Source organism: Mauremys reevesii, linkage group 9 (assembly GCF_016161935.1).
Source record: "Mauremys reevesii isolate NIE-2019 linkage group 9, ASM1616193v1, whole genome shotgun sequence".
NCBI lineage: Eukaryota > Metazoa > Chordata > Testudines > Geoemydidae > Mauremys > Mauremys reevesii.
This window is the reverse complement of record NC_052631.1, coordinates 29117011-29405368: the sequence shown is the minus strand read 5'-3', so window position 1 is coordinate 29405368 and position 288358 is coordinate 29117011. Positions and strand designations below refer to the sequence as shown.

Sequence of the window (288358 nt, the reverse complement as noted above, 5' to 3'; positions counted from 1 at the left end):
GGCCACATGGGCAGAGGGGGAGGGAGGTGCAGAGCTACAGGGGGAAGGGGATGGTTGAGTGGGGGCACAGAGACACATGGGGTCGGGGGGAGGAGGTGCAAGGCCACATGGGGATGGGGGGAGTGGGTGTCTGAGTGGGGGTGGAGGGACACATGGACAGGGATGCAAGGACACATGGGCGTGCACGAACATGAGGGTGCAGGTGCAGATGTACCTGACTCAATGGGAGAGGCTAGAGGTCAGCCAGGGTCTGCATGGGGGAAGCTCCCTAACAGTCCCTCCCTGCCCCGCAGAAATACCTGTTGCATACTTTTCCCACTCATACCCAACAACCCTCCAAGTTCACAGCCAGGCTTCTTCCCAGAAATTACTTCCCTCTCCCTCAGCTCCCCTGTTATCCCTGACTCCCCAAAGCCTTTGCATGGCTTCTAAGCAGTGCAGGAAATACAGTTCTGTATTGTAGTTTAAATGAATTATTACTCAGAGTTCTTTATCAATATGTCTAGTAAGGAATCTATTAGTCAACAAATATTTTCTGAATCTTTTTTGTTGTCTGTATTGTTACAAACATACTTGCTGGCAAGTATTTTGAAATAAAAGACCCAAAATAATTGAAACTGTTGTGATTATATTGTGTTATTTTGACAAATAAATTATGCAGAATTTTGCAGAATCTGAAAATATTGTGTGCAGAATTTTTATTTTTTGGTGCAGAATTTTTCCAGGAGTATAACTGGCTTCAGCATGTATGTGTGCATGCGCTTCCCGCTCCAAATATAGTAGTCAAACTATGTCTATAAGCATAATCCAAAAATCCATGCCTGTCTCCTCAGAAGCAACATTGCACTTGAATCTGTAAGACACCTGGGTGCTGTACACAAAATAGGTCAAACCTAAAAACCAGGTCTGTTATCCTAATTACAACTCCCTACAGCCCAGTATTAAATACATCTCCCCATACACTCCACACAGAAAAGTAACTGGAAATATATATGCAAACAGGGAAAGTTAAATTGGTTAAGAAGTGAGAGAGAAAGACTCAGATGGAAGTCCACAGGCAAAGACTAAAGTTTTCTTTTAGCCCAGTCTCCATTGCCAGTCTGTTTTAGCACCCAAGCCCCATCCACTAGGTATTTAGAGCCTAATTCAACTCCCAAGTCAATGGAAATTGGATTGGGCCTATATACAACATATATTTTTGGGGGACAGGGACAGAGAAATAGGGCACAAAGAAATCATGAACATCCCATTACTAAAGATTAAAACCTGCTCTAAGTGTGGTCTAACCAGAGCTTTACATAGCAATATAGCATTATACATCTATAGCTAGCTCTAAGTATAGGTAGATGTGCAATGTCAGCTGCTCTGCTTGCATTATGGGTGGTCCCCACAACACACAGCTTCCAATTAATTAAATGACAGGCCCTTAGGCAAACTGCCACCACTACTGCAGTATAATTTCCTGTGGTTGGTATTGTACAAATAATATAGAAGGAGCATTTATGTGTAGGTAACAGAGATTATCAAATATATTTTTCCAAATTAAAATGATTTTTTTTCTCTAATGAGGATCAAATAAAGGTAACATTTTCTGTTCCCCTATGTACTCTTCTATGTATATAGAAATTAACGTGATAAAGTTAGTACCAGGAAGCTATCTGGGACTTATCCACCCAAGACATTCATATCCAGAATGTTACTGTGAGGCTTTGCTTTTACTCTGAATATTACCTTTCATGACAGCATTCCCACTTGCCCTCACACTTTGGGTAGTTTGCCGTTCTTGCTGCCTCAGAGGGGCACAATATTGACTTTTATTATGCTAGTTCTATCTTCAATGACTCCTTTATTTAAGCATTTATGCTCGCACCTGAAGACTGGGCATACTGACAGAATGTGGGTGAGCCTTCAAGCTTTGATGGGGCGGGGTGGCTTGTTTGACTGAGTTCACAGCTTTCTGCTGCAGCTCCAATTTATCATACACCGAGCTGTCCAAGTCAGTGGGCATAGTGTTATTCCTCCAGTAGCAGTGCTCCTGCATTATTTCTTCATGGAAAGCTCTAGGCATAACTTTTTCCAATATTTGCTGAAAAATCTTTTCTTGTCTTTATGGTGCAGTAGATTTCAGTTTAGCAGATACAGTAGTTCCTCCTTCACTGCTTGTGTCACGACTTACTGTTTGAGACCTCAACCCTTTCTCGGAGACACCCCACTTTAGATAAAGAATGCCCTAGTCCCTTGCTAAATACAGCCAGCTCCTGACCCACCTGTGCAGGGAGCACAGAGCTCTACAGATCCACGTGTTACTGCAATACAGAGGAGGGATTCCAACATCCTTAGGGCTGCTCTAACTTACATAGGAGGTGGGCAGGTCATTGCACAGCACAAGAAACCAGAGAGCACAAAGATGGCTTAAGATCCCAGGCTACTATAATTTATTCTCTGCTTTTTCTAGCCCCCATAAACTCTGAGAAGCAGAAACTAGTCATAGTGAAGTGCATGCTAATTACACCTCTGATCCACCTCTTTTAACACGAGCTGGGAGCAGGCCTATGAAAGAACTCTAACACTGGCCAGGAAGGCCGTCAGTGCAAAGGGTTTTCTCAGGGCCTGTCTCCATCCACTTTAAGGACCAATTTCACTATGAAAGCAGCACAAAGAGGCCATGTTGTACCTGAAACTCAGGCCCTTGTGCAGTAGGTAGTGTCCCCCTGACAGCCAGGGAACTCAGCTGGAAGACAGCAAGAGAACCAAGCAGCTTTCCTCTCTCTAAAGGCACAGGAACGAGCTGTCGGCTTTGAACCAGCCAGCTGCCGGACAGGAGCACAGAGCTCTCAGCCTGAATCACAGAGTAAACAGGCAAAAGTAACACCCAAGTTCTCCCGGACACCACCTGATAACTATCCTTTTTGGAGCATCACAGTGAGCCACCACACCTCTCTGTCATCCCCTGCAGCTCCAATGGAGGGCAAGTGGAGGAGATGTGAGGCTCATAAACCTTGACCATTCAGCAGCTGAATACTATGAACAATTCTTGTTCTATAGCTTGTTCACAAATAATGTTTTTTTCAGGTGCTCAATGTCTGAGCTGTATTGCGTCGTGATCTAAGTAATGCAGCACAGCCATGCAGAGCTCATTGGAGGACTGGGAGCTTGGTTAGTTCCTGTTAGATACATAGGTCATATGGTATGTTCCCTTTCCCTGAATGACTTTTATGAACTCTTAGAATGTTTGTGAATGCTACAAATACAAACTTCTCTTTCCATGAAGGTTCCCCAACACTCACTTAAAATTCACCTATCAGAGGGGTAGCCGTGTTAGTCTGGATCTGGAAAAGCAGCAAAGAGTCCTGTGGCACCTTATAGACTAACAGACGTTTTGGAGCATGAGCTTTTGTGGGTGAATACCCGGCATGCATCCGACGAAGTGGGTATTCACCCACAAAAGCTCATTCCTCAAAACGTCTGTTAGAATCATAGAATCATAGAATTCAAGATCAGAAGGGACCATTATGATCATCTAGTCTGACCTCCTGCAAGATGCAGGCCACATTTCTGCCACTCCTTACCAAGCTAGAATAGTCCATGCTTCGGGAAGGCGAAAAACCTCCAGGGCCATTGCCAATCTTCCTGGAGGAAAATTCCTTCCGACCCCAAATCTGGCGGTCAGCTGAACCCCGAGCATGCGGGCAAGACTCTCCAGCCAAACCCTCTGGAAAAGGTTATATCATACCATTGACCCATTGTACTATATACCAGTGTGGCACTTAATTGACCTATTGACTAAGCCCGTTATCCTATCATACCATCCCCTCCATAAACTTATCTAGCTTAATCTTAAAGTCATGGTAGTCCTTCGCCCACTGTTTCCCTCGGTAGGCTGTTCCAGTATTGCACTCCCTGATGGTTAGAAAGGAGCTAATTTCAAGCCTGAATTTCCTGACTGACAGTTTATATCCGATAGTCTCGTGTCCACATTAGCACTGAGCTGAAATAATTCTTCTCCTTCCTTGGTATTTATCCTCTGATATATTTAAAGAGTGTAATCATATCTCCTCTTAGTCTCTTTAAGTTAAACAAGCAAGTCTCCTTTCTTTCGAAGGCCTCCAATCTCCTCGGATCATTCTAGTGGCCCTTCTTTGTACCTGTTATTTTGAATTCATCCTTCTTAAACATGAGAGACCAAAACTTGAACTACCATACTCCCATCCTTGTGGATTCGAATAAACTGGAACTTGCATGTAAACTGCCTAATGCAACCCAAGACCGCATTAGCTTTTCAAAGCCATCACCATTGCCTACTCATAGTCATCCTAGGAAATTAACTCGGTTGTGTGTCACAGGACTATTCTGCTCTTTGCTTAACCAAGCTAGAATAGTCCTTGAAGGCTAACACAAAATGCATGTGGACCATCGACAAAACCAATTAGTTTTTACGAAAGTCTGTGTTAATGGAAATGGTTTTGATCATATTCTCTCAGCTCTAAGTATAGTATCCAAATAAGTTGTATGTTTAGTAATGGTTAAATCTTTACTACATTTTGTGGTGGTAGTTGTGAATGCTTAGGGCCACTGTTCATAATGGTCACTATGGGGCATAGAGGAAGGAGATAAGAATCAATGTAAACAGGAAATAAGATAGTCTTCCATTCACCTCAGCCATGGTGTCCTGGGTCTCTGTACTCTACTTATTTAATGTATATGCATTCAGCTCCATAGTCTCATTATGTTCCCTCCTTTCTTTCCTCCAATCTCTTCTGTTTTTTTCATGGTTTCACTATGTAAACCTGTTATTCTTGTCCTATTCATCCTTAAGTGCAGAGCTAAAGAGTTAAAAAGAGAGATGGCCAAAAATTGAACTATTTGCCCATACTCCCATCCTTGTGGATTCGAATAAACTGGAACTTGCATGTAAACTGCCTCCACCGAAGAGGAGTTTTCAAAGCCATCACCATTTTTGGAGCTTGTTAGTTGCTAGGAAATTAACTCGGTTGTGTGTCAACTATTCTGCTCTTTGCTTAACTGCTGTACTTTGATCAGTGCTCACATGGTTCATTAGTGGATAGACGGTGAGTCTGACTTGCTGTCACAGTTTTTGAACTATACCATAATAAGAGATTATTCTCCCAACAAAACGGCATTGAAGTATAAGAAACACATCAGCTTAGCCTTAGAAAATTGCTTATTAGCTTTCTCTAATTGGAATAACTCACTGCCTGGAAAGATTTCTCTTAGTGACCTACATTTCATCTCTGGTGTCTGTATCTCAGTATTTGATCAATCCTCATAAATTTATAATAACAGGACAGAACGTTCCCTAAACTGAGTTCATTTCACAGATACTTCCCTCCCAAAGAACTTTTCTGGGTGCCACAATTTGCTGACTGTCCCTAAAAACTACTTTTTAAAAGTGTAAAATGTCATGCAAATTAAGCTCTTATTTTTAATGACTTGTGCCTATTCACTGATGTCTTCACAGGAAAAAAAACCTCATGAATAATCTTAATGAAATAAGTAGCAAGGACTGCTGCTAAAATGAGCCCCTGAAACAAGTTTGTGATGCTGTTTGGATCAGCAAGCACAATCCACAAGATAAACTTTCCACTATAAATGTATTTGCTATATTTATAAATAGTGAAAGGCAATTCCTTCTAGGAGAGGAGACCATAATGTGTGTGTCTTATAAAGGCTTTGTGATTTTTTACCTTCAGAAAATGTAATTCCTCAGAGCCAATACATTTTAAATCCACACAGTGCAGTAATTTGTACGTACAGCAAAGTTCAGTTATTTTTCTGAAGTCCTTTCAGTTTTTGTTGATTATCTACTGCACATCCGTGTTGCCAGTTTCTGCTGCTCATCTATGAAAGTTGCATTGGGCTTTGATCTGCCTTAGGTTTAGGCTAGAATTTGGGATCGAGATAGAGTTTGGATTTTATCTTCCCCCTTCTTGAATGGTATGTATGCATATTGAGAACAGACACATTATGAAGGCTTTAGATGCTATGTAAGGTGGGGGCAGAGAGGAATTTACCCATTCAGGAAAGTTGAGGGATTGGAGCTTAAGATAGCACACAAGCGCTTTTAAGAAGAATACAGGACATTTTAATTTTCTGGAAATAATGCGATTTCTCAGTCTGTGGGTATAAGCATGTAGGATCAAAGCCATAGATCGCACCAAAAGCCTTCACAGTGTATCTGATGTTGCAAGATGTAAACTCTCAAGATGGGGAGAATCTTGCAAGATTTCTAAAATTTTTACTTCATTGGGGATCCGAAAGATAAGGATATGTGACAATTACAATCATTGCTTTAAAATAATGTGCATAACAAAGATAGCCCTTTAAATGATTTATCAAAACATGATACAGACATCAAAAATATATTATTAAACATTTCTGTTCTAGCCTCTGACTTAGATCTCATACTTCAAACTGTTTATGCTTCAGTTGCCCTCATTACCTCCCCAGAGAAAAGTCTGCCAAAAATTACATCCCTCTACTAGTGAGGAATTTTTCAGTGCTCGCTGGTTCAATCTTCCACTTCCCAATTTCACCATGAATTAAACTTCAGTTGTTCTCTGGTCACAGGAACTGAATAATCATTAATCCATTTCAGATAACGAACAATACTGAAAAAATGTAGAGTGCCAATGAAAGAGTGCCATCTGCCACTAATACTTTCACTTCCATTTGTGGCTTATGTAGATTATATATTGTAAAGTTTGAGCAAACCCATCCATATGATTTCATCAAAGAGCTGTGTTTGTGGTGTTGGGTACCACTTGATGATCTGTCCTTATAAATGGAAATTTTTCTGCGTCTTGGAAACTAAATGAGCTGACATTTCTGCAGAAAGAGTTGCTACATGTACATTTATGATTCAGAAATTGGCAAAGGGTTATAGTTGCCAAATTCAGCCTTTTGGCTCAGATATTGACCTCAGGCTTGTTTCCTGTCAGGGTGAGTCATAAGAGGTTCTTGCAAAAGACATTTGCCTACCCACAACTAATACATTCTGGAATTCCTCATGGACTATGTGCATTTTGCTTCTAAACTGCTATGGAGGAGACGGCCTTGAAAATCACCATTCTCTCCACCCAGCAAGCTTGCTTCCAAAGGAAAGGTCAGACTTTACCCCCCGGTCTAAATATACAATAATTTGAAACTCCTCTAATTTTAGGATTAAGGGTCGATACTCAGCCCAAGTAACCTGCATAGGACCTGGCTTGATGTTCTGGGGACACGGAGAGAGAACAGAAATTGTACTCAGGGTCCTGCCACCCCATGCATCCTCCACAAGGCGAAGGGGAAAGAAGAGGAAGGATCTTTTCACTGGCAGATTCTCTGTCTCCGTCTATCCACTCCTGGCGCTTGTATAATGTCACATAGATTTTATACGCTGTAGTTCCCCTGCAACCAGATAGCAGAAGCCATCTTTGTGTGGCAGAACAATTTTAGCTATGCTGCCAAAAGTCCCGCTGCTTCCACAGTGACAAGATTTCTCCTCTGTATGTGTGTTACTTGCCTAACCTCAACCATTTAAGATTCAGGCTTTGGCCAATGTGCACAAGCCCTCACATCTGTCTCCCCAGAGTCCCAGAACTTTAGTGGAGCTGGACCTGCAAGTGATGGCATGTCCACAGGTGGTGTAGATGTAAGTGACATTAGAATAGACTGGAGGTTGCTATAGAAACTTGATTCCCTCTAGACAAGCTCAGAGGATATAGCTATAACCCTAAGTACCTCTGTATTCTCACCCCACACACTACTGTAATAATCTCTGTGCAAAATTGCCTTCTGCAGTATCATTTAAAAAAGAATACACTGATCATTAATATTCTTGTGTAATGTATGTACAAAATGTGTATTGAGAGTTATGAACATAAACTGAAATTACGACTTAAATGTGTTTAACCAGACAAGTCTGGGGAGGGGGAAAATCTATTTTACAAAGACAAAGGCCCCGTTAACCAAATGTCATCATAGTTGATTGACACATCCTGTCAAGTGGCCACTCTTTGGCAACAAAGCAGGGCAGGAACAGCTCATGCTGCAGTTTAGCAAACACCATTAAACTTCTTTCACCATGAGACTCCATCGCTCCTTCCGCATAATTGGAATGAATTTTATCTAAGGGTAACCCTCAGGAAAATGCATTCCAGAGGTTGACTGGACTATAAAAGTGAGGGGCAAAAACAACCCTGGTTATCTTTCTCTCTCTCTCACACCTAAGAAGAAAAAGGAACCAGCCCTTTAATATTAGGGGGAGACTCTGATCTGAGAATTTGGTCGGCCATGTTGCTGGGAAGATGGGGTAAGGATTTTACCTTGAACCAAGTCTAGCTTGTTAAGTTTTAGCTACTAAAAAGCATTTTAATTTTATTGCGTTTGTAACCATTTCTGAATATAATGCCGTATACTTGTACTCACTTAAAATCTTTGTCTTTATAGTTAAATAAGCTTGCTTTATTTTTAATCTAAACAAATCCAGTGTTGTGTTTAACTGGAGTTACCAAACAATTCAGTTTAAAGTAGCAAACTATTGAATATTGACCCTCTACAGAAGCAACGGACCTTTAATATCTGAACTTTACAGGAGAGGGCTGGACAGTGCAGAACACATGTTTTGGGGGGAAATTGGGACTGCGAGTATGTTGAGGCTGGGGGAAGCCAAAGTCTGATGAGTGTTGCTAACAGGCAGCTGGGGTCAGAGCTACCAGATCAGGGCTACAGCTATACACAGGCACTCAGGGTGTGGCCTGTTTACTGGCAGTCTGCTTGTGAGCAGCCCAGGTTGGGAGCTACAACAGCAAAGCATTGTGAGGCACCCAAGATTGCAGGGCAGGTGGTGACAACTCACTAGTTTGGATTGCACCTCAGCATGTGACAATGACTTCCACTGTAATCCAGCATCCCTGGATGGTTTGGACACAAGCATGGGGGTTGAGAGATCAGTGTAATTCCATTGACTTCAGTGGGGGTTACAGCAGGATCAGAAGAGACTCATGTCTCATCTCAAGTAATATTAACTAACTCCTCTTAGTGAATGTTCCATTTATTTTTTGAACAATTGGTCAAATACTCTTCTATCAGTGTAGTGAAAATAATTACAAAATTACAAAACCCTCTGACTTTCTGAATTGGAGATTGGGGTAAAGGCCACACAATATGTTGCCCCTTTTGTTGTGACTTTCCCAGCAACACTCTAAATTGATATCATCTGAGTAGCACTACTAATTTTGAGTAGCCCCAATCAGAACAGAGTTGGTCAAAGTCTAGAAGCTGCTTTCCTACACAGTATGCTCATCTCTAAACCTTCACAATTCTAAGCAAAAATCTGTCCTGTTGGTAATCATACTCCAGGGAGCTTCCATGTTACCTTGTATGGCATCTATCCTTTGAAAAAGTATATTGCATAGCTGGGGAGCCCAGCATAAGACAGCTCCTGAGGGGGAAAGTCAGCCCCCATATCAACGCAGAACAGAAAGTCCTCCCTGACCTAGGTTCCTTGGATCTTTGGGCTCCATCAGGCCAGCCATTGAAGGTCATGCTACCTTCATGATTCTGCAAACTCCATCCTCATAGGAAGAGCACGTAGGCAGTGACTCTATGACTTGTATTTTCTTTTTAGTAATTTCCTTTCTATTGTATTTTTCCACAGGAAGAGATAACATAGCCCTCTATCACATCCCTTTTCTACTGTACTACCACCCTAAAGACTTTTCCAAAACAATTAGTAACTCCTGCTCCTGTTAATTAATTCCAGATTCAGGTGCTGGAACAGAGGATATGTATGGTCTATGAGAAAATATGTTCAGTAATCAGCAGTGTGGAAAGATAACTTCTCTTGTAAGAATAGCAGTTAGCATGAGGCAAGAGACATTCAGGTTCATTTGTACATACAGTAGCTTTCACTGTGTTCTTCCAACTGTTCTATTAATTTAGATGGAATATATGGGCCAAAGATGTTAACCATAACCCAATAATTGTCCAACATTAAACTGTGTTAAACAAGGTTCAGGTTTGGATATCCAGAGACCGCAGGCTGCTTAGCACCATGGCAAAAAAAAAAAACAATTAAAAATCCTTTTAATCTTTTATTAAAGATACAGAAAAGAAAGAAAACAGTTAAAGCATTTGAGATGATAAAGTAAAGCTTTCATCGTAACAACATTTCTTGGTCCCTTTTCCTTTAGCTGGAGACAGTTTTAGAAGGACCCCCCCACCGACACCCTTTGGCTGGCAGTCTATTAGGAGTATCAAAGATAGTAATAACTGTCCTTCTAGAGAAAAGAAAAGAAGTTAGTTGAGATGGGCTGGAGTGGCTGTTGTTTTTGCTGCTGTCATGAAAGTCCAGCTCCATTGGACCACCATCCCAGGTGGTGTTTGGGATTCAGCCAGAGCTATAGAGGTGTCAATGTTGTATGTTTCCCTCTATCTGGTCCGGTCTGGCCATCTCTCATGATTAGGATCACGAAAGTGGGGGCTTCCAAGAGATAGTGGCAGCCATGATTGTGAAGCTCGTTTAAGTAGCCGATGTCTGGGTTTTTTTCTTTTTCTTTTTTCCCCCTCACAAAGTCTCGTTCTTTAAGGACCCAAAAAGGGCACAATGGGTGGAATAGTCCAGCGTATCCTTATTTTGTTCATCAATTAAGACTGATAGTCAACACACCAATTTTGGTTCATTAATTTCTGGTTCTACATTTTCTGTTTTTACCAAGCATAATATTACTGCAGTCCTTGAGATATAGCAGTAGGCCTCTTTGTTTAGACTAATTCAGTCTGTCTTCATACCTTTTCCCATCAACTTTTGTTGTTATAGGTTATTGTGACATCGTATAAACTTTCACATGTTTTTTACAGTTGAACTCACAATTTGTGTAAATTTGTAGGCCCAATTATCACCATACAACTCACCCTTTCATTCTCCTTTTCTCCACAAAGAAGGGTCTTCTCTGGTAGGGAGAGGCTCAGAGCCTAATATTTTTATATTATTAAATACTCCTAGACAGGACTATGTATTGAGCTATCAGGCATACGTATAGTCAGTAATCAGACACAGCATCTGGGGGACACAGCCCAACAGGTTACAGAAACCCCAGTCCAAATATCTGTGGCACCTGACAGGTATTGCCAAGATTAGGGTCACCAGATGTCTTGATTTAATAGGAACAGTCCCAATATTTGGGGCTTTTTCTTATATAGGCTCCGATTACGCCCCACCCCCATCCCGATTTTTCACACTTGCTATGTGGTCACCCTAGCCAAGATAAATCTAACCATAGACTTCCCTTGATTGCCCACTTCTAAGATCTGCTAGAGAACAAAAGTAGTATATAGCCCAAGTCTATGTGGTCTATTGGTGAGAGGCTAACAGCTCTGCTATTTGTCAGTCCTTCCAGTCTGAGTATCTAACTCATTGTTACTTTGTAAGGTGTTATGGGATTCCTCAAACTCAAAAGGCACTATACAGTAGCAAAACAAATTTATGCTTCATAAGAATCTCCTGGCATGCCTTTATATGAGGAATTTGAGGCCTCTTGGTTGCCAAGATCCAGAAGGATTTATTTTGTTTGAATATTTTGTTCACTATGTTGAGCTACATGCTTTTTTCTCTCAATTGGTTTGATAACATTAGTAAAAGGTAGGAACTCCTAACACTGCTTTGCAATATTTCTTGGGTTTAGTTGCTGCTCCTGCACTTAAATCAGACCCTGGAGAGACCAGCTAGCTCAGAAATCATTGTAAGAATAAAGCAAGAACACGTCTGCATATGTTTCAATACACCTATATCTTGTATCTTCAGTTTGATCACATTCTGTAGATTTACAACTACTACTGTGCCAAACCAGCACTTTCAAAATTCTCTAGAGAAGCCCCAGGCATCTGACTGCTGCAGCATTGATCAAATTAGCCTCCTGATAAATAGTAGAGGGATATTCTGTCAATAGTCCAAATTATTATTCAGCATGCAGTATAAGCTACCTCCAGGAAAACCTTTATCTATTCTCTCGTTAAAATGATTGCAAGTCAAATTAGATAACCTCTTCTGTTGAATATTAATATTCATGGGCATAAGTTCTAGTCTTGCATCCATATATATATATGAGAAGATGAAAATGTCTCTTGTATATAAATTACATTATAAAAACAAGAGAAAAAAACCAATGGTTGGAATACTTCCTTTTTAAAATCTAGTTCATTTCTAGGAAAACGAGAATTTACATTAGTTGTTTGGCTAAGATTTTTGGCACATATGAATGGGCATACTGGGTCTAACCAATGTCCCACTCAGCCACTCTCTTGTCAGTCTCAGATGTGCAAGAAACTCCATAACAGATCCTTATGGCTAATGGACAGTTTCACAGGTGGGTAAGAGTGAACTAGAGGGACAGCCTTTCACAACTGGAATCATGGTTTGAGTGCTGGATTTTGTCAGAAGTGTAAACAAGTATGCAAGACTTGGCTTAAACTGAAGGCCAGATTCAATAAATCATTGGTGGGAGGTGTTGTTTACTTTACTGTGTCAGCCAGGCTCCCTGCACTCAGGGAGGTGAGTCCTGTAGTACTACCACTGCAGCATCCCACAGGGTAAGGGAGCAGCTTTAATTTGTGTGGATCATCAGTGTAGCCCCAACTGTGGAAGCTGCTTGAGGAATGTGTGTGGCAGTGAATCCCATCGTTGCCCTTGTCACCCCTTCCTAGCCATAGACTCGCATTTTTTAGGTTGTGTTTGCTCTTTCAGAACAAATAATGTTGCAGCAACTTTGTACCAGTGCAGTGTGTTCCACTATTAAACTCTGCCTCTTCTAGAATCATAGACCTTAAGGTCAGAAGGGACCATTATGATCATCTAGTCTGACCTCCTGCACAATTCAGGCCACAGAATCTCACCCACCCACTCCTGTATCAAACCTGTGTCTGAGCCATTGAAGTTCTCTAATCATCTGGCTGCATTGCTTTAGACCCTTGCCTTGAATTTAGCCCCAAAGCTATTAGACTTTCACCAGTACTAAATGCTCCTAACATAATTTTTAGAAAAATAAAATAAGACAGTAAACGTTGATTTGGAACTAACTTGATATGTTGTCAGCTCCAGGCTGTTCTAACAAAACATGGCAGAAAAACAAAACAAAGCTAAATAGCAACATAAATTCTCACTTTATAAAATGTTTAGTCACATCCAACAGGATGAGGCTGAACTTGCAGCAATGATGACAGTTCCAGCATTGTCTTGTACTAAAAGGAAAAAATTAGCAGTCTTTAATACTGTGTTTATTTTTATACCTAAGGAAGGCTTGTATCTGCTCCTAGTTTGCGCTCTCTCTCTCTCTCCCTCAACCAAAAATGTTAGCTGCATACAGTACAGTGAAACGGGGCTATATAATGAATGTTCATGTGCTGTCTAACATTACAGCATTTGACCACTGGATTATCCCACATCAACAATGCTCAAACTCATTAAAAATGTGGATGCCACTTCCCACAATTAACTCATATTTAGGGGAAAATATATCCGAACCAGCTCTGTGTAGTCATTGGAAGAATAAAACTTTTGATACCCATGGAAACATAAGCAGATTGAAAATATCAGAGGTGTTCCACTGACACACTGTCCTAACAAAAGAAGCTTGCCTAAGATTGTCTTGGAAAACACAAATGAAGACAAGTGGCATATGAGTCTCAGTGGGCAGGGAATAAAACACAGCAGCCATTGTTGGCAGGCAGACTAACCTAATAAAGTAGAAGCTAGAGTTGAAGACTGGGACTTACTCCAGAAAGCAAGGGAAAGTTGTAAGGCATGAGGCTGTGGGACAAATATGTGTTTTTTCATAAGTAGCCAACCTAACCTGCCAGCATTATTATTATTATTATTATTATTATTTTATTTTGAAAGATCTCAGAAGTAAATACCTCTGCCGTGCAGCAACTCTGGGAGTTCATAAAAGAACTGTAGACCATCTGGTCAAGACAGTAGCACAAACTGTTTGGCTAATCAGCACAACGGGGAGGAAATGATTTCATAGTGGCCACTCACATCTGTTTTTTAAATGAGCCATCCTTTAGTTCTTTAAAGAAATTCCCTGGCTCCATCAGAAACCTCTGCTGTGGTAGGTCTGCTGAATCAGGAGGCAACTTTTAAATTCAGTCTCTAGTGCCCTCTAAGTCCTGAAATGTGATACAGTATGGTACAGGGGTGTTCCTTTAGACAGTTACTAATGAAGGCTCGGGAATCTTAATGATGAAAAAAATGACTGGCATCATAAGAGACTCATATAATACTTTGTTATATGGCCTTCCTTGATTAATTATGGTGAAAAGAGTTCAGCAGTCCATAAATTGAACTCTCTAGCTAATTTTCATTCGTATTAGCATATGTAATTAATATCTGAGTATACTCTTGCCTGTTATAAAATGTTTTGCTACATTCTGTACTTTGACTCTGTAGATAGTTTACCAAGTCTACATTTGATCAATTTATTTTTATCAAGGAATGTAAAATAATTGGAAAATGTAAGTTCTTCGTGGCTAATAAAATGAACTATTTTCCCAAGGGTAAATAATACTTAGCTGAAGCGTGCTCAGTCAGGGCTAACAGATCTTAAAGTATTGTTCCAAGCAGAGTAAAATATCACACTTTTGAGTGGGGGGAGGCAAGAGCATGTAGCTCTGCATTGCTTTGTTAGCACAAAATTGCTATAACACCAACTTAGTCAGCCTCTAGAGGATCACACACCAGTGTAGGTGGATTCTAAACAGTGTGTGAGTATCTGTGGTGTCTGTACAGTATCACCCCTCCCTGGAGTCAGTGCGCAGAGTTTGGCCAGACCAAAGGAGACATGACCAGGGCCTCTCTGCCCAAGAGTGATCTGTAGCTGGCAACAAGTAGTCTTCAGTGTGCTTTAACCAGGGCTGAGAGATCAGACTAGTGTATAATGGCTACAGTTTTGTTGGCGTGATGAGGTGGCTTAAAGCCAACTTTGCACCAAATTCTCTCAAGAGTCGTGCTGAGGGGCCTTGGCTGGGGGAATGTTTAAGGCCCAAAAGTTTAAGGCCAGAATTTTCTAATGTGAGTGTCTGACCAGGTGACCTGACTTTCATAGGTGCTCAGCACCCAGAGCATCCTTTGAATCCTGCAGACTAGTATACTTTATCATGCTTCTCATCAGGGTTAGTGCTTTTCCGCTCTGCCAAACTCCAGTAAAAACCTGATCCAGTGGATATTCCACTACAGCCATGACACTGACACTTAATGCATTTTGATTACTACATTCCACATAAACCATGTTATAAATAGAGCAAAGACAGATCATACAATGTGCTAAAGTTGATTTTATTTTTATGCATTAGTGAATTATGAATATACTCAGAGGTATATTATGCACAGATTATTTTATCTGAAAGATTCAGAGATATAACCATTCTGTAAAATTCAGATCCCATGATGAATGATCAGGAAGTATTAGGAGCTGTCAAAAAAACTCTGCACAAGTTGAGAAATGTACATTGCATAAACTATTAAAGCATTGTCCCAAAATATTGTAATTCTTGTTGCACTTTTTTAATTGACGTGGATGAGAGCTTTAGGTGTTCAGCAAAGTCAAGCCACATATTTAGGTGACTAAATACGGGTTTAGGTGTCTCACTTTAAGCACCACGCCTGTAAATTTTGGCCTAAGGGATTTGCTCGTCATATACATTAATTAAGGAAGAGTGCCTGTAATGAAATCCTGATCTCCTCACTCCCAGTGCTGTGCCTTATCTACTATCCCAAGATGAAGTTATATTTGCAGGGGTTTTCTGAATGTTAATTTTTTTTTTTTTTTTGTGAATGACCAAACAAACAAGCCAACCACAAGTTGCAGATCACTGTAGGAAGAAAGACAGTATTACTAAAGGAAATAAGGATTAGGCTCCCTGAGTTTAACTTGCAGTTCAAACATGAAATGAAATCAAATCCATACTGAGGAAGCACTGAAACATTTTCCACTGACTAAAACCAACAACCCAATGAACAGAACTCAAATGTGGCCACAGGAAAGAAACCAGGAAGAGAACCTGCAAGACTGGAAATAGTTAAACCTTGGAGCAGATAGGCACAAGTGGAATAAGGACTTGGAAGTCTTAAGTTCTGTCCCTGACTCACTCTGTGGCACTGAACAAGTCATTTAACCGCTCTGTATGGCTGGGATAATAAGTAGAGCTGGTTGAAAAGGGTGGAAATTATGATTTTTCTTTCTCCATCTCTTAAATTTTTCCAATTTTGAAATTTAACATTAAAACCAGCTCTATGGTGGGTTGAAAAATAAGGAAAATCACATTTTCCCCAATTTATTTTCAAATTTTACATTTCAAAATTGGAAAAAATTATTATTCCTGACCTTTCTAAAGTGCTTTGAAGTCTATGGATCATAAGTGCAAAGGAGGTCAAGAGTTCCCAACAGAAAGCAGTAGTTAGTGACACGTCCAATTCAAATAATTCAAATCCTGATCTGGATCTAGATTCTAAATATGCCTTTTTTTAGAGATTTGTGGATTTCTAGGGCCAATGCACTTAACTCTTGTGCTTTATACATGTAGTTTAATTCTTGACAACACAGTATCAAAGGCAGTTTTGGAATACAGTGATTTGATTTCAGTGTCAGACTTATTTCTAGAACACATTGATTTAAGAAGTTTTCATCATAGCATATCTAGAAATAAATTAGAAAAAACACAGGCTTACCGATATAACAGAAAAAATAGTAGTTGTTCATTATACAACAACTATACAATGTCACTAGTTCAGTTCTACTGGCTCTAAATAGAGCAATGTGCCCAGAATTTTTACTTCATCAAGCATATTGGATCTGAAAACCGTATGCCAGTAGACTTGGACCACTGCTATTTTCTAGGATTTTCAACAATGAATAAGAGGCTCAGTGTCTCCAAATGATTAATTCAAAAGAGAAACTGAAAGATGACAAGCAACCAACAACTAAGTTTCTATTTACAGTAATAATAGCAGAACAATAACAACCACCACCACCCTCGAATCACTTCATTGTTAAAAAAAAAATTACTTGTCACAGTGCATTCAGGAAAGTTGTATTCAGGGCCAGCTCCAGGCACCAGCGAAGGAAGCAGGTGCTTGGGGCAGCCAATGGAAAAGGGAGGCACATCCGGGTCTTCAGTAGCAATTCGGCGGCAGGTCCCTCCATCCCTCTCTTCCTCTTTGAGCTGGCAGCAAAGTGCCACCAAAGAGGAAGAAAGGGAGCGAAGGACCCGTCGCCGAATTGCCGCCGAAGAATGGAGCAGCATGATTGAGCTGCTGCCGAAGTGTTGCCGATCAGTTTTATCTTTTTATTTATTTATTTTTTGCTTCGCCACTTGAGGCAGCAAAAAGCTGGAGCCAGCCCTGGTTGTACTTCCAAGATTGCTGAATGTGCCTACTACATCTTGGTACTCCATTTATTTGAGGGTTGTTAGGTTGTTGTTTTTTTTCCCCAGACACTGCTGATGAAATACTTCTTGTATGTTTTCTGGCAGTTTGGGAAGGAGTTAACACTAATAAAGACCCCTTACGGCCATATCGTTCTCCATACGAAAATATGCAAGAGCAAAGAAACTCCATAAGTTTTACTGCCATATCTCCACAGATCATTCTGGATTTTTCTCTCCATGGAGCAGGCAGGATAGCTGATCCCCCTCACCTACTGATATCCCTAAGGAAATTGCATGGATCTCAGGGTATCAGCAGAGGATGGACATTTGCACAAAAACCCAGTGTTTCAATGCTAATCCTCAGAAACCCTGCTTCTGCTATGGTAGCCTCTTGAGCGTTCTCCCTCTGCATTAATAAACACCAAACCTCCTCTCCAACAGATACTAAAAATTTTGGTGATTGTCCATGCCATAGAAAAATAAGCTCAACACTATTTTATGCCATTATTATATATTGTAAGTATCTCCTTAGGTTTGATGTTGCAAGGTGAAACCCTATTCTGTCTTAGCCTAGTCACATAAGCCTCTAGGCCCTAATAATATAGTGATTTGAGAGAGGGAATTCAGTGGTCTTAAAGACTTGGGCCACATCAAACTGCGTAGGCAAGGATCACTACTGAAAAAGTAATCAATGTTGGTTGTGGCAGTAATGGCTCATGCTACATCTATCTACCATCCACCTTTAGGCTAGGTCTACACTGGCGGGGGAGTCGACTTAAGATACGCAACTTCAGCTACGCGAATAACATAGCTGAAGTTGGCGTATCTTAGCTCGATTTACCTGGCCATGAGGATGGCGGCGAGTCGACCGCTGCCGCTCCCTCATCGACTCCGCTTCCACCTCTCGCGTGTGGTGGAGCTCCGGAGTCGACAGCAGAGCAATTGAGGATCGATTTTATCGCGTCTACACTAGACACGATAAATCAATCCCCAATAGATCGATCACTACCTGCCGATGCGGCGGGTAGTGTAGACATACCCTCAGTCTCTTCAGATTATGATTCTTTGGTGAATGCAGCAGCCCCATATGCAGGACCCAGAGTAGACTTTAGCCCGCTACCATACTATACATAGAGTATAGACATGCAATGTCTTAGATTATACCTATTCATAGCCATATAGTGCAAAAAATTCAACCATTAGAGTCAAGAGGCCAACCAAAAACAGCCCCAAGTCTTACCTGGTTCCCAACTTCCTACCTCCACTCTTCTCCAGCAGTGCTTCCCTCCCCAGACTGATCCGTGAATCGAAGTTCTATTGGGCCCTGGATCCTTTCCAGCCACGACTTAGATCCATAGATCAATAGGATCCGTACTTAATTTGCAACTGCTTGGAAGGTCTTGGCGCCTTCAAGCCCTAGGACCTCTCAGAAACTCTCTCTGTAGTCTAAGTCTGGAGACTTTGAAATTTGTTTGCCTGTTTTATGCTCCTGTGCATTCAGCTTTATTATTACAGAGAATTTGACATTATATCGTGCCTCTGGAAGTCTGAAAATGCCATAGAACATCCCATGCATTAAGTCTCAAACACATTTATAAAAATCACTATTAGTGTGGGTTGATTTAAATCAACGCAACTTTAAGCATGATTTGACTCAGCAAGCAGGAAACCTTGATTTAAATAATCGATTTTAATCATGTTTTTCACTTGTACTTTTTAGTTATTTTCCTAAAGAAAGGTTGATTCTCTTTGTTGGTAACCATTAGAACATGTTGATTTGCAGGGGGTGTGTGTGTTGTGTGCAGTGATCATCCCAGAGAACCTGCAGGCCCTCCTTTTATATGGCAAACCGACCAGGTATTGCTTGGTATGGGAAAGGGGGCCCAGTAGTTTGAAAGCATTGAAATTAATGTAGAAGAAGCAGAACCCTGTGTGCCCCTAGGCTGCCTGCTAGCTGAATTCTGTTGCCCGGCTGTATGTGATGGCTTACTCACACCAAAGTGGCAGGCACTTCAGTATAAGAGGCAAAATGCTAACTTGTACCGAAAGAACATGTGCTGTGTACTATTAATTGCCTGTTTCACTGAGGAGTATCACCTTTGTACTCTGAAATGTATTTTTTAAAATATTACCCTCCCTTTTTCTCCTCCCACAGGTGCAAATGTTTCAACGTGGCTCCTATCTACTCCGTCCCAGAGGCTGATCCAGATTAGAAGGTGGAAAAAACGAACTCGGGACGACATATTCGTCAAGCTCGCAATGATAGGGCCCAGCTGAATGCATGGAGGCAAACAATTACGGAGTCTTGTAAAGCATTACAGGAACATGAAGAGAGGAGGATCGCACATGATGAGAGCAGGCAGGACGCTATGGTCAAGCTCATGGGGGAGCAAACTGACATGCTCCGCTGTATGGTGGAGCTAATGCGGGAAAGGCAGCAAGACCACAGACTGCCGCTGCAGCCCCTGTATAACTGCCCTCCCTCCTCCCCAAATTCCACAGCCCCCTCACCCAGATGTGGGAGGGAGGCTACGGGGACCCACACACTCAATCCCAGACAGGGCCGGCTCTAGGTTTTTTGTTGCCCCAAGCAAAAAAAAAATTTGGCTCCCCCCCCCCATCCCAGCCCTGGACTCCCGCTTGCCCCCTCCTGCTGCCCCAGCCCTGGGCGCTCCCCCCACCCACCCACCCCCACACACACACCCCATGCCGCCCCAGTGCTGGGTTTCCCCCTTTCTCCCCACCAGTGCCCCACACAAACACCTCCTGCCGCCCCAGCCCTGGGCTCTCCCCCCGCCCCCACCTGCACCCTTCTTCCGCCGCAGCCCTGGGTCACTGGTAACTCGCTCCCACGGCGGGTCATTCAGCAGGAATTTTGGATGTGCACAGAACACAGACAGGATTGGTTCCCATATGGTTACAGAATTGCAGTAAAGTGGAACAATTTTCAGCTTGTGTGATTGGAGGATATCTGGATGCATATTATAAGACTGTCCTCCATAAATGAGGAAAAGTTGAGGTGCCTTTATTATTCTTTTGTTCTACTCTTTCTTTCTATGGAGAATTTGCCAGTGCAATATCACTGTCTTCCTTTTAAACAAACAAACAAAAAAAAGGCACTGGATATTGAAAATAGCAATTCCAGTCCTAATAACCACTGGGAAGCATTTCTTGCTCAATTTTATCCTACTTTTTTACAACAAGTTACAGTGGATCAGTATATTTTATTTGGGAGAAATGAAGTAACAGCTGCCCAAACTGAGCTTGAGCACTCCTGAATTTTGAGGTGTTCAAATCTGGAAGGCAGGTGCTGGGTGTGTGGGGGGGACGACTGTGGGCTCTGCGGGGAAACATGGCAGCATGTATGCAGCAGCGTGTCTGGAGCTGCGCGGAGCCAGACACGCTGGTCTGTGGGGCACGGTAAGGGGACTGGAGGGTTGGAGAAGGAGTAGAGGGTTCTGGGGGCAGTCAAGGGACAGGGAGCAGGAGAGGTTGGATGGGGTGGCGGTTCGGGGAGCAGTCGGGCAGGGAGAAGGGGGGGTTAGATGGGTCAGGGGCTCAGGGGGGCAGTCAGGGGACAGGCAGCGGTTGGATAGGCATGGGAGTCCCAGGGGTTTGTCAGGAGACAAGTAGGGGGTAGAGTCCTAAGGGGGAAGTTGGGTGGGCTCAGGAGGGGGCAGTTGGGGACAAGGAGAAGGGAGGCTTAGGTAGGGGGTGGAATCCTGGGGGGCAGTTAGGGGCAGGGGTCCCAGGAAGGGGTGATCAGGGGACAAGGAACAGGGAGGGTTGGTTGGATGGGTTGGGGTTTCTGTGTGGGGCAGTTGGAGGGAGTGGATGGTGGCAGGGTGGGGCTTCCCTCCCTGTAGAGTGTCCTGGTTTTTTAATGTTAAAATATGGTATTCCTACCCTCCACAGTGCAACTCTCCACTCACAGCACGCTGCCGCATGAGGTCCCCCTCCTTCCTTTCCAGTTGGTAGTGGCCAAGGGCATGCTGGGAAATGTAGTTCTTTCCCTGCTCCAGGGCTGGCTCTATAGGCAGGGAGCTAACCAAGGAACTACAGGTCCCAGAGCCCCCTGGGTCCCTGCCGCCCCTGCAAATGGGCTGCCCCAAGCAGGTGCTTGCTTTGCTGGTGCCTAGAGCCATCCCGACCCCAGAGAATCGCCCAAGCAGCAGAAAGCTGGCATATGCAAACTTTTGATTTGGTTTCTGGACTTCTCCTTCCCTCCTCCTCCACCCCTCCCGACCCTGGTCTACCTTCTGATTCTCTCAATGTGTTGTGCAACAAATAACAAATAATAAAGAACAGCTTTTAAACAATTTTGACTTTATTTCCTTTCACATATATATATATATAGGGGGCGGGTAACTTCAATAGAAACAAGCACAATTGTCACACCGTACCCTGGCCAGTCATGAAACTGGCTTTCAAAGCTTCTCTGATGCACAGCACGCCCTGCTGCACTCTTCTAATCATCATGTTGCCTGGCTATGTGAAACTGGCCACCAGACAAGTTGCCTCAACCTCCCACCCTGCCATAAACATCTCCCCTTTACTCTCATAGACATTGTGGAGCACACAACAAGCAGCAATTACAATTGGAATATTGGTTGTGCTGAGATCTAACCGAGTCAGTAAACTGTGCCAGTGCACTTTCAGATGTCCAAAAGCACATTCTACCACCATTCTGCACTTTCTCAGCCTATAGTTGAACTGCTCCTTACTACTGTCCAGGGTGCCTGTGTTCGGCTTCATGATCCATGGTATTAAGGTGTTGGCTGGGTCCCCAAGGATAACTATAGGCATTTCAACATCCCCAACAGTAATTTTCTGGTCTGGGAAGTAAGTCTCTTCCTGCCGCTGTTCAAACAGACCAGAGTTCCTGAAGATGCGAGCATCATGCACCTTTCCCGGCCATCCCACATTGATGTCAGTGAAACGTCCCTTGTGATCCACCAGTGCTTGCAGCACCATGGAAAAGTACCCCTTGCGGTTTATGTACTGGCCGTCCCGGTGTGCCGGGACCAAGATAGGGAAATGCATTCTGTCTATTGCCCTGCCGCAGTTAGGGAACCCCAGCGCATTAAAGCCACCCACAATGGTCTGCTCATTTCCCAAAGTCACTACCTTTGATAGCAGCTGGTCAATGATTGTGCTGGCTACTTGCAGCACAGCAGCACCTACAGTAGATTTGTCCACTCCAAACTGATTCCCAACTGACCGGTAGCTGTAAGGCATTGCAAGCTTCCACAGTGCAAGTCACAAAGTTCCATGAAAGTGGCCCCACGCATATGAAAGTTTCGCAGCCACTGGGAATCATCCCAGACCTGCAACACTATGTGGTCCCACCAGTCTGTGCTTGTTTCCTGGGCCCAGAATTGGCATTCCATGGCATGAACCTGGCCCAATGCTGCCATGATCTCCCAATCGCCACATGCCGTGCTTCTAGGAACGTCTGTGTCCATGTCCTCATCAGTATAGAACTCACACTGTCATTGCTTCCTTGCCCAGTTTTGCAGTTTTGCAGGTACTGCACATACTTCTGGTCAAAACAGCATACAGTGGTCAAAACTGCAGCGGAGATCTGAGCAGGCTCTATGCTTGCCGCGCTATGGCGCCTGCACGGGTAATCCTGGAAAAAGGGCGTGAAATGTGGGAGAGCTGTTTCGGTTCAAGATGGCTGATAAAAAGCGGCAAATGGTTGTCTTCTGTAGCTTTCACAGAGTCGGGAAGCTTGCTAGAGCTGCAGGAGCGGGAGAGCAGAGTTTGCTGCGGAAGTGTGAGCAGAGTTTGTGATGGAAGCTGTGCAGCTCAGTTCACAATGGCCGAACAATGGTTGGGAATTGTTGCCTTCTGTAGCTTCCATGAGTTTGCGGCAGAAGCTGTGCTGCTCGGTTCACGGTAGCCGAAAAAAGGCGGGAAATGGTTAAATAAAAGAGTAGATAGAAAGAAGAGAGGACATGCGAGGTGGATTCATAGTAGCAGGAGACAGGTGGTGCTCCGTAATGCACCATCTGCTGGCAGTATGGCATCTGCCGTAGCTTTCACAGAGGGAGGAGTGAGTGATGGCACACACGCAGAAACACCCACGAGAATGTTTTTGCCCCATCATGCACTGGGAGCTTAACCCACAATTCCAATGGGCTGCAGGGTCTGTGGGATAGCTTCCCACAGTGCACCACTCCAACATTTGATGCTAGTCTTGGTACTGTGGACGCCCTCCGCCGAATTCATGTGCTTTAGTGGCAGGGGCGGCTCTAGACATTTTGCTGCCCCAAGCACGGAGGGTCCGCTGGTCCCGCGGGAGGTCCACCGAAGCCCCGGGACCAGTGGACCCTCCGCAGGCAAGCCGCCGAAGGCAACCTGCCTGCCACCCTCGCGGCGACCGGCAGAGCACCCCCCCGCAGCTTGCCGCCCCAAGCACACGCTTGGAGCACTGGTGCCTGGAGCCGCCCCCGTTTAGTGGGGACATACAACACCGAATGTATAAAATCGCTTCCGAAAATTCAAATAGAATAAGTTCGAATTAATTTCGTACTGTAGATGTACTCTTTGTATAATTGTAGTATGCAAATCTTAACTCACCATTAACAGAGAATATCAATTGCCTAACAGCATACTGCCAGGGATTATGGACCAGTTGGGCTTGTAATAAACCTGAGGCAAATTTGCCAACCAGGTCCTTAATCCTTGACAGTGCACTCCAGAGAAGGATTTCCTGCTTGATTTTTTGATTAGTAACCTGATTCCAGTATTATTTATGAAGTGTGTGCAACATTCCCTTGTGTCTACAATAGCCCAACAATGAAAAACACACTTCAAACTGCAAATTATTATTTACTTTGCATTCCCTCAAATGTAAGACCTGTATTGTAAGGCTTTCTAAAGAGGTTTCTGTGTGGACTCTAAATTAAATACTGAAATACACAGGGAAAAAGCGTGACTGGGATATGGAGACACTGTTGACTGAATTATTAGAAGCCTTCCCGATGTTTTTCATCCATCCCTATGCAAGTAGAAGGATAGGCTGCCTCCACAAACCATAGTAGAGTGCTAGACAAGGGGCAGACTGGTTTAATCTCCTGTAGACACCCACACAGTGACACTCCCCAGGGGTACTGGGTTGTGAGGCACCTCACCACAACCAGGCTTATTTGTGCCAGCTGTGCATCAGCTCCCTGAAACCAACAGCCTCTAGCAGCACAAACACTAGCTTCCTGGTCCACACAGGCCTTGCTCTCTCTAAACAAATAGCAATAGGCACACAACAAGTCCCAAATACTTGGAGTGGTTCCTGAAGCATCCAGCCCCCTTATCTACTGAACAGTCACAGAATTACCAGCCTGATATGCCCAAGAAAATAGTACACACCAGCTTGTAAGATTCAACTCAGGACCATCACTGTTCTGAACTCCACAGCACATATGTATGTATATATATATATACATACACACACTCATTACTGAAAACAATAATAAGATTATTTCAGAGAATAAAGATTTAAATACAAGTGAGCAAGAATATTGGAAATAAATGGTTACATATAAAATAAAATCATAACACAATTTCTAGAGGCTAAACTTTAACTAACAAGTTATTGTGTTATCTAAAGAAGCTTATCTCACCTAAAGTTACCGTCAGCATTTTCAGCCCAGCCTTGGTAAGAGTCCTTTTTCATGAAGCAAAATTTCTGTCTTTTTAGTTCCTCAGTGAAGGCTGCCCTCTCTGCCCCTCAAATACAGTAAAGCAAACCTTTGATTTAACCTCAAAATAAGATTCTTCTCTCTCCCTGCTGTGCTGCTCTTCCTCCATCTTTCAATCCTTCATTTGGAGTCAATTCAGACTGGTGAGAGGAGACCTACTGTGAATGAGACACTATTCAATTTGCATGTAAACAGACAGATGGCTAAACATATCTTGTCTGTCAGAATATGTTTTTCACCTTTTCTCCTGACCATCTCTCCCCCTCCTCCCCCCGCCACCCCTGCTAACTAAAAGAGCATATTTTCAGTACACACACACACACACACACACAGTTTTACATAGTATCTGCAGGTACATTTCATAATGATATTGATGACCAGTGTGACAGTGGATTTCCTTTGGGACCTCACATGACATTCCCTGGTGGACCAGAATGTATAACCAGAATCGGGCAGTTCCATGGATGGTGGGTATAATAGGCCAGGGAAGGCTAAGCTACCGACCCACTGCCGGACACCTGGGCCGCGGCAGCCCTGCCCCTACCCTAAGGCCCCCACTGTCTGCTGCTGCCTGCCTGCTTGCCACTGCTCGCTGTGTCCCTCCTCCTTGGGGGCGGAGGAGCAAGCAGTGAGCGGGAGTGTCTAGCAAAGGAGTAAAGCAGCTCCATGCTCTGGGGCTGGCCGGGGGGTGGCCTGGCATGGCTGGGCCTGGCCCATCGCTCGGGGTGGCCGTGGCCTTGGCCTGGCACTTGGCGGGGTTGGGGGCTGGTGGCGTGGCCCGGCATAGCCAGGGCTGACCCAGCAGCTCAGCCCAGCATGCCCAGGGTAGGGGCGGTGGCTCGGCCCGGTGTTTGGTGGCTCAGGGGCCCGGTGTGGCTGGGACCAGACTGGCACTCGGGGGAGGGGGCGCAGCCCAGTGTGGCTGGGGTGGGCAGGCCTGGGCTCCTCCAGTCATGGGGGAGCCTTCAGGGCTCCCCCTGTTACAGAGTGGTTCGGTACTCCAGCATGCAGGGGGGCAGGGTCTCAGGAGGAAGGGGTGTGGCCAGTGGGTTAGCCTCTCTAAAGTGGGGATTCACCCACTGCCCATGGGCGGTTCCTCCCCACCCCTTTGCCTGTTGCCATTAATTGGTTCTTGGGTCACACATATCTGAAGGGACACACTCTATCGTTTTAAAGGTTTGTAAACCACCCAAACAGCCATCAGGAACAGACCTGGCCAACACGTGATGTGTGTGCACATTTCTCCCATTGGGGAAGGCATTAAAATACTCCACACTCTTCAGTACTTGCAGACAGAAGAGAATGCCAGTAAATATCTGCTCCCCTATGCTGGACCAGCCAGGAGAAGTGTTTTCTCTAGTGTATTGATGGTTCTGGTAAAGGATGACGACAAAAGGAGGAATCCATGTTTTCACATATTTAGCCTTTATTGGATAATATCCTTTTTGTGCATCAGAGGCACAGCAATAATCAATGACAGAGTAAACTGAGATGAGAGGTACAGTTCCTCTGCCATTTGATCTACAGAACTAGGTACATGTCAGCCCTATAACTCACATGTCAGCCCTATAACTGGTGGCCACTGCTCATCCCTTGAGGGTTTCTCTGCTGCATGGGTGCATGTGAAGATGGCACCTGAGAAATTGAGGGTAACCGCTGTGTAAGCTGCTACCAGAACAGCTAACCTGGGGAGAGGAAGAGGTCTTGGAGGAAGACTTCTTACTCCCAGTAGAAAGCAAAATATTTTGCCACTCATTTTCATCTTTTCCCCTCTGCTTTGCACTATGAAGGACGACTCTTGCTGGTGAAGCACATAGCACCATTTGAAGATACAAATGGCTCCTGTCTTCACACACTTTATCTACAATTTGACAATACTGTTATTTCAGTCTTCAATTTGAATGTTATTTATTTATGTATTTATTTTGACATTTGTAATGTTAATTTTAAATAGTATGTCTTGTAGGACTGGCATTGGGAGAGATGCTATTTCACTACTATGGGAGAGGTGCTTCACATATACATAGTGAGTACTATTGCATCTTTTATTATCACACCACTGAAAGTCACTCTTCAGTTCCGACTTACAGCAAGCAGGTTTTAACCGTGGTGTCTGAAATGGCTTGAGCTCGACTATGGCTAAACTGCATTCAGGCTCTCTTCAGCTGCACCTCCATCATTTTTTCATGGAGCGAAGGCCCTGCATTAGACGTTTTGAGGCTATGGTGCCACAGCTGCATCTTGCCAATTCTGGAATTCCAGCACAGCCTGGCAAACATTGGAAATAAACAGTTATGCAAGTGTAACATGCACCCTATTACCTCTCCAGGTCTGCATGGCCATAGAGAAAAGCAGCGTATAATGTTAGTAGATTTGCTGTGCTTCTGTGCATACTGAACGTACAGCCAAATGCAGAAAGCAAATACAGAACACAATCTCCATTACAGTCAAAAATATACATGTTTAATGCCTGTAGACTTCCATTTCAGTCATGTGAGGCAGTCAGCAAGATGTGGTACCAGCTGAAGGAAGGGATATGTTTCCTTCTTTAATTGCATCATTAGAAACCACTTCCTGAACTCTGAAAGAGGAATGTTATTATTTTGCTGAGGACATGAGTGTTTCACAGACTTTCCTTTCCACATTTTGGCCGATTTTAGCATCTGGTCTGAGAGTACTTGAATGTTCTATAGCAGTGTCCAAGGTGGGTTCTTTGCACACAGAGTGCAAGACCTCTGGGACACCAGTGTTGGTCAGCACAATGTTGCATCATCTGTCCATATTGCTCCATTTGTCTTTGTGTAATTGTCATGAAATCACCTCCCAAACAGTGATCCTAACTTGAGAGAGGTCTTGCATAACTGCATAAGATGTGAAAAGTTTCAAAAAAATCAATCCCCAATGTTATTTTTATATGATGTAATATAGTAAATAGCCAGTAAACTAATTTATTTGGTGGAAATATTAGTTATTTTCTCAAGATTTGTTTTGCCGATTAGAATTATCCTTAGGTTTTCAATCTGGAAATACAAAGTTCAGACTTTGTGAGGTGCTGTACATCTACAACTTGAAACACGTGAGAGTTGAATGTGCTCGGCAGCTTGTAGGCTCACTCCAAAGGCATTGATATTTGGGCTCATACATGTTGAGTTTTCTGCTGTGCAAATTCCAGGTGCTCTGTAGATCGGGACTGATTCCCAGCAGCGTATTGGACAAGAGTCTGTACATTCCCAGGGTTGTTGAACATCTCTGTCTGCCGAGAAACTGTTTCTCTCTCTCTCTCTCTCTCTCTCTCTCTCTCACACACACACACACACACACACACACACACACACACACAGCAGTGCTCTCTAATTTGGTTTCATTCAGACACTGTCTGATATGCAGCTTAGAATTTCCTTCCACATATATTTTCAAATTCATCCAATTGCATCCTCTTCATTTGGTCTCTTTCCATCATCAATCTGTCTTTCACCAGACAAGAGGATCACAATCGACATTAACACTTTGACATTAGCACTGCTCTCTTACAGCTGTTAAATAAAATGTACACACCATACAGCATTCTATGCATTTGCATTGAATATCAGACATGTTTCTGTTACACAAGCTTTAGTGCATTCAGTCTGAGATGCACCTGGCTTCCTAGTGCTTGCATCAAGCCTTTTGGGAACTTGAGACCAGATGGAGACTGCCATTGCACTATAAAAGATTCCTTTCTTTCAGTTACAATTACTCAGACCCTGTCGATTACACAGGCAGAATGATCCTGCATCTGCACAGCTCGCTCCAGGGAAACATCATTATTTCCATTATTGCAAAAAGGATTAGTAGATTGTTTGCAGTTGTCTGCTGGCACTAATTCAGCTGCATGTGCAGTCATATTCTCCATACTGTGTAGGTAACTTGTGCTGCTGAATGGAACAACTAATCATGGAGGATGAAATTAATATATCTATTTAGAGCTAGATACGTTTGTTTCACTTTCACTGAAGTAAATGTATGGGACACATCTCAGAATCAAGCTCTAAATGGGTAATATGCATTACATGCATAAAAAGAGTTAATATTTAGAAGGTTTAAAAATAAGCTATATTATCTTCATTGCAGATTCAATCTTTTAAATCAACTGTCCTAAAACAAACTGGTTTTGTTTTAGTAACAGTAAATTAAAAGCATCAAACCAGAAGGGGACAGACTTTCTTATATCATGCACCTTAGAATGATGCTGGCAGTATCAGTTTTTTCCATAATCAAGGTAAACGTCTGTAATTTTATCTAACATTCACATAGCAGAGTTAAAAGTCTGTGCAATAAGTCACACTTTCTTTCTTATCTTCCCACTGGAGCATTGTAAAACTTTCGAAATGGTAAGAAAAATCCCACAGCTTACTTTTTAAATTCCCAGCTAGCCACGTAATTCTCCAAAGCACTTTCTTTCCTAAACAGAAATACCACTCCTTTCTTCCTAAGAAACCACATGGTTTTTCAGGGTGGAAAAATACAGATTGAAAGGGAGACTGTCAAGATTTTTTTTAAAGCAGTTTTAAATTAACTCCTTATCTGTGTCATTTAAGCTTACAAAAATAATTTTAAACATCTGATCTAAGGCTCAACATTTGTGCTCTTTCTAAACAGAATGGTCATGTCTTAAAATCAGCTGAGCAGCCTTTATGTGCCTTAGAGATTTTGTTTTGAGTTTGAAATGCAAGGTTGCCACAAAAGAAAAGAGGTTTACTTATATTAGAGGTAGGTATCATAGCAAGGTAGGGTGGGAAGGGACCTGGAGAGATAATCTAGTCCAGCCCCTCATGCTAAGGCAGGACCAAGTCTACCTAAACCATCCTTGACAGGTGCTTGTGTAATGCCGACAGACCCCAGTCGTCGGCTAGTGGGATCAAACTGGGGATCTCTGGAACTTAGTGCATGAGCCTTTACAGCATGAGCTAAAAGTAGGCTGACCAGAGGGCAAGTGTGAAAACTTAGGAAGGGGGTGGGGGGGTAATAGGTGCCTATATAAGAAAAATCCCCCAAAATCGGGACTGTCCCTATAAAGTTGGGACATCTGGTCACCCTAGCTAAAAGCCAACTGGTTCTTAGCTAAGGCTGTAGAGTAGACTCATTAATTGGTCTCGGTGCCACTAGATGGGACAGAACACCACACCCAGGAGGTGTGTGAGTTACATACTTCCCCTAGCTGAGAAAGTGCGTCCCAAGCTTCAGAGTCTTCCCAGTTGAAATCCCGGATGAACCCCTACTTGTAACACTGACAGACCCCAGTTGTCAACCAGCAGGATTGAACTGGGGACCTCTGGAGCTTAAAAGTTAAAAGCCAACTGCTTCTTAACTAAGGCTGTAGAGCAGACTCATCAATTGCTCTTAGTGGTCTCGGTACCACTAGATGGGACAGAACACCACACCCAGGAGGTGTGTGGGTTACACTTATCTAATCTTTTCTTTAACATCTTCAATTATGGGGCTTCCACAACCTCCCTTGGTAACTTATTTCAATACTTCATGATCGTTCAAGTTCGTTTTTCCTAATATCTAATTTAAATTGATTACTGTCCTCTTTATAACAGCCCTTAACATATTTGAAGACATAAGTTCCCCCACCCCCTGCTCCTTAGTTTTCTTTTCTCAGGACCAAGGGCTTGTCTAACTTGAACTGCAGTTCAAACTTTGGAGGTGTGAATAGCAGTGCACACCAAAGTGCTGCACAGTAACTCCCCCATTTGGACACCACAAATTAAAAGGGTCCTAGTTCACATTTAACATAGTCTTCTTCAAACAGGATTATATTGAACTAGGAACCCTTTTAGTTCACATGCATGGTATCCATGCAGGGGATGCACTTTGGTGTGCACTACTATTCATGCCACCATAATCCAAACAGCAGGACAGTATAGACATAGCCTAAACATGCCCAGTTTTTTTTAACCTTCCCTCAGGTCAGTTTTTCTGAACCTTTTCTCAGTTTTATTGCATTATTATTGCTGGAACTCCTGCTAATGTAGCTGAATTCACTCTCATAGGATAAACTCCTTTGGGGGGTTGGTTTCAGTCTACGTTCATTGTCCCATGGGCATGTTGACCTCATGTCCGCAACGCAGAACGTACAAAGCTTCTTTTAACTCCTCTGCCTGTGACTGGGGCCTGAGTAGAAGTCTTTGTATGCTTCTTTTATAGTGTATATTTTTCTCTACCCTGCCCACCCACTTTTTAGCTCATAGGTGTGCTATTGTTATTCAGCATTTTGTAGTGCCTAGTTTAGTGTTTCCCAAGCCACCATCTGTCAGCCATCAGTGATCTGCAGAGCACTTCTTGGTGTTTAGGAATTAAACAATTTGAGAACTAAGAGTGCTGAACGAAGAGATGTGTTTTCTTTTGCTCGGGATGAAAGCAGTACAGAACCATTATTTGCAATTTATTGTAAAAGCAGATAGTTTATCTTCTCCTTGCTCTCGTCCCATCCCCTCCTCCCAAAACAAATACTGCTTAAAAAATTTTCAAAGTGGGAAGTGGAAACCATTTGGGGACTGATCTGCAAAATTCTGATCTAGGACCAAATTAATATTTTCCTCCTTTTATCTTCCTGTGCTCCACCTCAGACGTTTGCTTTCATTTTCATTCAGTTGCCCCTTGTGTCTCATTGCAAGTTTAAAAAACTTCAATGTCATGTGACATGCTGATCAGCATCTGACACCAACTTTAGACAATCTTTCCTCTTTGCTACCACAGCTTTCTTTTTTCTTTCAAATAGTACAATACCTGCTGCCATTCTCAGCATCTCTTAGTTTAACTTGGCTGAAACTGGCTACTAATGTTTAAACGCTAGTGGTGGGGGCTCAACATTTGACTTATTTGGTCTAATCCTAATAGAATAGCTTAAAATGTTCTTGTACATTAGAAAGGCTCTGTCTAAATTAAGATGATTGGAAACTATACCCATGAATTGCAAATGCACTTATTGATGCTCCATCTTATCATCATTCACTCCAAAAGCCAGATGGAATTCATATTTGGAGAAAGTTCTCCCGGTGAAAGCCAATGAAAAGCAGAATCAGAAGGCAGTAGTTCCAACCAGTGCATTGATATGGCCCATTTGCAAGAATCTTCTTGAAAATAGACCAGAATATGAAAAACAATTCAGAGGGTTTGCAAGTGGAAAAATGCATATTATATTGGTTATAATGGCTGCTTCCCACTACCATCATGAGTGTGATTTTTTAGCCCCAATTCAGCAGTTCCAGGAGTTGGTGCATCCTGACAGCAGGCTTAGAACACAGCAATGCTGATCCATCATACAACAGCACCAGGAGAGTAGATAGACAAGTGGCATTGGGGTAAGCAGAAAAGTACCAATCCTCCTTCCAATTAATTCAGTGGCAAAATTCCTATTGCCTTCATTGAGAGGAGCATCAAGTCCTAGGAAATTTTCAGTGCAGAAAGTTAAAATATATTCTTTAGGGAAGTACCCTGAACCAACACAAATATTTGATGGAATATTCCCCTTAACCCTCTCAGTAAAGCCGACCACTTGTTGTAGCTCATCTCAAACTGTAATTGGTTAGGGAGAATTTATTTTTCATCTGATACGTCTCTATCACATTTTGGTTGTTGGCATGTACTGTAAGAGTATAAATGTTATAATTTTTCTGTCATCGCTAAGACTGTTCAGTATAATGTGGTAATAAAACACACTGGTGCAGTAACTACAGTAAAGGCTGAGGCTGCAGTTTTGTTTAGTGAAATAACTCACTGCAGTATTACTTTGCAGGGGTGGTATGTGTTCCTAGAAATATAAAGGCCCACATACAGATTGTACTGTGGACGCCAAGACAGAGCCCCAACAGCTACAAGTATCAGAGGGGTAGCCATGTTACTCTGGATCTGTAAAAGCATCAAAGAGTCCTGTGGCACCTTATAGACTAACAGACGTTTTGGAGCATGAGCTTTCGTGGGTGAATACCCACTTCGTCAGATGCATGTAGTGGAAATTTCCAGGGGCAGGTATATATATGCAAGCAAGAAGCAGGCTAGAGATAACGAGGTTAGTTCAATCAGGGAGGATGAGGCCCTCTTCTAGCAGTTGAGGTGTGAAAACTAAGGGAGGAGAAACTGGTTTTGTAGTTGGCAAGCCATTCACAGTCTTTGTTTAATCCTGAGCTGATGGTGTCAGATGAACTGAAGCTCAGCAGTTTCTCTTTGAAGTCTGGTCCTGAAGTTTTTTTGTTGCAGGATGACCACCTTAAGATCTGCTATTGTGTGGCCCTGGAGGTTGAAGTGTTCTCCTACAGGTTTTTGTATATTGCCATTCCTAATATCTGATTTGTGTCCATTTATCCTTTTCCGTAGAGACTGTCCAGTTTGGCCGATGTACATAGCAGAGGGGCATTGCTGGCATATGATGGCATATATTACATTGGTGGACGTGCAGGTGAATGAACCGGTGATGGTGTGGCTGATCTGGTTAGATCCTGTGATGCTGTTGCTGGTGTAGATATGTGGGCAGAGTTGGCATTGAGGTTTGTTGCATGGATTGGTTCCTGAGTTAGAGTTACTATGGTGCAGTATGCAGTTACCGGTGAGGATATGCTTCAGGTTGGCAGGTTGTCTGTGGGCGAGGACTGGCCTGCCACTCAAGGCCTGTGGAAGTGTGGGATCATTGTCCAGGATGGGTTGTAGATCCCTGATGATGAGTTGGAGGGGTTTTAGCTGGGGACTGTATGTGATGGCCAGTAGAGTCCTGTTGGTTTCTTTCTTGGGTTTGTCTTGCAGTAGGAGGCTTCTGGGTACACATCTGGCTCTGTTGATCTGTTTCCTTATTTCCTCGTGCGGGTACTGTAGTCAAGAGAATACTTGGTGGAGATTTTGTAGGTGTTGGTCTCTGTCTGAGGGGTTAGAGCAGATGCGGTTGTACCTCAGTGCTTGGCTGTAGACAATGGATTGTGTGGTGTGCCCGGGATGGAAGCTGGAGGCATGAAGGTAGGCATAGCAGTCAGTAGGTTTTTGGTATAGGTTGGTGTTAATGTGACCATCACTTATTTGCACCGTGGTGTCTAGGAAGTGGACCTCCCGTGTAGATTGGTCCAGGCTGAGGTTGATGGAGGGGTGGAAGCTATTGAAATCATGGTGGAATTTTTTCAGTCTCCTCCCATGGGTCCAGATGATGAAGATGTCATCAACGTAGCGTAAGCAGAGAAGGGGCATGAGTGGATGAGAGCTGAGGAAGCATTGTTCCAGGTCAGCCATAAAAATGTTGGCATACTGTGGGACCATGCAAGTGCCCATAGCGGTGCCACTGATCTGGAGATATATATTGTCATCAAATTTGAAATAGTTGTGTGTGAGGATAAAGGCACAGAGCTCAGCAATCAGTTGTGCTGTGGCATCATCAGGGATACTGTTCCTGACAGCTTGTATTCCATCTGTGTGTGGGATGTTTGTGTAGAGAGCCTCTACATCCATGGTGGCTAGGATGGTGTTTTCTGGAAGGTCACCAATGCATTGTAGTTTCCTCAGGAAATCTGTGGTGTCATGGAGATAGCTGGGAATGCTGATGGCATTCCCTGAGTAGAGAGGCAATGCTGATGGCAATGCTGAGTAGAGAGTCCACATATCCAGATAGTCCTTCAGTGAGAGTGCCAATGCCCGAGATGATGGGGCGTCCAGGATTTCCGTGTTTGTGGATCTTGGGTAGTAGAAAGAATAACCCTGGTCGAGGCTCTAAGGTGATGTTGATTTGTTCCGGTGTTAGTGTAGGGAGTAGATGTTGCAGTTTCTTAGTGTATTCCTCAGTGGGATCTGAGGGAAGTGGCCTGTAGAATTTGGTATTGGAGAGTTGTCTGGTGGCCTCCTTTTGGTAGTCAGACCTGTTCATGATGACAACAGCACCTCCTTTATCAGCCTCCTTGATTATATGTCAGGGTGGTTTTTGAGGCTGTGGATGGCATTGCGTTCTGCACGACTTAGACTATGAGGCAAGCAATGTTGTTTTTCCACAATTTCTGCCTGTGCACGTCAGTGGAGGCATTCTATGTATAGGTCCAGACTGTCATTTCAACCCTCAGGAGGAGTCCATGTGGAGTTCTTCTTCTTGTGCTGTTGGTGGGAGGGTAACTGTGTATCAGTGGGCTGTTCAGTGTTATCCTGAAACTTTTGAGTTGGAGACGGCAAAAGTAGGCTTCCAGATTGCCGCAGAACTGTAAGAACATAAGAACATAAGAACGGCCATACCGGGTCAGACCAAAGGTCCATCTAGCCCAGTATCTGTCTACCGACAGTGGCCAATGCCAGGTGCCCCAAAGGGAGTGAACCTAACAGGCAATGATCAAGTGATCTCTCTCCTGCCATCCAGCTCCATCCTCTGACGAACAGAGTCTAGGGACACCATTCTTACCCATCCTAGCTAATAGCCATTTATGGATTTAGCCACCATGAATTTATCCAGTTCCCTTTTAAACATTGTTATAGTCCTAGCCTTCACACAACCTCCTCAGGTAAGGAGTTCCACAAGTTGACTGTGCGCTGCGTGAAGAACTTCCTTTTATTTGTTTTAAACCTGCTGCCTATTAATTTCAGTTGGTGACCCCTAGTTCTTGTATTATGGGAATAAGTAAATAACTTTTCCTTATCCACTTTCTCAACATCACTCATGATTTTATATACCGCTATCATATCCCCCCTTAGTCGTCTCTTTTCCAAGCTGAAGAGTCCTAGCCTCTTTAATCTTTCCTCGTATGGGACCCTCTCCAAACCCCTAATCATTTTAGTTGCCCTTTTCTGAACCTTTTCTAGTGCTAGAATATCTTTTTTGAGGTGAGGAGACCACATCTGTACACAGTATTGGAGATGTGGGCGTACCATGTATTTATATAAGGGCAATAATATATTCTTATGTAACTGTATCATGTTAGTTGGGGTGGCAGGGCAGAAAGAGAGTCCCCGAGATAGGAAAGACTTTTCTTCTGGGCTGAGTGTGTGGTTGGATAGATTGACGATATTGCTGGGTGGGTTAGGGGTACCACAGTTGTGGCCCCATGTGGCAGGTAGGAGTTTAGACAGCTTACAGTCCTTTTTCCTTTGTAGAGAGGTGAAGTTAGTAATGTAGATCTCCTGTCTTATTTTAGTGAAGTCCGTTTGTATGGAAGTTTGGTTATTTATGAGAGTTTCCAGGTTGGAGAGCTCTTTTTTGATGTTTTCCTGTTTGCTGTATAGGATGCTGATCAGGTGGTTCCTCAGTTCCTTTGATAGAGTATGGCATAATCTCTCACTGTGGTCTGTGTAGTAAGTAGATAGCAGTGGATTTTTAACCTTTAGTCCATTTGGTATGATGTCCATTCGTTTGCATTTGGAAAGGAAGATGATATCTGTCTGTATTTGTGCAAGTTTCTTCATGAGGTTGATGGATTTCCACTCCATACGGCTAAATGCAGTGCCTTGCATAGTGTCAAGTATCAGAGGGGTAGCCGTGTTAGTCTGGATCTGTAAAAGCAGCAAAGAGTCCTGTGGCACCTTATAGACTAACAGACGTTTTGGAGCATGAGCTTTCATGGGTGAATACCCACTTCGTCGGAACAAGTTTCCAAGCTATGCAAATGTTAGAGAGGGGCAGATTTATTCATGGGTGGGTGAGGGAGGAAGGCTATACTATACATGATAGGAGTGCTTCTCACACCTTCACAGTTCTCCCCACCCACATTCTCAAACCCATGTCCAGGTTTCTGGGAAAGGAAGCCACAATCACCGAGGTTACCACAAGGGGCTCCAGTCTAACAAATCATGGTACATTAATTATTAATGAGGTAAATATATTAGGCTTTGCATATCATGCATCTGATGAAGTGGGTTATAGCCCACAAAAGTTTATGCCCAAATAAATTTGTTAGTCTCTAAGGTGTCATAAGGACTCCTCATTTTTGATGATACAGCCTAACACAGCCACCCCTCTGAAACATATTAGGCTTTCTATCCCACTGTACACCATGAAAATGAACTCATTTCAAACAGGGCAGATCATTCTAACCTGGGCTCCCATCAGCCCATCTGCCCAACATGCCACCTTCAGACACCTAAACTTCAATTATGTGTCCTCATCTGATAATCCCAGAAACAAACCAAAAAAAGCAATAAAATATACCACATGGAAAAAAAATCCCTCCCTGATCCTAAATGCAAAAAAGAATCAGTACTAAAGAGTACTAGGTTATGAATGCTTTAATCACACAAAATATAGCGCACAGTGTTGATTCTGCTAACACAGGGAAGATTCCCCTCAGCCAACACCAGAAGACAGGATGGGGAAACAAGAATAGCTCCTTCTCTCACTGGCAATGCTTCCTAACTACCTACCAGTTAGCAACGAGTCAACGTTTTCATGGATCTGCCGCATTTGAGTGCGGATGTACACTATTCACCATCACCATGTTCTCTGGAAGCCAATATAGTCACCAAAAGACCAGTCCTCCTATTTGCAAAGAAAAACAAAGAGTCTGGTCATGTGCTAGCAGCATCTGCAGACATCCTGATGTTATCCAGCAGCTCACAGTGTGTTTGATTCCGGAGGAGGCTTCTCCATCATGGTTTTGAAGATGAAAAATAACCTGAAGTTTAGAGCAGCCAACTTTAATTTTGCATTAATTTCTTGGGAGGAGGCAGACTCTCCATTTTTTTTTAACTTCAAAACTTCACTGGTACATTTCATCCTAGTTGTCTGAGAAACCCTTTGGGGACATTTTTAATCGTTGAAAGCAGTCTGGTATCACCATTAAGTTCTGTTTTGTTTACCAAAGTTTGGAAGAATTGTTGGCAACTCATCTTCTGCACTGTGTGTCCTCCATAAGATTTTTGGACAATTTTTATTGATGTTGATTGACCAATGGCACTGACTGTTCCTTGTAAAATTTCAGCTTGAGCTCTTTCATGTCCTTAATTCAAGTTATTGTGTTGCACCTCTTCCTGAGACATTAAGAATCATACTTAAAGCACACATGTACTACAAGTGTAGGACCTGATTCTAACTTGCACCATTTCACACCAGCTGACTTACTCCTGCTTTACACCAGCATAAGCAAATTCAGTCAAGCCCTTAATGCTGACTTTGCTTATTTGTATGATAAATCAAAGGAATTATAATAAAACTACTAAAGAAAAATCACCAGCATACAGATAACAGCCTTGGTTCACTATTCTGTTCTTTCTATAGAAGTTCTTATGCCGTGATTTTCACCATACTATGAGTGCCTTTTTAGTAGTGTATTAAGCACTGTGACTATACATCTGTCCCATATTGTTTGTGGGTTCCCAGTTGCAGAAATGCCATCTGCAGGGGAGTAACAGTGCGTGGTGCAGTGTGGCACAAACCCTCTCTGACAGGTGACCCACTGCTGACTAGTGCAGTCCCAAAGAGGGGTAGAAGTAGCTACAAAAGGGTGTAACCTAGAGATGTGCTGATTTAGTGCGTCCCTTGGGACACTTCAAAACCCTAACCACAAATTAAAGCTGCCCTCCTCCAATATTGCTCCTATATAAGGAAATCAAACCCAATAATTTCCAATCAATTTATATTTTGAACCTTCCTCCTCATATTTCTTGTTTATAGATAATACGCTCAAATCCTCTGTAGTGTCATCATGGTGGTCTGTGCTGTTACAGTAGTGTCCTGGGAGTGAGGAGTCCAAGGGTGTCTTGCCCATTCTGCTAATGAACTTGCTGTGAGACCTTGGGCACGTCACCTAATCCTTCCATGTCTTGCTTTATTTGTAAAATGAGAGTAAGTCCAGCCTAGCAATGTAAAGCACACTGAGCTCCTCAAAGAACCATTGCTCTGCAAAGGGAAAGTACTAGCAAAATAAGCAGCAGTACAGAATCAGAACCACTGTGTCAGAGAAGTCATCTAATTGTATGTACAAACTGAAGCCAGGGATGAGTTATACTAGAGAATTTTATTGTTTGTGTAGAAACTTCCTGGTAACAAACTGGAATGAAGACATAAAAGAAAGAGTTGAAATGTCAGCAGGCTTTTTGTTTAATTTTAAAATATATTTTTCTGCATTCTACAGCACAGACATTTCTTTTAAAGTAAACATGCTGGTGTTCTGGCAGACAACACTGAAGCTATACATGACAGTGCTGGAGAACCTTGTGGTTCAAATGAGGAAAGTCTGGAAAAAGTGGCAGTGTAGCTAACAAGTTTAATTTATCTGCTGTAGTAGAAACTTGGAACGTCTGCTCAAGTTTTTCTGTGCCCAGTGCCAAAGTTCGCTTGACTCTTCTGTTTTTCTTGCATTTGTCCTTCAATAACCTAGAAGTTACTGAAGGGAATCCTAAGCCCATAGACCATTTCAGACTATAATTTTCATATGAAAGATGATGGTAACATTTTTAGAGCTACATGGAGTCTAGGCTAAGTGCAGAGGCAGACTGTGATAGGAATTCAGTTCCTTCCTGCTCAAGTGTATATTACAAGTCAAATATTTACATGCTATGCAGTTATTTTGGGAAACTACAAGAAGGGTTTGTGTACTGAGAACAAATATTTTCCAGAAGACAGCTTAGTTCAAGTTTGTCAAACTGTGCATTATTCGTGAAATACCAGCAAATGAATCTGCATTAGCAACACAACACTGTTTCCCAAAGCTGCATGAAGAAAATCCTGAAATAATCTTAAAACAAACAATGATTCAGTGTTGGAGCATGTATTTCACTTTGCATTTCGGAGGCACAGATGAAGATATTGTTACACAATCCAACTCATTCTAGATTTTTAGCCAATGTCAGCAACATAATCAGTGGCTGAACATTCTCTTACTGATGGGAACTGTCTGCTTGTCCTGAATGTGTATGGATGCAGTGTAGTTGTTGCCATGTCAGTCTCAGGGTATTAAAGACAAGGTGGGTGAGGTAATATCTTTTATTGGACCAACTTCCACTGGTAAGAGAGACAAGCTTTCGAACCACACAAAGCTCTTCTTCAGGTCTGGGAAAGGTACGCTGGGCATCAGAGCTAATAAAAGATGGAACAGATTGTTTAGCATAAGTAGTAAACAATCTGTTCCATCTTTCATTTAGCTGTGATGCCCAGCATACCTTTCCCAGACCTGAAGAAGAGCTCTGTGTGGTTCGAAAGCTTGTCTCTCTTACCAGTGGAAGTCGGTCCAATAAAAAATATTAGCTCACTTACCTTGTCTTTCTGAATGTATATGGGCTATTTTATAATGATGTAGAAAGAAGCCCTGAGAAGTTTTGACGGTTTGTTTGTTTGTTTCTCAAGGGTTATAAAGAGAAATTTCAAGAATGCCAAGCTTGGCCTTCCCTGGAAGATATCTAGGAGGTCTCAGGGATGTGTATTGCAAGCAATAAATCATAATTAAAGATCTGAGAGTACAGATTAATGAATATTACTGTATATAAAATATTAGTCACTGAATTTAAATATAAATTGAAAAAGGAGCAAAACTCAAAATGGTTTGACAATCTAGTCTAGTCTCAGTTGCTCACCTTTTACTTCTTGTGGTGCTATTTTTTCACTCATTGTCCACTCAGCCTACGCAAGACCTAATACACCAGACCAAGCCAAAAAAAGAAAAAGCCATCATAAAGAAAAAAGAGCTCAAACCCAATTTTTGTTCTTGCTTTGCATGAAGTTTGTTTAAACATTATATGCTGAGTGTTAGTAGAACACATGCACATTCCTTCTGGAGCTTTAGAACTGACAGTCCCTTCCCTCACCTCCCCTTAGTTCACTGTAAATGTAATATACATAGGAACACCAACACACTGTACTGAACAGTGTTCTACATACTTTACATTCTACTTCGGGAATATGTGCATAGAAGGGTTTTGTTTAAGACTGTTGGACTAATGTATGAGCCCACTAAAGTAACAGGGGATTTGCCATTGACTTAAATTGGAACAGGAAAAATCCTTAATATTTTAAATAAAGATTTTCTTTTAAAAAAAAGAGACTGGCCCATAAATTATAGTGTTTATATTTAAGAGTAATGCTCACATTTGGAATAGACTATGGGAAAAGGCTAGTATTACTTAGCAAAGCATTCTCAATAATATTTTAGCTTTTAGATAGCTGCAGACATTGAAGATAATAGTTTACATCTGTTTCTTTTGGTCTCTGCCTCTTACTTCTCCAGGTTGGAGTTAGAATACAAGAGCATAAAATATAGGAACAGGAAAAAGCCATCTGGCCTATTGTGCCCACCCACTGAGTTGCTTAGGTTCCAGGACTGCCAGCGTGATATTGCTTGATATGCAATATTCCCAGAAATAACACAGGAGCACAGCATGAGATAATTCCAAGCCTTTGGTGTATCTTACAGGTGTACTAACAAAATCCCCAGCAGGCTACAACCACTAACATAATATACCTTGCTAAATAGTTTAGGGCCTGGTTATCTGAGAGCTCACCTTTCTCTATGCCATACACCTGAGGTGTTTGAGCAGGAACTCCCTTACTACAAGTAAGATTAGATTTGGTCTATGAGGCCACAATTTAACTATAACTTAAAACAAACATGGTAACTGTCCTGGCGAGAGTGAAAGGTGAAGGGGAGGCAACCATCACCCTGAGCTGTCACCAGCCTCTCCTCCTTTAGTTGTTCAAATTCAGAGCAACCTAATTGTCCAAATCCTAAACAGCCTGACTGTCAGGGTGGTTAAGCACTGGAATAAATTGCCTAAGGAGGCTGTGGAATCTCCATCATTGGAGATTTTTAAGAGCAGATTACTGTCAGGGATGGTCTAGATAATACTTAGTCCTGCCATGAGTGCAGGGGTCTGGAGTAGATAATCTCTCAAGGTCCCTTCCAATCCTATGATTCTAGACTCAAAGCCCTGACAGGGCCATACACTTCCAAGGCTTAGGCAAGACCTGCATCCTCCACACAGGTTATTGCATGAGGAAACTTCTAGCTTTGCCACATCCTTGCTGATCCAACCTCCAATGACAAAGCAGCAAATGTCAGCAAGTGAGAGGTTGTTGCCACACCCCATGATCTCCCTCCCGGCCCACACTGCTTCGCTTGCAGCTGCAGCGTAAGCTATCCACATGGCTCTCTGTTGGCTGTCAGCTCCAGGAGCTCACATGAGTCTTCCAAAGAGAACCTCTGCAGGAGAGTCCAAAAGAGCTGACTTCACAGAGAGTCCAGCTGATCAGCCCTTTTAATCACAAGTTATTTCCTTTCAATCTGTGATTCATGGAATGATGATTTGTCATTTGGAGTGATCACCTCTCAAGTGCAGGGAAATATTGTGTGAGCCCAAGTAATGTTGGGTGGTAATTGATAGTGAGTGATCACTGTAAAAACTATACAGTCAATGAATTGCAATGCTACAATTTTTAGAGAAATATCAGTATTTTGATATCTATTCAAACATTTTCCAGTGTGATACTTGTTGTTTTGAGTGTTATTCTGTGAGAGGATAAAATAGGAGATTCTGGGATTGAGATCACTACTTTTCCCCATCCTTTAGGTGGTGGTTACTGGCAATGATGATGTCTGGGGGAAAAAGAACCCAGCCTGACTTTCAGATTCCTGGGAGAGCTTATGAGTCTGATCCTTAAAAAACAAGATACTCCAGGTTTGGAAAATAGGCACATTTTATAAGGAAATCACTGATAGACAAACACAGACTCCCCACAATGCCATTTTACATGGTCACTTTCCAAAGTATAGACACATTTTAATTAAGTATCCATCTTTTCCTAACCTCAAAGGAATTTCAGCCTGTCGAGGTCTTATAGCAAAATCATGTATGTATATACAAAAATAAAGAAAAGAATCAAGACATGACTTTGGCACAACTTTTTTTTTTAAATGTCATTTGTTTCAGATAGTTCTATATAAGCATTTACAGAGTGCTTTAACATTACATTTTCCTACCTGATGTAAGCATATGAGAGAGTGTGAAGAGGATCAAGAGTTCAGTAAGATAATTGCATAAATTGTGTCAGTACATACTTGAGGAGGAGAAAAGGCAATGGGCACTTATGAATGTTTAATGATTTTACTCCAGGAGCTGCAAAGTCTTAATCAAAGTGCAATGCATACTTAGCGTGCTCAAATAATGCATGAAGATGCAAATATTCTTTCTGAATACTAATTTGGTGTTATGTCTGGACTTTATAAGCAATCAAAAGTTTAAACGTGTCAGAAGACAAGAGCATATAAAAGATATGATTCAGTTAAACATTTTAGATTTCAATTTTCAAACATGGATGTTATCCTAAATCCTGATATTAAAGTGTCTACATACATTCACCAAATATCCTGAGTCTGCCTGAAGAATCTCATTTGGGAAGTGTACTTTCAGAATGGTTATATAAATACATTCTACACACAATCTAAAGCAAAGCATTTTCACTACTGCATAAACATAGCCTGCTAGTAGGCACAAAAAATATGTTTAGGTTTGAGGGAGTCAGAATCTTGAACCCTAATTGTCGGTCCTTTATGTCAATGACAAAAGCTGCCATGTTTATCCCACATGAGAACAATGCCAATCCTGAAGATACATACATAGTGAAAGGCTTTTATTTTATTTATATAGATACATCCACACATGCATATACATCCATAAATATATATGTATGGACACAAATAATATAAACATAGATAGTATACATATACACACAAACACATGTAAGCTCATCTATACTGATCACAGTTCAAAAGTTAATTTGTGACAGCACATCTAGAGTTGGAATTTCTATGTCAAGCTTCGTAATTCGATGTTCAGCAATTTCTGTATGGCAGTTATTAAAAAAAAACCATACAGCTAATCCAGTTGGTTGCAATTTGCATAAGCCTTGCTTTGTTTATATAGAATATAGCATTTAATGTAGCTAGGGGGACCCAATGTATGGTACAGTAGCCTGTATTGGACCATTGAAGGTGCTTAATGCTTTATTATTGAAGGTGCTTTATGAATTAGCCTCGTTTGCATATCCATAGGAGGAAGATCAGGAAGTGAGAAATCTGCTATATCCCTAAATGAGTCTTAGAACTCGCCCCTGTTTTAATGAGATACATATATAACAGGGTAGCAGTTTAAGGGCCCATCTTCGAAATGTGAGGCTCCTCTTTGAGTCATTCCAATCTTAGGTGCTAGAAGCGTGCATGAAGATGCAGATTAGTTACCGCTGATTTATACTGGCAAGTGGATCTTCTTAGCTCCAGCTAGGATATAAGAGAGCTTAGAGCATTTCTCTGGGACGTAAGGGGGAAGAAATATACTGCTGTGTTTTTATGACATTCCAGGGTGCAGACTTATGAGGGGCTGCGTCAGTCCTTCCCTGTGACCTTGGGTGCTTTACGGTGCTTTGCTGTTGTAGCGTCCAACTTGTGTCGATCACAAACAGACTGCCAACATACAGGTCACACACTGACTGTCTGCGTATAGCTACACCACTGGTCAAGCAGCTCTAACCTCAGAACACCATTAACACTCTGGCTTCCACCAGCCTTGATTAGCACATGCAGGGTGACCCCAACATACTCCCAGTCCCAGATTGTCACCCAAAAACATGCGTTCTTCACTGTCCAGCCCTCTCCTGGACAGTGCAGATATATTGGGTCTGTTGCTCCTCTAAGGGGTCAATATATAAGAAGATTATTTACCTACAAAGAGATAGATTTTAAATGTTTACAAGAAATGAGGCATTAAAGTCAGAAATGGTTACAAGAGAAATAAAGATAAAACACTTTCTAAACTTACCAAACCAGACTTGGTTCAAAGTGAAGTCCCATCCCACACGTTTCCAGTAACATTGCTCACCAAAGTCTCAGGCCAGGATCTGTTCCCACAGTCTAATGGTTGTTTCTCTTGTCGTCTTAGGTGAAATGAGAGGTGGGTAGGGAGACAGAACTTGGAGTGGTTTTGGCCCTTGTTTTTATAGTTCAGTCACTCTTTGAAAAGCATTTTCCTGAGCCTGACCCCTAGCGAAAGTTCTTTGCAGCTGCCAGCAAGGAAACATGAACACTGCTGGCAGAAGGAGGCTTCATGTTGTTTCTTTTCACTGGTGTATGCTGAAATGCAGATTTTCTTTGTCTTCTTTCTTCCACCTCTTCCTGTCTGAGGCTTCTGTTTACAGACTATATGCAAATTGAGGTAAACATACATCTCATTGTTTAAGACTGGGCTGCTTGACCAGTTCTAATCAGGATGGTGAATTTGAACATGCGTTAGCATCATCATCATACAGGAGGTAATTTCATAACTTTACACATAATCTTGCTCCACACATTTCAGCATGATATTATTGGCCAGTGAGTTATTAGTCTTCAAATGATACCTCACATGATATATGTTGTACAAAAATTACAACAGTGAGTAGGGTGTGAATACAGGGGTGCATTCAGTCACTAGTGATTCTTATATTGTAACTTTTAACCAATGGCAAGTACACCTCTGGCCCAGAATAGGGCTTTTTATATTATTGTGTTTAAATCCAAATAAAAAATAAAATGATTTTATTTTTTGATATGTGAGGTTACAGGATCAAGATTTTAACTCACTCCCAGATACACTAGTCAAGCTCCAGTAACATCCTGGTGTGATTGGTACAGTTTTGTACTTTTTTTTTTAATTGTAACTACATAAACAGATATTTTATACACATAAAATGGCTAGAACCAGAAACATGGATCATTATGAAATCTCAGCTAATGAGGACATCACAGCCCCATGAAGAGGTAGACACTCGGGGGTAAATGGTCACTACAATTCAATGCCTGCTCATGAAAAATCCAGCGAGGTAACTAATTCCAAACTGAACAGCTCATCGTGTCAAAAGAGGACTTTTAAATACAAGGTGGTCCTTTGATGGTTGAAGAGCACACTCAAATGCTCTTCCCAAAACACAAATTCTTAACGAACCCGCACCAGAATCATTCTAAGGGAGCACAGTAGGGAGAGGCCAAAATACATATTTTTAAGAAATAATTGTGGGGGGATGCACCTAATTAAGTTGCCTGATTAAAAAATACCTCTGAATGATGTACATCCTCCATAAAAGCTCATTCCATATCTCAATCATTATGTAAAAGACAGATGGGAGGGGAAACTCATTATTTCTCCATGGTAAAATAAATAATGAAGTGAGATCATCTATGCAATTATTTTTAATAGAGCAGGATTATGCTGTTCATTTTTAGTTGTTGATGAGGGTTGGGGAGGAAGCAAGATAAATCACTTAAAATAAAAACCCCACTATAATGCTCTCTGCTCCCAAGGTTTTATTATGGTGAACCTATCCAAAGCCTATTCCCTGCTAATGACATACTGTATAAATCTATAGGGGACATGGGGGAGGAGGAGGAGGAAACCCACCACTGTCATCATTTAATATACCCAAGACCAACAAAACACAAGGCCAGAGAATTATTAGTTCATAAACTTCAGGAAATTAATGTTCCTTCTTTTTTTTTTTTTTACTTTACTGCAATATTATGTGTTTACTATTAAAAATAATTTGCCCTTTACTCCAAGTAAGGGAATTATTGCCAGTTTCCTGGCACAATTACTGCAATTAATGTGCAATAGTTTTTACTGTCTGGTTCTATTGAAAATGATCCTGTCCTACATTATTAGGCACTACAGGAATTTATTTTTTAAAAAAGCTTTGTGTGTAGAACTGGTAGTAATTGAACCAGAAAGATTGCCACTTATTACCCATTTTCTAAGGCCCTTTAAAGAGGTCTCTGAAGGCATTTCATTGTTACAACTGTAAGACTACAGTATTATTATAACTGTCAAAACCTTATGCTTTGAGCATTCTTAAAAAAATTAACTAAAAATATTTTTTTAAATTCTTCCTCCAATCCAGGGCTGGCTTTGAGCCAAAAGTGGTGAAATGGAATTGGTGAACATAGGTTCCCAAATGTTTCAGTAAAGCTCATACATTAATAGAGAGGAAAGTAAGTCATACAAACTATCAAATAACATCCCTGAAGCAGCTACAGCAAACACTGACATGGAAAAGTAATAATGGGAAAGAATTTAACAAATCTTTAGCTCAGTTTTAATGCAGTTTAGCAGCTGGAAACAAAGAGCCAGCAGCATGGTCTCCATAGGCCATCAGTATTTGAACCTCTGCCTCAGAAACATTTGCTAGGTGGGAAATGGCTGTTCTTTGTGTGGAATAACCAGATTCACATGCAAACATGGATTTTTATTCATGTGAGTTTGTGCCATTTGATATCTGTTACTTTCCAGTTTTAAAAGTTTCAACCATCTGTTCAGAAGCAAGAATGATACCATGTAACCAGTCACTCTCTCTAAATAGTCTAACAGTCAGCCCTGGGCTGAAAGTTATCCATCCAAATTATTCAGCATATACTTACAAATACCGATCACATTAGCAGAAATCAAGACTGATTTACAAATAGAAAGGGGAGAGGTAAAGAAAGGGCTAAATTCAGGGAGAAAAAATACTCCTCGTGAAAAATTTGACCTACTCTAAACTCTACAGACCTGACCGGGGTTAGAACCAGCAAACTAGAAACAAAAACTTCTGTATAGTATAACATTACAAAGCCCCTGAAGCATCCACTCCTCAGGAACACTAGCTAAGAGTTAGCAGTGATTTGGGTTTTGTGTATGTGATGTTTACTGATACAGTTTCATCAAAAATTCATTAAACTATGACAATTATCAAAATTGACAGCAAATTCTGAAAAAAAAATCACATAAAGCTGGTTACTGAACTACCCTCTTTCTCCTGGACGTCACCATGCCCAAACTAGGTTAAGCGTCATTTCCAATGCATTGTGCCAAAGCTGGTATTGCTGCTGCCTGTATTCGTTTCCACTGCTGCAGAAATCAGGCACGTTATAATTTGCATCTATCAGTTTATGCAATAGCCTTTTAAATAGCAAAAATCTTGCACAACTTTCCTCTACCATCAGACGTTTTACCATTTAAAGAGTTCTTAAGAATAAAGGGTCCAATCTAACTCAAAATCACAGAAATTCTTCTATTGACTTCAGTAGGTACAGGATCATGTTTAAAGTAAGAGCGACTAGCTCTTACCTAGCACTTTTCTTCAGTAGATTTAAAACTGCTTTACGTAGGAGGTCAATTACTATCCTTATCTTCATTTTACAAATGGGGAAACTGAAGCACAGAATGGTGAAGTGACTTGCCTAAGGTCACCCAGCAGGCCAGTGGAAGTCCTAGTCCAGTTCTCTGTCCACACCATCTGTCTCCGTAGCATTATCAGATAGTGGTAGGGCTGTGCTCAGTTATGTAGGATAGATAACCAGCATCTATCCCATGCTCCTTAGGCCAGTGGAAGGTGGGAGTTGTCTACCCCGCAGAATATAACAGAAGTGGCTCAAATGGATATGTAGAGACCCCTTAGAGACAACTTTAGAGGTCTACTGGGTTCCAACATCAGCTCCCAATGTCCTGACTCAGAGGTTGGCAGCTGAGAAGGTAGATGCTGAGCAGAGAACAATTTTGGGGATTAGTCTTTAAAAAATCTGGAGAGACTGGGATAACCCTCAGAATATTAGCAAATTAACCCACTTACTTTTTCCTCTGCAGAAGATTGAAAACCAGTTAATATGATGTGGATGTCTCCAACCAACCAGGTAAGACATATTGCTATTCATACTGCTGCTTCCCTATTAGGAGACACCACCTTGTCCTTGCAATCACTGTTTCTTGATGTATTGGCTCCTTGACCCTGATACTCTCAGAAATGATGGAATCTGTTAGTGCTGAAATGGTGTCAGAAGTGATTCCTCTAGCAATGAAGAAATATATTTCTGCTCAATAAATAAGTGGAGAGTAGTCATGAGGAGCTTTTATTATCTGTTCATCTCTACTGAAGCTTTTACACAAATGTTCAATTGTTTATATCTTGAAAGGGGAAGCAATTATTAACAGATCTAGTTGAGAATGAAAAGAGCTTTTTTCATGACAAATTGCCCCATAAGTTGTGTCCCATAGTCCACTGTGCTGCTACTTTGTACTTCAGAGGACAAGGAGAAGGACAGATAATACATCAATTTCAGTGCAATTTTGTTGCCTGTTTATGGAAAACTGTATTTATTCTCTGGAACCAAACTTACTTTACCATCTTTTTAAGACAGAGAACATAATGAAAACATCTGTCTTTGGTCTCTGCTAAGCCTGTGATATTGAATATCAGCAGGATCATTATTCTTCACCCATTCATCAATCATATGGCTGTTCCCCGCATACGCATCTGCTCCTCAAACAACCTATTTATGCCACCTACAATGGACAGTACTACTTTTAATCAAAAAATAGGTCTCATTCTACAGTGGGTTTATTTACACAATTTCCATATCCCTCCATTAAGTACTTTTAAGGTATGCCGTGATCCCTCTTTATAATGCTCTTCATCGGGATGCTTTTAGTTTTTGGTTCCTCAGCTCCATTAAAACCCGGAAAACATTTTTTCTCTTTCCAACATGACATCTCAAATGTTTGACTCCCTAGAAAAATGGGACACACATTGGGTTATAGCCTAAGTGATTTCAATGCTTAATTGCAATAACTGGGGCTCTGGCCATTATCTTCTAAGTGATATTATAAAGAGCCGACTATTGGAACTGTGTCCTATGCTGTGCCATGAATAAATTTAGAACTACTCAGCTGAATATCAGATTCATTAACCATATGCGGCCAAAAACTAATGGAGATCGCCTTTTAGCTTAAGTGCTAGGGGCTTGTTGTTTTTCAAGTCAATGGATCACAATTTTAACCTCACAGCCACCATGGAGTTTTGAGTGTTCAGCCTAGTGGTAAGTCAAGTGTGAAGGGCCTTCTCAAAAATTGCAGTTTCACAAAATGCTGATTCATGTAGAGTTAATGTTACAAGACACATGGTGCTGCACCCTTGCCTGTATCACAGCTGGAACTGGTATTGCTTCCTAGTAGAATGTGAGAAAATATCCTTAACATGATGATCTATCATGTAGTGATGTCCAAACTGAGCTTTTCAACTTTTTATACCAACTTCCCCTTATTAGAAAAGCTTTATTAAAATAATAACATAAAATGCTTCTCTCCCCCGCCCCCCAGACCATCCTTTCTGCTTTGAACATTAGACATAGCCCCCTTGTAATTCTCCAATTCTGGAACCATGGAACTTGGCATAGAATGCACTCCTTGCCCCAGAAATGCAATCCAAAATCTAAGCTTCCATAAATACACACATACATAAAATAAAAATAATTTTAAAAAGAAGCTGTTCTAGCCTTTATGGTTGTGGAGAAAAGCTAACACGAACCAGGTGTAAGCTAAGGAAGTGTTAACTACAGGAGTCTGCGGAGAACCCGGAGAAAATAGCTCTGAGCGGGCATAAAGTGTCCTGTTAATCTCCATTGGGTACAAATACTTAAACATAATGTTAACAATGTAGGGACTTTGAGGCCTATGTAACTGGCTACCTGGGAATTCCCCTGGCATAGATTCCCTGGCTTAGGGGACATGTCAAAGGTGAAGCTTAAAGAAAGAGGGCATGCTGGAATGCTGCTGTACTCTTGCAGACCTTGGGTGCATGCATGGATTCTTTCTCTCAGTATGTGATGAGACTTGGTTATAAGTTTTATTTAAACTTTCCATATTCTTGAATATATCCTAACAGGATCTCCAAGTACAAGTGTCATTCAAGTCTGAAATCAGCTTATTTATTCATCCCCTTACACATGTTCTTTAATTAACCACTATTGAGCTTTGATGCCTCCTAACATTTAGGTTATTTATGTATATGAATTTACATAGAATAGTTTGTATTTCTCTTTCCAAAGAGAAAAACAGGATTACTTCCTGACATTTAACTTTGACTCATTCTTCACAACACACATTTCTCATTGGTTACAGATGACAAAGGCAATTTAGAACAATTTACAGATTAACCACAAACACAACCAAACATGAAGTCAGTCTGGATGCAGACCGACACACTATTATAGACTACAGATATTTAATATGTTTAAATTAGATAACTTATTTCAATTCATTAATTTTTCAATTAATAAATTGTACACTTACTTTAGCAAAGCCTGTTAGCCTGTTATCTTTTAACTGTAGCTCAATGTTGCCCTCCTGTGGGCCGAAAAATGGCAAGGCTGTTGTGTTTATTTAAGGCATTCTAAATAGTACATTCGAACCTCAGATTTACACCTCAGGAATGGAGGTTGTTCATAGCTTTGAAATGTTTGTAACTCTGAACAAATATTATGGTTTTTCTTTCAAAAGTTTACAACTGAACACTGATTTAATACAGATTTGAAACTTTACTACGCAGAATTAAAATGCTGCTTTTAACCATCTTAATTTAAATGAAACAAGCACAGAAAGTTTCCTTACTAATTTTCCTTGTCAATTTTTTTTTTAATTTTTTCGCTTTTTTTGGTTTTAGTAGCTTACGTTTAGCACAGTAAGTACTGTATTTGGGTTTTTTTTTCTTTCCTCTCTACTGCTGCCTGATAGCGTACTTCTGGTTCCAAATGAGGTGTGCGGTTGACCAGTCAGTTTGTAACTCTGAGGTTCTACTGTAATGTAAACCAGAGAGGTAAACTATCCCTTTCTGTGTAATGGTCACTGTCGATGGTTTCAGTCACTGTAATTCTAATCTTTACCTCATGTTAGTTCTTAGTGATTCGATGCATTTTCACTTTTAATTTGATGAAGTCCTTCTGAATATGTTGGAATGGGATTGTTTGGGAAAGGCTCTTTGTTATGTTTATTTATAATTCATAACAGTTCCTGTAGCACATTAACAAGTTAAATTAATGAGCTGGGTTGGGTGAATTTGGGGGCAATTTTAATTGTGAACCCTGGAGAGAGCCAAATACAGTGATATTTAGTAAAACTTGTAAGCATGTGTGACAGGCCCAGTCTAGTCACTGGCATGCCAGGGATTAATTCCAATCATGCTTCCTTGTTCCTCTCGCCCGCTCCCCCTGGTACTTGTGCCCGGTAGTAGGTAAAGAGGCAGGACTTGAGAATACAAGTCAACCAGCTTTCCTAGCAGAATGGCTGCTTTGGAATTACAAAGACTCCACAGCCAATCTCTACACAGCTGAGGCAATAGTCAGAAAACAAGAAGAGGGCATCCAGTCTGGGCGAAATAGGAGAACTTTGTACTTCTTTGTTGTATATATTGCATGCTGATGAGCAGGAGGCATGATAGCTGTGAGGAGGAGGAGGAGGATGAGGATACCAAAAGACTTTTCTCTTGCTATTCAAGATGCTTAATCCCTCTGTAATTGCTAGAGAGGCAGCGCTAGGCCTGGCCTTGTTTTGCAGTAGCAGAGATCAGGAGCTGGAGGAACTGACTCACACTAGATGCAGCCAAGACCCACAGTATGTTAGTGAAAGAAGGAAATGCAGGGGGAGTAAGGGGGGGGGGAGCCAGGGCACTAAACTACCCTCCTATTTGTCAAAGTGGAACAAAGGGTTAGGGTTCTACTGGGCTCATCGGTACCCGGAATGTCCATGTAGACTGCTGCCTCCTTCCACTTGCAATTTACATCCTGTCCTCTCACACGTGGATCTGGCCACAATGAGCCACATACTTGTCATTGTCAGACTTGATTGCTGTGACTCACTGTATCTGCAGATGAAGGTGGAGGTGACAGAGGCTCCTGCATGTATAGAACATGGCAGTCCATCTCTCCAGTGGAACTGAGCATGAGTACATCTTTCTAGTGCACAGTGCTCCCTGTCTGCAGTTCAAACAGTTTTTTTGAATATGGAAAAGGTAAAACATAGAATACGCTGTGAAGCTCAATCTGCAAATGTAAGTCACCTATGCAATGATTGCTCACCATAATGATGAAAAATGCATAGGTAGATAGGGAGAGAATGGAAGCTCATCTTTTGTCTTTCTGACAGTAGAAGTGCCCAAATAAATCACTTATAAAATAGTTTAGATAGAAAGAATACAGTGAGCACAGGGTCAAGAGGAAACTGCATGCCAGCAGATGCAGCTAGCTGGGGTCACAGAGTCAGTACGGTTGGTACGGGAAGGTATTGGGTCAGAAAAAAATCACTTAGTTTTCTTGAGTGCTGGTGGAGGATGCAACCTAGTAGCCTCTCCAGATGGATTGGGTGAGTAAGTCAGTAAGAAAACAGGTTTCTACTCTAATTATATTTCACTGCAAATAAGATTCAGAAAACTGCAAGCACCGAGCTCTGAATATGAATATTCATGACATTCTGTGGAAGTCTAACACACATATATAACAACGAACCCAGACACCTGTTATAAACCACTACAGTTATATGTTTTGGCCTGGTGTGTAGCCCAAGCTATAGATTATGTATTAATCATGTAGGTATTTAGGAATTTTCAGTTATCACTCTGAGGTCTGACAGGTTCTTGTCCCAAGATCAGGTCCAGTATTATTAAAATGACCGTTTAGTTGGGAATCCTGCTGCATACAGCTGCAACACTCATACTTTAGGAACCCTTCTGTATTAACAATAATTTACCTTGATATAATGCTGTCCTCGGGAGACAAAAAATCTTACCGCATTATAGGTGAAACCTCATTATATTGAACTTGATTTGATCTGCCGGAGTGCTCAGCCCCGCCCCACTGGAGTGCTGCTTTACCGTGTTATATCAAATTTGTGCTATATCAGGCGGCATTATGTCGGGGTAGAGGTGTATTTAGCAAAGTCACAAACACTCTAGTTTAACACAAAGTAGATAAGGTAATACAGACCGTACATCTGAACATCCATATACTCACACCACCCATTGCAAAACAACCTGAAATGTTAGCCATTATCTTCCTCGTCACCATCACCTTCCGCATCACCACTGGCCATCATTCTGGTATCTCCTAAGGGCTACATCTCTCTGTCTCTTCCCTCCTACACACAGGCTGGGATACTACTTTTATAATATGTTACGCTGACGCCACTATGTCTAATGGTTTCTCCCCTCTTCCTTATTTGTTTTTCCTCACCCTACTAATGTTGGGTTACCCTTCTCCTATAGGTTAGTATATTAATTATCTCAATTTATCATATATGTCAGTTCATTGCCATGGCACTCTTGTGGTCAGACATCTTCAAGATGTTCTATCCTAAAATGTCCAAAAGCTGGTGTTAGCTCATGTTCCTGTGGTTGGCTAGTGTCATTATGGACAAACTTTCCCCCTTAAACACTTTATTCACAGTTCCCCAAAACTTAAGGATGAACATTAGACTATCTGTGCCAAAGATTGGCTTCAGCAGTTAGCATAAGGCTATGTCTTACAGTATACTACTGCTGAATAAAATAAATGCTAAAGCTAGCTCCATGGGATACAGGTGGTGTGGTCTGTATGTAGAAACACCAAGAAGAACATGAGTTACATTTTTAGGCACTGATGACAGATGGGACTAAAGCAAAACAACAGATCTGAAGAGCCCTGAACTTTAGGGAAGTTCATATCTGAATCTAGAAATGAACTTTGGGCCTGACCAGTGATGAGCCAAAAAAAAAAAAAAAAACTCCACGTCCAAACCACCTCAAATTTGGGGAGGCTGAGATATGACATTTGTGGCTTCGGCCCATGTCTAGTTACTATAGAGTCAAAGGCTTTTCTCTGAGGAAAATGGAGTGCTAATAACCAAGGGAAGATCCAAGTACAAACAAGGACTTATGGAGAGAGGTCCAGAAAAAACATCTGGAAGCAGTAGTGAGATGTGGTCAGAAGTTTTAGTGCCAAAGAGGAAACAATAGTAATGGCAAGGGAGTTCCCCCCACCGCACCTCTAAATGCAAAGAACATCAGCAGAGGAACTGTGTAGAATGAAAGGTTAGTAACGGAAAGAAAGTGCATGCATGGATAGGGAACATCTGCTTTAAGAAGCCATTTGAAAAGCAATTATGCAATAGCAAGGGAAAAGACAGCAGTTTAGTTTGGAGTAGGTCACGGTCAGGCTGCCCATTAAATGGTAATCATCATATGTATACAGCTGCCTAACTATCCCATAAGAGGAATCTTCATTTCTTAGCAAGTAGCAACTAAATTTTATAAGCCACCCGCTAGTCTTAATTGGTAAATAGTATTTCACTTGTGGAGCGCTGAAAACTTGAGCATCACAATGAATATGTTAATGAAGCTTCAGGATAATGTAAGAATTTCAAAATTACGAAAGCCATTTGAAGTCAACAGAGATCCATGTTTTACACTAATAGGAAGAATGACACAATTATATTTAAATGAGTTCCAGAGACACCTAAGTTGATTTCTAAAGACAGGAGCTGAAAGGTTTGAGGGAAACAGTGACGCTAAGGCACTAGATAGCTGTACTAGATAGCCCTTGACAGTTCCTAAAAATACAAGTGTTGTTTCACTGTATGACATGATCACTAACCAGTCCTTAGTGCAGAGAGCTAAATTCCAATCTTGTGCAATTTCCTTAATTTCAGCTGAATTGGAGCTGTTTACATCAGCTCTGAATTTAGCTATGAGTCTCCTTCTTGATATGGAATCCAAAATGCTACCAAAATAGGGAGTAAAGAGGTCTGTTGATTCTGCACAGTATACTTTTTAACCTTAGGATTTATCTGAATTTGCTGTACATTTAAATGCAGGTACAGCATTTACAGAGGATAGAAAGTACATTTCCCAATCCTGAGAAATAAGGACAGACGTGTAGTGGAGATGCTCCATCTGTTCCAAGATCTAGGGGGAGAAGATTGAGAGGAAAAGGGAGACTCACAGGATTCTCCTCCTCTTAGCTTTTTGCTTCCCTGTTTGTGCAGCACAAACCGATGAAGAAAGCCTGATGGCTCAGTGTTTCTCCTCTAGATTTAACATTCTAGGCCAGTATCACGTGTTCTATGTCAACAGGGATAATGTTCTTGTCACATTCTGGAGTGCAGCCTAGACCACTGAAGGGTCGTGTTACCACCTGTCCTATAACCCTAGGTGCCTCACACTGCTTTGCTGCTGTAGCAGCCTGGGCCACTCACAACTAGCCTAAATCTGTGTCTGTAGCTGCAGCCCTGACCCCAGCACTTGCCAGAGATATACCAATCACACTCAGGCTTCTACCAGCCTTGGTCACTACACATACTCAACACACACACTGTCCTGGATTTCCCCAAAAACCTGTGTTCTCCAATGTCCAGCCCTCTCCTGGACAGTTCAGATCAATATTTGACAGCTTAGTTACCAAACATTTCAGTTTAAACACAACATTGGATTAAAAAATAAAACAAGTTTATTAACAAAACAAGATAGTGTTTTAAGTAAATTCAAGTATAAGAGATAAAGTTAGAAATGATTGTAAGAAAATAAAAGTGAAAACATCTAGAAATCTAAAACTTAATCTAGTAAGTTTTGGTTCAAGGCTTTTTTTCAGATGGCCTCTCTCACCCCCGTCTTCCAGCAAAATAGTGACTGACCCTTTTCTTGGTCAGGATCTCGCCCGGAAGCCCAAAGGTTCTGGTGCCATTTTCTTTTTAGGTGAAAGAAAGAATTTGGCATCCTCTGCCCCTTTCTTTTATAGCCAGTGAACCTTTGTAGTGAAGTCTTCTGAAGTTACCCTTCAAAGTAAAGTTTAGTCAAGCAGTAAGGAAGGCATCATAGAGTCCAGAGGTGAAGGCAGTTCCATGCTTTTTCTTCCCCCACTGGTGGTTGTTAAAATGCAAATCATTCTGTTTCCTGCTATCTACTCCCCTTGCTGTTTGGAGGCTCTGTTTATTACTTGTGTGTTTACCTCAATATACATATATTTCTTTGTTTAGGATAGGCCTGTTTAGCAACTTTTGCCTAGGCAGGGCTGTGTGGTTTTGAACAGGTCCTATCATCATCATATAGGGGGAATTCATAATTGTACATATAATGTTGCTACATGCTATAATGTTGCTACATTTCACCAAGATATTATTGACCAGCAAGTTATTAGTTTTCAGATGATACTTCACAATGCATATTTTGTATGAACATTAGTGCAGTAGTGTGTAGGGTGTGAATACAAGGGTACTTTCAGTACTAGTTCTGTACATGTCTTTAATCTGAGGTTCCTTTACAAGGGCTACAAATATGGAAGACAGGAGCCAAGTCCACTCAGTCCCCTCGCACAGACGTTAAAGACTCAGTAGAAACCCATTGTACACACACACACACACACACACACACACACACACACAGTAGCTCATACTGCCACTGAAAGTGCTTTTCACTGTCTGTCAAGATGCTTAATGGCACAGAGCACATTTTCTGCCCTTTTGTGACCCCGCTGGAAGTCAATTTGCTAGTTCTGAAACTTTGCAGCATCAGCTCAGCTCCTCAGTTAAAAAGCCATATCTGAAGTGCCTATATCCAAATTACAATTAAAAGAGCATTTAAAATGTGTACATTGATTTATATTTAAGAGCATCCTTTCTTGGTTGATAGATATTTTGCATATGTGCATGCACTGGAATTCTGAGCAAAGATGTACTGCAGGGACTTAACTACAAGGCTGGAACTGATGAGTAAGCAGCTGTTTCATTAGCGGATGTACAACTCTTGATTTAGAGGTTTCATTCACTTGGAGCCGAGGAACATCTATTGTGCCTGACGCTATAAATGTGGGCAATTACTAAAAACTGAAACATGACATTTTCATTGTTGCCTTCTAATCTTGTCATTTGGGACCAATGGAGTTGAAAGAATGATACGAGACACTGATTCTCTAACAGTGGTGCAGTAGACATTCCCATTCCCTTTCTTTCCTCTTCAGTGAAATAACTAGGTGGTGTCAGGGGTTAGCAGAACATGAAAACAAAATGGGTCACATCTTATTTTGGCTCTACAAGCTCTCTTCCTTCCCCCCCTTGATGAAATCCTGACCAATGCAAAACTGGATTATACCCTCTGTGACGGAATCAGACCAGAAGGATATAAGAGAGTGGTCATATTGGGTACTGGGAAGTGGGTGGACGGAAGCCTGTCCACAACTAAAGGCTCCTCCCCCAGCCTGGGGAGGAGCTACTGAGCCCAGACCTCAACTAAAGTTGTGGAACAACGAAGGAAAAAAACGGTACAGGTGTGGGGGGGTCAAAGGGCCATAAATAGGGAACTGGAAAGGGACACCGAGCAGAGAACCCCGGACAGTGCCCACTGCTCCTCAAAAAGCATCCAAGGAGCCAGTGGATGCCGCCCAAAGGAACTCTCCCCGGATGCATGAACAGATGAAGGAACGAAAACAGGCCCCACAGTTGCAGCCCGCCCCCCTCAGCCAACCTCTTCTCCCTGGTGTTATAAATGGCCACTGGCCATGGCTAGGAGGAGATTGATGAGGTGGTCCCGCGACTTCATGGGGCCACGGATGGGGTGAGCATATAGGTGCAGGGAAAAGTGCAGCCATAACCTCAACAAGAGGTTCTGGAGGAGCCGGAAGAGGGGCCGCAACCTGGTGCACTGCAGAGAGACCTGGGCCAGGGTCAAACTCACACTGCAAAAAGGACAAGCATTGGGAAGAGGGGTGAACTGTGCCAGGTATACGCCCATGCTCATGGCTCCATGAAGGAGCCACCAACTAATGTGCCTGGCGGGCCGTGGAACCAGGATGGAATATAGGCTGGCCCACCGGGGTCTTCCACCCTCTGCAGCTGGTAAAAGGTCCTGCCACTTAATATCGGGGCAGGACGTGAGGGTGGGGAAATGAAGAATGTGGAGCATGAGCATGTAGAGATGGTCCCATGGCACAGTTCGGAAGTGAACCGGCTGCAAATTGTGCAGCCAGCTCAGGGTACAAAGGGGTGGGGGTCTTGAAGACTCACGAGGCAGGGGCCAAATGAAGAGATCCAGGCATCTACTGAGCTCCCTCCCCCCCACCCCGGTTATAGTCCAGGTGGTCTCCAAACCTGGTCGCTTCTGCCAGGACCAACCTCTGGTGCACTGAGGGTGGACTCCGCCACCTGCACACAAAGATCATAGAATATCAGGATTGGAAAGGACCTCAGGAGGTCATCTAATCCAAACCCCTGCTCAAAGCAGGACCAATTCCCAACTAAATCATCCCAGCCAGGGCTTTGTAAAGCCTGACCTTAAAAACTTCTAAGGAAGGAGATTCCACCACCTCCCTAGGTAACCCATTCCAGTGCTTCAGCACCCTCCTAGTGAAAAAGTTTTTCCTAATATCCAACCTAAACCTCCCCCACTGCAACTTGAGACCATTACTCCTTGTTCTGTCAGATGGGGATTGTGTAGCAAGGACTCCGTGAGATCTGCTCCCCCAGTGGCCGCCACAGACCTGGTTGCCAAAACCAGCTTCCATAGGAAGAAGCACTGGAGCAGTCCTGCCCATCTCCGCAGCTGCTCAACCACCCTGCCCTCCAAATCATGCCAGTTCTCCGGTGGAGAAGGATGCGTGGCAGAAAGATAAACACCAAGATAGAGCAGTGGACTCACACCCCACCCAATAGCCTGAAGTATGGGTGGGAGGGAGCTCGCCTGCCACCCGGCCCCAACCATCAGGCCAGAGCTCTTGATCCAGTTGACCCGGGCAGAGGAAGCTGCCTAGTACACAGCTTGGCAGGCCTCCACCCGCACCAGGTTGCCCAGGTCCTGGACCACGAAGAGTACATCATTGGCATACACCAACAGGACCAACCGCAGCTCCAGCTCCCAGAGCACCAACCCCATCAACCTCCAGCAGAGGAGACAGAGGAAGGGCTTGATCACCAGAGCTTACAGCTGGCCTGACAGTGGACATTCTTGACACACCCCGTGCCCGAAGCTGACCGGTAGGGTCAGGGTCCAGTTGAGCATGACCAGACATGCCGTGGAGGCGAACAGCACCTGGAAAAAACCCACGAACTGGGGCCTGAAGCCGAACACAAGCAGAGTGCCCAGAAAGGGGCTCCACCCTGTCAAACGCATTCTCCTGATCCAGGGACAGAAGGGCAAAAGACAGACCATCCCTACACCCGAGCTCCATGAGATCCTGGACCGAGTACAGATTATCAAAGATAGTCCAGGTCTGGTTGGGGTGGACCACATCTGCCAGCACGGACCCCAGCCACAGCAAAATGTCCTTCGCTATGACCTTATAGTCCGTGCTGAGGAGTGAGATGGGATGCCAATTCCGAATGTCGCAGGGATCCCCCTTTTTTGGAAGCAAGGCAAGCATAGCTTGCCTGCACGACAGGGGGAGGACCCCGCTCTCCAAGGACTCGGCCCAGACGGTGACAAGGTCCAGGTCGAGGACGTCCCAGAACGCATGGTAGAACTTGACAGTCAGCTCATCCATGGCCAGGGATTTGTGTGTGGGCATGCGGCAGAGGGCTTCCGAGAGCTTAGCCAGAGTGAGAGGCAGCTCTAGCTGGTCCTGGTCACCCACGCTGACCATTGGGAGTCCATCCCAGTGCACTCTACAAGCATCAGAATCGGTCGGATCTAGGAAGAAAAGGCTCACGTAGAAGGCCCTGGCCCTCCCACACATCTCCTCCAGATCAATGAGGGGGCTGCTGTCCTCTGCCAGAAGGGATGGATCCTCGGGTCTGGTTGGTTGCAGACATCCAGCTCACCTATCTTCCTTTCCAACCTTCAACTGCTTTATAGCTCCACTTCCACCAGCTGCTGGCGCGGATCTAGTCAGCGACAGAAGACGACACACGCACCACCCCCACCCCCACCACACCCCACCACAGGGAAAAGGAAAGCTGCGCCACAGCCCAGCCAGGAGGCCAGAACCACCACCAACACCACCAATCCCACATCAAGCTGTTATTAAAATTCCAACCGCCAGGCCCTCTCGCTCTCTGCACTGGTCCTGGTCATGGTCGGTCATGAGAAGAGAATCAGAGGGGGGGCCAGACACTGGAGGAGAGGACCGGTGAAGGTGTGACCGTGACAAGTAAATGCAGTCCAAACAGTAGTGGTGTGACCAGTGGGCCTCCACCGAGACAAAGGAAGGGGAGAAGAAGACGTCGTGGTGGTGGTGGGCCAGATCTCCACCAGGGAATGATGGTTGACAACAATCTGAGGATGGATGACTGCAGCAGACACTGCTTGGTCTCTTGTGGTCAAAGTGGTCCTGAGGTTGGTGGGTGGTGTTATCAGACCACAGGACTCCTCTCCTCAGGGTCATGGGGGAGAGCATCAGCATTTTATGTTTTTAATAATGCGGTGCAGCATTTGCAAGGCATTTTGGGGGGGAGGATCAAGGTTTAAGTGTGAAATGGGAGATTCCTTTGCATGGTGCAAGAGATCAAAAGGAGGAGGAAAGAAGAGCAGAGAATGGGTTAACACCACCTCAGATAGCTCCATCTGAAGGTAAAATGCTGGCCCTGGTCCAAGGTCAAGAAAAAGTCTGCAGCTGCCCAGCCGTAAAAAAAGAACTAAGTGGAGCAGGGCTGCAAAAATAGCAGTAAAAACAGTAAAAGCGAATGAAACGGTGAAGGCCAACATGGGGGAAAACAAAGTCTCTGGAGCCACTGTGTTTTGGGAAGCCAAGGAGGCCACAGCGAGCCAGTTTGGACTGGTACAAAGAGCACCAGGAACAGAGGGCCCTGAATGAAACCACCCCCAAAGGAACCCAGGACTTAAAACCCTCCCAAAAGCCAAAGCAAGCCAGAGATCACAGCAGACCCTGAACGACCCATGCATGGGACAAGAACTCCCATCCACCCCTCCCCCTCTTCTTCTTACATTACACCCAGGCTTGGCCAGCCTCATGTCATGAGTGTGCGAGTATGAAAGTGGGTTAGGGCTGGGATACTAACGCTTTCTTGCTTCCTTTGAGTGACACGGAAGCAGTCCCAACACTTGGTGTGCTCCTCCATCTCCTCCCGTAAAGATCCTGCGGCCTCAGCCTGATCACCTGATGCCCTGGGCAGATTGGTAAAATAAATCTGTCACAAAAGTCCCTGCCCAGGACCAAGCACTCACGAGGATCCAAGGAGCCGAGGAAGGCGGACGCTTGCTGAAAAAAATCGCAGCTGCTCCGGGACCGATGTTGGGGCCTAGACGTTGATGAGGTTGACCACCAGCCCCTCCATGTGGACCCAGAGGTGCAGCGGATGGCCCGGCACAGCCTCAGCAACCCCCAGCACCTCAGGCCATAGATCGGAGGAGAACAGGTGGCTGAAATAAATCCTGTCTCCCCACTCCAGCCACCAACTGGCTTCAGTGGCTGGATCCATAGGGTCTCCTGCAGGAAGACCATGGGGTACCCCCCATCCTGAAGGTAGCAGAGCACCTGGCATCTGTGGAGACCCACCCTACAGCACTGGGTGTTCAGTGCGGTGAAGGTGGTGGGTGCCAAATGGAGGGCTGGGGGGGGACTCTCGCCACCAGGGATGCTTGCATCCACCGTTGGGTCCCGCAGCAATCTGTGATCAACCCCGTAAGTAATAGGAAGTCACGGAAGCAGTGGGTCTGCTGGTAGGCTAAAGTGCCTAGCCTCCCAGTCCCGCTACCCTCCCGCAAAATGGCCCTCATGATTTCATGAAAGTCCCCCCAGAGCTGGAGAGCAAGCTGCACCTTGTTCCGGGACCCTCAGGCATCCTGGAGAAACTCTCACAGCTCGTCTCGCAGCCTATTGGGGGGGTGGGGTCGCTGGCCCCTGGTCTTCCTCTGCTGGGGCCCCTGTCAAAGCCCCGTGGCCTACCACAACAGGCAGGCAGGGGGCGGACCCCTGGCATGGTGCCCAATGTGCCGGCGCCACACAGCCCGCCTCAGACCCCGGCTCAGTGGGGGGCAGCAGAAGGAAAATAGCAGCGCCTAGGGGTTTGGGACAGGGGAACACAAAGGCTGCTCTCTGGGGGTCATTCCCTGGAAGGGGAAGGAGATGACCCCAGGGCTGGTAATAGCAGCACAGGAGGCGGAGGGAAGGGGAGTGGGGTCGGCGGCAGGGCAGGGGTCCGGACAGGGTTGGGGAGAGGCGCAGAAGTGGAATAATGGGCCCCGGCAGCCGAGCTATTGCAGGGTGGCACCTCTCAGCTGGGCTCAGGGGTCTGTGGAGTGGGAAAGGAGCCCTTGGAGATTCCAGGCTTGGTGGGTGTTTCAACCACAGAATCTTCAGATGGACAGGAAGCAGTGGGGCCCCCACCCGAGAAGGAGGTCGGCCACTCCACATCAGTGAAGGATACCCCTGGTAACTCTCGGCCCGGCCGCGTGGCACTGGCCGTCGCCTCAATTGGCTCAGCGGTAGCGGGGTGCCATCCACAGCCGGGTTGGTGGAAGAGTCCTGGGGGTCCTCGGAGGTGGGAGTGGAAGCAGCGGGTAGGGGAAGGGAGTATAAGGAAAGGGGGGCCGGGATGAGGTCACCCAGATCGAGGTCCACCGGCAGAGGGTCATCCTCCCCCTGGGTTACTGGGGTCAGACCCAGGCCCTCAATCTCCTCGAAAATGGAGGGAAGATCACCACCCACCACCCCGGGGACCTCTTCACTGGTGCCCAAAGTGATACTCGCCTCGGGGCTCACAGAGGCCTCAGGTGGCAAGGGGGCAGGAAAGGCTCTATCGGAGGCCCCCTTGAGGACGGACTCTGGAGGAGGGGCAGTGCTACCCTCCATTGCTGCCACGTCATCCCCAGCTGGCTTCAGCGGATGGAATTCCCCTGAGGGCAAGGCAAAAGGCTCCGTGTCAGTGGCCCCCTTCCTGGTCTTTCAAGGGGCCTCCACATCAGGGTGGATAGAAGGGGGTGGGCAGGGCAGGCAGCAAAGGGAAAGGGAGCAAACAGCTGCAAGGACAGGGCAGAGGGTGAAGCCTGAGAAAGGGAGTCCACCAGCCAAATGCAGCAGGGGAGGGAGGGCAAATCCAAGGGAGGCTACCCCACCAAGTGGAGGCCACCACTATGACCAGGGGCCCCATCACCCTGGCCAACGCTCACATGAAGGTCTCCACATGGGGTGAGGTGGGCACCAGAAGGCAACGGCCGCCGTGCTTCCTGGTCAAGGTGGGGAAGGGACCCCTAGCCGCCAGAGACGGTAGCAGAGGCGGTGGCCGGGAGAGATGACATAGCAGCAGGTGGGGGAGCTGCCACCACCTGGGTGTATGCCCTTGGGGGCGGGAAAGGGACACTCACAGAGCTGGGGGAGAGAGCAGCGGGGCAGGATGCCGCAGCCGGTGGCATGGATGCGGCAGAGGGGGCAGCCCCTACCATGGACGGCTTCACCGTTTTATGGGGGTTCAGTCACCAACACAAGATGGAATTCCGGCTCCCCTAGCTGCACTAGGGGAGGGTGTCTAGAATTACATGGGGGGTGGAATGAGACAGGGGTCAACTAAAACAGGAGGGGCACAAGTGCATGGGTGCAAGGGGCTAATCAGGGCAGGGGGACCTCGGTGGGGGGGGGGCTGGAGCTAGGACAGGGAAACCAAGGGGCTAACTGCGGGGGTTGGGGCAAACAAACAAGCAAGCAAAACTGCAGAGGGAAAAGGGAGGGGCGAGCAACCAAACTAAAGCCTGAAGCTGCTGAGGGGCTGGGGCAGAAGGGGGGAGCAAAGGGCTGGAAGGGGCAGGTAGTAAGGGGGAAAGCTGGGGGACTGCTGCAGGGAAGGAGGGGTGTCAGTCCAAGGCAGGGGCACACATGTATATGTGCCCATGTGCACTTGCAGAGAGGCTTTGTTTGGGCCGGCTGCTGCCCCAGGCCCAAATGGTGGCAAAAGGGCATCGCAAGTGAGGCAAGCAGCTGCGTCCCAGAGGCAGGAGCTGAGGCAGATGGTGAGTGGCTGGTGGTGGGAGGGGGAGCACACAGATGGACCAGGAAGAAGGCTCCATGCCACACCCACAGTGTCCCCACAAACACAGTCAAGACCCCCACCACAAGAGCACAGTTGGAAAGTTACTCAGTCTAAGAGGCCCCCTCCATGGTGGTCTGCAGAGGCTCTGCGCACACTCTCAGCAGCAAACACTCTTCTCCAACTCCAGGCTCCAGCAGCTCCCAGGCAGCAAGCACAGCAGCAGTGGCTCCAGCAGGCAGTCCAGTGGCCAGGCAGGAAGGACGGGTGGTGCAGCTGTAGTGCTACCAGCCACCAGTGCTCCAGGCAGCGCAGTAAGGGGGCCGGAGCAGGGAGGGTTGGATAAAGGGCAGGGGAGTTTGGGGTGATGGTGGTGGGCAGGGGATGGGGGTGTGGGGTCCTTCGTGCCTGGACCACTATGCAGCACAGAGTCAGGCCAGGCTCTGCAGCTGTGCTGCCCCAGGAGCTCACAGCCCCACCACCCAAACCTGAGGCTGCGGTGTAGGGGGGAACAGCAGGGGAGGAGCCAGAGCAAAGCCTCCCAGGACAGGAGCTCAGGGGCCAAGCAGGACAGTCCTGCAGGCTGTATGTGGCCCACGGGCTGTAGTTTTCCCACCCCTGCTTTAGAAGCAACAGAAACTTAGCTAGCAAGCAAACAATAGAAGTTAGACTTATCCTATGTACATTTTTTTCAGGCTACATTAGGAATTTCTTTGTATTCCAGTTGGTAATAGGAAGAATGCCACTCAAAAAACACAGCAGCTCATCTATGCTGTAGCACAGCTCACCGTGATCAAATTATCCCATTGCTCTATTCTCTGAACCGGCTCAGCATCAACCTCAAAATCCAAAGGACAGGGAATGGCCCATTCTAACTGCGACAGTGCCTCTCTTCCCTGATAAAGACCTTCCTCAACAACAACGTTCCACTGGAACAACTGAAAAAGGATTGTTGAGCTCCAGCAACAGAGGGTGAAATCCTGGCCCATTACAGTCAATGGCGCAACTCTTATTAACCCTCATGACTTGTTTTTTCCTGTGTGCTTAATTTACATTTGACAGAGAGATACACAACTCACCTCCTGGCTGGAAGAAATTTGTCTCTTTGGTTGGTGACAGACTGTAAAAATATTATCAATATATACACACACAACTCCTTAATCATTGTCCATTTGACAACAGTATTCATAACCAGTGTGACACTGGCTTTCATTTAAGACTTCACATGATATCCTTTATGGAGAAGTACCATGAAAGCAGTATGCTAGGTCTGTTAGGAGTTGCTGTTACACAACTGTGAACCCTTTCCCAGTTGACATTGAGGAGCTGTTAGGGTCACAAGAGAGCAAAGAGGAAATGGGAGCAGCTGGCTGGGCACATGGGGAAGCACTGAAATCCATCGTACCTACCAGAGAAGACGACACCAGTGTGAATCTTTGCTTAGAAAAATTGCTGCCTGTTTTTCTGCACCAACCCCTGACTTGTGTGCTCACTGGTATTTTCTGCTTCCATGTCATTGAACCCTGCTCTGAGTGGGAATTTTCTCCCACTTTACAGCTGCTATGCACTGCCTGAGTGGCGTGAAGGGGTCTTAGGGCACAGGAGAATCAGGACGTGTTAGATAATTACTAGAATAGAGAAACACACGAATTCATATTCAGTATGTGGATCTAGTTTGCTGCAGAACCGGGGATGTAGCATACTGAGGGAGAGGCTGGATAATACACATCCATCCTTTCCCCAGAATCTGATCCTGATCCTCTGACCTCTCGAGTGAGTCCCCAACCACCAAGCAAGAGTCATTCCCTCCACCCATACATGCACACACCATTTCATCCAATGGTTAGTCAAGTATTTTATACAAAAATGAAACCCAATAGCCTGGTGGTTAAGCCACTCAGCAAGGAGGTGGAGACCTAAATTCAAGTCCCTGCTGCCATGACTTTTCAAGTATTTTATATAAAGTGATTCAAGAGATGGGAAATGAAGTACTTCAGGGTTCACAGGGCAGGACAATGAGTGAATTATGGTTTTGAATAACTACAGCTGTGGCCTAATGTCTTAAATCCAAAGTCAGCCAAATCCAATACTTATATATTTTACAACCAACCAGAATCATCAGGAAAATACTAGCATCATTTTCTGTAATATTTACCACTATAGAGCCTTCTATGAACTGGGATAATACAATTAAAACTAGTGAACCTGTAAATCCAGTACTTTCAGTGACCTTCATATTAGAAATGGAAACATTGTGAAAGATCGTAGGGGAAAAGAGGTAAACTGTGGATAAATTACTTAGTTATTATGAGATCTTTAGTGGAAGCCTGCCAGGAACAGAAGATTCTAACAAATATTGTTCCAAGGTTTCTTAGAAATGTTTACATAGATGTCAAAAAATTATCTTTCGAACAGAAATATTCATAGTAAAGTTTACATATATTGTCAGGAAGAATCTGTCACTAAGCAAAAATTAGGAGCATAACTTCACTAAAGGAAGATGCCTACATTCCTTAACAAATACTAAATTTAGAAATTGTAAAGTACTTATAAGTTGAGACCATTTTCTTCTGTAAGAAGTTCTTGAATGAAAGATTTCCCCCATGGAGACCATATTACTATTGTTGTCCTTCACCTCCTATCCTAAACTGCTGCTGGAACCATTGTGTGTTCTAGTTGTGATGTCTGCATTTGTAGGGGTGGATCTTACACACCAGAATAATTTTACTCATGTGAAGAGTCCCATCAAACTGACCTTCAAGACTATAAGCTCTTAGAGGGAAGCACCAAGTTATCCTTGGTCTAAGTACTGTCCTGGAGTACTGTATAATTATAGTGTATGTGTTGACGAAGTACCGAGATCCAGCCCACCTGTCAGAGCAGGAGACACCAATGGTGCATCTCCTCTTAGAAAAACTGCCACCTGTTGTGTGCTCTTGGGTGTTTTTTATACCCCTCCACCTCAATCAACACTGCCAATAACTGGCTAGTGCCTCCATGTCATTTAACCCCACTTTGCGTGGGAATTTACTCTCTCTTTGCAGCCCCTTTGCACTGTCAGAGTGGTGTAAAGGAGCCTTAGACCACCTGAGAATCAGGACATGTTAAACAATTACTGAAAAACCAATAAATCTTACACATGAGTTCACAGGCAGCATGTGGATATGGGCGGTGGTGGTGACCAAGCATGTTGATGGAGGGATAGAAGGGCTGGGTAAAGCACATCATCCACTTTGCCACACAGTGGAGATTCAGTAGCACTGTGCAACAGTAACTTTTCAGTAGTATCCCCCTCTGTGGTTGAATCCCCCTTTAAGGCTAGTCCCCAGGGTGCAGAACCCACCAGTAGGTTCCCTAGTAGCAAGGCTCTATAGCCATGAGATCAGGAATGCAAGAGTAGGGGAGCAGATCGTGCCAAACATTATTGCAGTGGAGGCATGGAAAGGCTCCAGGGCCTGTGCCACACACCAGCAGAAGTGCTGATCATCTGCTTGAAGGAGCACTTAGTTGAGCGGCTGATTTGATCACCTGGACAAGACCCAGAGTGGGTTTTTCCCCAAAATCCATAGGCTAGAATGTAATTTTGTGTGTTTTTCAATTAGTCCAAGATACAGTGGGTGGAATTCATAGCCTATGTAATTTACAGGAAAACCTTTTTTTGTTTTGATTATAAGCAAAAAACATTAGGATTCTACATATTGACAGTCTTGTCACAATGTGAAGTAAAAATCGAGGACCGATAGGCCCCCACCTACCCCAAGAGAAGTCACAGCAAAAACAAGGGGCTTGCTTATACTACCACTTCAGTCAATGCAACTTGCGTCACTCAGGGATATGAAAAAGCCACGCCCTTGAGCAACATAAGTTGCATTGATTTAAAGCGCTGTCAACACTACACTATGTTGGCCTCTTGTTGAGGTGGAGTAATTATGTTGTGTGTCTTCATCAGATGCTCTGCATGAGCGTAGCCGAAGCTGCACCAATGTAGCACAGTAGTGAAAACAAGCCCAGACTAACTTCTCGCACACTAAGGACTTCACAACACTGTAATAAAGTCTGACAATTAGTGGAAAAATAAAAAAATAAATAAATAAGGAGGAGAACCTAGCAAAAGATATAGCAAAATATGAGAAAGTCACAAGGAATACCTGCCTAACAACAATCACAATATGAAATAGTAGAGACTCCATCGCATACATTCCTTAGCTCTACAGATCTTTGCTCGCTGTGCAGAAATGGAAAGCAGGCTACAGACATGTTTGGGGACTGCCCAGATGTAACAAGATACTGGCAAGAGAAGCGTTAGGGGGGAAAAAAGGCTTCCTAAGAAGCTAGATAACCAGCTACTCTTTCACAGTGGACACCCAGAGAATCCCCAAATTTCTCACTGAGTAGGAGGACGAGAGGTGATAATGCTTCTAGTCATACATGTACAGTAACACTCAGCCTCTGGAAAGAAAAGAATTCACTTAGCTACCCAGAACAGCTAAAATCAAACAAGATCAACATACAACTCTCCCTGAAGGACAAAAAAGGGCAAATGTAGGAAAATGTGGGTGCCCTTTGAAGACTATATATCCTTTTTAACTGGGATTATTAAACTCATCTAGCTAAGCATCTGTACAGCAATACATTTTGGATTGTAAATAACGCAAAGACTCAGCAAGGCAACTTTCAACTCACAGTGCCCCATATACTAATGGATTTTCTGTGTATTACTAATTCCTCTGCTTAAACATGTCTGGCCTTAAATTGTTTCATTAACATACCAAACAGTTGCATAACTACCCAAGGGTATATTCTAGGAATAAACTTCTGAAATCTGAGCCAGGAGAGGAGGTGGGGGGGGTGTCCCACTGTGAGAACCAGAGATGCAGGGAGGGTGGGGGTGGTGTTTCAGTGCTGCTGTTGGTTACTGAATAGATTAAGGTGATAGGAAGAAGTGCTGGAGCCTGTAATTTCAGGGGGAAGAGAGCCTTAAAAAGATGCAGGACAAGTCAGGGAGGGGCTCACAATATTTCCCTAATTTTTCTTTCTTTCCAGGAGTAGTCTGTGTAGGGTGACCAGATGTCCCGATTTTTGGGTCTTTTTCTTATATAGGCTCCTATTATCCCCCAGCCCCGTCCCGATTTTTCACACTTGCTGTCTGGTCACTCTAAGCCTGTGTGGGTGTCGCATGAATTATCCCACTCTCAAACCCTTTAATCTCACACCACTTGGCTGTCAATGTGTTTAATTCTACAGACCACCAGGAAGGGATCTAGGGATCACTATTGGTCTGATGAGCTCAGTTCAAGAACCACTTGTCCAGTGGTTAAAGCAAAAGACTGCAGGGCAAGTCTCCTGTTCTGTGCACTGCTGTTAGGTGATACTTACCTTTCCCAGTTTGTAAACTGGTGAGGATACCTTCTTCATTGTGAGAAATTATGCTCGCAAGCTACTTTGAATATCTATAGAAATATTGCTGTATTAACTGGAACTACTACCTCGAGAGAGGTGTCCATATATGCAAGAGCTACAAAAGTGCTATAAAACACTATAAATAAAGTGTTATAAAAGGTGCTATAAACACACGGGCGCACACCCACACACACTTGAAAATGAATCCTGAATAATCAGGATCTATTATTTGTAGAGCGAAATATTTATAGAGAAAATATGCTCCATTCGCCTATTTGCAACACTCACATCCCTTCAAATTGAATGTGCCAGTTTATAAATTTCTAGTTTGACCAAAGGATGGCAGAAGTATAGAATCAAAGCATTATTTTTAACTCCACTTGTTCCTTGTCCGATGAAAGGTGTATATATCAATGCCTGTTTACTTATACTGCCTCAGTCGTCTCTTGCTCAGTAAACTAGGCTAAATACGTCAATCCCCGCAGCCAATTAAGAAAGGGAGTTACAAAGTTTTTAATCCTTACTCTAAAATTCAGGTCAAGAAATGTCATTTCTAAGAGGTAATAGAAGTCAGATGCTGTACAGAAGCTCAGTAATTTACAGGCATGACGCAACAACTGAGACTACTGTTTTATTTTCCATATAAAGTATTGTTTTCATTGTGGATAAACTGGAATTACCATGGTTTATTTTGTATTTAACAGATCTTTGTATCACTGCTTGTTAGTAATTTTAACTAACCACTGAATGAATAAAATTAAGACTGTCGTCGTGGCATGTTTGCTGAACACATATATGTAGCTTGCATCTGAGCTAACAGGATGAATAACCAGAGCAGAACATCAGCCAAAGAGGATGCCATGGAAATATCCCAAAATGTAGTCTCAAATTATACCCCAACTTTAATGGGTTGATTCTTGGTTCAACTTTAACAAATTCTTGAGACTTTTGATGGCATCCTGCCCTGAATTTTTTAAAAAAAAGAATTCTAAGCACCAATGACATAATTCAGAGAACTGTGCTTGGATTTCATGTGTCCTTCTGAACTCACTGCATCACAATGTACTTAAATTTGCAGACAGTAACAGTTTAATTCGAACAATTGTAATGATCCCTTAAAATAGGGATTGTCTGAGTGATGAAGTGCAAACAACATTTTGCAAATCAGTAAGCTTTGTGTATCTGTTTCCATTTTGAAAAGCCAAGGAAAAAAGGTTTTTTAGTTTATATTTGGTCTGAAGGAAGATAGTACTGCAGTGAAGAGGGGACGGTAGGGAGAGATAAACAAGAGACAGTGGAAGAAAACAGCTATTTCATATTAAGGAAGATGGAGAATTCCTTAGTTTAAGTATCAGATGGGTAGCCGTGTTAGTCTGGATCTGTAAAAGCGGCAAAGAGTTCTGTGGCACCTTATAGACTAACAAACGTATTGAATCATGAGCTTTCGTGGGTGAATACCCTCTACATGCACCCGACGAAGTGAGTATTCACCCACGAAAGCTCATGCTCCAATACGTTTGTTAGTTTATAAGGTGCCAATGAACTCTTTGCCGCTTAGTTTAAGTATTTATGAGTTGTACTCAATTATGCCAGCTATGCCTCTGAGTGTTTTTCCTCTGCTGCAACACCTTACCATAAAGAAAAACTGTCCTAATTCAAAAGCTGAGAGGTTGGAAAGGATGAATGTTCTCTGTACCAAGTTGTGCAAAGCAAGGGCTACCAGTGATTTCTACTAAATCCACAGGTGTCAATGAAAAGAAGAAATGCTTTATCTACAACTGGCTTCCAGGAGTTTAAAATAAGTAAACCATTTAAGAAAGAGGTAAGGAAGGACTGCAATTAATCTCTTTACTCATAGACAACAGACATTTTAGAAAAAGCTGGGTTAAAGTGAGAAACTGGCACAAGGTATGGAAAAATGCCATTCATCGGCAGAGTGGTATTTGAGAGAGGGAGGGTCTTAATATTCCACTTGTAGTTTCCATGGAATGCACACATAGCAATTAGCAGCAGCAGGATGTAAGTATAACAGACTAAAGTCCTGGAAGTAGGATTACCAAAAAGCGAAGGCAAATAAAAGCTAGGAAAAAGCTAAAATTTCCAGGCAGTTTGTATCAATCATCTTACATACCGTCATCAAAGACATAGTCAAAGGATCCTGTGCAAGTGATGGAAGAAATATTTGTTGGGAATCAGGTTTCTCAGACCAAAGCATTGTAGGCAAAAAGAGGTTTTGTTAATCTCCAAAGACCTGTATTTCTTTGTTCACCAGAGATTAGCAACTGGTTTGACAAGGCTGTCACTGTACTTCATTATTGCTATTTACGGTTTCATGATCAGGCCAAGTTGTGTAGAATTACTCATGGTCTTAAACCATCCCTTTCACTCCCATAAAAAAGCTCTTTAGATGTTCTGCAATATCTATGCACTAGAGTGAGAGTTAAGATTATTACCGCTTCATCAATGGAATTTCCCTTATTTTATGTTAGTGTACATTGGGTTTAGCCACAAAACCAGATATCCCTGAGAGAAGGAAAGCAGGCAAAAATGACTTTCTTTTGAAAAAAACAGGCCTGAATAGTTTTTGCATCATCTGTAAGATTCATTACTTGTGGAAGAAACACCCGTTATTAGCAATAAACTCTCTTACCTCTTCCCACAGAGAATGAATAGATAAAAAGCCAGTCACGCAATGTCTACATGAAATGAAACCTTTTGACAGGTCAAAGTTCTGTGGAAGATATTCAATCCAAGTAAGCTTTTTAGGTTTCACTCTTTACAGTACAGAAACAGCATTATATACCCTACTGCATATGAAATCAGCAGCTTAAGGTTAAACACTTTAAAAAGAGACAACTAAAGCACTATATTTATATACAGAGAAGATAAAAACCAATTTGCATTTATACGAGATATATTAATTCATACACAAATAATTCCTTATCTTTTCTTCACAGACCAGTCTGCCTGTATTGAATCCTAAGGGTAAAATCTTAGCACAACTGTAGTTAATGGCAAGACATCCACTCACTTTAATGTGGCCAGGATTTCACCCTAGGTCTTTTGCATCTCTAAGTTCTATTAGGTCATCTAGCCAGTGCATGGTTGGTACCTACCATATATGGTTTCGTTCTGGGCATGGATGAAAGAAACCCAGATCCTGGATTGCTCCAGCCTGTGCTTATCCTCTGCCCAGAACATCACGCCTTAAAGCTTCTGACTGGGAGGGAGAAACAGATACCCACACAGGTGCAATTTTTTTGTATAATATTTATAAAACATATTGTTATCCAGGAGGAATAAAAATACCTGACCAAGTGGCCCTAGATACAGTCCTTGGCACTCATTCTTAAGATTTACTTGCTAAATATTGGACTGCTTAAGGATGCATAAGACAAGATTTTACTACTTTTTTCCCCAAAGAAACTGGTTTTAAAATAGCTGAAAACAATGTACAAGAGCTGGCAGAGTTTTAAGAAAAAGCCTTGGACAATATTCATCATAGTGGAATAACAAACACCCTGATGATTATTCTAGTAAAATGTCTTATCTTATGCTACCTATGAACTTTATGATATTTCCACCAGTAACATTGGTTTCTGCAAGGTTTTCCAATATACAGGAGCAGTTTCACTAAACTGTTGCAACTTCAGTAATAGTTTCCATCCTCTTCCATATGTAAGAACAGCAACAGGATCAACACAATAGTCATCTTCTCCCCAGTTTCTTTGTGAAATGGAAGAGGATTTGTCACTATTATGAAACCAATCCTGCAAACCTTTACTCATGTAGTCCTTACTCTGTACATTACACAATTAGGCCAAATCAATCTGTAGAGTTCTTTTCAAAACAAGACACAAGCTTCCCTACCATGAACTTTCTTTCTCTAGCTCCTCCTAAGGGGCTCAGAGGAATTTAAATTAATGTACAGTCCATCCTTAAACAAGGACTACACCCAGTTTTTGGGACTAAGCCTGGTTCCTTCTAGAGGGGTTGCCTTCCCATTATTTCTTCAACTAAAAATTCCAGTGTATAAAAAATGAGCCAATAAAATAATGATAAAAACCCAAACAGGCAACAGGGGGAGATTCTTAGCTCTTCCAGCTCACTCCAATTCTCTTTCAAGATTACAGAGTTTCTTATATACTGTGCCCTACCCAGCAAGCCTTGCAGGAACCCTGAACTACAGCACCAGCTGCTCTGAGAAATAAAACTCCCAACCTGCTCTGCTCTTACAGTCTGGTGGGTGGAAGACTGGTTAGAAACAAACAGTCTCAACTCATGTACTGAGGGGAAAGGCAATTTCAATTTCCCTGGTGCAATTTGGGTTCTCAACAGGGATAGCAGCCTCTCAGCCAGGGCCGGCTCCAGGGTTTTTGCCGCCCCAAGCAGCAAAAAAACATGTGATCTGCAGCTTTACGGCCGCCGCTTCAGTCTTCGGCAGCAAGTCTTTCCCTCTGAGAGGGACCAAGGGACCCTCCACCGCATTGCCGCCGAACATGCCCGACCTGCCACCCCTCCCCCTTGGCCACCCCAAGCACCTGCTTGCTGAGCTGGTGCCTGGATCCAGCCCTGCTCTCAATACCCACATTCCCTCTCCTAAAGATATTTCTTCCAGGACACCATAGAACGGTGTAGTTTTCCACATTAGACTTAAAGGGGTCGATACGTTACCAATAGAACAGACTGCGGGGCGTGGGGTTGGAGTTAATCTAAACATTTTTTCAATAGCAACAAAAAACAACTTTGGGGTAGAGGGAGTGTCAATTCTGAAAACCCAGAAATTTAAAGATTAAGTTTTAGTAAAAATTCTCAGTTTTCAGATTTTGAAAACCAAAACAATTTGTTTAAATTAAAAATGTTTTTCATCCCTGTTTTTTGAAAAATAAACCAAAATAATCTCATGCAAAACTTTTTTAAAAACTTCATGGAAAAATAATTGTCTCTAATTTTCAGATCACATTTTGAGTTATCAGGTTTCTGAAAAGAAACTGAAGTATCATCATGTTCAGTTCATAGCTGATATGAACAAATCCATCGTCCAACAGACCTTGATAAAATCACTTTTTGTTCTGTACATAGGCTGTTTTGCTCTATTGACTGACAAAGATCTCTGGCTTTCCTGTGTGGGCTGATTCTGCATGCTGTTGAGTGTCCAATTACTATGGAAGTTGATGGGACTTAGTAGCTGGTCAGTTAGCGAATGGTCCTGCTTTCATGGGAGTTTTTTAATTGGACTTGAATAGGAGCAGGACCAAGCCCCCAGTGATGAAAGGAACACATTTAAAAGTATGTTTCATGCAAAATGTGATAATTATACTTATTGCACAGCAACGTTAAGAGACAATTCTGAATGTTATGGGAAGTTTACATATATGTACATTTTCCTAGCTCATGCTCCCTTTAAACTTCAGAGTATCCAGAGTGTTAATCTTAAAACCAAATATTGCTACAAATTCCAATGTTTCTGCCATTTCACACAAAATGCCCAAACTTTTTTCTAGCTCAGATTTAATCAACTGTGTCCAAGCAAATGATTTGTCTTATTTGCTATTGCCAGAAATCCTCTCAAATCTACAGGAATTTCACTAAATCTTCATTCAATTTGTAAGGAAGTCCTTCAAAAGAAATTGTTATACTGAGACATATAAATAAGCCTTCCAGTGTTAGTGGAAATGGATTTTTCTGTCGATTTATGGAAGTTTAATAATGTGAACAGCCACACCAGAGAGAGAGGATATTCAATAGGACAGTTTATGTATTATTTGACTGCTTTACTGTTTTCTTTGGACTCAGACCAGGACAAATAGTATTGGAGACCAAATGGTGCATCTGGAAACCTGTGTAGCAGACTTCCTCATTGCAGCACAAACACCAATTTCTGACTAGATAAGGGTTGGTCAGTGTTTTAACGGACAAACTTAAGGCTAATATAAAGTTAGAGATTCAGGATTTTCTCTAACTCTGAAAAGTTCTAACTTTCCTAAACTGTAAAGCAACAACAACAATACGGCATCCTAGATTTTCTTTTAAGATTCTAAACTTTCTTGTAAAATCTTAGGAGTTCTATAAAGTGGCATCATTAACCCTAAAGCAAATAAATGCACTCCCTGTGGAAATGGACAGTGCACAGCATTAAGATTTTCTAAGCATTTGGGAACCACAATCCACTGAGCAGTTCATAGGATCTAGGGATTGATCCTACAGCAACTGAAGTTAATGGACAAACATTAATTTCAGTCGGAGAAGAAGCAGACCCTTACTTAGCAAATACTTTAATCTGCTCAAAACAGCTGTCCTAGTATGTGCCAATATGTTTTTAAAACTAGGTTAACTTGTTTACCATACAGTTGTATGTGTATGTTAGTAATTAGACCTATAAGCAGTACATCAACTCAGTGAGAGCTTTTCTTTCATAGGAGAAAAGCTAAAAGTCTATGGGATTTGGTGCCCAAATTTGTGAATGATAATATATATGCTCACCCAAAGACTGAGCTTTCCTGGAAGTACACTTCTAACCAAAAACATAAAGAGTCCTGGCCATTCAATTTTTAAGATTATTTTTCTGGAAAGATAAACTTGGTCAAAACCAAACCAGGCATTTATGCTGTGGTTATTTGATGACTCTGGGACTGCACCTCTTCTGGGTTTTTAGTAGTTCAGTGTTCCATTTAGGCCTGTGCAACGTGTCAATGCTTTAAAGGCACAGAGGTTACCTCTGCTCTGCAATAAAATTGCTATATTCCAAACCATAGTTTTAATAAAAATAGAATTTGATTCTCAGCATGTCAACAGTGCTAAATAATCAGATTGTCAAAAGTATTTCTACAATGTGCTTCTCTTCCTTTTAGACTGAAAACAATTAAGGACACCCATTGCCAAAAGCAACTAAATGTATTTGCCAAGACAAAATGTCAAGAGCATCTGTGTGTATCTGAATTTTGAAACATGTTTCTGTCTTTAGCCCTGTATTTTACATACAATATTAAACAAGGAGTTAGACCCAAGCCCCCATCAGCTGTACATAACCCCACTGGGGTTCAGAGAGCAAAGCCCCTTTAAAATCTTGTCCTGAGATAGAGACAGTGCTGATTGTTCCAGGGGGGGGTCGAGAGTGATAGAGGCAGGTAAGTGTGTGTCTGTAGCTCCAGAGAAGAGGGTCTATAGTGAGCAGGCTCTTATCTAGCAAAGCAGCTGAGACCGAAGTCCAGGAGGGACATAGTGGCTGACCAGGGGACGCCCCAGAATGGGGCCAAGCAGGAGCACAATGCCAGGAAGGAATCACCTGAGAAGAACAAACTGGAGCTGAACCCAGTATCGCCATCTTCAGAACTGTGCAGGGCTGTGAGCATTGGGGCTTATGACTCCACATTGGGAATAAGGAGGGTGGTTGTAGCTAGTTGCGTGGGGAGGTTGTCACTCTGTGTGGGTTTCCAGAGCGCAGCAGAAGGCAGTGGCACCAGTAGGGTGACCAGACAGCATGTGTGAAAAATTGGGTGGGGTGTGTGGGGGGTAATACGAGCCTATATAAGAAAAAGTCGCAAATATCAGGACTGTCCCTATAAAATTGGGACTCTGGTCACCCTAGGCACCAGAAGGGCTTGTTGGGGAAAGTTCACTGGTGCCAAAGGCCAGGACTCACTCCCAGACTGGAACTCTGCCTAGGATTCCTGAACTCTGATGCCAGATGCTGTGCTTGGCAGCTATCATCCAATATCACAGGTGGAAGTTACCTCAGGAGGTCATCTAGTCCAACCCTTGCTCAAAGCAGGACCAATCCCCAGACAGATTTTTACCCCAGTTCCCTAAATGGCTCCCTCAAGGACTGAACTCACAACCCTGGGTTAAGCAGGCCAGTGTTCAAGTCTCTGAGCTATCCCCCCCTTTTATACTGTGATACCACTGGGCCTCCTGTTGAATGTAACCCTGTTTGATCACTCCCTCTATCTTCTCCCTGTTCTTTTTCTCCATTCATCCCTCTGTAAATAAATATTTCCCTTTCCTACATTTGTTGTACTGTTCCAGTGTGTGCTTACTCTGGAGGATTTGGAACAGGTGCCTCTGGGGTGGAAGGCAAGTTCCCTGCTTCATTCACCTTTGCTTGGATGGAGCCACCCCGCCAAGTGGACTCCATCTTGGCCACAAGGGGACTTCAGTCTCATGTATCTGTATTACCAACTTTTCTCTCATTCTACCTGGGGATGGAAGTTCCTTGGATTACATAAAGATCACAGTCCTTCCTTTTAAAACTGAATAGGATCTTGTCCTACGATATGGATCACTTGGGAACAAAAAGATTTTAAGACAGTTATCCAGCTGGTCTACAGAAAAATTCCCAGTGCCTGCTACTGCTTTTTAAAGATAGTTAAATCATGCCAGCTTATTCTGCTTGTATGTTGACTTGGTTTAGTCTTAATTTTAAGAATGACCAAAAAAAGGTTCCAGTACAGAATGGGGAAAATAAAGGTGGCCTTAAAATAAGGCATTTGCTTATTAACAAGAGAAAGCACATGAAGGGCACATAGCCAAGTGGCCACTGATCAGATGTTCAGAAAGTGGCAGTTCGGGGAGAAACCTTCACTGCAAACTGCAGAGCATCCATGAAGCTATTTTGATGAGGCTGCACTAGTCCAATGGCTGACATTGTGTCTACAGGCATGTATGTGGCTCCTTACAAGGGGGGGTAGGATCAGAAAAGCAAAGAATCTTCCAGTTCTACCCTGTCCCCTCCAACCTCCTATACTGTAGCAAGCAAAGCTTATGAGAAGCTGAACTCGTCGCTGTAGGTGTGCATGCTACCTGTGCAGCCTCCCAGTCCTATTCTTTATCAACTGGAAATACAGTTCTGTTGCCAAGAGTCTCTTCATGGCCACAGAGGAGGGAATGAGATTTTGCATTTAAAATAAATCTCATAATAAATAACAGATGTCTTGCATTTGTCTCCCTTGCTCCTCACTTTCTTGTCAAGTTACAAGATACTTTGGGTAAGAATATAAGCCTGGAGTGGCACAATATGGTTATATCTCCATTGGAAAGTGGACAGCTGGTAAACAGATGACAGGTGAAAGGAATAGCGGCTTTAGGTAGTGCGATGTGCAAACATGCAGGGGGAAGGTAGGGATGTTCCATGATGTCTGTTATTAATATTGTTCTAATTTGTATTCTAGCTGTATATTGTAAAACAAGTAAAATAGCCGATACACACATTATTTTACATAAGCCTACATGAACACATGTAATCATTCATTACACACTGATAATGCTTTTATGTTCATTAAGGCATTTGATTAATCAATAGGTTTTGCTAAGTGCACAGTCTGTGTAGGTGTATGGGCACTAAGTGTCTTTGTCTTTTTCTTAGTGCAGTGGTGCGGTGTAAGCTTTCTATCCTGTAGTAATGGCATGGTGTATACTTTAAAAACATAAGAACAGTCGGACTGGGTCAGACCAAAGGTCCACCTAGCCCAGTATCCTGTCTTCCAACAGTGGCCAATGTCAGATGCCCGAGAGGGAATGAACAGATCAGGTAATCATCAAATGATCTATTCCCCGTCACCCATTCCCAGCTTCTGGCAGACAGGCTAGGGACACCATCCCTGCCCCTCTTGGCTAGTAGCCATTGATGGACCCATCTTCCATGAATTTATCTAGTTCTTTTCAGCAAAGCAATGGCTTTGAGGAGGAAATAGTGATATTTTTATACAGAATAGGATACCTCAGATTAAAACTATTGGTGTCAGAGTGCACAAGTTGCAGGAGACTGTTTGAAAAATGAGTATGTCCTATACTTAACTTTAGTATATTTAAATTTTAGCTGTATGTGAGTTCTCCAAAGAGAACTTTAAAAGCCCTCTGGAAGTTTCTCTCTAACTCAGTGGGTCTTGAACATTTGGGGTAAATGTGTCATTTTATTAGACTATGACCTTGGATGTACAAACCGGTGTTTCTTGCCTCTCATTCATTTGCACGTGTTCAGAACCACAAGAATGTTCCAAAATAAATCACAAGAATGACATTCGGAACTGCTCAGCCTCTGCTGTGAATCAGAGTGAACAAACATGGGCTGTCCCAAAAGCCTATCAATTTAAGAGGATGAAATTTAGGGCATCAGCCCCTAAGATCTTAGACTGGGATTTAGGCGATGTGCTATTTACTTACCGATAAGTCCTTTGAAAAGCCAAAGCTAAGTAGTACTGGTGCACGGAGCACTAGTTGAGACCAAGTACTTTACATAACAATTCTTACAGCCTTTCTGCATGCCTACTGGTGAGGGGTGTCTGTCACCTAAAGGAACTACAGTATCATTCCCTTAAGCACTGATCTATGTTGGGGTGCACCACTCCAGATGGAGCTCTGGGAGGACATTATGCTTTTGGGAGGCAATACCTCTCAACTCACTGGCACACAGGAGAAGCATAGCTGCTGCTAAGTGGCTCTTCAGGTTGCAGCCAGCTGCTGTGCAAAGACAGGATCCAGGAGCAGGGTTTGCCTTTAGGGGAGCACAAAGACTACCGAATATCTAGGCAGACAAACTGCAATGCTATACTAACTCACAGTTCTGCAAACAGCACTGCACACAGAGCCTGGGGGACTACTTGTATTTCCTCATTCTCACTCCCATCTCACATGCACATCCCGTTCAGGATCAGGGAACAAGCTGCCCCAAAGTCATTAGTATTTGATCAGCTCCTACTCACAGCTGGATAAAGGTCTTCAAATAGCAGGAATGCTGGTTTCAGGCCAAATAAACAGTTTCTGTATAAACTTGCTCTTGAGTGACATCATACATTTATGCCCTACTCTAGAGACGGTAAATAGTCTAAAAATAATCAGAGGAATTCTAAGACAGTGGATGCATGAAGACAGCAGCTATATAGGGAAGACGACTGATGTTTCGGACCATGTGAAGTCTTGCTCGTTTTTTTGTTTTAAATAAACTGGCATCATAGCAGGCACCACATTGCTCTTGAGCATCAGTACTAGTGTTGTTAATATAGGGCCAGAAGGTCAGCCGGTGATTTCAATGGAGTTACACCAATTTACACACCAGAGGATGCAGCCTACAGATTGCAACCACTGTGGATTGAAATCCTGGGCTGTAGCAGTCTTTGGGGTGTTGCCATATCCTACTAATACAGTGAACTAGCTTCAGCTAAATATGCTTTGTCTGCACGTTTTAAGTAACACAAGTTTCTTGCATAAAACCATCCTTAGATTATCATTGTAAAAACGGCCAACATACTGCTCTTTACGGAACAAAAAGAACATTTGAAGTCCCATCAAGAACAAATTGTCAAAAAAACGAGATAACTAGGACAACCTTCTCTTTCCCATCATGTTTACAGATCTGGGCATCACCTCAGGAGGACTACCCCCACACCATCTGCCTCGAGTATGAGGGAGAGGTGGCCATAGGAGCAGTCCAGTGTCTCAGAATATTCATGAATTACATTTAGGCCTATTCCCTGTCCCCTTTACTTTGAGGGAAGCAACTCTGAGGTTTCCTGAACACTGACACTCCTGTTTCGACTCCCCGATCTCTTTCATAAGTAAGTACACATGCTCATGGTTCTGTCTGGTGGGGGCGGGGGGGGGGAAGATAGGCAGTTAAATGCACACAGAGCAACCCATGATCCTCTGCTTTTAAAGCTATATGTTAACTGTACTAAACTAGTCACTTCTCCCCTGAGAGGAAAGGAATCTCCCTACTTCAGGACTCTTCCCTCCTCTGGCCATATCCTAGATTTGCCTTGCAACAGGTAAGATTTTGATTAAAATTTAATATTACAGAGCATGACTTGCTGCATAAGATAAAGTGAGTTTCCAGGAAGCCAGGATATAGTGCCATTGAACTGTATCTGCACTCTAACTCTCAGCTTTATGATACAGTGAAGATTCTGTAATATGGAATCCCCCTCACTTTCAGTTTTGGCTGGAGTCCCAGCAGAGCTCTTGCCTGGCAGAGCTCCACCAGGAAGAAAAAAAAACTTTGGGCTGTAGTAGAAAGAGCCTGAAACATAAGACCATGTAGCAGAGGCCTGAGCTAAAGAAGTGGTCAAAACTTGCTGCCATAAAGCAAGGTTAAGTTGTGAGCAAGAGGGAGGCCATGCTCACAAAATCTGGCAAGAACAGGGCTGATATTGCAGAAACACATTCTTAATAGGTACTAGGCACAAAAGCATACATGTAAACACATTCCAGGACGGTGCCAGAAGACCCCGATACCAGCACATTCTTCAAAAGTAAAACACACTGACTCATCCTAAAGATAGGTCAGGATGACAACATGGTTAGAGATGTTTTGATCGAACCAAAAGGGACAAGGTAATGGGTGGTGGTTAGCCATGTTAGAGGAGTAATAGGTAACTTGTTTGTATCTGTGTATAAAGATGTATCTCAGAGGCAATGTCTTTGTCTGGCCAAGTGGAGAATGGAAAGTCCAGCCATTCATTGAGCCAGTCCATTGTCAGGGGCATACATGTGTTTGTGTACCTGTAACCATTGAGCCAGGGTTAGCACCGTGCCTCGTCGGCAATAAACCTGACCAGGTACCTTCACTGAAAACCGAGTCTGTGGATTTCTTGGGCCGCTCACTCGAGGTCTGCCATGCCAGCTGTCTGCATAGAGCTGGGACAGCACACATGGAGAACATACACACACAGCCGAACATCTGACCACATGGGCTTCTTAAGGCTAATGAATGAATGAATGAGTCAACAGAAGAGATGCAGTCAAAGACAATGGGCCAGGAACCTGATGTAAATGGTTATACTTCCATTAAAGTCAGAGGAGCTACAATAACTTACACCATCTAGTCTCAGACTCAAGATATCCTTTGCCTCAGTTAAGGACAATTGCTGACAGCCTGAAAATGATTATTTCAGAACTAGTGGTATTACTAATGCTGCAGTCTGGTGCTCTGCTACATCAACAGAAAAACCTTCAAGTCATTCAGCCGATATCTTAACCATTCACAGGGCTCCGGAGAGGAGTGAATCCATTCATGCCATTTATAAGACTAACAAGCAGCCTACTCCTTTCATCCCAGAAAGACACAACCCAGTGCTCCACCCACTGCTTTTTCAGCCTCTGGATACAGGCTGGAGCATATCAGAGATAAAGATAAAAGAATAAAATAAGTATGTTGCTGTGGCTGAAAAGAATTGATACAAACTTTACTTGCACAGATGAAAAATTCCCAGCTGAATGTGGTTTTGGAGGGGGTTTGGCAGAGTCCTTCCCAAACTTCTGCATCCTTTTCATTTCTTTGCCTCTTTATTTCTATAAGACCTACAAAAGGAAGGCTTTCATGTGGATGCCCTGCTTTTGATTAACATATATTCCATCCATAAAACAAAACAGGGGGGAGCTAAAAAATTCACACTGGAGATGAGGTCAGCGTTTCCACATTATTGAAAATCCATCATTTCCCTTTGTGCTTAGCTCTTATTCCTGTCAACTCATGGCAGCAACAGAAGAAAATGAAGTAAGTGACAAGCCTATGCTACAATAGCTTGTGGCATGATGGCTTTAATGAGGGCTACACATGTTTTTTGTTTTGTTACAAAAGTCAATTGATATACTGAGTGTTATCCAGTACTTGGTCCACAAGTAGTGCTGGAGGGTCACAGGGGCCACCACACCAGTGAAGTGGATTAAACATACTCAGGCTTGGCAATTTGTAATTACTTTTTAACAAAATGACCTCTCTCCCATCACTCCTACCACTGAATCTAGAATTCATGTCTGGTTTAGTAGTGAAGAACTAGGCTTGAACATAAGCAACACCAATCAGATAATCTGCAAATGTCTCATCTACTGCAGTTAAAGAGTCCACCTTTATGTCCTTGTACTCCTAGTGTCTTATGCATACTGCCAGAGGTTAGGCTGCATTTTCTCCATCTTACTTATCTTGCGTCTCAGCTCTGTAGTCTGGTATTAGGAGGGTCAGACAGCTAACTCTCTCAAGGTTTGCTTTATAGTATTACTAGTGAAAATTCAATTCAAATGAGCTAGTTTATTAACAATACATTAAAGCTAACAAAACATATCTAAATTCATTGTTAAGACCAAATATTTGTGCATTTTCGATATTAATACCATTGGAATTTGCCTATTTTTCCAATATCTGGACAATGCAGAGAAGTGAATGAGTGCTCCGTCTCAACGTTGTAACATTCCTATCAGCCTGAAAGAGATTTAGTAAGCCTTATGGTTGATTATTAATGTAAGGACTCTAGTAAGACGAGTCTGAACGAGGTAAATGTGTCTAACTCATTGAAAGAGCTCACAGCTGAAAGAGTAAATGAATGAAAATCTAGAAGTTTAATAATCCAAGTCTTCAAACAAATAAGAATCAAAACAGAGTAAATCAGTGAAGAACAAAATCTAGAATGTAGAAGCAAAAATTATACAGAATGATCTCCAAAAATCTCATCCCTTGTCCTGTTTTCAAGTATCTCTTTATAAAGAAAGCTTTATTACACTGACCTATATTAAACTGACCCAGTCTGTTTTCCATGCCATCCTAACAGACCATAGGCAAACATAGAAAAAAGGTGCTTTACAAAGGCAGCTTTCATGCCGTAGAGTCCTGAAGATTTTCTGAATTTTATCATTTGCCTAAGTGCAGTCTACACCCAGTCAAAACAGCTCACTCAGGCAAAGGTATTTGCAAAATTGGAATTTATTCATGTCAGGAAACTCAATGTGCTATCTGTAAGCTTCTCCATTTCAAGCAGATAAGTTAACAATATTAAATATGGGAAACGACAAGTCAGAAAAAAACAAACTGGTCTTAAAACCACTCAGACTGACATACAGTACTGGTGGTGAATTCTCTTCACCATAGCATCAGTCAGGATAGTGGGGGAAAGGTTGCTGCTTAGATCACCACAATATCCTGCTTGCCAAAAAAGGATTACTACAACAGGCAGCAAACACACACACACACTGCTGCTGAAGCTCTTAAAACTTTGCCCACCTTGATAATGATTGAGATGCTAATTAATGACAGACATTATTCAATAGCAACAAGTAGCTAGCGGTGACTACTCACAATATTAAAAAAAAAACTTTTGCCAACATAAATTTGATCATGCTCACCATGATGCACAATAGTTCCTTTTAAAATTGTTAAATACATTACATTTTAAAGTAACAGCTTGGGATATATTGCCATCTTCGCTAAGACAAACAATAAAAACTGTTACATTAATTTTAAATTACCTTTTATTTTTCACAAGTTTTTAAACGCATTGTGCATTCTGGCACCTTAGGTTCCTTGGTTTAGAGTTTGCTTCAAGTTTCTTTAAGTTACAAACAGTAGATACAGTAGGAATATTTAAAACTGATTCCTTTAAAATAAATGGTAAGTCAAACATCTTAGGTTTAAAAGAGAGACCACCAATTTCATTTTCCTGATACAAAATTCAAGTAATTTTAAATAACAGAAAATTGTTTATAAAACATCCTGATATTAAAATTTACCAGTGTTCTGAAAATAGGATTTAATTTCCAGTATCAACCTGGTGCAACTATACATTACAAAAATAGCTCATTTTAATTGAAGAACACTTGGTAAAAAGAAGTAACCTTAATGGGACAAGTTCTTCTTTAAAACACATATTTGTAGTTCTTGATAAAAAACTTTTTTTTAATCTAACTTATTCGATCTATTCCTCAAACTCTGCAATGCATATTTTCTTTATGAGGATATAGATGTTGATATTTAATATAAACTAAATATTTTAAAAAGTTTTACTGAGGTGTTACTGAAGTGCACATCAGCACACAAAATATGCTTTTGCTTAAAGCCAAAATTTGTGTGCAATTCTGCTAGGCTATGGGATTCGCTTGATGCTAATTCTATGTGTGGTTCTTCTATTGGTAGTTACAAAAATATGCACAACACACAACTTTATCTGCATAATTTTACTGAATAAAAGCCACAAGAAAAGATTTGGAGATAATTTTGTATCTAGGAATTTTTCATAACAGAAAAAAATGATTCATTTTAAAATGCATTTCTATCTTCCCTCCCCACCCCACCCTTAACGACAGCAGAGTACAACAATAAGAACATTTTTACTTTGAGACTTAAGGCTCAGAGCAGACATTTGGAAGTGTCCAACATTTTTTAAAGTTGTTTTTTCAATCTTTTAGCTCAAAGTAAAGCTGCTGTCTAGAGGAAGTAATTTAAAGTTTCTTTTATCACCATCTTCTGGGAGGAAAACTATAAATAAGAGTTTATGTCATAAAGAACCAACCACTGGTTTTGAAGAAGCAGGAAAATAAAGTTAGGGATCGATAAACGATACTGCAATATATCTTGTTCCATTTAAAATGGGAAGTCCTTCGTGTAAATGAGTGAGTCTTCCTGGATGCATGAAGCTCCATCCTTTCCTGGGTGACTCAATGGAACAGTTGTACCTAATAAATTTACATCCACCTCCCTGTTGCAAAAATCAGAAGACAGATGTCTTAGTTTGGGTTATAATTGCATTTACAAACTTTTGTCCAGCAATCAGAATGTTTTAATATTAAAAACTGATACTTAACATCAGAAGAAGTTCTCTATCCATACTGCTTAAATAATGTTTCCTTTGCAGCAGTTCATGTGGCAACACATGATAGTAGGGATTTCAATCCCTTTTATTTTGGTAAACACTGCAGAGCAGCTCCTTTGAACAGTCTTAGTGGTATATTTGTTTCCAAACAATCAGCTATTCAGTAACATTACTGCAGATGAAAGACTAGTTAATCATCTTTTCTAGGCTTTGATTCAGGACAGCACGTTAGCCCAGGATCAAGTGTTTTCCTTTATCGGGGTCTAGAGCCAAAGCATCATTCCCCAAGGTAGCAGTTTTGAAAATCTAAATAATTTAAGTATAGGAATGGAGAATACACTGCATGATGGGCAGTGCATAGGTGAGCAAAACAGAACAAGTTGTTCTACTTGTAGATGAACTAATATGATCCAGGGTCAGATTCTACCACCATTAAGTTGATTACCACCATCCTCCATGGGTTGTTCCATTGACATCAATTAATAGGGCAGCAGCAAATGGTTTACCTCAGCGACACATTGCTATGCGTGCTGCATGTCTTTTCCTCTTACACAGGGTCCTAACCATGTCTAATTGGAGCCAAGCATGGAAATGATTTAGATAAATTGAAGAGCAGCAATATTTAGTGAAATGACTATTGCTTACTTGAAAATCTTCTCCTACTTTGTTGAGAGCAATGTTGATGGTAAACGTAGAGGAGTCATGATGAGGTCTGAGGGAACGCTGTCTGTCTGTAGTGTATTTTACGACAAAATTCAGCATGGCATGTCCCTGAAATAAATGTTTAGTAATCCAAAGGATTTCTCATCAGTGTGTGAATTTCGAAATCAAATATGTGCTTATTCACGGGAGCTGAATTTTAAAAACTACTCACTGGCAAATGTTTGTGCTCAAGTCTGAAACCGTTACAACAATATAGCATTTATCTGACCCATCACAACCGAAGCAACACAGCTCAAGCCTGGAATACTTTCAATCAAAGCACGAAGTAACACATTTTTAACAATATATCATAGAATCATAGAATTCAAGATCAGAAGGGACCATTATGATCATCTAGTCTGACCTCCTGCAAGATGCAGGCCACATAAGCCGATCCACCCACTCCTTAGCAAGTGACCCCTGCCCCATGCTTCGGAGGAAGGTGAAAAACCTCCAGGGCCATTGCCAATCTTCCCTGGAGGAAAATTCCTTCCCGACCCCAAATATGGCGGTCAGCTGAACCCCGAGCATGCGGGCAAGACTCTCCAGCCAAACCCTCTGGAAAAGGTTATATCATACCAGGCACATAATTCACCTATTGACTAAGCCCGTTATCCTATCATACCATCCCCTCCATAAACTTATCTAGCTTAATCTTAAAGTCATGGAGGTCCTTCGCCCCCACTGTTTCCCTCGGTAGACTGTTCCAGTATTGCACTCCCCTGATGGTTAGAAACCTTCGTCTAATTTCAAGCCTGAATTTCCTGACTGACAGTTTATATCCGTTCGTCCTCGTGTCCACATTAGCACTGACATAATAAATAAAACTGAGAAAAGTGTACCCTACTCTAAAATATTCCATGAGCAAGAAGATTTTGGGATTAATCTAATAAATTATTCCCTGCAAATTAACCACTCAGCTCAACTATTCACCAAGAATAATTTTAAAAGTTTACCTTTGTATAATAGCCAGCAAAGACTTTTAGTGTCACTGGTGCAATGAACTCTCTAATGAAATGCAGCCATTCACCATCCAGCCCGATTTGCTTCATGTGAATATCATCAGTTGGGACATTTTCATAACCTCCAGTTATACGACTATCCTAAAAACCAGAAGGGTCTCAAGATGTGGGTTTTTTCAGTACTTATATAATACAGGTTTTAATTTATTTGAAAACTGCAGACATACAGAATTAAAACAACGGCAATAAAAGTTTTTTTTTTTATTAAGTTTTCAGTAGTTGCAGACTATGTCTTCCAGTGCACTTTCTAATGAGGCATTTATTTAAAACATTAAAGTACATGATGGCCTGCTAGAAAACAAGTATCAGTTTTCTTTACAAGAGATGACACTTACACGATGTCTTCCTCCAGACCATTGTCCATAATGTTCCATTTCCTCTACCAGTTCATCACAGGCAGTCTCCGAAAATATCGGAAACCAATACACATCAGGACATGGCTATAAAAGAACATAAGAACATAAGAACAGGCATACTGGGTCAGACCAAAGGTCTATCCAGCCCAGTATCCTGTCTGCTAACAGTGGCCAATTCCAGGTGTCCCAGAGGGAGTGAACCTAACAGGTAATGATCAAGTGATCGCTCTCCTGCCATCCAGCTCCACCCTCTGACAAACAGAGGCTAGGGACACCATTCCTTACCCATACTGGCTGGTAGCCATTAATGGACTTAACCACCATGAATTTATCCAGTTCTCTTTTAAACCCTGTTATAGTCCTAGCCTTCACAACCTCCTCAGGCAAGGAGTTCCACAGGTTGACAGTACGCAGTGTGAAGAAGAACTTCCTTTTATTTGTTTTAAACCTGCTGCCCATTATTTTCATTTGGTAGCCCCTAGTTCTTATATTATGGGAACAAGTATATAACTTTTCCTTATTCATTTTCTCCACACCACTCATGATTTTATATACCTCTATCATATCCCCCTTAGTCTCCTCTTTTCCAAGCTGAAGAGTCCTAGCCTCTTTAATCTCTTCTCATATGGGACCCGTTCCAAAACCCTGATAATTTTAGTTGCCTTTTCTGAACTTTTTCTAATGTCAGTATATCTTTTTTGAGACAAGGAGACCACATCTGTATGTAGTATTCAAGATATGGGCATACCATGGGTTTATATAAGGGCAATAAGATATTCTCTGTCTTATTCTCTATCCCTTTTTTAATGGATTCCTAACATCCTGTTTGCTTTTTTGATTGCTGTTGCACACAACGTGGACATCTTTAGAGAACTATCCACAAGGACTCCAAGATCTCCTTCCTGATTAGTTGTAGCTAAATTAGCCCACAATCATATTGTATGTATAGTTGGGTTATTTTTTCTAATGTGCATTACTTTACATTTATCCACATTAAATTTCATTTACCATTCTGTTGCCCAATCACTTAGTTTTGTGAGATCTTTTTGAAGTTCTTCATAGTCTGCTTTGGTTCTTAATTATCTTGAGCAGTTTAGCATTGTCTGCAAACTTTGCCACCTCACTGTTTACCCCTTTCTCCAGATCATTTACGAATAAGTTGAATAGGATTGGTCCTAGGACTGACCCTTGGGGAACATCACTAGTTACATCCCTCTCCATTCTGAAAATTTACCATTTATTACTACCCTTTGTTCCCTGTCTTCTAACCAGTTCTCAATCTATGAAAGGATCTTCCCTCTTATCCCATGACAACTTAATTTACGTAAGAGCCTTTGGTGAGGGACCTTGTCAAAGGCTTTTTTTGAAATCTAAATACACTATGTCCACTGGATCCCCCTTGTCCACGTTTGTTGACCCCTTCAAAAAACTCTAATAGATTAGTAAGACATGATTTCCCTTTACAGAAACCATGTTGACTTTTACCCAACAAGTTATGTTCTTCTATGTGTCTGACAATTTTATTTTTTTACTATTGTTTCAATTAATTTGCCCGGTACTGACGTTAGACTTACCGGTCTGTAATTGCTGGGATCACCTCTAGAGCCCTTTTTAAATATTGGTGTTACATTAGCTATCTTCCAGTCATTGGGTACAGAAGCTGATTTAAAGGACAGGTTACAAATCATAGTTAATAGTTCCGCAATTTCACATTTTAGTTCTTTCAGAACTCTTGGGTGAATGCCATCTGGTCCTGGTGACATGTTACTGTTAAGTTTATCAATTAATTCCAAAACCTCCTCTTATGACACTTCAATCTGTGACAATTCCTCAGATGTGTCACCTACAAAGGACGGCTCGGGTTTGGGTATCTCCCTAATATCCTCAGCCGTGAAGACTGAAGCAAAGAATTCATTTAGTTTCTCCTCAGTGACTTTAAGTGCTCCTTTTGTATCTCGATCGTCCAGGGGCCCACTGGTTGTTTAGCAGGCTTCCTGCTTCTGATGTACTTAAAAAACATTTTGTTATTACCTTTTGAGTTTTTGGCTAGCTCTTCTTCAAACTCCTTTTTGGTATGTCTTATTACATTTTTACACTTAAAAAACCCCACATCATGGTTTTAGAAGTCATATTTGTTACTGCAGTATTTTTTCCACTGTTTTAGGTGTCACTAGGTACATCAATAAAACAGTGTCACTATTTCCACTCTAAGCCAGAATTCAGATTCTTCATTACTTTAATGTAATTCTTGATCTGTAGCTGCATTTTCACTGAAGGTGGCAAAAACTAACAACTAGCGTAATGCATTGTCTTTTCAGTTCACTGTAAAGGGTTATTTATTGTGTTTAGCTTGTGTTCCTGTCAGGAAAAAAAAGTGAGTTACAATTACTTTAAGCTTAACTTCATTCATAAAGCATTTTTAGATATACAGGAGGATAAAAAAACTGATCTATAAGATCTAGGATTCTTGTCATCTAAAACATGCAGATCTTTGAAGAAATTATCTTTGGAAGGCAAAATCTGCATAGAATCGTAGGACTGGAAGGGACCTCAAGGGGTCTTTTAGTCCAGTCTCCTGCACTCAAGACAGGGCTAAATATTATAGACCATCCCTGACAGGTGTTTGTCGAACCTGCCCTTAAGTACATAATCTCTAATGATGGAGATTCCACAACCTACCTAAGCAATTTATTCCATTGCTTAACTACCCTGTTAGGAAGTTTTTCCTAATGTTCAACCTAAACTGCCTTTGCTGTAATTTAAGCCCATTGCTTCTTGTCCTATCCTCAGAGGTTAAGGAGAACAATTTTCCCCTCCTCCTTATAACAACCTTTTACATACTTGAAAACTCATGTCCCACTCTCAGTCTTCTTTTCTCCAGACTAAACATATCCAATTTTTTCAATCTTCCTTTATAGGTGATGTTTTCTACACCTTTAATAATTTTTGTTGCACTTCTCTGGACTTTCTCCAGTTTGCTCACATCTTTCTTGAAATGTGGCACCCAGAACTGGACACAATACTCCAGTTCAGACCTAATCAGCACAGCGTAGAGCAGAAAAATTACTTCTTGTGTCTTGCCTACAACACTCCTGATTATACATCCCACAATGTTTGCAAAAAAGCAACAATGTTACACTGTTGACTCATATTTAGCCTGTGATCCACTATAACTCCCTAGATCCTTTTCTGCAGTACTCCTTTCTAGGCAGTCATTTCCTGTTTTATGTGTATGGAATTGATTGTTCCTTCCTAAGTGGAGCTACTTTGCATTTGCCCTTATTGAATTTCATCCTACTTACTTCAGACCATTTCTCCAGTTTGTCCAGATCATTTTGAATTCTAATCCTGTCCTCCAAAGCATTTGCAACCCCCCTCCCCACCCCACTGCTTGGTATCATATGAAAACTTTGTAAGTGTACTCTCTATGCCATTATCTAAACCATTGATAAAGATATTGAACTGAACCAGACCCAGAACTGATCCCTGCGGGACCCCACTTGATATGCCTTTCTAGCTTGACTGTGAACCACAGATAACTACTCCCTGAGAACGTTTTCCAACCAGTTATGCACCCACCTTATAGCTCCATCTAGGTTGTATTTACCTAGTTTATTTAGGAGAAGGTCATGCGAGACAGTATCAAAAGCCTTACTAAAGTCAAAATATACCACATCTACTGCTTCCCTCTATTCAGAAGGCTTGTTACCCTGTCAAAGAAAGCTATTAGGTTAGTTTGACAGGATTTGTTCTTGACAAATCTATCCTGACAGTAATTTACCAGCTTATTATCTTCTGGGTGTACGCAAATTGATTGCTTAATTATTTGTTCCATTATCTTTCCAGGTACTGAAGTTAAGCTGACTGGTCTGTAATTCCCCAGGTTGTCCTTATTTCTCTTTTATAGATTGGCACTATATTTGCTCCTTTTCCAGTCCTCTGGAATCTCTCCCATCTTCCATGACTTTTTGAAGATAACTGCTAATGGCTCAGATATCTTCTCAAGGATATTGAGTATTCTAGGATGTATTTCATCAGGGCCTGGTGACCTGAAGCCATCTAACTTGTCTAAGTAATTTTTAATTTGTTCTTTCCCTATTTCGGCCTCTGATCCCACCTCATTTTCACTGGCATTCACTATGTTAGATGTCGATTCGCTACTAAAACTTTTTGGTGAAAACTGAAACAAAAAAGTAATTTAGGACATCTGCCATTGCCACATTTTCTGTTATTGTTTTTCCCTCTCATTGAGTAACAGGCCTACCATGTCCTTGGTCTTCCTCTGCTTCTAATGCATTTGTAGAATGCTTTTGGTGACCCTTTAAGTCTCTAGCTAGTTTAGTCTCATTTTCTGCCTTGGGCTTTCTAATTTTGTCCCCACATACTTATGTTATTTTTTTATATTCATCCTTTGTAATTTGACCTAGTTTCCACTTTTTTGTAGGATTCTTTTTTTTGAGTTTCAGATCATTGAAGATCTTATGGCTAAGTCAGAGTGGTCTCTTGCCATACTTCCTATCTTTCCTATGCAGTGAGATATTATTAAGGGCACAAGGGCAAACTATCTCTTTGAAAAACTGCCAGATCTCGAACTATTTTTCCCTTTAGATTTGCTTCCTATGGGATCTTACCTACCAATTCCCTGAATTTGCTAAAGCCTGCCTTCTTGAAATCCATTATCTTTATTGTGTTGTCTTACCTCTTACCATTCCTTAAAATCATGAACTATCATTTCATGATCACTTTCATCCAAGATGCCTTCCACTTTCAAATTCTCAACCAGTTCCTCTCTATTTGTCAAAATCAAATCTAGAACACTCTCTGCCCTAGTGGCTTTCTCCATCTTCTAAAATTTAAAAAAAAAAAAAAAACAAAACTGTCTCCAATACATTCCAAGAACTTGTTGAATAATCTGTGTCCTGCTGTGTTATTTCCTGAAGAGACGTTTAGGTAGTTGAAGTCCCCCCCATCACCATTAAGTCCTGTGCTTTGGATGATTTTGTTAGTTGTTTATAAAAAGCCTTATCCACCTCTTCTGCGTGGTTAGGCGGTTTGAAGTAGACCCCTACTGTGTGTCAATCAGGGATATTTTAAGGGGGTATCTCATCTGATGTCATCAAGTACCCACCTAACACATGATATCTGCAATGAGCATTGCTTTGGTAGTTCTTATTATCCAGACCAACTAAAGGTTTGTAGGATAGGGAATTTTAGTTACTTTAGTTTGATTTCTCTTAGGTCTTAGCGGTAAAACTTCTCCCTTCCACCCCTACTCTTTAGAAGGCTCAGAGCCAGGCAAGCACTAATGTGAATAAGGCATGAGAGGAAGATTATTTTGCCCTGGTCTCTCAGCACAACATTATTGACCTTATGCAGCTACCCACTACACTTATTCTCCTTTTTACAATTTTGTCCATCATACTTTTTTGGGCTGATTACTCAGGACTGGATTCTGCCACTCACACTAAGCACTATGTTGCTCCCGTAGTACTCCAGTTGATTACAGTGGAACTACTACTCACAGAGTAAGGCAATACTCAGCATGTACAAGGACGACCGAATCAGGAGCTGTGGGAAGTTTTATAGACAGGGAAGAGCCTCACAGTGGAGTGCTCTGGCAGAACAGATGCTCTTTTAGGAGACAGGTCTCAAAATGTGTGGATTTTTCTTAGTTCCATCTGCTGGGGTGTTAACCAGTGTCCAGTTTCATTTAGTAGGGACTAGGACAAAGCAATTTATCCGGGATAAATTTTAACCCAAAAGTTAACCCTAAACCCACCAACTCCCAGTCCCATGTTCAATGGTAAAGTCCTGCATGGTATGCTCGCGCTCCTTCCACTTGACACTGTTAGGTAGAGAGCACTAAATCTGACAGACACTCCCCCACCCTGTATCTGGCTCTGCTTCTTCAAATTGCCTTTTAAATATATATTCCTATTCTACAAACACAGCAGTTGTCTTCAATTCCCAACTGCTCTCGCTGGTATTCTCAATGTCAAGCTATTGTCAGCATATCTTAAAGACAAGGGAGAAAACATGGTGGAAGTTTGCATGCTTGAATTGCCATGTCAATCAACCCCATCTTCTTTAGTTTGTTTTATTTGGACTCCCCAGCTCATCAGCATAGATTTTATGACTGCCTGATAAGATACATTTTAGTTAGGTCTAATCTGAAGTCTGCCAACTTGACAGTATGTATTCAAGTTTGGTTTGGCATAAATGTCCATATTCATTTTTTCCCCGCACCCCCCCCCACCTCATAAGCATCCCTAGCTCTCAGGGCCATCCTTACCCATACACAAAGTACACAGCTGCATGCTGCTCCAGCCCCTGCTCTGCCTCTTCCCCATGGCCCCTGCCCCTGCCCCACCCCGCCTCCACTCCACCCCTTTCCCCAAAGTCCCCGCTCCACCTCTTCCCGCCCCTGCTCTGCCCCAGTCATTTGTTTTTGTCTCCCTCATTTTAATAGTATTAATACTAACCTGTTCCACTAGATTCTCAGTGAAGATCTTTGAGTAGTTGGGATTTATATAGGTTTCCTTCCAGTCCTGAAAAGAATGATTTGAACAGATTAAACAGCTCATTTGTTTCATTTTTTACAATGCACAACAAAAAAATATATAGAAATTAAAAATATGAGTTTTACTACTCTGCAAATTCCTTTGATTTCTTCCATTCAAATAATTAGAAACAATTAAATAGGTTATTCTATTCTAAATTAACTCTTGATTCTATGATCTCAGGAAACATTTTGGGATTTATGGGCCCATTTTTGACTCAGACATGCATTTCTTTTTCCAGATTATGAGTCATATTTTATATGAAATGCTGACACTGAATTTATTATGATGTGTGTGCCTCTTAGTATATTTTAATATTTTCCAATATACATTAACCATAAAAAGTTAGAAATCATTATATGACCATATGGAAAATTATAAAACCTGTTAACAGTTTCATGCATAATGTGATATATACCACAGGATTTTCAAAAATCTGCCAGAGATCATTGTTGTAGTGGGAGGTATTGTAGTTGGCAGTTGAAATAAGTCTCCCAAAGTCATATCTGTTGGTAATGTACATAAAGACACCCTGCATCAAACAAAGAAGAAAAATTATGTTAGCAACACTGAGTAACAGTAAGGATGATATTCGGCTTTTAAAATTTTATATAGCTACGTGTCTGTTTTGGGGATATATCCCCAGACACGTAGTTAAAATATGGTATATCTCAGTCACACACACACACACACACACACTTTAACTACCTCTGGGTTTATTTTTTAAGGAAATCTTTAAAAACTTTCACAGGACTGTTTCTGATCACAGCCTGTATTACAGATTCCTAAACATGTATTTTTACCATGAGCCACGTTAAAAATGACACATTTGGTATCACTTGTTTTCTAATCAAATTAAGGCAACAAATGTTTTGTAATGGTGCAAACATTCAGTTGGAAAAGAAAAACAAATTTAATATTTTGTTTTTTTCTTCAGTAAGGCTAGAAAGACCATATATTAAAATGTTCAACCCTCTTGAAATACCTGTTTTCAAACAGAATTCTCTCATACAAATTAAACTGACAACAAAGTCTGGGGCTTCTATCTGAAATAAATGAACCATTAGAAAAAAGGTTTAAGTACTGTCAGAACACCAAACATGCAAGTTCTGCACTGCTTCAGAACATTTACTATTAAGTAATCCTTTCGGTGAATTGACCTGAAATAAAAATATATCTGAAAATACAATGCATGTTAGAATTATGATGAGGAATAAGGAATATCTCAGTGAGATAAACACCAGAAATTAAATGTGCTGCTATATTGCTTCATAACTAAAAGCTAGTATATTAACGGGGCTCCCTTGATCAGAATTAGTAGCAGAAAATGTTTTTGTTTAAAAGAAATTGGGGTTTTTTTTAGTTTAACTGTTTTTCAGACCCAACCCCCATTTTACAAAGTTTTCCCCATTTTAGATTTGCATAACACGAGCCATTCCCACTTGTTTGCTTGTATCTGGACCTCAGTTTTAGGACTGAAAAAGTGTTAAATTGCCAGCATGGTTAAACGTGCTAAACATGTGCTCAGTTCTTGGCTCTTAACACACTAAATAGCTGCAGAAGGGAAAATAAAGAGGGTCTGGCAAAAGTGGCTAATCAATGCTTATCACAACACTTTCCTACACAATATACCCTGGGCCTGATTCACCACGTTGTTGCTCCAGTTTTATTCGGTGCAACTCTAATTTCAATAGAGTTACATCAGCATAAATATGGAGAAACACAAATGTCAATCAAGCCCTTTGAGGGGTAAACAAATTTATTCTGGCTTTAGAACGATTCTGTATTTTTGAAATGAGGAAATACTGCTAGTATCTCTAGAACCAGAAGAAACTTTTTAAAGTGGATCCACCACCCCTGTGATTGTAACACACTATTCATGCTTGCTTCCTTTTCCTGAAACATGACACTGATGTAATGGACACGTTGAGACCAGTTCTGCAGCCCTTCTCACATGTGGGGCAGGCAATAGAACTATTCACAGGAATAAGCACTGCAGCATTTTGCCCAATGACTGCACAAACACAAGCTATAGCAAAACTGAACAAAGCCTTTACAAATAAGACAGGCCAGAGAAACTTTGCACTCCATCTTTTTTGGTGATTTTGAGTAGTATTCAGAAAGATTTTGGATCGTTTAACCAATTTTATTGCACTAATAATGCCAAAAATTAAGCTGTAATGGCCTAAATCCTCAAAAAATGAGTAGCGATACTGGTTGTCTTGATTTTTGGGTGCCCAAATTCAGACATCTTAAAAGGAACTTGATTTTCAGAGCACTAAGAGCCCTCACTGTGAAAAATCAAGGCTTCTTAAGATGTCTTGATTGGGCACCCAACATCAGCAGCTGCTTTTGAAAAATGTAACTTAAGACTAAAGAGAAAGATATAGCAACATTTTACAAGTAAGTGGAGAGAGGAGAAGGGTTTTCTTGTGATAGAATGATACTGCATAATAGTAAAAACTAATGAATAAAAAAAAGCAACACCTTTGGGGGTCTGAGCATATGGAATGTTTCCGAAGAAGGGGAGCCTTTTTCCCTTTGTAAACTCTAAAATGAAGGAGAAGCATCACATCAGTTGACTGATACGTGGTCTCTCTCTCTCTCTGTCAGAGATGTATTAGGTTTTAGGTTTCCACAGTTACATTAGGTAAATAACAGCCTTCAGTCAAAAGCTGATATTCCAAAATAGCTTTTACGGGCAGCATGCATCTCCAAGCAAAGCTCCTATGTACATGTTAAAGCTGTATCCACCAGCCCCTTCTTATCTGCTGCAATACAAAAACAAGCACGTACCAGATGGTCTCATAGCACAGGCTGAGAAAGAGAAAGAGAAGGCAATTCTCTGACGAGCCACAGAGTCAGATTAGTTTAACACGAGCACATGGTAAGCACATATTGCAATAACTGCTGCTTAGAAGGTTGAAAACAAGAGTATGTTGATTGGGCTGTTCTCTAGAATGAGTACAAACAAATGAAATCATGCCTTGTTATGGAGGGAATAAAAAAATTTATACTTGCCAACTTTTTCTTGTTCAATTCAGCAAGTTTTTTTCCAATGCTATACTGTCTGGAAATAGCTGTAGTTTACCTCTTATTTGTTTCTGTTCTGAAACTAGTGTAAATATCAGTACAAATATGGTTTTGCATATTTATACTCCTAATATAAATCAGTCTTCATATTAATGACAGCATAATACAAATAGCAGTAAATAGTGTAACACCCTGTAATAAGAGTATCACCATTCTGAAAACGGCTTAAAATAAGATTTGTATATTGACAGCTTCAATCATCAAATTTAAGTATTCTCATAAAATACAAAAAAAGTGTTCCACCTAATTTGTTTTAAGTTCCAAATTGTGTAGATTAAGGACATTTCAAGAGAAATGGAGATACTCATTGATAGCTGATATATTAACAAGGCAGCCACTGAGTCCTTCTTCATGTTAAACAATTGCGGCACCAAGTAAGGTAATTTACAGCACCTATGAAATTTAACTGTATTTAAATAGAAAGCAATGTGCTGTCAGTGCATCAGTCCACTGGTCTGGACCAAAGCCACATGCTTCCACTGTATTCTTTTCAATTATTTAAAAAACTTACAAAAAATGCCAGTATCCCACAAAAAATTGGCTAGTACTTTTAATAAGAAGTGAACACAATTCAATATTACATACATATACACACATGTAGCAAGCATGTTAAAAAAACCCTGCATGTGCTATTTAAAAGCAAGCCATCCATTCATCCACCTTACCATTTCCCTGGCATTCCTGCAGAGTGCCATATCAGGATCAAACTTATCACGGACAAAATAGTTTCTCTCTCTCATCTCTGATCTGAGAGTCTGTCCTTTAATTAAGTATACATTAGCCATATAAGGGATATTCCAGACTCCTCTGTAAAAGAAGTCCAGGGGAAAAGATTTAAGACTATGAAAACTGGAACGTGTTGCATATTTTACAATTTGAACATCATGAGTTTATTATTTACTGAAAAGACCATGCAAAGTTCAAGGCAATGATGTAAGGTTCTCAAGATAGCTGAAAAACTACAGCTGGACTTGAAGGGAGTATAAGCAGTAATACAAATTTTATGAGCTTTTATCATGAAGAAATAATTCCACCAAATTCTCTAAAGTGTGTTTTAAATATATAAACATGTCCTTTTTCAGACTAGGTCAAGGCTATCAACGAAATTCTTTTATATTATAGCATTAAGCTACTCAGTGAGATGGAGAAAACTATTAAACAGATTTTATGTTAGTTTAAACACCCAACTGTAGCTTCTCATAGACCAAGTGACTTCTTTACACTGATACCAGTGAATGCAACAGGCCTCAAGTTTAATTCAGTTGAGCCAATATCAACAGATAGGCCTCTCCATACGACAATGCACTACTCTAAGTTCTCTATTTTCCAGAGGCAGATCTATAAAATCAGTACATAGCCGTAAAGGAGTATCAGGCCAATAAGACTTTTTTGAATTGTCAGGGCCAAGTAAAGGGGCATTGGAACACATGAGAATCAGGCCTCAAGTAGTTTAAAGTACATTCATTTTGGGGAAAGTTACTGTATGTGAAATCAAAGTATTTCTCCTCTGCTTGGACTTTAGTCTAACATTTCTGGGCTGTTCTAAGGATGGAAAGCAGACAGCATATAATGGAACAAAAACTGCTGTTCCAAAAGTGGTTATTAATTGTAATTTCAGCTGCTGATTAAATACTGTGCTTGTCCAGAAAAGATGGGAAAAGACTTTACTTGTTACACATTTGATGAAGTGTCACTAGATTATTTTTTGGCATAAATTCACAGTGGCAAATTAATAGTATAACTCCTTCAGTTTTTGCAATTACAGTTAATTTTCATAGCATAATCATATTCAGTACTGATGACCACCACTTATTAAATGTGTGTGTTGTGATAGTACCTAGGACCTCATTGTGCTTGGCACTGTGCCTTTCTATTCCAGGTTGCAGAAACAGAAAGTAATCCCAGATTATTGAAGAAATTCATCAATGTAACCGACATTAACAGTTCAGAAATTCTCTCTCTTTTCATGGAAAATACAGGTATTTGCTGGGCAAGGAAAGAATGTGTCACTACCTACTGTACAATGACATCTGGTGTTAGTAATTATCTTAAGGTAACTTACACTCTGTTCCCTTGGACAATATCCACATAATCTTCTGAGCGAGCATAATAGCCATCAGGGCTTAAAGCACCCCAAAAGTTGGACCATAGCTTCCCATGGCGAGTTACAAGTGGAGCAATTATTTTTCTGTAAAAACAAAATATTCAGTAAGAAAATAAACATGAACTTTGATTCTGCTAGCATTAAAACAGATGCAAGACTGCACGTGAACGTCTGCTGGGTATCGACGGCGCCTCTCACTTCTGCACTTTGTCAGAGCATCAGAATTGAAGGACCATCAAATCATCAAATCTAGAAGCAGCCATTCTACATTTTCCATTAACTGCCAGTTTCCAAACCTCCAGCCACCTAAAGGTGAGAGCAACAGACAGAAATTCAGCTGCCATGCCCAAGATCCCTACAAATCATGGAATTTTCAGGCAGAGGAAAATACTCTTGTCCTCTTTCTGCAGGCAGAAGTAGCAGAAATGGTCACCCTTTAACTAAGCTTAGCTAAGGATCTGTAGCAGAGGCACAACAACAAAAAGTCGAGGACTTTGAGTATGGAAATTATTCCAAATGGAAAAATAACTCAGTAGACATTGAAAACAGAGATGAGAAGGGAAATGTAGGTGGCTAGAAATGGTAGCAAAATAAATGGAACTTTTATAAGTGCTGTCCCACATAGGCCTGTTTTGTGAAACTTGTGCTACTTCTGTCTGCAGCATACAGGGTTCGACACTTCTCTTTTACGAAAACAAGCGATTTCAGCAAAGAAATAATATAATCAAAATGACATGCCACCTATGCCTTTATCTACAACTCAGTCCTTGTCATTAGGTAAATACAAGTTTCCAACATATGCTGATGAAATGAATACTCTGCCTCTTTGTCTGACCCACCTGAAAAGCCTGGCATTACCACTCAGGGTCAAATCCTGCCTACTCTACTCACATGGGAATTTGTGGATTTTCATGAGTAAAGCAAGCAAGATTTGGCCCTAAAGTAGGGGAAAAACCCAATATGAGCTGTGAATAGTGGTCAGTATTGGATCTTTTCTGGAAATTGTGAAAAGCTAACAAGTTTTATTTCTATTAGTATCAGATGTCAAAGTTTAGTTTGTCTTGCATCTTTGAGAAATTATTTAACAATGAGAAACAGCTCATAAGAGCAAAAACAATGTTCTCTCTCCTCCAAGAATATATCTCTTTTTTAAAAACTCCAAATACTAAGACTGAAACAACTGGGCTTTTTTAAATGCCTGAATTGTACAATTTCTGATCAGTCAGTCTTGGAAATCCCACTTCATGTAACAAAAAGCAATGACACCACACAGCTGCCTTCAGAATGATTTAGATTCTTGGATGTTCAGATTGGGAATTACTGTTTGTGCACATTCTTCTATGCAAAACATTTTGCAAATGGTTAGCTCCCATGCTTAGTATAAAGAGTGATAATCAGTATATCTTCCTGGTCAACATGGACTAGATTCACAAGGGGACTTCCCTAAAATTCCTAAATTTCAGAATCTGGCCTCACTGGGATACACAAAGCCCCTATCTAGTTGCTGCTGAACCCTGTAGGTGCCGAAACTTGCTTGACATCTATGTTTTTTGTAGTAGAAGTTGCCTGGGTGCCTATGTTTCTGCCTCTGTACATGCACACTGCATCCTCACTCTGAGCATGCAGATACTTAGGCCCCAGAGTGATTCCTCCACCTAACTGGCCTACAGGGCCCAATCCAGTGAGCATACTCAGGTCATCTACCCTTTTCACTTCAACATTTTCAAGTGAGAAAGCGTTTCCATTAACCAAATAATTAGGTCTGATTATTTCCCCACCCCAGAACTCAGCATTCCTTTAAAGCAGGTTTTTGTTGTTGTTGCTGTTTGTTTTGTTTTTAAACAAACAAGCAGCCAAGATTAATTAGAGTTAAAAATGTTTGCCATTGGAATGGCTTAATGGTCTATTGGCAGCACAGTTTGCAGTAACATGATCACCTGATGCTTCCTCAAGTAGAGTGGAACGCTGATAAGCTCCAGAGGGAATTGTGCCAAACTTCTCTTACAATAATGCAATGCCATAGAAGGGACAAGTAAAAGGGGATCCTGCAGAGTACTTCCAGACTAGGAAAAATGAAGATCCTCAGTCTAAGACAAAAAGATATACTGAACCTGTTTTGCTCTATCAGAAGTCTTAAAGTCTTCGGGTTTGTCAGCACAACATCCGCATCTATGCTGAAGTAATAGTCACATGCTTTATTCTGGCGACAAAGGTCCCTGCAAAGAGAGAAAGCAACATTTAGTACAATCAGTACATCCTGTGTGATGTTAAAAATAAGTTTATGTGAAAAACTCAAGCACATTTAATAAATTCTTGATAAAACTTTTCCAACTTAGGTGCCTAAAATCATGTACTTAAATCCACATTTGGATGCTTAAATAAAAGGGGTCTAATTTTTTATTTTGGTGCTGAGCAATCTCCAGCTTCTGTTGTCTTCAGTGGGAATTGCAATTTTCATCTCTGAAAATCTCCAGTTTTCCTTTAGGTGACTAAATATGGATTTAGGTACTAAAGTTTGGGCAGAGTTTATTTCAGTCTATTAATTCTCTCTGTCCAAAGCTTTGTAACTCCACCATAAAATTCATTTGGCTTTATTATTAGAAAATAAAGCCTCAGCTAAATAGCATAGGGATTTTTCTTTTAACCAACATTTGAAAATAATCCATATAGATTGTTTTAAATGATATGCTACTTAAAATAAAACCAAAAGTAGCAGCTTTAGGTTCATTTTTGAGCAGACATAATTGGAAAAATTAATTAAGTCTCATCAAATAAGATTTTGCAGGCAATTTGTGGGACTTCAACTTTATTTTTACAAAATAAATTGTCAAAGTATTCTGTCAAAACTGGCTCTGTGGGTCTTGTTTTAAGAATCCTTCTTACTGTATTCAAATAGATTCATCTAAATGACAAGCTATTAGACGTTTGAAAAACTTCCAAGTTAACATATACCCAAGGTACTAGTGATCTATTTGGAAGCCTTCAGAAATATTATATTACATTAAATATAAGGGAATTCATTTGTAATAAACAAAGTTACAGAAATATTTTTAACCAACAAAAAACCCCACAAGAATCTTTCAAAATTAAGGCAGCAGTTTGGATTTCCTGACCTTAGTCTGAATCTTTTTGTTTTTTTAATTCCTTCCTCTCATTCTCGCTATAATATGACAGGCTGGATCATTAGGGTAGAGATTCTCTTTTAATTAAGAGTTTTCTGCATTTCTGGAATTTTTGTAGGAAACATGGATCTTACCTATGCACTTGCAAACACCACCAACAAAACTTCTAGAGAATTTTATAGCTTTGGATTATACATAACATGGAGTTATAAAATTTCTCAATACTAAGAAAGGAAACCTGCTCATAATAATGAAATTCATATTTACTCTTCTGAGACTTTCATCACAGCCTAGTAGCTTTCACTAGGAATTACAAATAATCTTTGATAGTCTTTCTGCTTCAGAATATTACATTTTGATAAGAGCTTAGTATTTAAGGACACAGATATGCTACGGTAACACATGACCTTACTCCTTAATTCAAGTAGGAGATAGGGATAGCTGTGACAAATTGTCTGCTTGCTTTTCAGAGGTGCTTAACACCTCTAAAATCAAGTCATATGCTTTTTAGCTTAAACTCCTCAGGGAGAACTTCATTTCCCTGGCCTCAATACATTTGCTTAGATTTATCTTAGTAGTATAAACGTGAAAGTTGAAAAGATTTTTTTTTGTACACAAGTTCAAGAAGTTGTTTTAAAGCAGCGATGAGAAGTGGTCAATAGGAGAAGACAGATTCTAAGAGAGGATTAAACTATTGTTTAACTCTGCTTGTGAAGCACTGGTTTATCTTAGAAAAAGGAAAAAAAGTCACTGTTCTTTTGTGAATAAAACCTTCCACTGAGACCATGTGATCTTGAAATATGCTAGTTCTAACCCACAGTAACTTGTTGGGAAGAGACAATCTGTTCAATTTCCTCTAGCAAACAGCCATTTAAAATGTCTATAAGCATGATTTGTATTTGAAATTGAGGCAGTCTATCATTTTTCTGTCCTTCATAGTTTGGAAAGAGAATGGCAATCCTGGAATAGATGACAGAACACCTTAGGACATGTTCAGACTTCTCTTTATGAATACTGCAGTTTGAGAAACACCTTAAAAATGGTGCCTAGTGATATAAGATGACAACATTCACCTCTCTGTGCGACTTATGAAGGACAAAAATTAACCATCAGTACTACTGGCCATTTGGTGATTGTGAGTTAACCAATGCATTATATAATTTGGTAATTCCTGCTCAGTTGGAGCTGAATTGAATACATGGGGTGACTTTTCCATAAGATATTAATAGCATATAGTTCCGACCATGCCATAGTTGTGTCACCTAGAACTACACTTAGCAATTTCTGAATATCCTTAGTAAAATCTTTTGACTCCTTCAGAATAGTATATACCAACACTTCTGTCCCAGTAGAGGTAAACATATCTAACCACACAATGGATAAAGGGCTAACTTTTATTTAGGAAATCAAGCCTGAGGAGCAGAACTACTATAGTAGCTCTACTACATCCTGAAAAACTACTAATGCCTGTAAAAATACCCTGAAATGGAGAGGGGGAAAGTGGGGAATCATCCAATAACAAGATTCTAGGGACTGATAATCCTATAAGGAATGGAAACAAATTACTTCTTACATTTGTTATAGCCTGAACATATTCATCGTAATCAAGAGTTTTCTGTTATACCAAAATCTACAACAGCTGGTTAAATGTGGTCTCCAAATTGCATGGGTGGCTACATCCAATCCTATATCGCATGTTCCTTGAAGACCAGGTTTTTTAAAAAATGAACAGAAATTCCAAGAGATGTGCATACATAGGCAGAGTGCTCAGATGACTTTACACCTCCCTCTCTTCCACTCTCATTTTGCCTCTAGAAATGGTGCAAAGAATGTCATTTTGTGTTCCTAATGCAGATTACATTCTGGAATTATATCAAAAACCACTGCCATCAATGCACCGACCATACACAGCTTCAGGTCTTTTCAAGGACAGCCAACACTGCCACCCAGTTGTCACAATATCCGAGAGGTAAGTATACAGTTGAGTTGGAAAGCAACTCAAACTTATCCCAAATAAGACATAAGAGGTAATAGGGGGCGGGGGTGGGGGGGAACAATCCTTTTAGGGATCTAACTAGGAAATTTGCCTCAACAGTTGTTGAAATTATCTGGCCTCCAGCCTTCATGGTTCTGACCTCCAATCTCCATGGTTTTGGGAGTCCTACTGGACTCATTATTGATCCAGAACACTCAGATTGCAACATCTTCCACCTTTTCTGGCTAAGTAACTGTGTTCCATGATTATATCAACTCTACATTAAATTTCTGCAATTGACTGTACCTAGTGATGAAAATAGAAGCCAAATGGACCTACAGATAGACTATCACATGGTGGACTGCCCCTTAAATGTCATTAAAAAAATTTTTAAAAATCTAACACCACATGATGTCCATGCTCTGGATCCTCATAAAACTAGATGAAACTCTCACTCTTGGTTCTGATAATGGTCACAATGGAAAGCAGTGGGGGAAGGGAGAGGAATGTAAACCAAATGAGTGAGGTTGGTTAAACTAAGGAGAAGACGACAGTAACGTTCCTGGAGGAACTGTTATGTAATTCTTAATTTTGTACCAGGAGTCAAATAATGGGTACACTAGAAGGACATGGATAGAAAAATGAAAATCTACCCCATTTAATGAATGTGCTGTGCCAAAAGATTGCCAAAAGTAAAAACAGGAAAGTCCCAGGACTCTGCCATACATTTTATTTCTTAGAATGGCCGGTAGGACTCATGCATACCCTTTCTCAGGATATTCTTCATAGTGATAAAAGACAAGTAGACAGTAATATGCTACATAATGGATTTGATATAGCTCATGAGTCTATGGATAAAGTTAAGGACATTGGGTCTATTTCTCAAAAAGCTTGCATATAGAAGTAGGAGTGGTCCATTTGTAGGGAACTCTGGCATGTGTACACAACCAATGTTTACTGCTGATAAGGGAAAATAAAATACTTAAACAGAAAATAGACTGACTAGAAAATAAATCCAAAATTAAGATGTCAGGAACTGAAAATAGTCATTCAGCCATCAAGAATTTTGTGGAATCTTGATTGGTGGATTATTTCTATTTGTTCAAACACATTTTCCACACAAAAAATCTGTTTAAGACAATGGGCCAAATTCAGAGGTGAGTCTAAGAGAAGCAAAGCAGTAAAAGCAACTTACAAAAGGAGGTGTGTAAGTATCAATTGATATAAACATCTTCTGGACACCTCAGTATCTGTAATACCACTTCAAATCACTTTTGAATTTGGCCCCAAAACTCAGATTTTTAACTGTGTGAGCATTGCTTGAGCTATACAATTAAAACTTGAAAAAAGTCAGATCTCTGAAGAGTTGCTCTTTTCAATGCATTCACACTGGAATACTAAAGGGAATGGAATAAAATTATTCTGAATTCCAGATTAAGAGAAGAAAGGGCTGAGAGCAAGCAGCAGATATAACCCACAGGGAATGTGTGTCACAAATCTAACCCAAAAGTTTAGTTGGATTTATCAGAGAAAAGCAAAACATACATTTTTCAGATGTCCGAGGGAATCAGATTAATTTCGGAAGGGAGTGGAAACAGACCTTGAGGACAGAAGAATATATAGTTGAACCTGAAATCAACTTAGAATTGATTTTAGGTTGAATTAAGGTGCTGTCAATTTATATTTGAATTACTCATTTTTAAATTCCTACTTTTAATAGCTATCATTTGAGCACAATGCAGTTTTCTGTGTTGGGTTATATATGATTATTTACACTTTCCCTTTATGCTACACATCCCCTGCAGGAGAGAGACTGTTAGCAAGGGCATTTCAGAGGAGAAACAACATGGGCCAAATTATATTTGTATTGTGGTGGAAATAAGTATCCAGTATGATGTATCAATGTGATTATACTCTTATCTTACAAAGGGGAGTTTGATAGAATGCTATGCAACACTGACAAACAGGTAGCTTTGTGGGGCTCTTTGCTGTTTTTAATATTCTGGTGAATGGCTAGTTTATAACCACCACTCCTACTATCCATTTAAATTATTTATAATCTGCTGGATCGCAAAGAGTTTTAGGGGCTTTTGTATGTAGTTCTGCTTTCTGTTACATTATGCTACTGTAAGCTTCATGAGAGGAGGTAGAGATCTCGAAGCTCTGCAACTGAGATCTGGAGCTTAGTGTTATAATAGGATATAAGCTTATTACTGAAGATAGCACTGCCCTTTTACACTTGTAAAACAATATAAATGGGAGAGGGTGGAAGATCCTCTAGAGCTGCACATACAATAAACCAGTTCACAAGTTTTCAAGTGCAGTATGTAATTGTGGAGAAAAAGCAGACTCTTATTTATTTCTTTTTTCAAACTTGCAAACCTCAAAAGAGCAGCACAGAGAGACTTCATGATCCTCTCTTGACTCATAAGGGTAGGGTCAACCCTAAAGATGGATGAAGGAATAAATCTACGGGAAATCAAAACTAAGGTTCCAGGGATTACAGGTTTTTCACAAGTGAAGTTTAGACCATTAATTCAAAAGAACTTAAATGGGGATAAAGGAAGATAGTTGATATAACAATAGCTTGGAGCCCTGTATGATGAAGTACACATTTTTACATGACCATATATTACACACAAATTTAACCTCTTACATTGGGAAACATATGTTTAGTGGCAATGAAATATTTTTGAAACATTTCTTGGTATAACTACCTAGGCATGCAGAGAAAAGGCAAAGAATATACAGTGGCTGTCAGAAAAAGATGCAGGACAAATATGTAAATACACAAAGGCCAAAGTCAGCCCTGACATTGGGCATGCAACTCTTCAGGCCTAACCAAGCAGCACCAGGGATGCATTTGGCCTATAGATGCAATAAAAGACACTACTGGTATCTTCAGTTATACCTAACAGGCTCTACTAAGCCAAAGAGGGGAATGTAGTCCATTAGCCATCACCACTAGGAAGGGGGGGGGTTGCCAGCAGACAGGAAGTGTTTATATAGCTAACCATTTAGTGGTTGATTCTTACTTCCAAACTCTGATTGTTTAACCTGTGGTGTAGCTGTGCTTCTGGAGTTGTGTTATTCTATTCTGAAACTTTTAATTGGTTTTATAGTGAGGGTCCTTTTCTTAATTATTACTATGCCTCCAAGGTAATAAAAAACCCCAAGGAATACACAGCAGCAGGTAAGATTGCCAGAAACACATTGGTAATATGGAAGTGCCCTTTAGGGGACAGAAAATATCTATAACCCCCTAAGTGATGTTTAGACCATTAAGTCAAAAGAACTTAAACATGGATAAAGATAACATCCAATGGAAGTTTTAAATCAACAATTCTCAATATCAAACTAACAACAGTTAGGAGCCCTGTATGATTCAGTTCCTCTCCCCTAAGCATTGTTTTGCAATGTCCTGAGAATAATCACGATTGGAATTTCTCATCAGAAGTACCATGAAATACAGTTTCAGAGGCCATTAAAAACATGGAAGCGGATGTAAAGTTGGAAGTAGCTGCATATACATTTAGAACAAAACATGGGAAAAAGGCCAAGAAATCTGTTAACCGTTAGCATGTGATGTAATTCTACACAACCCAGAAAAAAATAATAGCACTAAGGCCCTCCCTAATACAAATAAATAATTTAAAATGAAAGAAAATGTATTTTACAGCATAAAATGAAAGTAACTGTAAACCCACTGAGTAGGAATGTATATATTTGGTATTAGGGAAATAAAATGGATTACTGAGCAGTTTGATCTGTCATTTAACATGGTCTCTACAGAGACCATTTGAAATCTCACTGTTACCTAGAGAGAATAGTCCAAAGCCATAAAATACAGATCTAAGCTCAGGTTCTAAACTACACCCACTTATAAAGCTTGGGGGAATGTTCAGAATGGATCTGAACTAATGAAATACAAATTAATGAAATAGGAGCCAGATACAAAATCTGGGTCTGGGTTCAATTTCTGAACCCCACCCTACTCCATACATGCAGAAAGAGAAAATTATGGTGCGTTCATATCCAGATCTCTCCTAGTTCTACACTGTTTAATTTAATTTTACTATAACAAACAAGATCAAAGATGTTGAGTACAAGAATGCATAGAGTTGATGAATCTTTGAATGCAAGCTGTATTTTTTCCTTGACACATTCTATACTAACTTTGTTTTAGGTCTTGAGCATATGTGCATCCCTGAAAATAGTAGCTGAAACGTTAATTTCTGAAAAAAAGTATTTTATCTATTTAAACTTGAAATAACATCCACACATCTTGTAGTGTAATGTACTATCAAGATTAAATAGTATTTTATGTTGTATCATTTACTTTGTTTGCACAGCATGCTTCTTTTTAAAAGACACAAATTTATATTTGGACAGATTTCATTGCTCATCATATATGCTTAGAAATATGTTCATGTTCCTGCCAGATATACTTCATGAATAATCCACAACATCTGTTCCACTCCTACATAATCTATTATTCTCTATATTCTTAAAGCTTCATCTGAAGTCCAAATGATAGATCATTTAAACAAAGTTAAATCCAAGCCAACAAGAAATGCCTACCCAAATGAAGAACAGCTTTTTATATTAAAAACAAATAATGGTATACATAATGAGGACACATCATAAAACATTCAATATTACACTGTGTGTGTGTGTAAATAGAGTTTGTATTCTATGAAAATCTTTAAGTGTCTATTTATCCTCTATTGAAAATGTATAATCTAACTTAACATTAGTATACAATTTAAAAAAAAAAAAGAAGACATAGAAAAACAGAATTTACATTCCCATGTTCCTGGCTTCTGCCTGACTCAGGTTCTCCTCTGGTCCAACAATTTTTATACTTCTGATAGCCTTCTTGGCTTTCTCCCAAAATTTCTTGATGTGCTTTTCATGATAAACCTCCTGTAATCATGTTAACATAATTCAGAGTTAATGTAAAATACCAATTGCTGTGCTGCAAGACACACATAATAAAACACTTGGTATTCAAGTGCAAATTGTACTATCACAGGAAGAAAGAAGAGGTGATTACAATTTTTGCAGATATCTTCAGAATATTTTCAAGTACTAAAACTCCTTTGTTGAAGAACTTAGAAAAACCACTGTGCTGCAACAATGGAATTTGTATTTTTATTATGGTTTAGTATTGGGGGAGTCGCAAACTGCACATTTTGCAATCTATGGCCCGAAGCCCACAATAATATTTAATAATTCTCTCAGAAATTACTTTCTAATTATTATTTCTCTTGATTGCTAATTTCCTTAGCTATGCCTTACAGTTCTCTACAGCATGAAATAGTTCTAAGCCAACTCTCATAACATGGCTGGCTTTAGAATAAGTTAAAAAAAAATCCTCACCAATTTCCCCCCTCTTTATATTTACAAGGATAGCCAACTTCTTTTGATCATTTCAAAGGCTATTTAACTTCTGATTGGCACAATGAGGCACTTGTTTTGCACAATGATAAAAGCCCATAGTTAGTACTGGTATATAATCTGCATATCTTTTACTATCCCCCCACAAAAATATTCATAAAGCTTGAGGGCCAACTCCTAATTGAGGCATGCTATGCCACTGATGTCAATGGACTACATGCCAGTGTAAAGGCAGAAAAATACAGGGACCAATCCTGCTATCACATCCTGCAAAGACTTGTGCACATCAGTAACTACTCATATGATTAATGCTACTGAAATCAATAGGGCCTAAGTCTTGCAGGACTGAGCCCCTAGATAAGTGGTTCTCAACCTATTTACTATTGTGGGACGCGTATGTGGCCCACAATGTGTTATGTGGGCTGCATCCAATGCTATCTGTATGGCCCTGAAGATGTCACATTGGCCGCAGCTCTGTGCTGACTAGGCTGCAAGCGGACCGTGGCCACAGGTTGAGAACCACTGCCTAGATGATTTAGCAAGGAGTAAAAGTCAGCCCAACTGTTCTCTCCTGTGTATGTTTTGGAGACTCATATCTTTCACTTTAAGGCTGGGAGCCTCATGTTTGTCATAACATTTGTATTACATCAGGAACCCAAACTGTAACAAAATAACATTGAGGTCTTGGCCACAGAAAGCAGAAAAAAACCCTAATATAATTGAATTAAAGGCTCCAGAAAGTGCCTCTTGAATTTAATCAAAAACTCTTGGAGAGAAGTGCTATTGCTGCTATTTACCAACATTATATTACTGCATATTTTCCATTACTGCTTACCATATTACAAAACAAATCTCAATTACAGTTTACCAATTGCACCTGAATAAAAGTAGAACTGCTCCAGATAGTTCCCCAGTACTTACATTATTATGAATGAAGATACTAAGTAGTTCCTTTGGGTAATCCAGAGTCAACAGTCTGTCTAAAAATTTAGGTAGGAAAGGAGTTGGTTGTTCAATGAAAACACCAATTGTAACCCTTGGATGTTCCTAAAAGAAATAATATGTTGACACAAAATACATGTAAAATTAAAAGGTCATAGAGGAGTCTTTAAACTGAGGGCTGTGGGCAAGTCAGGTGTGGAGTTCGGACAGACATTCCTTTTGGGAAGGATTTATGAATAGGGATAGAAGTTAATAAAAGTACAGATAAGATTTGAAGAGCAACAGGCAAACAAAAAAGAGTCCCATTTAATTATATCACATGAAGGCAGACAAATAAATATTGACACATTTTATAAAAGTGCTTGTAAACAAATGCAAGAAGTCTACATACTATGATGGGGGAACTTGAGTGCCTGATATTAAAATGAGGCTACTGATGTAATAGGCATCACAGAAACTTGGTGGAACGAAAATAATCAGTGAGGCATGGCAATACCAGGGTAGAAAATATATAGGAACGACAGAATGGGTTGCACTGGTGGAGGCGGGGAGGGATGGCATTATGTGTGGAAGAAAGCAGAGTCAAGTTTAGTAAAAATCTTAAATGAATCAAATAGTTCCACAGAATCTCTATAGATAGAAATGCCATGCTTGAATAATAAGCATGTAACAATAGGAACACAATACTGACCAGGGGCGGCTCTAGAAATGACGCTGCCCCAAGCAGCAGAGCGCTGCACGCGCCGCGCCCTCTTCCTCGGTCTCCCCCTCCCCCTCTTCCGGCGGCTCGCTGAGGCCCCGCCGCATGCGCAGCCGCAGCCCCACGAGCCCGGGGACCTGCGACCGCGCGCGCGCGCGCAGCCGGAGCTCAACGGAAGCGGGGACGGGATTCGGCCCGGGGACCTGCCTGCCGCGGCCGCGCGCGCTCAACCGAGTCATCAACCCGCCCGAACGGAAGCCGCGCAGCGCGCCTGCCTTGCGCTGGGGTCTAGAGCCACCCCTGATACTGACCACCTGACCAGGATGGTGATGGTGACTGTGAAATGCTCGAGCAGATTAGAAAGGCTACAAAAACAGAAAACCCAATAAAATGGGGGATTTCAACTATCTCATATTGACTGGGAACATGTCACCTGAGGTTGCGATGCAAAAATAAAATTTCTAGATACCATTAATGTCTTGGAACAGCTAGTCATGGAACCCACAAGAGGAGAGGAAATTCTTGATTTACTCCTGAAGTGGTCCAAAGAAGTAAATATAGCTGAACTGCTCAATAATAACCACCATAATATAACTAAATTTAACATCCTTGGAGGGAGGAAAATACCAAAGCCACCACAGGAGCACTGAACTTCAAAGAGGGGAACTACACAAAAATGAGGCTAAGTAAATGAAAATTAAAGGGAACAGTCACAAGAGTTAAATGCCTTCAAGCTGCATGGAAGCGGTTTTAAAACACCATTAGAGAGGGTCAAACTACACACACCCACACACACACCAAATATATAAAAAAAATAAGAGGACCCCCCACTCCAATGCTATAATGGCTAAACAGAGTAAGAGGCTGTTAGAGATTTAAAACAATATCTGTTAAAAATGGGAAGTCATATCCTACTCAGGAAAATAGAAAGGAGAATAAACTAGAGTCAAAGTATAATTAGGCAGGCCAAAAATGAATTTGAGGAACAACTTGCAAAAGACACAAACACTAACCACATTTTTTTTTCCCTTTTTTGAAAGTACATAAGAAACAGGACACATCACAATCAATCAGCGGGGTAACTCGACCATCGAGATGCTAACGGAGCACTCAAGACAAGGCAGTTAAGAAGCTAAATGAATTCTCTGCAACAGTCTTCACTGCAGAAGAAGTGAGGGAGATTCCCACACCTGAGCCATTCTTTTTAGGTGACATATCTGACGAACTCCGATTGAGGTTGTTTTGGAACAAACTGATCAATGAAACAGCAATAAGTCACCAGGCTCAGATGATATTCAGCCAAGAGTTCTGAAGAAACTTGCAGAACTGCTACTAGATGGACCATTGGTCTGACCAAATATAGCCATTCTTATGTACTTAACTAAATTCTCTACAAGTTATTTTCATTGTCAGTGTAGCTACTGAATATTGCAAGTCAAGGTTTTAAAATTACTGGCCTATGAAAGAAATGCATATAAACATTAGAAAAACAATATTTCACAAAATAATTTTAAAATAGTACGCAAAATCTATAAAGCTAACGTTTTAGCTACAGAAAATATATTTTAGTTGTCTAAAGGAAAAGACTGATTTTAAAAATAAATTACATAACTGAATTTATGCCACAAAATATTTTACTCATCCATATTATAAGAGTTCATTAATGCATGGAAAGCAGCTAAAGACAGGCAAGGCATAACCCTATAAACAAGCCATGTTCTACTTCCCTATTAAAGAACTCGAGGAACTCTTGATGGGTCAGCAATAGGAGATATGCACTGTAGATACATTTTACTGTAGTTAATTAAAATAAAAATTTTGTAATCATACAAATAGATGACTATAACTTGCTTGCTAGCATTAAGCAACATTTATTTTTCTATTTGCAATTTATGGTAACAAGAATAATAAAATAATTAATTAAAAATAGAAGAGAAGTGTTGCAAAGCCAGGCAAAGGCTTTTAAACCATTTAGATGCTAAAATTATTTTGGACTTTTGGTTTAGAGCAGTAATATTAAATTACAGAAATGTTATATAAAAAGATCATCCTAAAACAAAACTAGGTAACTTTTTATCTAGAACAGGTTTGTCATTCTGGCAGGAACTGCTCTACTGAGACTAGTGTCATGGTAATTTATATTGTTGAATACAAGCAAATGTTAACCACTGTATGAAGATTTATCAGTAAAGTGGCATATGCTGTTCCAAAATGCATCACTAAGCAGGGCATATGTAATTGCTACCAATAATAGAAAGCACACCAGAAGCAAGACAATGGATTTTGCATAATTTTCAAATTCTGTGGGATTATTCTGGGGGTGTGCGGCACTACAAGATAGCCCCCACATTCTCCAGAAAGAAATTCAGAAGCAGAAGCCACACCATCAGCACTAGGCCCAAAGGTAGGTAGCTGAGTCTCTCCACCCCCAATGCAAATGGAAGACGTGGTCCCATCAGCCCTCTTAAGCCCTTTACAGGCTCATTTCTTATCATGGTCCATCCCCCTCCCTACACCTTACTCAATTGTTGCATCTTGCCTTTAAACAAACTGTAAGCCCTTCAAGGACCAGATTGTCCTCTCTTGTGTGTTTGCACAGCACCACACAAGTGACCCAGTCACCACTGCATCCTTTGTTTTCCTTTGTATAGCGAGCAAAGAACTAAGGGGAAGGAAATCTCCATGAGGATTTCTTTCACAGAGATTCTCCATCACTGTAGTGCTTTTTGGTGGGTGAGATGGATTTGCACCCCCACCCCACACAGAGACCTGAGGGGCTCATCTTCAAATTAATGCCCAAGAGACCAGGGACAGCCACACAGAGTTCTTGGGCCTGTGCACTCATGGTGACTTCCTGGGCCCTCCTCTGCTCATTGGCTATAGTGTTCCAGCAGAGCCCTGCTACCAGACACTCCCCCAGGGAATCTTGGGGCAGCCGAGATAGGTGGTGAAGGAAACACCTACGAAAAGTGAGTATGTCACCGGGCGTGGTGGGGAGAACGTATGTTAACAACCCCTACTCCTGGCCTACACACTCCTTCCCCTTGACCTCTCCCATTCTCTACCCTCTCCCACAGCATGGGCTCAAGACCACACCCTTCACAGGGGTCAGAAGGCAGGACAGGGTGGGGGTGCGGGGAGGGAACAGTGACACAGAACTGGTGTGATTCCCACTTCCACACACAGAGTCCCTCCCATCTTTGCACAGACTTGTAGCTGGTTGAGCGGGGCAATCTGCAATCACATACACTTATGCAAGTAGAGTTTCTAACCTTCTAATTGCACAAAACCGAACATCCCGGCCCCTCCCCTTCCCTGAGGTTCTGCCCCCACTCGTTCCATCCCCCCTCCATTCATCGCTCACTCTCCCGCACCCTCACTCACTTTCACTGGGCCGGGGCAGGGGGTTGCAGTGCAGGGGGGGTGAGGGCTCTGGGGTGGGACTGGGGATGAGGGGGGAAATGGTCTCTGGGCTGGGGGTGGTGCCAAATTATAACCAATATGAAAATATTGACATTTGCCACTTAAAATAGTGCTGATAAGTCTGTAACTCATGAATCTGTTTCCATTATTATTTTGTATAATATCTAACATATGAAAACAGCCTCAAGTGTGCTTGAAATGTAACATTATGCACTGTAGCCTTTTTGTCTCTGAAAAATCACTATAAGGGCACTGAAATTCACGCATCAAAGTGTTCAGTTATACATGAGATATACTTACTGTAACCGTTGATAAGTCTAGTAAATCTAAATCACAAACACCACATCCAGTTTCACGTGTCCAAGCATTAGGGATATAATTTCCAAAGTAACTGAGCTGAATCTAGTAAGCAAAAGAACAATTCACACTTACTATATGTAAATGCAACCCACCTCTGTATCTTAACACAGAGATTAACACATCAGTGTTAATCCTCAAAATAGTTTAATAATTTCTGTGTAGGTATGCTTTTCTTCCTTAAAAAACAGCTGCTAAAAGCTATTTTGACTCCTTGTACAAGATCCAGAGATAACATCCTCTGGAATTTGTGGTCACAGCTTCAAGAAGCTGAATAATTGTGGTGGGCATAATAAAACACATACTGGATTTCACCGGTCTTTGAAAAAGGCCATGCCAAGAAATATTATCAGAACCAAGTTAGTAACCTTCCTGTAACTGATGGTCACTGGTATTTATAGGAAAATAGATATGGGCAAAGGGCAAAACTTCCTGAGAAGGGATTATATAAAATTTAGAAGATACAGGTACACAGATGTCAAATGAATTGTCTTTTCCCTTTGGGGGCAGCTATTCCAGGACCCAGAAAACAAACAGTGAAACATATCTAACTGATGTACCTGGCTCTCTCTCAGGTTCTCTGGCAGTTGTGTTGCAACTTTGGAATTGGCTCCAAATCAGTTATATAATTATTCTAAGGTTAGGCTGTCCTGGGTGCCATATGTTCCTGGATGCCATAGTTTATCCACGGCCACATTAGCAAATAAGGTTCCTTCCAAATTCATATTACCATTCTCACAGGTTAAAGGACTTCTTCCTTACCATCATAAACCTGTTTTAGAATTTTGCCTACTCATTTGTCCTACAACCACCCCTATTATACTTAATGAGTTGGCAGCACATAATTTCCCATGTGAAAACCGCTCCATGGAAAACTCAAATTGTTATAGTTTGCCTGTATTTGCCCTGATATGTTGCCTCTTCTTTATCATATGTAGTAAGTGGAAAATATTTATCGAAGTCAGACAAAAAATAAAGTGTTACCGGACTTCCAGATACCTAAAAATAAATCTGTAAGCATGCTTAGCCAAATAAAATATGACACCAATACAAAGACAACTAAACTAAGGAAAAGTATAAAGAACACTTTACATTCTTGCTATAATTTTGCTCCTACCCTTTAGATAAAAAGTAATCCACTAAATCCTAATGAGTTCAACAGAGCACGTATAAAATAGAAGTTTCTTGCAAATATTAAGTATTTTAGTTTTGGAGATTATTTCCATGCATGGCCGTTCCCCAGCTGGTGAACATGTAAATGTTTTTCTAACCTGTTCATCACATTTATGTATCTCTGCTTAAGCTCTATTGCCACAGAAGGGCACAATCAGACTATGACAACATGGTTCAAAGAAACTCATAGTAGGATTTTTTTTCCTGCTTTAGTAGGTTTTTAGACTAAAATCCTTAAAATGCTTTTGCACCGTGACAGAAGTGGGTTAAACTGCTATGTGACTATAAGCAGGAAAGAAGTTTTGCTTAATATAGAATATTTTGGGAATTAGGCTTCGCCCAATCCACTTGTCACACACATGAGAATACAATTGTATCTGAGCATGTGTGTGACAGCTAAGTAAAGGTACTAATTAGTGCCAAATAGAATCAAGCAAATATTAGGCCAAGTACAGAAAAAACTTATCTGCTAAAACCATTCCCAGAACCCAGAGAAGTGTTAGGAAATGAGGTATCAAATATGTTCTAGGGTACGTCTACACTACGGGACTATTCCGAATTTGCATAAACCGGTTTTGTAAAACAGATTTTATAAAATCGAGTGTGCGCAGCCACACTAAACACATTAAATCGGTGGTGTGCGTCCACGGTCCGAGGCTAGCGTCGATTTCTGGAGCATTGCACTGTGGGTAGCTACTCCGTAGCTATCCCATAGTTCCCGCAGCCTCCCCCGCCTCCCCTCCCCCGCCCCTTTGAATTTCCGGGTTGAGAAATTCATTGTCGCGGGTGGTTCTGGGTAAATGTCGTCAGTCACTCCTTCCTCTGGGAAAGGAACGGCAGACAAGCACTTCATGCTTTTTTCCCTGGATTGCCCTGGAAGATGCCATAGCATGGCAATCATGGAGCCTGTTTAGCCTTTTGTGACTGTCACCGTATGTGTACTAGATGCCGCTCACAGAGGCGATTCAGCAGCGCTACACAGCAGCATGCTTTTGCTTTTGCATGATAGCAGGGATGGTTATCAGCCATATTGCACCATCTACCATACCATAAATTGGTAATAAGATGATTGTGGCTACCAGTCCTTTTGCACTGTTCCATTTGCTGCTGTCATAAGTGCCCCGGCTACTCTTAGCCAGGGGCGCAAAAGCCAAAATTGGGAATGACTCCCTGAGTCAATCCCTCCTTTTTGGTATCTAAAAATAGAATCAGTCCTGCCTAGAATATGGACAAGTCCCCTAGTCCTGCCTAGAATATAGGCAAGTGTACTAGAGAACCACTGTATCATAGAACCAAAGAGCACAGCTGTTCTGTGTCAGATCCTGCAGAAATTATGAGCTGTATTCTATTCACAGGGGTGCTCCTGCAACAACCCCACCTGTTGATTCCGTTCTTCCCTCAGCCTTCCTGGGCTACCGTAGCATTGTCCCCCCACTTGTGTGATGAAGTAATAAAGAATGCAGGAATAAGACACATGATTTGTTAGTGAGATATGAGTGGAAGGCAGCCTCCAGCTGCTATGATAGTCCAGACAGGACAGTAAGGAGTGTGTAGGAGAGGAGGTGAGATATGAGTGGAAGGCAGCCTCCAGCTGCCATGATAGTCCAGACAGGACATATGGTGAGTGTAGGAGAGGAGCCCAGCATCCCTCTGCCGGTTCTTCTGACATGTGTCATACCATGGTTGCAGTCTCTGCACTCCCAGCCACCAGGCCCCATGAAGGATGTTGAGGGCAGTGCTGCACCATCAGCCACCCATGGGTCTATCTGCAGGATTCAGTAAGCAAAGATAGGTGACGTTAAAGAAGTCAAGATAGGATTGGATTGCTTTTCTTTCACTTGGGTGGGTGGGGTGGGGGTGCGTCTTGTGCCTGACCCACCGAGACAATACTCTAGAAGCATTTGGAGCTCAGCCAAGAATGCAAATATGCCTGAGACTGTGGATAGCAGGTCCTTACATTCTTGCTATAATTTTGCTCCTACCCTTTAGATAAAAAGTAATCCACTAAATCCTAATGAGTTCAACAGAGCACATATAAAATAGAAGTTTCTTGCAAATATTAAGTATTTTAGTTTTGGAGATTATTTCCATGCATGGCCGTTCCCCAGCTGGTGAACATTTAAATGTTTGTCTAACCTGTTCATCACATTTATGTATCTCTGCTTAAGCTCTATTGCCACAGAAGGGCACAATCAGACTATGACAACATGGTTCAAAGAAACTCATAGTAGGATTTTTTTTCCTGCTTTAGTAGGTTTTTAGACTAAAATCCTTAAAATGCTTTTGCACCGTGACAGAAGTGGGTTAAACTGCTATGTGACTATAAGCAGGAAAGAAGTTTTGCTTAATATAGAATATTTTAGGAATTAGGCTTCACCCAATCCACTTGTCACACACATGAGAATACAATTGTATCTGAGCATGTGTGTGACAGCTAAGTAAAGGTACTAATTAGTGCCAAATAGAATCAAGCAAATATTAGGCCAAGAACAGAAAAAACTTATCTGCTAAAACCATTCCCAGAACCCAGAGAAGTGTTAGGAAATGAGGTATCAAATATGTTCTAGATGACATTGCAGCCTATAACACCTAGAGCTGATATTTTCAATTACTAGCTTTTATATGGTCTGTAGGTTAAAATTAATGAAAAAATTAGTAGTACAGTTTACATGTACCACATATGACTGGAAGGATAAATGCAAACATTAACCCTTGTAAATGGAAGCCATATGGAAGAAATATCAGCCATCTAGTACAGTATGCATTTTAGATTATAAGTCAACGATAGTTTACAGCACCTAATATAGGAAATTTTAAAAAATGAAATGCTAGGGGAGAAAAATTAACAGTCAGTAGTAGCTCGGATTTTAAAATGAGTAGTGTTGGCAGAACAGCAGTTGCAGCCTTGAGGCGTTATACTCCACTTCTGTGCCCTGCCTGGGACTTCTCTTCCCCCTAAAGCCTCTACATACTTCATCTGCAAAAAGCCCCACAATGCATAAATCACCTACTATGATTATGAATAAAATCAAAGTTCTTCACTTGCTGTTCAGCAACGATGATAGTTCCATGAAAGCATCAGCTTCTGAAATCCAGAGCTGCAATCAAGTTTGCTAAGCAAAGAGTGAGCAGTTGCTATAACTTGTTATCAATATAGTGGCAATGGAATAACAGGCTGAGGACTAAGTGATCAGCACAAACTTTAGCCATGTGACGCTTATTAACTTTAATCGGGAAGTGAGCACCTCATTTCCTGGTGCTATGCTGAAAGTTTACTTCAGTTTCATTTGTTGTCTTATTAAAACTGGTCCTTGATAAAAGCTGAAAAAGTGGCTGTCACTTACTTTAGTGGGGCCATTTCCATGCAGAGTGATGGGCAGCGTCTCATACACTGAATTCCTAGCTCTTGCTCTTCCTTCTTCAAATTTCAGAAGAACTTCATCTGTACATTAACCAGCATGTTAACAATACGAATGAAAATAGTTCATTGGAGGATGCTCAAGCGATCGGTGCTGTGTCACAAATAACAGACTTTAAATTTTATTCTGGTACTGTAAGTAGTCTGGCCCTAGTCCCATGCCCTATGTTCAATTCTTGGCTCTGCCACTATTTTGCTAGGTGAGTGAGGGCAAGTGCCTTTCTGCCTTATGCCTCAGTTTCCCATCTGTAAAACGGAGATGCGATACTGACCTCCTTGGTAAATGCTTTGAGGTCTATGGATGAAAAAATGGCATATAAGAGCTAAGTATTAATTTATTTACACTACTTATCTTATGGGCTCTCATTACCTTAGTCTTTAAGCACTTCATAGTGAAATTAGATGTGGAGGATAAAGGTCCAAAGGGAACTTCAGAGGTTTTTATGCTCTACATCCTTCACATGTTTTAAGAAGCTTTGCTTAGAGCTTATAAAATAGCATAACTTTAACTTCCCATTTACAAAGGAATTCAATTGAGATGTTCCACAGTTGAAGGTCAAAGGTGGAGGTAAGGAAGGAAGTTCATGCATACATAAAAAAAGGGATTTCCAACTAAAATTATGACAATCCAGTCAACGTAAGGAAATTCAAAATTAAAACTAGCCTATTCCATTATATGCCTTGCTACTAGAGTGATCTCTAATGAATGTGATTTTACATACCATATGTACTTTGCAAGCCCTAATTAAATTTTTATAGAAGGATGGAAATGTCAGTCTTGTCTAACAGTGAATATGAAGTTAAACCTAGTTTTAGATATATCAAAACTATTTAAATCAAATTTTTTGCTAGTGATACATAAAAATCAGTTGATATTGTACATATCAGATCTGAGAGACATGATAATCTTACTAATGTGTTCATCATGGAGTAATCTCTTTCATACATATATAATTTATTTATTTAAAATAAGGGAGAACTATTTTCACTTTAAAAAGCAAACAAAAAAGAATATTAATGGCAGACATATGCAGTACAGGCCAATCAATATACGTGCTAATACACATACCAACAGCTCCATTCAAGGTCTGGAAAATTCTGCACTTGTGATCCAAAGTAATGTTAATACGTGCCTAAAAATTAAAAACAGCAAAGACACTGAGGTGTTATAAACGTTAGCATGGCACATGTTTAAATATATTGACAGATGTTAACCAGTTAAAGTTACAGGGTTTTTATGTTTCATCTGTTTTGGGGATCTAATTGCAAGTTTTTAATCTTTCAATACTCTTCTTTTTCAGAGTCTCATTTAGCTTTACAGCTGACAGTTACTTGCACATGTATTCCCTCCAGAACATCTGATTCATCAGAAAATTGTTAAATTGATCTAGTACATAAGTAGGGCCCTATCAAATTCACCGTCCATTTTGGTCAATTTCACAGTCATAGGCTTTAAAAATTGTAAATTTCATGACTTCAGATATTTAAATCTGAAGTTTCATGGTTTTGTAATTGTAGGGGTCCTGACCCAAAAAGGAGTTGTGAGGGTGGGAAGGAATCGCAAAGGCAACACAGAAGTAAGTGTGGCAATACCGCAACCTCCCTAAAATAGCCTTCCGACCCCCTGCAATTCCTTTTGGTCAGGACCCCCAGTTTGAGAAATGCTGGTCTCCCCCATGAAATCTGTATAGTAAGTATACTGTATAGTACACAAAAGACCAGATTTGGGGGGGGGGGTAGATTTCATGGTCCGGGATGCATTTTATCACGGCTGTGAATTTGGTAGGGCCCTATACATCAGCAATGAGTTTGCTTTAAATTATGTAAGCTCAGCAAATGGAGGTCATGACTTTCCAAAGGAATCAGTTTGTCAGTATAAGCTAGAGAGAAGTCTCCCCCCTCTCAAAAAAAAAGACTAAAGAAGTCATAGCCAAACAGGATTAACATTTTTAAAAAAAAACATAAAGCATATTTCTTCAAATATAGAAGTTAAAACTAAGCCTCTTGATATAATACAGTATCAGTGGCTTTAATATACACAGCTCTACTAGAACTGAAGTTTCTACTCTACCCCTAGAAAATAATTAGGGCTTGTTTGTGTATTCATTGAACACCCCAAACTCTCCTTAGCTTCAGTGGAATTTAGGGTGCACAAAGAATTCAGTATCAGGCCTAAAAGGTGACCTGCAAATATTTTTTAAGTATTTCATTGTAGTGAAAGCATCTTTTAGCAAGGATCAAATAGGAATTCTGTGTTGCAGCTCTGATTAACTATACCTCTGAAATTCGTGGTATGAGTTATATTTCTAATTACTGAGTTAGGTGCCTGGCTGTAGGAACCCAAAATTAAAAAAATGTGATCTAGGCATATACACTTCAAACAGAAATGGTTTATATTCAGCTTCGAATTACAGTACTTCCTTCGAGCTCTCCTTACATATGTTGTGACTTGGTTTCACAAACTACTGTTTGATTTTATATACATTTCAAAAGACGTCACCTCTCAGTAAGCCATTCCCTTTATCCCATGTTACACACTCAAAATTACTTCTGAAGCACGACCTTCTGGTTCCCACTCTTCCACGCTGGGACCTCTTTTGCCATACCAGGACCACCCGGTGATCTCATCATTTGCTGGGACTTAATTGGAACTCCCATTTAGCAATATGGAATGGATGGGGGATTGTGTTCCCCACGTGGAGAATCCAGGCTGTAACCCAATTAATTCCCCCTTTGGGTGGAAAGTTGGAGAGCAAGAGGTATCTGCAGAGTCCGCACGGCCTTTATTGAGATTAATGGGGCTGATCACATCTCAGAGTTATTATTTAAAGCAATACAGTGATGCCTGCCAGGATCTGCAGACAGCCTGAAACAATACTCTGAATCATGATCCTCCTGAACTTTACTCGTGACCCTCTAGGCCAGTAGTTCTCAAACTTTTGTACTGGTGACCCCTTTCACATAGGAAGCCTCTGAGTGCAACCTCCCCTTATAAATTAAGAACACTTTAAATATATTTAATACCATTATAAATGCTAGAGGCAAAACAGAGTTTGGGGTGGAGGCTGACAGCTCGCGACACCCCATGTAATAACCTCGCAACCCCCTGAGGGGTCCCAACCCCCAGTTTGAGAACCCCTGCTCTAGGCTGACAGCCCCTGTGGTACAGCAACCATCTTTGCACTACAGCAGTGTTTCCCAAACTTGGGACGGCCACTTGTGTAGGGAAAGCCCCTGGCGGGTCGGGCTGGCCAGTACATCCCTCGGCCTGTTCCGCTTTCAGCAGCTTCCATTGGCCTGGAGCAGCGAACCGCGGCCAGTGGGAGCTGCAATTGGCCGGACCTGTGGACACGGCAGGTAAACAAACCGGCCCAGCCTGCCAGGGGCTTTCCCTACACAAACGACGTCCCAAGTTTGGGAAACACTGCACTATGTCATTCACAGTTAATCACAGGAAATTTTGTTTTCATTCTTAGCAAGTTTGTAGCAGCCTTCTGACACTAAAATTGAAGCAGCAAATTATTTCAAGTGGTAAGAACTACTATTAAGGAGAAAACGAGTCACTACATACCCTCTGCAGTGGGTCAATATAGATTTTAGTATAAAACAGCTGGTCATCATCATTATCCTGCAGGTTCCATTGCTGTACCATTTGGTTTATATAGGGAGCATAACCAATAAATCCTGCAATATCACACAAGAGAATTTATTTCTATTTGAAAACTATCTTTCTGATCATTCCATTGCATGTCATATGGCAGTGTAACCATTCTCTGCTAGCAGGAGGAGACAAAAGAAATTAATCAATTTCCAGCCAAAAATTCATCTCCAAAGATCTGTCTTCATAATACACATTTTGAATAGCTTTCACTTGTTTAGTTAGTTTTCCTTATAATGGTATTTTAAGAAACATGGCGGATTCTGGGGTCTGTTTTAGATGGCTGGAAGAAAAGTTCCGAGGTGGGTATGAGCTATGACTGTTGCTAAGAAAAGTGATCCAGCTGTGGAAAACGGCATGAAGCTAAGCTTTAGTGTGGTCAGTCTCTCCTTGCTGGCAGGAAAGTATAAATCCAATATGCCACAACAGTACAAGAAATTCAGCTGAAGCTTGTTACACATCACATTTATTTCAAAGACAAAAAAAGAAACAAAGCAGGGGCTAGGTTGCGTGGGGGAAAATGGCATTAACTCTCAAAAGCTGTGCCCATGAAGCTCCACCCACTCATGAGTCCAAGAGGAGCCCAAAATGAGATGCCATGCACAACAGATTGCGCAGATTTTTATAGTGAACATATTCCCCTCTTGACTGCTTATATCATGGTTAACCATGCGGACATTTAAGTGACAATAGTTAGGCTTCAGAGTTAGCACTTCACTGAAATCAGTAGCAGTAGGTCACAATTCTCTCAGACCTATTGCTTCAGGCTGCCTGCAGACTCGGAAGGACATTACCTTCTAAGGGTGTGTCTACAGCACAGCTGCTGCAGCAGCAAAGCTATGGTGCTGCAGCTGTGATGCTGTTGAGCTATCAGGTAGATGCTTCCCACACTGAGGGAAAGATTCTTTCCTTTGATGTAGTTAATACACTTCTCTGAGAGGTGGTAGGGAGGTCAACACCAGGGCTCAGGGTGAAAATTTTTCACAGCCCAGAGTGACATTAGTCAATCTAATTTTAAAGTGTAGACCAAGCCTCAGTTACACTTGGTTTACATTTTGTAGGTCATCTTTGCAAAAACAAAGTCTAAAGACTTGATTGCTGGTTTGTTTGTTTTTTTAAAATAAATAATAGAATCTCTAGCACAAACAGGGCAGCCATCAGGGAAAAGTCACCAAGAAGAAACCGTATCCTGGCAGCTCCAGAGCCTGAGTTTATGCAAGCAATGTTTTTGCTAAATGAATATTTTCGCTCTCTCAATCCACTAACCCTCCTTCCCACCTCACAAATTAGCACACATCTTCATGCACCTTCCTTCAAAAGAAAACAGAGAATACTATTATAAAAAAAAAAAAAAAAAAAGTGTTGTGACCCAAGAAGCTCTCAATGCCAACTGACAAAGGGTTATAGAAATCTCATGAGTCTGGTGTGTGCATCCTAGTTCTGAACAGAATGTCATGTGAGATCTCAAATGAAAGCCAGTGTCACACTGGTCATTGATACCACTGTGAAAAATGCATACCGATACTATGTAAGAAGTTACTTATACATGCACTGAAAATTCATAGATTAATTGATTCATAGATTCCAAGGCCAGATGAGACCATTGTGATCATCTAGTCTGACCTCCTATATAACAGGCCAGAGAACACCCCCCCCCCAAATAATTCCTAGAGTACTGATTTAAAAATTGTGAGTGATGGAAAATCCACCACGATGCTTGGTAAATTGTTCCAATGGACAATTATCCTCACTGTCAAAAATTTACACCTTATTTCCAGTCTGAATTCGTCTAGCTTCAGCTTCCAACCAGTGGATTGTGTTATACTTGTCCTGGGTATACCCGTCCTCGGTTGCTATCCAGTGCACTCTGCCTGGCCAGTTGATGTGTCTTACGACTGTGAGACCATATCAAGTTGTTGCCCTTTCACCACATATACGTTGTAAGGCAAGAATAAATAACAGTATACTGCAGGCTTACAGCAAGAGACAGCTTCCACATAGCCTTCTCTGCTCAACCCCAGCTCACCCTCTAAGCTTTCCCCCTGCTTCCTGTTCCTCCCTCTTATATCCTCCCAATCACTCAGCCAACTGCCCCATTAGCCTAGAAATTGCCACCCAAGTGTTAGTTACCCTCAACAAAAATTGATTAATTGGCTTCAGTTAAGCCCGTACTCTTCCCAGTGCTGTAGCAACCTCAGAGACCAGGGTGCTACTAATAGTGCCTGTCACAACCTCTCTCTGCTAGATTGAAGATCCTATTATTTACTATTTGCTCTCCATGCAGATACTTGTAGACTGGAATCAAGTTACCTCTTAACCTTCTCTTTGTTACGTTAGATTCAAAGAGCTCAATCTACGTATCACTATAAGGTAGGTTTTCTAATCTTTTAGTCATTCTCGTGGCTCTTCTCTGCATCCTCTCCAATTTATCAACACCCTTCTTGAACTGTGAATTCCACCAGAACTGGACATGGTATTCCAGCAGTCCAAATAAAGAGGTAACAAAACTTCTCTACACCTATTCAAGAGTCCTCTGTTTATGCATCCCAGGATTGCAATAGCTCTTTTGGCCATGGCCTCACATTGGGAGCTCATGTTCAGCTTACTATCCATCAGGACACCCAAATCCTTTTCAGAGTCACTGCTTCCCAGGACAGTCCCCCACCCTGCAAGTATGTCCTATATTCTTTGTTCCTAAATATATACATGTACATTTAGCCATATTAAAACACATATTGTTTGCTTGTACCTAGTTTACCAAATGATCCAGATCACTCTGAATCAGTGACTTGTCCCCCTGATTATTTCCCCAAGTTTTGTGTCATCTGAAAACTTGATCAGTGATAATTTTATGTTTTCTTCCAGGTCATTGATAAAAATGTTAAATAATTTAGAGTCAATAACCGATCCCTGTGGGACACCACTGTAAACATACCCATTGAATGATGATGCCCTGTTTACCGTTACATTTTGAGACTATCAGTTAACCAGTTTTTAATCCATTTAATGTGTGCCATGTTCATTTTATATCGTTCTAGTTTTTTAATCAAAACGTTGAGTGTACTAAGTGAAATGCCTTTCAGAAATCTAAGTATATTAAATCAACCCCCATGTTGGCCACAACACTTTTTGAGTTAGGAAATGGTCAACTATAACATTTAGAAAAATTAAGTATTGGCAGCACAAGACCTCCACATGTATTTTAAAGTCTGTATCAAGGTATTAGTTACCAGCAAAGATGAAAAACAGGTTTTCCTCCAACCAGGAGGTAAGAAATGTATATCCCTCTTACAGTATGTAAACTAAGAAGTATAAGCTAACACAATGGATGCTCACTTATATACAAAGTCAAAGTCAACATAGAAGCAGCATGCAAGGGAAAAAAAAAAAAAGCAAGCCTCAGGTGGTTACCCAGTCTATGAGCAAAGACAACGATATTTGAGGGTATAACAAGAAAGCAATAACATCCCCCTCCCTGCCCATCCTACACTCAGGAAGTAAATGGACAGTGTGTTTGCACTCATAAAAATGGGATCTCAGTGAGCCGCGGTTGAAAACACCGCAAAGGACTTTGGGTGAGAAACTTATTTAGAAAAATGGTTAACCTGTTAGTTAAGTTTAGACTCTAGAAAGCATGTTATGATTGTGTTTTATATGTAACCATTTGTTTCCAAAATTTTACTATCACTTGAATCTTTGATAATATATTTATAGTGAGAACAAAAATAAGTTTATTGATGTGCTGTGATGTTAAGCAAAGTGCTGATTCTGAGCTGAATCTTACAAGCTGATGAGTTCTGTTTCTTTGGGAACAGCAGACCTGGTAGTTCTGTGAGTAGCTTATATGAGGCGACCACTTCAAAAGGGACTTGGGGATTGGGCTGCACCTGTTAAACTGCAAAGTAAAGTGAGAACTGGCATAGCCCAGAGGAGAGTTCTTGAGTTGCTAACAGGCTGGTGGTATTAGGAGGCTGACACCCAGCTAAGTATAAAGAAAGACTCCTTTATGCTGGAAGCAGAGAGGAACAAGGTGATTCTCAGTCACAGGAGTTAACAAAAAATTTTCCTCTAATGGTGATTTAGGTGCCCAAACATGAATTTAGGAAACTAGCACTTTAAGTGAGTTGCCCAGCATGCACGCACACACCCGCTATGAGAACAGAACAGCTAACCTTAATTAACCTTTAATATCTACAACAGTCATACCTACCTCCTGAATTAAGGAATCGTTTTCCACTCCGGACAACGGGATACTTGTCTGCTAATCTTTTATCAGGCCATATTAGTCCATCTGCTGCAAATACTACTTTATGGTTAGCTTGCTGGAACTTCTTTAGCATCTCTTCAGGGCCACCCGCAAAGATAACATCATAGCTAAAGTAATGGAAAGATACCTGTTAGATAGCTCTGATTTTAAAGAAGAAAATTCAAACCAGAAAAGTTTTGGCTTATTCAGACTTAAAACCATGCAGAGTTAAACCAAAAAGTGGTCTCTTAATTTTGATGCAACTGTTTCATTTAGAAACACAGCATATTATGCCATACTTTAAGTTAAATAGGATCTGTAGATGGTGTTCTTACCAAAATATGACCAATCAGTATCTTAACCACTCTACATATATGTATCCCTTCCCTGTTCACTTAGGGCTGGTATACACTGGCAGGGGGGTGTCGATCTAAGATACGCAACTTCAGCTATGTGAATAGCGTAGCTGAAGTCGAAGTATCTTAGATCGATTTACCTTGGGTCCTCACGGCACGGGATCGATATCCGCGGCTCCCCCGTCGACTCCACTACTGCCGCTCGCTCCGGTGGAGTTCCAGAGTCGACGGGGAGCGCGTTCGGGGATCAATATATCATGTCTAGATGAGACATGATATATCGATCCCCAATAAATCAATCACTACCCGCCGATAGGGCGGGTAGTCTGGACTTACCCTTACACACAAAATTTTCAGAATATTTCACTTTTTTGGCTGATATTTTTAAGGCTTTGCCTCTAACTTGGAGGGTGTTTTGTTTTTTGGTTGATTGGTTGGTTTTTTTAGTTTAAGGAGTTCTAATTAAGAGAAGAATAAGAAAACACTTTTTTTTTTTTTTAAAGTTGTTTTACAATGGAAAGGCATTTATTTATTGGGTAAGGGCTCAACAACTGAAATGGATTGGGGTTGAAATCTGGCATAAAATGGCCCTTGCTGTAAAGCAGTGAGTGGTCTTGTTTCAGAAAGCAACTGGTTTTGATTTGATGAGGTGACATACTAAGCATGTGCAGTAGCCCTACAGTTTTAAACTTAGAGAAACCCATGAACGCGTATACCCTAACTTAGCTATGCACTTTTCAAAGATTTCAGGAAAATAGAGGATCCGATAAATGGGATCCTCTTCTTGTTGAATTCCCCACCAATACAGCCCCTTATCTTAGATAACGGGCAAAGCTTGGAGTCCGGATGTCCTGAGTTCTAGCTGCATCTCTTCTACCCACTGGCCTTCACAGTTCTCTAATTTCACATCCTTATTCATCAAAGCCTTGCAGTCTACAGCTCCCAGAGTGAGAGTTAAATACAACTCATATTTCAGGTGGGAACAACAGACACAAAAAGGTTGAGGGCCTAGATTTCTGGAGACATTAAGTACTTAAAGCTGCTGATGCTCAATAACTCTAAGAAAGCATAAAAACAGGGAGACAGACTTAAAATGACCAGGCCAAAAAGTCACAGAGGAAGTTTGCAGCACAGCTGGGAACAGAATCTAGTTTGTCCAACATTACAGATCTTATCTACTAAAGATCAAAGAACTGCTCAGAAAAAAGTGTTTCTAATAAAAATCGCTGGTAAAACTGTAAAACAGGGTTGCACGTTTGCCCACCTTGCAATACGAGATCTACAGATGAAAAAACATTATGTATGTGCAAAAACTATTATTAGGTCTTTTTCACAGAGAGCAGAACCATGACACAGAAGTGCTGAATGATTTGATGGGGCTGCACTTCACGATAGCCAGTTAGACCTCTGCCTGAAACCCTTAAGACCTGGATTTAGTTTTTACAGCTGACACCTACCTCTTTGTAAATATTTGGTAGCCTCCTCACCAGAAAATGGACATATTAGTTCTTACAGCATCTTTCTATACCTCGCTAGGGGACTGTGAGAATTGGGCATTATCAGTTCTTGGGGGGAGGGCAGTGGAGGGCAAGACACTGAGCTATAAGAATGCAGAATAGAACAACTCCCCTGCTTGCTCTTCACTGTGGAAATCTATATATCCTTCACACTTCCAGGAATAAGATGGAGAATAAATCATTGTGATTACTTGTATCAGGTAACATTATTACAACAGAAATGCAGCAAATGTGACAGTTAGAATCATAGAATACCAAGGTTGGAAGGGACCTTAGAAGGTCATCTAGTCCAACCCTCTGCTTAAAGCAGGACCAATCCCCAGATTTTTGACCCAAATCCCTAAACGGCCCCCTCAAGGATTGAACTCACAACCCTAGATTTAGCAGGCCAGTACTCAAACCACTGAGCTATTCCTCTCACCACCCCCTTGGTCAAGTATTCCCCACTTTTGTCAAGTATTTCTGGGCCCTAATCCATTTAATCCTAATCCACCTTCGCTCTAATATAATGAAATACTGTCTACATCTAATGACTAGCTCCCTTGTTTATGCACACTTTAGGTGCTATTCCAGTCAGTAAGTGGGAGGCTAGGAAGCCTGCCTTCCTTAGTGACAATTATAGAGTTTTGAATTTAAAGCAATTACATATGGAATTCATACCATGAATATATGTTACATAGCACAGTTATATGCCCTGTGGTCTCTGAGTCTTGATCTATGCAATCTAGTTGCTTACTTCAAAAAAAAGAAACCAAATTAATAGGAGCATAGGAAATAACTGCCGGTTGGATTAAATTAGCAGTCCATCTTGTCCAGCAGCCTGTCTCCTAGCATGGCCACAACTAGATATTTGAGGAAGGGGAAAGAAACCCTTCAACAGGCCAGTTTGAACTACTCGCCCACAGGAGAAGTTTCTTCCTAAATTCAGTCAGTTACTGGATGGCTATGAAAGAGAAAGTGTTTTATTCCTTGTAATCCCTCCTCTCCCATTGCCACTGTCTAACCTTACTGTGGATGTTCTCTTTACCCATGAGAACATCCAGTCCTTGAATCCTGCTAAGCTCTTGGTCTCAGTGATATCTTGTAGCGTGAGCATCACAAGTTTATTATACATTGGAGGGCCGAGCGGGGAGAAGGGAAACAAACTTCTCAGTTTGAAGGTTGTTGCCTTTCAATTTCATTATGTTCTTGTACTATGAAAACTAGTAAACAGAAGCTCTGCATTTAACTGCTCTCTCTCATTCATCATTTGGTATTATGCAAACATATCCCTTCTTCTCCATCACCTCTAAACTAAACAGCTCCAGTGTTTCATTCCATCTCCATAATGAAATCTTTCTACTTCTAGTAATATTAATCTCAACTCTGAGCACCATTTTCCTGCTATAACTTTTTGGAGGTTGGTTGAGCAGAACTAAACTGTATTCCAGGTGAAAAAAGACCTACCATTGAGAGTATTATAATATTTTCTATCCCATTCTTTGAACATCTTAATATTTTGTTTTGACTGCTATTGCTTATTGAGCAGAAGTTTTCACTGAGCTGACGACAATGATGCCCAGGTCTCTTTCCCAAAAGGTTACAGTTAATTTTACAATAAGCAATGTTTATGTGTAGTTCAAATTATTCCTGCCAATGTGCATTTCTAAATTACATATCCCTGTCACCTAACAAGGCTCTAATTCCTCTGAGGCCTCCTCTAATCAGCAGGGGCGGCTCCAGGCACCAGCGCTTCAAGCACATGCCCGGGGTGGCAAGCCTCGGGGGGAGCAGCCTGATGGTTGCCGTGAGGGCGGCAGGCAGGCGGCTTTCGGCAGCGCGCCTGTGGGAGGTCTGCCGGTCCCACACCTTCGGCGTCCCTGCCGCCGAATTACCGCCGAAGCCGCAGCACCGTTGGACCTCCCACAGGCATGCTGCCAAATCCACGTTACCAGTGGACCTCCCGCAGGTGTGCCGCCGAAAGCCACATGCCTGCCATGCTTGGGGCAGCAAAATATATAGAGCCGTCCCTGCTAATCAGGTAAAGCAGTCAGTGACCATGGTGTAGCTGTACCATTAACAACACCCAGTATAGCCAGCAAAACAAAAATAAGATACTCTTTGAAGTGGTGCAGCTTATTTTGCTTGGAAGTGGGGCTAATTGCACTTGTTTGCCTTCACCTTTTACACTAGAGATTTGTACCAATGAAGCTACACCAGCGGCTGAAGTCCCCAAGACCTGATTTGGTGCTAATGTTACACCTGCTCCCAACCCATACCACACAATGCAGTTAACTTCCCCACCTAACTTTGACTTTCCTGTGGACCTTGGCATTGGAGGGCATGACATCTGCCCATGTCCCTATTTTCCCCAGATTAAATCTTAGCGTGCATGCACCCTGAAAATTAGTGGCATTTACCTGATTTAATCTAGTGGAAAATACTATTTAAGTAATAAAATAGGCGTTGAAAGAGGCATTTATGAGAAATGGGTTTTCAAAGCATCCTCTCTAAAGGAAGAACAAACCACTGGCAAAAGCTACTTGTTATGAACTGTAACAGAAGCAGCAGAGTCAGAGTTTAGTCCCTTGGCCAAAAAGATGCCTTATTCCAAAACTGAGAGACTTGGCATAGCTGCATACTTTCCAGCTTATTTCCTATGGGGGAAGAGAGGAAGGAAGAGAGACTTCAAAATCCAATCTTAATCTATCTGCCAGGATGAGGATACAGTAACCATTTTTTGGAGTCACGGGGAAAAAATCCTTGCCTCATATTATTCTGAAGACAAATGAGTAATTTGGAAGGAAACTCATTTTTCTGAAAGTGGTATCTTTGGTGTCCCTTTCTCTTCAAGCAGGTGCAATTTCTTGCTGCATTTAACTCCAAAAGGCATAAGCACACACATGAGGGAAGCAGGCATGCCAGAGCGCACTGCGCAACAGCTATTCTTTGCTTCCCAGCAACCACGGGACGCAGAGTGTCAGAGCAGCCTGAAAGTCATTCTAATTTACATGGGTTGGGGCAGGCAGCAGAGGCTGAGTAGGCCCCTGCAAAAGGAATCAACGACTCAGAGTAACGCCAGAAGGGACCATCAGGATCATCTAGTCTAACTTCCTGCACAAAGCAGGCCACAGAACCTCACCCACCCACTCCTGTAACAGACTTCTAACCTCTGGCTGCATTAATGAATTCCTCAAATCATAATTTAAAGCCTTCATGTTACAGAGAATCCACCATTTACTCTAGTTCAAACCAGCAAGTGATCCATGCCCCACGCTGTAAAAGGTCAATCCCCTTCACCTCCCCCCCCCCCAGGTCTCTGCCTGAAAGCTTCTTCCCTCCCTCAAATGCAGGAACAAGCTAAAGAAGAATCCATCCACTGAGTACTACTCTAAGAGTAGCCCTGTGAAGTGAAGGGGACCTACTTACAGAGTAAGTACTGCTCAACAGGAATAAGGGTGCTGCTTTACAGACTTTTCTAAAAGGATTTAAATTTATGATGCTAAAATAAAGTGCTTCACATCCAAGTATCTTTACATTTCACAGAACTTCTCAACACTCATTCCAGTTTTCCAATTGTCTAAAGAGCCTTTCAAAAAAAAGTTTAATCATATCCATTTGGCTTGGCTGGGTTGGTCAGGTCTGCCACCACTAGTTTGGAAGCAGAAAGAGGAGGAGGGCTCTGCAGCACAATGCAGAGTAACTGGTAAATAGGCACCCCAAGGAAAGGAAGTGTGTTACGTAACATATATATAAGTAAGCAGGTTTATGAAAACTGGTTTGCCCTCTGGCACCAGGTTTAATTAAAAGAAATAAGTATCCTTGGAGTCTCCCCAGCCTTACAGAAATTATCTGCCTTTGCCCAGATACAGCCTTCCCTCCTCTTCCCATTCAAATTGGTGAAGCCTGACTCAGAGCTAGGATACAGCAAGACAGAGGGAATAGGCTGATGGGGAGAAGAAAAACGGGGATTGGTCAAAGGCTTTAGCCCAGTAGTTTTATGGCAGGCTGCACTTTTCCACTTTGATCAAATGGATCTACTGTAGCATCTTCCAGCTGAGGACAGGAACCGGATGCGTCTCCAGAGCACTGCTTCCTAAGCAAATTTACTTCTGCAATAACAGGTTTATCAAAAGGTGGCACTACTCCTCCCTCATCCCCAGAAGATTAGTGTAATGCCCTGCACTAACTATTTGTGAAATGGATACGCTGTCCAGGACTCAGCAAGTGAAAGAATAACCCACACAGGTGTTTATGGCTCTAAAAAACAAGCTGAAGCTTTATTAGTCAGTGCGACTGAACTTTATTAACAGTGACCTTTAAACAACACCGCCACAGCTGTTAGTCAGCAACACCAATCCATTGCAGAGCTCCAATTTCCACCAGCTGAGATGGCTCTCTTATCCTACAAGGCAGCTTCACTTCTGATCCAAACAAATGCCAGCATTAGGGATTAACCATCCTTCTAATGCTCCTCTTTCATGGAGAGAAGTGCAAAAAATACTGATAACGGATGAGTGAACATGTGCACAATTTAGATGCCCAATACCCCTGTCTGAGTCCGCATTGGCTCCTGGCCCATTGCTCAGGGTTGGAGTAAGCAAACACTACCCTACTTTCCTGCAGCATTTGGACATTAATGTAACTAAATCTTATCAATGACTATCATTCGTTACCATGCCATGCCTGCCTGTTACTTCAAGGAAAGCAAAACAGAAAAAAGTATCTTGCAGCATGGGAAAAATTCCTTCTCAATTCTACACAGGTGGTGAGCCATAGCTTAGATTAACACCACAGCCCATTTCTATGCTAGAAAAATGAACTTGTCCCTATGTGAAATGATGTGACTGCACCAGTAGTTCAGTGTATCTAACTGACCTTGCATGAGCAACAGTGGGATTTGAACCTGGGACTCAGAATTAGCAGTATGAGACTTTACTACTCAAATTATAGGATTAAGACCTTGTGACTTTTACACCCACTTAGGGAGAGGGCAAAAGCAAAAAGGACAGAATTTAACTCAAGAAATGTAAAATGTTGGGGGGGGGGAGGGGGAATCCCTCTACAATCAGTATAAAAATTTGAAAGCGATTTCACCACACACACACACACCCCCTAAGTAAAGATATCTTCAAAATTAAAAATTATTTTAAAATAAGTTTCACTAGTACTTGGCCAATAGAGCAAACTAAGTTAACCTTATTTGGGTTTGATAAAATGAGTAACTCCTTTTAAAGAATTAAAAACAAACTGCTCTCAAGATGCATTACATTTATCAAAATGCAGTAAATTGGTAATAAGGTTAAATATGAAAGAAAGTGTCTGTAAGCAGCAATTTAATATCTGAATGGGTTGCTTATCCTACCAATCATACATCACTCTAAACGCAAACTAAATGTAGGAGAGTGAAAATATTTAGTCCCCCTATGTCAGTTCTATTACAAATGTTATTCATAAAGTGGATAAACTGATTTGTGCTTTCCATTTCTAACTACTTCTTGCATATCACAAAGAAAAAAATGAGAGAATGTAAGTCAAGTCATAAAACATGACTGTAAGGTTGACAATCCAGTTGAACAGCTGCCCTAACTCATAATGTAGACAGAAAAGCATGGGAAACTTTGAATAAATAAGGTAATGCAGGGAGATCACTCTCTCACATACGAACTTTAGTAACCTAGCCCCAACATATCTGTTTAACTTGCAAACACACTCCTAAACTTTGAAACTTTGAAGGAAATCCAAAATTGCACAGAAGTTGTACTAAAATGAAAGAGAAATTAACCTGGTGTAAACCCAAGAGGCCATTGCACTGTGGTCTTGTTTAGAATGACAATGTGTGTAAATGACCGATTGAGTGGTTTTAAAGATGAAAAGAAAAAGAATTGTAGTATGTCTGCCAAAAATTTTATTCCAAACTGACAAGTCTGTATCAGATCACTGTCAATAATAAAAGCAGCAGATGTTACTCAGCTCACACAGCTTCTCAGAGTGCGCAAACTGAAGCATTTCTACAATTCCCTACTTTGTGATTCACTCTCATTGCATCCACCAAAGCAACTGCTTTAAAGGTTTGACCTGGCTCTGATTGAAGTTGACAGGGAAGCTTCTGTAGACTTCCATGGACCAGATTCTCAGTTACATCAATCCTGTCCTTAGGGAAGGAACAGGAGGGATTGGGGGAGGGGGGAAATATAGGGAAAGATGGCTTCAAGTCACCTTTGTGCTCCTTGTATTCTGGCCTGAGAGGGACCTACCTGGCCCTCAGGGAGGCTGCTCTAACTTAGACTTTGCTATGGGCCCTGGGAAGCAGAAAACAGCTGTAGTTCAATGTGCTGCAGCATGTTACATCCCTGCTCTGGGGCTGTCCTCTCCTCATAGGCAGTAGAATCATGGCTGGTGAGGGGGCCTTTACTACAGCAGGTGGGGAGACTCCTCACACAGGAGATATTTTCAGGGAGCATTTCCAGCCTGTTTAAGACCCCCTTTAAACTGCCAGACCAACATAAAGGGGCTTTAGCGTTTCTGAGAATTATGCCCCAGCGGTCTACTAGCCACCACTTCAGTTTGAAGCTTTTACCACTTCCGCACAACACCATTTCCATCATCACAATCACTTTCTGTTATAACAGCAACAAGACAGTTGCTTTTTCATGGGAAAAAGTAAACTAATAACCAAATGTCTAGTCAGTCAATGCGTTTCACAGCTTGTTCATGCAATAACATTGTTCATAGTAAAGCAGAGCCATGGCTCCAAAACAATTTTTACATCTGTAAATCTGACAAAAAAAAATCTGAAAAAAATCTGCTCCAATTGCATAATATTTTTATGAATGGAAAACTCGAAGCTAACTTTCTCAGATAAAAACTAAAGCAAGAGAAAATATCAGCATGCCACAAGAGCTTTATTAGCATCCTATACAGAGTAGGGCATGAAAGCAACAAGCAGAATTTGCTTACCATTCAATAAACATTACAACCAAGTCCTCTTGATCAGCATAGCTTTCTATTCCTTCTTTCAGCAATCGCACTTTCTGTCCTCCACCAATAGAGTTAATTAACTTTCCTCCTTTCCACTCTTCACCTTTACCAAGAACCTGGAAACAGGGAGAAAGTACATTTTTTCGCTTGTACCCAGAGGGTAATTTTTAATATAATCTCATTAAAAAACGGATGTCAAAGAAAAGGCAAACAAGCAAACACTTTAACTAGTGGATATTATAGCACTGTAAAGTGCAGTGAGACAGCATGTCAAGCATTGTAAGTTTTCCATGTCTCAAGTAGAACTGAGCACAATGACATCATTTCAGAAATAGGAGACATTTCCTAACCAAACAAGAACCGAAAAATTACTTTCCACTACATCTTATATCTGTCTCACTTAGGACGGTAATATTCCTCTAAATTGTGTATTAAAACAATCAATCATTCACTACATGACCTTTAAACATTGCTACAGTATTTGGAGGGAAAGCGGGGTGAAAGAGCATAGAAGAGACATGACAATGGAAACTATAAACATCTTGCATCTGAAGAAGTGGGTATTCACCCACGAAAGCTCATGCTGCAGAACGTCTGTTAGTCTATAAGGTGCCACAGGATTCTTTGTTGCTTTTACAGATCCAGACTAACACGGCTACCCCTCTGATACTATAAACATTTAGTTGTTTTTAATGCCTGAGGCCACTTTCTAACACTAGAATTTTAGGATGATTCCTCAATGTATGATAGGCAATTAAATCAACTAAAACAGAATTCCATCCTTACCAAGTATTGTAGGGAATCATATCAGCAATATGCACGTAAAAACACAAGATTATTATTTTTCTTGAACTACTAAATATCAGAGGGATTACAGCAATATAGGTGCTATAGAACAATCAGCAAAATTACAAGCAAATGGCACTCTCCAAAGGTAGTTTCCTAGGATTTTTAATATATTATTTTTCAGTTAGGAAAGATGATTTTTCCTCCTGTACTTTTTCAGGACTTGATGGTTGAAGTAAACAGACCGCAGCATTTCAACTTATTTCTAAAAGAGAAATCAATGGGCCAACAGTCATTAATTGGTCTCTTTTGATTTATAGTTTCCATAGTGTGATAAGCATGGATAATGTTTTACCATAGATTCATTTCAATCCCTTGGTTTTGTCTTAAGGAAAAGTTTAAAAAACAAGGCAGGGGGAGGAGGGGACTGATGATGCTCCTGTGAGATTTGCATGCAGGAGGCAGCTTCAGGATACAGATCCCTTCATTCTGCCCAGAAATAGCAGGACAGAGTAGGCCAGCAAGAGGATTGGGTGAGCAAAAGTGGTGAAAGAGTGATAAGGGAAGATTGGGAAGATTTGTATTGTCCCCACAGCTCTACAGAGATTCCCTGGGAAATGTAACACAGATAAGGGATTTATTAGGTTTCCATGCCCCCACCCCCAACAGTAGGACCCATTTAAGAGGTATGGGGCCCTGAAGGCATCTTCAGCCGCATGAGATCTGTCAGCAAAGCTACCATCAGTTTTTGCTGCAGGAGGGATGATGAGGTAGTCAAATAAATATAGCTTTGCTAAGCAACGACTATGGTGTGACATGATAATCTACAAACACTTGAAGGGTGCGAATACTGAGGGAGGAGTGGCATGCTTAGACTAAAAAGGTGTAACAGCAAAATAGCTAGGAGTAATAACAAATATGGTAGTAACAGAATTAAATTAAGAAAGAAAACTTATACCTTCAGAAAGGTCTTCCCAACTGTGAAATCTATGAATCTGTGGAATAATTTCTCAAGGTCAGTGGAAGAAACCCCATTCCCTGGCAAATTTAGAAACAGACTAGACAAAACACTAGCAAACGTATAATGGGAAACCTATCCTGCAAGGAACAGATGACCTAATAGGTCGTCTCCATTGCTAGGTTCCATAACTGTTTTACCTTATGGCAGCATAAATCATGACACATTGTTTTTGTGTTAAGACTATTTCATTTCTGAGTTAAGGCTATAAAACTATGTCCAGTATTCAGCATGAGTGACAGAGCATACAGTACCTTCACTGTATAGTTGAAGTGCTTTGCAGTTTGCATGAAGCGGTGAAAGCCATCTGTTTCTTTAGTTGCTACAGTAAGAACTAATAGTTTATCTGGTGGGGGCAAAAAAGAGATAAGATCAACAACTTTGTATCACAAAGCCACAGTTTATGACAAAGAGGCTGACCATCAGATTTGAATGCATATTAGCTTTCATAGTCCACACTGAGCAACACTGTGGAGTTACTAAAGTACTTGTGCCCCTGTGTGTGTCTGATTTAGAAAAAAAATGGAGAGGATGTCACATTACAGGATTATAACTTCAAATGAGGAACCAATGACTTCAGATGAATACCCTGTGTTCTTCCATATGCCGCAATGAAAAAAGGAGAATATATCTCAGGGCTTGGCTACACTGGAGAGTTGCAGCGCTGGTGGAGGCTTTACAGCGCTGCAACTTAGTAACTGTCCACACCTGCAAGGCACATCCAGCGCTGCAACTCCCTGGCTGCAGTGCTGGCTGTACACCTGTGTCTGCTTGGGGTATAACGAGTGCAGCGCTGGTGATGCAGCGCTGCTCGTCAAGTGTGGCCACACACCAGCGCTGTTATTGGCCTCCAGGGTATTAGGAGATATCCCAGAATGCTTTTAACTAAATTACTCTCTTTGTTTTGTTATGATGCCTCTCTTTGTTTTGTTGTGAACTTGGGGCTCCAGGAGCTGCTTATCTAAAAAACAAACACAGCTCTTGTTTGCTGTGAATGAGGCAGGCAGGGGGATGAATGTCTACAGCTAGTGTTTGCTTGAGGAGAGAAACAGCGGGGGGGGGGAAGGGGAGGGGGAGAAAGGGAGTCCATTGGAGCAGCTGCTTATCTGGTCTGCAGGCTATTTGCAGTTAAGAGTGAATGAGGGGTCGAGGAAATGGTCAAATTTTGCAAGGCAGGGAGCTGACACAGAATTTGCAAGGCAGGCTTTGCAAGGCAGGGAGCTGACACACAGTGTCAGTTCCAAAAATCCACTCTCTCTCTCTCCCCCACTCCCTGTCACACTCCACCCCACCCCCCTCTTTTGAAAAGCACGTTGCAGCCACTTGAATGCTGGGATAGCTGCCCATAATGCACCACTCCCAACAGCACTGCAAATGCTGCAAATGTGGCCACACTGCAGCACTGGCAGCTGTGAGTGTAGCCACACACCAGCGCTTTCCCTACACAGCTGTAACTCCCAGCGCTGCACATCTGCAAGTGTAGCAAAGCCCTCAGACACAAACAAATGGAATCTTAACGAAAAAGAAGTTAATATAACTGAGACAGGAAGGGCTCTTTAAAAAAAATGATGCAATACATTTCTAGTCTGAATTGAACTAATCCTATGTCTGATTACCACACGGCAGCAATGCACTACAGAATTTTGTACCAGATCCAACTTACCAAATTCTTTAAATGCAGTTGGCAGGCACACGGGCTAAGAGACTCCATTTATAGGTTAACATTTTTACAGTTCTAGAAACACACTGCTGGGAGTAGAGTCCCCTGGAAGCCTGCACTCCTGTGACTGATTAAATTTTTTTGCCTTTAAAAGATGGTGTCAAAGAGAAAAGCTGTTTATTCTTATTTCATTTCTGAGGTTTGTATGCCACCTTGTTGCCTACTTTGTACTTTCAGTGGCATGCCAGCAAAATGACAGTACAAACTTTCTTGTCAGCGCCTTTGCTTTTGACCGAGAAGTTGCTATCTTGAAGGGCTCCGATGAAACTATGAAGCTCCAAAAGAGCTTGGCATTGTCCTGACTCAACTGTTGAGCAGTGCTCTGTACCATGGCCTCAGTACCACGGCTATGCAATAAAAGTCCACACTCAGTTATGGGTACCTAATCATGCAGGAACCCTATCCCAACTTTAACTTTCTAGCCAGACTGGTCAGTCCGCCAGTTCTCTAGTTTGGTTCAAGCCACAGCTGTTTTCTAAACAGAGCTTGAGAGATCAACCCATCCAAAAATTCAAAATGATCTCCCCCAGACTGAGTTCACATTGCTTCACTTCCCCAAGAAAAAGTCTTATCTTCAGCAGTCTTATCTTCAGCAGTGCTGCAACATCTGTTCTAGGCAGAAACTGTAACACCCCTACTATGAAAGCAGCTAGCTCCAGGACAGACTGATCATCCCCTAAAGACACAGGTCTTCAACATCTGTGTATTTTATTGGTCACCTTCCAGTTGGCATTTTGTTTTGTTTGGCAACAATAGAATAAATAAACCATGAGGTAGTAAATATACTGCTTAACCATTTCCGTCACTTGCCTTGTGGGATGCACATCACTAGTTACTGTTCCCTGGGATCAGTGAGCTTCAGCAAACCAATTGAGCTATCACTATTTCATTGCTCCTTCACCTATTCCTTTGATCACTGGGTGAGAGCTAGTAAAAACAGGAAAAGGAGAACTAGGAACAGAACAGGGCCCAAGAAAACAACATGATTCTCTAACCACATGGAAGGAAAGTGGAGTTTTAACCTAGAGTGTTCATGAAGGAAAGTGTTTCCTTTTAATTCAACCCCACTAGACTACAGGGATTGGCTTTAAGATCCATAGAAATAGGGAATCAAAATTACACCTCTGATTCCTGTTGTGCAATGCCTTGCCCTGGCTGTCTGCCTAGCTGCTGCCTTCCCTCCCTTGTGTGGTTTTATTTCAGTGGTGAAGTGGTGTCAATAATTTTAATTTAAAGTATTTGGAAATTCTTTTGGATCAAAGAGCCTATAGAAATGTGCATGCTATTCTAAGTAAACAGTAGCATTTAATAGAGATCAGTGAAGCTGTACAGATAAACTAATAACTGAGTGGACAAAAACTTCTGGAGGTTAGAAAAAGGAGAATTATTTCCTACTCCTCTGGTCCTTGAACATCTTGATCAAAAGTACCAAAAATCGTGCAGGAGAGGTGGCTCTGATATCTCCAGCCAAAGTGAAAACTGGAAATACTTGAAGTGTGACAAGAAAAAAAAAATCTATTTGAGATTTACAGCCCAAGTTTATATACTAGAGAGGTTTACATAAACATCCAAGCTTTAGGGTGCTTATCCAAATATTTTTTAATTTTTCAAGCATTTCAACTTAAAAATATTTCAGCAGACTTTTGTAAAAATACAGTCCCTGCGTTTTAAAATGTATGGATTAATCTCACAATAGGACATCAATGCAAAGTGTCCACAGAGGTACTGACCTACAACCAGGTACAAAATGTGAAATAACACTTCTATATGACTAAAAACCTGTTTGTTTTAAAGGCCATCCAATCTAAAGTGGTTATACAGGAGTCAATATAGAATGAATAAGAGTAAATCCTGGACCACAGCTAAAACAAAACTGAAGAGAAAAGGGTAGGGTTTTTTCCCCTGTGAAATGAGAGTAAATTATATATGAATGTAAAAATATAGCACTTAAAAGAAGTAAAATGCACTGGAAAATGTGATCATACTAGACTGTGTTACAAGGCCAAGTTAATCCTATACGACCCCTAAAGAACTGGCTACAGATTTACAAGACTTGGCAGAATTTCATTTGCAGCAGACATATTTTACATCTACCCTCTCCTGCAGAATGTTAACGTCAAGGATTTCAATATCTGTACTAGACAAGATGATGTAAGTGCCAAGACTTGGCTAGATCAGATTTTTTTTTTTAATATACAATTCAACTTAATGACTCAGAAAAAAATTCAAACCAACATGTTCAAACCAAACATATGTTCCGACAAGCACAAGTTATCTAGCATAACTAACTAAGGGGGGTTGTTTTTTGGTATAATGGAAGTTTGTATAAAGCCATCAGCATTTTGTGCAAAGACATTTGGGGCATGCAGTCCAATCTGCATTGTGTTCATTTAGCCCAACATTCATTATACAGCACCATAATGGTCCAGTACATTTTTCTAGACTCATTCAAGATGGGGGAAATGAGCAAGCATGCTGGCATGTAAATAATCACAACCTGGGACTGTATAAAATGGGGAAATGTAAGCAGCCAAACTGAAGAACAATTGACACTGATTTTCAAGAGGACCTACAAGATGGTTCATATTAATTGAAACCACAAACTGATTACATTATTTAGTGTCTCAAACTGGGTCATATCAAACTGAGGCTATAAATAATATCTGCAAAAAGAATATTTTGTCTTTTGGTATATTTGTCCTGGTTTGAACATGCATTTTTTATATTACAGCTAAAGAGTTGTTACATACTCTCATTCAGCATCTCTAATCCATTGATCACACGAGGGTACACGTTGTTAGGTGTATGTGATTCTTAAAGAGTTCTTTTGCAAACACAGTAGCAACTGCAGCTACTGTGCTTTGACTTGGACTCTGTTTACACAATAGTTACCCTTTGAGGTTTTGGGTTTTTTAAAATTAGGATCTGTCTGAAGAAAGTAGACAGAATGTGCTGTCATCCTGTCTATTGTGTCAGGAGAGGCACTGCAAAATTTTAATCAGATTACAGTTATATGAGCACACAACTGAAAAAGCAGCTCCCTTTTCTTTCAAACCAACAAGTTACTAAAAAACCACTCATGTAATTCATATAACTTCATAGGCCTTATTCTAATCTCATGAACTGGCATAGCTCCACTGACTTCCTTGGAGCTGCTGCTCACTTATTCCCAAGTAAGTCCAGCCAGAAGGGAGAGCTATCCCAGATTCCTGTTTCAGCCACCACATCAGTTTGCACTCTACTGCTGCTCTTGCCTCAGGTGACCCGCCTTTAAATGCCGGGAAATTTAAAAAATCCTTCTTCCTGTTGCTGCAGCCAGGTGGAGTGCAATCAGTTAATCAGTTACAGGTTACAGGTAAGGGTAACGAGGACACTGAGCAGGCTGGACAGGAGAGGGAGGAGAGGAGGGCGGGGGGGAGAGAGAGACGAGTGTGGAGGCTGGGGGGGGGGGGGAAGAACGATTCTGGAGGGCATGCAGCAGGAGCTCTCTTCAAGCCAGGAGGAAAGTACCCAATCGCAGCAGCAGCCAGCAGTTGCAGAAGGACAAGCAGAGGAGTGTGTGCCTGCCCCCAAATGTCAGCTCAACCACCTCCCCAGCATCAGGCTCTTACCCACACCAGCTGCCTCCAACACCTGCCCTCACCACTTACCCTCTGCCTACCCCCCCCATCACATTGCATATGCATGCCCCTAGATCAGTGCATTCATGCAGGATTCATTATGCAGACATCCAGAAACAGCAATCCAGAACCAGCCCACACACAAACCCACACCAACCCCCCTTTGTTGTGTGTGAAATGTTGTGTGTGTCTGTTGTGTTGTTTTTTTTTTTTTTTTTCAATAAAACATCTTTGAAAAAAAAAACAGTTCTTATTATTAGATATAGAAATTAGACTAGAAAAAGAAAAGAAAGAGGCACTACTGCAAATATATTATTATTATTAGATATAATAGAATAAGTGTAAGCAGTAATCACATGCCCATGTGCAAGCATTACTGTTGGCTTTCAGCCAGCCTCAAATTTTTCTCAAGGGCATCCTATCCTTGAAGCCCTGTGCTGGGCCTCTCCTTAGCCCCCTGCTCTCTGCTGTGCATATTCAGCCTCCAGGACTTGAAACCTCGGTGGTCCATGCCACTGAATGTTTTCACCCTTCCCTTCACAAATACCACACTCCACTCACATTCACTGCACTCAGCAGCTGTAGTTGGGAAGTCCTTGCTCCTGTCAAGCTTCCCTGTATAGGGTTTCATGGAGCCAAGGCAGGTAACGGGGGTATGGGGGTCTCAAGGAATCATCAGGCATTTCATCCCCCCCCCTGATCTGATCTTCCTGTCTGAAAAAAGCCTGCCTGCATCTTCTGAACACAGCACTGTTCCGAAAGATGCGTGCATCATGCACCTTCCAGTGATGCCAGGGCCAGAATAGGAATATGCATCCATCTATCGCTCCCTCCAAGGGAAACCCATTTGTGCAAAAGCCCACAATGTCCTGCACCGCTCCCCAGAGTCACGGTCTTTCTTAGCAGGATGCGATATTTTGCCTTGCAAACTTGCATCATCAATTCCCACGGTCGACTTTCCCACACCAAACTGGTTCACACAGTCCCAAAGAAGCTTCTTTTCTCATAAAAAGTTCTGCAGCTGCTGCTCGTCATCCCAGACTTCCATGATGATGTGATCCACCACTCAGTGCTTGTTTCCGAGCCCATATCACCTCCTCACACTCACTTGGGAGAAAGGAAGGCTCGACACTGCTGCGTGTTGTGCTGGTGACACACATCAGCAGAGTCCTCCGCAGATCGGCCTCGGGCTGCCAGAGAAATCGCGATGATAGAGAGTAACAGAAAGACACTCACAATGGCGTGTGGCCCACAATGCCACACTCCTAATCTCAAGCTGAAAGAAGGCTGCAAGTGTAACCACACTGCAGCGCTGGTAGCTGTCAGTGTGGCCACACTCCAGCGCTGGCCCTTACACAGCTGCATGAGCAGCGCTGTAACTCCCAGCGCTGCAACTTGTAAGTGTAGCCAAGCCCTAAGTGAGGGCAGGTCTAAACTACAGCCTAAGGCTGTAGCTACACTTAGCACTTCAAAGCGCTGCGCTAAGTGTAGTCAAAGAGAGCTCTCCCAGCGCTGTCCATACTCCACCTCCCTGTGGGGAATAACGTACAGCGCTGGGAGCCGCGCTCCCAGCGCTGGGGCTTTGACCACACTGGCGCTTTGCAGCACCGCAATTTGCAGCGCTGGAGAGGGTGCGTTTTCACACCCTGCTGCAGCGCTGCAAATTTGTAAGTGTAGCCAAGCCCTAAGTTAATATATATTACTTCGCTCAGAAGTGTGAAAAAGCCCCTAGACGTGTTGCAGCTGCACTGATGTAACACTGTAGTGTAGACTTGCCCTGAGAGAAGAATCAGGTCTCTCTGTAAAAGAAAAAGACTTACAAAACAATATATTCACACATCACATTAAATTCCTTATCAACTCATCTTTAATGTCAATGTCTTCGACAATTCTACTTCTCATTAGTTCTATTTCTGAGCAATTTTAAAAAGAAAAAAAGCCTGGTGGCTTTAACACATTAGTCCTGCAAAACATCTACCTTCTAATGTCAATTCCAATTAAAAATTCCTTGAAATCTGCTACGAAAATATAAGAGGCAAAATTAGTCTTATTTAAAAGGGACCTTTATTCACTAATTTAGTCAGATACAGCAAGTCCTTAAAGGCAATGGGCCATATTCTGATCTTATACTGGAATAAACCCAAGGTAACTCTACTGAAGTCATGTTGAAGTCATAAAACTAGTATATGTGATAAACAGAAACAGGAGAGGTAAGTTTAATCTAGGTGTCTTTTGATTCCAAGATGTGATGCCTCTGAAACCTCAAATTAACAAATAAAAGACCACATAATGCAATAGCATCAGTACATTTCTTAGCAGATTTCTACACATCACAAAATCCATCATATCTCATGCCCTGATGGAAGACTAAGCCATAGATCAGGGGTTGGCAACCTTTCAGAAGTGGTGTGCCGAGTCTTCACTTATTCACTCCGATTTAAGGTTTCGCGTGTCAGTAATACATGTTAACGTTTTTAGAAGATCTCTTTCTCTAAGTCTATAATATATAACTAAACTATTGCTGTATGTAAAGTAAATAAGGTTTTTAAAATGTTTAAGAAGCTTCATTTAAAATTAAATTGCAGCACACCCCCCCCAGACCAGTGGCCAGGACCCAGGCAGTGTGAGTGCCACTGAAAATCAGCTCACGTGCCGCCTTCAGCACCTGTGCCATAGGTTGCCTACCCCTGCCATAGATCAAGGATTGAATCCTGCACTTAACATCTGGCTCCCAAAGGTGATCCCTCTAAATAAAGGTTAGGATGCATTGATGAAGCAATGTTGGGAAGATTATATTAAAGTCTGTCAGTTCAGTACCTTTAACAAACTATCATCTCACTTAAAAAGCAGGAGGGGGAAGGGAAAATGAAGAAACAGTGCTAAAAAAAAGTTCATGTTAAAACTTGGCATTTCATCTCCAGAAGACTACATAATGTGCTTGTAACTCAGGGTCACCCTGTGTGGCTATATTCTGCTCTAATAGCTGGATGCTAGAGTTCATACAGCCTTTGTGCTAACAGAGCGGGATCTTTTAGCTTAGCAGTAGAGACTTATGCTTTTAGATCTAGAGGGTCTGGGTTTGAACACTGCTACAAACAGGACACCCATGGCATAGTGTTACAAATGGGTGAAATTAAAATAGATCTTATCTTGTTTCTGGAAACTTCCAATAACACACATAATTTACACGCACAATAATATTTCTGACAACAAACATGACTGTGCCCTCCCCAGATCCATACATGTACGAAACCAAGGTAGCTGCAGAAGACCAGTGATATCCATGCAAGGAGCAAAGAGACTCCTCATGAGCATTGCTTATCCACTTACTCTTTGGCAATATTCCTCCATTGACATACAAGCTGTCATTTGCACCTTGTCTGTCACCAGAGGGGAGTATCAGGCCCCTTTTTACACAACAGACTTAAGCAGCATTTGAAATTTGTACACAGGAAACATGCAATCCTATAGCCCAACGCAATAGCGAAGTATAAAAGGAAGTATGAAGACCGGAACTTCAATCCAGCTGAGTTGAGCTCTGCTAAACTTAGCAGAGTGCTACTATAGAGGACATTCTGACAATTACATAAATAAAACAGAGACAACCGCTGAGACACTCAGCATTTGGCTGACACAGTATCTCCAGAGGCAAATGTGCTCATTTTTAAATGCAAATTATAACTTTACCAATAAAGAAACACTTTGCTAGTCATGTCAAGAAAGCCAAGGTTGTTGCATACAAAGGTCTTTGTAACCTATTAGGAGTCCAAATGAACGTTTTACATCATCATCTAATTTCCCTGGCATAACTGACTTCTAGGCCGCTACAGTCAAGGATCTGACAACGCTCCCATCATAAAGATTTGTTTTCGGGAGTCAGAACTATAATTCAGAATGTTTGCTTTGGGCTGAAGTTTAGCCAACAAGGTCTAAGCCAGGAACAGTTCTGCCAAGTTTAAGTAACAATGTCCTCCGCCCAAGCCCCCTGCCAAACAATGTGTGACTAGCCAGACTTTTGCCAATCTTTGACATGGTTTTTATTTTTATTGAATGAAGACACAGATTACTAGTTAATTTGCACCAGTGCTTGTGGACACTTTCAGAATTGTTTTAGGAGCAGCCAAGACTCGGAATACTGTTCGCTACCACATGATGACTGAGGTTCAATTCTTAGATCCAGACCTTGTAGACCTATTGACTGAGGCCTTGGCCACACTTGCAAATTTGCAGCGCTGCAGCAGGGTGTGAAAACACACCCTCTCCAGCGCTGCAAATTGCAGCACTGCAAAGCGCCAGTGTGGTCAAAGCCCCAGCGCTGGGAGCGTGGCTCCCAGCGCTGTACGTTATTCCCCACAGGGAGGTGGAGTACAGACAGCACTGGGAGAGCTCTGTCTCAGCGCCGGCGCTTTGACTACACTTAGCGCTTCAAAGCGCTGCCGCGGCAGCACTTTGAAGTGCAAGTGTAGCCATAGCCACAGAGGTGCTTGTACTCTCCCCAAGTAGAAAAGGGATAATGGATCTCTGAGCCACATACCTCATAGAATTTTAAAGATTTACAACTACAGAAATACAGTTCCACCCCTGGGGTTCTAGAGACCGTGTAAAACCAAAATAGAAGTACAGCCGTATAACCGGTAATTTCTTTAGATCCGTACCTTCTGTTTTTGGGAAATCAAAGAGGCACAAACAGCTGCCAAAAGTGGTTGGTAAGCAAGAGAGGAGTGGGGAAAGAAGAGTGCCTAAGACTCCGGGGAGGGAAGGCACAGCCATAGACACAAACACCCGCTCTCCCAAGGTATGTCTACACTGCAATAAGATACCCACAGCTGGCCCATGACAGCTACCTTTGGCTTGCAGGGCTCAAGTTAATGGGTTATTTAATTACAAAGTGGGAGGGTCCTGGAGCTTGGGCTAGAGTTGCCAAATTTCTAATTGCACAAAACCAAACACTCTTGCCCTGCCCCTGCCTAGAGCCCCGCCCCCCCCCCCAATCCATCATTCACCCTCCCCCACCTTCACTCACTTTCACCGGTGCGGTGTAGGAGCAGAATTTTATAATTGTACTATGAGAATTAATATATGATTTGATTTTATCTTGTCAGCCACCCTTTTTGAATAGCAGAAAAGAATGACAATTGAGAACAATCCTTATGGTCACCCTTTTGTTTTAGGATAATTTATAATGTCTACTATGGTTTCCTATATGTATTACAAATTAGGCACTCTAGTTAAATATGCATTTCTTTGTTTTAAGGTTTTAGTAAGTAAGAGACAGGATCTTGTATTGCATCTATGTTAAGGATATTAGAGGAATGTTGAGGGCCTGAAGCCCCAATGTGAATTCTTTTAGTTATAAGATTTAGCAAGGCTTGATTTACAATGTATTCTGCTGAATATAAAATACTGTTGTCTGTATACCTTTGGAGGTTTCTGTAAGAGATTGTGTGAATGAGGAATGCATGCATCAGGAAAAGATAAGGTGTGAAGGCCATTGTTATAGCCAAATGGTCAAGGAAGAAGGCGTGAAGAGACAACTTGACACCATCAATGAGCATCCATAATGAAGAAGGCAGATTGATGACCTTGAGGTGAAGGCTGGCACCCTTAAGGACAACTGATTAAATCTAAACCAGGACAGGATGACCCTCTCAGGAGGTGTATTGGAACCTTAACATCAAAAGATACACCAATTAAGAAGTAACCCAGTCACAAACTGACACAGCAAAATCCATAGACTTCAACAGAGAGAGGAAAAAAAAAAAAAGACTATAACAGGGTGCTCTGCCATAGGGCTTTGGGTTTGTCTTGACACACTCCAGGAGCATCAGATTGCGACCGACAAGAGCCCAGCTCCTCACCCGTGTTCAATCTAACTGGCCATTAGATTGACTTGAGCTACAACAGACTGGTAAACATCAACTGGTAGGAGTGTGTGTGTGCGCACGCACATGTGCGTGTGCGTGACTGAAAAGCATATGCTAGCTGTTGTATTTTCAATAAATGCAACGTATTTGCTTTTTCCTCTATAAAAGATCCCATGTGCTTTGTATAGCATAACAGCGGGGTCTGGGAGGGAGTTAAGGTGTGTGGGGTGTGGACTCCAGCCAAGCAGTGCTTACCTTAGTCAGCTCCCAGAAGCGGATGGCATGTCTGGCTCTTACGCAGAGTGGCCGAGGAGCTCTGTTCGCTGCCCATGCCCGGAGGCACCATCCTCGCAGCTTCCACTGGCCGCAGTTCCCGGCCCATGGGAGCTGTGGAGCTGGTGCTCAGGGCAGCCACAGGGGCTCCGCTCGCTACCCAAGCCTAGGAGCCAGACATGCTGTCCATTTCTGGGAGCCATGTGGAGCCAGGAAGCCTGCCTTAGCCCCGCTCCACCTCCAACTGGACTTATTCAAGTGTGTCAGGGGAGACAGGCTGAGATCTGGTCAGGTGGGCTTGACTGCATGGCACCAAACAGAAGATGGAAACTATGCAAGTTGGACAGAGGGACCAGCCATCCATATAGATGCCCTGACCCACTATAGTGTTCCCTGAGTAATAAGGCATACATCACTCTACAGACTGTAGGATGCATCAAAGAGGATGTAAGTGAAGATTCAGATCCCTGAAATAGGAAAGTAAGATTTAGCTAGCCCTGCATATAAAGTATTACAGTAGAACCTCAGAATTATGAACACCAGAATTGCAAACTGACCAGTCAACCCCACATCTCATTTAGAACCAGAAGTATGGAATCAGGCAGCAGCAGAGACTGAAAGGGGGGGAAAAAAGCAAATACAGTACTGTATAAAATGTAAACTACTAAAAAAAGGGATAATTTAAAGCAGGATTTGACAAGGTAAGGAAACTTTCTGTGCTTGTTTCATTTAAATTAAGATGGTTAAAAGCAGCATTTTTCTTCTCCATAGTAAAGTTTCAAGGCTGTATTAAGTCAACATTCAGTTGTAAACTTTTGAAAGAACAACCATAACATTTGTTCAGATTTACGAACATTTCAGAGTTATGAACAACCTCCATTCCCAAAGTGTTCACAACTCTGAGGTTCTACTGCAGTTGCTAGCTCGTCCTCTCCCTAATTGGATGATTACAAATGGATAGGTTCCCCTCCCCCTTCATTTAACTATTTTGAAACCTGGTACCGAGTACTCTAAAGTCACAACCAATAGCTTAAAGTGGCTAAGAGTTCCTGCAGCTGCCTTTCTGATCCAATTTCCATAGAAAATGAAAACAGAGGGAGAAAAAAAAAAGTTTCTCTAAACCCTTGTTCGGTCCCCAGTTGGATGCTCTTTTCCAAGGATATGGAAGCAGGAAACAGCTGAAATTATTAAGAGTTCTGTTATTCTACTTTTGTTCCTTCCAACTTCTGCATCCACCGGAGTTGGAACAGAAAAGCCGCCAATAACCCGTAAAAAAGGAACCCCAGCCACTTTTAGACGTTGGCCAGCCACATCAAGTGGCAGTATAAAAGTATAATAAATGAATAAAAATTGCCTTCAGAATTCAGGTGCCTGCACTCCCAGAATTTTTAGTACTTTGAATTTAGAAAAAGCTGCTGGTGAACTTTCCCTACCTCTCCCCATCTCCTGGGCCTTGAACAGAGGTTTGTTTGTTTGTTTTTATTTGGAATGGATAATTGGTTAGTAAGTCCATAACTGTGCTTATAACCAAGATTTCTGCACAGCAAGCACCTTCTCCTGACATTCCTTCAAGCATGACAGAGTAGACCAGGGGTTCTCAAACTGGGGGTCAGGACCCTTCAGAGGGTCGTGAGGTTATTACCTGGGGGGTTGTGAGCTGTCCGCCTCCACCCCCAAACCCTTTTGCCTCCAGCATTTATAATGGTGTTAAATATATTAAAAAGTGTTTTTAATTTATTGGGGGGTCACACTCAGACGCTTGCTGTGTGAAAGGGGTCCCCAGTACAAAAGTTTGAGAACTACTGCAGTAGACAGTTTTATTTTTGTTGCGCTCATAAATGTGCTGTTTCAAACACAACAGTAAATATAAAGGGTAATGGAAACTATTGAATGTACTATTAAATCCAAACCAATTTGGCAAAGAGAAGTGATTCTTGGGTTTTGGAACTACTGAGTAGAATTCAAAACTCAAAATTACCCAGAACTTTATGATGAGACTAGTAAAGGTTGATAAGGAAAACTCTTAATAGCTTCTTTGTGACACAATCTGTGTATATGAGAGTTACATTTTGTAATCTGTGTTACAAATCAAGTATTTTTTCTGGAGCATATCCTGGAAAATGTAAGGAACTCTACAACATTTTCTGTATAAGGCAAGGTAATTAACTTGCTAGCATAGGGCTGATTTAAAACATATTGGATAGTACCTTATTTTCAGCCTAATTTTTTTCTTCCTTTGAAACCACACACAAAGTACTCCTTGCCCATTTGGGTAAGTATAACTCACAGTTAACTCAGAACTCACATGTGTACTTTTAAAGGAGCAGCTAGAAGGCAATTTAATTTTATTACAGTACAAAGGAATCCAAGAAAAAACAAGCCTTCCTAGACACACAGCAACACTGTATGTTGTCACTGTTTCAAGAAAAGGAGAGCCCTTCCTGAGAAAAGGTCTAACCCTGAATTTGTTTACTCCAGCTAGGCCTAAAACAATTCTATTTTTCTTCCACCAGAGCCCTGCATGACTATAAAGGTCCTGTAGCAATGAGACTGGCTCCCCTACTCTTTCCTTCCTGATACTGATCACAATACCACAAATTGCTACCTGGATGGGAAGTGAAAGACCCTAGAAAGTACTCCCCATTCCAAATCGCTAGTGTGACATTAGTTTGCACTGCCTATTGCTCACAGGAGTAGTCTTGGCCTTCGCAATAGGAAAATTAAATGTGTTAATGCAAGAGCTGGAATGCTCCAATTAGAATTCTGCCAATAAACATGAAAGTGAGTGATTTATGACAATTGTAAAGCTGATTTTAAAGCTGTATATGATTTAAAACTTGCAAAGACCAGATTCACTGGAAAAAAAAGAAGAGAAATATAGCAACTGGACAGCATAAAGAGGGGCGATTCAGGGGAGCTATTAGTATCTGTCATAAAAATTGTTATAAGTTTGAGTATGTTGATATATACAGATCTATGTAAGCCAGCAATAGGTACTAAGATCTGGAGTGCACATACAATACTTAAAACACATATCAGTATTGAGGGTGAGGGAATCAGCCTTTATGATGAGACATTTACATTATCAAAGAAAGCAGTAAACCAACAAAAGAATTTCTTGTTAAAATATTCAGCATATATCAGGAAGAAGAATGGAAGCATTTGACTGAGATTTTTTCCAAGATTGTTAACACCAGAACATGCTCAAATGCAAACACATTGTTTTGTCTAAAGTAAGAACCATATATTAAATACTTCAAATTAATTAACCGGTGAGACAGATAGCAGTGAGCTGAGAGAACATTACTGCTTAGTTATATCAGTCTACATACCTTTCCAAGACCTTCCCGTCCCCCTCTCCTGATTCTGCAAGTTGCTGAGTTCTTCTGAGAAATGCAGACTATCTTCAAGTCCCATTAACTTTAGCATATAATACCTTGCAGGACTGGACCCTGGGTGGTTTTATTAGCATTGGAGGGTTGACAGTTACTTATAAGAACATAAGAATGGCCGTACTGGGTCAGACCAAAGGTCCATCTAGCCCAATATCCTAAACAAACATTTTAAACAGAATTGTTAAAAATAATAAAAGCACTAAGCTGTAAAGTTAAAGTTCAAATTATTTTCTGAATTCTAAAGCAGTTTGCCTCAGCTTTGAAGCACATATTGACTAGCATTTCATGCACCAATACATACTTACATGCTAGACAGTTAACATTTGAAAAAAAATCTATCCTTCGAAGAGCACAGTTCCCTATGTGCTAAAATGTACAGAAAATCTGGCCATAAGTATTAAAATGGGAACTACTGAGAGTGTTAAGCTCTTTTGAAATCTTTATTTGCATCACAAAAACTTCACAATAATCACTCTTTTGTGATGTGTACATTAAGTGTGTGCCTCACTTCAAAATAGTCAGAACTGGCTAAAATATTTATGCAGCACGCTAGAGTATCAGATGTTTCTTTGCTTTCCAAGACCAGTCATGTACTTTTACCACTTCAAAAAACAAAAAGTAACCCCCTCACAATATCACTTAAATGTATGTAAGAAAGTAAATAAGCAACTGTTCTCCCAACAATTTATAAGCAGTGTATGTTGCACTGCAAGTAGCACAGAGCATACCCATCCTACAGGAAAGTAAAAACTTAAATGCAGTGTTTTTATGTTTATTAGTCTTTCCATGAGCTTTTTGCCTCCAGGAATCAACTATGAGACAAAAACATAAAATTAAGAAAGTAAAATAAAAATCAAGGCCTGGTCTTTTGATGCTATTTCCATCATCCAGGGACTCAAATGTTATAGAATCATAGGACTGGAAGGGACCTTGAGAAGTCATCTAGTCCAGTCCCCTGCACTCACAGCAGGACTAAGTATTATCTAGACCGGGGTCGCCAACCTTTCAGAAGTCGTATGCCGAAACTTCATTTATTCACTCTAATTTAAGGTTTCGCATGCCAATAATACATTTTTGTTTTTAGAAGGTCTCTTTCTATAAGTCTATAATATATAACTAACCTATTGTTGTATATAAAGTAAATAAGGTTTTTAAAATGTTTAAGAAGCTTCATTTAAAATAAAATAAAAATGCAGAGCTCTCTGGTCCGATGGCCAGGACCCAGGCAGTGCGAGTGCCACTGAAAAATCAGCCCGCATGCCGCCTTTGGCACATGTGCCATCGGTTGCCTACCCCTGATCTAGACCATCCCTGACAGGTGTTTGTCTAAGCTGCTCTTAAAAATCTCCAATGATGGAGATTCCACAACCGCCCTAGGCAATTTATTCCAGTGCTTAACCACCCTGACAGTTAGGAAGTTTATGACAGGTCCAGGCTCATACTCTCTTTTGGCAGAGCCATTCTTGGTCAAGGACAAAGGCAGCTGATTGACACCTTTTAGTCTCCTGATTTGGGGGGGGGAGGGGAGAAGGGGCTGGTTCAACTTCCAGCAAAGCCCCCCAAAGTTAGTAACTCCCACTGATCTAAATGAGTGTTAGTAAGGATAGAAACTCTTTGGAATATTTCCCTATTGTGGCCCTTCAGACAGAAATTAGAACATATTGTTCCTGAAGTATGGGTCACTTTCCAGATGCAGAAACCAGCTGATAGCTTGTATTGTTGCAAATGCCTTAGTAACTGGGCCATAAGTGCTGCCTGAATATAGTCTGGTATTTTGTTCTTTTTAAATAAAAGAGAACTGTGATAATTCAAATAAAATGCTTACTTTACTAAAAGGTGCTTTGAATTTGCCATATAGTAAAGCGCCAATTTCATACACACAGTGTATACTAACACATACTCACAAAATGGGACTCAAAGCTTCACTTGCATTTTCTTTATCTTATTGCTTGTTATGTTAATTGAGTCCAACCTGAATGCTTTCTCAGACTTAGTGTAAACAGCCATGGACTTGGATATCAATTATAATTGTTCCACGTCAATCACAATAAAACTACATTTTAAAAAGGGAATGGAGCAGAGTTCTTAGGAACTGTACAGATAAGAGGGGGAAAAAAAAACAAAAGAATATTCCTAGCAATGAAGAAAGCCTTTTTAGTCTCACCCAAAATTATTTTTTTAAGAAGTACTGGCTATAGATTATTTACAATTATAAATACATATCAGAATGATGGCCTCCATAAAAGGAGGCTGCTTATCCATGCACCAATTTTAAGCACGAGTAGTTCAATTGAAGGCTATAGTCTACACTGATTTATGTGTAGATTCAGACTATACTGATGTATTTACCTGATACAGATATACACAAAGTGGGTGTGAAAGAATATCACACTCCTACTTATCATACACCTCTACCCTGATATAACGCTGTCCTCGGGAGCCAAAAAAAATCTTAATGCGTTATAAGTGAAACTGCGTTATATCGAACTTGCTTATATCGGGTCGCGTTATATCGGGGTAGAGGTGTACTTTCAGATGCTGTATAGATAAAATATCTGAAGTGTTTAGACAGACTTTCAATGGCTGAAATCTAATCAGTTGATCAACAGTGCTAAAGACAATTTAAGAATATTTCTATGCTGCAATCATTAGATACAATTGCAGATTATATAGACCAGGGGTTGGCAAGCTTTCAGAAGTGATGTGCTGAGTCTTCATTTATTCACTCTAATTTAAGGTTTCGCTTGCCAGTAATACATTTTAACGTTTTTAGAAGGTCTTTCTATAAGTCTATAATAGAAAACTAAACTATTGTTGTATGTAAAGTAAATAAGGTTTTTAAAATGTTTAAGAAGCTTCATTTAAAATTAAATTAAAACGCAGAGCCCCCTGGACTGGTGGCAAGGACCCGGGCAGGGTGAGTGCCACTGAAAATCAGCCCGCGTGCCGCCTTTGGCACGTGTACCATCGGTTGCCTACCCCTGACGTAGACATACATGAGCTAGCTAGATTAAAGCTAGTTTGAGTATCAAAGCAGTGAAGCTGCAGTAGTATAGGCTTTAATGAAAACTGTACAAACCCATCCAGAACCCTGAGTAATTACTTGGGTAACTTGCCCATGCTGCCACAGCTTCATTGCTCCAGTACCCCAAGATAGCTAGAGTAAAGCTAGTTTGAGTACGTCTACACAAGAATCACTACTGGAGTGTAGGCATCCCCCCAAAGAGTAGAGCTCCACAGAACTAGGCAAATACAAGTACAGAATAAAAGGACTGTTGGGTATTGCATCCACCCCTGAATATCCCTGTCAGTTTTCACAGTTTAAGAGTTTAGGATCCTTTCCTTTCCCCTGTTTCTTCAAAACATTGAAAAAAGCTGACTGACTAAACAAAAAGATAAAAGGGAGACTTATTGTACCCAGAGGGCCAAATTTCTCTATTTGCAATAGTAGTAAATGTTTTTCAGAAATAATTTTAGATGTTCAGGTTGATGCTGCCCATCTCCTAAAAGGCATACACAATGGTTTTCCAGCAGCACTGAGTGTACAGTCGTCAAAGCCTTATTAAAGAATTGCATGTTCATGAATTAATGTAGCGTAATTAAATAACAGATAGAATGTTGGCTCCATTTCAGGGCTGGCTTCCACTCTCACACAAAAGATTTTCACCACTTTGATATTTAATGAAAACCAGCTATTGGTGTTAGAGGATGAAATTCTTTCCATTGACTTAACTGGGCTTTGGATCAGACCCTATCTACTCAATGAAGTGCTTGTTTCAAGCAAGCATTGGACAGGTCTCAACTACTAAACTAAGAAACAAAACAAAGTTTATTTGGTATATTATGTCATTACAATGTATGAACCAGCTGCTCCCTAAACAACTGTGCTGAATTTCTTGTAAATTGTCAATAGGACTGCTTTTCAGTGGATAACCTGAAATTGACATGAGCTGCACAAGTGAGCAAGTTTATTCAGCTCCTGCCTTTTTGACTGTTTACTATATCAATAAAAAAAATCTTGTCCTTGGGCTATTTCTTTACGAGGCCACCTGTTTAAACAAGGTCAAACAGAACAGTGAGAATTCTTACAGAAGACTTTCTTCCAACTTCCTACAGCTAATTAATCAAGGAAGTCAAGGACTGAGATTTGCAGTAATGACCCATCCTGAGGTCAGTATTTACTTGAGAAAAGAGGAACTGGAGCTGTAGCAGAGAAGAGGACACACAATGCTGCCTCCCTACAGTCATTATAGTTCCCATTTTCAAAAGAACTCAGCACCCACAATGTAGGCCAGATTTTCAGAATTGTTCCACCACCAATTAAGCACCAAATAATTGGTAAAATTCTGAGCTCTTTTGAAAAATCTGGCCAGAAGTTTTACACTGGGAGCTGCTGGGCTCTTAACAGTTTAAAACATCTGGTCCCAGTTGTAGGTGCTAAGCACCTGAAATCCTGGCGCTGAGCTCTTTAGAACATCTGGCTTTAACTATTTAAACAGTCAGACAGGCTGCAAGAAGTTCATCTTCATAACAGAAGTGTTTCTTTCTGAAGAGCTCCTTTATTCTGCACAAATGGATGGCTCACAACCCCAACTTGCCAGGGAAAGCTAATATTACTTATCAAGGGAAAATGGATGTTTCAAGTCCTCATATAGCATCAGTGAGAAACTGTTCCCATTCCACTCCTGGAGCTAACACTCACCAGCACTCTTGTAATGGAAGTCAGCACAGAAAAGGAGTAGGATACCTTGTCCACCTCTAAGACTTTGTATCTTACTCACCCTTACGTTAGTGACTGAGATTCTTTTTAGTAAGTCCTTGTGCCTGATTCTGATCTCACTTACACTATTATAAATGAGGATTAACTCTATTAAAATTACAGTAAAACAGGTGTAAGGTCAGAATCCAGCTCAGTAACTAAACAACACCTTGCTGTAATAAAAAAAGAGTTCTAAATTAACACACACTATGGAACAAAGACTAGTTAGTTTTTGCATTTCATTGAATGGCACCTGCTGGAACTGCTTTCATTAGTAGAATGTGATTTTCCCTATACGTGGGCACAAGTTGGCTTTCACTGAAATCCATGGAAGCAGGATGGGCCTATGGAATCTGATCCAACAACATCTGGAAGTCAATAGAAACATTCCTGTTGACGTCAATGGCTGCTGAACTTAGCCCATAATGAGCAACTAAGTTTGTCCAGCACTTTTCTCTTGTTCAATCTTACATCTCAGGTTTAGAGGCTAATGGTACTTTTTCTGCTTTAATCCACACATGAATTACAAATATAGGAACACATACAAGATTTTAATTACAACAGTCAAGTATCAGAGGGGTAGCTGTGTTAGTCTGGATCTGTAAAAGCAGCAAAGAGTCCTGTGGCACCTTATAGACTAACAGACGTATTGGAGCATGGGCTTTTGTGGGTGAATATCAGATGCATCTGACAAAGTGGGTATTCACCCACGAAGGCCCATGCTCCAATACGTCTGTTAGTCTATAAGGTGCCACAGGACTCTCTGCTGCAATTACAACAGTGACATCAAAAGAATGAAATTAGCATTGCTGCCAAATAAAAATATTACACTTTCCATGATTTAACTCATCTTCCAATGAGGTCCTTCAGGTCATTAAACTATGATCTTTCAAACCCCATATTACACTTGCAAGAAAAATCCACACTAGAAGTCCTCCAAGTTGAATTTTTTTTGCAGTGGAAGCAAATTGTGTTAAAGATATCCTAGAAATACCTTGACTTTGTTCATGGTTCCCATATAAAATTCCAGTTTAAGGTTCCTAACCAAAGCAGAGCTGTATTTTGTTGCTTTAAACTATTTTGGAAAATCAGCCTGAAATTACTCTGTGCTTCATCACAAAGAAGATCATAACTTACAATAAATTATACAGCAATGCATAATGCACCTTTAATTTTGGTTTGCATAGAAAATTATAAAATGGCCAAATATTTTCAGGATAAGGTTTTTGAACAGTCTACAGCAGGGGTCGGCAACCTTTCAGAAGTGGTGTGCCAAGTCTTCATTTATTCACGCTAATTTAAGGTTTTTGCATGCCAGTAATACATTTTAACGTTTTTAGAAGGTCTATTTCTATAAAAGTCTATAATATATAACTAAATTACGGTTGTATGTAAAGTAAATAAGGTTTTTAAAATGTTTAAGAAGCTTCATTTAAAATTAAATTAAAATGCAGAGCCCCCAGACCAGTGGCCAGGACCCGGGCAGTGTGAGTGCTGCTGAAAATCAGCTCGCGTGCCGTCTTCGGCACACGTGCCATAGGTTGCCTACCCCTGTTCTACAGTCACAATATTGAATTAAAACCAACAAAAACAACAATATAAAGGAATGTCTCTACATATATTATAATAACCATATTGAAATGTCAAGGAGTCAGGATGTTTTGAGAAGAGCCAAATGTAAAATATTGTTGTGTGTCTGAAACAGTGTACTGTAAAGTAACTACTGAAAATTGTGGGTGTAGATATTTACTGGTGGAAAGTGACCTGTTTTGTCATTAATTATGCTTTTTAGACTCTTCACTTCTGTCCTATCAATATGGGCCAGATTATGATACCTGTACTCACCTTGAGTAGTCTGACTATTCGTGGAGTAAGATACTACTCATCAACTTATTGAATTGGGTGCTCCTGAATGTGAACAAGGCTATTAGACTCTGTCCCTTAATGATTAATATACCCCCTCCAATGAAACTATTATCTAAATATCTCCTACACAGTTCCAATACACTCCCATGAGAGAAATGTCACCAAACAAGATATTTTTTATGCTGCAGAAAAGTGAAGTCACTGTTTAAATTGAAAAGGGAATTATTCCCCTCTCATCTCTTCAGTTTATGACCCTCTCTGAAACATAATTCTGAGGAGCACTTTATTTTTGCATTTTAAAATAAAAAATCATCTTAAATAAAAAGCTACAGAGACCCTTACAATGCCCATACCTATCCTTAATACAAATGAATCAATTCAAACACTGGTAAAATAGACTTTAAAACAGTAACTAATAGTTCCATATAAAAGAGGATATTTACATTGATTAACATACTTTAATAGTGCAATTCACTGCATAAACTGAATGGTCCCTCAATGCCAACAGTCCAGTAATTTTTTTGTTTTTAAATGAGCAATTAAATTTGGCAGAGAGAAGAAATCAATACACTTAAGACATGATCTAGTCATGATACATCTCTACCTCGATATAACGCTGTCCTTGGGAGCCAAAAAAATCTTACCGCATTATAGGTGAAAGAAACCATGTTATAGTGAACTTGCTTTGATCCATTGGAGAGAGCAGCCCCCTCCAGAGCACTGCTTTACCATGTTATATCCAAATTTGTGTTATATCGGGTGGCGTTATATCACGGTAGCAGTGTATTTCCAAATAGTGTTATTAGTGCAAATAAATACTTCATATGAGACACATGCAGCCAGTTTAAACTCTAATCCTGCAAGCTGCTTGCACAGAGCCCCATTGACTTAAAATGAGTAGCAAGCCGGCCAAGGTACCTGTGCATTGCAGCTTGCAGGATCAGGGCCTCGATGATATATAGGCCAATTCTGCCACCTTTACTCATGTGGAGTAGAAACTCTCTCAGTGAGTAGCTCCACTGAAGTCTGCTTTGGTATTAGTGTGTTTGGGGCAGATTTTTGCCACACTTATTCACCTTACACTTGCATGCATCCTGAATGCTATGAAGGGCTTGCAAAATGTGTCAAAATTATTTTTGCCAGGGAAGCCTTTCAAAGTCAAGTCAATAATATTTAGAGTAAAAAAGTAACTAGAAATGTGACATAAAAGCAACTTTTCTGATCAGCACTCCAAGAGCAGCCATGTTTATTTATTTACGGTTATCTTCAGACACACACACTTCCCTGCTGCACACCCACAGTAGTCAGTTGTCATTCTGCATGTTTTAATCTAATTCAGGGCCAGATCTTGCAAACATCTGCAAATAATCATTACACATGGGAGCAGCCCACATTGACTTCAGTGGCTTTACTCACATAAATAGGGATTTTTCTCATAAGTACGGTAATTTTTGCTGGGAAATCCAGTGGTTTAGGGCAGCAGCCTGACATTCAGGAGGCCCAAATACAATTCCCTGCTCTGCCAGATTTCCAGTGTGATCTTGGGCAAGTCATCTGTGGATCAGGACCCAAAAGACCACAAGAGACCTGGGTGCCTAAACACCAGATTTAGCAACCTAAACCTAAACATAGATGTAGTAACCTAAATCTGTTTTAGACTCCACTGCAATCCATAAAATTCCTGCTGAACTCTATAGGTGTCCTAACTCACTTGGGCGGGTTACATTAGATGACAAGAGGTAGATATTTACTAAGTTTGACACAACAAGAAATGTCTTGACATCTAAAACTGTGGCTTCATCATCCACAGAGTGGACTGAGTTACATACTGATTTGAACTTTGCTAAGTATTATGTCCCCAATTTGGACAATAAATGGTCTTCATGTACTTTTTTTTTTTTTTACAGCTTTAAAAAAAACAGCTGACTTTTCGGGGGGCGGGGGGTGGAGGGTGAAGAGAAGGGTTTTTGTTTTGTTTAACTAGAATTAACCCCTAGTGTGGTTCTTGTAACTTGAGTTGCAATAAACTGCTCAATTCTGGTCTGTTAACAATCTGTCTTTTTGTTACTCTTCATGAACATTTCTAATTCTGTATTAATGAAACATTGGCCTTTTTGATCAAGACTATGTATATAGTTTGATTTGAAAATAGAGCAAGATAGTATTTGGCAGCCACTTTTTGTCATACCTGTTACAAATGATTTCCAATGTAAGCAATATTGATGTTTTGAAAATTGAACATGCTGACTGTGTCTGTTATACACTGAAAATTACGTACTGTTCCACAAAATACCAGCAGCCTAGATATTAAGCTCAAGACTGATATAACACAAAAGAGAGACGTGTCAAGTTCTATTTCTCACTGAGTAGCAAAACATACTTAACAGAAGGCAATAAAATGTGCACAGAATAACTCAGGAAAATCACTAACGGTTAGCTGCAGATGCCAGTTCTAACAAACAAACTTGCTATGTGTCTGGTATCGAGAATCTCAAGGAGCAGCTTCCAAGTCATCAGTCTGTTATACTTCAGCACAGATTTTCTTAATACTGTATTCATGTTAGCCAGGATCCACTTAAGAAAAATGACAGCCTCCATAATACAAATAACTGTTTTCTATTAGTATTGTTCAAAATTAATAGATCAATCCTACTTCACAGAGATATCACCAGGATTAGTTAATGTAACCCCCCCACACCATATTAGTTAAGTATTCTGTTGATCATTGTACAGCAGTCCAGCAGCTATTCGTTAAATCTTGAGATCCTATCTCTAACACTCACCCTGAAACACTTATTTCTCTCAGTTAATAAAATAGACACATACTACAGTCTGAAAAGCTGCTTTTATGGGAAAAGTACTTGAAATGGAATGAAATGTAGTTTGCTGCTGTAACAGCAGCATCAGAGCACACACACACACACACACACACACACTGCACAGAGCAGCTTTGTAGGAAATCACCAATGGGAGGAAAGCCAGAACAAGCTAACAAGGCCAGCACTGTCCCTATAAGGAAGCTACAGATGTGCAGGTTCACATGCCTACAGAGCCTGGTATACTTCAACACAAGATTTTGTAACAATTACTGAAGCTCCCAACAATCTTAACCGATACTGTCTAATCAAATGGGATCAGATTTATGAGAGTCACTCCCAAAAAAGTTTTCTTCTGCACACTGAGAGCATTAAACCAGACATTAAAATAACCTTATTATCGCTTTGAACTTGTCAAGACTGTATGCCGGGGGTCGGCAACCTTTCAGAAGTGATGTGCCAAGTCTTCATTTATTCACTCTAATTTTAGGTTTTGCGTGCCAGTAATACATTTTAACATTTTTAGAAGGTCTCTTTCTATAAGTCTATAATATACAACTAAACTATTGTTGTATGTAAAGTAAATAAGGTTTTTTAAAATGTTTAAGAAGCTTCATTTAAAATTAAATTAAAATGTAGAGCCTCCTGAACTTGTGGCCAGGACCTGGGCAGTGTGAGTGCCACTGAAAATCAGTAGGGGTGCCATAGGTTGCCTACCCCTGCTCTATGCTATTTTTATCACCATGTGAAATCCATCTAGCAGGATAGGATACCTTTCCCATGCAAGATCCAGTTAGAGATGTGCATTCAAAATTACAGCAAAACTGTGACAAGTGGCTCCCTGGAAGCAAAAGCAGTATTTTGACAAACGTGTCTGACCACTTTTTCAACTGGTTTTGGGCATAAGTTCTTTCGTTATTGTTTTACACCCCACGGATTGAATTTCTTGCTGCTGTCTAGCTCCTTAGAACACTACAAGATTCAAACAGCAGAAGGTGAACAAGCTTTGGAGCGAACGGGAGGGGGAAACTCAGCTCTCCAATGCCTTCAGCTAGGAGAAATTAAGTAGCAAAGCTTCACTGGAAGTAAGTTGGGTCATCAGTGAGTGGCACCATCTGCTCTTCCAGAAGCTAGGAAATATGTGGCCCATCAACACCTTGTCATGAGTCTCAGGCTATTCATGGGGGAGAGGAAGGAGGACTGATTACTTAACAGGGATGGGTGAAGACAGGGGTAAATCTCTTCCCCAATAGGGGGAAAGATCCGGGCTATGAACTTTTCAGCCAGTGTAGGTCTATATTTGTGTGGTCTGCCTTACTATTTGCTAAATACATTATGATCCTCTATTTATCTGCTTCCTAGTCAACAATTTGGAGATCTTTGACTAGTTCCTCCCCAGCAGGAATTTCATGATCAGTAGATATTCATGCACCATGAAGAAAGCGCTACTCCCCCCTCCTCTCCCAACCCCCTCCTAATAAAACTGTTTCAGAGGCTTAAACATATTTCCACTTAAAACAAAAACCGTTCCCTGTTTCAGCATAAAGCGGTCACGCAGGGCAAGTCACTCAAAGCCCGGAGGTTTATCTTTCAGACGGACGTTGGTTGCACAGTAGGCAGAACACACGTGCAACCAATTCCGCTGAAACTCGCAAGCCCAAAGCCGGAGCTGGCGATGCTCTTGCAGAGCCTCCCACCAACGGGGCTCAGCAGCGCCAAGCGGGGAGAACTATCGGAGAGTTTTAAACGTCTCCTCAAACCACAGCTACAAATCATCATCAAGCCACCATCGGGGGGAGGGGCAGCCAACTTTCCAACATTTCTCCAGTTCGCCTCTCGCTGCAACACCCCCAAGCGCAGAGAATCCCCCGCGCGCCGGAGGCGACCTGGCGGGTCTGGGGCAGCCCAGCCGGGCGGGCCGCTCCCCCGTGTCTCTTGCAGCGGGTCCGGTCCTGAATGAATGAGCCCGAGCGCTGCAGGAGCGCAGGCAGAGGGGCCCGGCTGGAGCTGCCCCCCACCCCCCGCCCTGCCCGCTCCTCACCTGCGGGGATAGGGGGCAGCGCGGGGTCCGCTGCCCGGCTCGGCGGCGCTAGCGGCAGGGTCAGAGCCAGCAGGAGGAGCAGGCTGGGGGGCCGCCTGCTGCCGTTCAGCGCCATCTTCACCCCTCCAGTGGGACGCGCGGCCGGCGGCTCCCGTTTGCCCCGCCGCAGCTGGTCCCGCCCCCCGGGAGGCGCCGGGCTCCGCGGAGAGGGGGGCGCTGCCGGGGAGGGGGAGCTGAAGTCCCCCCGCAAGCTCTCCGCCTCCACCCGCCGCAGCAGTGGGCTGCCCGGGGCCGCCTGACTCCTCCCCCGCTCGGGGCAATAGGCAAAGGGCCGCCCCAGGCCGGGCGGGGGCTTTATGAGCTTAGCGGCGGTGGGAGGGTCCCGGGCAGCCAGCAGACCCCCCCCCCGCCCCCGGAGGGGGATGGGAGCCGCGGCTGCTCCTCCTGCAGCATCCCCGCTATTGGCTGCGGGAGCGGGACTGGCTCAGGCAGGTGGGGGGAGGGGGCTGCAGCCTGGCCCGGCGCGGCGCGTGGGGGAGGGGATCGAGCCGGCTCCGGAGCCGCGGGAACAGCAGAAGCTGCCCGGCCTCCAGCCAGCGTGGGGGAAGTCTCCGCACGTGCCCGTCAGCAAAGCGAGGCCGCTGCCCCTGCGGTGCCCCGCGCGGGGAGGGGTAGAGCCCAGTGGGGTCAGGCGGAGCTCAGTGGCTGAGCAGATCGATCGTGGGAAAGGGAGACACTAGACCAAAACCTCCACGGGTGCACGGGAGCCTAGCACCGTGGGTCTGGTTCGGGGGGGAGCGTTATCCCGCTACGTTGCTGCAGCTAAGTCTAGTGTCCTGTCTGTGGCTGGCTCAGCCTGTAGGAGTGGCTGCCGGGGGTGCAAGTTGCCGTGCACAGCACTCTGCTACACGCAGTGATCTTTGCTAGTTCAGCTCCCTCTTAAGTGCCCTGTGAAGAAGTCCTGTATCTAATAATGTGTTGTCTGCTTAGCCAGCTGCACTTAACTCTTAGAGCAGCGGTTCTTAACCTTTACTGCAGCCTGCACCCATTTGGTTCTCAAAATATGTTCTCGCACCCCTTATCAAAAATCGTTGAAGTAGGTCAGTTCTTTAAACCTCGATATATTTTTGTTTGTATATCACAGTAATCATTTAAAATGTATAATGTTAATAAATACATAGGTTTGATGGAACAAAGTAGTTGTACTTATGTGCCTGTGCTTAATTTGTGTTTTTGATGATTTACCTTCTAAAAAAATCTCACATCTTGCACCCCCAGAAAGAGCATCTCACATCCGTAGGGGGTGCATGCATCCCCAGGTTAAGAACCACTATAGAGGAACAGTATGTGCTTCGGAGTGGGTGCCTGTATAATGCCAATATTCTATTTAATTAATATAAAATTACTTAACGGCTTGCAGCTTTGGGTTTTATCTTGTTTCTGCAAAGCAGTACTGTCCTTCTAGGGCAGGGGTTTTCAAACAGGGGGTCGGGACCTCTCAGGGGGTTGTGAGGTTATTACATGGGGGGGTTCCGAGCTGTCAGCCTCCACCCCAAACCCCACTTTTCCTCCATCATTTATAATTATGTTAAATATATAAAAATGTGTTTTTAACTTATTGGGGGGGTCACACTCAGAGGCTTGCTATGTGAAAGCGGTGACCAATACAAAAGTTTGAGAACCGCTGTTCTAGGGGCTAGGCTGTGGTATATACACTGTGTTCAACTCCCTTTTATTATATATTTCTTTGAAGAAGACAGAGTGCTGATGCAATCATCCCTCTAGGAATTTTTTTCCTGTTACAGATAGATTATATATAAAAATTCAAAGCGGTGCTGTAATCACAAAGGGTTGTTATCTGACAAGCATCATTTTACAGCTGCTATTTAGAATAATCTACCATGTCCATCTTTTCTGACAGAATGAACACGCATTGATGGACTGATATTTGCTAGTAAAGCCTGAATAGAATCTTCCTCTTGCTTTCAGCTGCCCTCTGGAGTACTGTTAGCACGGGTCACAAGGGGATCTTAGGCACCTAACTGGTTTAGGTGTCTACGGCCAGAAGGTTCATGGTGGTAAAACTAGAGTACAGATAGGCCACACCCTTTCATACTATCTAATTTGGCTCTCAACTCAGCATGCTGCCTTTTATGAATTCCATTCTTACACACCTAACTCTCCCCCTGCATTGTATAGAGGGCTGACACATCACTGAGGGTTGTGAATTCTGCTAGTCAGGAGGGGACCTAAAAGTTAGGTGCTGTGATGCTGAGCATTGCAGCACTTAAGGGTGGGATCTACAAAGGGACTTAAGACTCATTTTTTCTGTTTGAACCAGGGTGGATTTGATTTAAATCAAATTTCTTTATGGATTTCTACATAAAAGTGCATTCTTATTGGTTATTATAACCTTAATACATATTCTTCACAACTCAGAGATAGACATAGGTTTCATTTTTAGAAGGTACACACTATACATTTTAAGTGGTTTATTTTGAAAACTTTTCAGATTAGTTTTACAGCTATATCAGAAAAGGAATGATTGGTTATTTCATTTACCAAAGGTAATTAAAGCAGATATGTATTAAGTCATTGGGAGGTGAACTATCTCCAATTCAACAGGTTAATCATTAATATTTGGAGGATTTTCTTGCATGCTGTATTAGGAGGAAACATCACCAGACAGACATTTAAATTGTTTTATTTAACTAAAAAACAATGTTGTGTATTCTGGATTTTTTTTCTTCAACAGCAAACATATTATATTTTAAACAAAACAAGCATATGAATTTTTGAATTTAGTTAAACATTCAAGTTTTTTAAAATCAGGGTTGTTTTTGTTAATTGTTTTTAACTAAAATAGTTAAATGAAATATTTAAAAAAAATTAAATCGACTATGTTAGCCAGGTCAACATGAGAAACTTAAAATATTGGCTTCTGCAGCTAACTCAGTCATCTTCACCTTCATTTTCCTGTTTGTTCATAATGTTGAAAAGGAAAAACAAGCTTTCCTGCTTTTTCAGGTCCCAAATAATTTCTCAATTAGGAATGAATTAGTCCAAAAGGAAGAAAATATCCTTTCTACACCAGCAGAAGAAGCTATTGCTGTTAAAAGTGAGATTATCACTTCAACAGTCTCTGAATCCAAGTGCTGAAGTGACTTCCACCAGTTCACTGGTGTGACTTTCTTTAAAACATCATCAGCAAACATATATTTCTTGAATGGTTCACCCTTAGCTCTGAAGTTTATTATAGTTGGCATTATGGAGGGATCATTGCTGGATGTCCATGTCATAGCCAACTCCTCTTCTTCAGCAGTTAAGGTTTGACCATGGTACCAAGTATTGAGAATATTTGCAAGAAAATGAGCTGGAGATAGTGCTTGTCCCATCCGTTTTGTTGTTGCTTTTAATGCTTGTAATTTAACTCTGTCATTGCATGTTTCTCTTTTTAAGATCTCACTCAGTTCCTTCCAAATTTCAACAGCGTCAGCAATAAGACAGCTATTTCCCTGCATTTTGTTCAAGGCTACAGAAATGTTTGTTTCAGGGTACTCAGCATGTGTTCGGCATTTCTCTTAAGCCCAATGTTGGCTTTGACAGTGCCATCTATTTTTTCACGATTTTGTTCACAAACTGTCATCAGATTAGGCTAGTTCTTGATATAGTGCTCAAAACAGTCCACTACTGAGTTCCATCGCACGTCTTGTGGGAGAGTTAGCTTGGTTCTTCCCACTTTTTTTAGAGCAGCTGCTGCAAAAGTGGTTGTTACGGAAGTATTTTGCAATTTCAACAACATTAGCCTTTATTTCTCGAAGACTGAAGTCTTTGGCTTGGAGGTGCATCACATGAGCACTGCAACCGTATGTTTTTAGCTTGGGACTCTTCTAAATTTCTTCTCATCTTGGATGCACTTGTTGCATTGTTTGTGACCAAGCTGCTTACTAAACATTTGAATTCTTTTTCACAGTTTGTTATAGCTTTTACTGCTACTTCTTGTAAGTATTGTGTGTGCGCATTTCCTGATGTATCAATTGTTTCTATAAGGAAGACATTCCCTTCTTCTATTGTCACACAAGCATATACAACAGGCTCATTGTGGACATTACTCCACCCATGAAGACACAGGTTAACAATTTCACCCTCTAGACCTTTTGCACACTGCTCAATTTCGCTTTCATACACTTTATCCAGCAATTTGCCTGCGACATCTGCTCTTTTGGGTGGACTGCATCCTGGTCTTAATGACTGAACCATGTTGATGAAAAGTGGGTGCTCAATCATAAAGAGAGTTTGTTGCATAAACAAACCGGGCAATCTTTTAATCAATTACCTCTTTTTGTAATCTACTGGTTCTTATCACAAACTTATCTATGGTTGTTTTTGGATGATGGAGAATTTTTTTTTCTTTTTCTTACAGGCTATGTGACATACATGATGTGACTGAAACACTATCATTGGCAGATAACTCTGAAACTGTAGAAAATGATGGTGATCTTGAAGGTGGATAGTCTTCAGAATCCTGTATGTTGAGGATGGATTCTCCTAAACAAAATAAGTCAATGCAGTTATTTAATTATAATTAACATACTGCTCATTTAATATTACTCATTGCATTCACTGACACTCAGTACTACTTTAAAAGGTGAAATTGTAAAAGGAAGATCTGCCTATTTCAGCTATTTATTTTTTTATCACAACTGCATCTAAAATGATAGTACCATTGAGTAACAACTATAGTTTTTGCTGAAACATGAGAATTCAAGAACAGTCCAGAAGGAAGACAGGCAGTCCTTATAAGAAAGAAGTATGAAATAAAAAAGTTTACCAACCTCAAGATCCTGCATGTTCAGACATGTTCCTTTCATCAGCTTCAATGCAGCTTCCTGATGGAACTGAAGGAATTTCTTAGAAAATTGCCTAAGTAGAAGAAAGAGTTAAAACACTAACTGTAATAATGTTCTAAGAATTTCCAACCCCAGAGAACAGAGACAGTAAGAAGTGTTTGTGCTGCTTATGCATTAAACAGACATATTCTTGACATGATGATGTTACTAAGGCCAACCCAGGAAGGCATTAAGCCAATGAAAGGATGACAGAGACAAAGTGTGAGTCTAGACACATCCCTGGGCTCGGGAAACAAGCACAGACTGGTGGGACCGCAGTCACTGGTGGGATTCCCAGTGGCTGCGAAACTTTCGCATGCGTAAGGGCACTTTCATAGAACTTTGTGATTTGCTTTCCCCTCCCCTGAAGCGCAAGAATACCAAGATGAGAGCAGCCCTCACAGGTCACAAGCGAGTGGCGATAGCCCTCTGGAAGCTTGCAATGCCAGATAGCTACTGGTCAATCTGGAATCAATTTGGAGTGGGCAAATCTACTGTGGGGGCTGATCCAAGTAGCCAACGCGATCACTGAGCTGCTGCTATCAAAGGTAGTGACTCTGGGAAATGTGCAAGTCATAGCGGATGGCTTTGCTGCAATGGGATTCCCTAACTGTGGTGAGGCAATAGATGGAACGCATATTCCTAACTTGGGACTGGACCACCCAGGTAGCCAGTACATAAACCGCAAGGGGTACTTTTCAATGGTGCTGCAAGCACTGGTGGATCACAAGGGACGTTTCACCAACATCAACGTGGGATGGCCGGGAAAGGTACATGACGCTCGCATCTTTAGGAACTCTGGTCTGTGTGAACAGCTGCAGCAAGGGACTTACTTTCCAGACCAGAAAATAACCGTTGGGGATGTTGAAATGCCTATAGTTATCCTTGGGGACCCAGCCTACCCCTTAATGCCTTGGCTTATGAAGCTGTGCACAGGCAGCCTGGACAGTAGTCAGGAGCTGTTCAACTATAGGCTGAGAAAGTGCAGAATGGTGGTAGAATGTGCATTTGGACATTTAAAAGGACACTGGCGCAGTTTACTGACTCGGTTAGACCTCAGGGAAACCAATATTCCCATTGTTATTACTGCTTGCTGTGTGCTCCACAAATATCTGTGAGAGTAAGGGGGGAGACATTTATGGTGGGGTGGGAGGTTGAGGCAAATCGCCTGGCCGCTGATTACATGCAGCCAGACACCAGGGCGGTTAGAAGAGCACAGCAGGGTGCGCTGCACATCAGAGAAGCTTTGAAAATCAGTTTCATCATTGACCAGACTACGGTGTGAAAGTTCTGTTTGTTTGTCCTTGATGAAAACCCGCCCCCTTAGTTCACTCTACTTCCTTGTAAGCCAACCGCCCTCCCCTCCCCCCCTTTGATCTCCGCTTGCAGAGGCAATAAAGTCATTGTTGTTTCAAATTCATGGATTCTTTATTAATTCATCACACAAATGGGGGGATAACTGCCAAGGTATCTGGGGAGGGGTTGGGGAGGAGGGAAGCACCGGGTGGGGTGGCGGAGGAGGAGAGGAGGGAAGCACAAGGCCACACTGCACTTCAAAACTTATTGAATGCCAGCTTTCTGTTGCTTGGCAGTCCTCTGGGGTGGAGTGGTTGGGTGGCTGGGTGAGGAGGCTATGGAACTTGGAGAGGGGGGCGGTTGGTTACACAGGGGCTGCAGCGGTGGTCTGTGCTCCTGCTGCCTTTCCTGCACCTCAACAATACACTGGAGAATATCAGTTTGATCCTTAGTAGCCAAAGTATTGCTTCCTGTCTCCTCTCATCACGCTGATGCCACCGATCATCTTGATCCCACCATCTCTCCTCATGTTCATTTTGTGCTTTCCTGCACTCTGACAGTGTCTGCCTCCAGGCATTCTGCTGGGCTCTTTCAGTGTGGGAGGACTGCATGAGCTCAGAGAACATTTTGTTGCGAGTGTGTTTTTTTTGCCTTTTAACCTTCACTAGCCTCTGGGACGGATATGATATGGGGAGCATTGAAACATTTGCAGCTGTGGGAGGAAAAAAAGGGAGAGTAATATTTAAAGAGACATTTTAGAGAACAATGGGTAGACTCTTTCACGGTGAACCAAGCTGTTAACATTACATAGCATGTGTGCTTTCTTTACAAGGTTGCATTTTGCCTCTTAAATTGAGGGCCTGCCGATTTGATGTGAGAGATCACACATGCAGGGCGGCAGGCAACAGAATTTGGCTTGCAGGCAGACATGGTAAGCCACAGTCTTTTGGCTTCTTTAACCTTCATAACATGTGAGGATGGTATCAAACAGCAGCACCCTCATTTCCTATCCCAAGCACTCATTGGGTTGGCCATTTAGAATCATAGAAGATTAGGGTTGGAAGGGACCTCAGAAGGTCATCTAGTCCAACCCCCTGCTCAAAGCAGGACCAATCCCCAGACAGATTTTTACCCCAGTTCCCTAAATGGCCCCCTCAAGGAGTGAACTCACAACCCTGGGTTTAGCAGGCCAATGCTCAAACCACTGAGCTACCCCTCTTTGCCCCCCCATTTAAAATGGGTTGGCCATTTAAAAGGAGGGGCTGCGGTTTTCGGGTTAATTGCAGTACAAACGCAACTAACCCTTCCCCCCCCCAATTTTCTGGGATGATCGCTTCACCCCTCCCCCCACCATGTGGCACACTGCAGAGATGATTTCTGTTCAGCCACAGGCAAACAGCCCAGCAGGAGCGGCCACCTCAGAATGGCCCCTTAATAAAATCCCCCTATTTCAACCAGGTGACCCTGGGAGTACATCCATCACTGAGATGTCCCTGGAGGATTTCTGCTCCATCCCCATACATGTTAACAGACTTTTCCAGTAGCTGTACTGGCCACCAAGGCATCTCAAGTCTTCAGGGCAAATTAATCATTAAACATGCTTGCTTTTAAACCATGTATTATATTTACAAAGGTACACTCACCAGAGGTCCCTTCTCCGCCTTCAAGGTCCGGGAGCCCACCTTGAGTGGGTTGGGAGGGTACTAGATCCAGGGTGAAAAACAGTTTCTGGCTGTCAGGGAAAACGGTTTCTCCGCTTGCTTGCTGTGCGCTATCATCTTCCTCGTCCCCCAGATCCGCATCCCTGTTGCGTGAGAACCCATTGATGGAGTCCACGCACAGGAGTGGGGTAGTTGTAGGGCAACCCCTAGAATGGCATGCAGCTCATCATAGAAGCGGCATGTCTGGGGCTCTGACCTGGAGTGGTCGTTTGCCTCTCTGGTTCTTTGGTAGGCTTGCCTGAGCTCCTTAAGTTTCACGCGGCACTGCTGCAGGGCCCTGTTTTAGCCTCTGTCCTTCATGCCCTTGGAGATTTTTTCAAATATTCCGGCATTTTGTCTTTTAGAATGGAGTTCTGATAGCACAGATTTGTCTCCCCATACAGCGATCAGATCCAGTACCTCCCATTCGGTCCATGCTGGAGCTCATTTGCGATTCTGGGACTACACGCGCACCTGTGCTGATGAGCTCTGCATGGTCACCTGTGCTGATCAGCTTGCCACGCTGGCCAAACAGGAAATGAAATTCAAAATTTCGCGGGCCTTTTCCTATCTACCTGGCCAGTGCATCTGAGTTGAGAGTGCTGTCCAGAGCGGTCACAATGGAGCACTCTGGGAAGTCAGTTAATTATTGTGATTATTTTGCTTATTTTTAGTTGTGGTGTCCTTTAAGGCATGGCCAAGAACCCCAAAAGACAAAAATAATGGGAGCCATGTCTCTGAATTGGCATTAACAGAGACCGCTAGTGAGATTTGGTCCCGCTCACTGCTATTTCTTGTTTTTCTAGACTACACACTTTTAGTGTAAAATTACACTAAAGGAAAATTACCAAGCTCAAAGCAACATGATACCATCCTCATAGGGGATATCAACAAAAGTCATATGTAATCTTCAGAATAGAGCCAGCAGAAACACATTGACCCTTTGAATAAAGGTACAGTTTGGTGGTTTTGTTTCTTAGGTTTCTCTAACAAATTCCCCTCCTTCCCTCCTCCCACTTTGACATTTTACTGACCCTTAAAGAATTGTTTACACTTAAAACTTTTCCTTTCCCTCTTCCTTTTAGAGGCAAATTCCTCCCCTTCTTCTGCAGTGTGGAGAGTCCTTTATACATCTGAACCAATGCAGTTCTGCTGTGCAGAGGCATCAGACCGGAGAGGGACAATGCAGGGATACAGACTACCTTATCACATCAAGTCTTGTTCTATAGGATTCCACAAGCAGCCACACACAAGAGGGTTTAGGACCATAGCAGAAGAGAGGATGCAACATGAGAACCAGTCATTATGAGGATCCTCCTGCAATTGTTCTCCGGGGATATGTGGGGCAAAGGCAGCAAGGGGGTCTTTGCAATTGTAACAGTAACTGTGCAGTTGGGTGAAAGGATTTCTCTCAGCAGTGCAAAGCCTTCCACTCAAGCAGAGTGCCAGTTCCCAGGATCATAGGTGTAATGCATTTTGTTTTAGTGTTTTGCACAAATGTTGCTAGTGATATTTGGAACTCAAATGTCAAACATTCAGGTGAAGCACTGTTCCGTTACCTGTCCTGCAGGACCATAACAGGAGACAGTAATCTTTTGATTATTTAGCATTTCTCCATTCTTCCAGTGCTCTTCTTCAAATGTCCAGCTGTTTCATTCACCATCTCAACAATTCACCATCCTTATTCACCCATGAATAAGGGCATATGGGTTTTTACATAGAGCTGGAAGTCTCAATATCTCTAAAGCTACCAGCATTATTATGTATTTATTTTGGTTAAATGCATAACTAGTGCCATTTGAAATGAAAATATGGATGCAACTTATAAACAAGTACTCCTGTGCACTAGAGTAGATGGACCTGTTATCACAACCAAAGAGAAGGTGGAGAGAGTCTTGGCCTGAGGAGTAGGCCTTTTAAACTACATCAGACTCAGTAATGCTTTAATTATAAGCACTAGTCTGCACTGGGAGCAGCGGGAGTTCCAGAAATAACTCTGCCTTGCCCATGGAAATCTAAGGTAGGCAGAATTTAATGTTTTCCTTTAAATATATTTTAGAAACAATTCAATTGTATGTTAAAGTCCATGAAGAGAGGCTAGATAATTGGGAGAACAAAGCTGGTGAATCTTTAGTGAGGTTGTGACACATGGCCAGAAAGGGTTAAGCATCCTACAGAATAAATAACCCAAATTCAGCCTCTAGGAACATATTATTAGATAATATTTGTGTGTTTACATATATTTTGTTAGAGGTTAACAATGTAACCAAAGGGTTCCTGTATATACTGTATTCTGTTAATGTAGAGTTCAAAAGAAATTCTTAACATTTAAATGAACTGTAAATATAGTGATATCACTGTATTGATCTCTCTTTTAAATGTATAGCAAATCACCTGTGAATGGTGGAAACAGGCAATTGCCTTATGTTAACTAATTACCAGTGATGCTTAGAAAATAGGTCTACTTCAAATTCTTGATGATTGCATATTGTTCGCCTAAGGACTCCAGGATGTCAAGAAAAGCCCTAGAATTATATAAAGGCGTCTTGGATCCTGATCTGCTTGATGCTTTATGCAAGGAAAGCTTGAGTTGTAAGATCGAGATCTCTAGTTCTACCTGGATCACCCTGAATACGAACATAGGTTATAGTCCAATGGACTAATTCTGAAAACTCTTTGCAACTACAAAGCTCACCATCTTTATTATAAAACTTATCTCAAAATGGTACTCATGTCCTTATGTATACTGATCTTTTAATCAATACACTTTTCTTTTTTAATAAATTTTAGTTTCGTTAATAAGAATTGGTTGTAAGCATGTATTTGAGCAAGATCTGAAATATTCGTTATCCTGGGAGGTAATGTGTCCAATCCTTTGGGAGTGGTAGAACTTTCTTCTATGATAAATAAGATTTTCAGTAATCCTCATAATATTTGCCTGGGGTGTCTAGGTGGAGGCCTAAGGCTGGTTTGCTCTAAGGGAACTGTGTTCTTGATTTCTGAGTAACCAGTAAGGTATTATAGAAGCTGTTTTGTGCTGGCTTGGTAAATTTACCTATTGGAATATCCACCAACTTTGGGGATTGTCTACCCCATTCTTTGTAGTTTGCCCTAACTGAATAACCTCAGTGTGGCTACCCTGGGACTCTGGTTACAGAGGTATATAAAGTGAGTTACTGTTCCGTTACCCACTTCTTCTCCTTTAAAAACAAAAGTCAAAGGATATGCTGCAGGCCAAACAAGAGAACCATACCCAAGGAGGGTTTTTTTTTATAAATCCCTAAAGACTTTCCTTGGTATTTCTGATATAAGCACATCCCCTCCCCAGAGAGGGCTGCTGCAAAGCCTCTCTTTTCAATTCATGTTCTGTAGTTAGCATGGTCCTCCCCCTCATACTCACTCAGAGATCTGTCTCATTCCTTTCCTACAGGGAAATGAACTAGACAACACTGGAGGGGGGTGGGGGGGCTGTTTGCTCCTTTTTGCAGGAGAGGCTTCTCACTTCCTGCAGCTTCTTTCTACCTCTCTGGGAGGAGTAACAGAATTTATACAGTCTCTTCTGCCAGAGTGCCTTGGGACTGCACCTGGCTGCCAGGGCACTGCTGTTACCAGCAACTCCATCACTCTGAGGGAAGTGGGTGGGAGTTCCACTTCATCTTACATTTTGATTGAAGTCTACAGGGCCTTTTACCATCAGCCTGCATGTCTCCTGCAAATCTTCACTTACCACCTCAAAACCCTCTTGTACTAATGAAGCCCACGTCCCACAGATACAGTTTTTCCAGAAACCCCTGAAATGAGATAGTGCTGAGCCCACAGTCTTCCCTCAGTAGCTATAAAGGGCTTATGCACCCCCTTACACAGTAATAAAGCACAGGAGGAGGAAATAATAAGTCTGTGGAAAACAAGAGTTATAAGGAGGTGTCACCAGTTCACCAACAGCCGTGTCCAAAGAACAGAAAATGTCTCATGATGACAAGCTACTTTAAAACCTACACATCACCCAAGTGCTAGCAAGATTCTTCTAGCAGATGGCAAATTTGTCATGTTTGGTAGAAGGCAATAAGTCTGTTTTGTCTGCTGGTGCGTGAATCATTCCTCATGCACCTTCAGCAGCAACCATTGTGACCTTAGATGACAGAAATCATTCTTCTCCCCTTCCATCCCACCACACCCTTTCAGTTTCTTCTCCACATAAAGGGAAGAAAAACATTTTTAATTTGTTATTCATATTATGGTCCTGTGATATCATTGGCTGTCTCCCAGTCATTGAAAGTCTAGAATTATGGCTAAATTTTGTCCACGCCCAGTTACCTATTTGATCTAGTTTATTACAGAAATGTTACAACTTAGTATGCATTTATTTTTGGATATTTTATTAGTAATGCTACTTGGAGTTAAAGTCATGTCTCTTATCCTAGTTTACAAATCGCTTCCCCTGTGTGATACCTGAAAATAAGGCAAGCTCATTTTAAATTATATATTAATTGACACATCTTAAGACTTAGATGGGACAGAAGAAGTGCAGTCAGAGCTGAAACTACCAATTACTTTTTATTTGCCTTGTTATTAAAACATTAAAAAACATTTGTCAAATATTATGGAAAGTTTAAAAAATCCTTCTTCAGTCCAACAGGAAAAATAAATGTTTTTCAAAAAAATATTTCATTCAGGTGCTGACATCTTTAGCCAATTTCTCCATAAAGCCTGCGAAACACATTATGACCTGTATTAAAGAAACAGAAAGCATTTATTTTGCAATAAAACTAAAAATAGTACCAATATGATTTCAAAGCACAGCAAACAGAACACAGCATTAGAAGACATATTTGCATACCTCAGTAATTGAGTATTGAGGCTCAACAGTACATATCAAATACTTATTTGATGTTTCAGTCCTAATAGTAAATTATCTGCTAGACATCTCATTTTAAAGATGTCACTTTAACCATTGCCATAATTGTACGTTTGTTTACAAATATAGTTTCTTTGGTTACCTCCCTTCAATTTTATCTTTAACCTCAATTAGAATTTTTCTTAATTGTTGCCAGACACATGGTCCTGCCAGAGATGCTGAGAATCCTCATTTGCTACTGAAGTCAAGTGTCATTGAAGGTGAAGGTCCATGGGACTTCACAGGATCTGGATCTTAGTGTATTTCTTGGACTGCGTTTGTAGTTTCTCTGCAAACCTCCTTATACGTATTAACTTTGTTTCTCATTTTTATTTATAATCATAGTTATAACAACAAGTCTTTAGGAACAAAAAATTAATGGTGTTGGCAAGCAGTGCCAGGGTATAATCAGCTATATTACCCAGAATTACTCAAAAGAGCCAAAGAATGGCTTCCAAAATTACAAGGAGAGAGATTTTCCTTTATTCCACAGGCTCCAGAACTGAGTAAGAGGTTGGTGGCTGTAAGACTAATGTTAGGTTTTCCTTGTGGGTCCTTCCCTGGGTATGAAACACATGGCATCTCTCATCTATAGCCCCAGACCTGCAACACTGAAGTTATATGAAAGTTTTGCCAGCGACTTCAAAGAGTGAAGGATCAGTCCTGAAAAGGACAAATTCTATTGACCAGAGTGCTGATTTGACCTAAAGCCAGAACCCCTAACCTCTTTCCTAAGGTTATTTGGATCTGGATTTAGCTTTCTTACCCACATCTATTCAACACAGAAGCCTGAGCACCTTGTTTTGTGCCCACAAGAAACATTCATGCTAATGGGATTTACATGTATGTATAGGGCTGATAATTAAACTGGGGAGCCTGCCTTGGGAAAGTGCAGAACACCGACAACTCCACTGCACTGTAAGAGGCTTTCAGATCCTCAAATGCAAGGTGTTAAAGCAAATTCTAAACTTCTCCTCTGCATAGCTTAGGGATGGCAGAAAGAAGTATAGTGGAAAATGAACAGATTCAGAGAAGTGGAGAGTAGCTGAAGTGGATTAAAAACCCAGGTCTCCTGGACTCTTACTGGGGAATTAATAGGAGCTTGTGGGCAAAGCTGTTTACCTAGCAGTCTGAAACTAGGAGTCTGTTTGGTTTTGTATGTCTGTGAATAAGCCATCCTAACAAAAATGTTCCTCTGATGTAAGCGCATGTTACTAAGCAGACAGATGTCACATATTTAATCAATAGAGAGGAGTGGGTAAGTGTGATTTTTCAGCTGTTCAAGCTCAAGCAAGAGATAATGCCTACTGAGGAAAACCACTGAGAATGGGGAACCTTCCTCCCACAGGCCTTGTCCCAGGATAAGGCATCCTCTTTCACATTCTCCAGTCTCGGAATGTCGTGGGCTCCCAGACTGAATTTTTTTCTCTGCCCCAGCTCTAAAATTTTTATGACCAGATTGCTCATCCATGCTGACCTCATTCTCTCCAGTTTATTTAGACAACACACATCCGGGCTGCTGTCTCACAATTAGGGAATGTGCTAGCTGGTTCTTGCTGGAGCATGAGAAGCTATAACTTGTTCCCAGTGAGAGGGAGCTCACACCAGTGCCACTGCCTATTTACCCTGTTACCTAAAGGGCCACCCAGTTTGCCTTTGAATCATCTGTTTCCTGCATTAATGGACCAAGTAAACCTAGACAAGAGTGAGGCACTGTAAGAAGGTTTTTGCTCTACCACCTGAAGTCCAGCGAGGCAATTTGAATACACTTTTCTCCAGGCCTCCAGCAAGTGTTTTGGGTCTCTGTAATAGAAGATGACCATGGGAAAGGTGAGGAAGAGAGACAAGAGCCACTAGTAGTCTAGTTTGATGCCTGTGTGACAAGGCAGGGTCCTTTTCCTGTCTTTACAGGTTACAAACAGCTCAGAGGCTATTTTCTGGTTTATTTCACAGTGTCCTTCCCCACCACCTTTACAGACTTGTGCAACTCCTTGTTTACATTAGCAGACAATCCTTAGCTCCCTTAGCCAACAAGGGGAAGGGGAAAGGGAAGGGATCTTTCCCCTGGGAGATCTCTCTAAGGCTAGGCTCTGACTTTGAGCCTTTGCTTTTCTTTCCTGTGTCTTTTCTACCATCTGCCTAATGGGCTAATTAGCCTCTTAGCTCTCCTCAACCCATCCCACTCTATCGGTTAGGCACAGCTCTTCTTAACCAGGTCTACTCTAATTAAAGTTGCAGTGACAAGAGTGCTGGATCAGCTACTGTTGCTCAGCACTCTGTCACAGCCTCTGGCCCAGGGGCCAATATTACATCCTGACCTGTCTGTTTTTCCACAAGGAAGTGTTTACAGTGGGGGATTTGGCACCAAAGCAAATCACAGGGAGTCTACACTAGGGAGGGAAATGGAGTTAAAATAGATTTTTAAATATGTTTACTAGGATTCGTATCGCCGTAAGCAAAGTGGACCATGACTGAGATTCAGTCAGCATTTTTTATGACTGAATCAGTAAGAGAACATTTTTCACCCTTAGGGACTTTAAGAGTTCAACTGCTCATTTTGTTACCATGGTAAAAAACATACACAAAGCAAACACCACTAGGTTACTATCATGGAGAGAGAACTTTAAAAAGGTATTATGTTTCACTTGGGCATATGGGAATGCTCAGAACTGTACTCAGATCCATTTTAGGTAGGAAGTCTCCTTTGCAAACCATGGGCCTCAATTCTTAGACCTCTTATACCATGTAAATCAGTAGTACAGGAGCACTGAAGCCAGTGGAGAAACTTCAGTGTAGGAGTGAGATGAGAGCAGAATCAAGCCTCATACCTTTTACATCTTTGATACCAACCACGTGATATGGCTGGGACAGGGAGTTCTAAACCACTGTAATGGCTAGGGCAATAGCCTCAGCACATCTGGAGACCGTGCAAGTGGCGTTTGTTCAGATATCCTGAATCTTTCTTTTCAGTCCCACTTCAAAAGCTGGTGAATAAAAAAAAATATGAAAAATTTCCTCCTTCAGGAACAGGTAGGTGGAATCATAGAATATCAGGGTTGGAAGGGACCTCAGGAGATCATCTAGTCCAAACCCCTGCTCAAAGCAGGACCAATCCCCAACTAAATCATCCCAGCCAGGGCTTCGTAAAGCCTGACCTTAAAAACCTCTAAGGAAGGAGATTCCACCCTAGGTAACCCATTCCAGTGCTTCACCACCCTCCTAGTGAAAACGTTTTTCCTAATATCCAACCTAAACCTCCCCCACTGTAACTTGAGACCATTACTCCTCATTCTGTCATCTGGTACCACTGAGAACAGGTAGCTTGAACTCTGCTTATTTGGGAGGGGGTACAGATGGTGCAGGGTTTGAACACAAACCTAGTTCCAATCGTGCTGACGCCCACCTCAGCCAGGACAGAAAGGGAGCATTTTAGTGCTTCCCAGACAGTGACTGAGCCTGCCAGCTGCTGCAGTGAGTGAGGGGGAAGACTGAGAACTGAAACTAATGCCTGCAGAGTGGCTGCTTTCAGAGGGTTGGGACAGTTGGAGTTTAAAAAAAAAAAATCATCCAGAATCAAAGTGCGCTTTACCTTTTCCAGGACCCCAAAACAGGGAAATAGGCAAGATGAGAGCGATAACGGCGCAGACAGTTGGAATCTACTTTTCAGCTTGAAATTGACCGTCTCAGCCACAGACTTCAGTAATCTGCTCCCTCTTTCACGTCACCTTTTCAGGAAGGAGAAGTTTCCAGGGTAGATAACTCTGATGGGCTTGTCCAGCTCTGCCAACCAAAGTGCCCAGGCCAGTTAATAGCATGCCCATTAGTGGTGACCTTTCAACTCACATTCCAAAGCCCTTTTGTCTAGATGTCAGAGGGAGAGTTCCAAACAATAATTGCCTGGTGCTATTCCAGACAGCCCAAAGTTGTCAGACACTGGAAAGCATTTGTAATTCTGTCACATTGTCCAGACTTAAAGTCAACCCCTTCCTTTAGATTTCTACTTATACCAAATTCAACCAAAACATCTTCTGGATTGGAGGTATGTAGGCAGGGGTCCTCGCTACCTCTCTCATGATGCTCTATTTTAAGATTGTGAAGCATCGGAAACAGGAGTTTAAGACCAAGATAGCACCCTTCCCATTATATTATATTGGCTAATAGCCAATATAGATCTGTGATCAAAGAGATTGTGTAATTTTAGAAGCTCTCTCTCTTCCATTCTCTTAGCAGAAAGCTTTGTGCTCACATTCAGAACCTATCAAATATAGATATGTAATTTCTTTGAGTTTCTTGTTAAATAAATGAGAAGATTAAATAAAGGGGTTGGGGAAAGGGCTGGTTTCTGTGAACTTTATCAGGTACCTGTCATGGCATATTTCAGTCCTAAGCCTCATTCAATGGGATAAGTCATCATGAATATTGCCAGTCTCATGCGATTTTAAAATCTTAATAGATTGTTTCAATCAATCAACCTGAGATTTAAAAATATTCATCAGTCCCAAGCTCCCTGGGTCTGACTTTTGATTTTAGAAAACTGAGCAGAAGTGTTTGCTGACTCCCACTCGCGTATGTGAGCATTTCAGGTTGAAAATTCATCCTGAAACAAGACAGAGAGAGACAACTATTTCCATCTCCTAACTCTGTTTGTGATAGCCTTTCCTCATCCTCTCCAGCGGTCTCCTGCTTCCCCTTTCCCTAGCACTATAATATCCTGTATTATTTTCTAACAAAAAAGCCCTTGTGCTTTCACCCTCATTCAGACAGGTGTTAGCTTTTAAGTCACATTCCATTCCCTTTCTCCCCCCCAGCAACAGGCTCTAGACCCTGCTCCCAGTCCTCCCACCAAGCAATTTTCTGCAGCTGGAAGGGGGAGGAGGTATATCTTTCCCTTGCTCCCTTATTTCCTAAGGTCCTACTTGGATAGCCTTTCTTCTCACACTCTCCTCCTTTCAGGGGAATTAAAATCATTGCTGACAGGCTCTGTAGGGGATGGGAGAGGCTCTTTGGCATCCTCCCTCCATGGTGCTTTTTCCAAGACTCTCCCAAGCTGCAATTACTGTTGGCACACAGGAACTGCAGGTCAGCAATCAGCTCCAGTAGGGAGAAGAACAGACCATAGTGGAATTGCAGCCAACCCATCCTGAATTCCCAAGCCACAAGCAAGTACTTGTGAGATCAAAAGCAGAGTGAAGTACATGGCCAAAATTATGACATTCATGGTACTCCATTGTTGGTAAACTTGGGTCACAGGGTGGAAGTTGCAGGGTATTTCTCAGGTTCCCCTGATTTTCTCAGTTTCTTATGTGGTCAAGAGGATATACTCAGCATGGGGATACTCAAAGTCATTTACATTTAGTTTCTCAAAAGAAAAAAGTGTATGCCTAGTGGCCACTTTATGCCAACGAGGCTGGCACAAAGGGTCCTCACATATGTATCCCCAGAGAATACCCCTAGAGTAAAGGGTCTCTACGACTGGTCAATTGAAGCAGAGAAAAAAAATTATTGCGGCAGGAGAAGGCATTACCTGGGCAATTTTGTGCCTCAGTAGCGGGCAAATTAAGATAGCCCTCTTGCCTGTGCATAACTGGTCCCTGTAGCCAAGGAATAAAGACACAATCCACCTACTTCAGTACCTGAACCAATATAAGGATGACTCTTGCCCTGAATAGTGTTATGACTGGTTAAACCTCATTAAAGATGGTGGGTGTAACAGCTGCCCTTCACACAAGATAATTATTTAGATTTAAGTTCCTTTATGGAACCAGGTAGCTGGTAATAGCTTCACTCAAAACACAGGTACCTGTCACTGTCCAAAAAGAGGCACACGAGAGACTGCTCAGGAATCTGAACTTATTGGCTAGTGAAAACCCTCTGCCTGCAGACTGATGGAGCTGTGTTTCTGTTGGGTGTCAGAAGCAGCAGAAACACCACAGAAGGACAAAGAGAAATGGCAGAAAGCCAAGAACACAGCCAGAACAAGCACCAGGAACATGGCTCTGAGGTAAAAGCCTACAGAGAGAGCTTTTAGGCTAAGTACTGGCTGGAAAGGGGCTTGGAAGTTGGAACTCTGAGCAAAGAAATTTTCTTCTGTTTGATTTCTGCTGTGTTCAGGGAAAGAACTTTGTACATTCTTTGTAAATAAACTGGACTGTGTCAAAGAAATACCTAAACTCCAAAATCAGTTTATCCTCCTAACCAAAACAATCTTCTAGATGCTTAATTCTGGCCACCTGCTCTGGTCAAAAAGGGGTAAAACTACACCAGCATTACATTTTAATGGAGTTCTCAAATATACAGGGAAAGAAGTTAGGGGGAAATTCTTCTAGCTCTTATCTGACTCTGGCATGCAGTGGCTTAGTATATCATCACTTCGGTAAATCCCTCAATTATGGGAAAGTCTCTTTATTACATTGGTTCACAGAAAGAAGTTATAGCCTAATTTTAAAGGACAATATTCCTGAAATCAGAATTCTCTTGTTGGATTTGAAAGTGTATTCCTTTGTGTATTCATAGCAGTGACAAATATGGTGGTTCTATAATTCTTCCCCATTTAGTAGGAAATATAGGTTTTTTGCTATAATTTTGGCTCCCAACGTGGTAGTTACATATCTCAGTTTAAGGTGGAAAAAAGAGGTTCCCAGAGACTAGTATAAATATGTATGTTGTATACTGGTCCTGTACTAGTGCTTGGAAAGGTTTCTTAGTCCTTAAAACATTTCCTCTAAAGTATTTCTAGCCCTGATAGGTCATGGGACAGCCAACCCTAAAAACAAAAGACAAATCAGTTAAGTCTTGGATTGCTATTTCCCCCAATTCTTCCTTCAGATTTAAGATAATTTTGAAAGCTTGTTATCTCATGAATCACTAGAGTAGGGTCCCAATCCTGCAAAGCAGCTAATCACTTAAATGCTTTAATGCTTAATTAAATTTATATACAAGGCAATTGGACATACTTAGACATACGTTTAAATGCTTTGCTGAATCCAGGTCCTTGAGATTAATGCCTACCGAAAGATTTCAAGCATTCAGATAAGGTAGGAGTAATGGTTTCCAGTTCTAGAAATTATGGCCACTAAAGCCATATTGGAATCGTAATATGTGGGAGAGACACAGAAATACCACAGACATCAACACTTCCTGGTCCCAAACCACACCTCTCCAACCTTGTTGTGCAAAACACCATGTAGCACATCAATAAAAGTAGTACATTTTTAATTCATCATGCACACCACCATGGTATGAGATCCTAAAAATAGAAAGTAAAAAGATAATCTGAATTATGAAATTCTAATGCAAGATATATTCTGAGATACCAGGGATCCCAGAATTACAGTGATATAAAGCAGTCATGAAATACTGGAACTTAAATTTGTCACAGGTCATTCATTATAGCAATGACTTTTTAGCAGCAATTCAGTAGTCAATGGAGTCCCAGCAGGCCAGTGTCCTGTGCTCTGGAGTAAAGCACCCTGAACTGCAAGTGTTCTACCCCTTCCTGTCTGGGTGAAGAGACAGCTTTAAGCAGGGGTGAAAGTAACTTACAGGACTTACCGGAGTCCTGAGGGGGCGTGGCCTCAACCGGAAGAAGCGTGGCCTCTCAAGATTTAAAGGCCCTGGGGCACCGGCTGTGGCTCGGAGCCCCAGGGCCTTTAAATCAACCTGGGACTCCCAGCTGCAGAGGTGGCTGGGAGCCCCTGGGGCTCCGGCCGCCGCGGAGCTCCGGACCCTTTAAATCCCCACCGCAGCTCCAGCCGCTGGAGCCTTGGGCAGGATTTAAAGGGCTCTGGGGTCCTGCAGCTGCGGCAGCCCAGAGCCCTTTAAATCCAGCCCCAGCCTGGCCACGGGAACCGCGGCGGTGGAGGGGGCGGGTTAAAGGGCTCTGGGCTGACCGCAGCCACGGCAGCCCAGAGCCCTTTAAATCCGGCCCCAGCCCGGCCGCCGGAGCCACGGGCAGGATTTAAAGGGCTCTGGGCTCCTGCAGTCACAGCAGCCCAGAGCCTTTTAAATCCGGCCCCAGCCCAGCCACATGAGCCGCAGGCGGGATTCAAAGGGCTCTGGGCTCCCTGCTGCAGCGGGGAGCCCAGAGCCCTTTAAATCCCCACCATGGAAGCAGGTGCTGTCCAACATGACGTACTGGCTCTTGCCGGTACACCGTACCGGAGGGGACCGGCTTACTTTCACCTCTGGCTTTAAGCCTGTACTTCCTAATAAGGCCAGTCCCTACTCCTGTTATCAGCATCCTTTCCCTATTTTACCAGCTCAAGGCAGGAATCTGGAAGGAGTGAAGCCTATAGACCCAAAGTTACAACACAACAGAACCCCATAACGGCATGGCACCCACTTCTCACAAACACCCCTTTCTGGTCTGGTATGTCTGCATTCTTTAAACCAGTCCCAGCCCTGCTATTCAGCCATACCCCCACAGCTTCCTCTTAGTCTGTTCTGCCCCCAGCTCAGCCTCCTGATAGTTCAGTCCCCTTCTAAGGGTAGAGGGTTTACTGCTGTCAAGCTGTAGGCCCTTCCTCAGTGGCCTATTGTGGGTGGGACCAGGAACCCCAAGAAGAGCAGCCATGAACTGCTGTGTCCACTTAGAAAAACTGCCTTCAGTTCCCTGGACCACTTCTCCACAGCCCCAGCCTACTCTGATGCCTTACCCTTAGCTCAGGGCTCTTCTAAGGTGAGGCCCAGCAGCCAGTCAAGAGCTCTTCCTCACTCCCCCAGTCCTTACTAGCACTGAGTTGCCTATTATGCTGCAACTCCCTTCAACCAGCCAGGCATACCAACTATGCTCTTCTAACTCCAGCAATGAACTGCCTATCTCTAGCATTGCAGCTCCTTTTTATAGGACCCTCCTGGGCCCTGATTGGCTGCTCCCTGATGCCTCTGTGATTGGGTGCTTCCCTTGCAGCCATTCTAGCCTGCTTGGAGGATCTCTCCACTGCTCCTTTCTTGGGTGAGTGTGGCAGGACCCTGAGGCCTCCAGCAGGGGCTTCTGGGCCTCCTCAGAAACCCCTAATTGGGCTATGTCTCAAGTAGTTATGAAATCCAATCCCAGCACAGATTTGTGATTTCCAGAGGAAGATGATAATCCCTCTGAAGACAAGACCAATCTACCACAGGAAAAAATTCTGTCCTGAATCCCAAATATGATGATCAATAGAACCCTTACAACCAAACAAAAATCATACATAATCCAAGCCAACACTCCACAAATGCTGAACGACAACCTATGGGCCCATTTCATGCCCAGGTGGCAAACCCAAGACTTGTTGATGGGTGATCTTACAAGTTAGGATGGGAAAATGGGAAGATTTTTATTGTTCTAACAAGGGGAAGCTGGTAAGTGCTGCTCTTTATTCTTCATCTCCTTTCCTCATGCCAATCCCATTACGTGGTCTTTAAACTATCCAATGGTGGACCACTTGCAGTGTATCAAAATAAGCCTGTTCTGTTGAGCAATTAGAGTAGGTCCTCCTCTCTTCTTTGGCACCAGGATGGAAGACATAGTAAATCACATGCCTATGGCAAGTAAGGAGGCAGGATTTTTTGTGGCTAATCAGAATAAATAAATAAATCAGTCCAGGTAACCAGAAAAATAAATTACAAAGAACAAGATTTTGATCTTCCAATGCTATAGGGTTAGACATTTGTCTGTAGAGTTGAATATAAAATTTCCATAAACAAATGCTATTCACCTGAACCTGACTGCACGTAGGCCATCCATACACCTTTTTCCATTTCAACAGCAGCCAGTTGGGGTTGTCATTTTGGACCAGACTCAGCTTTACATTACTTAAATTTTCAGGCTCAGATGGATGAAAAAACTGCTGGTTAAGAAGCAAACTTATTTTCAGCCAGGATTCCAGAGATCTCAAAAGGGCATGTTCATTTTTAAAAAAAGAATCTGTACTTCCTGTTTAGCCTTCTAAGTAGGGTTCTTTTTAAAATAAGAATGTGCCTTCTCTTCATCTCTTGAAGAGAGTGAAGTTTTTGCAGCCCTAGTAATTTTACTGGTTCTCTTTAGCAAATTGCTTTTGATGTGGTGTAGGCATGGATTTGCTTTACAATTACCTTTCAAGTTGTTTTCCTTTTTTCTTTCAGCCCCAGAGAAACCCAAGCTTTGTCCTGTGGAATTTCTTTAGAGAAGGGTCTCATGAGACACTTGTTGCCCAGTCACTTGCAGGGAAGACAGATTCTGATTTTGTTTATATTTCTAGTAAGCCTCTATAGTCACAGCATATGCCTGGATGACTACATTGGATCATCCACTCCCCTTTTTCCCCACCAAGTTGATGAAACCCCCTATGAATTGTCAGTTTTTGATCTCCCTCCCTCCAGCTCCACACAAGCTGCAGTCTGTGATCTCCAGAGGTTTGGACTGCCACAGTAGGCACAGCATGGCTGGGAAGAAAGTGGGCTTTGGTACATGGGTATTAAGCAGCTTTGAAACAACTAATGTCGGTAATATAAAGATGCATGGGTAGATAATAAATCGATGAATGGAAGGGTGGGGGCAGAGGCTGGGGATGGCCATTCCCCATGGCATCATCCCCCTCCAAACGCAGAGAGGAATACTTGTTGGAATCAGTGCTGACCCCGCCAACATTAATAAGCTCAGACTGCCCCTCCATATATGCCAACACTCTCTGAAGTGGGAGCTTGTGAGCCGCCACTTGGTGGAAAAGCCATGCTGGCATAGGGGGCTCTGGGAGTCTTGTGACGGCAACAACTTCTGCACAACCATCCTGGCCTTCAGCAGATGATGGATGTTGGGACTTCCATGAGTTAGGAGGGCTACCTTTTGTCCATTCCATGGTTGACAGGGTAAGTATATTCTGCCTTTGATGGATGATTCCAAGAAACATTCTGAGTTTCCTTGCCCTTCCACAGGCTTTTCTAGTTTGAGGCATATGATTTGGCTCTTCCATTGCATACTCCTCAAATCTGAAAAGTGATAGTGCCCCATATGTACACTGATCTGCAAACTAGAGAAAGTCTTCTGTTGTTCTTGATATTTGTCTGTTTTCTGACAGTTGCTAACAGAAGCTCATCAAAACCAACATAACTACAGCTTCGCACAATCAGGAATCTCCATGAGAGCAAAATTTCTATTTTAAACTAATAAATGCCTCAATTAATTCAGGTATGTTGTTTATATATTGTATGATAAATCAAGAAAAGGAAAAAAACACTTTAATGGATAAAGCTCTAAAAGTTTTTGGTTTAACATCTTTGCAACACTACTTGTTTTTTTCCTGTCATTTCCTTACCTTAAATTATCCTCTAAAACATAATGTGCCAATGAATTTTGACCAGTGTATTAGATAATCAATAAAACATAACAAAGGGTGTAATTATGATACATATCCATATGCCTTGGGTGCATTGTAAGATATATGATCCACAATGCAGGTTGCCTGCAACCACATGAGAAGTGTGGGTATCATCTAATGCAAAGTTACAAAACTCTACTAACTAGGGGCAAAGCAATCTTTTTTAAATGGGCAAGTTAGTTTTAAATTATCATTTTGGTGGGAGAAGGGCAGGTAGATTTTGTGCCAAGGATGATTTATGAAAATTTTTCAAAACTGGTGTAATCGGATTGCTTTTGTGATGTACATTTTAAATCTTCTTATCTTGATGCTTAAACATGGTTTGTTTTAAAATATAAGTCCATACCCATATATAAAAACTCTCCTGATCTGGAGTACAATTGGCATAGTTAGTTTTGAAATTGGTACCTGGAGACTTTAGCAGGTAAGATCCAATTCTGTGAGGTGCTGAATGCAACCTGCAAGGTGCGAAGTGCCCTCAACCACCATTCTGCACCTTCCAGGAGGTACTCAGCACATCGCAGAATTGGGCCTACAATAAGAGTGTTCATTCATTCCTCCCTCGCCTCTCCCACTGCAAACAACAGGTTTCCTGGGAACAGGGTTCAGAACAAAAGCATTGTTTTAAAGCCCTAATCCAATTCCCCCTGTCTTCATTGGGCTTTGGATCAGACTCTTAAAGTCAACTACATATTTCATAAACCTTTATTTTCACCTTTCTGACAGAGCTGGACAAATAATTTTAGTGAAAGATTTGACCAATTTAACTTGTTTTCAGTTTGTAACTTGTCCATTAACAAACTATTATTTTTCTCAACTCTACTTGGTATTCAAAATCATTGGTGAATAAACTTATTTTTTTAAATAGCTACTGAGTTGTAGATTCCTGTGCAAGTAGCTTGTTGGAAGAATTAGATATTAACAATTGAGGAGGTATTGATTTATTTTGACTGCACACTTGGGTTACATGGTATTGTTCTGCTCTTGGAGTGAAACCCTATAACTAGCACATTACTGAGGGAATATGTATGTTTATGGTTTCAAAATTTGCTTTTAATTAGTTTTCTCCAATATTTGCATTTTGTGTAAACATTCCTCCGTTAAATTTATTGATAAGAATATCATTGGAAGGTGAATGCTAAAATGGAGCGCACACAGTACAAACAAATTGAAAGGATTTATGCCAAGGAATAGTCTCTCTCTCCACTTAGCCCCCTCCCCCTCCAAAAAATTTAGCTATTTGATCAACTTATCTCTTCATGGAAAAATAAAAAACAGAAATCTAAAAACGGAGCTCTTGTTGATTTCAGCTGCTGGATTCCAGTTCCAGTGCTTGGCACATTTTTGTGTTAGCTCACCGCTGCTCTCTGTCTTTCTACAGGTTGTTTACTGGAAAAGGAGGATTGGACACAGTGAGCCCTTGTCTGTGTTCAACAACTTCGCTAGACTTGCTTTCCTGCATCCTCCCTTCTCCGGTTTGGCAGTCAGCAGAATATAAACATAAACACAATGATTGTAGACTGAGCTTCAGTCTACTGTGAGGCCCACACTTCCATGTATCCACTAATTCTGGATGCTGAAGAGTGGGACAATACTTCTTGGTGAAGCAGGAAAATGTTGCATCTTACTTATTACATAGCATTACTGTGTTTATTACAATAAGAGAAAGGCAATGAAGTAAAGTCTTCCCTGTTACTCTTGTACAACTCCATTTATAATCAGTTCTTAGAAACGGAGCTGGTTGCATCGGTTAACAGAGGCCAGAGCTGACTTTAGCTGTTAGCTTGCAGTTCTGTTGTGAATTTTCATCAAATTTAGAGCATTTAGAATTCACTTTGTTCAAACTCTGTAGGCCAAGTGCTGCTATTATTTACGCTAGTGTAAATCCAGAATATCCCAGTTGAAATCAATTACCTATTCCAGATTTACACAAGTGTCACTGATGCCAGAGTTTGACCTGAAAAACTGAGATAAATGAAGTGGAAACAGTACAGCTTCTGAGCTGAAATCTGTCCTATTGAAGTCAATAGCATTTCAGTGGGACTGGGATTTGTCACAGATAACTGAAGAAAATACAAAAAGATGTCAAGAAAGTGGGCCAAGTTCAGCAGTGATATATTCAGTGTGCAGGTTCCATATTTGGGCGTAAATGAGCCAGAAAATAGGCTAGATTCATTAGTAGTAGTACAAGGTAATACAAGTTATAAGGCATATGATAGGTTGGTACACCATTCAAACTGTAAATAGTCACTATATGCAGTGTTGTGGTAGCCATATTGGCCCCAGGATATTAAGGAGACAGGGTGGGTGAGGTATTATCTTTGTTGGTCCAATAAAAGATATTACAGTTCCGAACTTTCTCTAAATAATCATGGCTATGCAGTGCAGCAGTATGTACATCAGGGGTTGAATTGCAATCTGCTGTCTATATGATACACAGATATGTACCCTCATGATACCAGTAAAATATTGATGTAAGGCCACGCCTTAGGGCCCTAAAGTAGTTAGTGTCTGCCAATGGCACCAGCGGGTTCAGAGATTATATTTAGGTCATTTAAATTTGTGCACTGCTTTGTTTTTTATTTTTCTAGTTCTCAGGGACTGTTTTAATTGTAGCTTTAAACTATAAACCTCAGCTTCTGTGGTTTGTTTGGGAGTTTCCATGTACAGCATTTGCCACCCACTGCTTGATGCAGTCCTGTAATGAACATTTGCATGGATGTTATAGTTTTTGTGCATAACATCCTCTCATTTTTATACACCGTGCTATGGCAGTTTAGCAGCATTTGCCCACTTACCTATGAAATACGCATCTTCCCTACAGCCTTTATGGACCCAGGACTAAGGGGGTGCAGGGCAATCCTCTAATGAATAGTGGAATGCCCTGGCTTATGTGAATTATGAACAGTTTTTACATGTTGAAATAAACTATGATAACACTGCCCCCTATTGTACATTGAATGTACAGACACTGTTTGACTCCAAATGAATGAAAATGTTGCCAGAAGAGGCTCTTATAAACACTACACTATTATGATTAGTCACTAATTGCTTTGGTCTCTCTTCCCATTATGGTTTACCCTTATTTCTATGCATTTCTCTTTGCTTTAATATAGAATGCTGGCAGAAAAGTAAGTGTAATTGGGGTCAGCATAAAAGTCTCATGTGGAACAAGGACCAAGGCTTTCAAACAGTTACGCCATGTTTTGGGACTATATGTATTTGAGGAAGAGGGGTGGCAGAAGACAGCTGTAAAGATGTGGCCTCTGTATTGCCTACATGACTTGGAAGAGTTCCCCATACCAGCCTCAGCAATTCAGGATGGGAAACCCAGGAAAGGTCATGGGATCTTCATTTACATATTTCCAATAGCCCTAGCCCATGTACAAGGCACCTTCATTATTTTTGCAGCCCAAAGACTGAAATTATTGATATTAGGTAGGGGAACTGTGCTGCAGACCCATGCCCCAGCTCTGTGCCGGGTGGATGGATTTCCGCATTGCCAATCCATTCTTCTGTACTGCACCCACATAAAACCTGTGTATTTAGGCTTTAGCAATGAAGTGAAATTTTCCCTCTAATGCAGACAGCCTAAACAAGTGCATCACTGAAGGTTTTTATGAAGGATTTTAGTGGTATTCAAGGTACCCTGGTGCAGGCCCTCTACACCGAGATGGATTTCATACTTGGAGTCATTTACAAGTTTGTTAAAGGTTAAAGACAAAATAAGCTTCAAACAAAAGAAGATTTCAGAGCATACTATCATTAAATGCTCTTCCTAAAACTCCAGATTTATTATTTTTTCTGGTTGTATCTCTTCCAAACAACTTATTTTATTACATCATAATGAGTTGTGGTAAGTATTAGTTTTATCTCATCACTAGATCATGCAGAACCAATTTGAAGTTAATAGTAGCATAAACTCAGAGCAACCACTGTCATTTACACTGTCAAATCAAAAGGAAAAAATAAATGGTGATGTTATATCACCTGTTGCTTTGATGACTGGGAGAAGGTTTTGTATGCAAGTTGTATCTTATATTGATTTGTGGAGACAAAAGCCAAAAGCAAAGAAATTGATCAAATACCATTAATGGGAATTTTATTTTCACTTAATTTATTGTATAATTGTATTAATGTGTCTTAGTAGTTCTAAAAAAAAGATTAAAAAGACAAGTAATTTATTTCATGATTATGTAAAAATAAGGGCATTTAGACCTTAATCTGTGATATTTTTGTCTTAAAATAGAATCTGCCTGGATGTAGCTTTTAACAGAGCTTTCGCTACAGTCTGGCCTTTTCTTAGTTATACTAGAACATCAACACTGTAAGACTGGAATAGCCCAATGCTCCATCTGTTCTGGTATCTTGTGTCTGATACTGGAATCATATAAAAAGCGAGATCCACCGGTGTAGCATTACACGGCTTAGTGTAAGAATTTTTTTCACTGCTGCTGGTGGGAAGTTTATGTCCAGAAACACAAGAACTGATCACACTGGAAATTTTATCCTGCCAGTATATGTGCAGATGCTATTCTTGTTTATAAAAATGCCTAGTCATTTCCAATCTTACTAGTCTATTTGCTTCAGTATTGTCAAGCTGCAAATCATACAGTCTAGCAATATGGCATATTAAAATATATTTAATTTTACCTCTTGTACATTTGTTGTCTAATTTCATCAAGTGCTCTCTGTTAAACATTTCCATTACATTAGTATCTATGGATCCCAGTGAGGCTGGGACTCCACAGTACTAGGTGCTGTACGAACATAGATAATAGTCCCTGCTGTGGTCAGTTTACAATCTAAGGCCTCAATCCTGCAAACACTTACACTCTTACTCAGCTTTAACCACAGAAGTAGTCCCATTGAGTTGAGCACCTGGATAAGTTTTTGCAGAATTGGGGACAAAAAGACAAAACACAGACAAAAGGTTGAGAAGACAGCTGGGGAGCAAATGAGTTTCCTGTCCCACAAAACTATGTGAAACTCCATTTTCCTGTTCTGCATTGGGACAAAACAGACACCTTTTAATTTTTTTTTTTAACTCGGGAGAAAAAGAACCACCCCAGAACACCTAATTGGTTAGAACACTCACTTGAGAGACCAAGGTTCAAGTCCCTATTCTGCCATTCTCCTGGGTGATTGCTCCAACCATCAGGCAATTGGCTATGCTGGGCTGGGTCTCTCAAGCTTGCCCGTTGAAGCTGTTCCACTTGTAAAATTAAACATTCATTGGAGCAGGAACTTCGTCCTAAGCCTGCCAGGTGATTGTCCTAACCAGTGGGATATAAAGTCTGTCTGTCTCTGACCCAGGGCATAGTTAATTATTTATATAGTGTAACAGCTCCAACAGAGGAGGTAGAAACTGACTCAATAGCCTGATAGGTAGAACACTCAGCTAGGAAAGCATGGTTCAAGTCTCTGCTAAAATTTCTCGATACTTTAAATGACTGCTTCATGGAGCAGCTGGTACAGGAACCCACAAGGGGAGAGGCGACTCTAGATTTAATCCTGAGTGGAGCGCAGGAGCTGGTCCAAGAGGTAACTATAGCAGGACCGCTTGGAAATAGTGACCATAATACAATAGCATTCAACATCCCTGTGGTGGGAAGAACATCTCAACTGCCCAACACTGTGGCCTTTAATTTCAAAAGGGGGAACTATACAAAAATGAGGGGGTTAGTTAGACAAAAGTTAAAAGGTACAGTGACTAAAGTGAAATCCCTGCAAGTTGCGTGGGCCCTTTTTAAAGACACCATAATAGAGGCCCAACTTCAATGTATACCCCAAATTAAGAAAAACAGTAAAAGAACTAAAAAAGAGCCACTGTGGCTTAACAACCATGTAAAAGAAGCAGTGAGAGATAAAAAGACTTCCTTTAAAAAGTGGAAGTCAAATCCTAGTGAGGCAAATAGAAAGGAGCACAAACACTGCCAACTTAAGTGCAAGAGTGTAATAAGAAAAGCCAAAGAGGAGTTTGAAGAACGGCTAGCCAAAAACTCCAAAGGTAATAACAAAATGTTTTTTTAAGTACATCAGAAGCAGGAAGCCTGCTAAACAACCAGTGGGGCCCCTTGACGATGAAAATACAAAAGGAGCGCTTAAAGATGATAAAGTCATTGCGGAGAAACTAAATGGATTCTTTGCTTCAGTCTTCATGGCTGAGGATGTTAGGGAGATTCCCAAACCTGAGCTGGCTTTTGTAGGTGACAAATCTGAGGAACTGTCACAGATTGAAAGTATCACTAGAGGAGGTTTTGGAATTAATTGATAAACTCAACATTAACAAGTCACCGGGACCAGATGGCATTCACCCAAGAGTTCTGAAAGAACTCAAATGTGAAGTTGTGGAACTATTAACTACGGTTTGTAACCTGTCCTTTAAATCGGCTTTGGTACCCAATGACTGGAAGTTAGCTAATGTAACACCAATATTTAAAAAGGGCTCTAGGGGTGATCCCGGCAATTACAGACCGGTAAGTCTAACGTCGGTACCAGGCAAATTAGTTGAAACAATAGTAAAGAATAAAATTGTCAGACACATAGAAAAACATAAACTCTTGAGCAATAGTCAACATGGTTTCTGTAAAGGGAAATCGTGTCTTACTAATCTATTAGAGTTCTTTGAAGGGGTCAACAAACATGTGGATAAGGGGGATCCGGTGGACATAGTGTACTTAGATTTCCAGAAAGCCTTTGACAAGGTCCCTCACCAAAGGCTCTTACGTAAATTAAGCTGTCATGGGATAAAAGGAAAGGTCCTTTCATGGATTGAGAACTGGTTAAAGGACAGGGAACAAAGGGTAGGAATTAATGGTAAATTCTCAGAATGGAGAGGGGTAACTAGTGGTGTTCCCCAAGGGTCAGTCCTAGGACCAATCCTATTCAATTTATTCATAAATGATCTGGAGAAAGGGGTAAACAGTGAGGTGGCAAAGTTTGCAGATGATACTAAACTACTCAAGATAGTTAAGATCAAAGCAAATTGTGAAGAACTTCAAAAAGATCTCACAAAACTAAGTGATTGGGCGACAAAATGGCAAATGAAATTTAATGTGGATAAATGTAAAGTAATGCACATTGGAAAAAATAACCCCAACTATACATACAACATGATGGGGGCTAATTTAGCTACAACGAGTCAGGAAAAAGATCTTGGAGTTATTGTGGATAGTTCTCTGAAGATGTCCACGCAGTGTGCAGAGGCGGTCAAAAAAGCAAACAGGATGTTAGGAATCATTAAAAAGGGGATAGAGAATAAGACTGAGAATATATTATTGCCCATATAAATCCATGGTACGCCCACATCTCGAATACTGTGTACAGATGTGGTCTCCTCACCTCAAAAAAGATATTCTAGCACTAGAAAAGGTTCAGAAAAGGGCAACTAAAATGATTAGGGGTTTAGAGAGGGTCCCATATGAGGAAAGATTAAAGAGGCTAGGACTCTTCAGTTTGGAAAAGAGAAGACTAAGGGGGGACATGATAGAGGTATATAAAATCATGAGTGATGTTGAGAAAGTGGATAAGGAAAAGTTATTTACTTATTCCCATAATACAAGAACTAGGGGTCACCAAATGAAATTAATAGGCAGCAGGTTTAAAACAAATAAAAGGAAGTTCTTCTTCACACAGCGCACAGTCAACTTGTGGAACTCCTTACCTGAGGAGGTTGTGAAGGCTAGGACTATAACAATGTTTAAAAGGGGACTGGATAAATTCATGGTGGCTAAGTCCATAAATGGCTATTAGCCAGGATGGGTAAGAATGGTGTCCCTAGCCTCTGTTAGTCAGAGGATGGAGATGGATGGCAGGAGAGAGATCACTTGATCATTGCCTGTTAGGTTCACTCCCTCAGGGGCACCTGGCATTGGCCACTGTCGGTAGACAGATACTGGGCTAGATGGACCTTTGGTCTGACCCGGTACGGCCTTTCTTATGTTCTTATGCTATGCCCAATTTAGAGCAGAGACCTGAAACTGTGGGCTTGGCTACACTTACAAATTTGCAGCGCTGCAGCAGGGTGTGGTTTTCTCCCGCTGGCGCGCTTTGACACACTGCTGTGCTTGCTGCGCTGCAGCGCTGCTGCCACCACGCGCTTTGAAGTTTAAGTGTAGCCATAGCCTGTGTCTCCTGCATCCCTGCTGAGTATCTTGACCAATGGCTATTCTGCAGTCTCTCTCTCCTCTTGCCAAGCCCCCCAGTGTTCCATTCTCGAGCTGAGGGAACCTTTCCCGATGAGAGTTTTGTTGAAACTGGTACATTCCCAAAAATGTTTTGGTGTCAATGAACTGGCATTTTCTGACCAGAAGTTTTGTAAAAAAACCTTCCCAGCTAGATTTGGTTGGGAACAGAGAATAACATGCAAATCAATGAACATGGTGATTGGTGTTATGTTGTTAGTTATTTATTTTGTTGTCATTTTTAAACTGGGGTTAGAGGCAGGGTGAAGCTTCTATAAAGCAAAGGGTATTTCCAGGAGCAGTCAGCCTTCTCAACCGCACCAGTCATTATTTTATTATCTTTTATGTCAAAATTAAGTGATGGTAGCCAGGCAGAGGTTTCTCCCCTCCACTGCTGCTGGCTGGGGGAGAATTCTCCCTGTGCAGGCATTCAGGGCCAGTGCAACCACTAGGCGAACTAGGCGGTTGCCTAGGGCGCCAAGTGATTGGGGGCACCAAAAAGCAGTGCCCTGGTTTGGCAGGGAGGAGCCGCCTTCTGGAGGCACCAGAGAGCCAGAGTGGCAGCTTGAGCGGCAGTGAGCCCGTCATGGAGGAACCAGCGCGGCGCAGGGGGGCAGCAGCCCTGCAAAGGCAGCGGCGCCGCTAGCGGGGAGTAGCCACGGCCCCCGCTCTTCCTGGCCAGGCTGCGGCCCAGCATCCCCCCCTGGGGGCTCCTGCAGGCTGCAGCAGATGCATGCGGGCGGCAGCCCCTACGCGCCCCCGACTCCCCGCTCGCCACGCTCAGGCTCTGCGGCTCCCGGGAGTGTGAGACGCCGACACTGCTGCCCCTCCCGCTGCCTCAGCACTCTGCAGGGGAGGGGCTGTGCGAGCGGCAGCCTGTTTGGTTTGGCTCCATGTGGATCCAGTATCTGACTGGCATGGGCATGGTAAGGGGAGTCCCGGGGGGCAGTCAGGGAGCGGGGTGGGTGGGGTTGGATGGGTTGGGAGTTTGGGGGCTGTCAGGGGTGTGGAGAGGGATCGGAGCAGTCAGGGGACAGGGGCGGTTGGATGAGGCAGAGGTTCTGGGGGTGGTCAGAGGATGGGGAGCAGGGGTTGGATGGGAGTGGGGTCCCAGGGAGCAGTTAGGGGCAGGGGTGTGGATAGGGGTTGGGGCAGACAGGGACGGGGTGGATAGGGGGTGGGGTCCCAGGGGGCAGTTAGGGACAGGGGTCCCAGGAGGTGGCACTCAGGGGACAAGGAGCAGGGAGGGGGGGGGTTGGGGGTTCTAAGGGGTGTAGTCAGGGGGTGGGAGGGAGTGGATGGGGCTAGGGCGGGGCTCTCCCCCCCCCTCTTTTTTGATTGTTGAAATATGGTAACTCTAGGCAAGGGGGGAGCTGGAGGGCAGCACCCACATTCATCCACTGCAGCCTGCAGGAGCCCCGGGGGGGGGGAACGCCAGGCCGCTGCTTGGGCAGGAGGGGCGGGGACGTGGCTGCTTCCCATGGCGCTACCTTAGCAGGGCTGCTGCCCCCCTGCGCCACACCGGCTCTTCCATGGCTGGGGCTCGCCGCTGCCACAATCAGGATGCTCTGGCTCTCTGGTGCCTCTGGAAGGTGGCTCCTCCCTGCCAAGCTGCTGCTGCGGCCCAAGCCTGGCAAAGCCAGTGAGTGGACTCGGGGCAGTGGCCGCTGGGGTGGGGTGGGCTTGCCAGGGGGCTGTGCACCCTCCAGAGGTGTTCAGGGGGCGGGGAGGGGAGAACCTGGTCTGGGGAGCAGCCCCTGGGCACGGCTGGCCCCTGAGGTCTATAAAGGCTCATTGGGATTTGCCCCTCAATGAACCAATGTGCAAGGAGAGAGCGGGTGGGGCACAAGGCGGAAGTTTTGCCTGGGGTGCAAAATATCCTTGCACCGGCCGTAGGCATTATGCAGGAGCGCCACCCACACCATCTAGGGTTGCCAGCTGAACGTCAGGTCAAAAGGGAAACGGGCAGCGTCTGCTGCCAAGTCTGGTTACTATCAGTCTTTGCCACTAGGGGGCGGAAAAGAGCAGCTGCTAGAGCCTGGAGAAACGGCCCCGCTTAGCAGCTGCTGCTCTTCCTGCCTCACAGCCTGACTGAGACCGGGCTGGGTCCCGGTGTGTGTGTAACCTAGCTGAGCCCGCCACCCCACCCTAATTTCCCCCGGCCCCTCGCTCCGGGGACCGACCCCCCGCTCCGTGCCTCCATTTCCCCATCCCGGCCCCCCGCTCCGGGGACCGGCCCCCCGCGCTGTGCCTCCATTTCCCCATCCCGGCCCCTCGCTCCAGGGACCGGGCCCCCCCGCGCTGTGCCGCCATTTCCCCATCCCGGCCCCCCGCGCTGTGCCTCTATTTCCCCTCCCCGGCCCCTCGCTCCAGGGACCGACCCCCCGCGCTGTGCCTCCATTTCCCCTCCCCGGCCTCTCGCTCCGGGGACCGCCCCCCCCCGCGCTGTGCCTCCATTTCCCCTCCCCGGCCCCTCGCTCCGGGGACCGCCCCCCTCCGCGCTGTGCCTCCATTTCCCCTCGCCGGCCCCTCGCTCCGGGGACCGAGCCCGCTGTGCCCCTACTGGGGAGGCAGCCAGGCTCCGCGTCAGCTCCTCCCAGCGCGGCTCTGCGGGCGAGTCCCGGGGGAGCGAGCGGCGGAGAGGGGGCACAGATGGGGTGAGGAGCGGGGCCTCGGAGGAAGAGGCGAGGCAGGGGGCGTGGCCTCGGAGAAGGGGCGGGGCAGGGGTGTTCGTGTTTTCAAGCCTAAAAACATCGCGCAACCCTGCTAGTCTGTGTAGTGTTTTCCTGGAGGTAACCTAACGGAGCACGCCCCCTTCAGAGCAGCTACAGTTAAAGCAGCTCCTGCACCTAGGCCGAATTGGGAGATTGCAAAGGGTAGTTTAAAGTCACCCTAGGCTGTACTTCCTGAATATGCGGCACTGAATCGCTTTGGCACCTCCTTATATCAAAGACCACCATCGGCCTATTTCACTGGATCTTTTCTACCCTGAGATTAGCTAATTGGTTTTCTAGGTGAGGTAGTGCTGTCAAGCTGTATAATGGCACTAAAATATTGACCATATTAGTATCACTTAGTAAAGTCAGATTTATGTGCAACTTTATGATCTTTAGAAAACCCCAGAAAAATGGAACAAAACCATATCTTTTTTTCCATTCTGGAGAAAGGAGCTTTAGAAAATATACAGGGGAGCAAGTATATTAGGAAGTTAAATTGTTGAGCAGAAATCATGTAGAGTTTTGCCCTTTTACACAGACTGAGATTTAAATTTGTCCATCTTCCACTATTAACTTACATTTGTCTAACAGGGATCCAATTGCCTCCAAGTTTGCTGTTTAAACCTGCATTTACTATATATGAACCACACATCCTGGAAGATACTGAGTACCAAGAGCTGCCCTTGAGGACTTGATCCTGCAAAAGCTACTAGCATTAGCGTTTACTATTGCGACTAGTCCACTGAAGTCAACTGGTTTACTATTGGTACTAGCTCTATGTGCCCGGTGAACATTTTGAATTTGGGCCATGTAAGTTAAGGGTATGGATCTTACATTTAGTGGTGCAGTTTATGTTCAACATTTGAGAATCTTATTCTATGTCCATGCCATTAAATTCAATTGGGATTTTGCCTGAGTTAAGGATTGGTTACAAATTAAGTAAGGAACTCAGATTTGACTCTCTCTATCATGCATATTGTACTAAGGGTGTAGGGAAGGGGCTTTACTTTTGCAATTGGTACTCATTTAGATCCTTCCTCTCCTCATCTTAACAGAGAAATGCTTCAAGTCTGATGTGTCAGACCATTTTCCACTTTTGTCCAGACAGGCCCACACAAATTGTACCAGTCCTAGCCTAAGTGTAGCCTCCTTCTTTAAGAGGCCTTCCCTCATACATCCTCATATTCAGAGTTGCTGTGCACCAATTACTCCCAGAGAAATCAATGGGAGTTGCAGGTGCTCAATCTATTTGAAAATCAGGCCTTTGCTGTTTAGGGCTCAACAAAATCAAACCTCATTTGTCAGAATCCTGAACTTCAGAGTCACCTTAAGCCTTTCAATTGGCTAATCAAAAGGAAACAGAAATAAGTTGTTTTCCAAACCCAAGCAATCAAAAATGAGACACCTTCCCCACCCCCACAAATAATGAGTGGCTTAAAAATAGTGTATGGTTTTTTTTTAAGATATATTTTCAGTTCTTTATATTTACCACTTGGGTTTTACACCTTTAGGTCACATTTTGAAGCTTTTCTTCATACTTTTAAAATGTGAGAGCTGAGATGGTCATGATCCCAAGAGCTGAGGCTTTAAGAAACACACTCAATGTTACAGAAATCGCAAGCATTGGTAGCACTACATGTTCTAGATATTTGTCTGCCTGGTACATACCACTGAGAGCAGGATTCTTCTCTCACATGCTTACTCTTCCCTTGGGCTGAGCATTCATTTCTTGAGAACTCCAATGATTACCAATGACTCTCAGCTGTCTTAGGTGAGTCAGGCTTCACTGGGATCTAGCTGTTTCCTTTCTACTTCCCTAGCCTGACAGAGCAGTTTCTCTGGGTCCAAGTTTCCCCTAGATCAGCTTTGATCCTTCAGCTTCTGCTATGACATGTTCGGCTTTGGCAAAGCTTTCTCTTACTAGGGACACAGAGACAGGAAGTGTCATGGCGACAAGGGTTCCCCCTTGGTGCTAAAAAAAAGGGGACTTAGCAGTATATTTCCTCAAAATTCTCTCATAAGAACTGACATGTTCTTGCTCTTAATAGATGCCCTCCTGTAATGTACACTACCTAAAAAAGTACCCTTCCCCCATGCCAATCAATTAGCAATAAAGCTGATCTTGCTCAAGCCAAAAAATTAAGGGGGTTTGACCTATTTCCTTATAATGCATTGATTGTCTTTGCTGAAACTGAGATTAAGGATATTTTCGGGGGGGGGAATCACACCAGATATGTCTTTCCAGGTACTTTACAGAGACTGTGGTTCCATTAAATGATTGTATTTTGGCCTATACAACTGGAGATAAAAGTTTACACTCATGATACAGCTGGAGAGGTCATTAAAAGATCTAGAGAAATTCATCTGTGACTCTCACTCTATAAAGGTTTTATGTAACAGTTTTATCTAACCAAGATGGAATTGAATAACACATTGCAAGCTGAAAATCTTATAATGCTTTCCAAAGCCTGGATTTATGAGCAGGGAGATAAAATGGATTGCCTTATGGTCTGGCTGATAAGAAAGAGAAGAGCTCTAGATTTGCTGGTGATATATTAAAGCTAGATGTGGTTAAGGGTCCCCCCCCACCAAATGAAGTTTGTAAAGCATGATAGTGTGATACCTGAGATGAATTTGACCTATTACTTTCACTAGAGTTATGTCAAGGATGAATTTGGCCCTTTTTGCTACCAAAAGGTTCTGGAAGAATTTAAGGAATGAGTATGTTTTAACAAAATTATTGGAGACCAAAGGGTGATTAAGAAATAAGCATTGTGGAGAACTGTCATTTCTGCTTCTGAGAGTTTTCACACAGGGAAAACCCAAATACTGATTTGTCATTTGACTAAAGAACTGTTCTTTGTCTATTTGCAATATACAGGAAATAAGTAGAGACTCATTTCTTAAGTAATTTAGTAGTCTCTTAGAACAGCTTTGATGATGCCGTTTGTGGTTACACAGAGGCTTTAAAGCCATGGCTACTATAATCCAGTTGGAGTCAAGGGCGTTACACCAGAGATAACTTTTACCTCTGATATCTTCCAAGAATGTTGGGTAGTAATAAATGTATCAATCATTTATATTAGAATGGTATGAATAAATGTATTCCTGTCTGTATATGTATGGGTTCAATAAATGTTCTTGATATTAGCCTAATATAGATACAGCTGTCTAGCTAGGAACTTGGATATTTAGGCCCTTTATTCTCCTTATATGGAAAAGCCATTGCCTATGTTGTATGTGAGAGGATATTCTGCTGCCAGCTGCATCCCCCATATAGAATTAGGAATATTCTAACAACATAACCATCATGAGCAAGTGTTTCTCAGAAGTAGGAGGGCTGCAGAATAGTGTCCTTAGTTTGCTGTTATTTAGGGTCTGATTGTAATACCCTTATTTATATGGAGTAGCACTTCACTCCACAAGTAGTCCAGGAGGGCTAGTTATGAGGTAAGGTGTTAGTCAACACAAGTAAAGGTATCACAGTCTGGTCCTTAGCAAACTGTTATTTAGCCAATGTTCTAGCAGGCATAAACAGACAGAATTCAGCTGAATAGAACTAAGAATATATCAGCAGAACAAATTTAGAAGGATTTAATTAGATAATGGATGGGATTTTCAAAGAAGCCTAAGGGAGTTAGATACCAACCCTCAATTCCTCTGAAAATCCTAGCCCTTGACTACTTTCTTGGGCTATGAAAGGAACTGAAGCAGTTGGATGTTAGCGTCTATGAAACAACACTGATGTATTTAGCCACATGAATTCCCCCCATAAGTCTATCTGTACATACATTTCCTTGTTCAGGCTGTCATAAGGGTTGTGCTTACTCCCACTGAAGCAACTGGAATTTTTGCCATAAATTTCAATGCAAACAAGATTGAACCTCTAATGTCCTTTTAATTTCCTGCTGCCAATTCATATAATACCTACAAAATATAACATCCCCTAAAACCAGTAATTTACAACAGAGTCAAAATATATCTCCCACAATATTATGTACAGATAAAACTACAGTATTATAGTATCACACGTAAAATTTGCCTCTTACCAAAAAAGTAACTAACTTTAGAAGATCTACTTCTCATCATTTAAAGTTCAAGCTATGCAAGATACTCAGTGAGGGACACTTGCCCATAAAATGAGACCCTACGTTTTCATGGTAGTTCATAGGGAGTGAGTGTAACTGGGTAACTTTCGCTAATAGTTGTACCACTACATCTCTGTTCATTGCTTTGAAAATGTAACCTATTATAAAATTCAACATCACATCCTTCGTGCCATCATGTTACTATATCAAAATAGAATATTTTGTTATTTTATCATCATCTTGGGGTAGATAGCTTCCAGCATCCGGTGACTGGAGAGGATAGCTCTATTATTATCACCAGTCTCAATAATGTTCAAAGCACATCACGTCCTAGAAGGAAACATATATTAGAAAGATACCATTAGATGTGTTTAGAGATACACTGTAGGTCCTTTCCCTGAACAGTTATATTATTTTAGCCATTGCCACAGGTTGCTACTCCCAGTTTGATTGGCCATTGTTGGTATGTTTTGCAGTGATTGTGGTTATTATATAATGTTTGTACTGCTATCAGCCACCATAAATAAGTGGCAGTGGCATTCTGAACCCCCATGCAGGGCACAATTTTGCATGAGATTGTGATTGCAACACAGGCTAGTGGAGATACTAAAGTGTTTAATCCTACATTCAGATACTTTACACCACGGAGGGCAATATATGTCCCAAGATTGGAAAGGTAAGACCAACATAGCATTTGAAACCTTTATTAAATGACTCTGAGTTCAGATTGTAAGTTTTTTGGGGCAGGGACTCCCTTTTGTGATGTGTTTGTATAGTCCAGGGGTCGGCAACCTTTTAGAAGTGGTGTGCCAAGTCTTCATTTATTCACTTTAATTTAAGGTTTCGCGTGCCAGTAATGCATTCTAACATTTTTAGAAGGTCTCTTTCTATAAGTCTATAATATATAACGAAACTATTGTTGTATATAAAGTAAATAAGGTTTTTAAAATGTTTAAGAAGCTTCATTTAAAATTAAATTAAAATGCAGAGCCCCCCAGACCGGTGGTCAGGACCCAGGCAGTGTGAGTGCCACTGAAAATCAGCTCGCGTGCCACCTTCGGCACCCGTGCCATAGGTTGCCTACCCCTGGTATAGTCCCTAGCACATTGGTGCCCCGATGCACGACTGGTATTACTTCTATATAAATAAATAATAATGGGAGATAATTATTAGGGTGAATATTCTGATGTAATAGAGTCATTTGCATTGCACTGACAATATAAACCAGCCCTGACACCAGCTTAACCAGGGACAATCTCCCCACTGTCAGAGCCAACACAGAGCTTCATATACCTCTCCATTTTGCTACTACCAGCACAACAGGGAAAGAGAAGAAAGGCTGGCACTCCCTCTGCTACACTGAAACTCATTGGGGTTTTGGTCCCTGTCACTCTTGCAGCCAGCATAAAGCAATATAGTGGACTGGGGCATGCAGGGCAAAGGTAACTTTAAAGCCACTTTTGCATACACAACCCATGACCCGCTACACAGCTTAGACACACTTCAGCATCAAGCTCTGGTGATGTTGTGGGGGGGGGGGGGGGCTTGTTTCCTTTTTCCTTTTTATTTTTTTACAGTTTAAACCCAAACAGAAGTAGAAAAGTTGGGAATCATTAAAGGGTTATTTAAAAAGGACCAACACTGCTAAGGTAAAGAAACTTAAGTGTAAAGGCTGTAAAACAAGTCAATTATATTGGGATGACAGCTGGGAGAGCTCAATAAAGATGTAATTCAGGTTGAAATTGAAAAGAATAAACTGGAGTTTGACTTTCATTTAACATAAAACAAATATTTATGAAGATGATTAAATTGTAAAATTATTTGCTTTGGCAGTGCATTCAACAGGTGCTTCTCCACTTTATTTTATGGAAGCTGTATCATCCCCTTAGTTAAATAAAAAGGAAATAAATACCCTGTTAATTCAGAGAACAAGTGGAGGGAAAACATTACTGCATTCAGTAAACATTCTTTTCAATATTATAGATAATAGAAGTCACAATCAAGAGAAATAAATGCTGCAGTTAAAAGAAGAATGTAACAAAAATGGATGAGCTACAGAAGAATATTATGAATAGTCCTACTAGTGAACATGTAATACCAGGCATGATTACAGAACTATAACACTCTAAACCACCTCTTGTGGCTTGCCAAATAGCTACTTAATTTTAAAAAATATATTTAAAAGAAAATTTGCCACACCGATACTGGCACTAAATCAGAGATACATTAGTTTTATTTCCAGTTTGTTTTCCTCTCTCCCTCCTTCTCCTGAGATAAGCAAAATCATCATTTTTTCTAAAAGCAGGAGAAATCCAACAGGACCTAAATCCTGTTGCCCACTTCTATCACTACTGAATAATGAATAAGAACAATTGTAAATAATATGAGCCAGGAACCTGGCTCTTGCCTCTATATCCTCTGTGAATGGAGAGTTACATTTGGAGGACAGCTGGTGATGCCTTGATGTAGAAAAAATTCCCAAGTGATGTAAAGCTGGTGTAGCACTCCTGGTTCCCTCACTCCTGGGAAGAAATGAGCTGAGATGCAAGGCAGCGCACTCAGGCAATCCTCACACAGCAGAATGATCCCTAGGGGAATACTCCATATGGAGTGATTTAGAACAATCCTTAGGCTGCTAAAAGTTATGAAGGGGAACATTTTGTCCTCCAGCTAACTCCAGAATTGAGAAAGCTTAAAGCCACATTTCTCCCCAGCCTCTGTGGTTTGGCTGGACCCAAGTATCTGGTCCTATGACTTAAGCATCAGAATATATATTACCTTGGATAATATAGCAGGCATGCTTTGTTTTGGCAACATCAACAGCAATGCTGAAAGAGTTTATTACATGTTTTTAATGTGACAATGTTTGAAGTGATGATTGTTGCAGCATCTTCACTCAAAGAGAAAAAGGCACTGGGGCAAGTTAGGTGTAGCTACCGGTTGGCTGTGTTAATTGGTAATGATTGTAGGGAATATTTTTGTAAGTATACACTCTGGCTCTCATGCAGGAGTTAAAACAAATATACACTCATCAGATGTAAACATCTGCAAAAGTACTTCAAATCTCTTTATCCTACTTCAAAATCCTTCTTGAAACTTTTATTTACCATGAAGCCTACAAAGAATGGCTAGATTGTGGATGTGCTGAGATCACAACCTATCATGCTGACAAGCACATTCTCATGGTTTCCTTGTACTCCCACCTCAGTCTGTGTGCATCTTTCATGCCTTGTCTTATATGTAGATTGTCAGCTCTTCGGGGGCAGGAACTGTCTTTTTGTTTTGTGTTTATATAAGACCCAGCACACTGTATCCTGGTCCATGACTGAGACTCCAAGACACAAAGGTAATACAAATAGTAAAAAATAATAATATGGGCACTATGCAGAGTTCTTTGGCTCATCTGCCTTTTATTATTTCTGCAACGTCACTGGCACATTAAAAAAGGTAGGATAACTAAACAAAAGGAATGTGGTTTGAGAAAAGTGAACAAGTAATTAGAATAGGCTTGTCAGTAGTATCACATAGAAAGAGGAACTTACACAAAAATGCCACCCTTAGCATGTAATAAACATTTGGGACTGAGAAGCAAGTGTGTGCTTGTGAGAATGAGGGCTGGGAACTGACAAATGTTTACCCAGTTCAAATAAAAATGCTTATAAACCATAATCAAAAAGAGGAGACAAAACTGTTGAAAACGGTTTATATAAAAATAGCATCATGGAATCTTATGTCTGTCTCTCCCTATTTCCATAACTAATTTGCTGGGTTTACAAATAAATTAACTTACCAAATCTTCTTAAATACCTCTGATAGCTACTGCCTAGATCAGTGGCAGGGAAGAGGAATAATGATATTACCAGAGCAAAAAGAGAGAGAAATCATTAATTGTTCCTAAATATATGGAGATATACCTATCTCATAGAACTGGAAGGGACCTTGAAAGGTCATCGAGTCCAGCCCCCTGCTTTCACTAGCAGGACCAAATACTGTTCCTGACAGATTTCTCCCCCCCCCCCCATACTTTTTTCTTTTTTCTCTAAATATGTTTACCTATCTGCCTTGGTCCTAGGATCAACTGTAGTTATTGTGCAAGTGATTCTCTCTAAAGGTACAAACTGCCATACACGTATGTTTCCATCATACTACAAAGAATCAAAAGTTCATCAAAATAAGATGAGTTTAAAGGCCACTATATGATCCAGCTTTTAAAATAATTAAAAAGTGGTCTATCAACAACTGTAACAAATTTTAACCCAGAACATCAAAATCTCCCTCATGTTCTAGGTAAGTGGGAAAATGGTATTTTTAAAAAAGGGGTTATATCTGCTTTAATCTTGCTTGGGTAAACTGTTAATTTTGAAAGACTTCCAGCTGTATACAATGTCTTTAGGAATCACTTTTGCCAGTATCACAATGACACTAGACAGTTAGCACACAGTTAAATTACAGTGAGGCACTCTACTTCTGTTGGGCAACTTTGCATCTGAATTGTGAGATGCAGATTAACATAGTGGAAGAAATAGACCTTTCATTTATACCTCTGCTCTCATATAATGTTCTTTTATATATCATAGATTATAACCATCAAAATATGAATGCTGATATCTATTTTATCATAATTTAACAAAATACAGGATTAGCGTTTAATATACAATATATAGATATTACAGAGAACTGAATTTTATATATATATATAAATATAAAATTCAGTTCTCTGTAATATCTATATGTTGTATATTAAACGCTAATCCTGTATATATATATAGATATTCAATATTGGCAATGTGTTTTTATATATATATATATATATATATATATAAACATTGCCAATATTGAATATTTAAAAAATCTGCCCTTGTTGTAGGATCAACTGTAGTTTTGTGCAAGTGACAGAGGATTACTCCCAATGTTTCTGTACTATAAAAGATCTTCTACGAAGTGCTCACAATAATAAAGAAATTATTTTGCAGTTTAAATTCCAGTCACGGAAGAGTCACAAACATTTCACATTATTTATACAGATTTAATCTGTATTAATATCAGAGCTATAGAATTGTATTTGCAATATCAAAACAATAAACCCTAAGTTACAAAAGAAACTAGCAATAAGCAAAAGATCCAGAGATGTTCTATATATTCTGGACTTTTGTAATGTATTTTAGAAAAAGAGCATAAAAGCAGTGTGAAACTTTTCTCTGTAAGAATGTTTTAAGTCCAACAGTAGATTCTATTGCCACACTCCTGCTCGCTGGTTCTTGTTCCCAGTTTGTTCAAAAAACATGAAATCCTAAGCAGCAAAGAAAATGAACAAAGAATTAGATAGTTCTAAAAGGCCATTTATACAGATCAGAGTCATCTTAATGCTTTTAGAGATTATTCTGAGAACTAAAACTTCAGTTTTGTTTTTTTTAATTCTATTCTGCAGAAAATACAAAATAATACTTTCTTCCCATTGGGTCACTTGATACAACCTCCAAAGTTTACTTTCTTAAGAACACATGCTGTGTCAGTGATAAAACTACTGATAACGATTTCTGAACCAACACAGAAGCAGCAAAGAGTCCTGTGGCACCTTATAGACTAACAGACGTTTTGCAGCATGAGTTTTCGTGGGTGAATACCCACTTCCACTTCTTCGGATGCAAGCTCATGCTCAGCATGAAAGCTCATGCTGCAAAACGTCTGTTAGTCTATAAGGTGCCACAGGATTCTTTGCTGCTTCTACAGAACCAGACTAACACGGCTACCCCTCTGATACTTGAACCAACATAGTTGCTGTGTGCTAAATAAAAGTAGCCAAACATAAAAAAGTTTCTTTTTAGTTTACCATTAGAATTGGGGGGCGGGCAGAAGGAGAATGCCCTGCCTCTTAATTTCTTTCTTGATGAGACAACTTTTACACAAGGATAATTCCCTCTTTCTTTCCTAAATTACAGATGCTTTAATTATATTCGGTGTGCGGTGCTGATGGTGGTGGTGGTGAATTTCTCCTTGTAACAAGGTGTGTGGAGGGCCAGGTGGCCTAGTTGTTGGCGTGCCTGATGTCTGGCCCCTTATTTCCCTGGTTAAGGTGCTTCAGTCTTTCGGGCAGTGGGAATAGGAGGACCTGGGCACCCCCACTCCACCGGGTCCCAGCCCAGGGCCCTGTGTGAGAGGACCACTGAACAGGGGGTTCTCTGAGGAGGGATTCTAAATCCACTACTCTGGGCTACTTCCTACCAGAGTCCATTTAGTTTGGGGCGTGGCTCCTATAGTCCAATATGCTGGGCTGGCTTGCCTCCTGGAGCACCCTCTTGTGGATCTTGGGTGGTGCCCTACTGCAGTTCCAGGCTCTTTTGGGAGGGGCAGCCATCAGTTTGGTACTGCCAAACTCCACAATGTCTCTGGGCTGTAGTTACGCAGTTACTTCAGTTGCCGGAGGCTCCTAGGTCTCCTCCGCTGTCTCCCTTGGCTAGGAGACAGAAGATGCTCCCTGTTGGCTGCCTTGACCAGCAGGCTAGTGCTCCTTCCTGTCAAGTAGGGCAGAAGCTAGCTCCTGCCTCTTCGCCAGTCAGCCCTGAACTAAACTCTCTCCTTTTTTACCTCCTCCAGGCCTGGCATTGGCTGCAGGTATAATAGGGCAGGGCTAGCAGGGCTCAAAGGTTCACCTTAACTCCTGCTGTGCTGGAAGACCGTTTCTCTGCATGGTCACACATTCCCCCACCCCCATAACCCCATCTGGAATCTGACCTCCCCTATCTGGTCTCCTCCACCTTGTGAAAAGAGGTCAGCATTCATGTGTGCTCTGCCAGCCTGGTGTTGGATGTGGAAAGAAAAGGGCTGGAGGGAGAGGTACCATCACATAATTCAGGGGTATTATCCTTCATGGCGTGTAGTCATTGGAGAGGGGAAATGGTCGGTGACTAGCATGATGTGAGCACCCCGAAGGTAGTAGCAGAGTGAGTCGATAGCCCATTTTACTGCCAATGCTTCCTTTCCAATCATGGAGTAAGCCCTCTCCCTTGGGAACTGCTTCCAGCTGATATATAAGATGGGGTGCTCATCACCTTCCACTACTTGGGATAAAACGGTCCCTATGCCCACATCCGAAGCATTGGTCTGTAGCAGGAACTCCTTGGTGAAGTCGAGGCTGTACAAGATGGGTTCTCAGCAGAGCTGGGCTTTCAGGGTTTGCAAAGCCTCCTCACAACCTTTGGTCCTTCTTTGGACTATTATTCTTGAGAAGATCAGTAAGAGGGGCCGTAATGGTTGAGAAATCAGGAATAAATCAGTGGTATCAGCTAGTCCTAAAAAACGGCACACCTGTTTCCTTGGGGAAGGCATAGGGTATGGCTGGAGGGCCTGGACCTTATTGACCAAGAGTTCCACTTTGCCTTTTCCTAAAGTGTACGAAAGGTAGGTTGTCTCATCCTTGCCCAGGTGACACTTCCGTCTCTACTGCAAATCCAAGAACAATCTAAAGCAAAAGGGAAGGAGGGTGGGTAGTGAAATACAGATAGGGATCTCACATAGTGAAGAACCTTTCTTTGTCTTCGAGTGTTGGTCCCTATGTGTACTCCACTGTGGATGACAGACAAGCAGTACTCAAGTAGGAGGAGGGTGCAAGGTTGCAGGTGGCAGAGCTGTCTGAATCCCAAAGGATGCATCAGTGGAGGAGTCCTGTACTAAAGCATGTCACCTCACAAATGTGTGGATGGAACTCCAAGCAGCTGCTCTGCAAATGTGAGGAAGCAGCTGCTCTGCAAATGTGAAGCAGAGGTACATTCAGAAGCAACAGCACCAATGTTGCTTGTGCTCTTAGAATAAGCCCTCACCCCATGAGAAGGACAAATATAAAACAGCTTATAGCAGGGTAAGAAAATAGACCAAGATCCATTTAAATATCCACTGAGAAGACATAGCTTGACCTCAAACTCTTTCTGCTACAGCAATAAACAATCTGGGAGATATTCTGATTGGTTTTGTCTATTGTAGGTTATCAGACAAGGGATGGTCTACACTGAGAGTTTACATCAGCATAACTACTTCTCTCAGGGGTGTGAAAAATTCACACTCTTAAGAGACCCAGCTATACCAACCTAACCCCTGGCGTAGACAGTGCTAGGTCAACAGAAAAATTCTTCTGTCAATCTGGCTACTGCCACCTCCCCGAGAAGATCATCTACAGCAATAGGTGAACCCCTCCCGTCACTATAGTGAGTGTCTACACTGAAGTGCTACAGAGGCACAGCTGCATCACTGTAGCATTTTAAGCCTAGACATACCCTAAGGCTCATCACATGTTGAGGGAATGAAGTCTCATCTTCTTCAGATGCATGTGGTTTTTACCTCCTCCCCTCCCCAAAAACAAACAAAACTGTCTGGGTCACTGGAGGCTGATGATGATGACTTGTGCCTTGTCTTGACAAAATATCCCATAAGACCTGAGGTAGGAGTGGTAAGGGAGGGAAGGCATAGACGGTCTGATCATGGAAGGAGGAGAATGTCTCTCTGAGAGTAGAAGTCTATGCTCCTCTGGAGCAGTATATTGCAATTTGTTCATTTGAGAGGCGAACAGGTCTGTCTACCATGGAGTCTTGAAACTCCTATTCGTGGTTGATAGCAAAGTGTCTGTTGAGGGAGTCCACCAGCACATTCTGATCTGCTGGAAGGTAAGTTGCCAACAGGGTGATTTGATTGCTGATGTGATATTTCCATAGGGTGACTGCTTCTGCACACAAGGGAATGGATCTCACTTGTCCTTGCTTGTTAATGTAAAAATCATTTGTCATATTGTCGGACGTGATGAGGATATGGTTATCTTGAATCAATGGGAAAAAGGCTTTGCAAGCTTCCTGGACTTCACAAGAGACCAGGATTCACATCCGCAATCTGGAAGCGTGAGTCCAAGTGCCCTGCGCTGAAAGCCCTCCAGCCTAAAAGAGCTGCATCCATAATGATATCCCGTCTAGTGAGGGGGAAAGGAATGGCATACCCATGCATACTTGCTGGGGATTCCTCCATCAGAGTAGAGATGATGTTACAGTAACTCCTCACTTAACATTGTAGTTATGTTTCTGAATAATGCGACTTTAAGTGAAACGATGTTAAGCGAATCCAATTTCCTCATAAGAATTAATGTAAATTGGGGGTGCTAGGTTCCAGGGAATTTTTTTTCACCAGACAAAAGACTATATTATATATATATAGTATAAGTTTTAAACAACCAATTTAATACTGTACACAGCAATGATGATTGTGAAGCTTGGTTGAGGTGGTGAAGTCAGAGGGTGGAAGAGGGTGTGATATTTCCCAGGGAATGCCTTGTTGCTAAATGATGAACTAGCACTCGGCTGAGCCCTCAAGGGTTAACACATTGTTGTTAATGTAGCCTCACACTCTACAAGTTAGCACAAATGGAGGGAAGGGAGACGGCATGGCAGACAGAGACAGAGACACACACAGTGTGTGAGAGAGAGATGCACATTGCCTTTTTAAGTACGCTGACCCCACTCTAAGTACATTGCCTTTTAAAATAGATCAGCAAGTTGAGACAGAAGCTGCTGCCAGCAACATCCCTCCATCCTGAGCCCTGTTGTGTTCCCCCACCCATCCGCTCTATAGAGATGGGGTAAGCAGGGAGCAAGAGCAGGGAGGAAGGGGAATGACAGCTCAGCATTTTCCTAATCTTCTAGGTGTGGCTGAAAGCCCTTCTCACATTCTTATGATATCTTCTCAGGAAGTACAAAAAGAGATATAGCTATAGTTTGTTTAGAGTAGCCACAGACCTCCTGAGCACAGTTTCACAGCACTGTTCCTCAAAGACTGTTAGGATTATTTAAAATATATGTTTTATTACTTTGATCATTTTTAGTGTGTACAGAGGAATCTGCTCCCATCTGCGGCTTGGTCTTTATTGGATTTAATCTGCCATTCTGTACTCCCAAGGTAAGCAGGGGTACCAAATGTAGATTTTAGTTATTTTCCCTTTGGAAGTTTGTCCCTATGATTCTGCTTCAGAAGGAAGAGTGAAATTGTGCTAAGAAAGTTTTTGGGACAATCTGAAAACATTTCAGATTATTAGGGCTCTCCCTATCATCAAAGGGAGACACTGTCACCCCTCGAGCACTGGGGCACTTCCTCAGTTTCTCAAGGGAGGAGGTGGGGTTTGATTCCCCAGAAGTCAGAAATGTCACCCTTCTCTTCTGCAAAGCAATCAGATGGGTCTGCATTTCTCTTGGAGGTGCCATCTTAGGATATCCATAGGGAAACCTTCAGAGGCTTGTTATAGAGCTGGGAGCATGGGAAGGGATCTAGGCTTGAAGTCCCCGTACCACAATCTAGCATCAGCAGCATCTATGCTGTGTCCAAAGCCCTCCATCTGTGGTTCAAGAAGAGGTGAAGGAGGAGAAAGTGGCTGAACTCTACAGACAGAGGTGTGGCTGCTGGTGTAAATTCTAGAGATCATCCCTTTTATTTGTCCTGGGCCTGCTGATTTGTCCAACCCCTGGTACATTGAGTTCTAAAGCGGAAGGGAGGGGCAGCTGCAGCTCTAAAGTACTACTCTGGGTATCCACAGGCCTGAGCTTTTTTGTACCTTTATCAGCTTTTTCAATCCTGCCTCTCTCTTTAGCGTGGGGATAGAAGCAGAGGGGTCTTCAGCCAGAGTGGGCAGCTGAGACCAGTGCCTTCATTATGTCCATCATAACCAGGTTCCCTAATCCTTCCTGGCTCCTCTCCTGCCCAGGGAAGTTGCACTGTGACCCCACATATAATGGGCTAAGAAGAAAATTCACTTCTGGCCACAGATGTGGCTAAACTTCCCAAAGAGAGACTTAATTAAGGAGGCACTGGGAGAGAAGAGAATGTGGGTTAAAGCAGGAGACTGCCTTTAAGTTTCCTTGGCCTAGTTTTCTCTCTGGGGCTTGTAGGGGCACCAATCAATATAGCATCTCAGAAAGGGAAGCGAAGCTGAGGGGAAAAATGCACCAGAAGATGGAACAGTCCTAGGACATTGCTTGGAATTCAATTGAATTGTTAAGCAGAAATTTGAAATAAAATGTTGTTGGCATTTTCTCCAGGAAGGAAATCTAGAGATAGAGGAGATAGAGAAAACTGGAGGAACTACAGGGGACAGGACATCATAGCTGTCATTCTGCCCCCAAACTGAAGTGCCCACAATGAAGAAAAACAGCTTTTTTATTGGAAGGGGGGAAGGTCTGTATCTGCATCGGCAGGAGATTTAGTAACTAAATAATAGCTGAGCAACAACCCTAAGAAGCATGTGGATGAGGTATTAGAGTGGGCACTTCCTTAACTTACCCGCACTTCACAGAAATCTGAAACCCTGTTCTTTGACATGGCCTGGAATTTAAACGTTGATTCCCATTCTTTAAACTTCCACCAACCTTTTTTTTTTTTTTTGCCCACCCACAATCAGAGAAATCGACTAGCTACACACATGCAAAACATAAAAACCCAACAAACAAAAAACAGCGCATGCACACACACACACACACACACACACACACACACACAGTTTGTTAGTGCTTTATAATTCCTTGTGCATTTTGGGCCCCATTCAGCAAAACACTAAGCATATGATTCATTCCAACCCTATACCAATCGTTTGCTTAAGTCCCATAGAAATCAATGGGACTTAAAATACATGCTTACATGCGTTGCCAAATTGTTTTCTCTAAGCAGGGCTGCTTCCAGTAGTTTTATATGCATGACAACGTCACACAAAACAACATAGCCAAGGAAGAAAAGCCTCTGGTTAATCAATAATGGTCTGATAAAAATTTCTGCTACAGAGCAAGGTGGATTGTTGACATTTCCATCCCTGAGCTGATGCATATGCCTCTCTCCTTCCTTCTAGTTTTCTTCCCCATTTTCACAAAACTCAAGCTTGACAGTAAACATCTAGCAGAAACCAGAATGTATCATGGTTACAATAGTCTTCAAGGGAATGGACAAGCGGCTCTGCTCTTTGTGTAGTAAATGTCAGCTAATTAATGGAATGGCTCCTACAGCAGCCTCAAAGAAGTCATGCAATGATAACTGGTACTGTGTCCTTGTGGCATAGAAACAGTGTGAAACTTTACAAGAGTGGGCATATCAGCAATAAATAAATATATTCCTAAATATAATTTTATACTTCTAATTGGACCAAATATAATCCCATTATTTGAAATAATTCATTTGTCATGCCTCCTAGGAACCTGATCCTGCACCCTCAAAGTCAATGGGAACTTTGCTAACTTCAATAAGCCCAGGCTCAAGTCATATCCCAGTACGATTTTAACATATAGATTAACAGAAATGAGCATATATTCATTGTTTAAAAATAGTGAATTGGTAGACTTACGATGAGGAAGCAAGCACCAACCATAACAGCTTTCATCTTAACATCAAGATCCAGTGGAAACTGGATTCCAAAATTATCAGCATCTGTAAATGCCTCTCTTACAAATCCAGACCACTGCTTAGAAATTCTTCCGACTACAGAACTTTCATCCATCGTCTTCACCTAGTTTAAATAAAACTAAGTCAGTCAGCCACTCATAATAAAAAAGATTTTGTGATCATTTTAAATGCTCATTCAAAAACTTCAGGATATTCACATTTACATGGGTTGTTATGTGTACTACATCATGTGGTATTCAATATTGTGGTAATCTCGACTCTACATCAGTAAATCATGGGCTCAAGTCCTAGGTTAGAACTTGGGCTCGTATCAATGCTAACTACACAGTGCAGCACAGTAATGCAGAAGGTTGCAGGGCTACACTGTTAGAAGTGCTGTAAATCAAGGTTCCTTCACCCAGTGTCAGGTGTTTACATGGAAATTAAAAGATTACATGATAAGTTTCCAAAGTAGGGGACAAGACATATGTCAACATTATGTCTTTTGAAAACTGATTTCAGTGTTGAAAGCCATGTAAAATGGCTATTCCCAAGAACATAATGGCTACTACGTTTGCTTAGAATGATCTTAAAAATCTTTGCTTATGGTTACTATACACTGTTTTAAAAAAACTAGTATCTGGAATATGAAAATAGGATTCATTAATTCTTCATTAGTTTAAGAATTAATTACAGAATTAAATAATTTATAATAAAATTACACGATCCATTTATGCTGATCCATTTTGATCATTTACATCAATTACTGGATAATTAAGTCAGTGGATCTAGAAAGTTGTCATTTAATTAATATTACTTAAATATACAGTACTAAGGGAAAATTATGTACAGAATTTATTCAGAAGTGTATATTGAATCTATTTTTACTACTTAAAGTAAGATAATGTAATGACATTTTCCACTGTTATTTCATTAAAATTAAAGAGATTTCAACACAACAGTGAAACAACTGCAATATATTTAAGGTATACTTAAAAAGCTTCACTTCAACAGGAAGAAAGGGAAAAAAGGACAAAATATCTAAACATTCAATATATCATGGTTTGGTAATCTGAAAGTTGATTTATTATGACAATGGTTGACACCTGGGTTATTTACCAAGATAATTGTTTTCGAAGATTTTCATATGCAAACAGTTGGACTATCCAAACACCAAATGTTATTACTGAATGCATTACAACTTAGTTTTGTGGGAAATGGTCCGTTAGTAACAGTAAGATGAGTTACAGATATTAAACTATTAGGAAAACCAGCTAATTAAAAACAGAAGAGAGGAATACAAACACTTTAAACATTACCTACCTCAAAATTAATATCCTCACAACAGCTGCATACAACGCATGGGCCAATGATTTTAAATACATCCATTTTTGCTTCATTTTGAACAGTAAATTTAGGCAGACAGGGGTGCCAGTTTTGTTTTATGTAGCCAACTGGTGTACCTGGAGGGGCCTGAACTTCAAGCTTCAAAAGAAAAAAACACAACACCACCACAGACGTGTGATAAAAGTTAAGTATCTGCATAATTATTCCAATGTGTTTTAAATGCTTGTAAAATAATCTTCAGCATAGAGAAATACTGTAATGCAGAGGGTGTGTTATATATTCTACAGGAACTGTAGCACTTTAAGATGACACAGATTACATTCTTGGTGTGCATGCGCCCCCCTGCTCATAAAATCAAATTCTTTTGAATAGCAGTGTCCATTGTGGCAGATAGATTACAAGTTGGCAAAATCATAACACTGTTCCTATAAATTTTATGCTTTGTCTCATAGTCAGTATTGATTTTTCCTGTTGATCATCAGCAGGGCCGGCTCCAGACCCCAGCGCGGCAAGCACGCGCGTGGGGCGGCCCTTTCCCGGGGGGGCGGCAGATTGGGCCGGCGGACCTGCCACAGTCATGCCTGCGGGAGGTCCACCGGAGCCCCGGGACGACCGGACCTGCCGCAGGCATGACTGCGGAGAGGGCGCTCGTCCCGCGGCTCCAGTGGTCCTCCCGCAGGCATGACTGCGGACGGTTCACTGGTCCCGCGGCTCGGCTGGACCTCCCGCAGGCATGCCTGCGGCAGCTCAAGCGGAGCCGCCAGACCTGCGAACCGTCCGCAGCTGCGGGAGGTCCAGCCGAGCCGCGCGACCAGCGGTCCCTCTGCAGTCATGCCCGCGGGAGGTCCGCTGCTCCCGCGGCTCCGGGGTGCCTCCCGCACATGACTGCTTGGGGCAGCCAAAAAGGTAGAGCCGCCCCTGATCATCAGTAAGGCTATGATTTAGCCAGGGGTATTTTTAGTAAAAGTCATAGGCTGCCCAAGCAACAGCCAGTGTGGCTGGCCTCAGGGACTGCCTGAGCAGCAGCCGGTGTGACTGGCTGCAGGGCTGACTCACCGACTGGCTGCAGAGCTGCTCCAGCAGCAGCCAGTATGGCTGTCTCTGGGGCCACCTGAGCTGCTGGCCCTAGAGCCAGCTGCTTTGGCTGCCCTTGGGTCAGCAAAACTGGCTGCTGCAAAGTCACAGAGGTTGCGGAAAGTCATGGAATCTGTGACTTTCGTGACCTGCGTGACAAACACAGAGCCTTAATTATGAGGCACAGGGAGGCGAAGTGTTTTAAAGTGTTCTGGCTCAGGTTGGCTCTGCAACTCACAGGAACACTTAAGGAAAGAGATTGACTGGTGGGAGGTGGCCTCCTAGCTGGCTTGCCTGGGTTGAATGACACACTGAAGTCTTCAGAAGATTCAACCTCAGTCTGCCCTCGTTGGATTTACATGTGTACTTTGAAAAAGCCTTGCACTCCAAGCAACACTTAGACATACACCCCCTCACCTAACCAAAGGAGGCATCTAGCATGAACATTAATGACGGACATTGCCAAGTCACAGAAGGGACAGATCTTGATTCCTGGAGGTTGGTCTTGTGTACAGAGGGAGAACTGGGGGGCATTGGGTCCTAGATATGGAGGTTGGGAAGAAGAAACTCTATCAATGCCTTGTTTCCACAGGGAAATTAACTCCCCCCCACCCTCCAAACCAAAGTGTATGCTAACATGTTGAAGAGACGTGCAAACCACATGGTTCAACCTGAAGAAACTGTGATGTGGTTAAGCCCACCTTGCCTCTCATACTCTAAGCTACAGTAATTGCAAGGGCTCCCACAACAGGCACTGCTATTCAAAATAATCTAATCGCATGTTCACGCGCACCAAGAGTGGAATCTGCGTGGAAAAAAAACACTTGAAGACTACAACTGTTTCTTAAATGATTCAAGGAGGTTTGTCTGAACATTCTGTGAGAACTGTCACACATGCTACCATAGTTTAATAAGTAAAAACAATGTTCCCACCCCTCACAACCCTCCAACCCCAAAAGCTGCTGGACCCATAATACTATAAAAAGCAGTGAGTTAAGTTAAGCCAGTGGAAGCTTTAACTTTGTCCTAGTAAGAGATTTAATAGTGGTTTAATTATAGGAATTTCAATATTGTTTTAATCTACCTGAACAGTATTAAAACTGAGATTTTGCTTAATATAAAATAATTTTACATTCCCAACTCATGTAGAGTTTAACTGCAGATCACTTTATTTGCATATCTATATATAAACTTTATCTGTGTATCTGCAAGAGATGCATACAAAAATTTGTAGCAGAAATGGAGAGCAGATTGTGACTCTAAACAGAAGACCATCTTACTGTGTAGCCCATTAGAGCTAGCTTAGCCTTTTATTTTACTCAGCAGTAACACAAGGAACCTATAGGCTTGTATTCTATAAGACACTGGCTTAAGCAAGCTAGCATAAGTAAAGTAGGCCTTGTGATTCTGTGTATAAGAAAGGTTGACAAGAAGTTGTGAGGAACAGTGTGTGGGGAGAGGGGAGGAATAAACATGGGGAAATAGTTTTACTTTGTGTAATGACCCATCCACTCCCAGTCTTTATTTAAGCCTAATTTAATAGTGTCCATTTTGCAAATTCCAATTCAGGATAGGACTGGCCTGTCTCCCAAGATCTGTGAGAGTGATGGATACGATACAATCACATTTGCTCCAACCCCTCAGACAGAGACAAACACTTACAAGATCTCTATCAAGCGTTCTTACAACTACAATACCCACCTGCTGAAGTGAAGAAACAGATTGACAGAGCCAGAAGAGTACCCAGAAGTCACCTACTACAGGACAGACCCAACAAAGAAAGTAACAGAACGCCACTAGCTGTCACCTTCAGCACCCAACTAAAACCTCTCCAGCGCATCATCAAGGATCTACAACCTACCCTGAAGGACGATCCCTCACTCTCACAGATCTTGGGAGACAGGCCAGTCCTTGCTTCCAGACAGCCCCCAATCTGAAGCAAATACTCACCAGCAACCACAGACTACACAACAAAAACACTAACCCAGGAACCTATCCTTGCAACAAAGCCCGTTGCCAACTCTGTCCACATATCTAGTCAGGGGACACCATCATAAGACCTAATCACATCAGCCACACTATCAGAGGCTCGTTCACCTGCACATCTACCAATGTGATATATGCCATCATGTGCCAGCAATGTCCCTCTGCCATGTACATTGGCCAAACCGGACAGTCTCTATGTAAAAGAATAAATGGACACAAATCAGACATCAAGAATTATAACATTCAAAAACCAGTCGGAGAACACTTCAATCTCCCCGGTCACGCCATTACAGACCTAAAAGTCGCAATATTACAACCAAAAAAACTTCAAAAACAGACTCCAATGAGAGACTGCTGAATTGGAATTAATTTGCAAAATGGACACCATTAAATTAGGCTTAAATAAAGACTGGGAGTGGATGGGTCATTACACAAAATAAAACTATTTCCCCATGTTTATTCCCCTCTCACCTCCCTGTTCCTCACAACTTCTTGTCAATCTTTCACAAGCAGTGAAAGATATAAAGACCAACAATAAAGTGCAAAGAAAGCCAAAAGAAAGCCAAGAAGAAGTTGAAGAGAAAAAAGAAAAAAAAAAAAAATAAAAACAAAGCCAAATTTATAAAACAAAAGCAAGAAGAAACCAAAAAAGCAAAAAGCAAACAAGCAGCAACAAAAAAAGAAAAAAAATAAAAAAAAAAAAAGAGCGCTAAAAAAAGAATGATCTTTTGCTGAGAAACTCACGGATTCTTTTGCCTCAGGGATGTTGAGCTGGCTTTTTAGAAGAGCTCCCTGGTTTGGAACTGGTGAGGAACTGTCAGATGAGGAGAGAGGATCAGATTGGAATTCAGTGATAAAACATTAATTGATATTCTAACATTTGACAGATCCCAGGTCCTGACCAGATTAGAAAGAGACCCCAGATGGTCTTAAAAGAACAACTAAAGTTATGAACTTGTTAACTAAGTTTTGAACCTCTGGTACTAAAATGTAACGAAACCCAATAACTGGAAGTAGCTAATGTCTTGAAAAAAAATTAAAAAACAAGAGGTGAATAAAATTAGTCTACCGGTGGTAAAATCTAACAATTGAAAATAATAAAGAAAAAAAAAGAGACAGAAAAAAAAAAACAAAAACTTGAGCAAAAACATAAAAATTCTTGAAAAAAAAAACAAGAGTAATCTAAAGGTCTATCTATTCTTAGATGGACAACAACAACATGGAAACAACAAACAGACAGATATAGTGTGTATAGTTTCCAGAAAGCCAAGGACAAGGTCCCCTCACCAAAGGCTCAAAAGAAAAGCTGTCTATGCTGTCATAAAAAAAGGAAAAGAATGGATTAAGATTGAGAAAAAGGACAGGGGGAAAGGACAGGAAAGGGGTAAAAAAAATAAGGAAGAAATGGAGAGGAGTAAAACTAGTCGTTCCCAAAGGTCAGTCCTAGGACCAATCTCTCATTCTATTCCAATTAATTAATAAATAGAAAAAAGGTAAACAGTGAGGCAAAGTTTGCAGATGATACTAGACTACAAGAGAGTTAAGAGAAGATAAAGAAGAAAGAAAAGAGAAAGAAAAAAAACAAAACTAAGTGATGTGGCAAAAAAACAAAAAAAAAAAAAAAAAATGAAAAAAATAAATGTAAAAACATTAAAAAAAAAAAAATAATATACATATATACATGATGGGGGGCTTTAATACTACTAGAAAGGAAGGAAAAGGATTGGAGTTGGATAGTAGTCTCTTCTGAAGATGAAGATGAGTGTGCAGCGGTCAAAAAAAAAAAACAGGATGTGGGATTCATTAAAAAAAGGAGAGAGAATAAGAGAATATATATATATTATATTATATATATATCAGTACGCCCATAGTACCCAATACTACTGTGTACAGTCTCTCTCCTCAAAAACAAAAAAAAAAAGATAAAAAGGTTCAGAAAAGAAAAAAAAAAACTAAAAAGGTTTAGAGATAGAAGGAGATATGAGGAAAAGAGAAAAGAAGAGGAGTTTGGAAGTTTGGAAAAAGGAAAGGAAAAGGGGGAGAGATATATATGTATATAAAAATGTGAGTGATGTTGAGAAAGTGGATATTAAAAAGTTATTACTTATTTACAAGAAACCAAACCAAAAAAAATGAAAAAGCAGCAAAAAGTTTAAAAAAAAAAAAAAAAAAAAAAAATTTTTTCTTTCAAACAGTCAACTGTGGACAACTCCTGGGGAGAGGGAGGAGGAGGAGGCTAGACTATATAAAATGTGTTTAAAAGGGGACTAATAAATATGGTGGTAAGTCCATGGTCCATAAATGCCCTAGATGGATGATGGGTGTGTCTGTGTCCTAGCTCAGAGGATGGAGATGGATGAGAGAGAGAGAGAGATCATTTGATCATTGCCTGTTAGGTTCACTCCCTCAGGGGCACCTGGCATTGGCCACTGTCAGTAGACAGATACTGGGCTAGATGGACCTTTGGTCTGACCCGGTACGGCCTTTCTTATGTTCTTATGTTCTTAACTGCTGCAAATGGACCATTTTGATTACCACTACAAAAAGTTTTTTTCTCTCCTGCTGGTAATAGCTCACCTTAACTGATCACTCCCGTTAAGAGTGTGTATAGTAACACCCATTGTTTCATGTTCTCTGTGTGTATATATATATATATATCTTCCTACTGTATTTTCCACAGCATGCATCCGATGAAGTGGGCTGTAGCCCACAAAAGCTTATGCTCAAATACATTAAATCTTTAGTTAGTTTACTAAGGATTGACTGACAGCGTGATATTTGGGTAAGATCTGAGATACATATTGTCTTGAGTATATGTCTGATCCTTTGGGATTAGAAAGAACCTCACATATGGTTAAATGGGTTTTCAATAACCTGTCACTATATTAGATTGGGTTGTCTGGATGGGAGCGAAGTGCTGGAATGCCTAAAGGGGACTGTGTTTGGCTTCTGGTTAACCAGTGTGGTACTGGCAGAAGCTCTTTTGTTACTGGTTTGGTGAATCTGATTATAGAATAAACTACCAGTTTGGGGGGACTGTCTGTCCTATTTCTTGCAGTCTGCCCTGAGTGTGGCATTCTCAGTGTAGTCTATCCCAGGCACCTGGTCACAGGTCTATGACCCTTAGCATAGATAAAATGGCCCAATGATTACCCTAGATTTTGGGGAACTGGGAATAGCTTGCTCAAGAGAAGGAGTTGGTACATAATGATACAGGGCAACCACAGGAACACTGAACTGATACTGGGATTGGGTGTTTTAGGATAGAATCATTGGTATATGTTTAACCACAAACCTGCTTTAGCAATAAGTGACATATATGATAATGAGTTAAAAGGCATTAATATGTTGTTAACCTATAGGATAAGGGCACCCCAATATTAGGAGTGTAAGGAAGTTAGATTTGGACATGGAAGGCTGGGCATCTGAATGAATATTCATGATAGTGCCCAGACCCTATAATAACTAAGCCACCATGTAGCTGGGGTAAGTTTTCCATCACTGATAACAGCGAAGAGCTGAAGGGTCAATCACTGACCTCTGGAGTTCTGGATCATCAGATTCATTTGGCGTGTCAGGGACAGGGCTGGTCCTTTGTCTCTCACCACAAAGTTCCCAAGGAAGGATGTGAATATATATATCAGTACATGAGTATATGCAGGCAACGACACCAAAGATATCCCTAATACTGTATTACTACTACTTGTGTATGTGGTTTAGAGCTTTCTTGTCTTTACAGATTGTTTTAATAGAAGTGGCTAAGGCTTTGCTATGCCCTCAGTGTGCTTTGCCATACATCCTGGGGTTCCCTACAAGATATTTAACTTGTTAGTTTTAATTCAAGGAGGGTCAGGTCAATGGCTCATGAGCCTGGTAATTTTTTGTCCTTCTTTACTTATTATCAATATTCAGAAAGCTAAATTCACTTATAATAATCAAAATTTTGAATTAAGTTGGTTCCTCTTTAGGGTCCAATCCTAAAAAAGTGTTGAACACCCACTTTTCAGGGAAGTCACTGATGTCTACAGGATCCTAAAGGAAGGATTCACAGCATTAAGCCCATAGCACAGGGGTGGGCAAACTTTTTGGGCCGAGGGCCACATCTGGGTGGGGAAATTGTATGCAGGGCTGGGGTTGGGGTGCAGGAGGGGGTGTAGGAAGGCATGCGGTGTGCAGAAAGGGGCTCAGGGCAAAGGATTGGGGCAGAAGCAGGGGTACAAGGTATACAAGGGGGCTCAGGGCAGGGAGTTGGGGTGCAGAAGGGGTGCGAGGTGCAGGCAGGGGGCTTAGGGCAGGGAGTTGGAGGGCAGGGTGCAGGAGAAGTTTGGGCTCTGGCCTGGCACTGCTTACCTAAAGCGGCTCTGTGGTGGCAGCGGCGCACACCGGGGCCAAGCCAGGCTCCCTGCACACCCTCCCCGGCCCTGGCCCTGCGCTGCTCCAGGAATACTGCGGCCCTTGGGGTAGGGGTGGCAGAGGGCTCCACATGCACTGCCCTTGCCGCGCCTCCAGGTACCTCCCCTGAAGCTCCCATTGGATGCAGTTCCCCTTTCCCAGCCAATGGGAGCTGCGGGGGGTGGTGCCTGGAGGCAAGGGCAACGCACGGAGCCTTCTGCCCCGCCCCCCTCACCCAAACGGCGCAAGGACATTGTGCTGGCCGCTTCTGAGAGTGGTATGGGGCCCATAGCGCCATGGGGGGCAATCCCACAGGCCAGATCCAAAGCCCTGAGGGGCTGGATCCGGCCCGCGGGCTGTAGTTTGCCCATCCCTGCCATAGCAAAATGTAAAAAAAAAAAAAATCCAACAAAAAGGAGACAAAAGTCACGAGAGAAATTTTCAAAAAACCCTCAAAAAAAAAAATCACAGATCCCCACTAAATTACAGATGACGTTAACCTTGTTCCACCTCACTTCTTGACAAAAAACAAAATATCTGAAAACTTTTAAAGGTGCAGGAAAGAGAAAGGAATATCTCACCTCTTGCAAGCAGCAAGGCCAACAGCATGAAGAGCATCTGAGAGGTCTCTGCAATGTTATCACTTCTTGACCCATATTGTCAACGATCTTCATGGTGAAAGGTCGTGATGGTCCACAACAATTTCGAGTACAACAATCATTTTCCTCCGCTGCAAAATATACTCTTTGGCCCAAACTGTTTTTGATTTCATATTTATTATTAGTTTCAAAACCGGTAAGAACTGAAAATTAACAACATTAAAAAGCTATTTAGTTGATACACTAAATACAAGTATTAATAGAAACTGCAGAGGCCCCAAGCAGGGTCAGGAACCCACTGTACTAATCCCTACATAAACACATAGGAAAACATGGCCCTTTCCCTGAAGATCTTACAATCTAATAAGATTACTAACATGGGGGGATGGGGAAAGCTTATAAGAGATACATACACTTCTACCCCGACAGAACGCGACACGAATTTGGATATAACGCGCTAAAGCAGGGGGGAGCCCTGGGCCCTTTAAAGCGCCACCCAAGCCCCGCTGCTTTACCGCGTTATATCCAAATTCGTATGGAGCCCCAGGCCCTTTAAATCCCAACCCGAGCCCTGCTGTCAGAGCTCTGGCAGCGATTTTAAGGGCCCAGGGCTCCCCACAGCAGCTGGAGCCCCGGGCCCTTTAAATCCCCATCAGGGCTCTGGCAGCCAGGCTTGGGCAGTGATTTAAAGGGCCAGAGGCACCAGCCGCTGTGGGGAGCCCCGGGCCTTTTAAATCCCCACCCGAGCCCAGCTGTCAGAGCCCCGGCGGGAATTTAAAGGGCTTGGGGCTCCCCACAGCGGCTGGAGCACCAGGCCCTTTAAATCACTGCCGGGGAAGCTGGTCCAGTCTGGCATGGAGTACTAGCTCTTGCCGGTATGCCGTACCAGACCAAACCCAATATAACGCGGTCTCACCTATAAGGCAGTGAATTTTTTTGGCTCCCGAAGAATAATGAATAAGTTGCTAACTATTCCCATTTTCCCTTCAAAACTAATTAATGTGAACAGTGAGTTCTTTTAGATATTATAGCACAGGTGAGACTTACAGTAACTCAGGATGGAGAAGGCCTTATGATCAGTTCAGAAAAGGTGTTCCACAGGTGAGATGCAACAGAGGTGTTTGTGTGAGAAGTGACAAATGAGCAGACAAGACAGGCACCACTGTCACAGTGGATGCAGCAGTGGGGAGCAATGCAATAAAAAACTAAAGTAGACAGCTAGGGAGGGGTAGAGTTGTGAATAGCCCTGACAATAAGAAAAAGAAGCTTTAAGTTGATGTGAAACAGCTGGAGCCAGCGGAGGGATCCAGAAAGCAGCATGATACTGTTAGAAGGGTAAGCCAGCAAGATTTTAGCAGATGTGATTTGAATGGACTGGAGGGGGGAAAATGTGTGTGGAAGGGAGGCCAGTGAGTAGATGGTTACAATAATTGGGATAGGAAATGATGGGGGCCTGAACAACAAAACAAAACAAAACAGATGGATCTTAGAAATGTTATGGGATGAAAAAGCAGCAAGATTTGGGCGTAGCCTAGTTGCAGAGGGTAAGAGAGAAGGTGTCAACAACATCATCAATATTAAGGGCATGAGTGACATCAGGATCATGATGTTGTCAAACATGGCAAAGAACAAACAGAGTGGAAAGGATTTGGGAGAAAAGATCAGTTAGCTAGCAGCGAAGCTTCCAGGAGGAGATGTCAGAGAGATAGGCCAAGATGTAGGATTAGATTGAATTAGATAGGTCAGAAGTAGAGAAGGAGATCTGTAAAGATGATAGTTTGAAATCACATGAATGAGTGAGATAAGATGTAAAGATTACACTTTTAAATTAGAAACTGACACATTTTTATATATCAATTTGTATGTTTTTAGAAGTTCAAATAAATTATGTTTTAAGTTTGAGATACTGAAAGTAAGCAACATTTTAAGAATTGGTGCCACCCCCACTCTCCTCCCCAAAATGTACTATTGTAGGGAATTGCTTAAAGATATAAAAGACAAAAAACAAATCAATAAAGACCCCATCTTTAAAAACAATGAATAAATAAAGAACATCTATCATTAAATAAGACTGGTGTTTAACAGTCACATATAATTACTTGATATAGGACCACAGTCATTTAAAATATCTCCAGTATAATAATCTTCCATTTAGCAGTATAGCAACATACATACCTTCCAGAAGCTCAATTTGCTGATGAATTAATATCTGGTCAATCTGTTATAGTGGTTAAAAAACAGTTTCAAATAGAAGTTAATAAATGAAAGTTATAATTAAATTTAAAAAATAAAATCTACAAGTATGTCAGCTTTTATTTTTCAAAGATTAGATTTCAGGATACAAAATTATGGATCAATTCATAATTATAACGTTAGATCATCTACATTAATTGTGCTACAGAAATGGTCTCTCTCTCACACATGTGATCACCTGGGATGATCAAAAAGATCATTCAAACACTAAGATTCTAATTTTGTGAGCTGCTCTGTTGTGCGCTACATCTATTTGAAGATACTTGGAGGTGGAGAAGGAGAATGAATAGTAGTGCTCAGAAAAAGTACCACATTGAAAATCATGAAGTCTGATGTGCTACTGATGACCATACTGTAATATAGGCCTTTGCCACACCATACTACCCTTACCTAGTGTCACTGTTTCTGATACAACAATGTACAATAGAGCAGTATCCATTCTCATTTAATTTTAAATTCTTGGATAAGATTGTCAAATTGGGTGTCAATCAGTGGTGGACACTTGTCTGCTAAAACTGGGACTATGCAGTGTTGTTGCAGCCATGTTGGTACCAGGATATAAGAGAGACAAAGGTGGGTGAGATAAAGCTTGTCTCTCTCCCCAAAAGAAGTTGGTCCAAGGGACAGATTTTTAACCTCTGACCTAAATGTAAACGGCTCTGTATCGCCAATACAACTCATGTAAGCCACTTGATTTCCCAAAGTAGATAAAAAGGTACTTAAATGTGCAGGTATCTATTAGCTTTGTATTTTCATGGCAGTTTAAAACGGAGAAGAATATAGGTACCTGACTTAGGTATTCTAATCCAGGTGGACAGTTGAGAGGGGGAGGAGGTGCTGGCATCCAAGCTGCCCCACTGGGCCCAGAAGGCTGATTTTGGACTGGAAGGCCCCCAGGTCCATATGGAGCTCCTGCTGGGTAACCCTGGAAGGCATTATTAGCTTGCCCTGGAGCATCTAGTTTGTGGAAAGAGAAACAAAACACAAAACACACACAATTCTGAAAATTAGATATTAAAAACATAGTTTCAACACATCAACAAATACACTTCTGAAGTTCTAGCATTTTTAACTATTGAGAGCCTCATAGTGAAACTACAAGACATAATTAGGCTCGGCAGAAATCAACTTATTTTATAATTTCAACAATATTGACATTTATTTTAAACATTTTTCAATGATTAATAATTTACATTTTCACAGGTGTGCAAAATTATGGGTTGTAAGCTTTTTTTTGTTTTTATCTATTTAAATTTTTGGCAGTTGTGGGAAGTTATGAGGAGGTTAGACACTTATTTTAATGACAGTAGTTGCTGAGATTCAAAAGTTAAAGCTTTATAACCATTAAAACAAAATATACAGAGTAAATATCCTTAAATCGAACTCCAATAAGTTCTCAAGAAGCATTTTTCTTACTCTGCCTATGTGTGCATTTCTATTATAATAGATGGAAATATTTTGCCATCAGTTTGTGTGCATAGGGTGAAATTGATGTTTAATGATAAAAATCTAATCCTTCCAAGCTCACCCATAATTCAGTTCAATGATCCTCAACCTCTGAAAGCTGGAGAGCCACTACAACAGCAAAGTGAGTAGCCAGGAATCACAAAGCTGCAAACTGATGCCGTCGCTCTGTGGTAACTTTCACATCATGATAATGAATCCGCATCAACAGGTCATTATTTACCACTGCAACTCCAGAGCTCAAACTTCACAGTAATATTAAAGACACCGCTTAACTATTATTTTGTGGCTCTTTGACTGACACAGTCGCTCCTCTCTCCCCATCTTCCTTCTGGCTGTTTGCAGCATATATAGGGCACTATACTCTTTCCTTTCTAAAAAGCTGCTTCTCTCTCTCCCCCTGTCTTTCAGCACAGCAACAACCTGTATGAGTATCAGAGGGGTAGCTGTGTTAGTCTGGACCTGTAAAAAGCGACAAAGAGTCCTGTGGCACGTTACAGACTAACAGACGTATTGTAGCATAAGCTTTCATGGGAGAATACCCACTTCATCAGACGCATGCATCAGTATAACTACATCCGTACAAGGGTCATTGTATGGCTTCAACTATATTGGTATACTTAAAGCAATACAACTTACGTGTAGACAAGGTCATAGAATAAACAGGACTTACAGGGAAGCCATCAGAGGACAGAATACTGACAAGGACTCAACAGACCTAGCTTCTATTCCCAGCTCTGCCATTGGCCTGCCTGGGTGACCGTAGGCAAGTCACTTCACCTCCCTGCGCCTTAGTTTTCCCATCAGTAAAATGGGGATGATACTAACCTTCTTTGTAAAGCACTTTGACATCTACTGATGTAAAGTGCTACACAAGAGCTAGATATATTTATTATAATAAGACAAAATATCTGAAACCAGATATTTTACACCCTTCACATTAATATGAAAACAAACCCCTCTCCCAAGTATACCAATTTCATATAGTAAGATACCTATAAATAATCTACAAATTAAATGTAATAAAAATGAAGCTGCTCACTTGATCTCATCATTACAATTTAAAAGTAATATACAGCAAATGAAAATAGAATATATTTGAACATGGAAAAGTATTTGATAAATGGCTGTAAGATTGCCATGTTGTGAAGAGCAATTTGAGAACTTTTAGAAAAATATTTTCTATAGTTACTTATCTGCTATTTTAGAGATAGTATGTGTCTATAAAAGTCAGTCTGAAGCTTTCAAGCATGTACTATAGTCCTATATATTTAATTATTTTTGTCAAAATAGTGTCAAGAAGTTTGTCATACTGTACATACATACACAGAAATAAAATAACTGCATCATGATTTTAGCTATATTACATGATCAATCTCCCATTTATTTTATTTGTCCACACAGAACTCAGTATAAAAATCAGATTCAAGTCATGCCGTTTAACACTTAGCGTTGTGATAGGCCCACTAGATGGCGCACACAGTATATATTTATGTTCATGGATTAAAGATCTCTCTGTATCTGTAATATAAATTCTACACTACCAGAGGAATGTGTTATCTATAGCAGTGCTGGTAGTATATAAATATTTATTTTAAAGAGAAAATTGAACAAATGTGTACAATGTTCATGGAAGTTATATCTAAGAACTAAAGAAGATTCAAATTTAGCATGAATACAACATCATCAAGCTGGTACACGTTTCTCCACCTACAGAAAGTAAAAAGTTTAAGCTTCCTGCTCTACAATGAAGCAAGAATTATATTGAAACTATGAAGGATGTTCATGCAGAGTTATTCACGCACTCTACTGTTTCCAAGAGATATTACCACAAACACAGCCTTAGTAACAGCTAATCCACCCAAATGCTTTGCATGTTAGCTTTTTATAGGACTTGAAAAGGGCATCTTTTCCAGTGAAACTGTGGATTACACTGCAGCTAATAGCAAGTAATTACAATCTATAGAGAAGATTCTTAGCTGGTGTGACTATGACAATGTGTGTTTGTACTTAATATCAGGATCAAACAGTGAAAGAGCAAACTACACTGATCTCAGAATTTAATCTTTCTTGTTCTAAAAAGAACAAACTTTTTTCAGTCTCCACAATGCATAATCATTATTATTTGCCAAGTGCTGACAATGTTTACAGAACTTGAGAATAGGGTTGCTCCGCCACAAAGTGCATAAAATCCAAAAGACAAGCAGGACAGGCCAATACAGAACAAATATAACTCAATATTTAAGACATACACGATATCACTGAGTGTGAAGGTTCAAGTCAGAGGCTTTCTTACATATAAAAAAGCAAAATAAAAATGTCAAACATTCATATTTCAGCAAATTATTACTTAAAGGGTTATCTGAAGTGGTGTGTTCTGGGGGAAAGATTTGAATGTAGAGAGGGAGGTCACTCAGCAAAGAGGGAGAGAGAAAAAGTTTTAAGCTTCTGTGACAGTGTGGAAGAAGGGGCAACGCAATGGGAAAAATAATGGGGGGAATTCAGATTGGAGGCAGGTAAGACAGAAACAGTAACAGAGATGGAGATTATAACTTCTCCAGTTTTAAATCCAGTTCTGAATTGCTAAAGAAAACATGTAAAATATTTTTATTTTAAAAGAGACTATTGACTGAGGTGTAGAGGTCAAAAGCAAAGAGCTACCATGCATGCTACTTCTGCAACTGCACTATCTTCCTTTCCATTGCCCCCACAACAGGGTTTTCCTGCTGACAGGAGATTTTCTGACTATTTAATTTTCCTTTATAGGTAGCATGTTACCACAGCAATACTAAATAAAGGAAAGAACAATCAAGCTTTTCTTCAAAAAAAAAGTCTAAACATTTCATCCCGGAAAATTAATAGCAGGGGAATTAGTTCACAGGTGGTTGCCATCTTGGAACACAAACTATTTTTTCTGGGGACAAAACAGATCAGTTAATTTGTATGTCATAACATAATCAAATAACTTACTTTGGAAAGTTTGAGGTGCGTACTGAGGATATCCATAAGGAACTTGATTTCCTGCATAACCTGGAGGGTAAGCGGAATTTGGAAATTCAGCAGCTTTATTTGCTGGAAGAAAGAAACAAATATTCATTTTTTTTTGTTTTGTCAAATTAAAAAACAAATCTATAAAATGAACTTTTTTCATATAGATCTTATCTAAAAGGAAATTTGTGACAAGTTTGCTGTATTTAAACAACATGAAATTCCCTTAAAAACAGAAAATTTGTTTTAAAAAACGCTAATGAGAAATTTTACATTATGAAAGAATCAGAACCATTTAGATGCATTCAAATCCCAAAAGTGCTGAAAGGAAACAGGTGCTGTAAACTGTATCTAGTTAGGAGGTTAGTTAATTCTTATTTCATACCAGCAACTTCCTTATCTGTTTCTCTTGTTTCAGAGTAGCAGCCGTGTTAGTCTGTATCCGCAAAAAGAACAGGAGTACTTGTGGCACCTTAGAAACTAACAAATTTAAAGTTCTTGGCACCATTCTAACTCAAATAATTACTTGTGAACATAAGCCAGCATTCTCCTGGAGAATTAAATAATTCTCCTCATTCACTTTGGTATAATTTTTTCTCACTTAATTAACAAGCAGCTTTACAGGTTCAAGGTCCTTGAGATTTTTTTTTTAAATAGTCCCTGCTCCTGGCGTTGTATCATTTCACTCACAAGGTACCCATTATCTGCTCATCCAGATAATTTAGCCCTGGTAAGTACTTATGCTGATCACTGCAGTTGACATGTGGCTGTGTCATAAGGATGTTAAGAGGGATTTAAACATCTGTGTTGAAACTCATTTATTCTAGAATACCTCCCACTACTACTGTAGTAATATATATTGCTAATTTAGCTGTTTAGTTTAGACTCTTGTAAGTGATCCAAATATTAGAAGACATTTAACCAATGTTAATGAAATATTTTACTCACGTAGTTCCATGGCTCCGTTTACAAGTGTGTCTGCAAAATAAGACATTTGTTTCATGCTTTGGAAACAGAAAAAGCCCTCTGTTACACAAAACTCACATTTATGGTTTTCTATTTATAGGTAATTAGCCAAGAATACCTTCAGACGATGTATAGAAAGGGAAAGGGTACAATTTTTTCAATCTTCTTAGCTTAATCGATTTAAGTATGAAGAGGGCTTTTCAATCATGTTAAGGCACAGACTGACATGACTGAAGCAGTGTTAGCTGGCTATCTGGTAGAAAGGGGTCAGCCTAAGTTACAACACAGCCAGCTAGCATGAAAAAGAAGGAAGAAAAAAAATCCAGACATCTGTATCATCCTGCTGCTCCTGTGACCAAATTTCAATAAAATTGCTAATGAGGAGGAGAGACTAGGAAATGAGTAGAATTTTTTGAAGTATGAATAAAATGGGAAAAACCCCATTTATATTTGGCCCTGCTTCAGCATAGGAGGATGGACTAGTTGACCTCTCAAGGTCCCTTCCAGACCTATATTTCTATGCTTCTGTTTTTTTCAGATCAGAACATAAGAATGGCCCTACTGGGTCAGACCAAAAGTCCATCTAGCCCAGTACCCTGTGTTCCAACAGTGGCCAGAGGGAATGAACAGAACAGGTAATCATCAAGTGATTCCCCCCCCCCTCCCCCCGTTGCTCATTCCCAGCTTCTGGCAAACAGAGGCTAGGGACACCATTCCCGCCCATCCTGGCTAATAGCCATTAATGGACCTATCTTCCATGAATTTATCTAATTCTTTTTTGAACCCTGTTACAGTCTTGGCCTTCACAACATCCTCTGGCAAGGAGTTCCACAGGTTGACTGTGCATTGTGTGAAGAAATACTAAGAAACAATATACAATGAAGGAGGAAATTCCTGCCTGGTTGAATCCACAGATAAAGAATCCATTCTAGAAAAAAGGGTGGAGAGCTGCAGGTAATTTGTAAAACCTTTCTACTGTTAGATAAGATGTTACTGGATTTAATGGTAGTCCCTCTCATAAGTATAAGGAATACATAATCAAACAGGCAATAACTTACCTTCCAGAGAAAGACAATGGAAACTTTAATTACATCCACTGTAACTTGAAAGGGAGGTAAATATTTTTTGTTTAAAAAACAAAAAGGAATTCCTTCAACAGAATAATATAACAAAAAAGTTTCAGCAAATAGAATTCCACTACTGTGAATGAACCTGGCATGCACAAACACTTCACAATTTGTAATAGTACTGATACTAATCTTTCTATCACATAAGCCACTTTATGAACTTTGGACTTGTGATATAAATTGTAATAGCGACTTTATTCCAGTATTTATATGTCCCTTATCCTCATGGTATCCAAAATCATAATAGTAAAGAATATTACATAATCTTGGTATCTTGGCACTGGGGTTCCCCAGGTAAATGGAGGCTGCTGGAGCAGGGTGGCTGTTAGAATATAGATATTCAGGCCTGCCTGTAAAGGCCTATACTTTAAGAACTTCGGTGCATTTTTATCACTTAGCTAGTTACAGAGGTATAAAAACAAAGCATCAATATCACAGTCCGCCTGTGTATGGGCCTTCTCTCATTAGGATAGTCTGAGGCCTTGTTCTTAGGCTAAGGCCTTTGGCTAAGCAGCAGGAGAAGCCATAAGCTGGGAAGCGTACAGTCACATCCTCAGATTCCAAACCAATCACATTGAAATAAGGTCGTATTGGGCTGTTAGGAATACAATCGTGTCCTGATAGTGCCTATCACCACCAGATAAAGATGGTTAAGGAAAACTTAATTTGATAGCATCCTGTCTGGCAAGAAATCACTTATCATTGGTTATGAAATGCTAATTTCTGTACTATTTTTTGTTTATGGCCCCCATTTTTCTATTGTTAATCTGTCTAGTTCTCTAACTGTTTCTATCTGCTGTATAATTAATTTTGCTAGGTGTAAGTTAATTAGGGTAGTGGGATATAATTGGTTAGAGAATTATGTTACAATATGTTAGGATTGATTAGTTAAATTTCAGTAAAATGATTGGTTAAGGTATAGCTGAGAATATTACTATACAAACTAGGGTCAAACAGGAAGTGGGGCGAAGGGAAATTGAAATCATGTTTGCTAAGGGGGACGCGGGGTAAACGCTCTGTGATGTCAGAGCTGGGAAGGGGGACACGGGTAAATGCTCTGCGGCGTCAGAGCTGGGAAGGGGGACACGGGTTAAAGGCTCTGCGGTGTCAGAGCTGCATGACAAGAACTAGGAAAGTGCGAGGGTGAAGGGAAATCCCTCTAACCGTGGGTATGAAAAAGAGAAGAAAAGGAATCCCACAAGCACCTATTCACTAACTAGACTCCTTCAAGAAAAACACTGTTACTGAAGGAGGGGGTTTGTAGCAATGCATCTTTCTCTCTTTCTCTTTCTCTCCAGGGTTCCATTTTGCTCAAAGAAGCAGTACCCATTCACCCAGACAAAGCACCAAGTGCTACTGTTTGAGCAGGAATCCAGGCAGAGGACTTGAGTCCCCACTGCCTTGCACAATGTGTAGTCTTTGACACTTGCATAAAACAAGTGTAAAAGTGCTTCCACTTTGCACAGGTGTAAACTAGGCAACATGGAAGGCAGAAATTCAGAGCAAGCAAGCTACTCAGTGAGATTCCCCATAGTCCTGGTGACAACAAGCACCTGAGGAATAATTAGATTATGTTTTCCCGCATTTCAGAAGTCCCTCTGGTCTTTGTAGTTAACCACTCTACCACTTCCTTCAATGACACATTAATTACTTTTGTTGCTGTTAGTGTTGAACCATCGATTAAGAAGGAGATGATATAGATCCATGTAGTAACTCAGAACTACACATATATTTTGAGAAAGTTTAACAGCTAGTTTGTTTCTTCTCCTCCAAAAATTAAATATCCCTAGACAGTCTGCACCTGGATGAAACTGAACCCAGGCAAAAAAGACACAGTGTTTCTAGAAAGGGGCCATTTTGCATAGAGTTAGGAACGTGTCACCACTGTTCTTGTGAAAAAACAGTCTAGGCGACTAACTCCAGGAGAGGGTTCCTGAATGTGGACCCCAAGCTGAGATAGGGTGCCTCCCTTCAACCTCTAGACTTAGGCACTTAACTCTCGGACTTAGGTGATAACCCTTCTGTCAGCATCCACTATTGGCAAGCTTAGGTGGCTTTCATTCTTAGATGCCTCTCCCCCATGCATTGTATAGGGAGGTAGATGCCTAACTCAGGGTTTGTAGATTCCACTGGGTGGCTAGGCACCATAACTGAGAAAAATGCCAACTTCCACTTGAGGCTGTCTGGAAGACTGTGTCTAATTCTATCAGAGACAAATCTGGCTATAGAACCCTATACTTTTGTGACCTCTAGGCTCAATATTGTAATTCAATCTGGGAATGAAGCCATATAACTTTATTAAAACAACCAATCAAATAAGAATACTCAAAAAGCTTTACAGGTACAAAGTGAAACAGACCATTTGCTTAAAAAAATAAAATAAAATAAAAATAAAAACAGGTCACCATGAACACATGACCCTGGTGCTCCATTTCCTACACTGGCTCCCAACAGAACAGAATCCCTCCCCATGATCTTAATATTCAAATCTCTCCATAAGATCAGCCCTCGCTGCCTAAATGATCATCCCCCTTTCCATACCCAGGGCCTCCATCAACAGCTGTTAGAGATGTAACTGTTCTGTGACTAGAGGAAGTCAATTTATGGCTACTAAACATGTGAAATTTTGGATTTTATTTCACCACTCCCAGTTTATTAAGGAACCTGCAAAACTAATTCGGAACAGGTGGGTTAATCATAAATAACTATTGTAACATGAATGCCACAGATAAATATGAAGTCAGTAACCTAGGATATGACTTCTCTTCTGTCCAAAAGATATGAATCTTCTGAGTTCAGGCTCATGTGTGCTTAGCATTCAAAATTAAAACAAGATAGGTTTGATGCACAGGTGTTTAAATCCCGCTGTCCAATAAAGATCTCTGGTTAGCTTCCAGCTGTGAATTTCTGCTTTCTACCATTATCCAGCTTGTCAGAGAGGTATTAGCAAATCTCCTCCTCTCCCTTGAAGTGTTTTTTTAGTTAGGGAAGGCTGTTGCTAAGAAACAGACTGGCTCTAATCAAGTCCTGCCTAACAAGCTGAACTGGCAGAACAACATGCCCTTCTGCTTCCTCATGCAAATTGAAACCTCAGCCTTTGACATATCAAGGCACCTGTTTCGTTCCATTGTCTTACTCAAGCAGAAACATTATTGATGTAATGGTCAGCATCAATTAGTACCAATATTGTTCTCCTGCCACTGGAGGGACCCACACTTCCAGTACTTAACTATATTTCCAGTAGACAGATTAGCCCAAATGCCTCAGGGACATTCAAAACATTTCCAAGAACAGTGGAGGAGACAACTGCTTTAAGAGAAATCAGAAGAATGGGATGGTATTATTTTTAGTGTATCATGAAATTTATCAAACAGGGAAATAACACATTCTTTTCTTCATTTCCTATGAATGAACTGCACTTGAAAAATACAAAAAAAAAAAAATCTTTCAGCTAAAGACCATTGTTTTATCATTATTAAGTAGACAGATTCAGGATTTCAGTTATCCTGGTGTGAGTCAGGGGATGCACTCTCTAGGTTGACATTAACAAACATAAGATCAGAATCTAACCCTAGATGTATGCAGTCAGGTGCACTACAGGATTTTTCCATGGGCGGCGTATCTAATAGGCAGGGGAAGGTGTTGTATCCTTGGGGCAGCCGGTGTAGGAAGCAATCACTTGAGGCCAGAGAGCAGGCAGCTAACCAAAACCTCCATTTTATTTACAGAGACAGAGAGCTCACCCAGCCGGTTGAAACCGGCTGAGCTATCCCTTAATAGTCTAACTCAGTTGCCATAGTAACAAAACCCATGACAACCAAATACACAACATATTCCTCCCCCCCTAATAAGAACATCCCCTAAATAAAACACACACTAAACTAGAGAAGGAGGGTAGACTGCCTCCATTCCCGGCTAAACCCTGGGGATTATTTTGCCCCATAACCGTGGGTTCGCCCTAACTAAAGATCCAGCCGATGAGGAGGCCTTCTGTCTCTAGGTGGATTACGGCGAACTTCTGGTGTTGTTGCGCCCGAAAGTACTAGGGGCTCAGGGTCCGCAGCACGAATAGGTGAGGAGGTGGTATCAGCTCGTGCTGGGCAAAGGGGTATCTCAGCTGCCGGCAGTAATGGAGGAGAACAGTCAGGAACAGGTGACTCATGATTCGGTGTCTCACCAGGAGGGGTGAAGTCAGACCCCTCAACTGCAGATGGGTCCTGAAGACTGGCATGACCTGGCAACAGCTGATCTACATGTCGCCAGGTAAGATTCTCTGCAGTCCGGACTGTATAGGAAACAGGTCCTGTTTGAGTGATGACTGTGGCCGGGGCCCATTTAGCTCTGGAAGTATAATTCCGAGCCAAAACTGGCTGCCCTGGGCTAAAGGTTCGGTCTTTTGCTCTGGGTGCCCGTCTGATGACTTGATATTGCTGCTGATGTTGCACAGTTTGTCTGGGTTCAGAAGGTTTCAGCAGATCAAAGCAAGTGCGCAGCTGTCGTCCCATCATTAGAAAGGCTGGGGAAGCCTGGGTCGTAGCATGAGGTGTGTTTCTATAGGAAAGTAAGAAGGTATCCAGACGCTTTTGAATGGAGTGTTGTCTCTTTGCTGATTTCAAAGCGTTTTTCATTGTCTGCACAAATCTTTCAGCTAATCCGTTGGTGGACGGATGATATGGTGCTGACGTGATGTGGTGTATCCCATTTGCCTTCATAAAATTTTGAAACTCCTGAGAGACGAACTGCGGTCCGTTGTCGCTCACAAGTTGTTCTGGCAGACCAAAACGACTAAAGAGTCCTCGTAGTTTTTGGATAGTACTCTCTGCAGTAGTGGACTGCATTATAGAGACTTCTGGCCATTTAGAATGGGCATCTACTGCCACCAAGAACATGCTTCCTTCAAGGGGGCCAGCAAAGTCAACGTGAATACGTTGCCACGGGTTTTCAGGCCAGTCCCATGGGTGTAGGGGTGCCCACTGGGGTGCATTTCTTACACCCTGACATGACATACAAGCTTTTGCCTTCTCTTCAATAGCACTGTCCAATCTAGGCCACCAAAAATAGCTTCGTGCAATTTCCTTCATGCGCGCTATTCCACAGTGACCGGAATGTAGCTGTTCTAACATCTGTGATCTCAGGGGTGGTGGAATAATGACACGCCTCCCCCACAACAAACAACCAGATTGGACCGATAACTCCGTCCGCCTGGACATTGAGCTCCACCTTAACATCAATAGTGCCCAACATGGGCACAGCTTCACCTGTATACGTCTTCAGAACAGTTTTTGTTGCCTTAAGCGGAAGATGCTGTAGCTTTTCCTTATACACAGTCTCCGGAACCAGCGAGACAGCTGCACCGGTGTCTAGTTCCATGCGTATAGGTTTGCCCTCCAATAAGGGGGTTACCCAGTATTCATGTGAGCCCGCTGCCAAAGACAAAACATGCAGTGGCACTTCCTCTTGTGAGGAGGTGTCACCTTGATCATCCTGGGTCTGCTCTAGGGTATGCAAGGTTCCTCTTTTTGTCGGCCAGACCACAGGCCTCTTTTTCTTTTGTTTACAGGCATACTCAATGTGTCCCTTTTTGCCACAGTGTCGACACACCAGGTCCTTACACCAGCATTCTGATGCCTGGTGACCCAGCTTACCACAGCGGTAACATTCTTGACTCTGCACCGTTTTGTGGGTCAGTTCTTGTGACACTTTTTGCACCCTAGGGGATGCACCGATGTATTGTGCCTCCCTTGTAGCTAGTTCCATGGAGACAGCAATATCAACAGCCTTCTGTAATGTAAGCTGAGCCTCTGTCAGTAGGCGCTTCCGTATAGCTTCACTGCAGAGGCCACACACTAACCTGTCACGCAGGGCATCATTTAACATCTCTTTAAATTCACAATGTTCTGCTAGCTTTTTTAAAATGGCTACAAATTGTACAACTGGTTCATCTTCCTTTTGGTCTCTTTTGTGGAACCTATATCTTTCAGCAATTACCAGTGGTTTTGGGGAGAAATGAGACCCCAGGATTTCCACAATGTCACTGTAAGATTTAGTCTCAGGCTTAACAGGGTGTAGTAAGCTGCGTAGCAGAGAGTAGGTTTTAGCCCCTACAACAGTTAAGAATATTGGCACCTTCTTCGCTTCTGTAATGTCATTTGCAATACCCAAAAGCTCAAAACGCTCAGTATACACATGCCACTGCTCTGTATTCTCATCAAAAGGCTCCAGGGGCCTGGTCAGAGTAGCCATGATTTTTAGTTTCACTTTCACAGTCAGTGCAACAAGCAGCTTTTTTTCTTTGTTTGGTCTTTACCTTGACTTCTACTTCCTTCTGTTACTGGAGCAGCACCAGGATCCCATCCTCGTCGCCAGTGTTGTATCCTTGGGGCAGCCGGTGTAGGAAGCAATCACTTGAGGCCAGAGAGCAGGCAGCTAACCAAAACCTCCATTTTATTTACAGAGACAGAGAGCTCACCCAGCTGGTTGAAACCGGCTGAGCTATCCCTTAATAGTCTAACTCAGTTGCCATAGTAACAAAACCCATGACAACCAAATACACAACAGAAGGCTGTGCCTCCCCAAACAGCCTCAAGTGACCCTACCCATGCTCCATCCAGAGGCCTCCTCCCCTCTTGCTGCTAGTTGGCCCCAGGCCCCAGCCCACCAGGCAGGCTGCTCCTCTTCTAGGAAGGGAAGCCTGCTGGGGCTGGGTCTAGGGCGGATAGGACTTGGGGTAGCTGGGGCTGCCCAGTGCTGGGGGGCCCCCGGTACTGGAGCTGCACTGCCCAGTGCTCCAGGGCTGGGTTGGATGAGGGGCCACATGCCTGTTGCAAATGAGGGCCACTAGGGGTGATATATATGGGTATGGGGTGTTTGCTGGGAATGTACACAACACTCGGGGACACAATCACCAGCATCTGGCACAGTTACACCCATCTACATGCTGCCATTGGGACTATGGTGTACGAACGGATCTGTGGAACTCATTGCTGCGCACAATCGAACCAGTGCATACTACTCATTCCATATAAAGTGGTCGAGCTGGTTTGGACAATACCCCATTTTTCTGTTAATATCCAATAGACTCATGATATGGACAAAAGCATGTGAAGACTGCAGGAGCAGAGCTCACTGCAACTCCGAACAACTGGACACATTTAAAATATACACTTAAGGGAGGCATTCACAGGATTTTAACCCTGTCAAAGGAGGAGAAGCAGTGTTTTTAGTGGTGGCCAGGATGTTGGACTATACTGCAGTGGTCAGGACTCTCGGTATTGCTGTGGATTATCATGGCGGCTGGAGTATTGTTAAGTATACTTGTGTTACGTTACATATGGAAACAGTCAAGAGGGGCACAACCCTCTAAAGAACAGCTATTAATTATAACCTACAAGTAATGTAGTAAGCCCTTCCCGCCAGGGTACTAGACAACCTTCTCCAGCCCACTATAATGGGAAGTCTGGAACACTAATTGGAATAGGTGTGGTATGCCCATACAAGCAGGGCCGGCTTTAGGAGGTGCGGGGCCCAATTCGAACAGTTTCGATGGGGCCCCAGCAGGGATGACTTAAAAAAACCCACAACACTTAAAAAAAAAAAAAAACACGTGAGGCTTGTACTCACCGGGCAGTGCTCTGAGTCTTTGGCAGCACTTCGGCAGCAGGTCCTCCACTCACTCCAGGTCTTCAGCGGCACTGAAGGACCCACTGCCGAAGTGCCGCTGAAGACCCAGAGTAAGTGAAGGACCCGCCGCCAAAATGCCGCTGAAGACCCGGAGCTCCACCAGGTGAGTAAAAATTAGAAAGATGCCTCTACCCAGGGACGGGATTCTCACTGGGCGCGGGGCCTTCTTAGGCATGGGGCCTGATTCGGGGGAATTAGTGGAATAGGCCTAAAGCCGGCCCTGCATACAAGAGAAGGTGCAGGGCGTTGTACTACACAAGGGGTAGTGGGACAGATGGAGCATCAACACATTTCACCTTGATGCCTGGTCCTATCAGGAAATGTGTCGCGATATGTCCTATGCCTTTCCAGGGATACCTGGGCAGGCGGATCCCAAAAGAAAAAGAAAGGGGTGGAGTGTTAGATTATAGATATTCAGGCCTGCCTGTGAAGGCCTCTACTTTAAGAACTTCAGTGGGCTTTTTATCACTTAGCTAATTACAGGAGTAGAAAAACAAAGAATCAAAATCACAGTCCACCTGTGTATGGGCCTTCTCTCATTAGGATAGTCTGAGGCCTTGTTCTTAGGCTAAGCAGCAGGGGGAGCCATTAGCTGAGAAGCATAAAGTCACATTCCACACCAGTCACATTGAAATAGGGTGGTATTGGGCTGCTAGGAATACAATCGTGTCCTGATAGTGCCTATCTCCACCAGATAAATATGGTTAAAGTTTGATAGCATCCTGTCTGGAAATAAATCACTTACCATTGGTTGTGAAACGCTCATTTCTGTACTGTTTTATCTATATGGCCCCCACTTTTCTATTGTTAATCTGTCTGGTTCTCTAATTGTTTCTATCTGCTGTATAATTAATTTTGCTAGGTGTAAGTTAATTAGGGTAGTGGGATATAATTGGTTAGAGAATTATGTTACAATATATTAGGATTGGTTAGTTAAATTTCAGTAAAATGATTGGTTAAGGTATAGCTGAGAATATTACTATATAAACTAGGGTCAAACAGGGAGTGGGGGGAAGGGAAATTGAAATCATGTTTGCTAAGGAGGACACTGGGTAAATGCTCTGCGCGTTCAGAGCTGGGAAGGTGGACACAGGGTAAACTCTGTGGCGTTCAGAGCTGGGAACGGAACACTGGGGAACAGACTCTATGGGCGTATAGAGATAAGCCTGACTGGTGTGAAGGGTTTCGGAATATGCTTGCTTGGAAACTAAACCCAATAAACATCGCATTGTCTGCGCTTAGGACCCGGGAAGTGGGAAGGTGAAGGGAAATCCCTCTAACAGTGGATATGATTTTTCTATTTTGTTTTGAATATAATTTAAGGCAACTGTCATCTCTCTTCATGATGAGGTTTAAGCAGCTCTCTCTCTTTCTGGTTATGTCACAGAAAATACTGACACAAGCATATTTGCTTAAGCCCAGAAAAGTAGTAACAATATGCTCAGCCCCATGGAAATAGCAGGCATTAAGGCAAACCATTCCTTGGAGAGTTTACAGTGTAGAAAGCAGATCTACAAAAACAAGCTGCTCCAGGGGACCCAGAAGGAAGTTTACCTTAGATATCTGGGAGTGACTTTGTTTCTTTTTCCACACACATTATATCCGATCAGTGATTCTCAAACTTTTGTATTGGTGATCCCGTTCACACAGCAAGCCTATGAATACAACACCCTCCCCTTATAAATTAAAAACACATTTTTTCGTATTTAACACTATTATAAATGCTGGAGGGGAAACAGGGTTTGGGGTGGAGTCTGATAGCTCACAACCCCCTATGTAATAATCTTGTGACCCCCAGTCACAACCCCCAGTTACCCAACCCCCAGTTTAGATTGTTTATATAGATCCTCAACTTCTGCCTCTACTGCTGACAAGCCAGCACATTTCAGGAGGACTAAATTAACATGAAAATCAAAAGGATAACAATTAAATAATCAAGATGGGCACCTCAAAAACCTCTGGTCCCTTCACAAGCAAGCAAACAACTATTTAAAAAAAATATAGATGCCCCCAAAAGAGTGAAACATCCAAAGGAAATATCTTATCATCTTGTCATAAATAGACAGTCCAGGGTTAATTCATCTTTTACCTGTAAAGGGTTAAGAAAGTTCACATAGCCTAGCTGACACCTGACCAGAGGGACCAATGGGGGGACAAGATGTTTTCAAAGAGGGAGGAGGGAAATCAGTCTTTTGTCTGTTCAGAAAAGTTTGTGCAGGAGTGAAGGATCCAGGAATCAGACATCTAACATTTCTTAAAGTAGTAAATGTTTAGAGAAGGAATGTAGTAGATTATGTTTATTTTCTTTTGTGACTTCATTTTTGCATAGTGGGAGAATCAAATTGGGTGTCTTTGTGTAACTAAGGTTTTTGCCCAGAGAGACATCCTCTGTATTTTGAATCTGTTGTCTGTGAGAGTAGTTTGCATGCTAATCTCACAGAGGTATTTCTTTCATCCTTTTTTTCTTTAATTAAAAGTCTTCTTCTAAGGAACCTGATTGATTTTTCCATGTTTTAAGATCCAAGGGTTTTTTGGGTCTAGGCTCACCAGGAATTGGTGGGATGTGAATCAGTCTCAATCCTGCCAGGAAAAGGGGGATAAAGACTGGGGAAATATTTGGGAGGAAGACAGAGTTTCCAAATGACTCTCCCATAAACGTTTGTTTAAACTATTTGGTGGTGGCAGCAACTAGATCTAAGCTGGTAAATAAGCTTAGGGGTTATCTCATGCAGGTCCTCACATCTGTACCCTAAAGTTCAGAGTGGGGGTGACACCTTGACACGTCCCCATCAATGTCTCTGCATAAAAACCTGTGATGAGAGAAAGCTGAAACACCAAACTGCCCAGCTTTACAGTATGGCTATAGCCATGTTGGTCCCAGGTAGGGTGACCAGATGTCCCGATTTTATAGGGACAGTCCCAATTTTGGAGTCTTTTTCTTATATAGGCTCCTATTACCACCCACCCCCTCCCCGATTTTTCACATTTGCTGTCTGGTCACCCTAGTCCCAGGATATTAGGGTCAGAAGATGGGTGGAGTAATATGGCCCAATAACAGATATTACCTCACCCTCTCTGTCTCAGCTTTACAGAGTAAAACTAAGACCAGATTTTTTGTAAATATATATTGTGACACTTCGTATCCCATGTGATACCCTGCCCTGTACCCCATAGTCCTCATTTTATATGGTTCTGATATATTTTGTACAAAGTATATTTTCTGAGATTTCATTTGAAAACTCATAATCTGCTGAATATTATCATCTTGTTGAAATATGTGTAACAACACTGCATATAAAATTGTGGGATTTTACTATATGATTGTTACTGAAATATGTTGTAGTTCTGGGTCATGTCCACAAACCAATTTCTCAGCAACAAAGAAACTCTAGCATGCCAGCAAGGTCCTAACGGGACATTATCCTCTTAACTGTCCATTCTTCAGCACCAGGAAGGTGTAAACAAGAAATTTACATTGCATCACAGGAACATTTCAACCCTTACTTCCACAAGCGACTACAGGTTGCCTACACCCCAGCAGGGGGTAATCTTCCAAGAGGGGAGAGGGTATGAGAATGAGAGACCATAACCTCCACCCCACTTCTCTTCCTCCCATCTCTCTGATTATGACATCAACAACTTTAAAAGAACTGAACAAAGGTTGGAGTGGTCCCAGGCTGGATTGAGATCCAGTCTGCACTGTGAGCTTATGTTGAGAGAGACATTTTGCTTTTAAGTTCATTATTAATTTGGATTTTTATCTTTTTATTTCTTTTGTAACCAATCCTGACTCATATGCATTACTGTTTAATCGTAACTAGTATGTGTTTGGATTAAAGCATGTGGGAAACTCCATTTGAGATAGAAAGGCTGGTGCACCTTTGATGAAATGACAGATGTATTATGAGCTTGTACTGTCCAGGAGGGTACTAAGTAGTACAAGATGCACATTTCTGGGGAACCTTGTACTATTAAATTTCATCCCATTTCTATTACTCCAATTTTCAAGGTCATCCAGCTAATCTTGTATGATATTCCGGTCCTCCTCTGTGACTTTGTGTCAGCTGCAAATTTTATTACCACACTCCCACTTTTTGTGTCAAGCTCATTAGTAAAAATTTAAATAAGATAGGTCCCAAGACCGATCCCTAAGGAACTCCACTAGTAATTTCCCTCCAACCTGACAGCTTGGTCTGCAGCCTTTCCCTACAATTTTTTGCCCCTTGCTTAGGATGCAGACTTCAGACAATTTCTGCAACTTTGAATTGAAGTTAATTCCAAGCCTCCTCCACATTCAGATCTTTGAGTTCTTCAGTCCATTCCACTTCCTTAACTACCGTATATACTCATTCATAAGCTGAATACTTTTGGTAAAAATGTGACGCATCAAAGAGCGGGGGTTGGCTTATAAACAGGTCAACACCAAAATTTGATGATTTTAAACGCTATGGAATCATTGAATTGAATACCTAATACATTGTTGTTTTGTTTACCTGGAGCATCTGCAGACATGGAGCCCCTCAGCTCCCTCTGGCCGCGGTTCACTCTTCCCACCCAATGGGAGCGCTCCCATTGGCTGGGAACGGCGAACCGTGGCCACAGGGAGCTGAGGGGCTCCATGCCTGCAGACGCCCCAGGTAAACAAAATGTCCCGACCCGCCAACGGCTTACCCTGATGGCCGGGAGCCAAAGTTTTCCAACACCTGAAATATAGGACCAGCTTATGAAAGGGTCATACAGTTTTTGGTATTTTTACCTAACCATCTGGGGGGGGGGTCAACTTATAAAAAAATGGGCTAATGAACGAGTATATACGGTAATTCCCTTAATTTTTAAAGTTCGCCCTTTTGAAATCAAGGACCTAGTTGCAGATCTATTTTTGTTTACCATTCCATTTAGTTTAAACTGAATTAGCTCATAATCACTCAAACCAAGATTTTCTCCTACAACCAGCTCTTCTATGAGGTCCTCACTACTCACCAATACCAAATCTAAAAACATCACTTCTTATTGGTTCGGCACCTAGTTGTGAAGAAATCTGGAAGCTATCACATCCAGGAAAAACTGGGCCCTACTTTTATTAGCAGCACTTGTCCTCTAGTCTGAAGCTGGAAAGTTAAAGTCTCCCATAATCACACAATTCCCAGTAGTATTTATTTCATTAAAAACATTAAAGAGGTCTCCATGCATATCCAAATCAGATTCTGGGGTCTATAACATACACCAAGCACTATCCTAGGGGAACCTCTGACAGCTTTCTTCCCCAAAGTGATTTTGACCCAGACAGACTCTGTTTTATCCCTTCCATCACTTCTCATTTCTTTACAGGCTACCTCCTCATTAATATACAATGCTACTCCACCACCTTTATCTTTATTTCTGCTTTTCCTGAACAGCACATGCCCATCAAGTCTCCTACTCCAGTCATGACTATTATTCCATCGTGTTTCTGTTATCCCTATAATTAGGGCCCTATCAAATTCACAGTGCATTTTGGTCAATTTCACGGTCATGCTATTTTAAAAATTGTAAATTTCATAATATCAGCTATTTAAATCTGAAGTTTCACAGTGTTGTAATTGTAGGGGTCCCAATCCAACAAGGAGTTGTGGGAGGAGGTTGCAAGGTTATGGTGGGGGGGAAGGGGGTTGTGATACTGCTACCCTTACTTCTGCACTGCTGCTGCTGGCGGCCCTGCCTTCACAGCAAGAGAATAGGCTTCTGCCCATGAACGCTTCTCAGTGGGGTCTGTTTTAATTTTTGATTAAAACGTATCTTTCAGATATGCATCCTGAAGACCTCAAGAGAGAAAGACTCCACTACTTCCCTTGGTAGTTTGTTCCAACAGCTAATTTCTCTTAATGTTAAACACGTGCCTCATTTTTAATTTGAAGTTTTTGTTTTCGTTACCGTCCGGAGATTGCTTCCATTTACGCCTTTCTTTACTAAATGAAAGAGCCCTTTAGTACCTGCTATTTTCCCTGGTTAAGGTACTTACTATGACTCGCCTCTCACTCTTCTTTCTGGCAAAGCAAACAGCTCAAGTGCTTTCCCTCTCTCACTACCAGGGGAGCGCTGGGGTCCCTTCCCTTCTGACAGGCTGCAGAGCGTGCTCGGGGCGGGGAAGCAGACACACAGATCCCAGTCCCCGGACCAGCCGGCGGGAGGCAGGAAGCCCCAGGTTCCGGGTCTAGAGACCACGCAGGGTCGCTAGGCTCGGTCACCGCAGCCCCTTCAGGCGCAGAAGAAACGAAAGTGAAAGCGGTGGGGCCTCAGCATTGCTGGGGAGGGGGCAAGCCCCGCCGTGGCCATCACCCGCGGGGGGCACCGGCCCCCTGCAGCCGCCCCGGCGGGTGAGCAGGACCCCGCCCCGAGCACCCCGGGGGGCAGTTCCCCCCACTTGCCCCTGAGGGCGGGACAATCCCCTCTGGCCGGGGAGGCCGGCTCCCCTGTCAGCCCCTCACCTTCAGAGACAGAGCCAGAGCCAGAGCCGGGTCCGGGTCCGGGTCCGTGCAGCGCAGCGCACCGCAGCCCTGTGTCGGTCTCCCGGCAGGCTGCTCCACCCCGCGACTGGCTGGTCTGGGAGGGAGCAGAGCGGCCGCTGAGACCCGCCCCCTCTTGGGCAGGGGACCGGAGGAGGGGCAGTGGATGGGAGAGGGAAACGTGGGGGAGTGCTAAACCCGGGGGGATGGGGAGTGCTCTGCCCCGAGCTGGGGGCGGGGGGTGTCTCTGCTCCGGGGACACCTGCTGAGCATGTCTAATTATTATAAAGCAGCTAGCTCCGCTGTAGCTGCCCAATAGGTATGCAAATATATGTTAATGCGGGCATTTGTGAGTCTGTGACCCAGGGGCAGCAGGTTTGTATAATTTTTAGTGGTGGCCAGAACTGGTCCAAGTCCCACTTGCCTCAGACTCTGGGAGGGAGTTTGGGTGCTGGGTGCAGGCTCTGGGCTAGTGCAGGAGGGGTGTGGGGTGCAGGCTCTGGGAGAGAGTTTGGATGTGGGAGGGGTATGGGCTCTGGGAGAGAGTTTGGGTGCTGGCTCTGGGCTGGGACAGGGGGTTTGGGGTGCTGGATGCCTCAAATTGTAAGCCCAGGCCTCAAATCCTCAAAGGAAGGACTCTCTCGCTCTCTCTCATTCTGCCTCTTTGTGTCTGTACAGCACCTAACACAGTGGGATCACAGGCCTGGCTACGATCTTTAAAAGAGCTAGAGAATGCAGGAAGTCCATTAGAGATTTTTTTATTGCTGTGAATTTGGGGTGGCATTTGCTGGGATACTATGGTGATGGACAAACTCTAAAATAAATACAGTAATATACATATTGAAGCAGTAAAGAATCCTGTGGCACCTTACAGACTAACAGATGTTTTGGAGCATGAGCTTTCGTGGGTGAATACCCACTTCGTCGGATGCAAGTAGTGGAAATTTCCAGGGGCAGGTGTGTATATATATATATATATATGCATGCAAGCAAGAAGCAAGCTAGAGATAACGAGGTTAGTTCAATCAGGGAGGATGAGGCCCTGTTCTAGCAGTTGAGGTGTGAAAAACCAAGGGAGGAGAAACTGGTTTTGTAGCTGATGGTGTCAAATTTGCAGATGAACTGAAGTTCAGCGGTTTCTCTCTGAAGTCTGGTCCTGAAGTTTTTTTGCTGCAGGATGGCCACCTTAAGATCTGCTATTGTGTGGCCAGAGAGGTTGAAGTGTTCTCCTATAGGTTTTTGTATATTGCCATTCCTAATATCTGATTTGTGTCCATTTATCCTTTTCCGTAGAGACTGTCCAGTTTGGCCAATGTACACAGCAGATTAAGTAAGTGCTGCTTGTCAGCCTCCTCAGTGCACTCCCCATGCCATGTCATCTGCAAATTTGACACCCTCAGCTCAGGATTAAACAAAGACTGTGAATGGCTAGCCAACTACACAACCAGTTTCTCCTCCCTTAGTTTTCACACCTCAACTACTAGAACAGGGCCTCATCCTCCCTGATTGAACTAACCTCGTTATCTCTAGCTTGCTTCTTGCTTGCATATATATACCTGCCCCTGGAAATTTCCACTACTTGCATCCGACGAAGTGGGTATTCACCCACAAAAGCTCATGCTCCAAAACATCTGTTAGTCTATAAGGAGCCACAGGATTCTTTGCTGCTTTTACAGATCCAGACTAACATGGCTACCCCTCTGATACATATTGAATACTCATATAACAGCATTGTAGAGGTAGCCAATCCCTTTCCTGTTTCTGGGCAAGAGGACAGTTGGTGTAGAGTAAACCTGCTGTCTGAATTCCATAACCAGAATTTGCTACCATACCATGCAAAGATGGGAAATTCTAAGGGCAGGAAAACACTAAATAAAATGTACTACCTGTTATGACTTGGAAACTGAGGGAGCTAGGGGAAATGTAGCACCCTCTTCTGCCTCTGTAGCAGGGAAGGTGGACTTGTTTCAATTTCAAGGTGCAGCAAAACAAGTCCTCAAAGATACTGTACAAATTATATACACCATATATGCATATTTCTTTCTGCCTTGTTTAGTTAGGAGTGTCAATGCAAATGGCTGTTCTTCAGAAATATCACCTGATGTGAGTACAACTGGCTGAGTTAAAGAGTAATATTTTAAAACTGATTGATCAGTATCTCACTACTCAAATGCTTATCAGTGTTTGTTTTTCCAGTGTCATTTTTAGCAACTCACTTTGACATGAATTATATGCCAAATAATTTTTAAACATCATAAAACTGTATAGATAAAATATACTTCAAAGTAAAGTGTAACTATTTCATTTGAAACCATGCAATTAAGTCAGCCTGTCTGTTTTATTTTTCAGTAACTCCTATCTCTTCCACATTATTAAGTTCAGTTTTGACTTTACATTGGAATTTGGAAGCACTGAGTTGTCTATCTTAATATGGTATTCTCCTTTCAGATATTTTAGACAGACATCAGAGAATTTGCCTAGCATATTGTCTTGTGTTCTCTGTATGCAGTTCTGTGGCATTTCCAAGAATTTGTTAAACTAACTTCATCTTACTGTATGGAAAGTTGTAGTAATTCCTTGCTTTTGTTCTAATATTTTATGTCTTAAACATGAAATCTGCTTGAGATTTCTCTGCCTTTTCCTTGGCTAAATTATTTTTTTTTTCCTTGGACTAACACTCCGTTGTGCATCAATATCCTGTTTAATAGCTACATCTGCCATTTATGTTTAGCTGTGTTTTTCAAGGTGAAGAAGTTTGCTGTACAGTTAGCGTATCTAAGGAGATCTGTTCAAAGCCTTGCTGTTCTCCAAGATTAGGTTGGACTTTATAACTGGACAATATACCTATACAAAGAGAAAAGAATAATTTTTCATTTGATTATATTTCATGGCTCACATTCACCACCACTTCTATCAAATAGGAATCTGACTTTCAGAAAGCTTTTATTTTTATTTTGATTGCGATTTACATTTTCTTCTATTGTATTTTTCCCCCTTCTGAAGTGATGCCTCATGGAATTGCTCTTACCTAGAGCCCTTGGCTGTATTTCACTGCCTCTACCAATGTCTGTGGTTCAGATTAAGGTTAACTCATGCTCTCTGCAGCAGTGTCACAATATGTTCATTTTATTATTCCATATGCTTTCTTGTCTGTTCATTAATGAGTTAAAGTGACCCAAATTCACATCTTTGAGCATTGCCAGTCACATATATTCGCCCTTTATTGCAAATAAAAATCTCTCAAAAGCAATATTTTAATAGAGATATAGTAAATCTCAATGTTTTCCATAGTCCTTGCAAAAATCACCTTCATCATCTTCCTTCTCCTATGTACAAGCATTGTGCACTTGCACTACTAATGGGAGTGACCCATGAGGAAAGTCATTGACAGTATTTTAGGTGCCTTCTCTGAAGCCTTTCTAGCAATAAGAACAGTTATCAACTGTTGCTTAAGTTGAAGGAATTTTTCTGCAAGAGTTTCCTGGAAAGCCAGAGCTGTTGAGGAAGTAATTACTCCACCTTTTTTAAACTATAACTTCTGATATATAATATTTACTGGGTCATAAATCAACCTTCTTTGGGAGAAGACTCAAGCATTTTTATGAACTGCATGAGCTGGCAACTCAGAATGAGACTGCTCTGGATTCTGGAAATATCTGATTCTCATTGGGCATATTTAAAAGCTTAGCAGAGATGTCAGCACAGTTATTCTCGTAAAAGTATTGCATAATCTTATTTGCAGAGTGACGCTGTAGTTGGAACAGGATACAATTTGTAAGAACAAGTTCTTACAAACTTGTCATCTCTAAGTATTGCTTAATTTAGTAATTTCTTACATGACTGTTTTACAGAGTGGCTTTTTTGACATGAACATTTTTTCGTATTTATGGTCAAACCGCTATAGTTAAGGATGAGACGGTCTTTCGTTTCTAGAGCACTTTTTTGAGTGACTTATCTAAAAACAATTATTTGTTTATAGTATAAAATTTTCATGTTCCTTCTTATACTTGTACTTCTTTTATACTGGTAACATACTGTGGCAGCATACACATCAACAATGGTATCTATAGCAGTAAAAGCACAGGTCTTTCCTTGTCACAGGGCAGACCTGTCATGACCCAGTGAATCAAGTTGCTTAGCCAGTTCAGGTGGTTTCACAGTTATAAATAGCCTGGAGTGTGTTTGTCTTTCACCTAGGTGTGTATTGATTCTTCTTTTATGCACTAATACTGTGTAATGCAAGATTACAGCAAGGGTAGGTTTCGTGCAGCTCTCACTTCTCAGCACAGGCACACCCTCTGAGCTGCCCTTGCTTCCTGTTTCCTCCCCTGATATTCTCCCAGTGATTGTCACCCCATGCTCACAGTCCCCCAACAGAAAGTGTATAATTGCCCTCAGCAGTGCCAGCAGTCTTCCCCAGGCTTCAGCAATATCAGTGATCAGGATGCTGCTGATAGCACCCTGTCAGACTCTTGCTTGAGCTAAATGAGGTAAAAATATATTGTGGGGTAAGACAAGGGACAGACCCATTTTCTCTTTGCTCCCTTAGGTACCTTTTTTGTCCCTCCCCTCCCACTGCAATCAAATTGTCCAGATTTGAATAGCCATTTGGTAGGAAGAGCAGTTATTCCCAAATGGAGAGACTTGTCTACTAAGCTTCAGTTTATCACTTTGCCCCATTTTCTTTCTTTCTATGATGTTTAAAATTAATGCAACAGCAGGTAGCTTGAATAATTTGTTAATTGTGCTTATAAATAAACCTTTGATCTTCCACTTTGAGTAGAGAAAGAAGTGTGGCACTTTTTAAATGCCAACAAAGCAGAGGCTAACCTTGACAAGCTTAGTGTCTTTGCACTAAAATCAAAATCTCACACAGTAAAATGAGGCTCTAAAGACTTCTTTTCTCCATAGTAGATTTAGTCACAATTATCCTCCAGTTAGAAAGACTGAGCGATAAAAATAGAGCATAGTCCTGGTTCCATATTGAAAGGTTTACTGAGGAGCACTGTACTTTGGACATCCTATGAGAATATCCCTTCAAATGGGAGTTTCAAGTGGTCAGCACCTCTGAAACTCACACCCTATATTAATAAAAAGAGGAAGAGATTTTGTTGTTGAACGGTTCATGTCCTTTCCATGTTACACATACATATTTCTATGAAGGGCTGAATTGCAGTGAAGGGATAGGAGAGAATGTCCTGTGTGGAATGTATATCCGGGAGCCAGAAGCAAAGCAGCAGCATGTGTATGGGATTTTGTCATTTTAGCAATACAGCATGGAGGAAATAATCCACAGCATTCTTCTAGCTATGAGAGAGAAGGGGAGAAAAGCTAAGAGTAGAAAAACTCTTACAAACAGTATTGTGTAGTAAGGTTTTCCTTGTTTAAACAGTAGACAACTACAATTTCATTGCCATGTGATGGATGAGAAGGGCAAACAAGTGCTATATATTCAGAAACTATATTTACCTATTGACCTGGCATTTAGATTAGAAAACTATATAGTGCAGATGGAGAGGAGAGGGTTAGGAGGAGAAGCAAGATGGTCATTACTGCTCATGGTAGCTCTTGAAAAAAAAAAAACCCACAACACTAAAATACTTGAAGTAGTTTGTGAATTTCACTAATGTACCTGACTAATGGAGCAAGGAACAGGCAAAGAAATCTATTAGCAAAACACACACAATTATCAGGAAAGTGAACTTGATAATGTTGACTTCCAGGAAGGCTTTCTGGGTGTCCACTACCTCTTTTAAAATAAATAATTATTGCAGCATAAAAGGGGATATACCTAAATTTTTGCAATGCCCCCACCTCAGTAAAAAAACAAACATTTCTGTTTGAAACAAACAATATTCTGGATGTTAGTAGCTCATGACATTTGCAGTTAAGAAACCCAGCCTTAACTTTGCCCCTTTCCACTCTCTACATATAAGCTGAAGACCACATCAACTGCCTATACATAAATTAATGAAATAATACTAACAACTTCATTTGATTTGGATTTTGAGTTCAAGGGACTGTACTGCAACTCAGAAGACCTTGATTCTATTCTGGCCTTTGCCACAGACTTCCTGTAGACACTGGGGAAGTCATTCCAAGTCTCATTCAAACTGGTCAGAAGGCAGTGAATTACTCTGTATTGTTTGTGCAACATGCAGGACCAAATTGAGTAGGCAGAGAAATGGAAGATTCACTGGTGTGATTGGAGTCCCTTAGTTTATGTCATAAGACATGGCATGGGGAGTGCACTGAGGAGGCTGCCAAGCAGCGCTTATTTAATCACAGATCTCAATAGATGACAGAATTTGTAACATCTAAGGTTTTGGTTCTGGGGGTACTGGGTGTTACTAGTGTGACCAGAGTCTTATCTGAGGCCTCAAGAAAACTCCAGGATTTGCCAGTAAAAACATTGGAATCACTACGAAACTCACTTTTCAAATTTCACTGGTGTTATGAACACCATCAGCATATTCCATGGGGCTCTTGGCAGTTACAGGACCACCAATGTGCTGCTGCCAATACTTAGAACTTTCTGGAAGAGTTCAGGTTTTAAAAGACTCAAAAAGACTTCATATAATTCAGAATTTAGAAACCCCTATTGGAACTCTTGAATATACCCTATTCTCACTCTGCACTGCCCAGTGTATCCTGAACATTTGATTCTAAGGGCAGAGGGAGGCTTTGAATGCAGATAGGCAAATGGTAGAATAGAATTTTTGTTGAAAAGTATTCTGTGCAAGATTGGGGATCTGCCATTTTGCTAATCATTGTACATATCCAAAGAAACTGTCTAAATCAAAATTGTCTAAATTAAGATAATTTAAATAGAGAAGGATGAAGGAAAGGAATTATTATTCCTAGTATTATTTGAGACACTGAGGAACAGAGAGACATGATCACACTGGAAATCTGCAAGGAGAGTGGGAATTGAACCAAGGTCTCCTGAGTCGCAGTCCAGCACGCAAGACTAACTTACATTTTTCAGTAAAAGTATCTGGTCTCTGTCACTATGATAATCAAAACACTTATTCATGGTATTTAATTAGTTCTATATTTATAAAAAACATTTGCCGCTCTGGTAACAAGGAATAACTTAGTTTGTTTCATTTTACAATGTCAAGTCACTCACCTAGCCTGCAGACAACAAGTCAATTCCCTGGTATAAGTATTTTTTAAATGCTCTTTTGGGGGAAAAAATAGCTAGGGGAAGCAGAGGTTTAGTTTTGTAGGTCACTTTGTAAATCAACACCTGGATAATAGAAATGTACAGCTTTGAATTCCAAACAACAACACACAGAAACTCCTAGTTTTAAACATACACTGATCTTTAATGCCCCCTTCTCAAACTGCTACACAGCAAAGGCCCAGGGTCGCATGCCCCCCGCCCACCAGGCTGCCCGACGTCTGCTGATATTTCTCAGCCGAAAGCCCGAGGTGGTCCAAAATCGCTGCCTTCACGGCATCATAATCCCTGGCTTGGGCATCCGTCAGGGCCATATACGCGGCCTGTGCCTGCCCAGCGAGATAGGGGGCCAGCCGCAGGGCCTAGGTTGTCCAGTCCCATCCCACGCCCAGGGCCACCCGCTCGAAGGTACCCAAAAAGGCATCAGGGCCACCAGCTGGGGCCATCATACAGAGGCTGAGGCCCGGGTGCCATCTCCCCCACCAGGACTCACCAGCTTTTGCAGGAGCTGCTGCTGCACGGTCAACTGCTCCTTGATGAAGTCCCGTAAGGCCTTCTGCTGCCTTGCCTGCCAAGCGAGTAGAGCCTGCCTCTCTACCTGGTGGGACTGCTGGAAGGACTGCAGTGCTTTCTGCATTTCAGTCTGTTGCTCGGTGAGCCACTGCAAGGTGGTCTCCATTGCCGGTCACCAAACTGTGTCTTTGGCATGAGGATCCTGGACAAGCACCCACTTGTAACATGGTCCTCTGCCCGCCTCTTTTCCTGGGGCCCTCTGCTGCCCCAATAAGGCACAGAGAGGCTTCTTTTTCTGCAGCGCCCATGGCTTTATTTACACAAGTTCTCCCACCACCAGTGATACTATTTACAGAGCTTGCAGGCCTGACAATCTCCTCTCTTACCCAGAGTCTGCCCTCAGCCTGGAGAATGACCTTCCCCTGGCTGCCGGCCAGCCTTTATAGCCCTTCAACCCTCAGGCCTGCAGGTACAGACACTTCTAAAGGCCAGGCACCAGACTTCTCCCCAGCCCTAATCTATTTCCCCTGATTGGGGCTGGCTGAGCAGGGGCTAATTAGGTGCCTTTGCACCAGCACTCTGCTACAGGCACCAAGACTTAAAAATGTAGCTTGTACAAATCTGGTTTTCTGCTAACTGGCTACTGATGTTACAAATAAATAAGCAAAGGGTAACCTATTGTACTGGAGTATTTGAATAAAGTATTTCCTTTCCCTCTTTTGCTTTTTGTGTCTTTTATCTAATCTTATCAGAAACAGGAGAAGTGAGGGGATGAAGAAATAAGCCCCCTAACAGTGTGCAGTTTATGTCAGTATGCAGCAACTCTGGTAGCCAGGCTGACAAAAAATTAAAAATAAACAAATATAGAAATACCAATCTAAGGTCCATTTAATTAGCACCGCTGATGTTGCAGATAATCCCTTTGTGTGTCAGCTATAACTGGAAGTGTTTAGTATGGTATTGAAAAAAAAAATGTAAAAAAAGACAGATTAGAATGTTCCATGAGTACCAGTATGATTCAATGCAGGCATCAGATATGCTGATGCAACCCTTTCTCGTCTCCATGGTGCAAATATGCTTTTTCCATGTACAAAATGACATAAATACATATGGAAAAATTACTAGCAAAGCCACAGTGTCCATCCAATTTCCAAAGGGAAATTGCCCCTCATACATTTTTCTACCATATCAGATATAAAAAACAGTGACAGCCCAAATACATGTACTTATCCGTTCATACAAGTAACCATCTATCCCATGTTTGTCAGGAGTCTCCTGAAAAGGTGAACATGCATCCTTAGTCAGAGGGGAAAGAGTTACATTCATGTCCTGATACCTCACTGCATCCTTCTCACCCAGAACCTCCTCCCTACATGCACACAGAGAGAGAGAGGGAAAAATACCCTATCAGCCTACTCAGGTCTCTATATCCTGATACAACAGGCCCATCTACCAATCAGTGAGCTATTTAGGGGGCAAATATCCAAGGCATGTGCATGGCTCCTTCATGCCATCTGCCTCCAAAAAGCCTTCTTTTTGAGCATCTACAGAGAAGCTAGTGATGTGGTTCCACAAGGACAATTATCCAGCAAAGATCATCTTCACATATAGATCCCTTCTATCTAATAGTTCCTCTATGGAGGGCACTGAATGTCTAGATTCTAGTCTGCCCTGCCCCCATCTCCACCTTTCTTTGTCTATAGTGGACAATAGAAGTAGAGAAAGATTTTCTACAGCCCAATGGAAAAGATGAAGTGATAACATTATTTCTTTTCTGCTATACCTAGCATGGGGGGATGGGAATGATATAGAAGGGTCTGCCCTAGGAGATAGGCCCATTTCTTAGTCCCTTTTGCAGATGTTGAAGGACCTGGTAGCTAATATGCAGCACAACCATTCTGCCTGATGCATGCACAGTTTGAGCCAGGTAGACGCCTGGATATAGCTAGGAGCATTTTGGTATAATACATACACTCTAAAGGCTGTTTGTAAGCCTGTAGGTCTCAATGTCCCATGACCTGATCTCCCTTACTTCTATCATAATATCATTGGGGGTATTTGCATTATTTCAATGCTGTTAATTACATTAATTATACAGTATACAGGTATTGTGGGGAAAAAACAGCCTTTAACTCTCTACTCTCAGACTTAGAGGCTTGTGAGGTTGGGGGAGGGGGTGTAAATAAGGGGTGGATCTACAGTTGCACAAGGGATGGTATATTAAATATTGGTTTTATATATTTGATTACATGTATCAACAGTCATTTACCTTATCATGACTAACAATGTCATATTATATAAGTCATCAAGGGTCACGTGGAGAACAGGATGTTAAACTTCAAAAAGTTAAAGTTCATGTATTTCAGAACAGGGTCAGCAGATAAAAATGTGCTGGGTATATTGAGGACGTCATAAAAAAGAAAACATTAGAAAGGCAGAAGAACCACCACCACAGACCTGCAAGAGTTCAGGATTTGAACTCAAAGACTAATACACACAATGATAATAAGGAAAATATGGTACCCATTAGGGGCTTCTCACAGTGACGGCTGTGAGCATATAGGAGATGTGGAAGCTAGGAAGGGGAAAATATTAGGCATGCATAAGCTTTAGCTGAGAAATGAATGTGCATTTGCTTCCTTCTCTTTCCACCCATTGTCATTATGTATTTCCATGCATGTGGAGGATGAAAGCAATACACATCATGCTTAAAGGACTCCTCACTATATACCTTTTTGACTAGGAATCATAGACATGCTTCCTTCACCATCTCTTTTTCCAGAGTGAAAGCTGTTTCACCTTTTGAGTTAGTCTCTGTGAAATTCCCAAACATTACAATAAAACCACAACGATTGCACTAAAACAAGGTTTATTAAGAATGGAGAGACAGAAACCAAATAAGCAATAGGCATAATGGGCCAGATCCTCAGTACCTCAGTGTGTACTTGTGTGTTTGGAAATTGGTCTAGTTATTGTCTAGCTCAGGGGTCGGCAACCTTTCAGAAGTGGTGTGCTGAGTCTTCATTTATTACTCTAATTTAAGGTTTTGCGAGCCGGTAATACATTTTAACGTTTTTAGAAGGTCTCTTTCTATAAGTCTATAATATATAACTAAACTATTGTTGTATGCAGGGGCGGCTCTAGGCACCAGCAAAGCAAGCAGCTGCTTGGGGCAGCCCACTTGCAGGGGCAGCAGCTAGCAGGGATCCAGCCTGGGAGCTGAGAACCAACAGGGGGCCCTGGGAGCTGTAGTTCCTTGGTTATCTCCCTGCCTATAGAACCAGCCCTGGAGCAGGGAAAGAACTACATTTCCCAGCATTCCCTTGGCCACTACCAACAGGAAAAGTTGGGGGGAGGGAGCATGGCAGCTGAAACCTCATGCTGCAGCTTGCACTCACTGCTAGAGCGGGATGGCACTGTGAATGGGGAACAAGTGTGCCCAAGGAGTAGAAGGCTTTGGCCCAGATATCCCCTTCAGAAGACATCCCCAGACTGGATTAGGGATACTGGTGTGACCTCACCTTGCAGCCCCCAAAGAAGGAATTGGGTGGACTAAATGGACAGTGTCCCTCTCTATCTGAAGCCTAGCAAGGGAGGTACATGGATCCCACTAGAATTTAAAATGAAAAGTAAGGAAGGGGAGGCTCTACTGGACCTGGGCAGCTTTAGATACAGTACCAGGCACTTAGGACGATTTCCACTTCTGAGCCATGGAAGCAGAAATTGACTTTTCCTTTCCAGATTTAGCTAATATTCAGAAAGGGAATCTAGCACCTGCCTTCCAGATTTGAACACCTCAAAATTCAGAAGTGCTCAAGCTCAATTTGGGCAGCTGTTACTTCATTTCTCCCAAATCAAATATACTGATCCACTGTAACTTGCTGTAGAAAAAGTAGATAAAATTGAGCAAGAAATGCTTCCCAGTGGTTTTTAGGACTGGAATTACTATTTTCAACAGCCATTGCCTTTTTTGTTGTTGTTGTTTAAAAGGAAGACAGTCATATTGCATTGGCAAATTCCCCATAGAAACACAGAGTGGAACAAAAGAATAATAAAGGCATCTTGACTTTTTCTCGTTTATGGAGGAGACTCTTATAATATGCATCCAGATATCCTCCAATCACACAAGCTGAAAATTGTTGCACTTTACCGCAGTTCTGTAACCATATGGGAACCAATCCTGTCTGTGTTCTGTGCACATCCAAAATTCCTGCTGAATGACCCGCCCTGGGAGCAAGTCACCAGTGACCCAGGGCTGGGGCAGAAGGAGGGTGCAGCTGAGGGAGGAGGGGGCAGAGCCCAGGGCTGGGGTGGCGGGCGGAGGGGGCACTGGTGGGGGGAAAGAGGGGTGCCCAGAGCTGGTGCAGCACGGGGTGTGTGTGAGCCCAGGCCTGGGGTGCCAGGAGGTGCAGGTGTGGGGGGGAGCCCAGGGCTGGGGTGGGGGCAGCCAAATTTTATTTTGCTTGGGGCGGCAAAAAACCTAGAGGCGGCCCTGGTTGTATGTAAAGTAAATAAGATTTTAAAAATGTTTAAGAAGCTTCATTTAAAATTAAATTAAAATGCAGAGCCCCCTGGACCAGTCGCCAGGGCCCGGGCCATGTGAGTGCCGCTGAAAATCAGCTCGTGTGCCACAGGTTGCCTATCCCTGGTCTAGATCGATGTAATCAATTTACCTCCATAACATAGATGGAAGTTGCCTGGACTACTTCACCCATGAAACTGGTTCCTTCATGCACTTAGCCATAGCCTGAGTTTGTCAGATTTCAGGCCAAAATGAAGATGCAATTACTGTGCCCTTAACTACAAATTTTATTTATTACAGAAGAGAAGGAATGATAGGTCAAAACAGCTATTCCCTATAGGATATTTTTTCGGCCTGCCTAATAGGCAGCTTTATTGTTTATGCATTTGTTTATGTTTGAATTACTATTTAATTGTTGTAATGCCTCAGAGCCTTAGTTATGAACCAGGACCACATTGTGCTTGGCACTGTACAAATGCAGAACAAAAAGATGGTCTCTGCCCCAAGAAGCTTACACTCTAGGGCTACACTAGAAAGTTTTGTCAGTAGCGTTTCTGCTGACATTTAACAGTCAACAATGCAATTTTGTTAGCGCACATGCACATTTGAATACATTTGCTGGTACAGCACATCCTCACAGCAAGAGATTGTATCGGCAATGGACACCCTGCATTATGAGTGGGCATAGCAGGGTATCCCACATCACCGTCCAGTGCACTACCTTCTAGGATATTTTGAAAGTGCATTGTGGGATACTAGCGCTCCTTTTGGGGAATTTAGAGAGCCTGGGGTCCGTTTTCCACAATTCTCTCTCTTCCATCCAATGATCATCCCCTTTCACACATTTTTTTTTAATTCCCACAGTTCCTGATGCTGGTTTTCAATCTCTCTGTCATCTCACTGACAGAAGCATGGATGTGAAGCAGATCAACAGAGTTCTTGTGTCTGTGTTAGAGACAGGCAGAACTTCTGTATTTGCTGTACTTCACCAACTACCACATCACCTAGTCCTGCCGCAGTGAAGAAACAGAGGAGGAGAATATGATGCAGACAGTGAATGATGGTTGCCAGCTGTTGCAGGCATTCATTGACCAGCTCCCACAGTGTTTCTGGGCCTGTGAAATGAGCACCAAGTGATGGGGGATGTGTGCATGGAGCTTGCCCCACCCTCTAGCACTGAAACATCAAAATGAGAGGTGCTTTGACAGTGGAGAAACAAGTGGCAATCGTATGGTGGAAGCCTACAATTCCAGATTTCTATTAGTCAGTGGGCAATTAGTTTGGTGTTGGATAATCTATAGTGCAGGTGGTCATCATCCAGGAGTGCAAGGCCATTAAGCCTATCCTGCTGCACTATATTGTGACTCTGGGGCACTGGCAGGAACTAGTTGATGGATTCAATGAAATGGGTTTTTGTCACTGTGGTGGGGTGACAGGTGGGATGAATATCCTGATCCTGTCCCCTCCCCGTCTTGCTTCTAGTACATAAAATGAACAGGGGTCTTTTCTATGGTTATGCAAACACTGGTGGATCACTGAGGACATTTCACTGATATTAACATAGGTTGAGTGAAGGAAGGTGTATGATGCTTGCATTTTTAGGAACACAGGACTTCTTGAAAAGCCTCATGCTGGGACATTTTTCCTGACTGGTACATTCATATTAGTGAGAATGCAATGCCGATTATGATTCTTCGGGACTCAGCCTACCCTTTGCTTTCCTGGCTCATGAAGCCATACACCAGGTATGCCGCAAGGGGAGATTTAACTATCACCTAAGCAGGTGCAGGATGACTGTTGAAGGTGCGTTTGGTAGATTGAAAAGATGCTGGAGATATGACTAGGTTGGATCCCAGTGAGCCAAACATTTCTACTGTTCTTTCTGCATGTTGTTTCCCCCTTTGCTTTGCAAATATGTAAAACACATTACTGCCAGGATGGGGGGCGGGGGGAAGTGGAAAGACTGGCTTCTATTTATGAACAAACAAACACAAGAACAAGTATAAAAGGAAGCTAAGGCACTGTACAGCTGTGGGCTGTTGAGAGCCCATCGTGACAGTATACAGTAGTCAGTGTACTGCTCTGTGTTAATTTGTGTCACTTCATGATTAAACTGCAGGTGGCATGATATGAATGTATTGTTAATGTATTTTATTAATCTAGTGATGTATCCAGCCTCCCACCCACCCCACCTTAGGGTGAGACACGTACAACTCTGTACTCATGGAAGGTCAGCAGTACAGGTCAAAGCATGGGATGTCGCAAGTGTTTACTCCTTCTGAGGTTATTAAAGGTCCTCCAGAAAGGAGGGGGGAAACAAAACAAAACAGCAGTCCCTTCAAGGAGGCTCCAGCAGGTTATAGTCTCATTCAATGCCCTTTGTCCAATCAGTACACAAAACAAATCTTTACTGAGCAGTAATAGCAATAAAAATATTTCTACAAAACATTTAAAGTCAATTAAGAAGGTACAAGGTCTTGACTGTTCCTGCATGTCTCACAGCTCAGTGTAAGTATCGTCAGAGCTATTCTCCTTATTTTCCATGGGATTGGCAGGGATAGAATGACATGCTCTTCTGGTGATTTGGTGGGGTGAAGGCTGGAGTGTGTATGGGCCAAGCCACAGAAACACAAAATTATCCATGTAGTGCAATGGCTGCCGAGGTGCAATGCTTTGCATCTGTGTTTGCCAGCTCAGGAGCTGTATAATGTTTTGGTGGATTTCCCTATGCATCTTCTGGTCCTTCCATCTCTCCTTCAGCCCTTACTCCCTTGTTTCGTGGGCTCTGGACTCTGAGCTCCTGAGGAGAGCTGAGAAAATATTCTTGTCTGTTTCTTCTTCCTCCTGATCAAGGTCAGTCTTTCAGCAGGTGCATATGCGGGGGGGGGGGAGGGGGGGGGCTCTCAAGGATACCCAAGCTGAGGCCACTGATAAACAATAAGACGGACAGGCATTGTTAGATTTAAAGGGTTAGTGGACAGGAAAAGATAAGTGAAAAAAGTCCCTAAAAATATACCATAAGGCTATTCAGAAAAGTATGAACTGGGTTAGACTTGCTTCAGGGCTGCTTGCTTTTGGACAGTTCAACTGCTCTTAGCATGGTCAATAGATATGGGCCATTTTTCAAAATCTGTAGCAATGAGGAATGGGTGGTGGTTTGCCCTGTGTCCCAGATAAGTGGAGTGATCAGTAATGTTTCCTGCACTAACTTATTACATCAGTGATGATTCATAAGTGTGGAAAAGGTCCAGAGAACGTAACTGTTCCATGCGGGTGGAGGCCGCATTTCTCAATATGTGGCAACTTCTTTCACAGTGATAGTACTGCTGGACCTCGTTGTGGAGTGGTGTGGGAAAGTTTCCTATCATAGTGGAAGAAACAAAGCAGCCCTCCTGAGAAATGTTCAGGCAAAAATTAAAGAACATCTGCTGACAGACCTTATCAAGATTGTGGCAGATGACAAATGGGAGCATTGTGCCAAAATCAACTCTGAAAGAGAAGGAGGCTGCTCACCACTGCCAAGCCTTGCAAGCTAATTCAAAGTGAAGCCCCCTGAGCCAGCAACAGACCATCTCTATCTCTTTCTACCCCTGAATCCAAGCATAGCATGCAAGTTATTTGCTTTGGACTTGGGCTTTCGTACTGAAAAAATCAAAGCACTGCATTTTTTGGTGTTTATATAATACATGTTGTTTACATTACAATCTGAGTCATAACATAATAACGAAGACTGAATGACCACTTACTGGATTGCTTGCAATGATTATTTTAAATTTTCTATGTATTTTATCTGAATGCTAACTTTCGTTTTCACTGTGTTTCTTTTTCTGCTTCTAGTGCATCTCTTTATGTTTGCTAGAAATTCTATCTGGCCTCGCTGGCGAAAGCATGCATTTGGGAAGGTTTTCATGTTGCTTATAACATTCTCTCTCTTCTTCTTTGCCTAAGACTGCCAGTGCACGTTGTTCAAATAAATCATGTGCATTTAGGCACCATTTTGAGAAGGGTGGAAGAGGGACAGGGAGGGAGAAGTTTCAAGGCCCATAAAAAAATAAAAAAAGCATTAATACATATCTCCCTTCTTCCTCAGTGGGTTCCTCTTCTAGGTTCATCTGGGGCAATTTTGGCTGCTTTTGATGAACTCCAGGCTCTCTTCAGGGTCTGCATCTTCCATGAGCTTTTTGTCAATGTGCATTTCTGGGGTTCCTTCCTCTGGGTTTCATGAGGTGTCCACAATTACTCACGGGATGGTTATGGGGTCCCTACCTAGTATGGCATTCAGTTCTACAAAGATGCAGCAGGTCTGAGGGGGTAGCTCCACATTTTCTGTAGGCCTCCCTTGCCTTTTGGTATGACTGCTGCAGTTTCTTCCCCTTGGCTGGCATTGCTACTTGTCAGAGTCATGCTTCAGCTTCTGCATTCCCTCTGCAATATCTGAATAGACACATTTATTGTTGTGTATTTGGTTGTCATGGTTTTTGTTCCTATAGCAACTGAGTTAGATTATTAGGGGATAGCCCAGCCAGTTTCGGCCAGTTGGGTGAGCTCTGTGTCTGTAAATAAAATGGTAGTTTTGTTAGCTGTCTGCTGTCTGGCCTCAAGTGATTTCTTCCTAAACCGGCTGCCCCCAAGGATATAACAAGTGGCGACGAGGGTGGGAGTCCGGTGCTGCTCCAGTAACAGAAGGAAATAGAAGTCAAGGTAAAGAACAAACAAACAAAAAAGCTGCTTGTTTGCACTGACTGTGAAAGTGAAACTAAAAATCATGGCTACTCTGACCAGGCCACTGGAACCTTTTGATGAGAATACAGAGCAGTGGCATGTGTATACTGAGCGTTTTGAGCTTTTTGTTATTGCAAATGACATTACAGAAGTGAAGAAGGTGCCAATATTCTTAAGTGTTGTAGGGGCCAAAACCAACTCCCTGCTTCGCAGCTTAATATACCCTGTTAAGCCTGAGACTAAATCTTACAGTGACGTGGAAATCCTGGGGTCCCATTTTCCCCCCAAACCACTGGTAATTGCTGAAAGATATAGGTTCCACAAAACAGACCAAAAGGAAGATAAAACAGTTGTACAATTTGTAGCAATTTTAAAAAAGCTAGCAGAACTCTGTGAATTTAAAGAGATGTTAAATGATGCCCTGCGTGACAGGTTAGTGTGTGGCCTCTACAGTGAAGCTATATGGAAGCGCCTACTGATAGAGGCTCAGCTTACATTACAGAAGGCTGTTGATATTGCTGTCTCCATGGAACTGGCTACAAGGGAGGCGCAATACATCAGTGCATCCCTTGGGTGCAAAAAGTGTAACAAGAACCGACCCACAAAACTGTGCAGAGTCAAGAATGTTACCGCTGTGGTAAGCCGGGTCACCAGGCATCAGAATGCTGGTGTAAGGACCTGGTGTGTCGACACTGTGGCAAAAAGGGACACACTGAGTGTGCCTGTAACAAAAGAAAAAGAGGCTGGTGGTCTGGCCGACAAAAAGAGGAAATCTGCATACCCTAGAGCAGACCCAGGATGATCAAGGTGACACCTCATCGCAAGAGGAAGTGCCACTGCATGTTTTGTCTTTGGCAGTGGGCTCACATGAATACTGGGTAACCCCATTGTTGGATGGCAAACCTATACGCATGGAACTGGACACCAGTGCAGCCGTCTTGCTGGTCTCCGAGACTGTGTATAAAGAAAAGCTACAGCATCTTCCGCTTAAGGCAACAAAAACTGTTCTGAAGACGTATACGGGAGAAGCTGTGCCCATGTTGGGCACTATTGATGTTAAGGTGGAGCTCAATGGACAGGCTGCTAAATTGCCACTGTTTGTGGTGAGAGGTAACTACTCAGCCTTAATGGGTAGGTCTTGGCTTGGGAAGATTCAACTGAACTGGGCAGAAGTGCACCGGATGACTAAAGAAGAAACCAGTCTAACCCCTATACTAAGGAAACATGCTGCTGTTTTTGGAGATGATTTGGGAAGTATGAAGGGAATCACTGTGACATTGAACATTAAACCTGACAGTCCACCAAAATATCTGAAAGCCTGAACTGTGCCATATGCCATCAGGCCAAAAGTTGCAGCAGACCTGGAGCGCCTGGTCACCAATGGAGTCCTAATACCAGTTACCCATAGCTCATGGGCCACTCCTATCGTTCCAATAGTGAAGAAAGATGGCTCTCTCCCGATTTGCGGTGATTTTAAAGTCACTGTCAACCCAGTGTTGTGTGCAGAGCAATACCCGCTTCCCCGCATCGATGGCCTCTTCACAGGCCTGGCTGGGGGACAAAAGTTCAGTAAGATTGATCTGAGTCAAGCATATTTACAGATGCATGTCGATTAAAAGTCCCAAGAGCTGTTGACTATTGTGACTCATAAGGGGCTTTATCGATACTGTCGCCTACCCTTCGGAATAACGTCTGCTCCTGCCCTGTTCCAGAGGGCTATGGACCAGATCTTGTGTGGCTTGTCAGGAGTTCAGTGCTATCTGGATGATATCCTGGTCACTGGAAGAAATGAAGAGGATCACTTAAAGAATTTAGAGGCGACCCTACAAAGACTGGAAGAGTATGGCCTACGAGTTCGCAAAGACAAGTGTGAATTCTTCAAGCCCTCTGTTGAATATTTGGGACACATCATTGATTCTGCAGGTCTTCATAAGGCCCCTGCAAAAGTAAAAGCTATTGTGGAGGCTCCTCCACCTCGAAATGTAAGTCAGCTGCGCTCGTTTCTAGGACTACTGAACTATTATGGAAAGTTCATTTCACAGTTAGCCACACTGCTAAAACCACTTCATGAGCTCCTTGGGCAGAACAAGACCTGGAAGTGGACTGAAGCCTGTAATGTTGCATTTAACAAAGCTAAGGATGCATTGCTAAATTCTGAAGTTCTAACGCACTTTGCTCCATCCTTACCCCTACAATTGGCCTGCGATGCCTCCCCTTATGGAGTGGGAGCAGTCGTGTCACACATTATGCCTTCAGGAGAAGAGAGACCTATTACTTTTGCTTCACGCACTCTAAGCAAAACAGAAACTAACTACACCCAAATCGAACGTGAGGCATTAGGAATTGTTTTTGGAATTCAGAAGTTTCATCAGTACCTGTTTGGGCGAAAGTTTACTCTTCTCACAGACCATCAACCTCTGACGTCAATTTTTGGACCCTACACAGGCATTTCCCCATTAGCTGCTAGTCTATGCAACGTTGGGCATTGTTACTTTCAGCACACACATATGAAATCAAATATCGGAAATCCACTCTGCACGGCAATGCAGATGGCCTCTCAAGGTTGCCTTTGCCGGTCAAACATCAGGATAGTGCCCAAAAGGAAATCTTCTACTTTGAACAGGTAGAGAATACACCCATCACTGCTACTCAGATAAAGAAGGCAACTCGTGTTGACCCAGTATTGTCCCAAGTTATGGACCTGGTGATGCATGGAAAATCTCGACAAACCTCTCCAGTCTCACCCGACCTTGTTCCCTACATGTCCAGGCGGACGGAGTTATCGGTCCAATCTGGTTGGTTGTTGTGGGGGAGACGTGTCATTATTCCACCACCACTGAGATCACAGATGTTAGAACAGCTACATTCTGGTCACTGTGGAATAGTGCGCATGAAGGAAATTGCACAAAGCAATTTTTGGTGGCCTGGATTGGACAGTGCTATTGAAGAGAAGGCAAAAGCTTGTATGTCATGTCAGAGTGTGAGGAATGCACCCCAGTGGGCACCCCTACACCCATGGGACTGGCCTGAAAACCCGTGGCAACGTATTCACATTGACTTCGCTGGCCCCCTTGAAGGAAGCATGTTCTTGGTGGCAGTAGATGCCCATTCTAAATGGCCAGAAGTCTCTATAATGCAGTCCACTATCCACTATAGAAAGTACTATCCAAAAACTACAAGGACTCTTTAGTCATTTTGGTCTGCCAGAACAACTTGTGAGCGACAACGGACCACAGTTCGTCTCTCAGGAGTTTCAAAATTTTATGAAGGCAAATGGGATACATCACATCACGTCAGCACCATATCATCCATCCACCAACGGATTAGCTGAAAGATTTGTGCAGACAATGAAACACGCTTTGAAATCAGCAAGGGGACAACACTCCATTCAAAAGCGTCTGGATACCTTCTTACTTTCCAACAGAAACACACCTCATGCTACAACCCAGGCATCCCCGGCCTTTCTAATGATGGGACGACAGCTGCGCACTTGCTTTGATCTGCTAAACCTTCTGAACCCCGACAAATTGTGCAACATCAGCAGCAATATCAAGTCATCAGACGGGCACCCAGAGCAAAAGACTGAACCTTTAGCCCGGGACAGCCAGCTTTGGCTCGGAATTATACTTCCAGAGCTAAATGGGTCCCTGCCACAATCATCACTCAAACAGGACCTGTTTCCTACACAGTCTGGACTGCAGAGAATCTTACCTGGCAGCGACATGTAGATCAGCTGTTGCCAGGTCATGCCAGTCCTCAGGACACATCTGCAGTTGAGTGGTCTGACTTCACCTCTTCTGGTGAGACAGCGAATCACGAATCACCTGTTCCTGACTGTTCTCCATTACTGCCGGCGGCTGAGAGACCCCTCCGCCCAGCACGAGCTGATACCACCTCCTCAGCTGTTCGTGCTGCGGACCCTGAGCCCATGGTACTTTTGGGTGCAACAACACCAGAAGTTCGCCATAATCCACCTAGAGACAGAAGGCCTCCTCATCGGCTGGATCTTTAGCTAGGGCAAACCCACGGTTATGGGGCAAAATAATCCCCAGGGTTTAGCCGGGAATGGAGGCAGTCCACCCTCCTTCTCTAGTCTAGTGTGTGTTTTATTTAGGGGATGTTCTTATTGGGGGGGAGGAATATGTTGTGTATTTGGTTGTCATGGTTTTTGTTCCTATGGCAACTGAGTTAGATTATTAGAGGATAGCCCAGCCAGTTTCGGCCGGTTGGGTGAGCTCTGTATCTGTAAATAAAATGGTAGTTTTGTTAGCTGTCTGCTGTCTGGCCTCAAGTGATTTCTTCCTAAACTGGCTGCCCCCAAGGATATAACATTTATTTCTGCAGTTAGTCTGAAACTGGGCTTGCATTGTTCCTTCTCCGGACAGGCTGAGGAAATCTAGGACGTCTTTCCTGGAGCAGGAATCAGCATGAAGTTTACCTGTAGCTTTATATGGATCCATACTTATGGTTGCAAAGGAAGACTTGCCAAGGAGGAATAGCAGGAGGTGAGACATTTCAAAAACACACTGGGTATTTTAAAGTGGGGATAGGCTTCATTCATCTTATTTTCTACAGGATGATATTGTGTTAGATTGGGGCCTACTCCAGAAACTCCTCGTGGCAATGGGACTATCCACCTACATGACTGAAGAATCTGAGTGTTAGAGTAAATTTCAGCACTGAAATTCTGGCTGTGGTTTTTTTTTTTTTTTAAAGCAGTAATTAATGGTTTGAATTTGACTTGCTTAGTACAAAACAGCCCCAGTGGCATGGGTGCACTTTTCTGAAGTGAAACTTCCTCCTTCTGCAGGAAGTCCAGAATTTTATGAGTCATTGTTTTCATCTGTTCTGTAGCACATCATAAACCTGCCATCCTATGTAGGTGTTTCAAAATCTATGGTATCTTTAGTGCCTTTAGGGTTTTAATGTCTTGTGAAATTCCCTTCCCATCCCATGTGAGTTCCTGACAACTGAAACCTAACACTACAATTTTGTCATTAACGTGTGATAAAACGTAGTTAACTCATTTAGTATAATACAGTTTTTTTTGGGGGGGGAGGGATTGATCTTAAATTCCTGTAGAGGAGTGTTTGTGTCTTGACAAAAATAGTACTTTTTTGGTAGAATCTTAGTGCCCAGGAGTAAATAATGAGTCCATCCAAATCATAAAACATATGACCTACCTCCCAAACTGGCAGTTCAATGTTTTGATGAAGATGAAATGGCAGCCACAAGGAAAGAAACACAGGGATAGATGTTAGGAGGATACAGTAGCACAATATTCTCTTTTCAGTCATATTGAACTGCCATATAATAGGTTACTGTTTTTCCTCAGATTTAGTTATTTTAAAATCATTCTATTAGATTACAAAAAGATCCAGGCTATTATATTACATTTCCAGAACCTACTGGAATTAAAATATAATTTATTTAAGACAAATGGAATAAAATGCAAAAGTAGTAATAAACTCAATAGCATTCATCACCATGCAATTTTGACAGGTTTCCATGCCCCTTTTAAGGCTTATGTCCTGCCTTCCCACCCCGTTTCTGTTGGCGCTGAAGTGTGGCACCATCGACCATTTTGAAAAAATGTGTGTGTGTATGTGTTTGACTAGGGGAAGTGTTGTGTATGTTTGTGCTTGGGTACATGGAGAGAAAAAGGTTGAAAGAAGAGTGTGAGAGAGTGTAAAGATGAAAAAAGAGAGTTTGAGTAAGGTTTAGAGAAAAAAGGAAATTTGAAAGAAGAGAGGTAAGTTATTGAAGAAAAGAGGATGGTAAAGGCAGGTTATGAAAGACTAGAAAGATAGAATTTGAAAAAAGGAAATATTTGTTTTTAAGAAAAAAGAGTTAAATAATATTGAAAACTAGGTTTAAAAGGGGAATTTACTAAGGCAAAACCTGTTTAGTAAGCCTCTGGTAAAAACTATAAAGAGTGGCTAAGAAAAATACAATTAAACTATTCAATACCAGTGTAGGGTAAGAGAAAAGCTTTTAAAAACATTAAAAACTAGGTTTATAAAGGGAATTTACTAAGGCAGAGCCTGTTTGGTAAGCACAGGGTAAAAAAGTGAATACAAATGCATTGAAACTATTCAATACCGTGTAAGTTAAAAAAAAAAAGAGAGCCCCCTTTGCAAAGGGCAAAGATAGACAGCACATGGTGGAATCAAAAAGAGAGAGAAAATGACGTTGGCACCAAAGGGGTGGTTTGGCAGGAACTGATGCTCAGTTGGCTAGAGCCTTTTAAAATCATGTTATGTACAAAGATGCCTTACACGCATTTCTTACTGTCAATTTTTCAGCAGCTGAGCGATGGCTCTTCAGAGGACTTGGAGGTTTTGGACACCGACAGCTCCGAAGGACCGAGTGGTTTGGGCCCAGTCTGTTTTTGCCCAGACACAAAACCAGATGCTCCACAGAATGCCGAAACCGCGGGGGATGCTTATTCTATAGGCCTGTACTATCTAAAGTTGAGGGAGAAATTCGGTATTAAGCCGGTGCGAGTTCATAACCGTAAAACAGTGATGCGTGCAATTGTGCGAGCAGCTGTGCACGGAATCATCAAGCACTGCCTAAGAGAAATACAAAATGAGGATTGTCCTGGGTGCGCCATAGATGCCACCGGTCACAGGTATCATGCCTGTGTGTACTGGTCTTTAGATGATGTGAATTGTAAAATTAAAGAAATTAGCGGTAGTTTGTGTATGGAGAGTGTGTTAAATATCATCATCACGCTGGGATATGCACTGCAGTGCCTCTGTTTAACCCAGGAACATTTAACCCAGCTCTAGGGGCAGAATTGGTGGACAAAGTGACAAAGGCCGAGAACCCAAATAGTGTTTTAGATGAAATCATCAAACCGACAGATAAATGTTTAATGCAAAATGTTGAACATCTTCTTCGTTCAGCAAATTACAAAATCTTGCTAAGAAAAAACACTAACAGAGCGTGTTTTGGGAACAAAACAGGCCGTGTTGGAAAATAAAATGTCAGTTGAAAATAACTGTGTAAAGCGTGTTTTTATGGAGTTCCAGGGATGTGGGGTTTGTCAAAAGGACTGTCGGTTGCCCCCATAGCATACGCGCAGTTAGGTTACAATTTGTCAACAACAACAAAAGGTATATGAATGGCCTGTTCCTTTAACGAAGGCCCAACCGCCTCACCCAGCCCTGGTGTTTGTGCATCAGGGTTATAGACTCCCTATGGACCGTTGCAAAGCAGCCCCAGAACCCCTCTTAAATCATGCCATCTTCCGCTTCGGCTGTACCTTTTAATTTTCCACCCCAAGGCCCTCTGCATTAGGACTTAATCATAGCCCCTCTGATTTCAACAATGTCTCAGGTCTCTCGTCTACTGTTTCATATTATTTAATGCTGTACATCACCTAGGGTTACAGTTTGCATAAAAGTGTTTTATAAAAACAAATAAAAATATATTCTTTAGACGCCTAGACAAGGTAATAATCAACAATAATCAACAATATTGTAACTATTGCTTTGCAGTCCTTGCTACAATGTATCTTTTAGCTTGTTTTTGTTAATATTTCTGATGGGCTGTAAGATGAGTGGAGATAATACCTCATAAAGTGGGAAAGTGCTTTCAAATCATAAATGCTTGCCCATGCTAAAGCATAATAACTTACACAGACAGGCTGTCTACAAAACCATTTCAGTAAAAGAGTTATCAACATACCCCCTAAAAGTCAGGCCAGCTTTCTTACCCCCATGGCCTGATCTCTGTGGCTCTGGCTTTTTTTTTAAAAAAATGTTTGTCCTTGGTTTAGATTTTTAAAAACATTTAAAAAAGAAGAAAAAAGGGGAAAGGTGGGGGGAGAAAAGTAAGTGTGTGTGTGTAGAGTGGGGGTGAGGAAGGCTCCATATCTCTGGTAAAAAAACAGCTAACTTTTTTTACATACGCTATTTTTACTTGTGGTTTTTTTGTATAAATCCAAACTTTAAAAAGCAAGCTTGTTTTTTTTTTATTAAAACACATACGTAAATGCCCCTCAATTGCCAGTTTTCATATTCTTACCCAGTTGTTGTTTTGGTACTTTAAAAACACTATTTTTAAAAGAACAGGCTAGTATCTTAAGCCTTTTTAGTTCACTAAACTTCTGCAAAATATCCCTAAGAGGGGCCTTGTTTTGTTACAGCTCAGGCAATACTGCTTTTTCATAATAAACTTAAAAAAAACATAATGCTTCAAATACATGGGGAGGAAAATAAACTTCTCTCTAATCCACTGGATTACAAAATAAGGGGGATATAAACTAGCTGTTACTAAGGTTCTGTGGTTTTCACTCTGGCGTGTTTTCTGCATGCTCTCTTTTTTTAATTAAAACACGCATGTAAAAATGTTAAATAAAGGACTCTGTCTTCATATAGGCTTGTCTTTTAAAGTGTTTATTCCTCTACGAAACTTAATATAACTTTCACTTGTATGTGTTAAAAAGCAGGCAAAGAAGCAGCCTTCTTATCTCTGATCTACTGGCTTACAGAGGGTGTTTTTGCTGACAGCTGCTTTGCTGCAAAAGCCTGCTGTCCTTACTAAAAAAATGACCAGTGCTAGCCTAAACCTAGGGAAAAACTTCTATAAACAAGTATCAGAGGGGTAGCCGTGTTAGTCTGGATCTGTAAAAGCAACAAAGAATCCTGTGGCACCTTATAGACTAACAGACGTTTTGCAGCATGAGCTTTCGTGGGTGAATACCCACTTCTTCAGAAGGCTGCTTCTTTGCCTGCTTTTTAACACATACAGATGCAAGTGCATCTGAAGAAGTGGGTATTCACCCACGAAAGCTCATGCTGCAAAACGTCTGTTAGTCTATAAGGTGCCACAGGATTCTTTGTTGCTTCTATAAACAGGCTTTCTGTGTTTTTAAGCCTGGGTTGTTTCTGCAGACTTACATGTTATTGAAACACCTATGCCTAAGGGACTAAATGAAGGTATGGGTCTTCAGGTAGGCTTATCTTTTCAAGTGTTTATTCCTTTACAAGCCTTTCACCTCTATTTGTTCTCTCTGATCCACTGGCTTACAAAATAAGGGGTGTATAAACTGTCTGTTACTAAAAACCTGGGGTTGTAAGCCTAGGGTGCTTCTGCCTGCTCTTTTTTTATTACAACACATACAAAAGGGATGTGTTTTAGGTTTGTCTTTTCAAGTCATTATCCCTTTGCAAAACTTAATGTAACTTTAACTAGTGTTTGTTAAAAAGTTTGGGAAAGAAGCAGCCTTCTTATCTCTGATCCACTGATTCACAGAGGCTGCTTTGCTAACAGGCACTTTGCTGCAGCTTCACATTGTTTTTACTAAAAAAATAACCCACGTTAGTCTAAAACTTTTTTGTCACTATCATCATTCATGCCCGTCACCCCAACCGGGGTATGGGCCGCCAACCACAGATCTCCAGAGTCTTCTATCCTGGGCCATTCGCTCTAGCTGGTTCCAGGTATAGCCCATTTTTTTGCTATCAACCTGAAGGTTGCGTCGCCAGGTATTTCTTGGGCGGCCTCTTTTCCGCTTGCCTTGGGGGTTCCACCGCAGTGCCTGTCTGGTGATGTTGGTTGGCTGCTTGCGTAGTGTATGTCCTATCCAGCCCCACCTTCTCCTTCTAATTTCTTCCTCTGCTGGGAGTTGACGGGTCCTCTCCAAGAGGTGGATGTTACTAATGGTGTCTGGCCAGCGGATCTGGAGAATCCTTCTGAGGCAGCTATTAATGAAGGTCTGGATCTTCCTGGTGGTTGTTTTGGTTGTCCTCCAGGTTTCAGCTCCATACAGTAGGACTGATTTCACGTTGGAGTTGAACAGTCGAATCTTTATTGCCAAAGACAGCTCTCTGGAGCTCCAGATGTTCTTGAGCTGTAAGAAGGCTGCTCTTGCCTTACCAATCCTTACTTTGATGTCTGCGTCTGTGCCACCCTGCTGGTCGATGATGCTACCTAGGTAGGTGAAGGACTGTACTTCTTCCAGGGGGCGTCCATTCAGTGTGACTGGGTCGTTGCTGATGGAATTGATCCTAAGGATCTTGGTCTTGTCCTTGTGGATGTTGAGGCCAACCTGTGATGACGTGGCTGCCACTACGTTGGTCTTCTCTTGCATCTGCTGTTTACTGTGTGAAAGGAGTGCAAGGTCGTCGGCAAAGTCCAGGTCATCAAGCTGGGTCCACAACGTCCACTGGATTCCGTTCCTACGCTCGTAAGTGGATGTCTTCATAATCCAATCAATGACAAGAAGAAAGAGAAGTGGTGACAACAAGCATCCTTGTCTGACTCCGGTTCGCACCTGGAAGCTGTTTGTGAGCTGCCCTCCATGGATCACTCTACAGTGTATGCCGTCGTATGAGTTCTTGATCAGGTTGACCACCTTTGCTGGGATGCCATAGTGCCGAAGGAGCTTCCAGAGGGTCTCTCGATCCACGCTATCGAACGCTTTCTCATAGTCAACAAAGTTGATGTACAACGAGGAGTTCCACTCCATAGACTGCTCGACTATGATGCGGAGCGTTGCTATCTGGTCCGTGCATGATCTGTTCTGCCGGAAACCTGCCTGTTCATCTCATAGCTGTGGATCGACGGCATCCTTCATTCTCTCTAAGAGGACTTGGTTGAAGACCTTCCCTGGCACTGACAGGAGTGTGATTCCTCTATAGTTGGCACAGTTGCTGAGGTCTCCTTTCTTGGGGATTTTGATGAGATATCCCTCTTTCCAGTCAGCCGGAATCACTTCTTCTTCCCATATCTTCTCAAAGAGGGGGTACAGCATTTCCACTGAAGTATCCAGGTCTGCTTTCAGGGCCTCTGCTGGGATGTCGTCAGGTCCAGCCGCCTTACTGTTCTTCATCATGGTGATGGCTTTTCTGATCTCGGCTCTGCTTGGTTTATCGCAATTGATTGGGAGGTCCTCGTTGGCTGGGTCGATGTCTGGTGGATTTGGTGGTGCTGGTCTGTTCAGGAGTTCCTCAAAGTGCTCCGCCCATCTGTTCATCTGTTGTTCTATTCCTGTTATAGACTTTCCCTGCTTGTCTTTAACGGGACGTTCTGGCTTGCTGAACTTTCCAGACAGTCGCTTGGTAGTATCGTACAGCTGTTTCATGTTACCACTGTATGCTGCCTGCTCTGCTTCTGCAGCCAGTCCATCCACATAATCTCTCTTATCCTTCCTAATATTCCTCTTCACTGCTCTGTGGGCTTCAGCATACTCTTTTTGAGCTTTGGCCTTTGCTGCTCTAGTCCTGCTGTTGTTGACTGCTGCCTTCTTCTTCTTTCTGTCTTCTATCTTAGTCAAGGACTCTGCTGTGTTCCACTCTTTCTGCTGGTGTTTCTTAATTCCAAGCACTTCCTGGCATGCTGACCTAAGCGTGTCTCTCACTTTCTGCCATCTGTTGAGTACACTGTCTTCCTCTTCCTCAGACTGATCCTGTAGTACTGAAAACTTATTCTTCAGCGTCAATCCAAAATCTTCCTTGGTCTTATGGTCCTTCAGAAGGTTGACGTTGTAGTTCGCTCTTCTGTCTGACGTGTCTATCCAGTTCTTCTTCAGCTTCAATCTGGCCACCACTAAGTGATGGTCGGACGCCACGTCTGTTCCTCTTCTAACTCTAACGTCCTGCAAGGATCTTCTGAACTTCTTGCTAATGCAGACATGGTCGATCTGGTTTTCTGTCATGCCTGCTGGCGATACCCAGGTACTCTTGTGGATCTGCTTGTGAGGAAAGATGCTGCCTCCTATGACCAGGTTGTTAAGTGCACACAGATCCACAAATCTCTCTCCATTCTCACTCATCTCTCCCAGAGCGTGGGTCCCCATGACTTGTTCGTATCCTGTGTTATCAGGTCCAATTTTGGCATTAAAGTCTCCCATAAGGATGGTAATGTCTTTGTCTGGGAGAGTCTCTAATATTTTCTGGAGTCTGTTGTAAAAGTAGTCTTTGTCCTCCTCTTCACTGTCATTGGTTGGAGCGTAGCACTGAACAACATTCATCTTAATCCTCTTCATTTTAGTTGTGAAGGATGCTGTGATGATCCTGGGACCATGTGCCTCCCAACCAATCAGTGCTCTCTGTGCCTGTTTGGACATCATGAAACCTACTCCCTGTGTGTGGGGTGCGTTGCTCTCTTCATGTCCTGAATACAGCAACAGCTCTCCTGTCAACAGTCATCTCTGTCCAGCTTGCGTCCATCTTGTCTCGCTAATGCCTAGTAGGGTCAGGTTGTTGCTCCTCATCTCTGCTGCAACCTGCGCCGTCTTTCCTGACTCGTACATGGTCCTCACGTTCCATGTGCCGATGGTAATCCTCCTGGTTGTAAGAAGGGTGATCGGCTTAGTGGCTTCCTCGCGGCTTTCACCACCCAGCGTCATGTGTCTTCGAGTTGAAGACCCTTCTTTTTCCAGGCTAAAAGTCTCTGTTAACTCTATTGTTGGCGTTTCTGTAGCAAGCTGATTTTTACGGGGTGGAGTTGCTAGCCCCACGCCCAACCCTCCTCCTTTACCCTGACTTGGGACAGGCAGATGGCCCCAAAGGACCTCTCTGGTGGAGTTTTTTGTCACTATACATTACTTTTATAACCCGGGGTTGTTTCTGCATGCTCTTTTTTTATTAAAACACCTATGCCAAAGGACTGTGTCTTTAGATAGACCTGTCTTTTCAAGCATTTATTCCTTTACAAGCCTTTCACCCCTCTTTGTAAAGGTAAAGAAGCAATCTTCTCTCTAATCCATTGGTTTACAAAATAAGGGAAATATAAACTGCCTGTTACTAAAAACCTAGGGTTTTAAACCTAGGGTGTTTCTGCCTGCTCTTTTTTATTGAAACGCTCCTGTAAATAAAGGACTATGTCTTCATTTAGGCATGTCTTTTCAAGTGTTTATTCCCTTAAAAGCCTTAATATAACTTTCACCTGTCTTTGTTAAAAAGTCAGGGAAGAAGCAATCTTCTTCTTTCTAATTCAATGGTTTACAAAATAAGGGGTTTATAAACTGTCTGTTACTAAAAACCTGGAGTTTTAAACCTGTGGTGCTTCTGCCTGCTCCCTTTTTTTTATTACAACACATACAAAAGGGATGTGTCTTAGGTTTGTCTTTTCAAGTCATTATACCTTTGCAAAACTTAATGTAACTTTAACATGTGTTTGTTAAAAAGCAGGTAAAGAAGCAAACTCCTTCTCCGTGATCCACTGACCCACAGAGGCTGCTTTGCTAACAGGAGCTTTGCTGCAAAAGCCTGTTTCACGTTGTGCTTACTAAAAAATAACACCTGTTAGTCTAAAACCTAGGGGAAAACTTTTTAAAATGGTGCGTTACTAAAAGCTTATGGTTTTAACTTTTATAAATACCCCTTTGTAAAAGGGCTACATGGTGAAAAAAATGCTGGGGGTTTGTTTCTTTAGATAAGACTAAAAACAGTTAAAAAGGAGGAGGGAGGGGAGGGAGTTGGCTCTTATTTAAAATCTTGGGACTCTAGGATTGGTTCAGGAAAATGAATTCTATGACGCTGCTGTAGAACAACCTCTGATTGGGCCGATCCAAAGGCGGTGATAACAAGTCTGAGAGGGTCTGAACCAGGGACAGAAAGACTTAAAAGGTAAGAATTCTCTCTCTCTCTCTTTCTGATTCCACCATGTGCTGTCTATCTTTGCCCTTTGCAAAGGGGGCTCTCTCTTTTTTTTTAACTTACACTGGTGGTATTGAATAGTTTCAATGCATTTGTACTCACTTTTTTACCCTGTGCTTACCAAACAGGCTCTGCCTTAGTAAATTCCCTTTATAAACCTAGTTTTTAATGTTTTTAAAAGCTTGTCTCTTACTCTACACTGGTATTGAATAGTTTAATTGTATTTTTCTTAGCCACTCTTTATAGTTTTTACCAGGGGCTTACTAAACAGGTTTTGCCTTAGTAAATTCCCCTTTTAAACCTAGTTTCAATATTACTTAACTCTTTTTTTCTTAAACTAACCCTTTAAAAACAAATATTTCCGTTTTTCAAGTTCTATCTTTCTATTCTTTCATAACCTGCCTTTACCATCCTCTTTTCTTCAATAACTTACCTCTCTTCTTTCAAATTTCCTTTTTTCTCTAAACCTTACTCAAACTCTCTTTTTTCATCTTTACACTCTCTCACACTCTTCTTTCAACCTTTTTCTCTCCATGTACCCAAGCACAAACATACACAACACTTCCCCTAGTCAAACACATACACACACACATTTTTTCAAAATGGCTGATGGCGCCACACTTCAGCGCCAACGGAAACGGGGTGGGAAGGCGGGACATAAGCCCTAAAAGGGGCATGGAAACCTGTCAAAAATTGCATGGTGATGAATGCTATCGATGACACCATCAGCTCAGGATTAAACAAAGACTGTGAATGGCTTGCCAATTACAGAACCAGTTTCTCCTCCCTTGGTTTTCACACCTCAACTGCTAGAACAGGGCCTCATCCTCCCTGATTGAACTAACCTCGTTATCTCTAACTTGCTTCTTGCTTGCATATATAAACCTGCCCCTGGAGGAGGCAGGGGGGGAGGGGGGGGGGAGTGGTTTGTTTTTTGGCATGCTAAACCCAGGGTTGAGTGTTCAAATTCTTGAGAGAGAGGACTAGATCTGGGGGCAAAAAAAAATTGGTCCTGCTAGTGAAGGCAGGGGGCTGGACTAGATGACCTTTCAAGGTCCCTTCCAGTTCTAGGAGATTGGTATATCTCCAATTATTACCTTTATTACCTTTATAAATTTCCACCACTTGCATCTGAAGAAGTGGGTATTCACCCACGAAAGCTCATGCTGCAGAACGTCTGTTAGTCTATAAGGTGCCACAGGATTCTTTATTGCTTTTACAGATCCAGACTAACACGGCTACCCCTCTGATACTTGAATGCTATCGAGTTTATTACTACTTGCAAATCTAATGTGCAATATGTCAGTTTCAATATGACTAAAGAAAACACTACACGCTTGAGACCTCAGCCATAACCACATTATTCATATGCTCAGCTAATGTAAAAATTCCTGCCCCTCCCCCACAGCCCATCCATTATCCATTAAAACACATCCACTTATAATCATATATGATGTAATTAAAAAGCAACAGAGAGACGTTGCCCGGAAAGCTGCTCCTACCCTTATGACCATAAAAATGAGAAACCCGCCTACCTAAGATAGAATCATAGGACTGGAAGGGATCTCGAGAGGTCTTCTATTCCAGTCCCCTGCACTCAAGGCAGGACTAAGTATTATCTAGATCATCCCTGACTGGTGTTTGTCTAACTTGCTCTTAAAAGGCTCCACTGATGGAGATTCCACAACCTCCCTAGGCAATTTATTCCAGTGCTTAACCACCCTTAGTTAGGAAGGCTTTTGTAAGGTCCAACCTAAACCATCCTTGCAAGAGTGTAAGCCCATTGCTTCTTGTCCTATCCTCAGAAGTTAAGGAGAACAATTTTTCTGCCTCCTCCTTGTAACAACAATCCGAACAGGTCATGTTTTCTAGACCTTTAATCGTTTTTGTTGCTCTTATCTGGACTTTCTTCAATTTGTCCACATCTTTCCTGAAATGTGCCACCCAGAACTGGACACAATACTCTAGTTCAGGTCTAATCAGCACAGAGGAAAGTGTAAGAATTACTTCTTGTGTCTTGCTTACAACACTCTTGCTAATACATCCCAGAATAAGGTTGGTTTGTTTTTGCAATAGTGTTACACTGTTGATTCATATTTAATTTGTGATCCACTAAAACTCCCAGATCACTTTTTGCACTTCTCCTTTCTAGGCAGTCATTTCCCATTTTGTATGTGTGCAACTGATTGTTCCTTCTTAAGTGGAGTACTTTTCATTTAGAGTACTTTGCATCTGAGATGCAGTCTCAAATCATGGTACAAGTACAAACAAATAATTATAATTCAAAATAGCTGCAGTGCTGCTTTTTCTCTTTCTGAAGAAGAGCACCCCAACAATGCTTATGGCCTATGGCATATCTCAGTGCAATACACATCAGGTCAGATACTCCTGCCCCTTTACATTACTCTGGTGGCATAAAGAAACTGGAAAACCTACTGAAATATCCCCTGGGAAATACCCCTGGTGTAAGAGGGCTGCTGTGTGGTATAAAGCTGCTAGAATAGCTTCACAGTACCTCCTCCTTCACATCCCTGAGATAGGGGACTAAGGAAGTATGACCAGGATGCTGCTGGGAATGTCTTCTTTGGGGCCACTGCTGGTTAGTGTAAGTAAGAGCACCACCAAGGTATCTTAAACCAGGGGTCATGCAGTTCCATGGCAGAGCTGTAAATATGTGAGGCTTAAAGCCACCTCTATCCCTTCCTCTGTTCCTGTGGCAATCGTAGCTCTGGAGGAATGGAGACTCTGGCCCAACTTCCTTGGGATGTTCCAAATACATGCTACTCTGTACATATGGTATGTTCTGTTGCTCTGAGTCTGTCATGTGGCCCTTGGGTTTTTGGTATGCCATGTCTATTATTTATTTATTTGTTTCACCCAGCAGCCCAAACTGAGAGTGAGATCCCATTGTGTTGGAAACGGTACAAATTACCAGTAAAAGATTGTTCATTCTTACTGTCTAATCCATGACATGATGTGGCACATATCAGAGGAAGGGGGGAGGTTCTCTTGCTGAAGACACGCTCTCTGACTGCAGTGATAGAGTTCACATGGGAGCTATGTAACCTCATTTAAATATGGCACACAGAATGTGGTACTTGTAGGTATGTAGCTGACATTATGACTTTGTTTTTCTGCTTATTGCACCATTATATTTCCAAGGAGTCTGCCTGTCTGCAGGGTCAGCTGCCATTATGTGAGGCAGAGCTGATGCAGCATGTTACAAAGTGGAGACATGCTGTGCTTTCCAATGGAGACTTCACTTTTGTTCTTTCTTGCTTCATTGCTCACTCTTGCAGGTAACTTTTTCTTCACTCAGGAGCTGCAAAACTTCAAGCCCCCAGAACTCTTTTTCTCTCTTTTTGACACTATATTTCACGCTGTCTCTTTTACATGTTTACCCTGATAATAACTAGTCACTCTTGCAACAAGTCTATCCATCCATTGTATCTTTGAGTTTCAAATGCCTCCATCACTATATTACCTAATCCATGCCTCTGGTTGTCTTCTGTCGCTTAAAACAGACCTCTAGTAGCATAGCCACTTCAGCATTTTACAATACCAGTCCCAAACGTTATAACATGCACTATGGTTTTGGGAATGTAGAATACTTTTGAGATTTTTTTTTTTAAATGCAAGACCCATACCAGCTACTATCAACAGTAATTTCAGTGCTGGTCAAATTGTTTTGCACTAACAGTTGTTGTTGTTTTTTTTTAAAAAGAATTTTTTCACAATTTTTGACCTTTGAATTTTTTTCAGTTTCTCTATGAAATTGAAGCAAACAATTTAGCTTAGTTGTTTTCAACTTTTCAGTTTTTCTCCCTTTCTGTTTCCCTTAAGCTTTTTTCTTTCAGAATCCTACTTTTCTTTGCTGGTATTTTGTCTAAAATCATATTTTCTTATTTTGAAAACATAAGGATTTTTTTTGAAAAAAATTTCAAGAAACTTTTCTGGGGAAAAAATACATAGGGGTCTGTTCTGAACCTCATAAAATGTAGATGATGTACCAATTTTGAAATTTTTCACAAAACTTTTTTTTTAACCAGATCTAACTATTTCCACGTGTATTCATGAATAGTCACCTTTGTTTTAGAGCAATACCAGATTTTATGGGTGCCTCTAAAACATGATCTTTGTGCTATCGAAAGATTAGTGTACTAGTGCAGGTTTCTGTGTATTCATTGGTATGATAAAATTATTAACTTTTATACTTGTGTAATATAATAATCTATTATGGAAAGCTGATTACAACATCTGATCCTTGTGGGTTAGTTTTTATTTTTCTATACAGCTACGTTTGTTTAACCTCCTGAGTGCCACCCGTTTTATATGTAGAGCACGAACAGCATTGCACAACACTTCAAAGACATGGGCATTCTATTCCAGAGAGCTATATTGCTGACATTATTTTAGATACTTGTCTATCCAAAGAACACAAATGGCCTGATTTAAAGTTAAAGGAAAGACTTCCATTGACTTCAATGGGCTTTGAATCAGGCCCTCAGGCTTCAATCCTGCATTATATTGCTGGACCACTTTGTGTGGGTCAGCTTGCAGGATCAGAACCTGGTGGCACTCAGATGTCATGGTGATGGATGCAATAGAAGACCCTGAACAGAACAAACCCATAGTCAAGGAAATGCACGGCTGCATGACACTGTACAGTACTGTGTACAGCAGGATCATTTTAAGGTCTTTGGGACAAATCTAGGTCTTTGATACATATTATTTCAGAGTAGCACTAACTCACAGAACCGAGATGATAAGATGGCCTATGTATTCTGCACTGATGCTTAGAATAATCATTAAAAGCCAACCATTGAGAGCCCAAGTACACAACAAAACACAAGTAATACCTTTTGGGTTGCCATTGAACCCAGAAACCTAGTATTTGAGACATGGGAACCCCAAAAGCTCTGATTAATTTTGATAGAGAGTCACACTAAAAAAGGTTTTGATTAAATAATTATTTAAATTTAACACCTATGACTCACATGTGGTGTATTTTGCACATGAGTACAATTTGTGGGTGAAAGCTGTGACTAATAGGCCTGTAATACAAAAAAACCCTCACAAGTTTTATCCCTTTCATGCTAGGTAGTCAGATATTTTTTCCCATGCTGACTTCCTCATTCTTGTGTACAGTTGACATTTAGAAAGACAGTTATCAAGGCTGCTTGGTACTAAATTTGACCCGATGTTTTTCTTATATCTGTTTGCAAAGTCAGTGTAATTCTTCATGTCTGAGATAGGCATCAAATGACAGTAACAAAATAATAATCATTGTAATCATTCACTTTGTTTTTTTTCTTTCTTTACATAGAGCTGTGCCATAGAATGACCAGACAGCAAGTGTGAAAAATCGGGACAGGGTGAGGGGGGTAATAGGTGCCTTTATAAGACAAAGCCCCAAAATCGGGACTGTCCCTATACAATCAGGACATCTGGTCACCCTACTGTGCCAGTGGCTCATGAGCAAATCCTATGATGGAAGAAAGAAATTCAGGAATCAATACTGCAGATGGAATTTCCATTATATTTGCTAATTTGAAAATACAGTGAAACACAATTTCCAAGGATCATTTGTCAGTACAAGCAAGGAGCAGCAGTCACCTGCAGAATCCATTTGGGAATGTGAGAATAATTTAATGCAACTACAAGTTACATAGCCAGTGTACCTTGTGCAAAACTAAACAGGAACTAAAATAACTCTAGAGTAATTTTAATTTTAAACAAATAAAGATACGGAAGCCAGATACTACTATCAGGAAGAACCTTCCATAATTCTGTCTTGAAAACACAAGCATTCAGTGCATTTCCCGTTGTTTAAGTTCTGGAAACTAATACATACCGTAGATGAGAGATAAAAAGTTCAGATACAGTGATGGATGCACTGTGTTATACCTAAAGTGTGTGTGTGTGTGTGAGGGAGAGAGGGGGAGTATTTATAACTGTTTAACCAACAGAGCTATTATTAGGGCCCTACCAAATTCACGGTCCATTTTGGTCAATTTCACAGTCATAGGATTTTAAAAATAATAAATTTCATGGTTTCAGATATTTAAATCTGAAACTTCATGGTGTTGGAACCACAGGTCCTGACCCAAAAAGGGGTCCTGGGGAAGATTTGCAAGGCTATCGTGGGAGGGGGCATGGTACTTCTGTGCTGCAGCAGGCGGTAGTGCTGCCTTCAGCACTGGGGCAGCTGTAGAGCAGTGGCTGCTGGCCGGGCACCCAGCTATAAAGGCAGTGCCGCTGCCAGCAGCAGTGCTGAAGTGAGGGTGGCATGGTATGGTATTGCCACGCTCACATGTGCACTGCTACTGGTGGGTACACACAAGTGAGGGTGGTAATACCATACCATGCCTCCCTCACTTCTGTGCTGCTGCTGGTAGCAGTGCTACTTTCAGAGCAGGGCTCTCAGCCAGCAGCCAAATAGCTTTCTGCAGCTGGGGAAGGTTCCTGGAGGTCAGGGCCAGCTCCAGGCACCAACGCAGCAAGCTGGTGCTTGGGGCAGCCCTTAGAAGGGGGCAGCCGGGTCTTCTGAGGCAATTTGAAGGCGGGTCCCTCAGTCCCTCTGAGAGGGAAGGACCAGCTTCCGAATTGCTGTTGAAGAATGAAGCGGCACGGTAGAGCAGCCACCGAAGTGCTGCCGATTGTGGCTTTTTTTTTTCCTCTTTGCCGCTTGGGGTGGCAAAAAAGCTGGAGCCAGCCCTGCTGGAGGTGGGTCTGAATCAGCCCCAGGAGTGGCCCCTGCAGACGAAGAGGAAGCCCCATCGCTTCCCAACCTGGCCGGGACTAGCAGCTGGTACCCGGCATATGGTAGGAGCCCCCAGCCCTGCCCCTCCCCTACACTAGCCAGATTTTGAAACCCGGTTTTCCAGGGGAGATCAGATTTCATGGGTCCATGATGTGTTTTTCATGGCCGTGAATTTATTAGGCCCTAGCTATGATAGCATAACCTACTGTTTGAACTGTTTAAAAAAAGTTATATTCTCACAGTATGCCACCTTGTGGTATGCTAAAGTTATTTCTCATTACCCATTTTTCTGTGACACTCCCCCTGCCCTCAGATTGAACCTGATCTTCAAACCTTTAATCACATGAGGAATCTCACATAAGCAGTGTTCATGAAGGCAATAGGACTACTCAATGAGCCAGGACAGTCCACTTGATTAAGGTTTTGCAGGATCAGTTGATGAGTTCCTGTTGACGTAGCTCCTCTTCTCAATCACTTGGTTGCTCAGGGCTCAATTCTGCACGTTGCTGAGCTCTCTGGCCTTGATACACTTACATACACCCCAAACTTTAAGCATGTGAATAACCTCAATTCTGACATGTTTAAAATTAATCAGATGTTTAAGAGCTAAGCCTCAGGGCCAGAGTGCTAAGCAGAACTGTGCAACTATGAACAGATTTTTGCAGGAGTGGGAGATGTGGGAGCTAGCACATGGAGCTGGCACTTTTTCTCTTCCCTGCCAGTCAGACCCTCAGACTAGATCTGAACTGGATACCCTCCACTTATGGAATCAGTATGGATAGTCAAGGGGCAGCCTAGGTATTTCCAGGCTTGATCAGAAAAGCTCAACCTATGGCAGGGGTGGCCAACCTGAGCCTGAGAAGGAGCCAGAATTTACCAATGAACATTGCCAAAGAGCCACAGTAATATGCCAGCAGCCCACCATCAGCTCTCCCACCCCACTCCCAGCGTCTCCCACCCACCAGCAGTCCTGCCGATCAGCATCTCTCGCGCCCTTCCCACACCTCCCAATCAGCTGTTTCGTGGTCTACAGGAGGCTCTGTGGGGGTGGGGGAGGAGCGAGGGCATGGCAGGCTCAGGGGAGGGGGTGGGAAGGGGTGGAGTGGGGGCAGGATCTGTGGCAGAGCCAGGGTTTGAGCAGTGAGCACCCCCTGGCACATTGGAAAGTTG

At 42.0% G+C, this 288358-nt stretch overlaps 2 protein-coding genes and 2 long non-coding RNA genes across 11 annotated transcripts; 1 reads left to right on the top strand and 3 right to left on the bottom strand.

The window, feature by feature from the left end:
- Window positions 1-84876: 84876 nt before the first annotated feature.
- Window positions 84877-166356, bottom strand: PLOD2 (procollagen-lysine,2-oxoglutarate 5-dioxygenase 2). Of its 2 annotated transcripts, XM_039489430.1 has the most exons (20): window positions 166019-166356; window positions 139919-140010; window positions 137840-137976; window positions 128992-129155; window positions 124695-124807; window positions 122193-122256; window positions 121050-121147; window positions 116476-116577; window positions 112032-112157; window positions 110515-110636; window positions 102725-102829; window positions 100572-100697; window positions 99175-99316; window positions 97904-97966; window positions 95835-95948; window positions 95339-95404; window positions 88836-88940; window positions 88435-88581; window positions 87422-87547; window positions 84877-86662 (listed from the first exon to the last, which is right to left on the bottom strand). In XM_039489430.1, the coding sequence occupies exons 1-20, from the start codon at window positions 166131-166133 to the stop codon at window positions 86507-86509; spliced, it is 2283 nt and encodes a 760-aa protein (XP_039345364.1). In that variant the 5' UTR covers window positions 166134-166356; the 3' UTR covers window positions 84877-86506. The 2 variants fall into 2 exon arrangements, with proteins under 2 accessions (XP_039345364.1, XP_039345365.1); XM_039489431.1 differs by lacking the exon at window positions 97904-97966 and having other exon boundaries at window positions 166019-166355.
- Window positions 166357-178438: 12082 nt separating this feature from the next.
- On the bottom strand, window positions 178439-202988 carry LOC120371944. Of its 3 annotated transcripts, XR_005584666.1 has the most exons (6): window positions 187452-187591; window positions 185761-185801; window positions 182387-182577; window positions 181626-181781; window positions 180537-180600; window positions 178439-178629 (listed from the first exon to the last, which is right to left on the bottom strand). It is a non-coding gene; the product is annotated as an uncharacterized LOC120371944 (long non-coding RNA). The 3 variants fall into 3 exon arrangements; XR_005584665.1 differs by lacking the exons at window positions 185761-185801; window positions 187452-187591 and adding an exon at window positions 202702-202988; XR_005584664.1 differs by lacking the exon at window positions 185761-185801.
- A 2273-nt stretch (window positions 202989-205261) lies between these two features.
- LOC120371943 (phospholipid scramblase 1-like) lies at window positions 205262-249991 on the bottom strand. 4 transcript variants are annotated; one of them, XM_039488435.1, is made up of 9 exons: window positions 249852-249991; window positions 234563-234592; window positions 233597-233698; window positions 229950-230119; window positions 229085-229127; window positions 226892-227112; window positions 218835-218996; window positions 217474-217635; window positions 209931-210411 (listed from the first exon to the last, which is right to left on the bottom strand). In XM_039488435.1, the coding sequence occupies exons 2-9, from the start codon at window positions 234570-234572 to the stop codon at window positions 210352-210354; spliced, it is 930 nt and encodes a 309-aa protein (XP_039344369.1). In that variant the 5' UTR covers window positions 234573-234592; window positions 249852-249991; the 3' UTR covers window positions 209931-210351. The 4 variants fall into 4 exon arrangements, with proteins under 4 accessions (XP_039344368.1, XP_039344369.1, XP_039344370.1 ...); XM_039488436.1 differs by lacking the exon at window positions 249852-249991 and adding an exon at window positions 249386-249520; XM_039488434.1 differs by lacking the exons at window positions 209931-210411; window positions 249852-249991 and adding an exon at window positions 205262-205451 and having other exon boundaries at window positions 234563-234618.
- Window positions 249992-264538: 14547 nt separating this feature from the next.
- Window positions 264539-273757, top strand: LOC120372330. Of its 2 annotated transcripts, none has more exons than XR_005584898.1 (3): window positions 264539-264598; window positions 271198-271317; window positions 273118-273757. It is a non-coding gene; the product is annotated as an uncharacterized LOC120372330 (long non-coding RNA). The 2 variants fall into 2 exon arrangements; XR_005584897.1 differs by lacking the exon at window positions 264539-264598 and adding an exon at window positions 266730-266791.
- The last annotated feature ends 14601 nt before the right edge of the window (window positions 273758-288358 follow it).

Excerpts from the sequence above, each read along its gene's own strand:
- PLOD2 (XM_039489430.1), bottom strand. The coding sequence starts at position 166,133 with ATGGCGCTGAACGGCAGCAGGCGGCCCCCCAGCCTGCTCCTCCTGCTG. Across the intron at positions 124,808-128,991 it reads ACGATTCCTTAATTCAGGAG|GATTTATTGGTTATGCTCCC; the intron begins GTAGGTATGACT and ends GTGATATTGCAG. Across the intron at positions 102,830-110,514 it reads GAAGCCAGGAACATGGGAAT|GGACCTTTGTCGCCAGAATA; the intron begins GTAAATTCTGTT and ends CTCTCTTTGCAG.
- LOC120371943 (XM_039488433.1), bottom strand. The coding sequence starts at position 234,617 with ATGAAACAAATGTCTTATTTTGCAGACACACTTGTAAACGGAGCCATG. Across the intron at positions 230,120-233,596 it reads CGCACCTCAAACTTTCCAAA|ATGCTCCAGGGCAAGCTAAT; the intron begins GTAAGTTATTTG and ends TCCACAAACTAG. Across the intron at positions 217,636-218,834 it reads GTGAGGATATTAATTTTGAG|GTGAAGACGATGGATGAAAG; the intron begins GTAGGTAATGTT and ends TATTTAAACTAG.